This window comes from Cavia porcellus, unplaced genomic scaffold (assembly GCF_034190915.1).
Source record: "Cavia porcellus strain 051 isolate PalLab524CR breed Dunkin Hartley unplaced genomic scaffold, mCavPor4.1 scaffold_2, whole genome shotgun sequence".
NCBI classification, from domain to species: Eukaryota; Metazoa; Chordata; class Mammalia; order Rodentia; family Caviidae; genus Cavia; species Cavia porcellus.
Window position 1 is genome coordinate 146,459,418 of NW_026947485.1, and position 288,358 is coordinate 146,747,775.

A 288,358-nucleotide genomic window follows, 5' to 3' on the forward strand; every position below is an offset into this window, starting at 1 on the left:
TAAATTACATCACACAGTATGTGATTTTTGTGATTGACTTCTCTCATTGAGCAAACATTTACAAGGTTCATGAATGCCGAGTATTAGTATCATTCTTTATTGTTACAAAATAATACTGATATGTAGACTAATATATATATATATATGTATACAGACAAACATATATGTATGTCACATTTATCTGACATTTGATATACACATATATATGGATATATACATTCACAAACATGTTACTGTGAATACCCATGTAAAAGAGACTTTATGTTTGCATGTCTCATGTTTCAGGTCTCACACATAGGAATGAAGCTCCCAGATCATATGGTAATTCCATGGTTTAACATTGGGAGGGACTACAAGCTACTTTCCAAAGCAGCAGTTCTATTGTGTCTTCTCACCAGCAATGCATGAAAATTCAGGTTTGCCACATGCTCTTCAGAGTTCGTCACGGTCTGTCTTTTCTGTTATCACCATGAGGTAGGCAGGAAGAGGCATCTGCTGTTAGTACGGATGCCTCAAGAGCCCCCTGCGTTAACAGGCTTGTTCCGCTGCGTGGAACTATGAAGCCTAGGACTTAAGAGGTGGAGCTGAGTGGGAAGTCCTTAGGACGTAGAAGACTGTCCCTGTAGGGGACAAGAGGACAAGGCACCCCTGCCATGAATTCCTTTCCAGTACCTGGCCATAGGTGAGTAATTCTGCTCTGCTACCTAGCTCTGCAATGGCATGCTGTTCTGCTATAGGCCAAAAGTAACATGACCAGTTGATCATGGATCAAGACCTCCTAAATTATGAGCCACAACAAAACTTTTCTCTTGATAAGCCTGTTATCTCAAGTATTTTAGAATAACAGAAAGTTAGCATGGTAGCACATTGTGCTTTTGATTTATATGTTCCCTCATGTCTAGAGCATTTTTTTTTTCATATTCTTATTAGTGAACTATGTATATTCTTTGGAGAAATGTCTCCTTAGTTCCTTTGTTTATTTTTAAATTGGGTTGTTTGTCTTTTTATTGAATTGTTAGGTATTCTTTATATTTCTAGACAGTAATATTTGCAGTGCAACAGTTTGTCATAAAGGAGCTGAGAGTATTAAAGGAATTGAATGCATTGCTGTGGGGTTTAGTAACATTTTTATTTACCACTCAGAGATCTTTTCATTTCTGTGAATTCATACTACCATCAAGTATCCTGTCCTCACCTAGCACAATTTTGCTTCCATCTGCCTGCTTTCTGCTGTCACGCTCAAATATTTCAAATATCTATACGTTACAGATAAAACAGTATAACATACACACTGGGATTTTTGGGGGGAAGGATGGCAGGGATGTTAAAACTTTATTGAAAGTGGAATGAAACTTGTTAAAAGCTTCAAAGATAGCAGAAGCACAGCCAGCTCTCCTCAGGCACAGGGCTAGGCGCAGGGTGGACTCCTGAGTGTTGCAGTGGAACAGGGTGTGCCCAGCTTCCGGCTGCTTGCCTGCAAATATCAGCCTCTGCTGATGGAGGAAGCCTTTTTTTGTCTTCGGCCATGGCCTTGACATTCTCAGTGGTGTCACTGGGCTTCACGTAGAGGGTGATGGGCTTGCCACGCATGGGCTTCAGGAAGATCTGTGTTGTCAAGCAGCAAAGGCAGCTGAGCCCATGTGGAACTGTGATCTCAGTGAAACATACATACTTGCTTATAAAATTTTCTTAAACAAGTTAAGACAAAGGAGAAGAAATATAACTATAACTACACTTGTCTAATTACCTGTACAATTATCTTTAACAATTGTTCTGTTTGTTATTAGAATTACTCTCTGATGTGCTTTTCTATCAGCAAGATATTCCTTTTTTTTTGCAAGATTTTTATTCAGCAACAAATCATCTAAATATTTGTTTACCTGAGAATGTTTTTGTTTCTCCTTCATTTTAGAAAGATTGCTTGTTGCTGTTTTTTCTTTAACACTGAATATGTTACTCCTCAAATTTCTAGCTCCTGTATTTTGGATGAGAAATCAGCTATGTGTCTCATTGTTGTTCTTTTACATGTGGAACATTGAATTCTTACTGTCTTCACGGTTTTATGCTTCTATTTTGACATTTCCTGTGATGTGTCTGAGTATACATCTCTGTATATTTGTCTTTAGTTTATGGATGTGTGCATTAGTGTTTTGCACCAAACTTGAAGTTTTACATCCCTATATTTTAGAGACTTTTCTGCTTGTTCTTTTGTTCTCCTTCTGGGACTTCCATTTCATGTGTGTTGGTATATTTCCTGATGTAGTCTTCCTTGCTCATCTTCAGATTGTGTAACTTCTGCTGAAAGATCTTAGAGCTTGCTTATTTTTTTCTGCTAGCTCAGAGGATATTTTTTATTTCAGTTCTTCTACTTTCCAACACCAGTTTGTGTTGAGATTTTTATATTTTATAATATTTATTGAGATTTTCTACTTGATAGTATATGACCATCATATCTTCCTTTTAAAAATTTACTTTGCTGTTTTTATTATAATTATAATATAGTAACTGTGCAAATTAGTAACTTTCATAGTAATATTTTCATAAACACATATTTCATGCTTTAAGCAAGCCTGCCTGCACTATTCAGCACTCTCCTCTGTTATTCTTCCCTGATTCTTATTCTTCGCTTTTTTCTCTCCCTTCCCCATAGTTCTTCCACTTTAAGATCATCTCCTCACGCATATGAGGCGACCTTGTCCTTGTCCATGTCTGGATTATTTAGCTTCACCTGATGTTCACCAGTTGCATTCATTCCCCACCCCTAAAATATGTGCTTTCATTTTTCTTTATGGCCAAATGGAATTCTATGTGTGTATGTGTGTTATTTTATTTATAAATTCATCCATTAATGGGCACCCAGCCTGCTGATTAATGTCACAATAAATATGAGTGTGTAGCTGTCTCTTTTGTATGCTGAATGCATTTTCTTTGGATTTATACCAAGGAGTGGTATATCTGATCATACGTTAGGCCTATTTCTAGTTTTTCTGTGGAAACTGCACAGAGAATTTCCGTTTTCTATAGTGGTTGCACTAATTTATATTTTCACTAAAAGTGTATAAATACATCTCCACATTTTGACAGCATTTATATATTTTTTATTTTGTTCTGTTTGATGAAAGCCCTTCTGACTGAAGTGAAATGGAATCCCAATGTAATTTTGACTTGTTTTCTTTAGCCAAAAATATTGATAATTTTAATATATTTTGATATATTGATTAGTCATTTGAACATCTTTTGAGAAGTATCCATTCAGATAATTTTCCCAGGTTGGAGGAATCCCTTTTTTTTTTTTTTGTGCTGGTAATTGAGCTCATGGCCTCATGCTTGCCAGGTAGGCACTGCGCTACTGAGTTAAATCCCCAGTTCTGTTTGTTCTTTTGCTGTTGTGTTTTGAGTTTTTATTACTCTGAATATTACTCCTTTTTCCGATTACTAGCTGGTAAATATTTTTGTCCCCTTCTGTGGGATGCCCTTTTACTCTGTCCATTTTTCCTTTTGCTGAGCACATCCTTGATAAATATAAATGCAAAAGTACTTAATAAAATACTTGGAAGTTGAATTCAACAGCACATTAAAAAGACCATACACTATGGTTAAGTTGTTTCATTCCACAGATGAAAGGATTGTTCAACATATAAGATTTATTAAATGTAATTCAGCTCACAGTCAAGAATAAAAATCACATGGTAATCTCAGCAGAAGCAGCTGGGTGTGGTGGCTCACGCCTGTAATCCCAGCACTCGGGAGGCTGAGGCAGGAGGATCTTTGCGAGTTTGAGACCAGCCTGGGCTACAAAGTGAGCTCAAGGCCAGCCTGAACTGCATAGTGAGACCTTGTCTCAAAAGACAAAAAAAAAAAAAAAAATCTCAGCAGAAGCAAAAAGGGCTTTTGATAAAATTCAAGATGCCTTTAAGACAAAACCTCTGAATAAAGTAGGTATAAGAGTCATACTTAACTTAGCAAAGACTATCTAAATCAAGCTCATCACCAATACCGTGCTCCATGAGGAAAAATTACAAGTATTACCTTCAATTCAGGAACAAGAGAAGGCTGTTTATTCTCACGTGTTTATTCAATACAATATTTAAAATTTTAGCCAGAGCAGTTAGTCAAAGAAAGAAATAAAAGGATGTAAATAAAAAGTAGGAAATCAAAGTATCCCTGTTTACAAATGAAATGATTCTATATTTAGAAAAACCTAAAGAGTCTTCAAACTGATAAATTCAATAAACTAGTGGGGTATAAAATCAACATAAAAAATAAGTACCTTTCCTATAATCCACTAATGAATCACTGAGAAATAAATCAGGAAGCAATTGCGTTTATAATAGCCTTCCCTCCAAAAACGAAAACGCTTAAGAATAAATCTAATCAAGGAACTAAAAGACTTCAACAATTAAAATTATGGAACATTAAAGAGAGAAATAAAAGACACTAGGAGATGGAAAGATGAAACATTTTCGTAGTTGGCGATGTTAAAGTTTCGTAGTTGGCGATGTTGTTAAAGTTATTAAAGTTAAACACTACAGAAAGCAATCTACTGACGTACTTTATTTCCCAGCATTATCAATGACATTCTCCTCAGAATTAGAAAAAATAATCTTAAAATACATAATAAGCACAAACAACCAAATTAACCCTGACCAAAAAGAGCAATGCTAGACAAAAAAAAAAAAAAAAAGTAAAAGGGGGCTGGGGATTTAGCTCAGCAGCATAAGCGCCTGCCTTGCAAGCAGGCGGTCATGAGTTCGATCCCTGGTACCGGTAAAAAAGACAAAAAAAAAAAAAAAAAAAAAAAAAAAAAAAAAAAAAAAAGAGCAATGCTGGAGGCATCCCAAACCCTGATTTCAGCATACACTACAGAGCCATGGTAACAAAAACAGCCTGATATTGCCGTAGAAACAGACACGTAGACTAATAAATAGAAAATCTCCAAGTGAACCCACATAGCTACAACCACTGTAGGGGACACAGACTTCATTTCTGATTCTGGTGCCATAAGCATAAACTGGAGAAAAGACGGTCTGTTCAACAATGGGCTGGAAAAGCCGGGCACCTACATGTAGTAGGTTGAAACGAGACTCTTATCTCTCAGCTTGTACACAAGTTCACTTGAAGTAAAGATCTTAAGGTAAGACTTGAAATTTTGAAACTACTGGAAGAAAACAATTCAAGATAGTGGTGCAAAATGATTTCTTGTTATCAAAAAGCTCAGGAAACAAAAGTAAGTATTGACAAATTAGACTGCATGAAATTAAATAGTTTCTGAAAAGCACAGAGAATATCTTTCTTTAATTCTTTAAACATTATATATTTTAGTTCTTTGATTATATTAATAATAGATGCTATCTTAATTGGATTTAAGTCTACTAAGTCCAACTTTTGGGCTTAGTGGGAAAATTACTTTTCATCAAAAATAATTTATAATTTTTTTGTATATGTGTGTCTGGGTTACACATGTTATAATTATTTGGTTGAAAACTAGACATTTAGATAAAATATTGTTGCTATTCTGGATATTCATTCACGCTGTGACCAGGGCTTATTTGTGTTTCCTTTTCTCCTTGTTACTGTAGTGACATTATTGAGCTAGTCTTCAACTTTTACGGTCCTTATTTCTGAGAACATTAGAGGAATTGCTTTCTATGCTACATAACATGGACTGTTTTGTTTGGTTTTGTGATGGTTAACTTTGTCAATTTAGTTGGATTGAGAAACATCTAGCAAATGAGGAAAGCACACTTCTGAGTGTTTCTAGAAATAATTGGCCTGGGAGTCAGCAACCTGAAAAGGATGTCCCACTCAGAGTATGGGCAGCCCTCCTGGTGGGAGGAGGGCAAACTGGCTAGAAATGGGAGAAGGAGAAATCTTGCCAGTACATGTCTGCTCTCTGCTTCCTGGTGGCCACGAGATGAGCAGTTCTGGTCCACTACACCTTCCAGTCATGATGTTTCTTGATTACCAGACCGGTAGCAATGGAGCTGGCGGACCATGGACTGAATTCTCTGAACCTTTGAACCAAAATAAACTTTTCCTTTTCAAGTTATTCTCAGCCCACTGTATGAAAAGATGACTAAAACAATTCTCTAGTTGTTTTTTATTTGTTGGTAATTTTAATAAGATTAATTTTTAAAGGGCCAGGTTCTATATTTAATTCTTTATGGTGTACTACATATAGCACATAGTAGGCAATCAATGAAAGCTGTGTAGCTAATTGGTGTAGTCACTTTAATAAGAGACAGCTCAGTGTGGGTCCTGTAGCCAGGAATTAATTAAATTGAAGACAATATAGTGATAAGTCATCACTTGACTGCTATGATAGCTGCTGTGTTTTGAAAATGTTCCCCCTGAATTCAACACCCAAGCCTAGCACACTTTATTTTCAGTGTGCTATTAGTGACTTTGCTGGTGAAGAGGAAAGGATCCTTTCAGTAATGATGCAATACTTCAAATTTCAGTTATTTTCAAACACCTAAATGCTTGGCATATTGTAGCCATAACAAACAGATGACTAGTAGCATTTGTAATTATTCATCTTGAAAATAGTGTCGTTATTCACCAAAAAGACTATTTTTATGAGTACAACACACACACACACACACACACACACACACACACACACACACACACACACTTTATTTTACTAAGTTTCACCAGCAGATGTCAGCCATTCACTGCGCTGGTTATTTCTATCCTGAAGAACCCATGAAGAATCTCCAGTATGTATGTGGATACCTCTCTCTCCTTTCTCTTTTACTCGGTCCTATTATGACAGTCTGTTAATCAATCATTAATCATTAAACTATTTATTTTATAATCCATCAGATAGATCAAATCGATCTATCTGAAAATGAAAAGCATATACTAGGTTTCTGAAAGAAAATAATATGCTAGTGTTCAAATATTTATGCATACAAACATGAAATTGGGACTAAATTTTTTAATACTCTTTGGTGTGGAAATCAGGATCTTTTCTGCCCAGTAATTTTGGAACCTGCAACATTTTGCATGCTGTCTTTAAAAAAGACGCACCCAGAATGGTTTTTATTATTATTAGCTTGTCATTATTACTCTGAAATTGCATTCTTATTTGGAAGAGCATGGAATAACAAGAAGATAGTACACTATTTGACTTTTACATAAGCCCTTGAGTGATTTAAAATGTTAAATAAACAAAGGAGAGCTATATAGAGTACTTGCTATTATCAACAACTACTTATTACTTTGATTTTAACTTTTTTCTGTCTAATGCCTTCTTAACATTAACATGCCCTTCTAATATCCCTCACCCCAAATTTAATCAGGGTCCACTCTACTTCTACCACTGGACTTAGTGAATGAATCTATGATTACTCTCTCTTTTAGACAGTGAACTACTTGAGGTCAGAAAGGTAAGCAATTGTATATTAATTTCACCCAGCCTGTAGTAGAATTCTTGTTATCAATTCAGTAACCATTTTCTTTCTTTCAACCTAAATTTGCCGGTTTAGCACTTCTTTTGTGTAGCTGTGGACCTAAAAGGAAGCCGACCTTATCCAAACATCTCAGATGTGCCCAAGTTCTCTAAAAGTAATCTCGTTTGCTCTTTGCCATGGGAAAGCCCAGAAATGATTATGTGATACATAATAAAGTGAGGTTTCTTAGCAGCTTCAGGAAAAGCTTTCCTCATACCTAGCAGATTGAGCTACAAGCCTGGGGGGTAAACATTTTGCAAATCCATTGTCATTGTTGAACAATAAAACAAAATATTAATATTCTTGTGTTTCTGAGTCTTTTGTTGCAACAGGAGGTAAGGGGCTACAGATAACTACAGAGCAAAACAGTCCCTTTCTTTAAAATTTTCATAGAGACCTGCTAGAGACATCTTTCATATTACACAGCAAGGCCATTCTAGAGAATAAAGTCCACCTGGAGGAAACCAGAAAGTTGGGATAAAGACAGAGAGGAAACATAAAATGACAGAGTGGCAAAGGCGCACATGCAGATCCCTGATGCTATGCTGTCTCTAGAGTTTATTAATTTAGAAATTTTGGGGTGATGTGCTACTAAATTTCCCTCCTAAAATAGCTGAATTTTAACCCAGTAAGTTTTGATAAAAGTCTTTCCTTCTGGGAGCTGGGTGGCCAGTAAGTGGCTGGCCATTTGAGAACAAACTTGAACACAGTGTTGGCTTGGAGTCCGCAGGATGAGGGAGGAGGTTTGGGGAATGGCCATGTAAGTTGGGCTGGAGAGGTAAGCAGGCCTCTGGGAAGAAGAGTCTCACTGGTATTCTGCTCTTTTTTTTGGAATTGAAACAAAAAATTCAGAACACTAGTTACATTCTTAACCATTTCTATCAATGCTGTGACTGTTGAGAAATATATTAAACAGAACTTCACCAAAATTGAAAAATTCCCTTTGAAAGACATCACTAAGAGAAAGAAAAGATATCCTACAAACTGGGAGAAAATATTTATAAATAAAATATCTGATAGGTGGCTTTAATTCAATATTTATAAGAAGAACCAAACAACCTATTTTCAGGAATTTGGACTAACTTGAGCTTTTATCTTAAACATATTTATTTCTTTTGTTTGCCCTGCTTGATGAAGAAAGCAAAGCTTTTATCGTCACTTTTCATAGCAGACATCACAAGAACAAATTCCACCTGGTGGTCTTGCAATCTTTTGCGGCCCCAGGCTGTCGTTCCAGCCCGGTCAGCACTGCCCCCTGGTACTAACTGCAGCTCTCAGAACGTGCCCTTCTGCCAGCTCTTAGCAGGGCCTCTTCCTACACTTCCTTTGCTTTTCCTCAAGTACCACCATCTCTGTGAAGTCTTCCTGCTCTTCACTGACAAGTTGACAGTGTTTTGCATTTGCTCCTCTTACGTGTTTTTACTTTTTTTATTTGCACATATTGCAACTAATATCTGCTGAATAGATCATCTGCCTTTCCATGTATCTAATTGTTTGAGTTTGGTTACCTGCATACATATTTTATCCAGATGTGAGAGTTGTGGTTGTAGTTTTAACAAAGAACCACTTCATTTAGAAGGTAGAGCAAAGTCCTGGACATTTGACACGCCTAAAGATTTTTGTGAATTCTGTGCAGCAGGGTAAATAAACTCTAAATTTGAAAGTGCCAGAAATTAAATCAGCCAAAAGAGGCATCAGGGTGACTAGTTATACTGGTCAATTCCTTTCTTTGGGTCTCACTTTTTAAAATGTATTAATATATGCTGAGTAGGGTACTCAGTCAAGGGTTATATTTCCCTCTTTAATAAGGGGGAATAGGAGATAAAACGTAAATTCCAGCAGAACTATGATGTTGTTTTTCATCACCATGTTTCAGAGGTTAGAGGTTTTATTCTTTTGCTTTAGATATTTATTTTATTTTTGCTTTGTTTTTTGGTACCGGAGATCAAACCACAACCTTGCACTTACCCGGCAGGCACTTGTGCCTGCTGAGCTAAACCTCCATCACTTTGTTATTCAGAAATGCTTACTATACTGCAAGTATTAGAAATCACCTTTGGATCATAGAAGGAAGCATCTCTGGCAAGGTTGGATTGGGTACTTAAGATTCTCTAGGAGTCTCTCTTAGAAAAAATACACAGTACAAATAGACAGTCCTAGTCTCTGATTAAAAAACCAAGCATGTGTGCAGGTAGGGAGAGCTAACAGAACTCTGGATTTCAGAGTTTAAAAGAAAATCTCTAGACCTCTCAGGTGAACTATGAGGAGGGAATGGTCACTCTGTCCTTGTACAAAGTTATCAAAAACAGCCCTTACCCCGAACTTCTGGGCTTGAGTGTAAACTAGAGAAGCCTATCACTAAAATCCCTGGTCTGCAGAAGCCGTGGCCAGCAGTCGCGAGGGCAGCGGGGTGAAGTGCAGCCCGCGGGCACAGCGGCCTTTGTAGGACTCTGTAGAGAACAATTCCACAGCAACACCGTAAAACAGCAAACAGCACTGATGGCACGCGGTGGAATCACACTCAAATATGCTCCCTGCTGCATCTGGAAAGCTATTAATTCTGTGCTCAGTATTCTCCTTTCGGGACCTTCATTTTGCTTGCTTTACAATTCCAGAAGAGGGAAAGAAGGGAAGTCAATATTTCAAAGGCTGATAATTGACCTTTTCTTGCCAATAAGTACAAATGAGAGAAATTAAGCATGAAAATAAAAGATTTAACGATATTTGAACCATAATTTTGGAGAGCATGTCACACTGCTTATAAATAAAATGAAGGGATTGTTCTATGCTCCTAAACAGATGCTCCCAATTTCTGTTAGGTTGGGACAGTAAGATTCTCAGTCACTTGCAGAAGAATGTCGGCAAATAAATGAAGATGAAATGATAGAATACCATTACCTAGAAGCTGCCTTAAAATAATGGAGTCAAGACAGGTGTGGGGGCTCAGGCCGGCAGTCCCATTTACTCAGGAGGCTGAAGCAGGAGGAACATTTGAGCTTCATGATTTCAGGGCCAACTTAGGTGACTAGACACAGATTTGGCCTATTACTTACTGAAAATTAGAATCCTTCATAATGGGGCAAATTGACGTTATGTAACTCCTAATAGGAATCAGTTGAAAGCAGGCAACATAGTAATCATGAATCTAATCATAAGAGTAATCGACATTCTTCAAAAATACTTGTTTTTGGAAGCAAAAAAGTAGCAAAGGACTTTAGATTAAAAGAGACAAGGGAGACATGACAAATAAGTATACCGTGTGAATCTTAACAGAGCTTGGATCAAAAACCAAAAGCTCCTGAGAGTATTCTGGGGACATTGTGGATTTGGATATGGAGTATTTATTGAGTGGCAACAAAGAAACAGTGTTAAACATTTTAGGTGTGGTAACTGGTGTCTGATTATGTTGAAGAATGCCCTAGTTCTTTCGTGATATGTGTGGTGGGACTTGGATAATAGTTACCCTAAACAATTACAATGTTTTTAAGTGTCTGTTTTAATTCCTCCTGCCCTCTTAAGTTTTTCCTAACCTTGTTGAGGTATAATTTCACATAATCTTCAAATGATTCAGTAAAAGTAAATAGTGTAGTGCATGTGCATGGACCTGTGTATGAGAAAGAGATAATAAAAATATTGCAAAATACTAACTACTAAGACCACTTGAAGAGGATGTGGAGGTTCATTATAATAGTCTTCAATACTTCAGTAGCTTTGAAATTTTGACCAGTAAAGAGACAGTTGAACACAATTGGTTTGCATGTTTATTTCAGAATAAATGGATTGAGAACACTAAGATTTATCTTTTTACAACTAAGACAATTAGCTATTTTCTTGGCTGGAAGTTATTTGATTACATCAATTATAGGTGAATAGAAATCATGGTAGAAAATATTTTGGCTTCAAATCTCTGTTCCTGACTCTGTCTCTTTTTGTATTCAATATTATTTATGGGAATATATATTGTGTAGTTTAAAATGGGAGTGGAGACTTACACAATGTCACTTTTTAATGTAGTACCAAAAATTCAGCAAACCAGTTTACATGAGAAATAGCATGGTTACCTAGCTAGGGTTTTGATAAAGCAGTAGTATCAGTAGTATTGTGTTTCCCCGAAGCCCCTCCCCACCAATCTACTCTTATTCAACTAGTGACATTGTCACAAGCTTTTCTTTCTAAATTATCAGTATGGTCACCTCTGGGTCAGGACTCAGTCCCTGGCTCTACAGGAAGCCTGGCTAATCTAGCACCACGGTTTTGAGATCAGTACATGAATCCAGTCAGGCCAGGTGGCCAAGTACTGGGAATCCTTAGAAAGAAAAACTATCTCAAAGTCAACTCTGGTAGTATTGAAACAGGGCTCCTGGCTACTTCACTTTCATGGCCACACATGGGACAGCCCGCACAAGCAAATCCTAGAAAGGCTGATGGGAAGCAGAATCCTGTCTGTGTCACTGGAGTCTCTGGAACTAGCCATGCCTAGGCTCTTCAGTTATGTGAATCAATGAGTAATAATACTTTCCTCTGACAAATTATCAATTCCTTCTTACTATTTTCATCATTACTAGTTCTTATAACTAAGAATTGTTCTCAAATCTATGTGAATTCAGCTGTAATTTATCACTTAAAAAGGCTGAAAAGTACAATTACATATAACATTATAAAATCTAGAACTTTGGACTGCAGATCTTTCTAAGCCTAACCCAGTGTTCTTTCCAAACTCAGTATTACCTGAGACTGGGACACGCTATTGAACAGTATGGTCTCCTTATCTAAAAGTAGGAGCAAGTTGTAAGGGCCACTACATTTGTGTTTTTCTAGCCAAATACCACTTTACAATCTCTTCTGGTGATACGGAAAAAAGAATTGCCAACTAGAGAAAACAGAAACTCGTAAGTATAGTAAAGTTTTCGTCAGGAGGAAACTCGTAAACATCATTAGGCAGTGGAGGATGAGAGTGGACCCAGGATTAGAAAGGACTTAACTTACCTTCTTTTTGCCACACATATTTTTGAAGACCTTTTTTTACTGGGGATCTAACTCATGACCTCATGCTTGCCAGGCAGACACTTATGTCTCTGAGCTAAATTTCCAGCCACACAATATTTTCGAAAAGTATGGAAATTAAGCAGTGTAGTAGATAAAATAAACCACAGCATTCTCAAATGACCAATATATTCATTTTAAGAGCTTTCATATGGTAAAATGCATTTCACTGGGGAATGGGAAGTCACACAGTCGGGCTGGTTTTTACGAAACTCCTGTTTTGTTTTCATGAAACTCCTATTTTGTGTATCTCAACATGAGCACTGTATTTAATCAGGTATTCACTACCAAACACCTTCTCCATGATAGCACAGTGTTCTAACTTCTGAATCACAGAAATTCCATGTTCTTGTTTGTGTGCCTCTGCTTTGCATATATGATCGACTGGCATCTTTGTGCTTTGACACTTCAAAACTTTTAAGGCTTAAAACAGGAGTCACATTTATTATCACCAACATATATTCTAGGGTGAATATGTTCCCTTAATTAAATTGCAGTAGTTTCTACTACTGCATTTTCTAATGCACCAATTACATCCATTTTTGCTTTTAGGTATGATGCAAAAATTTTGAAAAGCAAATCTAGCATGGAATACTGCTGAAAAGTCACTTGGATTTGCCTTTAATATTTTTAAAGAGGATCTCAGGGGGCCCTTAGTGCCCTTCTGTGCACCCAAGTTATTTTCTCCAGTGGAATAATCAGTGTGGGAGGACCAAAGGCCGAAGTCCCTTAGTTCTGGCCGTATAGATAACGGACATCCAGTGGTTATTTTAAAACTTTTGCTTTTTGTGATCTAAGTCTTAGGAACTGAGATGATTTCTCAATCTATCACTCTACACAGACCACACATTTGAGAATATGGCTTTGTTTACCTAATACTGCTTGAAGGCTCAGCTATTCTCTGCAGGACTGTTTTGGGGAAACAAGACCATTTGAATCACCAGTGGTGCTTCTTTAAAAAATGCAGGTATTAGACCCTTTTCAGTATGGTCAATCAAAAACTCTGGGAATGGAACCCAGCTGCCTTTCTTAAAGAATTTACAATTGATTCTTAATGAAGTTTGAGAATTTTGCTATAGGGCATGTCAACTTTGACCTACATCAACTTTGAAGTATAATGGAGATAATTAAATATAAACTAATAATAAAGCCTATGACTTCATTGCTCTTGTCTTATGTAATTAATGTAACACTGGGTGAATGTTTAAAGCTGCACAGAAGTGTTGAAAAGGATACACTGATTTAATAAATTAAGAAAGAAAGTTTAGAACAAAAGATTTTATGCATATGATAATTCATCCAGTTCAGTGAATGATAGTTATTTTTTTTAAACTGCTTTAAAACAGCCTGGTGTGGTGGTGCACTCCTGTAATCCCAGCACTTGGAAGGCTGAGGCAGGAGGATTGTCACAAGTTCGAGACCAGCCTGGGCTACAAGGTGAGGTCAAGGCTAGCCTGAACTGCATAGTGAAACCCTGTTTGAAAAAGTCAAAATAAAAACAAAGCAAAACAAAACTTCTTCAAAGTATACTCTCTAGATAATTTAATATAAAACTGAATGTACAACTGAATGTTCTCCTTTGCTTTTTTAAAAGTGATGCATTTTAAAGTGATGCCCACTTTAAGTATCCAATTAACACAGAGAAATTAAAGCATTCACCTGTTAGTGCTAACAGTCATAACAAACACTTTAGGTCCCACCTCCCTTTCCCAGATACTTACAAACTGTATGTGAAAAACTAACTATGTACTTGTCACACGCTGTAGAGAAGAACAGTCATTCTCAGAGACAATGGTTTCTAACTCCAGCTGCACATTAGAACACCTGGAGAAACGGAAGGACCGGACATATACCTGTCTTATACTATCAATAATGTCAATCCAATTGCTTGTGAGAAAGTCTTACATATTTTTGTCTTAAATTCCCCCAAGTGATTCTACTATTGAGGCAGTGCTGAGATCCACTCCTCTAGACTTTTCCCCAGGATGTACAACTTCTAACTCAATAAATGACATTGAGCTAAGAACAATAATCAGTGGTTAAGACTGCCTGAAGTCAATTTAGGTCACTTATTTCTAGCCTACCAGCTTTAATTAAGACAGATTAGGTGAGAAAGGGTGATGCATTAGGCAGGACAGCAAGGGTCTTGCAGGCTTGCTTTTTCCAAGTCTCCCATCTTATAATGTCACGTGCTTACGTATGTTAAAAGACATGCAGGAACAGGCTTGTAAAATGCAGTTGTCTGCCCTCGGTCTATTGCTGAAGGCTTTAATTACACAACATGATGTTATCTTTTAGAAGACATTTGAGAGCTAATTCTTCTGACCTCAATATAATACTCAACGTTTAATGGACTCATGAATTTTTATAAAGAATCAAGTTTTACTTAATGAGCTACTGCAAAGTGTCAAGTCAAGCTTGTTCTTCAAGACCAGTGGCAACTGAAATTGTTTCAGCATAAAGTTTTTATATTTCTTTTCTCATTTTATTTCTTGCCTCTTGATAGCACTTTCATCTGTTTTTTCCCTCACCTATTAAAGTCACTATAAAACTGAAAAGGAACAAGATTAGGTGTACATACCATTAAAAAAGTGCAGTGGAGACAGAGATCAACACTGCACCACAAAACCTGACTTTGATGTGAGTCAGCTAATTTTCTCAGTGTAAGAAAACCTGAAAAGCACTGACGTTAAAGTACGAAACACACTGCATTGGACTAATTCTATTTAAATAAAAATGTGTAAGATAAAATGAACATGCAGCCATCCATCAAAACAGTGCTATTGTGAGTCTAAATTTATCACTGATTTGCTGAAAGGAGCATAAAGAAATGGTCAGAGGAAGGAAAAACTTTTTTGTTTTTAATCTGAGAAAGAACCAGGAATAAAACAGTGAAGCTTTTAGAATGATGCCTAAATTAAGCTTTAACAAGAGAGGGAGAAATGTGACAAAACTTTAGATTGTCTTTGGTAACAAGTATGAGGAAAACAGTGTCTATTAAATAAGATTTAAAAATAACATAGCTAGAAGATAGTCTAATGTAATTTTTCTATAAAGTACAATACACTGCTTTCATGATTAGCCAGTGAAATCTAATATTCCAACTACTTGTAGCTATCATGCAAATTGTTACTCTGAAGTTAAGATTCTACAGTCCAATAATTTTAAAATGGGAAACAATTAGGTTCTTATGAAATTGCACTGATGGATCATGAAAAATGTTCTAAAAGTAATCTGCAGTCAATGTTGGATATTGCTACTGTATTGTATAGATATATGGGAATTTGGGTGAAGTTATTCTTTAAATAGAAACTATTCATTGTAATTTACACTGATGGATTAATTTATAGATGTAATTTGACACACAGTTTTCCCTTAGCTATGATCGTATTTATTATTTATTCTCTGACTGAAACACTACAGGCAAAAACCCTGCATGAATCTTCAAAGAGAACCTGGCTTTGTCTATGTGTGAAAGCTCTTAGATTGGCTTTTAATTTATGTTGCCTACATCCATTTTCTTCTACATTTTATACAGTACGACATATTTCTTTTGGTTGAAGATATTGAACGAGTTTTACTATATCATGTAATTTTTACAAAAGTTGTATACAAACCCCTGAAAATATGCAGAAATTGCAAAATACACTCTGACAGCTAATGCTCTGAAAACACTTTATTACACAAATTACATTCAGATTCTGAAAATAGTGTTCTAACAGTGTAGCCATCTAAAAATAAGACATCCTGGAAACACAGTAACTGAAAAAGAAACTAAAAAAAAAAGAATTTAAATAGAGACTTTTTTCTTTCTCTCATTGCAATATAATGTTAGTGATTTTAAAAAAATAGAAGGAGATTTAGCAGCTTTGTCGTCGTGTAGCACAAAGTTTCTCTTTACTGCCACAGGCTTAGGACGCTGAACAGGAAAGGCACCAAAGAAAGACACTGGCAATGGGAGAGATACTGGGAAAATACTGTGTTCAAGCAGAGAACATGGGGTTATTTACATCCACAAAAAAGTCTCAAAAATGTAAAGGAGCAAACCTTCCATCGTTAGATTAGTACTAGGACGGAAGAAAAGCGTGGTCTCTCTACTCTATGTTTATGTAAGGACAATGGCACTGTTACGGACTTTTAGGAAATTCCCTAACTAGAAACAGAAGCCAACTTAACCAAAACAAAGTAAATAAAATATGTACTGTCCCACATAGACTAGTACAGTTTACAATTAAATGCACAAAACTTTAAACGTGCTGAAGGGAAAGTAATCTGGCATTCTTGAGAAATCTCACTCAAACTCAATCAAAGCCGGTTCTCAGGAGGCCGAAGGTGCCGGTGCGGGCACAGGTGCCGAGTACTCCTCTTCGGATTCACTGCCGTCGTCCTCATCCTTCTCCTGGTCACTGCCCTCGGTGCTAAGGCGATCAAATCCTTTTCGACTGTAGCCCTTACGGCTTGCAAAGAAATTGCCAAGGTTTAAACCTCCACTTCCCTTTCCTGAAGAAAGCAAATCATAAAAAAAAATGAAGTTTACACAAACGAGTCTCAGTTTCCTTGTAAATTCTTCAGTGGTCAACAAAGTCAGAAGTCAGAGTCGGAAGATAAAAGAAAGAGTGACAGGGACTTATTCTATAGAGGCTTCTGGGTATGACTCCCTAGATTCACGGGAAAAAAAGGACAAACACACCCTCCCTTTCCTCAAGATTATACCCCTCTCCCCCGTAGGACTTGTTATTTTATTGATGTATTTTTAGAATTTTCTGCAGTGCTGGGTTGGAACCCAGGGAGGGTTGTGTGCTTCTGCAGGAATGTTTCAAATTTACTTTTCACCTCCTGTTTGCCCTGGCGCAGTGAATTGGCATCCCTGGAGAAGCTCTTCATTTCAATAACTTATGAAAAGGCCATCTTCACTTTGACAAGCACTGACATGCCAACGGTACTGACAGAAAATTTACAGAAGACCAGCGAAAGCAGATAAAAGGCAGGAGAAGAGAACTGGATAGTACAGAATGGTAAGATGGAAAAAATAAAACCGGGAAGCAAAGGAAAAAGTGCAGAGCCACATATTTCGTTTAGTTTACGGTTTGCATTCTGCATTTACACTGGAGGATGCTGCGCTGCATCCCAGGCGTTTAATTTTCAGAGGCAAAATACAAAATATCTCCTTGTTCTTTAAAAGACATGCGCATGTTGACTTTGAACCAAATATGAAGAATTCTAAAGGTCATAGGCATACCTCTAAATCTTCCCAGTACTCGTCCTGAACTTGCCTCGAGTTTGTGTTCAGAATCTGCTAAAAATAAACAAATAAATAAAAGGCAGATTTGAAAATAAGTCCTAATCAGTCTTTTCAATCCACTGATTCAACTTTCAACATAAAACCAAGGAATCACAAATGACTAAGGAGGCCTGACTCTTTTCTACATGCAATTCTAAGGAAAAAAAGTCAATATACTGAAAGTATGCAGGGCCCGAGACACATACATACTGAGATGCATACAAGCATTCCACTTCTCCCTGTGTCTCTTGCTATGCAATCTTGATAAATTCTCTGAGTCTGTCTTATCTTCTCTGAGGAAAGGGATCAATGATGCTCTCTCTCTCTGCATAATGATGTGCTCAGGGCAGTGCCTGGTACATATATAGTAAATGCTTGATAAATTTTAGTTATTCGTGTTTGAATAGTATTAAGTTACTAACAGTGTGTAAAAAATTTGGAAACTGTGGTTACTACCGTTTAGCAATGTCTCTGTGGGGCTTTACTCTATTAAGGGCAGTATGCACCCTGCTTTAGAAAGCACTGGGTCCATGTACGTCATTCCCGTTCACAACATGGAGTCCGGTGAGTTTTCCAGCACACACGGTGACCTGGAAGCTCCCCGCGGGGCTCCCATCTTCATGAAGAATCAGCTCTCTGGGAGGTACAGCCCTGCTCCAGGACTCTCCTTTGCCCTGGCTGCATGCCCTGCACTTTTTCTTTTGCTTCCACCCCTCTCTCAAGGGCTGCATGAGGGCAGCCAGGCTCAGGGTGCTCCTGGTAAGTCTCTCACTGCAAGAGCAGGCAGCGTCCTGGAGAGAGTTACTAGGCAGGTAATGGGAGGACAGACAGGAGAGGAGACGTGGAGTGAATTAGGCAAGAAGGCAAGCAAGATCGGCGACTGCTAGAGAGCCAAAAGTCACAGTTCTGCTACAAAGCAGGCAACTCCTTGCTCGGCTATGCTCATCCCCTCGGTTTGGCTCAGGGTCTGGTACTGGATGGACATCAGTGGAAGACACATGAGGGTGTACTGAAACCATGAAGGTCCTTTCAAAGGATTTGTGAAAACCGATGCTGTTAAGACTTCTCGAGAACAAGTGCTGAACACAAGTGAGAGGCTGCTGATCTTTTAAATTTCAATGCATTAAACTGAACCATACTAAGTATCATTTTTCTAAATAAAACACGGTTTAAAATGGTGATTTCATGCAGTTTGATCTTCCCAACAGATTTCTGTGTGGTGAGCACTACCTAACATGTCACCCCCTCTTCCAGTTTGGGATGGGAACCGTGCTGGCCATCCGTCCCCAAGCCTAGAACACACCTCGTAGGCTGGGTATTTATTGACACTCTTACACTGTCCATTTTAGCTTTTATGTGCCATCTTTTATGTGTCTTCTATTCTGTAAACTTCATTTGTTTATCTGTTCATTCTTTCCGCAATTATTTATTGAATCCTTAGACTTGTATTTGTGCCAGGGACATAGCAGTAAACACGGCACACAGGATCCTTGCTATCTTGAAACTTGTAACTCCATGGACTCAATAACTATTTTTCTTTCTCTCTGTTTTTATGATCGTTCTGGATCCATACCAGTGGCTCACTGTAAGTCCTTTCTGGTAAGAGTTTGCTGTAGTTTTGCAAAAACGTGTGATTGCAGATGAACACAGCAAAAGAAAGTCCAAAGGAAAAATTCCCCTTCATAACTTATTAAATTGAGTTCTTTGTTTTGTTTTTGTGTATTTTTCTGTGTCAGGGTTTTACCATGGGCACTGAATCCCTGCCATGGCTGCCTTGGCCTGAAATAGGATCAGATGCTGTTTCCCGATCAAATGCTGTCTCGCACGCTGGTACTCAGATTCCTTCCTAGATGCAATTATAGACTCTTGCCTAAGGACCTGGGGACACAGCTGAGGCACTGCTACTGAGGGCTAATTGTTTTATTTATCTGGCTTGTATTGAAAGAAACTCATTGGGTCCTAAACTGTGATAAAAATATAAAATACTAACTCCAACACTGTACCATGCCTTGTTCAGTCATAAAAAGCTGGCAGCTGAAATTTCAGTTACTCAAAAACTACCAAGTGGTTTGTTAATAGGAAGAGGTGGTCTCTTGAGAAAAGCTGCAGTTTGAGACAAGCATGTCTTCTGATTCCATAACCAGTGATTACGTATCCGTCACTGCTGGTACTGAGTACTTACTAGGCGCTGGGTAATTTGGTAAATATTTTACGTACATTATTCCATTTAACATTTGTACAACTTTGTGAAGTATTTTATTTCCATTTTGTCCATGAGGAAACTGGTTTAGGGAAAGTAAGTAACTTGCCCAATGTCATGTAGCTAGGAACTACAGCCAATTTGATGGGGAAAAAAATATACCTCAACCTAATTGACCCAAGCACTCTGAGGACCAGGCCTATTGCTAACAGCAGGAATATGCTTCTTCTCCCTGGTCTATTCCTTAATTTATACTGATTCTATTATCTACAGTCTTATACGGAGGTATTAACTTATGCCAATTGTGCTTATGTCCATAGCTAACAGGTGATGTTAAAGTTGTATGATAATTTAACTATCTAAGGCTCAGAGGCTCCAGACATTTTTCCCATTGTGATATTAATTACAGACAATACGTGAAACATAGACAATAATGTCAAAAATGTAGGATCATTAAAAACATAAACGATAAAGACACAGAAAAAAAAATCACAACCAAACTCCTGAGGACAATCAGGCCAAACATTTTTCAAAGGCAGGTTCCAAGTTCAAGGGGCTCATTTTACTTGCCTCCAAAGGCCCTTGATTTTTTCCACCGAATAAATATGGCAATGGCCAGCAGGACAACCACCGGAATAACCAGAAGGGTTGTAATGAGAACAACGGGCACTCCCGAGCCCGGCTCTTTGATGAATTTTTGTTTCTCTTGCATCTTCTGCAATTCTGAGGAAGTGGGTTTGTTCTCCATTTTGGTTTCAACAATTGCCTCGGCTTCTTCAGGGAAAGAAGAGTTCAAAATATTCAACTGACTCAAAGATTCCAAAACCCTCTCACCCGCCCCTGCCCCGTCAAAAGCAATCCTTGTTCACGATGAACTTGCTGAGTCCAGTGGACGTGGGCTTGGCTTCAATGTCTGACTCTACCAAGCTGGCAGTAGACATGAGATCAGTTACTTCCCCTGAATGATCTTTTTACTTTCCAAATGGTTTTCATTGGCTCTACCATTAATTCTCTGTTTAATGATAACTCCACAAAATATACATCCTTTGTTCACACTTCTCCAAAGTTAAACTTACAGGCAGCAATGTGTAGGAGAAAGGACTGGTGTGCAAACCGGGATCAAACTTAAACTCCAAACCCATTTCTTCTGTATGCTAGCTGTATAACTTTGGGCAAGTTACTTACATTATCTGGGCCTTTGTAATCTCATTTATGAAACTCAGATAATAATATTTTCCCCATAAAAATCCTGTATGCAAACATCTGTCATAAAGACGAACATAACAAATGAGGTATTTGCTAGGTGTTTGTTGCCTTATATAATTTTTTCCTTGTAAATTTTGCTTATGAATGTTTGATGACTTTTCAATACTTTACGTGCATAATTGCACTAGAGAAAAGGAACCACGTCCAGTTCCTTTCACATGGCTTTCAGCAAAATGTAATTGCACAAAAACGCAGTGTATATCCACTTACTGGTGATAGAAATAACTCACAGAACTATTCTGCCCCATCAGCAGGTAGTGGGTGGGTAGTGAGCCTAAAGTACTATTTGAAAAGCTGATGTAATAAAAATATCCAAGCTACTTCAGGGATCTTAATAACTATTAATTTAAAAGTGAGACTGGGCTTTGAGACATTCTTGCCTCTGAGAAGTACAACTGTGCTTGTACAGAAACCACAGTGTGCAAAGGTTGATTAAAAAAATGTCTAGGCTAAAGGTTATAACCATGTTTGCCAAAAGGTTCACAAAGTTTCTGAAAGTTCAATTTCTTTGTGCATCCTTCTACTTTAAAATACAGAGTGCAAGATAAGGTCTTATGTCTTATATCTAGATGTCCCCTCAAAGCCTCATACATTCACATAGATGACAGGATCTAGGGTGTGATATTGTGAGTGTGGTATATTGTATTAAATTAGTCCACTAATGGGATTTAACATGGTTCTAGGAGTGGATAACAGAAGACCCACCCTGGGTGCTGGTGGCACCAATCAATAGGTTTATAGCCTGGATGGAATGTAAGGAGAGAGAGGAGGCAGGCTGGCTGCTGCTGCTTGCTGCCTCCTGCCTGCCCTGCCATGTCATGAACCATTTCTCCTCTATGATGCCTCTCTGCCATACTATCCAGCCTTAGAGAAAGTGGACTGTGGACTGAATCCTCTGCAGTCTGTGAGCTGAAATAAACCTTGCCTCCTTTACCCTTGGGTATCAGGTGATTTGTCTCAGCAACAAGAAAAGTAACTAAAATGAGTTGTGTGGAGATTCTGACAAAAGGGCAAGCATAGATGATATACGCTGGAAAATCTGTAGATAATGTTCAGTATATGTAGGTTTACTTTAATGGCTATATCCTCTTCAACAGAAATGATTCTCAAATTACTTAAGACACTGCAAATACAATTTCGTATACAAACAACTAGCATATAGAATATGTTGCTTCACTGCTTGAACCATCCTCCATCACAGTCTCGAATCATCTGTTGTGCATTAACACTGCCAGGCACTGTTCTCCTTTAATCTCCACACCAGACCTATGAGCAGGCACTACTATCATTACCATTTTGCACTTGGGCTCCTGATATCCTTCCCTGTACCATAAAAAAAGAGAAGACCATGCTGTTTTTCTTTAATTCACTCACATAGCCCTTTAAAAACCTGCTGGGCAGGAAGGAAAAGGACTGGTTGCAGACTTAAGATTGTTCAAATTTAACCTAATTTTCAATTTCTAAAAGAGTCTAAGTGTGAGTCTTAGTCTTTCTGATTGTTTATCTTTTTCTTTGTTACTGTAGAAAGAATAAACAAAATGCTCTATATCTTATTTTATGTTTAAGGAGACAAACAATAAAATGGATTATGGGGGCTGGGGATTTAGTTCAGCGGCATAAAGTGCCTGCCTTGCAAGCAGGCAGTAATGAGTTCGATCCCTGGTACCGATAAAAAAAAAAAAAAAGAAAGAAAGAAAGAAAGAAAAAAATAGATTATGCAATTCAAAAAACACAAACCAGAGATAATAGCTTGATATCCAGGAACCACAGCTTTTGGAAGAACTGTTTCTATTTAAAAGTAAATATTACTAAGCAATTACCTAGTATTTTTTACCTGCCATAGGTTAATTTGTACCTAATACAGGTTTGTGCCAGATCAGTACGATTCTTTGATAAGGCAGAGTCAGGACTGAACCCTCTTAAACAGAAAGAACTGTGGGTGCCATAGGTGACAGACTAAAAGAATCCGTTTAACACTTACAGAAAGAGTGATGAGGGAGGACAGTGAACTTGCTAAGATACACACCCCTGTTTTCCACACCATTTCTTGTACTTAGATGGCCATCTATCAAAACTATTTGAACATTCTAACTTCTGGAAGAAGCTGAAGTATGCTTCAGACTTAAAGGTGCTCTTTATTTCTTTAAAAGTAGGCTAAAACAGGATTTCTTAATCTTCAAAAATCAATATTGCTGCTCTTGCAGGGTCCTCTATAGATGGAATAAAAGCTTACAACACTAGTTATCATTTAAGAATCTAAGAATTCCACTCCACACATAAATGACCAAAAATGTGCCACTTTTAAGGTATTTTAAAAGTTTTTTTATTAAAAAAACTCATTAATGTAGACTATTCCTAATGAGTGAGAAGGGAAGGCATTTTACTGTCATTCAGAACGCGGGTTTCTGGGAGATAAAGGGTACTGAACATACTGCTTTGCTGTCATAGGAGATGAAAGATGAGTTTTTTTAGTATAAAAATCATATTATAATATACTGTACTTAAAGTATTATACTATTACAAACTTATAGAATCTCTACAGATATTTGGAAATAAACATGACCTTGACAAGCTAATGTATGAAAAAACTTTTTTATTTTTCCTTAAAGCAAAGCACTTAGAAAGGGGGGCTAGCTGCAGCCCTGTGTGACTGTACACATATGAGCATGTGCATATCTCTCTGAAGGAACTGGAATAACCGGGCTAGGAGAGGAGAGTCTTTCTTGCACACCGACACTGCAATTACTACCCACTTCATCACAGTGAAAACTGAGAACTGAGGCTTTCAGATGGTATGCTAGTGAGTAACAAGCTTGGAAGACATGAAAAATACATATAACAAAGAAGATTACTCTTCCTCTTTTGATGCAGTCTTCTTCACTTCATAAGCCTAAGAAGCTAATCATACCAAGGAGTTTTTCATTTTAACATTAGGGAGTTTTTTGTTTGAATTTTCTTGAAACTGATTCACCATACTAATTTTTTTTAATTGGGAAATGGGGAATATGGAAGCTATACTTTTGGTGGGACAGCTGCTTTATCTGTAGTAACTGTTTTTGAAAATGTAAATTCCTTTCCTAAGTTTATTTTTCATAATCTCACATTCTTTTATTCTCACAAATCCCTCAGGACATGGACTCCAAAATCCTGTTATTATTGAGCAGTGATGGGACCATTTGCAAGAGAAATAAGGGTCATCAAAGGCGGATTTTAAATAAATATGCTTCGTAGGGCTGTTATATCTGGTACGTGGTTCCTCCCTCTCTGTTATAACGGTTAGTTTAAGTTAAGCTTCATGATTTTGACAAAAGATAAGATCCAGAAATCCAGTGTGATTTAGCACATAATCTTACAAAAAAGATCTAATGAGCTGTATGGGCTCATAGAAAAATAGAGTAACTTCATTTGAGTTGAAGTATTTCTGCTAAAATTAGCCTGTCCTGGCAAGGTAACTCAATAAAAATTATTATTAGAACGACTGGGTTTGGCCACAAAAAAGGAAGGTTTTCTGCCCAAATGGACTCAGTGGTGTGCACTGAGGAAAGAAGAAATAGCTCTCAGGAGAGCATTATTCATCCTCCAGTAACCAAGCCAAGATGAGGTCAGTAGGGTTGGGTGTTTTCAGTAAAGAATTTTTTAGTGGGATTTACATAAGCAGAAATAATTTGAGATTATTTTGAGATCCTAAAGATCTCAGAGTAAAACACAACCATTCCCAACCTGTATTTCTTGGAAGAATTTACAGTGAATGAACTGGCGAAATCTATCTTTCCTCAGCAGAGCAATAGTAGTAGCTAAGAGTAGAGCATTCCACAGTAAACAAATTTAAAACCTGGCTCTAAGACGGGCATAATGGTTTAAATCCATAAGCCCAGTATTCTCGGAGACTGAGGCAGGAAGACAGCAAGTTCCACTTTGACCTACATAATCCAACAACTTGGCAAAATCCTGTCTCATAATTTTTTGGGGTTGGTGTAAAGATTAAATTTGAAAATTTTTGTATAGCCCGTTGTCTGAACTATGCTGGTGGCAAGCATTATAAACAATACCTTTTTCAATAGCCTTTTTTTTCAGGACAAACATAGCTTATCAATAATTCTATATATATAGCAATGATAGAATAGTATACGATCTGAAATTTTCTTTGGTATATAATGTGATATAAATGCTTCTTAGTAGTGTCGCCTATGGAGAATCTTAATAAATGTTGAACAATTGTATTTATTTCTGTTATATTATCTTATCTCTTTCAACCCTGAGCTAGCTACATTTTCTTATCTGCCTACATAAAATACCTAAACTCTTGCTTCTTTTCATCTCTTTTCACTCTTTCATGAGAAAGCAAAACAAGTAAGCTGAAGACTAAGTTTGAGTATGTGGATGACTCACTAATACAAAAACTAATAATGAAATTGCTTTGTTATTTAAGTAGTAGGACTGCTTAATGAGAAAGACAGTGAGTTCCTAAGTGTAAGTACCTTGTCAATACCCTGAAGATAGTAAAAAAATGTAGAAATATAAATTGATTCTAGGAAAGGGAGAAAATAATTTGACAGGGGTAGAAATGAACCCAGTGGTTGATTACGAGTAGCTAAGTCTCAGCTTCCCATTCTTGGCATTGCATCTCAATGATGTATTTATTTGCATATAGGCATATGTATGTGTGTATTATCTCTCTCATGCTTTATATTGGCTATAATGTCTTGAGGTTTGGGAGAGTTCCATTTCCCTTAGATCTATTATACTGCCTTGCTTATAGAAGTCCTCAATAAATCTTGAGAGATGAGTGGTATTAGAATAGGAGCTTAGGGAACAGCTAATTTTTTCTACATCCCAATAGCATTAACTCACCAAAGTTATTTTTCAATCTTTTACATTAAAGTCCATTAAGAAAAGGCCTTTCCCATTACACTGAACAGCATTTTCCTGCTTGCTTGAGGTTAAATACTTCTAAGAGTGCCTGGCTGACTTTTTTCCTCTCTAAATGGGTCTGGCTTACTAGCTATAGATTTCTTATATTCTCAATCACATTCCATCACTTGAAATTAGTGATTTGAGATCATTATGACTACTCCATTTATCAGAAAAAATGTGGCAGCATGCAGGTTTAAAGGCTCAGCACACAGAGAAGTCATGAATAATTTGCTAGATTGTATTTTTAGACTGGTAATTTTTCAGGTTGTAATAAAGAGCCATAAAATAATTCAACACAAATAGCCTTTGGTTTCACAGTTATAAGGAATCTGACCAACCTTTGATTTCCTGGACCTCAATGCCAGCTTTTTTAACTGATCGATGTTCCATTTCTGTAACAAAGTGCAGAAAGAAGAAAAATCAGAATCATCAAAAAGAACATTTGAGAATTTAACTTTGACATTAGCCTTCTTCACTAGCAAGGATTTCTAATTCATCAAATGTATCACTGTATTAAGACATAGTTCAACACAAACTGCTAATTAGGGATCAGGTGTATGAATCTTGGAGAAAGATGAAATATTTCTAAGAAGTTTATGAATGAACTTTTCCTTTTAGGATTTATTACACTGTTCTGGTTCTCAAATATCACATAGTGCTGTTTGCATGTGGCAGTATCTTAGACTACCAGTCTTGCCACAGTGAATCACCAGTGTTGTAGCTGACATGAGACTTAACTAAATACTAGAATGTGAATACACAAGACACTTGTTTCGTCTCCAGTGCCAGACTTACTGTGCCAGAGATACTATTTCCCAAATTCATTATACAGTAGATTATGCAGAGGGCTCTCTAATTTTGAAGTTGTATGCTACAATGCAGTGCTTTCAAAATTACTTGGGAAGACTTTCCAAAATACACACATTATCATTCCTCCTCTTTTTATAGGTCTCGAGAGGCCTGGCCGCATGTACTTTGACAATCCTCCCCAGTTATGACTGCTAATCCTGGTACGCCAGTTTGACTGGATTAAGGAACACCCAGGAGGTTAAACACACTTGTGGGCAGGCCTGAACGGCTCACGGAGGTACAGCCTTGTGCAGTGCGTACCCGGTACCTTGCCCCTTCCTCTCTGGTGCCGCTGCCCTACTCTGCTTCCTGGCCACATGAACCAAGCATCTCTGCCCTGCCATGCCCTTCTGCCATGACGTTTCTCCCTGAAGTCAGCCAACCATGGAATGAATCCCTTGAAATGTGAAAAGCCAAATTTCTATAAATTGTAGATATTGAGTGCTGTGATGCAGTGATATGAAAGTGATTAATGCACCAGGCGATTCAGATAGGCACCTTTATCGAGTATCACTCGCTGGAGTGGCAGAAATACCTTAGACTGAAATCTTGGTCAGTCTGAGAGCCACATTCTTATCTGAGAAAGGAAGTTATCTGCTGTATCACTGAAGTCTTTTCCATCTTTTAAAATCTTGTGTTTTTCTAAGTATCCTAGAGTTCCTCATGCAGTTGAGTTGGGGATTACTCACCTGTCTTTTTGGGGGGGTTAAGGAAGTGCTGCTCACACATTTAGGATTCTTTCTGAAGCCATGAATAGTGAAAGGAACATTTTCAGGGGGAATGAAAGGCTACTTCTCTGGCACAATAGTCCCTAGGTACCTATGTGCACTTTAGGGTAACTGGGTCCTTTTTACTAAATAGTGAAAGTTACTCAAAAGACAATTCTGACTTATAGAAGTTCCAATTTGTGCTCCTAAACCTAGCTTGTATCTTTATCTAATTAGAGATTTAAGACTTCTGATTTTACTTCTTGATATTTTACTTTCTTTTCTTATTATACGTTTCTGTTACAGTTAACATTGCTTTTCCACACACCCAGTTCTTTTCCTTACCCCTAGTTTCTCCTATTGTTTAGACCCAGCCACATTTAAAAAACTTCTCTGGATGTTTGTGGCCAAGTAATATTTAGTGCACTTCAATTTAAAAAATTTGTGGATTTTAGCCTGAAATCAAGGGCTAGATATTACACTTTTTACATATTAGATATTATATCCAAATTGCAATTAGAAAATTCCCAAACTAGACAGAGCAAATCTGTCCCCAGACAAAATTTTGAGTTACATGAAAATAAAGCAATTTGGTATTTGCGGAAAGCTAAAACCTACGTGGAAAGTGCTTCGTGTTTGGATTCATCCGTGTCCGACACAGATACTGGCATCCCTAGACGCTCAGCAGCTACTGAGAGCTAAAGAGCCATGCAGGGCACGATGCCTCACAGAAGCGAGTCTGCCCTCCGCCTTGCCAAAGCCCTCTCTTCCTTCTGGAACCAAGCTGAAACTAACATTGGTGGTTAATGTAACAGACATTACCTCAGGCATCAAGAATTTCCTGTGGAATATCTGTGGAAACAAGGGGAAAACTGCCAGAGGAAAGAAGTGTTTCCTGGGGGCTGGGGATTTAGCTCAGCGGCACAAGCGCCTGCCTTGCAAGCAGGCAGTCGTGAGTTTGATCCCTGGTACCGGTAAAAAGGAGAAGTGCTTCCTTCCACTTTTTTTTTTTGTTGTTTTGTTTTTCCATGTAGTATTGGGGATTTGAACCCATAGTTTTCATACTGAGTTAGATCTCCAGGCATTTTTACTTACTATTATTCTTTTTTTTTTTGAGACAAGGTCTAGCTAAATCACTAAGTTACCCAGGCTGAGTTCAACTTTGCAATCCTCCTGCCTCAGCCTCCTGAGTAGCTGTGATTATAGGCAATGTTACCACCGTACCCACCTCTCTCCGCTTTTTAAAAAGTATTTAATCCCTGAAGTAGAAGCCAAATAGATCTTTTAACTATTGCCTCAATCTTTATTTCTTACTTCCATCATTAAAATATGAGAAGGAAATGTAAATGTTTTAGTTTCACACATTTTCAAGTAATAAAAGAGGGGAAACGAGGGCAAACATACTGTAAAAAAACGTACTTTCAGTCAAGATAAACTTCCACACAGTGTTTGTGTGAGCATCTCCAATGTACACGGTTCCGTCTTCAGATGCCACGATATCATGAGGCATGTCAAAATGCTGCCAAAATGGGAAGGCACATGTTAGGATGGCAAGTCCTCACTGAATCTTTCATGCAAGGGCAGAAAAACAAACCAAGGCACACAGAAGGACAATAAGCATGAAACTCAAAGTAAAGCAAAAATTATTCCCATCAAAGCAACTCTAGGCTAAAAACCATTCATTCATTCATTCATTCACATTAACTGGGTCCTGACTCTGCCAGGTATAAATCTAAACATTGGAAAATGCTAATAGGCTTCACCAAAGCTTTTAATTCTTTTTTCAAAGCAAACATACACACACTAATTACTTAACTAACTGGGGTCTCACTGTATTGCTTAGGCTGGTTTCAAACGCATGGGCTCAAGTGACTGTCCGACCTCAGCCTCCCAAGTAACTGGAACTACGCTATTACCATCAGGACTGGATGCAAAAGTGAAGTTTGTAAGGAGATTATTTTTTACAGTTCTGCCTGCTCAATTTTTCACTTCCTGCTTATTTACATTCATTTTTACTTTCATGTTTCTTGGCTTTTAAACATTGCCAAATTCGCTTTGCTTAAAAATCAAAAGGACAAGGTATTAATTTTATTATTCTTAGCAAGCCATCATGGGCTACCTTAACAACTATTTGTACATTACTGATAAGGGAAGTTATTTCAAACACTCAGGGCATTTAGATGATTTCCCATATGTGTACTAGAAGACCTGCGGCCAGTGGGGTTTTTATTACTCTTGAAGTCCAGTTTTACAGAATTTTCAGTCAGCCACAGAAGCAAACTGAATGCTACCTCTAAGTACTTCCTGGGCTTTTGTACTTAATTCACTTACTCTGTTTAAATGCTTTGGTTCACTTCAAATCATCGTTCAGTCACAAGGACCCAGGAGACAGACAGCATCTGATGTGACTTTTGTAGGCTCATCGAGCTGGCTCTTGGAAGACCATTCTAGAAATGTGGTGCTGATATTTCCAAATGTCTCCTCAAGCCCCCCAAAATGCCCTAGGTCCATCGTCTGGCAGGATGTGCATGATTTCTTTCACCTCTTAGGCCAGCAGGCCTTCCTGAATATATAGTTTTCAAAAATATATCCAGTGAGTACAAATGGGAGCATTATCCAGACTGTGGGGTGATCAGCCAACAAATACCACCTTGGTACAGTGAACACAAGAAACACTAGTGAGGTGAACTACTGTTCTCAGCTCTCACTAGGAGTAGAGGAATCGAAGCTTTGGAGACAGTTAGAAATGGGCAACAGTGCGCCACACTGAAAAGAAAAATGAAATAGCTATGCCCAGGAGGCTCATTCCTTCATAAGGCTAAATGAGCTGGGACAAATGTGCAGTGGACAGAGCCAGGAATCAAAACGCTGCAATGCTGCAACTCACAAACCTGCTGTGAAAGGCTCTTTATATGGGTTTCAACTTATGGGGAGAAACGATGTATAAATTCAGACAGTTCTTATTCTAGACCACGCTGATTTGTAAACCTTACCTTTGTAAACATTTCATACCTTCTGACAGGGAAACTATGATAATGGTAAGGGTGTACAGATGGGGGTACATGAGCTATTCGCTGGCTAGAGACCTTGCTTTAAACAAATAACAGTATGTGACTGACTCAAAGCTGCAATAACCATAAACTCCCCTATTTAGCTTTCAAACTGGTCCATGGATCTAGTGTTCTGTTGATCAAGATACTTTGAAGCCACTGTAAGGACTCAGCAGGAGGCTTATTGGGTAGGACTTCAGGACCTCCATTCCTAGTGCATGCAACTGTAATCTTTCTGGGTGGTTTTTTTTTTTTTTTTTTTTTTTTTGGTACCAAGGATCAAACTCCCAACCTCACACTTGCCAGGCAGGTGCGGTGCCACTGTGCTTTATCTCCACTACAACTATAATCTTTCTATTGACCTATTTGAAGAGCTGGGTTTTTTGTCATTTGAAACAGGAAACGTTGCAAGCTTTACATATAAACTTCAGAACTTCAAAGCTGGACAGATGCAAAGACTGTCTAATCTAACCCTTGCAAGCATTTCTCTTGAAGTACCCTTGCAAAAATAAAGCTGACAACAGAAAAGAATGACTGGGTGTACCTTTTGGAGAGTCTAGGGATAAAGCCCAACAAAACCTGACCTCAAAATATTTTATTGTCACAAGAAATGTATGTTCTGCTCCATATTGAGACTATATTTGCTCTAGCATAATAATGTTTAAACGTACTTTCTATTAATAGAATAGTTTTTCTAAGAAGTTTCACCATGCTTATTTGTGATGTATTATAACCCATGGCATACCAATATATACCTCAGGGCATGCCAGTACATGTTTAGCATACCAATACATGCTTTCTTTTTAATAAAAAAGATATGGATTTGAGATCTGGGTGTGCTACTTTGTAGCTTTGAACAATTAATTCTGTGTGAACTTTTCAATTCCAATATTGCCAAATGTAATTCTGATCTCTACGGTGAAGGTCAGAGAGATAACATGAATCTGAGTTGAATGTTCCTTTAGATCTTTCTTTTTGGAAGGGATGGTTGGATGGTGGTTTTTATCTTTCTTTTTGGGATAAATGAGGTTCCTTTCTTTTACAAATGAGCTTGCTTGCAGAAAAAATACAAAAATTGTGTTCTGATTGGTGTATATGAAAGGAGAAGATGAAGTACTTATGTCATTCCTTTGATTATGATGGGGAAGAATTTGGAGGGTGATGGTGTGTACTTAGTCTCCACTGATTTAGGAAAGCATTTGGAAGTACTTCTATTTCCCTAGTTTCATTTTCCCTGCAAAAACATAAAGATGGAAATCACAAATTCAAATGTAAGCATTTCCAAAGAATGCAACCATAGACAAGGGAAGTACATGAAGAGGTAAGAGTGGGTATGTACAAACTGAGGCTCAGACACATTACATAACCTGTGATTTGAAAGGCAAATCTCCTCTTACACAGAAGTCAATATACCACACTGCTTCCCTCACCCAAGCTTAAGCTTTATGATGATAATGTAATTAAATGAAAATTCTGAAAGATTCAGAGACTGATTTTCAGTTTGCTGAGTCAATAGGATGTATTTCTACATTCTGGTGTAATGTCAAGTCCTGTTACTAAAGGGGAAAACAGACTTCATCTTGGCGTGAGACACTGTTCGAGTCCGCTGCCCTGACTCTCTCGTCACTGAACGGTGAATGCTGCTGCTTAGACACAGTCCCTTCTGAAACTGTAATTCAGGGCTACTCAGCTGCACCACAGAGTAAAACTCACTCACAAGCTGGCCTCTTTTTAGTACTTTGTTTTATGTGTGGCTTAATTAAAAGTTAATATTCTAGATGACACAGTATACTCTTGTGGGGAAAAAAAAAAGCAAGTCAAACACTCTATTAATACAAAGTGAAGGTCTGAAAGTTATGATTTTCTCTTTATCAACAGATGTCAGCAATTACCTATAAGACGAAAAGCTACAAAGATCAGAAAATCAATGAGGATCATCAACACTATGGACATTAGAATATATTATCTATTTATCAGTCTATCTATTTTCAATGTAATGAATTTTTTCTGATTGCTGCTATGAGTTGATGATTGATTGTTTATTGTTTTTCATATAAAACATCTCTGTGAAAAATCTTACTTGTAGAATAAAATTGACACCCTCAACAAAAAGAATTTGTGGGGAATCATTAGTCCAGATTCACTTCGAATTGATTCAGATGTTGTAACTTTTGCTAAAAGCTCCACGGAGAAAGAGGTGGTGACTTGTTATGTCTATCAGTACAGTACCAGCATGTTGCATGGTGTCTGATACACAGCAGATACTTAATTTGTATCTCTGCGGTGAATTTAATAAATTCCATCCCATCAGACATTGACAGACTTACTTCAAAACTACTGAAACATTTAAAAATTCTTTTTCAAAAATCTAGCAAATTCAACTTAATGAATAACAGTTATGAGTGTCAAGATATAGCTTGTCCATTGACTTATGATAGTAGCATTCTGAGGTAAGAAAAACTAATAAGTAATTATGTATTTTGAAAACTAACCTTTGAGCATTTTAGCAGCTGAACTTTCTAAAGCTGATATATCACAGCATACTCAGTGCATGAGTATTCGGATTATCTGGCAGTCACTGCAGACAAGGTATGAAGGGAAGAGCAAGAGAGGATGCAACACTGACCCACAGTCACCGCGTGTGGACAGCACAGTTAGAATCAACAGTGGCAAACCACTCGGGAAGCCAAAACTAGCCTGCAGTCTCTGGCCTCAACCAAATCTTTAGAACCAGAATAAATACCAGGAAGTGCTGTTTTAAGCTTTGTTGCTTAGTAAAGTAACAATAAAAAAACAAACGAGATTTCGGTTGGGCTACAACTTGACATGTGGTGTCTTCACTACTTGTCTGAAAGCAGGAATAGACTTATCTAAACTTGCAATCACACATCAAACTTAATGAGAAGCTTAACATTGCACACAGGGGTAATTTTCAACAGAAGAAGTTGATCTAGAGAGAAGCAAAAACTTTTATTCTAAGTAAAAGATAGTAAGATATTCCCATCATCCTAAGAAAGTTCCTATAACTCTATAAATAATCTTAAAAATTACCTATATATTGAATGCTAATTCCTATTTTAGTTTTATTCTCATGAAAACTGAAACTGGAAAATCATAGGAATACCTTGCGTATTGGTTTGAAGACATCTATAATTTCCCCATTGGAAAAATTCATCACAAATCCTTGTAAGGGTTCTTGGTCCCTAAAGTAAGGTTTCCCGTTCACTGCAAAGAGCAAACCTGTAAAAACATATCTAGTTAGCCTTTAAAACACGAATTAAGACTGACTTCAAATATGTGCATACATGTCATATGAACAAACAATACACTTAGGGTCAACCTAGCCCCTACAATTGGCAACAAAATTTGAAAATAAAATACTTAAAAAAATATTGTCTCCTGAGTGACAAAATCAGGAACAAATAGGTTAGATGACTAAACTCCTTGTAACAGGAAAATTAGGAACTGGAAACTCTGTTCCTCTTAGGAAGCCAGCAGAAATCACAGAGACACAATTACTGATATATACATAAAATGACATAAAGATACAGGTATCAAAGGCATCCTGAATAGGAACTGGGAAAAGTCTGGTTGTTTAGACCAATTCTTTTATCAGATCTTTTGAAAAATATTGGGGCTGGGGGTTTAGCTCAGCAGCATAAGCACCTGCCTTGCAAGCAGGTGGTTGTGAGTTCGATCCCCGGTACCGATAAAAATGAAAAAAGACCAAAAAAAAAAAAAAAAAAAAAAGAAAAAGAAAAATATGTAACACTTGTTATGGCTGTATGGCAGAAAGACAAATACAAAAAAAGTAAATGAAGTCATAGTATAAAATAGAAGGATAATCTGATTTTAAACAACTGTAGTTTGAAAATGTAGAATGAGTATTTCAAAGCATCAAAGATATTTTTCTCTAAATAAATTAGGCTATCTATGATTGTACCGTGTAGTAAAATATATCTCACACTATAGAAATAGTCACATTTTGTTTAAATAAATAATCCAGATGTTTGAACATTTCATTTTCAAAGAATTAAAACATCATAAACTACATGACATTAGGGCTCAGTCAGGATAGAGCATTTGTCTACCAGGCACAAGACACTTGGTTTGATCCCCAGCAATACATCTTCTATATCTGTATCTCTATCCATCTCAAATCACTGTTCGAGATGGATATATACATTCCTAAACCACTGTTGAAAATATTTTCACGTTTCTCTAAGGATTATGGACTTCCTAAAAGTAGATCACAATATTAAAAAATTAACATCACAAATACCAATTGCTGTTGTAGAATATTACGGAGAGCAGTGTGGGGTTCTTTTTTTCTTTTTCTTTTTGTCTTTTTCATTTTTATCGGTACCAGGGATCGAATTCACGATCGCCTGCTTGCAAGGCAGGCGCTTATGCCGCTGAGCTAAATCCCTAGCCCCAAGTCTTCACTATTTTTAATACAAGGAAGAGTGGTCCTTGAGTTGAAAATGATTTACAGTGCAATAACATTTTAAAGGTACTTTAAGATCTGATATATGGGACATTGTTAACCACTTAAGAAAAAGTATAAAATGTATATTAAGATAAGGCAAATGACAAAAATAGAGCCACAAAAAAGGAAATACCTGGTACATATGAAATTGCGAACACATTTCTTCCAAATGATGTGTGCTTAATCTCTCTCACAAATTCTTTGGTGTCAGTTTTAAAGCACTGGATCCGGCCATTTTCCCTGTCTGCCACACATAGTTGGCCCAAATGAGGCGCAAGGGCCAAACTGTGGGGGACCCTGAACTGGCCGGGTTTAGGACTGCTCCCAGAAGTCCCTACAGAACAAAGGAAAGTCTCAGACCACAGTTTACACAAGCATTCAAAGTCTGACTCTCTAGCTCTGCAATTTCTCAAGATCATGATAGAAACCATGACATATATATGGAACCAAGGGATAAATCAAGTAAAGTGGCTTCTAAATTTATTCCATAATATCTCTTACCAGCAAACACGTTACAGGTTTTCTATTTGGACACATTTTTTTTGGTGGAAGCATACTTTTTCTTTAATGAGGCCCGTGTGTGCACATGTGCCTGTGTACATCTGTGTGTACGTGCATGCATGTGTGGTATATGTGTGACTAAACCAACTGGATGTATATAGTAGTTCTATCTTTTTTGTCCCACCTCCTCCCCACTATAAAGGACGTTTGAATCCTAAAGAATCTGAAGAGTGGCCAATGTCCGGCTCCTGGTGACAGTGGCTAAGATTTGCAAGCAGTGGTTTAGAGTCTTCCGGTACCTTCTCCCCACTGTGTGACAAACTCTCCTCGTGGGGAGAACTGCACGATCCGGCTGTTGCAGTAACCATCAGACACATAGATGGCGCCAGTGCCTGGATCCACAGCCACATCAGTGGGCTGGCAGAAGTGATTTTGGTCACTCCCTGGTTGCATGCTCCTTCCCAGGATTAAGAGAGGTCCTTTACTGTTTGGATCCAGTTTGAATACCTTAAGGAAAAAAAAAAAAAAAAAAAGAAGCCTTACCACCTTTCCATAGTTATTATTACCCTATTCCCTTTGCACAAGCGACTAGAGTATCAGCTCCCAGATACTCAAACCAAGATAATTTTTAGAACTGAATGGGGCCTTAACAATCATCAAGTCTGAACCCTTCACTTAATAAATAAGCCTACAGAGATTAGGTGATTTGTTCCAGGTTATCTAGATAATCTGTAGTGAACAGAGATCAGAATATACATATTCTATTCCACCTACCTCCACACTTACTTTTTGTTTTTCCTTAGCTAACAGTAAAATGATCTCCAGACAAGACATGAGCAATGTTTACTGAGATGATGTATGAAGATTGCTGAAAGAACAATTTAACGGTTCATAACTAAGTCTTCTGAGTTCTAGTTTTTGTCTGAGTTCTTTTCCACCTATATTATACTTCACAAGCTTATCTTACATGGGGGAAAGCCCTGAAGATTTTTCTGTGACTGAAATATAGTATCTCTGAAAAAGGACGAAATGTTTGACTTTTGTACATATATATATTATGTATATATATTTTTAAACTAGGGATTATGGCCTAATTTGTGGAAGAGTAGGGCAGCTTAGGAAAGAAAGCATAAAATATAAGCAAAAAGTAGAAGCAAGACCCAGGAACAGAAGAAATAAAAGCAAATGTAGAAAACCTACACTTGACTTTAAGAAGGAGGTCAGGAGACCCCATGGAGATCCTCTAACAATGCTGCAAGTTTGGCCCTATGCCTGTTGCCAGCCCAAGAGAGAAGAATGACTTGAAATTAATATGTGATAAAATTCACATAATAACTATTTCTAGCACTGAGTTCTTTTTTATATATATTTTTTCTTTTTCTGTTTTTATTGGGACCGAGGATCGAACTCACAACTGCCTGCTTGCAAGGCAGGTGCTTATGCCACTGAGCTAAATCCCCAGCCCCTCTAGCACTGAGTTCTGAAAGACATGTTAAGTGTGCATTGATATGAACTGAGCGTCTGTGTCTTGCAAATTCGTTATGAAATCCTGACCTCCACTGTGATGGTATTAGGCAGTGGGGCTTCTAGGAGGTAAGGAGAACATAAGGGTAGAGCTCTCATGAACCAGATCAGTACTGTTGGAAGCAGAGAGGCAAGAATATACTTTCATTCTTTTTTTCCATCATGTGAGCATGCAGTGAAAACTGTGATTTGAAACCCTGAGAAAAGCCCTTGGCAGAGCCCAAGCATGCAGGTACCACCATCTCAGACTTCCAGACCCCAGAGCTGAGAGAAATAGCTTTCTGCTGTTTATAAGCCACTTTTGTTTACAAGAGGAAGTAAGACAGGGCTGTTCCATTTTTTGTTGTAAATTTACTGGGTCATGAGGAAGAGTCCAGCGTGTTTAAAGCATTTTGAAAACTTAACTCTATTATCTTCTGTTTGAACGCTGCCAGATGGGAAGATTACCTGATGGAGAGCCACGTCTGTAACCCAGTAATTTCCATCTTTATCTATACTCAAGCCATGTGGCAAGTAAAACCTGTAAAATAAAAATGATCGTCTCATTTTATATTTATTCCTCAAGCTTACAGAAGAGTAATTTCCTTGTAATTAACCCATAAAAGCAATATAACTTCATAAGATATTAAGTGTCTATTTGTAGTATTACAGAAAAAAAATAAATTGTTGAATGAAAATACCTGTTAGAACAGAGGCTTCCTTAGAAAAAGCATAATATTTAATCCTATGAAAATCTATAAATAACATTTACAAAAATTATAAATGTTTATTATAAGGTATGGTTATATATCACAAATGTTAACATTTTAGCAATGTGCATAAAACAGATTGTTTAGAGAAATAACAACGGGTTTCTATAGTATAAAGAATTAAAATATACTTGAAAGAAATTGTTTTAATATAAAATATTAAAAATATGACTGAGATGCTTCCAAGCGCCCACAAAGACAATAAATAGCAGGGCTGTGATCACCCTGGCAAAGTGAAGCAGAGGGCAGGCCAGTCATTAGGGCAAGGTGATCTGTGCAGAAAATCCCTCTGCGTGATCTGTGCAAGACAGTGAGGAACTAATGCAGATGGAACCACCGGTTTAAGGAATCTGGACAGAGTTAATCAACACAGAGGCAGTATGTTCAGGTGGTTCTGGGCAAATGACATCTGACAGTTCTAAAGCTTTATCAGCGTCTTGCCTTAATACGGATCTTCTTTTACAAGCCAAGGCTGTAACTATCTGATTTTGCCTAATTAAGAGAAGTATCCTGTGACTGAAAGTGAAGGTCATGATTTGCTTTCAACACAGGCACTCGCTCTGGTCAAGCTGACTTTGCAGTGGTTGTTTAAGCTTTCTCTCTGGATTCCTTTCTGGATGTGGATGCCTGTTTGGATCCAGCTACCAGTAGATAGGTTCAACACAGAGTGGTCAAGCTGTTATTAGAATCTGGCTTCTGATTCATCATCTGAGAATACTATTTTAAAATCTAAGCCTCATTTTGCCATCTCACAAGCAGCTGCTTCCTAAGCAATGGCTCCCTGCATTTCAAAGGAGATGGCCTTGCTGAGCCTAAGCAGATGGAGTGGGGTATAGTTCCTGGAGCTGCCAGGTCACAGAGGCTGAAGAGACCCTGTAACCAGGAGTCCCTTTCTTTCAAACACCATGAAAACCAGCCAACATTTTGTTTTGCTTGCCAAATGCCATCTAGGAAATAAGACCAGAGAGTGAGTGGCTTTTGAAGCCAAATTACACAAGCATGCTAAGCAGAGCTAAAAATGGTATGTGGTTAAGCCTTCATTTCAGATGGGGAGAAGCTCTTTTCCTTTTTGGTGATTACTTGATGAGTTCAGTCTGCAACTTTTCTGCTGAAGAATTTTTCTTTTAAATCATCAGATCTGATTAGCAGCTCAGATCACTGTGTGTATCAACGGCTCTTTCATGCTTGACTGCATATTAGAATAGCCATATTGGCTGCATCCCCAGATGAAATCAGAAACTATTATCTTAAGATCACAAATAATAAATATCATTATATATATCTACAGGATACAATATGATGCAATAATACATGCATACAATAGATAGTGATGAATTCAAGCTAATTATCGTATCTATAAGCTCAAATACTTTTTGTGATGAGAATGTTTGAAACATGCTCAATTTTGAAATAAGCAAGGTAACTGCATAGAAATTACTCAAAAAATGACACACAAATGGCTAATGGCTATCTGCCCATAATTTTTTAAGGTTCACAAATTATTCTAATATTTAATTATGACTTAGAAACACCTATCCAAAAAATGAAAGATGGAATAGCCAAATTAGTTTCTTACTCTCTTAAAAGAATAGTTGTATGATATACTTTTTCAAGACTCAGTGACAAAATTTATATTACCAATATACATAGCACAAGTCTAAGTGATTTAACTCACAGGTTTTTTCCACTGGATCGGAGTACTGCAGCATTATTTGGATCTATAACAAGAATGGTATCGTCTTCTATTGGCCCAAGTCCTCTTTGTTGGTAAACAAACTTGCTGTCAAAGGAACTAAATAAAATACATTACAATGGACAATCAGAAAATTCAGTAAACTTGAGAAATATAGTCTACTCACTTTTCCCAGTTTAGCCTCCCACCCAAAAAATAAAAATAAAAAACAGCCTGAGACATAGTTGACTTTCTATCAGTATATTGTGTAGATATTAGGGCTTTCCATGGAGCTTCCACACTGGCTTTTCTGGAAAATGCAATCTCATATCTAATAGCCTACAATCTTCATTTTCCAAAGATCCTCAACTAACTCATGTGCATGGTAGATTCTGAAAAACACTGATCCAGAGCCTCTAAAGTAGCTAGAAGTTTTGAAAATTCTTTGTCTTTTATAGTTCAATTGATATTTTCTTCCCAATTAAAAAAAGAAATCTCACTTATTTGATCTTCCCCATAAGGATAATGATATTGGGAAAATAAGGACCCAAGGCATGTGTCACTGTGTTTTCCATAGATGCAACATGTGAACACAGATCTAAGGAGAGACACAGAATGTTCAAAATAAACACAAAAACAGGAACTTACTCTTAAAACAAAAATATGTCGAGAAACTCCAAACTTTTTTGCATCATAGCTTTTCTCTAAGTACAAAATGGACAACAATTGAATATTAAGTTTAAAAATGAAAATGACTATGTCAATTTCTGCTTTTTAACTCAGTACATTTTAGATTATTGTAAATTTAAAATATATGTACTTAATATTGTATATTATTAACTCAATAAGTAAACATAGCAATATGTTTGTTCCTTAAATTGATAATTAAGAAATTTTGCTATTTCAATTCCTATTTGAGGATTACACAGTCCTTATGCTTGCAGCATACACCCCAAGACTTTAGAGGATGCCTACAACCACACAAAACACCAAACTTGTCTATATACTCTTCCCTTTTCCTAGACACACTACATTAGTCAGCTTTTTATTGCTGTGAACAATTACTTAGAAAAACCACTTAGAAGAGGAAATATTTATTCTGGCTCATGGTTTCAAAGGTTTCAGTCCACAGTCAAGCGATCCCAAGGCAGAATCATGCTGGGTGAAAGGCAGCATGGAGAGGACTGCTCAACTCATGGATCCAGGAAGAAGAGAGCAGGCAAAGATCCAAAGAAGAAGGGATAGGGATCAGAGAGAGTCACCAAGGTCATATCCCCGTGAGCCAACCAGACACACCCACAAGTACACTTTACTGATCTGCTAGACTTCTCTCAAGCAGATAAAAATGACAATGTAGATTACCTATGACCTACATCTATGATAACATTTCAGGCATCAGTTAGGCACAGTAAGAGATTAGCAACCTTACTTATAAAACAAAGCAAAACATTATTAACTCGAATGGCAGCATCCCTACTCTTGAGTTTTGGCAAAACGTCAGTAAAATAAGACTGAATACGAACACAGGCACTGTGAAACCTCAGGTCAGTCCAGAGATGCCTGCTGAGTGAATATTGGATGGGTAGTAGATGTTATGGGCAAAGGGGTGAATCACATGCCCGAAAGGTGGGAGGTATTTTATCATGCGCCACAAAACACCACACATCAAAATGTGTTAATTATTTATTTCTGGAATTTTTTATTTCATATTTTCACACTATGGTTGGTGTAGTAACCATGGAAAGTGAAATCACAAATAAGCGGGAATGACTGTATATGTTAATGAGACACATGGAGAAGATAAGCAACAAGTAACCAATTTATATTTTCAAAAACATGTATTAGATGGTCATACAGTTAAGTGTGAAAATTCATAGAATATAAATATGCATATTTTCCGGTGAGATATTTTAATGAATGATCAACAAAGACTTCTGTAAAATAGGATGTCCTCTACAACATTGAGAAGAGCTGTGAAAAATTGTTAATATTTTGTGGTTCCACTGTATGAACAAAGAAGAACCTGAATAACATTAAATATCTACTGAGATATATTTACAATTTGGGAAGGTGACAGGCTGCTCATATCTGAAACTCATCCAGTAGGAAAACACAAAAAAAGTATATTTTTTTCTCTTGCCAATAAAAGTATTCATCACACAATTATCTCAGTTTCTTAAATACTAGTCTTCAGGGTGTATTCTTCCTGAAAGACAACAGCAAGTCCCTGAAGGCGTTCTTATTAATGATGCATTCAGCTGAGCACAAAATATTGTTTCAGCTTTGTCAACCTAAAACTTAAGTAAAACTGTTTACCTAAGCTATTTCATGCAGTTAAAACCACATGGTGGTATCCAGAAAAATATATATAAATTTATGAAATGGAAGTAAATCTGATGAAATAGCTCTAAGACATTCGTAAGATATTCATGGAATCTTTGTTAAACTGAAATGTAAAATTTTGTTAGATAGAAAGCGATGTAAGGATACAGAAGGTATTAGGAAATCAGGAGAGACGGGTATGTACAGGGCAAATAGGCACTCAGTCACTGCTGCCACTGTGAACAGCAAGGAATTTTCCTGTACCTGAAATTATTATGATATGTTATTGAAGTATTTCTCTGTTAAACACAAGGTACTGGATTAACCATTTTTTAAACTTCATTATGACACTGAGTAACTAAAGTTTAGCACATCGAGAAAGCATGTTCTAAGTTTCACATTTATGCAGTACAGACTGACGACTTTTAATTCCCCTCTCCTCTACTGGGTATTAAACTTTGGGCCTTGGAAGCTTAGCAAGTCTCCTAGTACTACATGCCCAGCAATCTTTGAAAATTTTATTTTTATTTTGCCAAACTGCCTAGGTTGGGGTCAAATCTAAAATCTTCACGTCCTGAGTGGTTGGAATCACAGGCGTGAATCACCGTGCTGGTCAACAGCTTGTCTGAGGTTTACGGTTTCTATTTCTCATTATTCAGAAACATTTCAGTGCTCTGGAAAGGCATAATAGCTATCTAGATAATGTGAAAATTATGCTTCCCTTAATTACTAGGTATTATAATCTTTTTCCTTTGTTATTAAAAGGAAATTGTCATTGCAATAATTGTAGACTCCCATGTAGCTTTAAGAAACACCACACAGATCTTCTGTGTACACTTCACCCAGTTTCTCCGGGTGGTAGTCTTCTATAGAACTGTATACAGTAGCACAGCTAAGATACTGATAATGATAAAATCTACTGTTCATATTTATATTTCCCTTTCCTTTTATATCTTAAAAGTTTTCATTGATTCTTAGTTTGTGTGGTCATGGAATATACTTATGCATTACTTTCCTAGTTCACCCCGCCCTAAGATTTAGTAACATAGAAAATTAACAAATCCTCATAATACTTACTGAATGCCATCTCCTTTATATGCAAACAGGGTTTCCACTCATCAGTGACAGCTAACAATTGTGGCACCCCAGGGGGAGTGCTGCATATCCTCAAACCCAAGGCATACTAGACCTCTGCACACTTAATGCTCTGTTTTCTCTGAAGAACAATGAAATATATAGGAAGCCAGATATATTTACCTGTTTCTAGTTTCTCTACAAATTCTCTAAGGTAGCTGTGTCCTTCCTCTGTCTTGCTCTTTAGACACTTAAATATTCACCATTAATCCTAAGTATCTGGTCAAATTGTTTTAGGAAAAAAAAAAGAATCATTCCTACAAATTACAGAAAGGGGATCGCCAGTCTCCCCAGGAACATGCAATGAAATTGTATAATTTAAACCGTTTCTTAGAGCTCTGGTTTCTATGGACACTCACATATTTAAAAATATAAATATTACATATTGGCAACCACGTAAGATCAGAGTCACAGACCCAAGGGTCTCGGTTTGGCTTCCGAGAAAAACAAAAACAATGTAAAGGAAGGGATAAATTATCTGGGCCCCCAGTTCTGTGTCATTGAGGTCAAAGGAAAACATTGCGGTTGATGAACAGGAAAGTGAAGAGTACTCTTTACTAGTGCTATTGTTTTGTTTTGCTCATTAATGAATCAAGAAAAAACAATTTATCAAGTAATTAGCGTTCTGTGTTCACAGACAGTACGTATGTGGGCATCCACACCTATAGTCTAGAAATTTCAATTTTTTTCTAGTGGTAATAAATAACAAGATGAGCTAATTTGAAGCTTGTCAAATTTTATTTCATTATCTACTTTTTGGTTTTTTACTAGTGAATTATGAAATAATAAATGAAGAAACTGATAATAAAGTTAGGGAGTAAACATATTAGATCTTACAATCACAAACTTGATCCATAGGAAACATCAGATTTCTCAACTTACCAAGATACATATTTCCCAGTATGTTGTTATGATGTAAACAATTAAACAATTATATTTAGTTTGCTAGCCTAAATTACACTCATGTCATCTTTATATAAAAAAGGCATTTTATATATTGTATAAAACTAGCCACCATATCTTTATGATTATGCACATTACTATTATCAATCTTCCCCTGTGTCTTCTAGGGGTCTAGTGAGTAAGTTTGTACTGACTGGAATCTATTCATGTAGCTACACTCCCTTAAAACAAAGAAAAAATGACATAAAGGAAATAATATAACAAAACAAAAATTAGCGAGAAGACACTATTTATTTTTGTCTTTTTCATTTTTTTATCGGTACCAGGGATCAAACTCACAACCGTCTGCTTGCAAGGCAGGCACTTATGCCGCTGAGCTAAATCCCCAGCCCCAGAGAAGACACTATTAAAACCACTTAAATATATTAATTTACCTTAGCAACGTAAGTAACAGATAAGAAAACACAGAATTCTTAGGAAGAATATAAGTTTAAAGGAATTAACCACAACGCAACTGACATGATCCTGTCATTAAAATCTTTGTGATGCCCCTTAACAGATGCCTATATGTTAAAAGTGGCAGCATCAAGCGACATTCAGTCACTCAACTGATTTGATCATCTGGTCCTAATTCTTTCATTTGAGATGGCTGGTGTTTCTAGAACTAATGGATGGTCCCTGGTGCTACACAGGGCAAACAATGAAACATGTCGATTTTTTTTCTTAAATAAGAAAATCCACTCCCTCCACACACATGCACACATGCACCAAATCTGCCAAAAAAAGTAGCAAAAAGAAAGGTAACCCTTGAACAGTTCACAAATGGATGTCAGATTACAGAGCTGCATACACTGTTGCTATAGCAAACTGCTTATTTAGTGTTCTAAAGCAGCTACCCCACACTATAAACTATAGAGAGGTCTTTATTTCAACCACATTTAACTTTTTACAGGATATAATAATACCCTGCACGTTCACACAGTGCCTCGAGCGCTGATGATTTTTATTTGCTTCTCTGAAAAAGAAAGAGCCGGCTGAGGCCTATGGGCTGGAATTCATCTTTATTTTAGCAGTTTGAATTCCTCATTAATGATTTTGCACATTAGCAGCTAATCAAACAGTTTAAATAAGACTGAGAAGAAATGCTTTGCTATATTCACACGCACAAAAAGAGCTAGACTAAAGAGAAAATAAACTTTGGTGCCATCAATCAAAATTAAGGGAATGCAAAATAATAGCAACAGAAGAAAGAAATAAAATATAATGTTGTAATTATATAAATTAGGAAGCTAAAGAACAAGCCATAAGTTTCCATGTGTGAAAATAAAGTGTATCTTCAATGTTAGGAAAGCAAAAACATAAAGAATCCAGATACTTCAAGTGGGATATAGTTTAGTATTTTTTTAAAACACTTACTTCGGAGTACATATACATATTGCAAAACTAAAATCCCTGAGATGAGGAAACTAGAAAGACTGACCAAGTCAGTATGACTGTTTAGTGTCTGATGGGCCTCGCCTTACAGACACTCCAAATAGGATGGAGAGAACAGAGAACAAAATATAACACAGGCTCTGGGTTCCCTTCAATCACTAAGGCCACCAGGAACAAGTCTTAACTAAGTACATTTTGTTATTCAACAGTATGAGGGAATTATTAAAGGTTTCATTTAGACAAAGAAACAAAATCAGGCCATTCACAGCTCTTGATGCAAGTCTTAAAGCTAGGAAACTGAAAGCAAGATTCAACTCTAGGTCTCTTGTCTTTTAAATATGTGGTTTTCACTCACTAACATTCTCATTAGACTGGAGAAGCTCTCTAATTCAAATGCAATGCATTAAAGCAGAAGACAGGAACAGTAGTAAACTAAACAAGAGGGACTAAGGAAACTGCCATGAAAGGGGAGTAAATGGCTTAAACTAGGTATAAAAAAACAGTAAGAGAAAGGGTGCAGTCTATAATTTTTCTATTGTACTCAGTTTTCCTTGCGATATAGACAGTAGGTAATCCTTCGGTCACTTTGACTTCTGTGTTGCAGGCCAAATTAAATCTTAAGATATGAAAAATTGTATACGTGGAGACAGAATTCTTAACTGAGACTCCAGAAAACTGGTGAGCCAAACTTTGAACTCATTTTTTTTTTTAGGTTAAGAATAATATGACTTATAAAACAATAGATATAGGCAAAATTCTACAAAAGATTGATAAAAGGATGGTTTGTGAGTTATCTGAAAGAGTCCATCAAGAACACAAATTTCTCATGAACTATTCACATTTTATAAACAACATTGATAAAGACATGAAAGACATGCTTATCAAACAGACCTAATTCAAGGACAGGAAGGACAGCTCATTCTCTGTTAATTCAGATTAAAAATGACATCTGTAAATTGGAAAAATGTTAAATCAATAAAGTGAAACACAAAGTCTTAACTTCAATGTCTTAGAAACACTGCATGAATATAAATTTTTAGTAAAAACTTCCACATAATCTCATGGAATATATTTGAGTATTTTAATGTTATAAATTCAATATAAGGCAACACAGTGATACAACTGCTGAAAAATGAATACAGTTCTTTTATACTACTAGATATCAAGAGACTAATTACTTCATCAATGAGATATAGGATATGAGGTATTGTGGGTACTTATAAGCCAAACATAAGGAAATCCTGAGACCAAAGTGCCTTCAGACGAAAGTAATCGTGTCTGTATGAAGACTTGTTAAAGACATGAGAAATATTCAATCTATAGAAGTTTTTTTTAAAAAAATGAAAATATAATTGATATGGAAAAATAGGAGCAAATTCATTTGAATTATTGTTATGAGGGTGGACTCAGACTTGAGTTCAACACAATTAAGAACTTTATAACATCTAGACAGGACTTACAATCAGACAGCGCGTTCATATGTAGGGAACTGCTTGGTAATGAAAATGTTTAAGCACAGAATAAATATTCAAGATGCAGTAGAAAGATGCGCATGCTGGGCAAGAAGACTCTCTGGGGACATTTGCTGGGCAATGGGCATCATCATCCCATGTGTATGAGTGAGACCTCAGCGTCTCACTGGTGATCCCCTATTCTAAACCCCACTGTCAGCCATTTGCTCGCTATGAATTTAATCTCCTATTTCAGAGGTAGAACAAAAGACAGGCCAAGCCAAAGAGTGGATTTCATTCTTCTGTTCACAGTGATTGGCTCAAGCATAGAGAAGATAACTAAGAAGGAATGCCACGAAAACTCAACTTAAGAATTTTCTGTTGACACATCAGGGATTATAGACTGTATCTTCTGTGAAATTAGTGTGATAAGGTGACTCTCAACTTTGGAAGAACAGCTTATTTAAGGCTTGGAAACAGAGCAACCAGGAGAAAACGAATTGAAAAACTGATTTTGGGGATGGTGTTTGGGATACTGAATCTCTCAAAGTTTTCATTTATACAAAGTAATGAAATTTCTCTTTCTTTAGACTAGTTTGCATTGGGTTTTCCCTGCTACTGGTTAGAGAATGAGGATAACAACTCCCAAGGTCCCTTCCAACTCCAAGTGAAGAAATGACTAATGATGTGTGGTACTAACAATTAGGGGTGAGACTCAGAGTTTAATTAAGTGGGTATGTGATGGGAGTTCTGCTTGGTAAGTCCTAACCATAGCAGCGAGCCTTTGATGATGGTGGTGATTTTAAGACAGAGACCCAAGAACAGCTGTTACTGAGAGAAGAGCTACCCAGCTCCTGCTGGGAGGCATTTAAAGATTAAAGAGCTTTAGCTGCCATGCTGCCCTAACATCAGGGCAGACAAGAGGTTCTTTAAAGTTTCATTAATCCCTGCTGGCAATAGGCATTTCCTAAGTTCTGCTAGAAGAAAATTCTTACAGTAGTCATATTGAGGAAAGGGACACACAAAAGAAAAATGGAAATCAGATCGAGAAAGGAAGTGATCATTTTTCAGAGGTTCAGTGATTTATTATTATTATGATTAGTATTATATTAGTGACCACCGTCACGTAGTATGGTTAAGCAGAAAGTAAAAACTGATCTGTCTTTTCAGGTACAGCTAATAGTGAAGAGTAGCTGTACTTATAAAGACAGTTGATGCAATGATACCAATGGAGCTCTGGGTCGTGAATATTAACCAGGGATTATTATTAACCTCAAGTGCTGCTTTGTACACAAAAGAACTGACCATCTGAGAAGGATGTGATAGAGAGAGTTTAAGTGTGATTCACAGCAGGTCCCTGCCTAATGGAACTTAGAATTTTGTGAACTTGAGAACTAGAATGGGAACGAGTACCAGGAAAATTACCCTAGTATTTCCCTCTTCTATCCAGAGGGTAGCAATGTGGATGTGATTTCTACCTCGTCGTTAATTTCTATTGTCTCATCTGTACATCATAAATTATAGAGAAAGATATCTTTTTCTTTGCATAGTCCTTGGAATTTTTAATGGGGAGGAAAAACTATGTACTTTATTTAGTTTACATCATGTGGCCTGTAAGTGGTAACTTGGTTCATGAACACTTTCGTTTTTGAACAATTTGTTTTCTAAACAAAAGCACTTGGCAGAATTTTGTTTTTGTCTGCAAACTCCACATTGGCTGACAAACAGGACCACAGCCACCTTCCCTACTCAAACACAAACATGGCCATCTTTTCCAAAATGGTGAAGCCAACCAAATCCAGGAGGTGAGGCGCCACTCTATATGCAGGACGATTATGCAGGAGGATGATTCAAAGAACAGAGGCAAATGCAATCTTTTCTTTGAACAAATGTTTTCCTCTTTTTTTTAATGATCACAAAGTAATATACTGCTAATTCTCTTCAGAAATAATGAAGCAGAGAGTTGGAAACAGATCTGAAGTCTAGAAAAGACTTTTAAAACCTCTTGTAAAGGCAGCTGGAAGCCAACACCAGAAGAGGTGAGAGGAGGCACAGAAGGAACATTTACATGTAAGAGATAAAGATGAAGGAGAAAGAAGAAAGAGTCAATGAGCAAAATCGGCGGTTTTCTCTGAAGTCTTGCGCCTTCATCAGCAATGGGTGGTTGACGCAGGGAAACGTATCAGGGCTTTGGTAATAAAACCAGAATCTATGTCCACAAAGTACTGAAAGCTACATGCCAGGAAAAATGCGGCTGTGCAGGTAGGACTGCCATGCGGGCCACAGAAAATGTGCCTCTGTGGCTCCTGTTTCTTACTTCGGTGTCACCTCCTACCCCAAGCTAGAATTTACTGATCGCTTTTTTCTAGTGAACCATTTCAGCCTCCGCAGTTTAGCTAGAATAAGCACCACATTCAAACCGAAATTTGGACTTTGTCCAGTTTAGCTTTAACCAGCTGAAACACTATCAATGGGAGAAAATGATGCTGTAATTTTCTTTTCTGGTAAAATGTGGGCAGAAAATGTAGCAATATTATTAAAATGAAGAACAAGCTACAATGAATAGTAATAGTTTCCTTTTTAAAGCACTTGTTAAAATACCATTAGATGCTCAATAACAACTACAATGATGTAAAAGCGATGTATAAGTGGAATGCTGAGTTCGATTGTTTGCTTTGAACTCCAAAGTGATGTCTTTCTCAGATTCCACTTGCAAGTCTGGCACCTAGAAAGGACACTTAAAGCTGTAACAAAGCTACCAGTCTATTTTGAAACACTGATTGAATTCCATGTTCAGTTGCACAAAGAAAACTATATATATGTACATGTATGTAACAGTTAGCTTAATCAACATCTCTCAAAACAGAGGAAACACAACTGAACTATACATGTAGAGTCTCAAATTTCTGCATGAAGCCCTGTACTTGCATGAAAGAAGAGTCATTAGACTTAACAGTATTTTAAATTTTAACTTTACACGCAAACCTGTACGAAAAGAAATGAATAAATAGATATTCATTTCTCAGGAGAATTAAAATAAGCTGCTAAATTTTGGAGCAAATGAAAAATTCAATCACCTTAATGTGCTTACAATCCTCAAGGCAGTTAACTATGCCAACCGTGGAGTTATTTACAAAGGACCCGAAGCCTGGCTTTTCTACTTACTAATGGGATATTGGGCAAAATGATTTGTTTTTCATCTGTAAAATGTGACTGATGATGGTTACAAGACTGCCTGTGAGGTAATTTATATAAACATTTAGAACACTGGTAAACTCACAGTAAATACTCAATAAACTGTATGAAAATTCACTAAGAAGGTTGTGGAAGACAGAAGGAAAGATTATAAAGAGAAACCCAGAGGAAGAATGAGACTCTAGACATTCATCCTAATAGTGCTTTTAAGTCTTAAGAGCGCACAAGAAGGGCAAATTTGAGCAATCAAATTAATCTACATGAAAATGCGAAGGCCAAGGTACCATTTGTACACCAAACTGCTGCAACCAGAAGGCTGCTACCAATATCATGTAATGACCTGAGAGAAAGGAAGAGAGCAATGGCCTTAGACATTCTGCATCCAGAACAGGACGAGAGCAAAGGGCTTTACCATAGGTCCCCCAGTAACCTTTCTTAGTTGATTATTTATTATGGTCACTCTCTTTGAAGTCTTGAAATGTTTCAACAGGTACTGAATGGACTAGTTTTAACATTTTTCCTATTAAGAAGAGAAGGTAATTTCAAGCAAAAGAGAGCAAAATGGTAAGCAGGCAGAGTTGCAGATTGTCAGGGCTTTCTTGCAGTAGGTGAGAATACTTCATTTTAAAGCACATCATGTCTTCTTTTCTGTTCATCATCACATACACCAGCCATCACAAACTTTTTAGAGACTAAGTGCCTAATCATAACCCAAGACTTCCTTATTTATCTCAAAGGGCCAACATGGCAATTAAATCTGAAATACTGAGTTTAAAAAAACAGCTCTATATTAACTTCTTTAGAAAAATAACTCTATTTTAACGTCTTTTGTCTTAGAGAAAAGCACAATAATACATATCATAGGTTTGCCATCAACGACATACAGCTATTAAGAGAACAAGTGTTTTTCTCATAAAAACCACTTTTATGAGAGCTGGGTGTGGTGATGCACACCTGTAATCCCCACATTTGGGAGGCAGAGGCTGGAGGATCATTGCAAGTTTGAGACCAGCCTGAGTTACAAAGTGAGCCCAAGGCCAGCCTGAACTGCATGGTGAGACCTGGCCTCAAAAGGACAAAAAAGACAAAAAAGACAAAAAAAAAAAAAAAAAAAAAAAAAAAAAAAATCGGAAATATTCCAGGTGATGAGGAAATGTAAGACATACATGTAAAAATGATTCTTTGAGGACAGCACAGAGAAAGAGTGAAATAAATGATCAAAGATATCGTGGTGTAGATCTGAGATGTCTCCCAAAGATCCAGTGTTGGGACCTTAGTGGCCAGCTGAGAAGCTGTTGGGAAGCTGATCTGATCCTGGGGGCTCTAATTTCATCGGGGGAGTAATCCATTGCTGGGAGGTGGAGCCTACTTAGATGGAGGTCAGGAGGGAGGCACAGGTAAGGGTATATTTTGTCCCTGGCCCCTTCTTGGTGCCCTCTCTCTCTCCCTCTTCCCTCCCTGGCTGTCTCCCCTCCCTCTCTCTCCCTCCTGAATGCTTGGCTCACCACAGCCTCCCCACCAGGGTTCCTGCCTCTCTAAGGCTCAGAAACTTGGAGTCAAGTGACATGGGCTGAACTCTCTGAAGCCATGAGCAAAAATAAATTCTTTCTCTTTTAAGTTGTTTTCTCCAGGTAGCTTCTCATACAGCAGAAAAGTTAACACTGACATATTACTACAGAATTAGAGAATCATCACTGAGCATATTATTAATGGATAATCCTGGAAATAGTTATCAATGGCTATGACGTCACATAAAGAAAGTCACCACCAGTTTTTATATAGTGGCAAAATACAAAATCAAAAGCAAAGTAAAACAAAACAGTCACAAAAGCAACTTAATAGTTCTCTCACTAATATTATTAATTTAGTGAAAACTGATAGACAATTTTACCATTTTTATTTAGGATTTTAAAAAAGTTACTTACTCTCCATCCCAGACATGATCACCTCTGTGGAAAATCACCAGGTTGTTATTGGGGTCCAGAGCAACCCCAGAAACTTGACCTGGTAACAAGTATATACCAGGCCAGTCTAGTGCCTCTTCTACATGGAAATCTAAAAGAAAAATCCATACATTTAGTGTAAAAACAAAAGCTAAGGCAAACACATATTCACAGTGAATATAAGACACTCATGCAGTAAGTCATGGGATGCAAAGACATTTTTTTAAAAAAATCAAGCCGTGCTCTCCATAAAATATACAACATGCACATGCCAAGAAGCTTTTTAAAATATGGAGTGAGTTACTGTGAACTTGTCTTGAGACAATCTGCTCATTGATTGTTGATAAGATGCCTATAAAGCCAGCAATTACTTAAGTTATCAAAGAGCCAATATGAAACTGTCACCTTCTGGAGAAGATTTTTTTTTTCTTTTTCTTTTTTTTGAACTGGTCATCAAACTAAGGACCTTGCACTTGCAAGGCAGGGGCTGCTGAACTAAATCCTCAGCCCTTGAGAAAATTCTTACTTTCTTGTAACTTACTTATTTTCTTACTGCCATATAACTTAATTCTTATAAGTTTGGAAAATATAGCAACATAAGTGGCATCACTGGAATATAAACCAAATGCAATAAATAGCGAGAACGAACAAGCAGCCCATCTCTCCATGTGTCTCTCTCAACCATCCTTTATGCCTCCTGCTCTGTCTGTAGTAAATTCCCAGTGCTCTTCAACAGACAACAGTTCTCATGATGAACTATTTCCTGATTATCCCCTGTGCAGGGAACTATGCATGACACCAATTTCATTTCACCTAGCTCCAGGGTTTCTGCAAAAATCGATGCTTTCTTTCTTTGTCTATCCTTTGCTGTTTCCTAACATGTGAAAAAGAAAACTCGACAAAGGCCTTGATTGAGTAAGTTTCAAGTTATTCTAATTTCTGATCAGCATGTCTTTGTCCTCACAGCACATCTGAGTTCCTTTCTATTATTCACTTTGATAAACACGCTCACACATAAACAGGTGCAGTGTAAGGAATACCAATAGTGATTGAGGATATATAATTTCGAGGATAACTATGAAAGCTACCATAACAGCGTCAATATTTCTTTCCCTCTTAAATGCTTCAGTGGAAGTGCTGAGTATAAGGCAGCAACCCAAGCCTGTATTTTGTTCCACCCTTTGAAGGATGCAGCAACATGCAGTGAAATCCTCGCAGACAAGCATTAAAGACTGTGCCCCAGAGGGTAGCACAGGGCTTGTATGAGTTGTTCCTGGTAATTTAGGAGGACACCCATGCGGGAATAAGTACTTTAAAATAATTCTATCAGTTATACAGAAGGGGAAAGTACCTTTTTATTCCAAACATTTTTACTTATGTACATTTAATCTTTTTCTATAATATAAACCAGCAAAACAGCATAACCAATGGGAATCCTAGACTAGTTCTACCAACAACCTTTGCTGAAGCATCTTTCACAAATAAATTCCTTAGGTGTCTTTTCTATAATGCACTATACTAGAATTTGGGAAGATGTAGAAATAAAAAGTGGCTTTTGGCCTTGATGAATAAGAAGGTTGAATAGTATAATAGACATAATTAAAAAGGAATGGGAGCCGGGTGTGGTGGCCCATGCCTATAATCCCAGCACCCTAAGCGGCTGAGGCAAGAGGATTGCAAGTTTACAAGCCTGGCAACTTAGTGACTTAGCAAGATTTTGTTGCAATAAAAAATAAAAACAACAAGCGCTAGGGATGCAGCTCAGGGTGAAGGTTCTGGGTGTAGCTTTAGTACGAAAAAAGTAAGGATAGAATATAACAAGAAAAAAATCACAACTAAATATTTATGGCACAAAACACTGCAGACACGCAGAAAGGGCCCCATCATCCTTACCAAGGTTTTGAGTTGGGATAGTGTGGGGTGTTAGTTTGCTTAGGTCTCCAAGAAGAGCCAACAGATGTGCCTGTACTTAAAGGTAAAGAGAGGAGGGACCCACTAAGTGTAGAAATAAACAGAGAATCTTCTATTCAGAAAGAATAAAGAGAGGATGTTTGCACTGCAGAATGTGTGTCAAGATGTTTAGAAATTTAGAGAGGAATCCTGTATATGTATGTGTGTGTCAGGTGGCTGATGGGGGCGTGTCAGTGGAGAAGTCAACCCCAAGATCAGCTTTGAACTTGGACAAGAAAATATTTTGTATTGCATACCACACAAAAGAGTATGGACTAAAGAATAAAACGTAGTTTTTAGCTGTGGTGTTTGGACCTATACTCTGATTAGTTCTAAGGCATATTTTATGAGCAGCAGTAAAACAGAGTCAGGGAATAATTTACTTTGGAACTATATTGGGGCACATGGGGGTTTCATTTTCACTCCCGTGTTTTGTGAAATTCCTTCCTGAGTCAGAGCATGGAGGCTGAGTTACAGCTGGCATGCCTGAACTGGCAAATAACCCTGGGCAGAACCCTGGAATGTGAATGAAGCTTTCAGATGAGTAACATCTATCATCTACCATACTTGCTTGTCGAAAAAGGAAAAGAGGCTGCAGATTGCTCCTACACACAACCGAAAGCCACTGAAGGTTTCTAAGAGTGGGGTGACACTGATGGGGTGAAAGTTAGATCTACAGAAAGGGTGTAGGTCTTAGACTTACAGATGTCTAGATAGATCAACAGATGGTAATTTTCCAAAAAAAAGGTCTTAAGTAGTTTACAGTTGTTTGATTCTTAGGTTGTACTTCACCCATGCTAATCTTAGCTATAGCTTGTTTGTTTATTAATCATCTTTCCACACTCACCAACTCCTGAAACTCCTGGGTAGACTCCAGGTGAAACTCAAAGCTCATGACAAGATATATACTTAACTGCATTTTTAGCTTCTTAGAGGCCAGCACCACAATTACACAGAATTTCTAGAGGGCAGAGATCAAATCTTATTCACTATTTCCTTACCAAGTCACCCAGGGGCTGGCCAAGCTGCAAACTCCAGCCTCTACTGGTGTACAGTGTCAACTAGCATTTACACACCCTACAGACTCATAATTCACTTGCATTACTTTTCACCCCTAGCACAGTGCTGATGACACTGTGTGGATACTTAATAAAAATGCAAATTAGCTAATTACTCTCATTAAAAAAACAGACACCTGTCATGGCCCCTGGAACTTTTCTATTCACTGATTCAACAACAGGTCTTGGGAATTAAGTGCTGATGAAAGTGCAGAGATAATAATTCTGAAAGAAAGCATGCAATGTCTAAAAACTGTATTGCTCTGGGGTCAAATATGAATTTCATAAAATACTGGAAATATTGTATAAATAATTGTAATGTCTCTTTGAATGCTCTTGCTTATGATAAGCTTCATTAAGTACTTGAAAAGCTTACAAAGCACTGAAACTGATTTTTTTAAGCTTATTTTCACCAATTTTAAAAACAACTATTTGTCACGTGAGAATTTTATTGGTTAGAACTTTTGCAAGAAGGGAAAGCAGCGTGAATATTTAGAATACATTTATTGAAACACATACTTTTGGCAAATTTTCAATACAGTAAAGGTGATGTATAAAAATGTATTAAGTTGAACATAAAAAACCTGGATTTTGTGTACCAAGTTGGAAAATTGTTATTTTTAACTTTATTTAACAATCTCTTTATATTTATTAAGATTACTTTGTGAAGTCTTCAGAACTTTCAAGATCTGTTACTGGGGGCTGTTGAAGCTGGAAATTGAACACATGTGCAGGGCTGTGGCATGGCTGGGGCATGGCCCACCAGCGAACAAAGAGATGCCTCAAAGGACAAGATAAGGCCACAGATGAGAACACCCGGCTCCAACCTCAGTTAACTAAATAAAGACTGTAGCTGCAGGCATTTCACTACAGAAATGGAATGCTATCTGGAGACTTTCTCCTAAGGTACTTCTCCTAAATTAATATAAGGTAGTTCTCCTAAATTCACAATCTGTTCCTTGGAAAAATCCTTAAACCACTCCCAAGGTCCTGCTTAGTTTCCTGCGTTTTCCACTCTAAGGCCTTCCTTGTTTGAAAAACTAAATATGGGCTGCCCAGAGATATTCCTTGTCTTCGACCCCAGAGTCTTGAACTCTCCTAGAGGTTTTGACCCTCCTGGAACCCTAAAATCATACCACTTGTCTCATTTATTTCAGCCTTCACATTTGTTTGGGAGACTGGGGATCTTGGCCAGGTCCCCATACTCTGTCTTTGTTTTGACCAGAAATTCTAGAATAATAAAAGAAGACTGGACTCATATTTTCTCTTGTGAATCTTGGCTCAGATAACTGACGTTTTTGCTTCTTGTCTCCATCTTTTTCTACATTAGGTAGTTGAGTTACTCCTTTTAAGAATAAATCATCAGCAATGAAGATAGCCATTTAGGACAGTAGTGTATGGAGACGAAATTAATACTGAGTTTTCTTCCCATCTTTGCTTATTACTACACGAGAATCACAGAATACAGCGTTATACTGAAATCATCCCTTGTCATTGTCTCATTTGAAAGGAATGAAACATATCGAGTCAGTCTTCAGACTCCAATACCAAGGCATTTATTTTCTAATCCCCTATTAAGGAAAATTTCAAATCTTCACCAAAGAATTTGTATGATAATATATAACTGGGTTCTATATTTAACAACATTTTCAGTAGTGAAGAAGTTAAAATGTCTAGTTCAAATTCCTCTTAACCTTAAAGAAGTGATTCAAAATATGACTAGTTAATGTATATTTATACTTTTCGCCTGAAATTTAAATAAAAATTTTCACACTTGACCTTGGGCAGCCATCCTTGACTCTAAATTCAGACGGTGAATGAAAGGATCCTTTCAAGCTTGACTGTCTACTTTTAAAAATGAGAATTTGAGAACATACTCGAGGGAAAGATACTTGAAAAACATTTATATGCTATTTCTAATGTATATGTATATACATATCAACTGTTAAGCTATTGAATCTGGTAATTTTGATAACAATTCATTATTTCTGGAAGATCATAAAAATGTGGAAAAAGACCTCTTAAGATTTTTAAATAGTCTTTTTCTGAGTGACATTTAACACCTTTTATAACAAGTATTTTTTAATGTTATAAAGAACCCTTGAATTCTTTGTAAATAAAAATGAAGATGAAGATATTGCCTCATATTGCCATGTTTTGAAAAAAAGTACTACTGCTAGAAAAAAATCAAACACTACTAAGCTTACATCAATAAATCACTAAAAGAATTATATACCTTTCCAAGAAAGAGATTAATGTTAACATTAGTGATCAATGCAACTTCCACATGAAATTATTAATAAGCATTTAAAAGGGCATTCATTTATCTGTGTTACACATGGAGAAACAGAGCTGAGTAAAGTTGAAAAAATATAATTTCAAACTCAGAATTTTTACTTAATTTCACTGTAACAAGGATTTTCACATTTAATTTAATGCTCAGGAAAAAGAGCCATATAAAGTCACCAGAACATTTCAACACAAGCAAAACGTGATAGCTGCTGTTTTTACACTTGAAAAATTTCATTCCAGGGAAGAAAGATGCTTTATTTTGGTCAGAGAAATGTTACTTATCAGAGGTGCCAGCAATAACTATAATTAACTAAAACTACAAGAAAAATATTTATATCAAAGTCAGAAAGGAAATAAGAATCAATTATAAAGTTTCATTTAATGGAAAAGTGAGAAAGAGGTAAGATATAACTAGGGGCACAAAAGCATTAGCAAAATTAAAGTCTCTTTAATTGCAAATGGCAATTTCTTCCTTTTCTTTTACCTTTTTTCTCTCTCTCTCTCTCTCATCTGTTTGTTTTCTTTCTAGACAAGGTCTCTCTGTGTAGTTCAGGCTCGACTTGAACTCATGCAGATCCTCCTGCCTCAACCTCCCAAGGGCTGGGATCACTATACTCAGTTGAAATTTTTATATTGCTCAAGCTGGATATGCATTCTGAATGAACCACCAGAGGTGATCCACACATGTAGTTGTTACAGTTGTAGACAGAGATGCTTGGGAGACAGGAGAGATTAACCTTCCTCTCTAACTGACTAATTTATATTTTTGTGACATGCAGAACAACAAAGTGATTAAAAGTCAAGCTTTAGGAAGGAGCTTGGCTGGCTTTGAGTCTTGGTCCTTTAAGGTGTGGCACTTTGGGGGTGAGAGTTAACATGTCTCAATATCTCCTTCTCTAATATGGATTTATAAATAGGGGTGTTGTGAGAGTTAAATGAGTTAATGCATCTAAACATTTAGTTCAAAGTATGAGCCGTCTATCTGTTTATTATTATTATTCACTTCTTTGGAGATGAAAATTTAGCCTTGTGCTATTTGTTTTTTTCTTTTTATTATTCTCTTTGCCAGAGATGAAAACTCAGCCAATTATCTTTCTTTTGGAACTCTGTAAGATTTTGAGAGGTAAGCATATGCCTGAAATATGTCATATGAGGGAAATTAAGCAATAGTTGTTCTTAGGAATTAATGAAGAACTCAGTGTATCATAAGAATAATTAAAGACCTTATGAGTCCTCTTACCTAATCAGAAGTATCCCTCAAATGCAAATATATTTTATGAAATCCAGAGGTTAACAATCTATGCTGAATCAGCCTTCCATATGCTGGTACACAGTCATGCAATGACACCTGCCAGCTCGAATAGCTATCTGTAATTTTTTTATTGATTTTTCAATAAGTCTAGCTTCAAGGATGTATCTAGTAAAAGACAGCTTAGATTTTATTGCTATTTTATTAATGTTATCTCAGTATTGATACTAAATTACTAATAGTATCAAATACATTATGTTCAGTACAGAAAGGAGTACATTTACTTCCTTGTTTCTCAAGTGGAATATCTTCACTATGTATCACTATATATCATGTATCATTTGCCATGTAACAAGGTAAGTCAGTGATCGGAGATTCAAAGAGCTACAAATTCTCATCTGATAGAACACTGCCAAACACTTTTTCAACTCAGTAATATACTGCAAGAAAATTCTCTCATGAATGATGCTTAAGATAAAGTATTATATATTACAGATTGGCATTTAGTTTTTGAGAATCTCAATCCAACATGACATTAAGTAACAATAATAACTGTAATTACTGTTGGTGTTACACATTTATTAAATTCTTTCTATGTGCCAAACATCATTCAAAATAGTATTCAGGTGTAATTGCATTTAACTCTCCTTTAAACCCTACTGGACAGTTACAACCTTCAGTTAATAGCCTAAACATTTAAAGTGAAACTCAGAGAATAATAATACAAATGTGCCAAGCAACTATAGAGTAAATGGTACAGTTGAGATTCAAGGCCTGGCAGTTGGCACCAGAGCTTGGATGGAGTCTGTCTGTTATATTATACCCCTGAAGTGGTTCACAGATTTTTATTTTGGGAAAATGCAGAATCGCTTGGGGGATGCTACGCTGTGTGTGCAGATATTTGTACTCTTAGAAATGCAATGAAAACAAAAGACTTAACCATCTTGCTTTGAAGAATGTGAAGGACTTCCTCAGGTATGGAAGCTGGAAGACGTCATTCTATTGAGCTCTTTATGCTGCTTAATACCCACTGATACCCAGCATGTCGACTTCCGGGAGAACACCGGACAGATATCAGCAGCTACGGAGGCTCTCTGAAAAACTCGGCTCAGAATTCAGGAATGGTGCCTATTTTGAGGCTAAATCTGGATTCTCACTGCTAATGTAGTCTTTTTTTTTTTTTTTTTTCTTTTTGTCTTTTTCATTTTTATCGGTACCAGGGATCGAACTCACGACTGCCTGCTTGCAAGGCAGGCGCTTATGCCTCTGAGCTAAATCTCCAGCCCCCACATCCAGATTTTTGATCTGATCCATTAAACACCATTGAGCTCTCAAAATCCAAAGCCTGGTGCCTGACCGTCAGGCTCTGAATCCTAACTGTACCATTTACTCTGTAGTTGCTTGATACCTTTGTATCATTACTATTCTCTGAGTATTACTTTACATTCTTAGGCTGTGGAATGAGGATTGTAACTGACCAATGGATGGGATTCATCATATTATTACAGTTCCAACATACGGGCAGTTCAATGCAATTGAAAGTACTGTTGAGAGCATCCCTGTTTGAGGTTGTTCTTACGGATACAAAAGAACATGGTTCTGAGCGAAAGTCTCCAGCTCTTATCCTGTGAGGGTCCAGAACTATCTTTGAGGCGGGAGATCAAATCAATTTCTATTTGACTGAGCACAACTCTACTGAAATGCAAGGACCTGGAAGGTGCACATTTGAAGTCATAAAATTCAAGTTTTAAGTTTACACTCTATGACCTCATTTAAATAGGTTAACTTACTTTGGCTTCAGTTTCTTCTTTGGAAAATTGGAAGCATGTCTTGAAGATTTCTGATATGACTATGGCCTCTAATGTTAACACAAAAGCCTTACATTTTCATTTTAGTAAAAATCTCATATAAAAAATACTTTCTTCTTTGCAGCTAATAGAATGTTTTTGAGCAATTAGGCACTTAGAGAGACAATTAATTCCCCTAGACCATTAGGGCCCATTTTCAACTTTGCCTGGAGTAAAGAAAGGGCTTCAGAGAAACAGTGGAAGGTTATCCATCAAACCTACTCTCCTCGCTCATATCCTGAGGAATACACGTGAATTAGGCTAGGTAAGACATTTATGCAAGTAAGTTTCTGATTTTTTTTTTTTGAAAAATGAAAGCTGCCTAAGAATAAGGCTTCCTCTGGCTTACTCAAAGGAATAATTCAACATCAAATAAAGTAGAATATTGCATAGAACAGTGAAAGATAATTAGGAAAGAAATTTTGGGGACTAAAATTACCAATATGAAATTTTGTATTTTGCATTTAATTTTTTGAAAGTCTTGGGATTAGAATAGTGAAATAATGTTAAAATAAGACATTTCAGAAAGGAAATACATATACATTTCCTTTCTATAGTTAAAATTTGCCTTGTGTACAACTGATTGATTTATTAATGTCATCTGATCAAGTATAGAATATGACAGGAAATTCCCCAAACCACAATTTTCTCCTGAGCATGGCCATGTGACTATCTTGGAAGTTATGATATTTGGCAAAGTAAACGTATATTTCCTATAATTTAAGCATTTCTTTCTTAGGAAAATCAGGTAGGTTTCAGGAATATAATGCCTGAAGCCAAACTCTGATTTTTACACTGATTCTTATGATGTTTATTAATGACCATGACAGCATTCCAAATCCAAGAGTAACAAAGATAAGCCATGAAATAAAGCATGTAAAACTCCAGCATATCCTGCTTGAATGGAATTACATTCTCCCTAGAGAAGCTCTCTCGTCATTCAAGTTTTTATGTTGTTTGAGTTCTAATTCACTCTCCCTACCATAAAAGTTCAGAAAGGCACTGCAGATGTTTATGAAATAGACAGAACATGGTAAACTGTACATTTCTGGGAACCCTACACTGAGAACAAATTCAGTTGTATTTTGATAGATTCAAAAGTCTAAATTTTTCTCAAAGAATTTAGGTGGTTCTTAGGTAAAGGGTTCCAGGGTCCACACTTTGAGAAACACAGTTTTACTAGACAAATTTAGAATGGGTTAGAGCAGGAATGATTCCATTTAAATGTGAAGCAAAAGTCCAGGTTCAAGTTTACATGTCATAGGAACCATTAAGCCCGTTCCAGTGGATAATGCTTGAAACTTCTGTGTGATCAAAAGGTGCTGCATGCTAATTTATTTTTTAGTTATAAATAACCATCAGCTGGGTGTTGAATAATTTATGGTTTCCTGTAAAGCTGAATTTGAAAACATCAAGCTAGCAGCCTGTGTTGTTGCAATCCAAGCATGGACAGCTGCCATGCACGCAAATCTGTTACTTTTTTGGCGATTATCTCCACATGCTGTATTATCTAGCTTTCCACATAGCAAGTAACATGAAACACAATCAATATCACAGAGGCCACAACACAATTAAAGACAAAGAGGAGGCATCTATAGCTTGCTGGTACAGAAATCTGTAGGGAATAAAGTATTGTCCACTAATTAGGGAAGCCAAATCTGGTTAAAAACTGGAGATCCCTTCAAAATAAACAATTTCCAATCAAGATACCAACTGATAATGGAATTAAAGAACTCGCAGCCACAAAAATGATTACATTTCACAAGTTGGCTGGGCTAGAATGTTAAAGTATGACATTCCTTTGAGAGGAAGTTAATTGCCTTTCTAAAAAGGTAGCACATAAACGTGGAACACACAGGGATTTATATGTCAAGTTTTGAGTTTTCAATTACTTTCCACTGAGTAAAGTGGAAAATGTTCTTTCTTTCTCTGAACTTTATATACTACCTTTTCTCAAATCATTCAAGTATTTTTGGTCCTGGCAGTTCTGATTGATCTATTGAATAGACACTCAATTTATATATTTGCTTAAAACAGAAAGAGAAGAATTCTCCACCAAGTGTTGTCAACCCAAATCTGAGTAATGATTTCTCCAATGCTTTCACTGATGAGTTTTTTTCACCCATTAATTTTTATTCCCTTCAGATTTTTCTCATGAGGATTGCAGTGTTTCACATTTCATTCCTTTAAAAAACAAAAAACAAAAAAACCCTAAACGCACCTCCTGTGTGTTCGGGTTCCCAGGTGCCTGCACCGGGCAGGGGCTGCTTTAATACCACTTTGCTCTCTTCTGGCCTTAAAGTAGACTCTAGTCTGTGGAATTTGTGAATTCTGTCTCTGACAAGAATAGCATTGCCCCTCTCCTCATGTTCTGCACCCTCTCTGACATCAGAGTGACCAAGATCCTTTTTCTGGACTACGTTTGCAATCTCAGCTACCAGGTCTGACTCTGATTCTGCCTTTTCTGTAGGGTTATATTTGTGCACATGAACAACATCTTCCCTTTCTCCTAGCAGCTTGGAAAGTAGTGAATAGAAATCACCTGTAGAAAAAGAGAAGAGATAAAGAGATGGAGGGTTGATGAGATCACAAAATTTATAAAGTTTAGTGCCTCAAATATATCATTTTTGATTCTTCACAGTAAGTGAAAGACAGATGTTCAAGCACAGGAAAAAGAAAAGAAAAATTCCCAGAACAGTGTGAGAATAATATACTTGTTCTTTTCATTTTATATACCACAAATCTATTTGTATTATTTCATGAGTTCACATATTGACTATTTTAATGTTAGTAGAAATAAAATAGTTCATATGTGATAGCATGGAATATTTCAACAAATGGCTTTCACAATATGGAAATTGAGAGCTCCTAAAAATTTTAAAATAAAATATCAACAGCTACATTAGAGAAAAGCTATCTTCACAGGCAAACTCTTTGAAGTTGTTTTTTTAAAAACCTATTAAAGAGTATGAGTTTACATATTTATTTTAGGCCAATCCAATGAAAAATAATACATCTATCAGTGATATATCCTTTTGGTAACTGTAAAGCCAAAGCCTCATTATTATGTTAGTAATGCTATTATAAATAATTCTAGTTGTTGCTCTTAAAGAAATAAACAATTTCCAGAATAACTTTGTGAGCTAAGACTAATTTTAAATCAGTTCAAAACAAAGAAGATTTTAACAAACTCAGACCATTAGAATGATTCATTATGAAGTGAATTTTATGCTCTTGTGTATATTAAAGTGATAATAATCCAACTCTATGAAATTAAATTACTTATAAAACATGATCACAGACACAAAATACAACTACAGAAAATTCAGGAAACATATTAATCTTTACCACTTACATCTGTGGTTTAAATTCTTTCATATCAACTGTATGAATGGGAAACAATCACTCTAATAGAGACGCCTACTTCTTCTGTTTCTCACCCAATCTAACTGCCGCTAATGAAGAAAATACTCATGACTATGTACCCTGACTGTCCACATTTTAATTACATTTATGCAACCATCAGATAACATTTAAAGATCTTTATTCTTGGCTGTTAGGACGTGAAAATAAATGATAGTTAGTTTAAATATGATACATTCTACTGCAGAGAGATGGGTTAAGAGACTGTAGGGGGATAAGAAATTTTTCCAAAACGATGCTAAGTGATTCTGTCATGTTTACAAATTGTACAAAAGTAGATTTTCAATTTATCCCAGGTGAAATATTTAATTAAGACATAATTACCAGGTAATAAGACCAATCTCTGTACCAAGAACAAAGCAAATTAAAATTCAACCCTAACTGTCTAGGCCACAGTGGTACTGTGTTTCACAGAAGAAAAATTAATTCATTACCCCTACATTCTTCTGTTCCTTGCACTAAATACAAACAGTTTTATATATTCCTACCATGAGACATCTTACATGGAGAATAAGATACAAGATCATTTCAAGAATGAGACAAAAAAATACAATTTATATACTTGAATTGGTGCCATTAGGCTAATATTGCTGGAGGAATACAGGCTGAGAAGTTTACAGTCATTTAGCTTTTCAGTAAAAATCTAAAGCTGAGTTAAAATACCAAAGGTAGAGCACTCCAGTTCCTTTGAAATCATTATTTAAAATTATCATCAGATTAAAAAAGAAAAACATTGTTAAATAATGCAATTGGCCCGGCTGCACTGAGTTTGTGAGAACACAGACCCAAACACTTCATATGTGAGAGACAGAGACCACTAGATGGCCATCTGCCATTCATATGCACCAACTAGACAGGTAATTTTGATTTTTTTCTTCTTCTGCTGTACTGGATAGATGAAATCTTGAAACGCTAACTTTTTGCTTGAAATTGCTACATTGAGTGCTGTAGAATATAACTGAGGAAGTTGGTTACTGACCCTGGGCCACCTTTCAACATTCTGTCTTTTAATTTATCTCCAACCGTATTGGAATTCTACTTTCTTTAATGTCCACTCTGAGAAGATACTGTTTCCCTCACAGTGGGTATTTTCTTTTAAAATTCAGGGACTGAATTTACTCCTTTTAGGGCAAATTTCTGATTTGATCTGTCCACATGAAGACTGTAAACTAGTCAATATATATACATCACAACTGTTTCCATGAAACTGAGTTTAAAAATTACTGGTTGTGATTGATATGAAAAAGTAATTTTTGGTTGTCATCAATAGTTTTCACTTCTCACTTTCACAATACCTTCCCTGTTATGATCGAGTTCTATATAATGTTATAAAACAGTTTTTATACATTTAAATTATCCTTGAAGAGTCATAAATTGCAAGATATAAATGTGGTTTTATGTGAGAAAAATAAAAATCTCTCCTTCCTGTTCACCGTCATAGTCCCAGTAATCAGTACTGTTCCTATCATAGTGGATCTTCAATAAACAATTCGAGAAAGAAAAATAACTTGTTAAAATGTCAGTCTTTGCTTTTGTATCAGTAGCGATAAAATTTTTTGTTTGATGGTTTTATAGTACAGTAATCTGATTTAACCTCCTCTTTCCATGTCCTTATGAAACACAGAATGTGGCCTGTTATGTAATTTGACTGAAAGTTTAGTATTTGGAAAACACACATGTGTAGCACCTACTATGTTGAGAAAAGAATTGCAGCATAGTGCATGAAAAGGCAAACACTAGCAGCTAACTCTAAGATGTGTCTGTGTGTTTGCATTAACTGCTCTATGTCTCAGTGGGCATTTTCCTAGTTAACACATGGAACATTTGCTGTTGCTTGTTCCCGATATGGAAATTTCTTTTTACTTTCAGGATCATGATAAGAATAGACTAAAACAAATGGAAATATGCCATGAAAGGTATGCTGTGAGCTATTTTTCTTTAAATAAATATACTGTTTTAATGTCACTAAATGAAAAAAAAACAAGTGTCTAATTTTTGTGTCAGGCATTTTCCTTTTAAAAATAATCAGAGATGTCTTTGTAATTTTCCAGAATAAAATTTTTTCAATATCCACATAAACCACTAGTACTTTATTGCCCCAAATAAACAGCTTTTGTGATGCTTTGTGATTTCTAGGTACATAAGGAATAAGTAGGATGTGCAGCAGTCAAACCACTGACAAGATAAGTCAGCTAGCTAAGAAACCTAGCTAATGAGATTGGAACCTTGCAACACAACTGATGAATGATTAGGATGTGAAGAATGGAAAAATAAGAGCATCCCTTGTGATTTTAATATTGTATTTTATGACTTAGTCATAACTGACTTTCCCTTCTAATTAAAGATGATGCTTTACTGATTGTTTACTTATTACTAAGTCCTAGCAAGTACTCTATAGCCATAGAGAAAAACACACATCATGATGTTTCATTCAAGGATTACAAGTGAAATGAATTTTATAATTTTTTCCTCTTCTAGAACTCATCTGACTGCAAAATAACCAGAAGTGAACTTTTCTGTCTTCTGCAGAAAAGAAAAAACAATACTACTTCGAAGAAGACAGGAGATAACTTTTTCTACACCAGGATCTTTATCAGAAAGCTCAACTGTGTTGTCAAATGAGCATTCACGTCTGCCTGTTTCATTATTAGGAAATCAATTCAAAACACCTTTCCGTCAGCTTCCCAGAATCCTGGGGGTAGAACCATATCTGATAGACGAATTCAGTAAGTAAAGACTCATGAGTTGCTTATAAATCATAACAAACCGGGCTGGGGATTTAGCTCAGTGGCATAAGCACCTGCCTTGCAAGCAGGCGGTTGTGAGTTTGATCCCCAGTACCGATTAAAAAAAAAAAATCACAACAAACCAATACATTGTAGTGAATACATTTAAAACCAAGAATGGTATCTTTTTAAAAACTGTACCACAGCATCATTGGGAATGCTTAGAATTAGCTAAGCTAATATAAAAAACACTTGTACTATTTTTTAGCAGATTAAGGGTTTTATTCTGAACAAGGCAAGAAATACAAATTTTAACTACTAAGTTCTGTTTTTTTTTCTTTCTTCCCACAAATTCGTTACCAACTGTTATTTCAGAATGTTTTTATGGTATACTATTGTGTTTTTAACTTGCAACCTTGTTCTCTTGATTCTGCTTATGTGATAAAACATGCCAATGGTAATTCATTTTTGTTAGTATAAAAGCACTGTGAAATTATTCTGCTTCACAGAAGGTGTCTGAAGACCTTTAGCTATCTGGGGTCATGGAACGCTTTCCCTCTACAAATTGTATTTTTGTCATCTTCTCCCTGGCGTGGGAACATAGTAGCTCATGATGACCTTTGAGTAGAAAGATTGATTATGTGAGGGCACAAAGACTAAAAAGCGAAGGGTTTGGAGTAAACTGAATAAAATACATTAAAGGCTCTTTCTGTAGCGAAAGAAATGTTGTCAGAGCGTAATGCACAATAGCAAGGACATGCTAGTATTGTTAATTTTGAATTTGAATTCTGTCTTGGATTTTTACACACATTGGGTCTTCTCAATACAAAGGGCATAAATTGCAATGTGGTATCTCTACTTTGAGTATTAAACAACAGAAAAACTCCATTTCAGAGCTTCTAGATGGGATTGTGTACAATGTTGCTTGTAATTGGCAATATTTGTCTAAACAATGTTGATAGAAAGCGCAGATTCTACTTTTGATATAGTAAACCTATATTGCCTATGAAATAAGAACTTATAAAACATCACCTGTGAAGGATATCTGAGTGTGTGTATTGTGTGTGTGCGTGTTTCAGAAGAACTCAACACTACTGCTATATTCCATATATATTCCTAGATTCATTTCTTCACCCAGAATCATTGTCTAATGGAGTTTGCTATTTAACTTATTCTACTTATACCTATATAGATAATTCTTCACTCAAAATATTTTTAAAGGATGGGGGCATTTCTGTTATGAGTATCTTTCAGTGGTTTTCTGCATGGAGACAGACATAATCAACTACATATAGGTAAGTTTCACCTGTACACAAAAAAGCTATTACACTTTAGGAATATACATAAATTATGCAACCATTAAAAATAAGTTTTGCCAATAATTTTTACCAAGATATAGTAGTTTTAAAAGGAGAATGCAAAACCATACATGCATTATGATTCAAAAAACTGTTAAAATAATGTGCACATGTGTCTTATACATACACATAAATTTATGTACAATAGATACTTCACATAAGGATATACCTAAATACATACATTTCTGGAGACTAATGATCATTTTTATTTGTTTAGTCATTCTGTATAGTTACTTTTGATAAGTGAATGTTAATTTTTAAAAGTCAGTTAAAATAAACATCTAAAAAAATCTTTTTTAGACTTAAAGACTTACTAAAATGTTATCAACTGTAGAATAATCCAGGATGATCTGATGAATAAAATTGTCATATAATACCTCTTTGATATCTTCATAATTACATCTTTTGAGATGGAGCCTGAGATACAGGTCCCTAATACCAAACTTTGTTCTAAAGAGCTGAGATGTAGACAAAAGACACTACAAAAAGTGTGTTTGTGAATGAGCACTGGCTGGGGCAATGCTACAGAAATTCATATAGCTTTCAAATTACTAACAAATTTCTAATCAAGATTAATATCCTGGCAAGATTTTTCATAGCTACCAATTTTAGTGGTAAGAATTTCAAAGAAAAAATAAAACACTGATCTTTCTTCTACAGAAGCAAGAGAAGCAAAGACAGTAAGATACAACTGTGTTAAAATGATTATTGAGTTTCTTTGGATTATTGTTCTCTTTATTGGGGACACTATTTCCTCTCCATCTGTGCACAACTGCACTTCTTTATTTTAGTTTGTGGAATATGACCATCTTTCCCCAATCTCGTTTTTTTGCAATTTTAGTAAAGGTTATTCATTCTATTTATTACATATATTGATCTTTATCTTCCTACCAGTTTGCCAGTTTATTAAGGTAAAAGATCTTATACATGTATGCTATAATTATAAAAACATATTTATATATATTATAAAATAAAAACTATACCATTTGTAGAACACTCTGTATCCACTGCTGGGTACAGAGTTTGCCTTTGAGTACATGTTATCTGATGCTTTCTTCTTCTTGCCTTACACCTGTTCTGCTTTCTATCAGATTCTGACATCTTTGGTGGTATTAGTACAGATGGTCGTCTTCTAGTTTTTGGTTAGTATCACTGAAATAATTTGGGATTTTTATTTATTGGGTTACAATATTTTTAAAAAATTAATGTAATCTGGAGGTACAGTTGCCCACATGCTGTTTTGTCTAGAATACCAAAATAAGGTAATGGATTAAGTCTGAGGGCGTAGTTTAAAAATTAACATACGTCAGATAATGTATTTGAATAATTAGAGCCTGCTTGTTAGCTTCTTGGTTAATTTGACTTTCCAGAGAATGAATATAAATAGGCATTCTGTGCAAAGAAATGAGAGAAGAATGGAATATTCTTTCAGTAATGAGTAGATTCATCCCAGGTATTGTACGGAGATAGATTGATCTTATTAGTGTAGCAAATGAAGTATCTATACAACTGGCATTTGCTGTGTTTCTGCATTTTTCTTTAAAGTCTAGGCTGTTGGTCTCTAGGGACCAGCAGTTTAATACACAGACTAACCACTGAAATAGCTTTGGTGAGGTATTGTGAAACTTCTATTGATTAACAGCAGAAAAACTCTCTATGTGATCAGTAGATGTGTATTTGCAATCACATTAACCTCCTAATACTTACAAACAGATCAAACTTAGGCTAAAAATGACTTGATAGGATAATACACCCCTACACCTAACTCAGAGTCCTATCTTTCAAACAACTGGCAAGAAACCAAGATTTAGAAAACGAGCAGATCTTCAGCACATGCAGTATACACTATAAGTGCATCAAACATTTCCTGCTTAATAGAACAGAAGAGCAGTGACTCTGTCACTCAGTGGGCTACAATTTAACACAGAATTATGGCTGCATAGGACAGTGATCCCTCCTACCTTGCTGAAGGCGGAGGAGAGACAAGATGCAGGTTTAATTCTTAATTTCTTTTCTCTTGAGCCTCAAATACAGTTAAAAAAATCCACACAAAATACACAAGAATTTAAATACCAAAGGTTATTAGATTTCAAAAGCAGCTTTGATAGTTTTTCATGATTATATTTACACTTATCTATAGCATACATAAAAGTTACATTATTAAATGAACTAAATAAAGACAGAAAAACCTAATGGGACTAAATTATATTAACAAATTCTACTTTCAAAGCCAAGTGCAATAACTGACCATTTCTTCATGCATTATGCATTATATAAAAACAGCAATAATAGGGTGTGAGGCTCATACGATGAAATTTAAAATCTGTGCCATAACTTTACAATTTGGTTGCCTGCTCAGATAATGAATACTATTACAGGCCTAGTTGGAGAAATAATCATACTTACCCTGGTCTAACACTTCTTCTTCTTCTCTTTTTGGTTGTTGTGGTAAAGCTATCTTATCTTTGTTCTCAGTTTCTATAAGAGATCAAAGAAATTGCACATAAATTTGCAGTATGTATTATACACTTTAAGTAGTTTATTGGAGTTAAGCCATCGATATAAAAATATGAGTCAGGATCTTTTGTTTGTTATAATATTAACAATTTATATGGTAGAAATGCTGTTAACTCACTACTTTTACCCAATCCCAGCATGGCTATCAATGATTAGACTTGTAACATAATAAGTAGGTCCACCATATTTTAGGTAATATATAAATGCTATATAACTCTTAAATGTTCTAACAAAACCACGTTTGCTTTTCTATTGAATTTAGTAGCATTTTAATGATACTTTAAGAGCACTAGACAGTATATTCTATACATACATTAGCATCTTAATAAACTATGTGACTACTCTGCTATCGTCTTCCGTAAAATCTCCACTAGAAAGACATAAGAAGCTGCTCTGGTGTTTTAATATTAAATTTGCAAACTCAATAAAATCTTAGCATAGTTCACTCAAAAACAAACCAACCAACAAACAAAAAACAACAAAAGAACCCCAGGATGTGCGTCCTGTAATATTAAGGTAAAGAAATGACACTCAACACAAGCAATCTGCAAATGACCAATAAGTTAAAGAATAATTGTGAGAAAGAGACCAAAAGAAGGTAAAGTTAATAATGTCTGGAATTATTTTGTACTTGAAGAGACCCATTAAAGAGATAATTTAGGGTGTGGCTGGAGAGGATAACCATTTTCAGCACCAAATTGTAGCACTGTTAGAATATGGTACAATTTATAAATTTCTAAACTGTGTATATCATTACTAGATATGAGAGGAATAACATGAGGAAATCGGAAAACACAGATTAGGCCGGGCATGGTGGCACATGCCTGTAATCCCAGAATGTAGGAGGCTGAGGCAGGAGGACTGCTGCAAGTTTGAGGTCAGCCTGACCTGCATAGCCACCATGAAGATAAAAATGAAACAAAACAAACAATAATGGAAAACACAAATTAAACGAAGAAAGGATTTATAGGCCTGGTCTCCAAATCTGTTTCATCCTCAGTTGAGATGTACCTCTAGCTATTTTGATGGGGCTAATCAGGGAAAGGAGAAAGTACTTGAAAGAGAGAATGAGAGAATAACAGCAAGTGGGACACAAGAAAACACAAAATTACGCTATTTCCAGCAGGCACTGATCTCACCTTTGTGATGTCCGTGCATCATAACCATATCGGGCTTCACAGGGATTGGAATATTGGCCTCCGGTGGAATAGTTCTGAACACATCTGGGGCCACATTCTGTGTGCAAGTCATAAAGGAAACCGCATGCTTGGCTTCCATGTAATACATAATGTATAAGTTGCACATTTCATCACTAGACGTGCCACTGCAGGCAAAGAAAAAAATCAGACACAACAAATCAGCCGTTCACACTGAACACAGTCTTAATACAAGAAAAATGCGATCTGTAAATCTGCCAGCAACAGATTCGAAGGTGGAAACACTGTGCATCTATTTTACAGCTTTCATTAAAATGAATTGGTTTTCAACATCAAAAGCACACAGTCACAGGCATATTTCTACCCAACAAGGGAGTAGCAGTTTGAAGTTACTCCACAGATATCACCAAATACCACAAATGGAAATGGTGCTGAAGTCACTGAGATATATTTTGTTTCTTTTCTAAACTCTCCTGTCTTTTTTTAAAAAGGTCTTTCTGTATAATTCAGGGTGGCCTTGAACTCACTATGTAACCTAGAGTGGCCTCAAACTTGAGGCAATCCTCCTGCCTCAGCCTCCCAAGTATTGGAATTACCAGTATGCACTACTATGGCTAAACTCTTCTATTCTTTAGTTCTTTCATTTTGTAAAACTTGTAGAGTGGACAGTTTCTGGACAGTTACTCTCCTTTTCAATAATCTTAATTATTTACATAATGGTAATATTTGGAATGTATCTAAAGGGATATCATTTATTATGACAAGTCTTTAAAAAATGCATTTTCTACTTGACACAAAGAATCATGAGCCTTGTTTTTGGCTGATCTTGTTTAGACATCCTTCACAGTCACACAAATCAGGAATTAGGTGTCAAGGGAAGGCATCATAAGGGAACTGGTGTTGCAGTCAGGCTTTGATACCAGAGGGGAAAAAAAGAATGCTTCAGAAATGATCCAGACCCAAATCAGTACTGATCCCTTCTCAGGGCTCAGGTCTGACTGCGGAGTGCTGTATGGTGGAAAAACAAACTACTAAAAAATGTTGAAAATACATTTTACACTGGAACAGACTTTTCTAACAAAAATGTTCCAAGTAATAGGAATGCCTAACAGCTTACAAAGCACATTTTCTCCTGCCTCAGTTCACATGGGTCACTATGTACTTCAGGCTCTTTACTGTTATTAGAAGGATTTATGTACACCTTCAGAAGACGCAAATGATGAAGTTTTTCTGGCAAAGGAACATTTCCGCATTTGTTACAAGTTCTGACCATTTTTAGTAACCCTACATGATAAAAAACGAACGATGAGGTGAATTGTTTGCTCTCCAGAAATACGTCAGTGTGGACTTTTCCAGCAATGTTGAGCAGCACTCATTTCTTTTCCATAGCAACCGTAATGACATCAACGAGGAAAGGAAAAAACTGACAATCTTTCCATACAGAGATTTGATTTCTCTAAGCTTTGAAAATGTACAGCCCCTGAGAGACCTCGGGAATGAGCCTCTTCAGCAAAAAAGTCCTGCTTATTCCTCAGGAATCATTTGGCTTCTGACTCTCTAAATTTGATTTCTGCCACTGTAATTGCCTCCCCATGAAATATGTAAATATTGAGGTGCAAAGCAAAACAAACACATGCTCGCTACACATATCGTCATGATGTCAAAACACCATGCCAAGAATCACATGTCAGAGTTTGAGTTGATCAGACAGTACTTGCTATAAAGGGAATGGCTGGGGCCAAAATAATGGGCTAGCTCTTCCCACAGTATTATCCTCCTCTCCCCGCACAAAACGAGGAGCATGCGTAAACAGGACATCAGGGAGGGAAAAGGAATTTAATATATTTCTCTAGCTTAGCAAACATCTCATCACTTCATATACAGGGAAAGGTAAACAATACCTTAAGCATCTTCAGTTAGTTATAAAAAACACCATTGGCCATGCTCTTTCTGGGAGATATACCTACCACCCATCCATGATGTATATGTATATGTATATGTATATGTATATGTATATGTATATGTAGATATGTACAACCAGTATCCTTGACTTATTTAAAAAAAAAAAAAGAAAACTGAGTGAAAAAGAGTAACTCACTGCCAGTCCAAATGTTATTGATTTCCTGGTCAGCATGTCTTTTGATACATAAATAAAAATGATTTATTTTGTGAAATATTAGAGCATGTTGTTACCACATAAGTAGAATAGATTCTAATAATTTGGACAATTCTTCAACTTTTATCTAATTTTCTTTTGGAGTACTATTTCTTTTTTCTTTCTTTCTTTTTTTTTTTTTTTTTGTCTGTTTCTTTTTTATCGGTACCAGGGATCGAACTCATGACCACCTGCTTGCAAGGCAGGTGCTTATGCCGCTGAGCTAAATCCCCAGCCCCTGGAGTACTATTTCTAAAACTACTTAGAAATAAAGCCTTGGTCCTGGGAATGCTTCTATGTGAGTTGAGAGAAGGCTGTTCCAGATGGTTGTGAAATGATAGTATAAACAAGCTAAGCAAAATTCCGTAGGCTGCTGCCTGGAACACACAATGGGCTAATTACCTTGTACAAGGGAAGTGGTAGGTACAGTATGTACTCTGCAAAGTGAATATGATCCCGTTCCTTTCTGCTATTACATGTCCTAGGACATAATTTAAGAAAAGCTATGCTACCGTACTGAAAACAGACTCCTATATATGGAGGAACATGATTCTAGTACTGTTTATAGAAGACTATTTTAAAGAGTTTCTTAAGTAGCTTATAGACACATGTAGAAATTTATGATTTTTAGATAAATCACACACACAACAGAAGTGTGAGCATTTAGTATAGCTACACAGAACTACTTGAATATGTATATGTAGGTATGTACACAGATGTATATTTTAAAGACACATTATTTGTTTTACCTATGTATAGACACACCTAATATTTACTTATATCTTTTCTGTCCACCTGTCTGTTCACCTATCCAAATATATAGTTTAAATTTTTTAAAAAAATTTGAGCTTGAGAAGCAACTAAGATCAAAAAGTTTCAAAATAACTAACTAGAACATTTTACTATATATTCTCCTAAATACAATGTTGGTGCTTTTAAAATTTGTTATGTGTCTCTTTGGAAGACTTATTTTTATTATGTATTTGAAAAGAATATATACTAAAAGGAAAGGATCTACTTCAAACAAGTAAAAATAATAAATAAATAAATAAAGTCTGTGAAGTACTGAATGGGTAAAATGTGTGCTCAGAGTGATACAGTGTGTGCTCACTGTAATACAACGATTAGGAAAAGAATTTACTCTTCCTAAAAATATTCATCGTTAACATCACCAAATCTGTGAGAAGCAATTTTTAAAATAAACTGTAGGGAGTGATATTGGTATAGAATATAGAGTAAAGTAGTATAAATTTATAGTAAGCTTTACATTAATGTTGGAGACAAAGATAGAAATTACTATTTTAGAAATAGTGTATAACAAGGCAGAGGTTACAAGTCTGAAAATGCACACAGTGCATTTGTATAACTAAAGAAGTGCGTAACTGTTTAATACTTCTTTATAACTTATGAAGTCTGATAGACATCCTTAATGTTTAAATTTAAGGAATTTGTTTACACTGAATGAAATAGCCTTTTTTCCTCCTTATTTTGAACAATCTCATCTTTCTTGACACTTTTGGAAGCAGTTCTAGAGATCTTCTCTCATGAGTGCCTTTCCAAGGTATATTAAAAAATACAGCGAATGCTGCTGCCTGTGGCACACGACGGAAAGGGAGGCCTGGAAAAACCTCACGGCGCGTCCTCGCCGATCCCGGTCGGTGGATGTGGTACCCTGGGCCTTCCGGCTCTTCTCCAAAGCCAAATGATCACACCCGGTAAATACCTGAATTAATTCAGGATATACAGGCACCCACAAGAGCTCAATCAAAGACACAAAAGAAGATTTCTAGAACTGCTTCAGAAAGTGGCACGAATGATGAAGTAAGTGTGTTTCAAGTGTGAAAGATGTATCAGTGGGGATTCATAGCAATGTGCCATTTACAGTAATGGAATTTTTTTCTAAATTTAAATTACCCTATTTTTCGATCCTATTTTGTACAATATAAATGCATTTCAATTAGTGAATTTGAAAAAAGAAAATGTAAGCTAATGTTGCAAGTTACTTCTTCCAAAGAAATTCTATGATGCATTAGATTAGCTTTTGAGAAAAATTTTATATATGCAAAATTATTTGAGTATATATACATATATATATATACATATAATATGCACTCATTTTACAGAAACAAAAATGTGTTCATCTCTAAATGCATGTGATTTTTGTGAGACAACTTAGACAACTTTGTATGGGATATAAATCCTCTGACAAAACTGAGTTGACTAAATAATTTAAAAATCTTGGCCAGCACATGAAAAATTTCACTAAAGGAGTTGAGTAAAAAGAAAAAGTCTACTTCATTCTTTTCTATCTATAATTGGACTGTAGTCAAGGTTACTCTGAGCTCCTATCTGACAGAGGAATTATCTTATGCTAAAAATGTTAGGATTCAAATCATCCTTGGGATCGGCAACCGCTTGCCAATTTTATTCTACAGTCATTCATCTTTCTTTCACCCCCAAAATCACTTCTAACCAGACAAATTGCATTCTGTATCCCTAAGAGAAGATCTTTGACACACATACCCTTATTTTTCATAGAGATCAACATATGCAGTTCAATGTTGCTACCCTGAAAAAGTACCGAGACAGGTTGTGCTCACACGTCCGCTGTGGGGCCACCAGAGGCCCCTCACACAGTCCCCCGCCAGTGCAATCCTCTACTGTACTTCTTCCGTCCTTTTCCATAATTCAGTGCTTATATGATAACTTCTTCTGTTTACGTAGCTTTAAATCTCACATAGAGTGGGGAGACTGAAAATAATCAGACCTCAAGAACTATGTGAGTAATGAATAATCTTATTTAATGTCTACCATCTGTTACAATGTAACATGTTAGTCCTAATGTATCACGCTGATGTTGATCAGTTTTTCATACTTTCTGGGGCATTTCTGAGACATATTTATCTATTAACAGTTATATTTGCCCATCTATCCATCCATCATTTATTTAGGTTCAATGGGGGGTTTTGTAACAACATATTATTTTATATTAAAAAGATACATAGCAGAGATTTAAGGACATGCCATACATTAAAAAATGTAGCATATCAGAAACTCTAAATACTGTTGCACACCACAATTGGGTGGAAAACAATGATACCCTACTAGCATAATGATTCCCTTCCCTTCCCCCATGTCTCTTATGTTTAATAGATGCTGGGTTTGAAAACAATCAAAATGGATAATACTATTTTGCAAATATGAAAACTTTAATGAAGCTATTTTACAAAACTTTCATTTCTTAAGCGGTTCCATGGTGCTTTTAAACTTACAAATTAAGGGAGTTATTACTTATCATACAACTTTATCTTTGCATATAATGTGCTTTTAATTGCTAATTAAAGTGCTATGCTTAGTTATATATGCATATTACTTAGACAATGTCATATTCTCTTGAGTTCAAATGACTCCATTTCCAAATGAAATGTATGACTAACAACATTGGCCAAGTAAGTAAATAATCAACCTATGCACAGAGCTAATTGGAAATTTAGGCCTACAAACTTCTAAGCTGACTAGCTGATGCAATTAGCTTAATCGGCTGACTTAATTAAATTCTATTTTTTGTTTAAACTTCACTAAACATTTGAAATGAATTTAGAGGAATGTCATATTGAATGTAAAATATGCAATGCATCTAGACATGGATTACCACTTTACAGATTAATTAGTACTATCAGGATATTTACTTTGGTGCAATGTCTGTTTCTAATATATACTGTTCATATTTACAACCCTGAAAGAAATATATTTAGATAAAACATTGAATATATTTGTCAATATATTTTGAGTACATTTATTTTTAAAATATTTTTATCAAGTTTATCTTTGCTCAACAAATCATAATTATCTACATTTATAGGGCACAACACTATGGTTTGATGTATCTAAACAATGTACAACCATTAAATCAAGTTCATTTTATACTCCTGTAAATCCCTGTGGTAGGTATTTGAGATTCACTTTTTGTGTATTTTAACATATACAGTATTAGAGTCACCTAACTGTGAAACTGAAATCAAAATCTATTTTTCTTGTCAAAATGTTGGATCCCCTTTATCAACAGCTCCCATTTTCTCCCCCTCCCATCCATTCCTCCAGCCCCTGGGAAACCATCGTTTTCTTCCTATTTCAACATTTTAAGATTCCACATACTAGTGGGCTCATGTAAGATTCTGTCTTTCTGTGGTTGGCCCATTTTATTTACTATAATGTCTTTTAGCTTCATAAATTGTTTTGCAATTAAGAGGACTTTTTTCTTTCTTTTTAAAAGACCAAATAACGTTCCGTTGTGTATACATTTATTTTACCCTTTCATATCCCCAGGTGGACAATTAGGTTGTTAAATCCGCCTATGTAATGGTGGTATTTTTGAGATAAACCTGTCGTATGAGAACATCAATCCTCATTTTAAAAACATTTTTATTAGTGAATCATGAGGGTTTCACCAAAGCAAAGTTTTTTCTAGCCCTAACTTTTCCAGCTCAATATAGAGTTTAGCTTAATTTCAGAGAAGAATCACTCAGCTGAAAATCTTCCTAGTATACTACTGCCAAAATGGTTTTCCTATAAAAGTTAGTTTTCAGTGGACTGCAGAACAAAATGGTGCAAAACTCGGAAACACTATTTTTTCCGTAAATCAAGGAGCCAGCTACTGATGCCACATTACCTGACCTAAGTGTGATTTATAACTAAGTGCTGTTATAACCTAAGGCCCCCTAACTATTGTGCAGTAAGGTCTGTTCTGTATAAGCCCACCTGCTGCTTCCCCTCCCTTTCTTACTTCAAATCTAACTAGGTTAAGTTTTAACTTCCTAAAGGCCATAAAACAAAGGCCTGAGGTAATAGCTCCTGACAACCCGGGTCTGTGTTAATTGCATTAGATTGTATTAGATTGTACATTCTTCACAAAAATAGCTTCGTTTGTATCATAGTAATACCTGTAACTTGGCCTTACTGTAAATGTGTGTTTTCCTTTCCCTCTGGGCAAAGGATTGATATGTTAATCAATGATCTCCTCTGTAAAGAACTGTAAAATCTTGCCTAATTGATATGTTAACCATTGTTGCCCTCTACAAATAGAACAGTTGTGGTGCTAAAGTAAGGTAACTAAGGTTGTTAATTGCTGTTAGACTTTTCTATTCTTTGCTAAGAAAAACAAGATTTCTTCTTATCTAAACTTGCTAGTATGCAGGGAGACTTGGAATTGCCGTTTCTGCTTTGTAGTGCGTCACACCCCCATCCCCCTCCTTACATTGTGTGACCAGCAGCTGTTTGTGGATTTACAAGATAAAAAGTCCTGACTCTAGCTGTGAGGTGCACAGTCTCCAAATTGGCTTCCGGAGACTCTAGGCCTGGATTTTACCTAATTAAAGCCTTTGCTTCCCAAATTTTAATTTCTTAAAATTTATTTCTTAAAATTTAAATTTTAAATTTAAATCTTACATCTTAAAATTTATCTTAAAATTTAAATCTTAAAATAATCTTAAATCTTAAAATAATAAATCTTAAAATAATCTTAAAATTTAAATTTTAAGAAATAAATTAAGAAATTAAATTAAAATTTAATTTCTTAAAATTTATTAAGTAAAATCCAGGCCTGGATTTTACCTAATAAAGCCTTTGCTTCCCAAATTTTAATTTCTTGCTTCCTTGGATTTTATACCGGGGTCCGAGTTATCACAGTGCTTCTGGTTCTGTATTCAAATATGTGTCTAGTGGGACATCTGTGTACGCGTGCTGGGGATAGATGGGAAGAGAGAATAAAAAAGAGATATTTGCAGAGTATCATTTAATTTAATAGACAACACAAAACACTACTTTTCTACTGGTTACACTCTTAACTATGATATTGTACCACCCTATGAAAGTTGTACATATTATTTTACGAAACAACGATGCATTGCTGCTATTAGCTTTGTGAACTAAAAAGGCATATTAAGTCCTATAAGGAATATTCTGCATGGTTAAAACGACTTTTATTGATGTTTAAATTTATTCATGCTTGTCTTATTTTGTCATTCTGTTGCAAAAAAACCTGCTTTTGCAGTATGATTTAAACATTCTGAATATGTACTCAACCAATAACTTAATTTCCTACAATTCTTTTTGATTTCATTTATTTACAAAATGGTATTTCCTTTAGTCCATATGAGATTCACAAAAGGGTAGATTAGCATAGCTATTTGAGTGTATTATTTTAAAGCAAAATGCACATTTTAAAAAAAGACTGGAATTATGCTAGAGTCATGAAACTAAAAGAGGCCTCCGGAGATCACTTTGGCCTCCCATCCTGGTACTTGAGCAAGTCGTTAATTTCTGGGGCTGATATTATCTCCCAGAGCGAATTCAAAGGATGGAATATGGCCAAAATTACACACCCTCCAAAACTGGAAAGAGACTTCTGGGAAAAAGAGATTTTACTTTCTCCACACTTATACTTGTAAACCAACACATGTAATGTTTTGAAAGGAATTTTTTTCTTTTACTACTTTGGTTACTTATTTTAAAGGTTAATAAAATAACTTAGTGGCTACAAGCACACAATTCCTGTAGTTCCATTAAATGTAAATGAGAGAACAGCTGACCAGCACCCTTGAATCATTTAACCTCACGTATTTAAACACTACTAAGAATCAACTGTTAGACTCCTTTGTTTAAACCTTACTATGTTTCTGTTGACCCTTTTCTTAGCATCATTCCCAGTAACTCAATACTTTTCCTGTTTACCTCATCTCTTTCTCTAATTTATCCCAAAGCAAAGCTGCTGCAAAGCATTTTGTTATACATAAATAGAGATCTTTTTTTCTATTTTATCTTTAGCTATAGAAGTGTTACTGATTAACACAAAAACTCTTTCTTCTTTAGCAAAGGTCCTTTTTAAACCTTCATTAATGCTTTTCTCTTTCCCCTTAAAACCAGTAATTAAGTGTTGTTGTAAGAAGCCTTTCGAGGGGGCTGGGGATTTAGCTCAGTGGCATAAGCACCTGCCTTGCAAGCAGACGGTTGTGAGTTTGATCCCTGGTACCGATAAAAATGAAAAAGACAAAAAAAAAAAAAAAGAAGAAGCCTCTCGAGTGCATTGAGTGCATATTTTCAGATCCTTATTTTCTGCACCTTTTCTTTGATCAAGCGGTGAATGGTTTAAAACCTAGCTTTCAAGTAGCCTCAGCAAATAGCTTAAAGCCTAATTTAACATGGAAAGGTGGCTCCTTGATTCTTCTCTGGCAAAATCAATCAATCATTGATCATTCATTTTTAATCTTTTATCTATTTTGAAAGAGTTCATTGTGGTTTGAATTTATTTTTAATTTTTTGGGATACTGGGGTTTGAGCCGAGGCATTTTACCCTGAGTTATATCCCCAGTCCTATCACCAATTTGCCCAGGCTGGGTTCAAACTACGGTCATCTTACTTTAGCCTTCCAGAGTGCTAAGATTATAGGTGTGTGCCACCACACTTGTATGAAATTTTTACTTAGTGTTAAAAAATACACTTATTCAGGGATGCCCGGAATTTTGAAAAAATTTTAAAAGTTTTGACATCCCCTTTTACAAAATTACCCTCACTTAATAGAATCAGTAATAAAGACCTATTGAATGCACACAAGTTTATACATATAAATCATACACAAGTTTATACACATAAATCATATATAAATCATATACAATCCAAGTATATAATGAGGAATACCCAATGCAAATGTCTGTTTGACTACCTTTGAACATAGAGCAAAAAACTCTTGAAACAAATTTTCATAATCATGCTATTTTCTTTATTAAAATGAAACTGAAGAATATCTAATCCTGAAGAAGTAATATATAATCATATATTCACTGTAGTATGAGGGGATAGCTGAATAAATAGCACATATTCTGGCATTTACCCAAATTGATCAGCTAGGAAGGATGAAATGCTAGTTTGTTGTAAATGTCTACAACAGGTAAAAAAAAAAAAAGTATATAATTAATTCACAAAGATAGCTGTTACCTGTAATTTTTCTTTGATCTAATAAATTCTCTTTAAATAGGGGAACGTGCAAAATCTTACCCAATGTGTGTGGCTTCTGTCCTTCCTTCACCAGTGAATACACATCTTGCTGCCAGTATGTCACCAAAACTAACTTCCACCGGGTGTTCCACTGGGTAGAAAGCCTGGCAGTAAAACAAACATAATAATTCATTAAAATTGGCAGTAAAACCCAGAACCACGTGCTTGAAGAATGTGAGGTTTGGAGTAATATGGGAGGAGAGAATGAATACAGACAGAGACACAAGAGTCCACCTTTAATTAATTCAGTCCTACTTTATGACCCAAGTAACAAGACTGAAATAAACAAGATACTGTTTACAAATGCATCCCATAAAAAATGAGAATAAATATAACAGGAGGGAAGACTTCACCAGCACAACATGTCTAGATTACATTGAGAGATGTAACAGAATGCACCAAACTGGAAGTTACATTAGAGACAAATTTGGAGACTCTTAGGTTCTAGAAAGAAGAGTTACATGAAGATTTCTAAAAGTTACTTTTCCCCTCTCAGAATTAAATCAGATTCTACACACCTGTGGCAACTGGGGGCTCTGGCGTCCAATGAGTGTCCACTGTCCTTTTCTTACTCTGTATCCACTCACTACTTTACCTTAACAAGCACAAATTATACAACACGGTAAGGGATTAGGAAAAAGGCATTTTTTATTCCTCTTTTAATAAAATAAAATCAAAATATTTCCAGAACCCCAAATACTGAGTACCGAAAATTACTAAAAGTTATTATCACTGAAACAGACTTCAAATATAATTTATATTTTACACTCACAGCCCTAGTAAGCAAGATGATAAATGTTGATAATTTCTTAAATGTTGATACAATTTAAGATTCTTACCTAAATGGTGAGTGTGAACTCTATAGGCAAACACATGCATGGGATACATTTTATAATGGCACGAAATATCGGAATTCACCACTGTGGGAAAGGAAAACACAGAGAAAAGTAACTATTCAACAGGCAAATGGCATTCTCCTTGTCTGAAAGCACGGATAAGGCATTTGTAAGATCCCAGACACTGATGTTTTCTTATGGAAGAAATACACACACACACACTCAGCAGATACGCAGCTGGTATTACACACTCAGTGCTGAGCATCTCCATAAAATGAATTAAGACTCTCTTGCCTCACAGCTTTATTTTATTTATAAACAAAATCATTTGGGTTAAATCAAAATGTCCTTTCAGTGAAAGCACAGGCCTATTTTATTACCTTTATCTAAAAAATCATACACTTGGAAAAGTTTAATTTTTTTATTTTTGGAACAAAATAATTTTTGAAAAATTGAGTACAATCACTGAAAATCACAGTTTATGTTCAGAAGGGACCACTTCAGATACTTCTCTTTCTTTATGGTGTAACACATAGTAGTACTTGGGTAGATATTTCTTTTATAACTGATCAATGAAGAACAGCAAAGAGACCATACTGACTATTACCTTTAAAAGACCTCCAGTCAAGACAGATAATATTTAATGTAACACTTTCATTAGAGGATTTTACATATGCTGATAGTTACCATTACACATATTCCTGTATCTTTTCATCAGCTTAGCAGAGTCAGCTGTTTTTGATTCTGTTCTGCAAATAGGCAAATTAGCATATCTAATTCAAAGACTGAGTAGTGTTGGATTTACTAGCCTCTTGATTTTGAACCTTTCCACTTGGTAATTCATGCCACTTTAACATCATGCAATTTTTGCAATGAAAGAGTGGATGATTGATTTGTAAAATACTTTCACTTCTTACTTACTTTATCCAACCCACTATCTTCCTACTGGTCTTAACCTTAGCATCTCAGTAAACAAACATTGGAAAATTAATAAAACATTGGCTTAGAATAAAACCAAAATCTATTTTAAATTCATGGGCAATAAAAAATTGGTATATTTTTCAGGTACAAATACTGGTCATTTAAAAAGCTTGTGAAAAATATATCGGAAATCCATTGCTATCGATTAGTTGAGAAGAATGGCAAACAGGAAGAGATCATTACTCACCTTCCTCTCCTGGTGGTATAACAGTGTCCACAGACATCATAAGATACATGCCAGCAATTAAAGGCTGTCTGTGCAGAAAAGTAATGATTTTCTCAATTGTCTGACCAAACCAAAGCTATTGCTATGGAAAAATGGGTTAATAAAATGTGATTCTTTTGAAAATTAAAGTTAAACACTATAGACAGGGAAGTAAAATATATACACACATAAATGGGATATTTTTGTATGTATACATAGGTAAATGCAGCCTATAAATGGCTCCTGTAAACGGTTATTTTTACACAAGCACGGTTAGGCCATTGTCCTGGTTTTTGGCTCAAGCAATCAGTCTAGGTATTCCTGGATGTTTTTGTTTAAAATGTGACTAATATTTAAACCAGACTTTAAGTAAGGCAGATTATTTTCCATAAGGCAGATAAGTCTTATCTAATTAATTGAAGGGCTTCAGAAGAAACTAAGTTCTTCTGAGAAGGAAGAAATTCTGCCTAGAAACTGTCTTTGGACCCAAGAAAGCAACAATTACTCTTTGACTTTCCAATCAACTTACAGATTTTGGATTTGTCGGTCCCTCGAAAATCCCTTCTAATCAGTTTCTGTCTTTATCTGTCTGTCTTTCTCTCTCTCTCTCTCTCTCTCTCTCTCTCTCTCTCTCTCTCTCTATTTCTCTCTCTCTCTCTCCCTGTTTCTCCTCTATCCACCTCCGCTCTCTCTCCACCTCATTAATGTGGGTTTCTTTTGTGAACCCTGACTAATACAGCTGTCATGACTCCTGCATTCAGGTCCAACTTTCATTCCCTCTCCTTGAACATGGACAGAAATAAGCGCAATACATTATTTCTAACAAATAGAATATGGCAAAAGCGATGGTATGTCACTTCTAAGATTAGGTTTCAAGACTCTGGCTTTCGTTCTTCATACAAGCTCTCTTTAGCTCTTCTGTTTACTTTCTGTGGTGGAGACCAGTTGTCATATTGTGTGGAGTGCTAATATCCCATCTGAAGAAAGAGGGAGCGGGCAAAGGAGCAAGAGCCAAAGAGATGCTCAACCACCAGGCAGGGAAGAGGGATGAATCATGCAACCAATCTTGGAAGTAGCTTTTCCAGGGGGCAGGCACTACATGAGGTCCCAGCGAAACTGCAGCTTCTGAAATATGGGTCAGAAGGCTCAGATTTCTGGCCCACAAGACACTGAAGTAATAAATGATCACATTTCTAAGCACTGGGTTTGAGCTAATTTGTTTTCCACAGGGATAAGAAAAACAATGAGTTTCCCACTTTTAATTTCTCAAAGATCATAGGGTCGTTGCTCATCTGAGGAACGGGAGGTACTTACGGCACGCGGGTGAGGTGTAGGGTCACACCCGAACAGTCCTTGTGGTTGTCTGAAAACACACAAATGCAAATCTCAAATATGAAGATGCAAAAGGTAGTCTCACACTGTTACAGTTTAAATAACAGTTCTTAAAATGTTATTTCTGCTTTATAGTTCACAGACTATGACATTTTCATTAACTCCTTTAATCACCAATTTATCACAAAAAGTGGCCATTCCACGAAGCCGTGGTCAGTCCATCACCAAAATGAGCAATTACGGGCTTTTCTGCAGATCCACTAGTCAGTAGCATGAGCTCTCAGAAGAAAGTTTGCTATTTCCCCCGCATGATCTAAATTGCTGAAACACCCAGAGAAGTTGGTGAACAGAAGGAATGGTTAGTTTCCCAGGGCACCAAACAACTGACTTTTCCACTTCACAATATCTGAAGTAACCCATAATTTGGGCTTTGAAGGCAGTGTATTACCATTTTTAGAGTGCTTAATGTCTCTGATTTATGTATAGGAGCCACCTTCTCTGTGTGCTAAAGCCATGCTTATTCCTAACTTTCAACAAACCCACACTTGATGCTCTGTATCCTAACATCAGATGAAAGCCTCTCTTGTCAACACTGCAAAGACCACTTACAAATTTTCCTCCATTCTTTGTTTTCCCCAAATGAAAATAAGATACACATTCAAAATGCCATACAAATTCTGTTTCCACTGAGCTTCCTGACCTTCTATCCCAGATACCATGAATAGCAACTCATAATTACTCCTTTCTTGCATTCCTGTGTAGGTTAAATTCTATTTCATATTTCATTCAAAGTAACTAAAATCTTTAAAATTAAGTTTATTGGTACATTTTAGACATGCATAATGATCATGCTCATCATAAGGAATTTGTACCTGTACATGATATATTTTGATTCCTTTTTTTCCCGATCCCCTAAGCAAAATTTTTGTCTCATTTCTGAGTTTACTTTATATACTTATTGTGTGCATGTATGTATACAAGATTCATATAATTATACTGGAAACTAAGAAGTAAAATGCAGTGATCAACAGAAGCAGAAGATACGGTATTTTAACAAGCTTTCTTTTCATTCAGCTGTCATTTTCATGAGAAAAACAGGGGTAGCTTCTACAGAAGCATACAAGAAAAGGTAACTAACAAGATATGCATGGACTTGACTTATATAATGCTCAGTACAACAAATCATATTTAATACTTTGACAGTAAAATGGAAAGGAAACTTCTCTGGGTAATAAGTTTGGTCTTAAAATGGTACACAAAAGAAATTAAAAGACAAACATTTTATACTTAATCTTTTTTCCTTTTAGTTGTACAAAAAGATCTCTATCAAATCTCATAAATTAAGCTTAGGGAGGCGGTATTTTCATAATAGTTTTAAGAAATTTTTTTTCATATTTTGAAGTGACGTTAAGAGAAAGTAAGTACCAAAGGCTTATTTTAACCTTTGCCTATGTTTTTAAATATAGAAATAATAACTGATTATAATTCCATAGTTTATTATATAAAAACACTTACTTTTAACAACAGCCCTCCTTAAATGTCCTACATGTGATCTAATAAATATGTCAAGTTTGTACTGCTTGTGAAACGACCTTACTGAGAGTCATGTTTATATCTCCACTGATCCGAACAGAACAGTAAAAAGTATACAATCCAGTCATATCAGATGAACTCCAAACTCCAGAGACTCCCTGAGACAGCTTAGTTGACTGCAGGAAACATTTTCCATGTGAAAAAAAATCATATTTATCCAACAAGCTTATTTTGAGAAAGGAGAATCATCCACCCATCCACTGCTTATTAAGTAGGCAGTTTCATGCAGGCACTGGACCACAGTGGGAAAAACACATGTATATATATTCTCAGGTGCTTAGGATTTCTAAAGGGAGGGATGGGGCAAGGGGAGACAGGGAAAAACAGAAAAGCAGATATGTAAATGGTGTACTCAGTAAGACCTGGTGTGGTGGGCAGCTAGCTGACTTGCTCCTGTGGCCAGAGGAGGACACATCTGAGCGGAGACCTGAAGGAAATGGGGTTCCACTGGATGGCAGAAGGCCATTCTGGGAGAAGGAAGAGTAACAGCCTCCAAAGCACTGTGAGGCCTGCAGGACAGGAGGGCAGGTGAGCAAGGACTCAGTGAATAAGGGAAGTGCGGAGGCAGACAAGCTGGAAGCAGGAGTCAGGCTGCCCAGAGCAGGTCTGGAGTCTGGGTTTTATTCTATGTGTAAAGTGCCCATGAAGCACGTAACCTCTGTACCTACGTGTTCTTACTAATCAGTGAATGTCAGGGTTTTTGTTTTTGTAAGTGTTTAAAAAATTTTAATTACAAAGACCAGGGGAAGGCTGGGCCAAGTGGTGCCTGCCTTTAAACCCAGCTCTCAGGAGGCTGAGGCAGGAGGAACGCAGTGAGTTGAAGGCCAGTGTAGACTATATAGTGAGTTCAGTGCCAGTCTGCAATATATAGGGAGACAGTGTCTCAAATACCCACGTCTACCACCATCACCACACAACACAACTATCAGGGGAAAGTTTTCCTCCCATACAATGTACATCTAAGCAAAAGGCCTGGTGAATACTGAAAATTATCTTTTCAGTTTTCAGTATTACATCTTTGCATTGAAAGAAGGAAGTAAACATTATTTTGATCTTTTCATATAAATGGGCTGATTAGTCATCATGATTTCAAAAATAAACAGGATAAATTAATAAATAATATGTTTAAAAATTATCAAAGAAATTTATCATTCAGCTTTTTTTTTTTTTTTTTTTTTGGTACCGAGGATTGAACTCATGACTGCGTGCTTGCAAGGCAGGTGCTTATGCCACTGAGCTAAAGCCCCAGCCCAGAAATTTATCATTCAATCAAAAGTGTGTAGCAGCAATGTTACAGCATCAGGCCTGCTATAATAAAGTAAAGTATTTTTCTGTTTGATAATGTCTTTTATCAGATCTAAACTGAGCAGTTTTTTCTCCAGGAAAAACACAAAAATTAGGCATAAACAAATTTTAACATAAAGATACTTATAATCCTCTTATCAGAGTTTCCTTTGAATGAAGTCAGCCATTTCTGTATAATTGCTGTCTACTTATTTTCCTCTAAGAAGGCTTCCAAGATGAGTTTCCGCTTCTCCATTCATGAAACTGTGAGGACATAGCACTGTGTTTTTCCCTTTTAATACTATGTATTTAATCAACTAAGTGCCATATCAAGTAAAAAGTCAAAGACATCCAACCACAATAACAAAACAGCAAAAACTCGAATACACAATGATATACAAAGTGTGAATTGTACTTAGGAGCCATAATGACTTGCAGGCAAAACCCAATTGTAGTGACTCTAAATTGTGTTTATAAAGTATAAACCATATATGGGAGTATGTTGGGGGATGTATATAGATCCAAAGTAGAAACCTGTCTGTTTCACAAAACATTCCAAGAATCAAAATAGAAGGAAAATTGGCAGAAACTTACTCTTACAAAACATACTAGACAGCTTTTGAATGATGGGCAAAAGAATCTGTTTCCATCAACTGCATCTGGTCAATTTTATTTACTAACCAAAAGCAATTTTAAATACTGTGTGTGTGTGTGTGTGTGTGTGTGTGTATAGATATTATGTTTCAAATGGATAATGCTTTAGCTTATCCATCATTATTTAATTCTGGAGTGGCAGAATTACAATTCCATTATTTTAAAAAATTGTTTTATGTTCAGTTTAACAGTTGAACACAATTCTACAAGCTTTCTCAAAGTAAGTATTTATGAAGCTTACTTACATATGTTTTAGGCATTATTGCATTTTATATAGTCACTATTTCAAAATCGAAGTTTATAACCATGAATGACTGGCACCTCTTCTAGTGCATCTTCCTACAGTGTAACCTGACACCCAAATTCCAGCAAACAAGGTGGTCTAGGGTTCTGGGGCGCTCTTAGGCCTACAGCTGCCCAGATAGCAGGTGGCAGCTTTGGGAGAGGCAGGTTTTAACCTCGGTGTTTGGCATGAAGATCAACGACCTTTCAACTTCAATGTGAGCCTTGCCACAATGATATAGTATTATTTTCATAACCTCTGCACCCATCTTAATTCTGGTGAACTCAGAAACTTCAGCTGGTTTTGCACATTTCCTGGATGATTTACAGTGTGTTCTGACTTTGCCCTTCTGTTGCAACACAGTGCCTGGACCACAAGATATGAAACCTCATAAAAACTAATCCATTTCAGTTTGCTAGCTGCATATGAAATCTGTCTCTCCATGCACCATAACTGAAATGGATGGTACATAAGACATTTACCACCAAGAAATACACTGATATCTCTCCTGGTATTTTGCCACATAAATAAAATAATGAAATCAGAATTGAGATAGTTAAGACATGTATAGAAAATGGACTCAAAATAACAAACTCATATACTGGCTCAACAAGCAGGCTGGAAAGACTTATTCTGAGACTGGGAAGAAAGAAGGAATAAACGAAAAGGAGAGCTAGGGCAGAAGACCAGAAAAACTGCATTTCATTGCTTAGTAAAGATGTGAACAGTATAGAGCCAACGAACTAAGATGGATGGAAATTATGGGATGACTTTTATTCAAAAGGCAAAAATGGAAGAAAACTATTCCTGTGTTGTGTAAGTCAATAAAAATATTGTGCCCTCCTACACATCAAATTTCTTGAGTACAAAGTGTAGCATTATTTTAAACATACACAATTATCTGACCACAATATAGTGCCTTATAAATTGATAATTAAGTTTTCATTTAGGAGGTCACTGAGCTCTTTCGTCTAAGACAAATGGGATCTAGCAAGTTATTTAATACTAATAGTTTAGTACTAGTAATCAGTGTATATAATAGTAAGAAACTGTAGTCTGCAAATGAGAATGTAAGTAAAGGACAACACTGGATGAGAAACACTTGACAAAATTATTATCATTCTTTCAATTGGCATATTCCAACAATATTAGAATTTGGACGATTTACTTTTTAAGAAATATATGTTCCTTGTTATAGATCTGGGATTTGTTTAATGGCAGAAACTGAAGCACACCAAAGTTCTCCGACTCATAACGCAAGAATGGAAGGCACGAAAAGGAACAGGGAATTCATCATAAGGTTTAAAGGAGTTTAAAAATGGAATTGCAATTTAAATGTATAATTTAGACATTTCACAAAATGGCTTTTCAGAGGATAGAAACTAGGTAGATACAGAACAGAGTCACCAGCTGAAATCAGTAAATTTGAGTAAGGTAAATGCCATATTCTGACTGAAGTTAACTTCTTGAATTAAGAGGCAACAGGGCTGGAAGAGCTGACAGAGTATCACTTGCAGTTCTAACTTGCTAGTGCCAGGAACAACCTGGTCTTTGTTGGTTTTGGATCAGAAGTAAACAGTTCAAAGGATCCAACATTTGCAGAAAATGAAGGAAAAGCATTTTTTTTTTCCTGACTTTGAAACTATTGTTTCAACCTATACTCATTCTGTAAATGTGTTATCACACAAACGTCTTGACAGCTCTTCTTTTAAAGTAGCTCAATATATTCTTAATTCAGTCCCCTTATTCCAAAGTAAATGATTATGTTTACTGGATTAGGCTCAAGGTGCACTGCTTAGTACCTGATCTTAGCCAAAAATGTTCGGTACTTGTATTTATAGAGAATTGAATTTAAGACATACTTCTCCATCATGATTGTTTTTCTAGTATAGTAAGATAAAAATTTCAGCCTAGTGGATTTCAAGATAGGGAGATAAAGCTCCATTCATTAGACAAGCATCAGATGGTATTATGAGGGTGCTGAGGCTTGTGTCTAGATGTCCCACGAAGTTTCAGGCAGTCAAGGGTGGGGCTTTTCAGAGGTGGCTGCATCTAGAGTGTGTGATGCTGGGATTAAGCGTGTGTGGTTATGAAATAGTTTACTGGCTGGTTCGGCATAGCTCTGGATGTGAATAATGGGTCTGAGTGCTCCCTGCCATAAGAACAAGTAGCCTGGGTAGATATAAGGACCAGAAGGGGCGGCTGCTGTGGCTTTCTGCTTGCTGCTTTCTGACCGTCATGGACTGCTTCTCTTCTGCGATGCCCCTCTGCTGCCTCACTCTGCCTTGAAGCCAGCTAATTATGAGCTGAAACCTTTACAAATTGTGATTCAAAATAAACCTTCCCTCCTTTAACTTTAGGTGTTGGGTATTTTGCTTCAGAACAAGAAAAGTAACTAAGAGTGATATTTTTGTTATGTCATTATATTCCATTATGATGTTATATATATGCACTAAAAGCACTGGTTATGGTGAATACAGTGGAAAAGCTAAAAGAATAACTTTTAAAGAGAAGTATAAAATAACATGTATAATAACGTTTTAGAAGTGTATCACAGCACAGGACAGAACTGCGGTAATGATGGCTGAGTAGCAAGACTTCTCAAAAGCAGCCTTCGAATGAAAGAATTGAGTATTTCCAGACACTGGGTGAGATTTGAAAATAGCATTCTATCAGAATCCAATCTTCAGCAAGATAAAAACTGGATGAACACTTCATAAGGGTCTTGCATTTTTTGAGAAATTGCTCTCCTCTGCTTAGAGAGAGATGTATAACTACAGCAAGGTATTTTATCAAATATATGGTGTCATAGAATTCAGAATTGGAAAGGACTCCAGAGATAATGGAGCTCAACTCTCCTAAACTTTATAGAAATGGACAAAAAAATTTCAGAGATTAACAGTCTTGACCAAAGTGATTCAGGCTCCTGACAACATGCGCAGGTATCAAATCTAACCCACTAGTGATAATGCTTAATAAACATATTTATAAAAACAGAGACTTTTATTTCTTATGGGCTCCCAAAGCATTTTATCTTAAGGTGAGACAGAAGAATTAAGCAAGGATAAATAAGTAAGCAGTGGTACTTAAAAGACATTCACTTAAGCAGGAAGCTCAGTTCTCTTAATGGGAAGTAAATGCATGGGATATGAGGTTATCCATCCCAAACTATTTAGCTTGCTTTTCTAATAATAGCTTGTAATTCCTGCTTGGATTCATAGCTAAGTAATATAGTAAGTATGTAGAATGATGCATGATAATAACCTATTACATCTTAGATCCTAAGAAGTCTGTTGGTCTCTCTTAGATTTTCCCTCTGGAGAAAGCCCTCTACTCTTCACAAGCTCATCTTGTCCTGGCGGTTTCCTGCTTCAATAAATGAATGGGTCATCCATTGATCCTGAGGGCACAGATGTGTTGCTATAAACTATACCCTGCTAATTGGAAAAGTCCTTCAGAACGACGGTCATAGAGTAGATTTCAATTCACTACCTCATCTTACATGGCAAAGGCAAGGAAGAAAGCATACCTACTTTCCACTCTCCCAAATCATGCTTCAGGTAATTTCCTTATGGATTATTTGGACATGCTTTTGAAAAATATGCCCGGAACCACTGACAGGTCTAAGAGAAGCAAAGAAGTAGCTTCATTCATAATAAAAACTTATTTTAGAAAACTTGGAAGCAAATCTATGCTGTCTCATATCCTCTTTTACAGAGTTCAAATGTAAAGGATCCCCTGTCTGCTTTATCCTTTGAACACAGAGGCAAACGTGAATGAAAAAATCAGAGTAATTTTGCAGTAATATATGTACACAATTATTCTAATAACTATTTGGCTATTAAGCTGTCTTGATCCTTACCTAATAGTACTTGGTTCCTAAATTAGCAACAATACATTAACGGGATAGACAATGTTTTGCTAAGACAAAATCATGGCTCCCATGATATTCAAGAGTAGGAGATTACTGGGAAAATGTTCTATAATTAAAATTACCTTAAGAATCCCATCAAAGAATGAAGACTATGGTTTCTTAACAGATTTGACACAGCCATTTACCTCGATATGGGAACCAACTGCTGAGAGTTGGCACATGTTTTGGTTTGTCTTTTTAAAAAAAATATTTCTATATTGGTAAGAAATATTGTTGTGTTACAAGGGTCACTTCCACGCAATTAAAACTCAGCTCCAGAGACAGACACAAGGGCAAAGAGGAAATAAACCAACCGAGGAAACAGCAGATCTGTCCTGCCTAGTGTTCACTAGGGGCAGAGGCCTGCTGAATGGAACCCTAGTTTTAAGCGAAGCAAAGATTTTCCTTTATTGGCTTTTTGGAACTGTCTGGATTATACATGCATGTCTAAGTTGCTTCATACTTAGAGAAAAAGTGGGTCATTACAATTAACCCAAAATGGATATATTAACATTTTTAAGGTTTTATTAAGCATTTCTTCAGTACATAATCAGAGTCAACAAATTTTTCCTGGAGAATATCTAGGTTCTTGAAAGCATATTCTCAAAGTATTAGGACTCTCCAGTCACAGAAACATCAAGATAAAATAATCCCCATTCATAAAGCAACAGCACCTAAAGCTCTCACACAGCACATGTGTGTCTGCTTAAGCAAAATGTAACCGAAATGGGTACTGATAACATGCTCCAAACTACACAGAGGGTTTCCTGGAGGCTGCTGAGGGCTGGCTTAGCAGAGAAGCTTCAGTGCTAAATAAACCAGAGCTATGAAAAAAAGAATCTTCAAAAAAGAATTCCTTTTGAAGCTGGCACTGCAGCGAGTTAGCTTCTTTTGATTTTGTATTCATTGCTACAGGACTAGAAATTACTAGTTCCCATTTGCCTCATGGCAAGGAAGAGAAAATGCACTTATCCATTCTGCAAGAAGATGACTTTCACAAGTGATGGCTTGTGCTGTTCCCAAAAGAGATCAAATGGGAGCTAGGCAGGATCACTACACTGCTTTCATAATCACTCTGAGAGGAGGATGTTAAGGCATGACTGAAGTCAGAGCACTTCCAGCCGTTTCCATCTTTCATGAATGCAAATAACAACAAAAAGAATCTACAGCAAAGCTTATGACTTACACTATTTATTTTCAGAATTAAGAAACTGCTCCAAAATTATCCGAGGAAGTATAATTAAAAGACAAAACCCATTAAAGCTAGGTAAATGCTACATCAAAATACAGTGTTTGAAAATTCTTGGTCTTTGGACTGTATATCTACGTACAGAAAGGCAGACAGATCAGAAGGCCCAGCTACCGGAAGTATTAAACAAGCTAACACAGTAATGTAACCAGAACCCAAACTAAGAAAAAAGCGCTCTGCTTTTCCCACTTCTGGAGCTATGAAGTTTTATGTATTTATATTTGTATATATGCCATATTTAAACACTTACTTGTCTTCAAAATGTTCTCTTTTTGACAAAAACTAGACATATGTAACTAGCTTGTCCATTAGCTTCCTAGGTTTGGTTGGATAGATTTAAGTATTATATACTACTAATAAGAAGTCTGTATTAACTTCTCATTACTCCAAGTCAGAAGCTCTATTAATCATTTTTGCTTTTAAAAAATACATATGTTAAAAATATATATATTTGTTTTTTAAATGGGGATCTGAATTTCTCTTGGATTTTCACAGCTAGTAACTGTTCTTCTCCTGAGGTCAGAATATCTGCAAGTGTAGGAACCAGTAATAACATACCACGTAAAATAAATCATGAATCAAAAAGGGACATTAAGAGTTTGAATCAAAGAAATCCTTTTAAATACAATTTTTAAATATAAATAGAAAGCTAAATACATTTCTTACATAAAATGCTCTATTTAAAATATTTGAATAGTCTAGGTTATTTTTAAGTAATTTTTGTTTAATTTAGGTTTCTAAATTCTTATGAATGATAAACAAGGAAAGGGTAATAGTAAAATCATGGCATTTTGTTTAGAAAATAGCAAGTTTATATTTTGCAAAAGCTGTAATTTAATTGAAATTGTATTTTAAAGCTCAAACTAAAACTTGGAAAATTTTAAACTCAATTATCTTCATTAATGTAAAATAATATTCTGTATTGTTTTGGTCCTTTGGTTAAAAAATTAATCCCAAACTTTTAATTTACGCAGTCACATAGTCCTTGATATTAACTAGAGAATACACTTTGAACATTATAGCTCATATATTAATTTAGTATCAACTTGCAGTCATTCAGTATGCTTACATTGCAACGTGCCATGCGGATTAACAAAGCAGCATGAAACATTTCTGGATTAAAGATTGTATATGGTCTCATTACCACATTAGTGAAAACATAGTGAATCTCTCATGATCCCAAATTACTTCAAAGTTTCTTTGTACATTAAGCAACTCCTTATACTGTAAAACAAAGCACCAACATAGAAAGCTCTGTGGTCACTAAACAGATTTGGCTCTCTACCTTTGGTTACTAATTAAGGGTACAGCACCTCTAATTTGCAAAACAAGGGTAAAAAAATACCCTGCAACACAGCAAGGCTAGAACAGTATAAAGAAGCAGAAGTAGCCCTGCAGGAAGAAAGACTCTTGAAAGTTTTCAAAGATGGAGCAAAGAGGAATTAATGTGCAAGGGGGAAAAATAGATGGCAAGTGAAAGGTTTTCAAATTGAGAAAGAAGACAGCGATGTTCTTGTAGGGAGAAACAGGATGGTTATGGGTGTTACTCTCACTTGCCCATTTCTTGCTTGGGTCTTTTCTTTTAAGTAGTTCATTTTTTAAAATTCCTTGTGTATTCTAAATAATAATCCTCTGCTGAGGAATGACTAGCAAAAACGTTTTATTCTCCTGTAATCATCTCCTTAATAACTGATTTCTTTGCTGTGCAGTAGATTTTCAATTTGATGTAATCCTATTTGTTGCTTCTCACTGTTATTTCTAGTGCAAATTGGGTTATGTTTAAAATTCATTTCCTATATCTACGAATTGAAGCATTTACTTATTTTGTCTTCCAATACATCTGTTACTTCTGTTTTAATGTTTAGATCTTTGATCCAGTTTGATTTTAGTTTAGTACATGGTGAGAGATGTGATTCAAGCTTCAATCTTCTGAAAACACTCATTTTTCCCAGATCCGTGGTTGAATAGGCTATCTTTCCTCCAACATTTGTTTTTGGGTCCTTTGTCAAAGATCAAATAGCTGAACATTTGGGACTATTTTTGTAGCCTGTATTCTGTTCCACTGATCTACATATCTGTTTTTGTGCCCATACCATAAACGTTTTATCATGGAAGCTTTTTAGTATAGTTTGAAGTTTCCTATCTTATAGAAAGAATGTCAGTCTCCAAGAAATCAACCAATAACAAATGCTGGCATGGCTGTGATGAAAAAGGAACATTTTCCCTACACTATTTGTGGGAATGTAAACTATTACAACCATAATGTCTATGGAGATTTCTCAAAGAAGTAAAATTAGGAATTCCATATGATCCAGTAACTCCTCTTCTGTGTGTTTTCACCAAAGAGCTAAAGACCATACTTCAGCAAAGCATGTGCGCCAAGGTATATGGCATGACAATTCATAATAGCTAAGCACTGGAAACAGCCAGTATACCATTCCCTGGTATACAAAGAGATACAGAAATAAAGACAATGTCTATGTATAGGTAAGGAGATATTACTCGGCTATATAGAGGGATAAATTAGAAACATTTTTAGGAAAATACATACACCTGGAAAATAGAATGTTGAATGAAATACATTAGACATGCACCCTTAGGTAAAGTACAAACAAAGAGAAAAAATAAGGAAAGATAGAAGAAACAAGGTGCTATATCTCCTACAAACGAGAGACAGTTCAGGAGACCAAGGGCGAGAGGAAAAGGAGAGGAGAAGGGGAAGTAACAGAATTAAGACATGCCATGTACAGAAACCTAATAACCTCAACAAATGCAAACATTATATGTCTAAATGAGAGAATAATAATAACAAGAATGAAAGTGAGGAAAGAGGATTTAGAGGCAAAGGGAAGGAGTTAGGCGGGAAAGGAAAGTGAATTAATTTAAAAAGAGATAAGCTGTGTTATGTGCATGTATGCACTCCCCAAGATAAATGTAAAATTCATGCACTGCAAACACTTATTAATAAAAAATAAAATAGCACAATACTAAAAAATACTAAAGAGTTAATCAGAAAAAAGTAACATAAAAGGAATTAGTATTAAAGAGGAAATAGAATGTGCAAACCCTAGCAACTCTCTGTGATTTCCTTCTTTTCTGGAACTTGTAGAATGTAATCAAGGACAGGCGAGAACCATGAGGGAGACAGTGAGGATAGTGGGTGACCTGGAAACCCAAGGGGCCCTCAGTGAACAAAACACTGTGGGGAGCATTTCCAGAACCCTCAACCGGATTTCTCAGAGGCTGAACTTTACCCTCTAAGCTTTGTGAGTTGGCTGACAAGTAACTTATTGCTCCTCTTAATTTCCTTTGGTTAAAAATGAAGTGCTATTGGAAACTAATTATTTGGTGAACACTGTCTTCGAGCTTTGACCAGTTCTAAAGAATAATTACAAGCGATCTTTAAAAATAAAGATGACATACAATGAAATAAATGAAGGTAAAGCATAAAGCTTTCTTAAAATACAAACACAAAAATATGAAATCTGATAAACTAAATTGCACATGGGAAAGTCTTCCCTCCAAAAAGAAGACATACTTAGCTAAGTACTCTATTGTTCCATGCTGAACTGCTGTTTTTTTAATTCCACTTGTCAAAGGTTAAAGAATATTCTGAATATATTTTTTAAAAGTGAATCACACTGCAGTCCTTTTCATATCATCTCATAACTAAATGAATGAAACATTATTTCTAGTAGTTAATGGCCATATTTAGATGGTAAAACAGACAATGTCCAATGGGATGAATGAGATGAATAAAGATCATTTAGTCTTCCACAGCAAAAATGATTAACAAAGTTGAGACGCAGGAAGCTAGAGAATCAGGAGCTCACATTTATATACTGAGATTGGCAAGAGCAAATATTACTGGACCATTTAAGAGGTAACGAATAGTCCTAATTCATTCACATGACTCACATCCAGCAGCTTGTGTACAATGAAACTTAGAAAAAAACATGAGAAACATCCGATTATAATTCTTATGAAATCAGTGGGATTATTAAGCCACCTGCTTTAGAAATATCCTCTATGATAAAGGAAATAGATTACTTCATACAACAGAATGAAAAAGCAGAAAGGAGAGGAGGAAAACCAATCTGATCTTTATTCATATTCAATTTATTGTACAAGAGTTCATTCTTCTCGGTAATTATGGCTCAAAAGACTTTAAATATATTGACATGATTATGTGCTTGTTTATAGAGTAAGGCATGCACTTTGGTGCATATACAAACTAGAAATTCAGCGCTAATTAAATCCTTTTAGTGCTAATAGCACCGGACTTGTCGCTGTAGTGCCTTAGGCAAGTCAGGTATTCTTTCTAAAGGCTGATTTTCTGTAAAATGGAGGGACTGGGTTTCACATTCTCTTCTAGTTGTTTTTCTCATTCTATGAAATGAAAATCTCTGTTCTCAGACTCTGCTTTTAAAAACAAATTAGCGCACACCACATTACATCCACTAGTCTGGCTCCTTTCCGATGTCCCACTTTGCACTTTGACAATGCTTCCTTCTCAGCCACATTTCAACCTCTCCCCTGACCTGAAAAGGATGAAAAGGATGTGGAGCTTTGGGAAGGTAGAATGTTACCTCCTACTCAATCATTTCTTTCTCAGAGCTGGTTTCATGGCCTTTCTTTTCTCTCTCTGTGCCCAGTTTCCGTCACTACATGTATTTCCCTTAAAAATTAAAAAGTGGAGCTGGGGATATAGCTCAGTGGCACAGTGCCTGTCTGGCAAGCACAGATCCTGAGTTTAGTTCCTGGTGCAAAAACAAAACAAAACAAAAAACAAAAAGTGAAGTGAAATAACATGTTTTGACTTATCATTCAAAAAGGCTTAAATATTAAGAATGAACATTTGTGTACCTGTATGTAGAGAGAGGGATCTCTAAGAAAGTCATAAGTGCACTGTAAGTGGCTTTTATTATTGAATTTTAAAATTCAAAGACCAAATTTTGTGTATGAACTAAAAACAAAACTAAGCTTTCCTTCAAATTTCTAAGTCAAACAAAGTAACAGAATAACCAGACAGTGATCAAATTCATTTTCTTCTTTCAAAAGTTCCCTTTTTCTCAAGAAAACTGAGATTTTATTAAACTTATTTTGGTAAATGAAATTTATTCTACTCATGTCATAAACCCCCAAAGATTGCCCTGACAGACTTGTAATACAAGGGAAAAAATGTTGCAATGAGTTGAGTCTTTAATGAGAATATTTTAGCACCAACTGTCAAATTTCATTTTGCACAATAATCAACTGAAGAGCTTGTTAACATTTCAGAGTACTGGTACAGTACTGTGATGGTAACATATTATCTCTCTGAAAATGATATGCACATGTGCATATATATTATAGTTTTATTAAAGTTTTGGCTAATAAATATGCAGCAATTTATTTTAAAAGTGATAAAATCCAAAATGCTCTATATTATGAAATCTATACTAGCAATTGTGCTGCATAGAATCATTTCCTTGGGTTTTGTTGAAATTTTCCCTACTCTTACTTATTGTTGGAAATGGCTAGTTTGTTTGTTCAGGCTAAAACATTTGTTGGCATTTTTGTTTCCTGAAGTAACAGAGGTATATGTTAGAACTGTACTTGCTCGTTATTGATGTCAGTATGATCTTTCCTGCTTTGGATAAGGGAATACTGAAAGAATATTTCCTCAATTTTTTGGGTCATCCAATCTTCACGGTGCACAAACACGTTAATGTGAATCATGGAATAATTTTACGACTAGTAAGTGCTTCTTAAAGGATCCAAAGGAAACCTATTATCATTTACTTCAATCTGGACACAAAACAAGATCTCAGTCTGACTTACAGAACTTGTCAATTTCCACTGGTATAAAGTTTCATAACATGGCCAATTTCAGGGCACCCACATGATGTCATTTAACACTGTGTTATGAAGAAACAAGCAGTCACACAACATTTTGTAGTATTTCTACAAAGACGTAAATCGTCCGAAGGGCATGGATAACAGTAAAACGTAAAACAGGATCATTGTTTTAGTGTTTATTGCCTTTTAAAAATGATGACTATATATAACAGTTAATTCACAAAAATACCTGAAGCTTACCCATTGGGTTTTGTAATCTCCATGAGCCAGCTCTAGCCTCTACTGCCTGTACCCTACCTTCGGTGCACCTGATATAGCAGTTCTAGTTTAAAACAGAGATTTTCATTTGCAGCAAGGGAAAATCTGGTATAATTCACACTCAGATTAGACTGTCAGAAATCTTGATCTAAACTGCATACTTCTGACATGATTCTGTTAAGATCTATCAATTTATTTTAAGCCCTTTATTGAAACAATAGCAGTTCCTTTGTGTTTAAATTAAAAATTGCAAAAATCTATCTAGTGCAGATAAAGATATGATGTTTGCTCATTCGCAATGAACTGCAAAGTTAAACAAATGTTTTGTCGGATGATTTGGTGGAATCAGTTAAGGATTGAATACTCTATAACCCCAAAATTCTACTTCTAAATATCTACCCTGCAGTAGCTACACATGGTTACCTAAAACATTTCTTCTTAATGTTAAAGTTTACTGTAGCATTGCTTAGAAGAGCAAAAAAACTCAGAATTTAAAACAACTTTAGTAGAGAGCAGTGTCCATTAAATTATAGCATATCCACATGAGTGAATACTAGGCAACCATTATAAGCAAGTGAAAAGTTTTACATTATTCTCAGAAATGTGTACAAGGCACATTGTTTAGTGGAAAATGGGTTGAGATCACAGTGACTGTGTTCTGATCAAAGTAGGAGAAAAACCCACAAATGATATATATGTCTGTGATTTCCACACATACAGAAATACTAAGATAAGCAGTTGGCAGACTCAAACAGTACAGACTTCAGGGTTGGGGTGCAGAGGTGTTAGGGGAGAAAGGACGGGATTGAAGAGGGGTTTACAGATCTGTTTCCTCAACAGTAGAAGTATTCTGAGTTTTTACTGTTTATCTGTACTTCCCAAAAGATCCAAAAACAAAGTTCCAGAGAGAAGACTCTTTTCATGGGGAAATGTGCAGATATGTTCAGATGCCTCCAATGTTTGTTAATCTTTTAACTAATAACTATTACTAAGTAAGTTTACTTGTCCTAATACTGGAAATGTTCATTTCTGAAATCTGCAATGCTCTGCAGGCCTTCCGTTTATTTTTTTTTTTTTATTAAGTTTGGCAGCAAAATCTACCCTAAACAGATGTGACACAATTTATATGGTTTCAAAATCCTTTTATTACCAATATTTGAACATTTTTTATAGCCATATTAGTGCATTCAATTAAGGATGGTGCCTGGATGCCTGAAGATGAATACATAATGTGTGCACTTACAGCACTGTCATAAGTTCTTAATTCCAAACCACATACAGCCCAAAATGTTTGGATAAAGGTTTGTGGTCCTCTATCCAAGGAACGCTAGAAAAAATCAGAGGTGGTATTTACAAGCGAAGAAAGGAGACTGGGCGGGTAGCATGAGAAATACCATCTTGGGAAAGAAGAGGGAAACTAAAGAAAGTGCTCCCATCCCGCGCTGGGCGTGAGGCTTGTGTTAGCAGGGTTACTGTCCCCAGAATGGAGAACCTGGAAACACTACACATCCTGCATGGTGTGCACTGCCTCCTATGTGGCAAAACAGCCAGTGTGAGACTAAGTGCCGTTTCTGGTTCCCTTTCAGGGTAAACCTTCAATAGCTTTCAGACATCCTAGCTCAGGATGAGGAAGAATTAATAACGACCCTTCTCTAACATTTACAATTTCAAGGGAGATTCTTAAATGTGGAGCATAATGCCAGATACCACTCTAGTCCACAGTTGTGTTCTGTAGAGGAGGGAGTAATGGTGCTGCCCGTTGGAAACCATGCAAGAGGAATCTGCTTGTGCAGACTTCGGGAAGAACGCAGAGGCAGCAGTGGGGAGTGATGCTCGACTCAGATTTCCACTAGCTTTGCAGTCAGGTTTGAAGGAATCAAGAGCACTCAAATGCTTCCACTGAAGTCAGGAGAGTCTGCTTCACACTGGAAGGCAAAAATTTTAAGTGCAGTTGCCCTGCCACTGATCTCTGCTCTGTCTTGTTCAAAACTGCATTAGTAAGGGATTTTTCCTGGACTCACAATTTCAAAGCTTTTTCCAATAGCTTTTTCCTGGCAGTAGTCTTGTAAGAGACAGAAATGTAGCTGGAATCTCAATGGAATTAGAATTCCTCTGAAGTCCTCTCTTTCCTTCCCGGGGTCACTATGTTATCACGCCTGTCTGCTTGCTTTACTACTTCAGTTGTGGCAAGATAGAAAACCTCTTGTGTGTGTAGGCAGGAATATGCCTGCACAGATATATACCCTATGTCCAGGAGCACCAATGTTTCTGGAACTAAACTATACAAAAAGCACACCTACTGGGATCAGAGCCAGGATGATCAAGCAGGAAATCAATTCTGAAGATCACCAAGTCCAGGCGTCAGTGTTCCTATGATTTTGTGCAAAAAGTTTCCCATTAGGGTTCCAAGCACCACACACACACACACACACACACCCCAAATGAAAATTAGCTATTTAGAGTCCTAGTTCAAAATATCATTATAGAACATGGAAAGAGGGTGCCTCTATAAAAAATCAATCTGGTAACCTAAAATATACTCTAAACTAGGTATGATCTTGCCTGATTTTCAGGGCTCTCACTATATTCACCTCATCCTGGTTCACACTATTAGAGTCAGTAATTATTTGTATTTATTCCCATTGAATAGGGAACTTCAGAAAGGTAGACTTTTATTCTTACTATTCAATACTTCATATAGTGCCTTGATTGAACAAAAGTGATTGAATTGCTACAGAAAATACAGAAAAGTTGGTAGAACAAGGCAGTAAGCCTAGGAAAATGTAGAAACCCTGTGTATTCTTAAAAGTTTTAAAGAAATCATATAGAATAAGAGTTAATATTCAGTGTGATATCCCAGAATAAAGAAGGAAAGGGGACAAGAGGAAGGAAGATTTTGAGCTAATATTTATATAAGTCATTGTTCTGCGTTAGGCTCAGTTTAAATGATCTGACACATATATCCAATTCAATTTCACAGGGCACAAAATATATTCTAGGAAAGGCTTCCATCTAAAATGTTTTAAACACATAATACATCAAGTACTAAAACATTAGTTTTCTGGAAAATATACTTATTGAAAATGATCATTCCCTAAAGGTCCTAACTAAAATATTATGACCTGATTTTACTAATATAACCCTAGAAATGTGGAAACTAAAATCCTTAGAGTTCATATCAACGAGAGCTGAAACTAATACTTCCAGGTTTGATTCATCTAATTTAGAATATAAATATTAAGCACCTACTCTGAGGGAAGTGACTATTTTGGCTACATTCCCAGGAACACGCAAAAATGTAGAAACTGCAGGTGCACCATGAGAGTGGTGACCAAAGTGTGGAAGCAAGGAATGTGTGTGCGTGTGCCCACCACCGGGTGTGAAGTGCTAATAATGTGTGCCAGTCTTCCTATATGCACAAGAGCTAAATATCAGTAACTGAATGATCCTGGAAATTCTGCCAACAGTAAAAGTACTGACTTTTACTGGGGATCTTGACCTCCATTTCGAAGACTATCCAATCCAGTTTCAGTTGGTGAATGCATGGAGTTTCTAATTTGAGAAATGAGTTACTGTTGGAGACTAGTAAGCCAAAGCCAGAAAGCAGAAATAAGAAGGCAGTGTTTTTTAAAATCCCCTGGGCCAAAACACGCAGAAAAATATTTAGCAACATTCTGTAAAATCCCAGGAGAATTTTGTCTTCAGACTAAGACTGCTGAAAAAAAATCTGTCTGAAAGAAACTATGTGGGAAGAGAACCAGGTGAAATTCTCAGTTCTCACTGTTCTAAATTCCTTAGGGTAGGGACTTGGTCTTTGCCCTTTACTAGGAATAGTAAAAACTACTGAGTAGAACAGGAAACATCACATAACTAGGAAACTTTACAGGCAATGTATCAGTCATGAACACAGTTCTTTGTCTAAACACAACAAGAAAGTACAGCATCCTTGAAAAGTAACTAATATTCTCTTTATAACACAGGCCACTATAAAAAAGGTACAGGGGAATTTAATCTGCTTACAGGAGCTATAATGACAACAGACAACACTTACTGATATTTACTAAATATCTTTAAATGAACCATGATTCCCCTACACACACACACACACACACACACACACACACACACACACACCCTTTTTAAAAATAGATTAGGAAGACAGAGAGAGGCTTAGAAACTGGATGACGGTAATTATAAAGAATTTCTGTTTCCAGTTTGCATGAAGTTTAGCAGTAGAAAATTGAAAGGTTCACCTTTAAGAAAATCATTCTAGTTTTCTCCAGCCCTCATCTCAGCTCCCTCAAACTACCTCCAGCTCCAACTACAAAGCTCAGAAAAGGATTGAAAGTCATTATAAAATGAAAACACAATGAGAACACTTGCTGGAGGAAGAACATTCTGAGAGCTTCCAGAATCAAGCCCTGTCAGGGGTCTGTGTGGCCCAGTTCCTTCTTTTCTTCCTGTGACTCTTCCCTCTGCATCTCCTACTCCAGTAAGGCTAATAACCACATTCTTTGCCTACAGCAGGCTGTTTCCCTCTCAGTTGAATGCACAAACTCTTTACCGTTGTCTGGAATTTGACTTCCCTCTGGTGCCTGCCTATCTGGGAGCTGATCATCTAAGGAAACTTGGCTCTGGTTTCATTCTTTAAGAACCTGTTCCCAGATCACATGCTTCTCCTTCTAGGTAGACCTGAGAACATCCACCTCACCTTGGCTGCTGCCTGGATATCTGGTATGCACACCTATTACTGGCTGTAAACACTGTGTTTGTGCTTATCACTCCTGTTACAATACAGCAAACTCTGGCAGGCAAAGAGATGTGTACACCCAGCACCAGAACAGACTCAGTGCTGAGTGTCATGGCATTGAGTAAAGCCAACTGTTTTCAACGATGTTTTTACAGCTCCACATTCTGTGCAAAAACAAACACAACAGAACAAACAGTCCCTGCAGCTCCACAGAACTCACAGTCAAGCTTTTCCTGCTGATAGAGAGCACAGTCTAAGGCAGACCCCACTGGCTGAAGGTTATACTCTGTCTGGTGCTCAGTCACACTGCACAAGTTTACGAGGGTTGCTGCATTATTCAAGGAAATCCCAACTTTCTCAATTCCCTAAAACCTTCCTGAGTGGAAAGACGTTTATTCCCTTAAGACAAACATTTCCCTACTTTTCTGTAGAACACAGTTATTTTCTTTCAGTGTTACTTGCTTCTGACTTACAATACATAGGCATAAAAATAACATCAGCAGCTCTTAAATTTTCAAGTTCAAATCTTCACTGACACTAGTACCAAAACCAGTGATATAAGTACGTGTGTGTGCTTGTGTGTGTAAATACACGTAAATTCTACATATATATGGCATGTGTATATTTAACCCATTCTTAATAATCAGAAGATATGATGTTATGTCTCACTTCCAGGTGTATCTGGAGATAAATACAAAATTACCAAGTGAAACCTGTTTAAAGTATAAGTTTCAGACTTCCATTAATTTTTTTATTGCCATGACAGTGTGAATGGAAATGATGTAAACTAACCGGCAGACATTAAAGGAGTTAACAAGGTGATTATATTTGTGGAATTTAAAAATGTAATACAAAGACAATGTTACAACATTTGCAAAGAAAAACATCATACAGTCCTGACTTTCTTGCTCAATAGCTGGTTCCATATTTTCCTTGTTTCTTATAATCTTAGAAAGTATTCAAGCATATATATATTTGGTATATATTTTATATAGAGGAAATATATATACAAGCATATATATGGTTCAATTGCTCATTATTTTGCAATTTGCATATTTAAACTATATTCTGTTAAAGGACATTTGTTAACCCTCCAGCTTTTTGTAAGTGTTAACAGTGCATAAACAACTGTGAGTAGGCAGCTTATTTTTAGGAAAAAACTCTTTATCATTGAGCCAGATATCAATATGTTAATGTGTAGGAAATGGTCACATACTGTCCAAAATATCAGAGTAATTTATAAATCTCCAAGCTACCAGATTCACCTAAATTCTTACAGTGCTGGGTCTTATGCAATATCCACCCACTCCCAATTTAATAAATGTAAAATTCTATTTCACTGTTTTAACGAAATGTGATTACTTTTTTATGTGCTTACTTATTATTCCAGGTCATGTACAGCTTAAGAGAAAAGATAGTACTTAATGATACAGAATGAATTACATGGGTCAAACTGTTTTCTTTATATTTTACCCATATTATATATAGTAAGGTCTATGGATTTTAATACTAGTAAACTTTCTACTTTATATATTATTTCTTTTAGGAAAACTGTTCTCAAAAAAGAGACAATGGAAAGTTACTAAATAAAATTTTGCATTTTTTGTAATAAAAACAACCATGTTTATATATTAAAATATCTGTACTTTACTGCTCTGAAACACAAATTACAAAAAAAAATTAGTTCATCAATCAGAAATCAAATTGCCTCAGCAATGTATTTTCTAAAATACTAGTATATAGCATCTATTTTCTCCAAGGTGTCAATACAACATCTACTAAGAATTTTACAAATCTACAAAAAATTAGGTTAAAAAGTGAAGCTCAGGGTTTTATACAGGGATGGTCTCTTGTCATTTTGAAAATATATTATAACTCGGTCACTACTTTGGAGCTCATCAGTCTTAGAATCTTACTGTTGCACTGATACCAATATTTGAGTTTTCAGAGCAGGTAATTTCTGTATGGTTCCTCAAATATAAATGTTAAGTTATTCCTTTGTTTTCCACAAAACCCTGTCTTAGCATTGCAGAGAGTTAGTGACTTAAGACAGGTTTCATTCCAAAAATGGAAACTTATTTGGGTATAAATCAAAATATACTTTTAATATGAAAATTTAGTTAGAAGTTAGGTTCTTAAGTTGGTCCATAAGAACGTGGTTAGCGGGTGATGTATCTGACCACAGCATTGGCTACAATTTATCAATCACATAGATTTATTGTTTTTAACAGTTGTCCACTGGAAGACTGCATTCATTGTCCTAGTGCAGAGGTTCCCTGGACCCTCCCAAGACCTGAGTTCTCTCGGGCAGGAACCCAAGGGGATTTTCAGAGGCACACACGACATCTCCTGGTCGACTTCCTCGACAGATGGAAACGCAATGTGTTTGGAGAAGGAATAGTAAAAGGTTTGCCAGCAGAAATATAATGCTAAATTAGAGAATTTGGGAGAGATTATGTAAGTCAGCAAGACACAGTAAAAAAGCCAACAAGCCATGGAGGAATCTGCCTCATATTTATTCATGAACAAATGAGTGTGGGTCCCAAATGTAGTTAGAATTTGGCTAAATGCAGTGAAGGAACAGCAAGCCCACTCTCAGCTGCCTTGGGAACAGTGCCCATTCTTGTTAAGAACGAGAAAGGGCATTTAAATGAAGTGAAAATCACAGGACTAGCGACAGTCTAGGAGGACTTAGCAGTGTGTGCTGGTAGGCAGGGTCTGGCGGCAGCAGGGACTTTGGGTGGGTTCCGACCTGGCAGGAGTGGCTCACACATGAGAGCCCCAGTGTCTGAGAACCTCCCTAGCACCGCAGCACCTGTGGACCCCGACGACTTGCTCCTAGTCACATAAATAGCTGTCATTCTCTTTCTGCGCTTTCCAGACCTGGTGCCTGGAATGCAAGGCCCTTCTGATAAGAGCAATCACAGGCAGATAAGACAACACAATGCAAAATAGAGAAGGTACAGTTGGACATGCTTGCCTGTGAGAAGGAACTTTTGAAATAAAAGTCATTCCTTCAATAGTTTCAACTTAAAGCAAACATCTGAGTGGGCAGAGGAAATGGGGAATTCTTCATTTTATTATGTGAGTAAGTGTACACTTATTTTATCTGGGGGAAGGGAGTTGCATGAGAGGAAAATTTTTCAGGTCATTTTTTTATTAGTAAATGTTTGCAGGCCATACTATTTCCATTCTTTGTGTGGAGTTGGTACGTGTGCATTACACATCTTAATTCTTTTTTCACCCCCGTACTTTCCTTTCCTTCTCCCTCCCTCATCTCTTGATCCTCTTTCCCTCTAAGAAAGATCTATCTTCCCTATTTCCTATTACATATCTTTTATTTAGCTCTTAAATTAATTATACTTTGGGTTTCTCATATAAGAAAAGAAAGCTTGTGTGTCTGATTTATTTCACTTAACATTATGGTCTCAAGATGCATCCATTTTTAAACAACACAGCAGTGAAAGTTATGCTCCAAACCAACATTTCCTGACTTACCTCTAAAAGCACTAATATCGCCATAATGCACCTGCAAAACAAAATATTTACTTCCAGTCTGTCCTCCAACTCTGAATCCGACACCTAAAAATTTACCAAAAAATATAAATTAATAACATAATACTATGTGTTACAGAAACAGAAACAAAGTATGTATTGAGCAAAATTTCTACTACCATCTGTCATTTCTCCTTAAAGCTCTATGGAACTCCACTTATAGATCCTTTTCGAAACCAGAGTAGCCACTTACTGATACTTTTAACAGGACAATTCATTCATTTTGAAATAATTGGAACAAAACAGAAGATAATTCTGTCTTTGTTGATCATTTAACAGACTACATAAGCCATTTTTTCATTTTGTTTTACATATGCTCATTCATTTTTATTTTCAGCCTGAACAGAGGAAATGGACCTCCTAGGAACATCGCAGGGGAATTATGTTTCTTCTTATGTGAAAACAGCTATGTACAAAAATGTCATCAAAGATACTCAGCTACCAACTAAATTCCTAAATTCAGCATGCCCATGAATGTTTGGAATCCAAAAGGTTTGTAATACATAATGAGTTTGCTAATGGGCTTTAAAAATATCTACAGAGAAAACACAGGCAGAGAAAAGTTTTATTCTACCTGCTCCAAAAATGTCAACTAATCCTTCACAGCCCTCCTGATTATACACTTGTTAGTAGTGGCTGCATAGCACACTAAGGAGAATCTGAAACTCATTTGGAGCAAGGCAAAATGGCTAGTGATCCTGGCATGAATCAGAGAGGCAAGAGATTGCAAGCCCATCCCCAAAGCAGGCAGACTCATTTTGCAAAAGAAGAACAGATTCCCTTTCGTATTATGAAACATGCAGGTAATAATGCAGAGTCTGGTAATTCACTCTCTTGCTGGAAACTATCAGCAGTTTAGACATGAAGTCAGCAGCCAGTTGAGGTTTGGCATCACATTAAATACCTAGGTTCCAGGACTATTAGCAAAAACAAAATCTCTGTTTGCTGAAACAGCAATTTATTTAATTCCTAGCTCTCTTGGCTCATGAAATGCTGCTGCTGTCAAGAGCCAGTGAGCCGTAGGCCAAAGGTGGCTGGAGGTATACTTGGTTATTTTGTAATTCAATCTATAAACTGTTAGGAGGGCAAACTACTTACCGAAGACAGACAGAGAAAATGTACCTCAATGAAACGTTTCAACACAAGTAGGCAATGCAAGTACTTTTGGCGTGCAACTGCACTACAAAACAGCCAACAACTGCTGGAAAGTACATTTTAAAAAGTACTTTGGAGAGATGCAGATTAACATCAGAATATCAAGAGACTCTGATGTACCTTTGGGGAGTCTGGTGGGGGGAGCGTTTCTGGCCCAGGCATACAGAATATTGGCTTTATCCTTACAGGTTCCTTCATCACAAAACCTGAAGGAAAAAGAAAAAGTCATCGCAATGAATATTTGAGTAGGGATATGCACCAATCGTTCTAAATTAGGGGAGGCACTTAAAATCAAAGTGCATTTATATATCATTATTTATTAGGAGCAGCCTAAAATCCCAATGAAATAATTTTTACATGAAAAAAGCACCTATAAAAGAAGAGGAGTTATTTTCAGTTTATTTGACCACTGCCTTGCTTGAAACAGTCCTGTGTGTTAGATGTATAATTTATCCTTTGCTATGTTCAGGTGTGGAATGTTGTCTATGCAGTCGGGTAGAAAAGAGACTACTGCAGTGGGAACCAGAACCAAATTAAAAGAAAACTCACGCATATTTCCCACCCTGGGATCAGTGTTGTTATCAAAAACATTTTTTTGTTCACAGAAACAAATAATACCTTCAGCAGGACAAGTGATACAAGCACACCCCACTTAAAGGACTCCTGATTTTGCATATATGTCTACAGATGTATGAACACATACTGTTTCATTTGTAAGTTGTTTCATTTTGTGCAAGTCACATAATCTTACTGAGCCTTAGTTTTCTCTTGTGTAAAGCACAGATAATTACACCTACTTCATAAATTATTCTGTAATTCAAATAAGATGTGAGTGAAAGCCACTTTATAGGGGCTGGGGATTTAGCTCAGCGGCATAAGCACCTGCCTTGCAAGCAGGCAGTCGTGAGTTCAATCCCCGGTACTGGTAAAAATGAAAAAGATAAAAAAAAAAAAAAAAAAAAAAAACCGAAAGCCACTTTATAAAACTCAAAACACTACACCAGAGTACAACATTATATAGTAACATATTCATGTTATCCAAAGATTCACTACTGAGGACAGTTGTATGGTGGTAAGAACATGTAGGCATCTGGAGGTCCATTCCTGTGATTTTTTAGTGCGTTTGGAAGCCCTTGAAGGGTTGATGTCTGTGGGAACACTTCTCTGAGAGTTATGGTGATGACATGTGGTGATGCATGTAAAGAATGCAGGATGGTCATTAGGACGTCTGGTAGATCAAATTTGATAAATGGTAAGTTATCTGACTCCAAATCACATGTGTTTTTGTAGTGCACTGTAGCTCTTAATTTTGTTCTGCTATAGAGTTGAATTTTCTTTGAACACTGTTAGAGTATATTTTCATGTCGCTTTTATATTGTTTATGTTTGAGAAAATTGGGATTAAATAAGGTTAGAGGCAGGAAACTAGGCAGATATGAAATGTTTGAAGATTATGCAGGATAAGGATAAATATCGCTACCTGGGCAGAAGCTGGTCCCTAAAAGAAAAAAAGTTCATTGCCCTTGACCTGGAAAAGTGAAGTAGAATGTTGTGGCTTCATAAATAGGTTTGAAACCAAGGCGGGAAATCTGAGAAACACTGAGGATGCAGATGTGAAGACCACTAGTAAGTTCCTTTATACTCATAGGCAGGGACTCCTGCCATGTGTCCTCCTTACAGACAGAAGAGGGCTAGTGAGACCTGTATTACCTGTCTGAATTAAGAGGTGAGGGACCTGGAACTGTGACGCATATCCCAATCAGGTTGGACTTAAATGTTTTCTCCTCCTATAAATCAGACTGTAAAAAGAGACTGTACAATGTGTAATGTAAAACACATCAACTAGTGGTTTCTTAGTGTTCACTGTCAAGTACAATATACTTATGATGAAGGATTATTACCATGTGGGAACTGTGCTTTGGAATGAGTGTCTGTGACATCTTCATGCCAAGTGTATTAAAAGGCTTACTGTGTTGGACAGTGTCCAAAAGCAAAGTTTTTTTTTTTTTTTTTTCCCTGAGCCTTATGCTATAATCATTCAAGAAATGAGATTGTCAGATGGGATGAACTTTGTATCTCACTGCTGTGAGCTACTAAAATTTAAAGATCTGGGTGGCAATTTTCATAGCTTTCAACCATGTTCATAAATACACAAATGCCTAACATCAATGTGATGACAGTCTTAGGTTAAACAAGATAACTGTTTCCTCTGATGTATAAGCTGATTTGCAGTGTATGACTAGAAGGAACCAGATTGAAAAATAACATAGAAAACTAGTAAATGTTTCTGAGTTATACACTTGATTATGTCATTTGATTGCTTGAAATTTTTCAAATGCTTCCCAAAATAACATTAAAATAAAATCCAAATATTATAATACAGAAGGCTTTTTATGAGCTGGGACTTCATTATTTCTCCAGACAAAGCTTTTCCCTTTGCCTAGAATGCCCCCAGTCTAGCTCTCTGCCTGAAAAAAATTGATTAAATTTCTCCAAGATTCAGTTCCAGTTTTTCTCCTCAAGGAAATGTTCTCTGGTCGTCCCATTCCAGCCAACCTCAGTCTTTCTAGTTGTAGTACTTGTCCTAAGTATCAGCTTAGCTATCTGTGTCTCCAGCCAGTCTGTGAGTAGCCTGAGATTTGGATCAGGCCTTCCATCCTGTATTACTGGCACCTGCAGCCTTGCCTAGCATGCATTAAACATTCAGTAAATATGTGGGGATGTTCGCTTCTGTGTCAGTAAATATGTGGGGATGTTCGCTTCTGTGTCAGTTTTACACTTTCCATATACAGCTTCTTAATGGAATTAACTGAAATTGTACTTTACTGACATGCATAAAGAAAGAATTTTTTTAAAAAATTCAGATTAACGGCTTTGAAGCATAACTGTAAGTATATTTGAGTTAATATTTGCCTGGTATTTTATACAAACCAGATTATATTTATCCTCATCAAAACACTGCAAAAGAATTATACTTGAAACCTCAATAAGGTCACAGAATTTAAGTAAATTTACAAGTCACAAAGCCAAATTGCAATACATAGCTCTGGTTATCACAATCTCTTCTATCTCAACACGTTATTGATTTATGGGCAGAAAATATTACATGAAGATACTTTTTGGTTGGTAACATTTCTGAACTAAATTTCAATTTGTGCATACAGTTCTAAAATCAAATTTTGGATGTGATAAAATGTTCTGATGTATTTACAGAGACAATGATTTTTATCCTTTTATTCATTCCGATAAAACAAGAGCTTCAAAACCAAACTTTGTCTTTATTTTAAAAACTGTTACATGGTTTTTGAGGAAAATATCAAACTCCCAATGGAGTTAATAATGACTCAGCAGAGGATACGGAGATATTGAAAACAATTCTAAAACGTAATGGGTGGCAGAATAAGTGAAAAGGGGAAACCCAAGGCTAACAGAAATCGATTCCTTAACAGATAACACAACTTAGATAAAACTCCGCGCCACTTTGTCTTTTCATTTCCATTTTACATTTTAAATGAAAATGGCACCACATTGTCCCACCAAAAAATGAAAAGCAGGAGAAAGACAGTATTGCGTATTTTGGCACTCCAGAGAGGGTTCTACGGAAACAGAGGCGTACTGTTCTCGTTAGGAAGAAGTCTCAAGGCCTTGATCAATGCTTGTTGTAATTTCAGGCCTCACCAATCAGGTTTCTTATTCTTACCATTCTATCAGTTTTTGCTAAAGTTTCTCCTGAGTAAGCTAATTAAATTGTGAAAAGATTCACATAACTTCCTTGGAATTTCTCAGTATTCACAGTAAGCATGACAAGAATCAATATTCACAAATAAGACAATTCTAGATTCTTGGATCTTTCCTACAGAAGCCTTTTCACATCTAATCCACAGGGAAACCATATGGATGGCATAAATACTTTCTGACTGTGCCAAGCACTGAAAAGTGCTAGCCTGTCATCTTAAATTATCCAAATAAACCATGACTGACTGTTAAAGTACTCTGCTTGTATCTGTTAAAAGCTATTTAAAACCCAAGGTTATTCAGGGAGGATCAGAACTGGTAACTCAGTGGTTCTGTTGCTTAAATAGACAACTAAAATTGTTGGGCCCTTTCGCAGGTGGAGTGGACAAAATTGCACTCGGTATGAGTCAGGGATTTGAATACCATTATAGGCTCTATAAAGCTGTAGAATGCTTTTCCAAATTCAGATAACCCCACATCAATGAAATGAACAACACTGAACATCAGCGCAATGGGTATGGATTAACATAGCAATTAGAGGGATAGTTAATTAGAAATCTAAATGAGGATGGTGATTAAGAAGTACCAGCCTGATAAACAGCACCACAGGAACTACTCCCTGAACTTCTTCACCCCAGAAAAGCAACAAAATCCCTAAGAGCAGAGAGTGTAAAGTACAAATCCTCAGTGCTTGGCACATAATGGATGGCTAATACTTTATTTATAATTGAGTAAGGATAATAGTTACCACTTTTATGTGCTGGGCACAACACCAAACATTGTATCACCTTGCTTACTTTGCATCATGGCCCATTAAGACAAGATTAGTAGCCCAATTTTATAGGTGCCCAATTTTATAGGTGAGGAAATAGTCCAATTTAGGTTAAGTCATTCAACTGCAACTACCAAAAGTAAAGCTGAGATTTGAACCCAACATGCTCTGGTTTCCATGTTTTAGTTTTATGCTAAATACAACACTACTGGAGTACTGCTATTTTGCCTAACACAAGTGATGGACCTGTGAAGAAATTTAATAATATCCAAAATTAGGTAGCGTTTGATTCTCCTGAAACTGTCAAAACAATTACAACCATAACATCTTACTTTATTAAAGTTGACACTTTAATACTGAAACTTGGAAAGCTGCTAAGGAGCTCCTCTCAAAACCTCTAATCCAAACACGGAAGAATTATTAGCTAAGAAATATAATCATTGGCGACTAGAAGTTAGAATCAGATATCAACTGTATTTTAATGACTTGATCCATTATGCTATCCCAATATGATATATAATACAGTTCTGCTACAATTTACAGGCAAAACAGCAAATGAATATGACTAAGTTTTACCTAGCAGAAATTTATGTCTAAACTTCACTACTGTACTTAAAGATGTATTCTATAATGCTTAAAACAAAGGACAGTGTAGATTTTTAAAAGTGCATCCTGAGGAGATGCGGTATGTGTCTAACTTGAAATTTCCTATGGCAGAAGAAACAAAAGAGAAGAGTGCAGAAGACATTCTGTGATTCTTGCTATCGTGTACAGATGACAGATAACTGGATATGGAAAAAGCACATATGCAAATACCAACCTCAACCAGAGAAACATTATCATCAGGAGAGAGATAACAATGCTACAGCCTTATCTGGAACATATCATTAAAAAAGGTCTCTTAAATGCGTAACCATGCAGGGTGTCTCACATACAGGCCTCTCAATATATAGTTACATGCTTTAGCTACTTTCCTCCTTCCCTTCATCAGCATCTGTAACCCTGTGGAGATAGTGGCATTTAAAAAGACACAGCAGGTGGCTAATAAATAGAAGCAGTTGAAAGGGATTCAAGCTAAAGCTTCCTAGATGGCAAAGCACTGCTGCTTTAGCCTGAGACCCATTCCAAGTTAGAACAGCTGGAAATAGCCTCATTTAACCAGCTGGGACTCTGCTTTTCAGAAAACATCAAACAACCTGTAGAGGCCATCTCTGATTTATAAAGATTAGTTGGTTACAAGTCTCATCAGAAATAGGTTTAAAATCAAATATTAATTACAAGACTAAAAATAATTTTAGATGTATTTTAGATGCATAGAAAAACCACATCAAAGTAAAGGCTGGACACATAAAATGTCCAGCCACTTTAATTATACATTGTATGTGTGTGTGTTTTTTAAGTTTACCTCACTGACTTTTTGTCTTCATAATGTTCATTCTTTTATTTTAACTGATACCACAAAAAAAGAATATTAATGGGTACCACGTAATGTTCAATCCATAATATATTGCACAATGTTTAAATTGGGTTATACATACCTATGTCCTTGATCATTTATTATTTGTTTGTGGTGAAAGTATTCAAAACTCCTTGCTTTTGGGAACACACAGTACTGTACAAATTGTTATCTATGGATACCCACCTTATACCCCAAATCACACTTTATTTTGGACAAAAAATTCGGCAATTTGCCACCATACTTTGCTTTAATCCCTATACTTTGAGCTCAGCAGAAAAAAATATGCAGAAGATAACACACATTTAAAAAAAGAAAGCACCTGAAAACTACCCTAAATGTCCAAGCCAATTTATAGAAACAAAAACCATAATTTTCAAAGATCAAAACTCTCAATAGCTAACCACTTATCACTTAAAAAATGTTAGAGTAAAGATAAAATATTCATAGAATAGACAGATACGGTATCTGAAAAAAATTCCAAGATCTCCAAAAAATTCACTACTTTTTAGTGGAGATTCTTCAATATAAGTTACCTAGTTTTCAGTACCCTCATATCCTTACCTTCCCTAAAAAGCCCCAAAGAAAGTTCAGGCATGATACAGCATAGAACACTTGTTGGACTTGATCTTCAGGCCACCAAAAAAAAAAAAAAATCATCTACTCACTTAGGATTCATATTTAGCCAACAAATGTGAAGGACTCAAATTTTCTATGCTTTGCATTGTCTGCAAGCACAAATAAAGTCCAACAAATCATGTTGTTGCTATACTTGCTCTAATCTTGGTGCTATTACTCTCTGTTGGTCCCTAGATGTGGTTAATTGTTTTCTTAAAATGCTTGAGAAGGAAGTTACTAGGGTTACATGTGACGGGTACCATTGCCTTCTTTACATGGGTCAGCAGAGCCGCTGCTTTTCCATCACATGGTTCTTACTTGCATCCTCCAGAGGTACATTAATTTGCAATTGAGCATCAGCCCCACGCTAACTATAAAGGGACCACCCTACAGTATATTAAAAGTTTCACATCAATGTATGCAATTTACATGCACATGCATATAATTAACTAGACACATTACCAGTGTGAGCTGCTAATTTGGAAAGAGACACAAAAGACTGGAATGTGTATTGAGAAAAAAAAAAACCCTGTAAAATTAAAATGACTGCATAATGAAAACTGCTTCATGCTGTGTCTACTATTTTCACGTAAACTTAATATAACTGTAAATATATTTTAATGAACAGTAGAAAGAGGCAATTACAAAGAGCACCAGAGGGCAGCCCAACAGTGAAACATCATCAGTATAGCTCTTTGCCTTCATATTAAAAGTGCTGCCTGAAGACAGAGGATGAATTATAATTTCATAATTTCAGGGGAAAAATGTTTTCTAAATTAAAGACACATACCTACTTGCCAACCTGCTGGCAATGAAAATAGAACACTCAAATGAAATAGGGGAAATCCGAACTAACACAGAAAAGATAGAAAATTCCAGCTTGACATTTTGGTGTTAAAATATCTTACTAGCTTTTTCTTCATTTGTTAAAACAGCCTGGCACTCCTTCAAGATTTCCCCAGAGTGTAAATGAGTTCTATTCTTAAGCATCAAAAAGCATTCTACATATCTTGTTCCAAAACATATGTGAAAATTCGAGTCTTCATTCAAATGCACTCTGTATCTTGGGTCAAGTGAAGAACAGATTTGCAACTATAAAATGAATGTGACAAATTCTATGACCCAAAAATTTCAGAAAAAGAGTGCAAGACTTTTGACCCTGATGCATTTTTGTTATTAGTGCCATAATTCATGTGGGAGGAAGGAAGCTAAACTGTTGGAAAGCATCTCCTGAGTGTCTCGAGGGTTGAACCTGTGAGTCACTGAGGGCAGAGGGTCAAGGATGTTTTGTGAAGCAATCTGGAAGTTCAGCCCATAAAATACTCTGTGAGCTTTAATTCTTCAAGAGAGGCATGGATTTTGCACAGCACTGGAGGATAAATACTCTACAGCATCAGAGGATCTTTAAATGGAGTAGGGCTAGATTGTAAAGCCATGGTTGCCACTACAGTTTACCTAACGCATGTGTCCTAGTTTGCATATTGAATGATCCTACACCTACTTTTGGAAGTTCAGTGAAGTTGTCAGTTAAGAAGATGAATAACAACATCAATTACTGTCCTTGCTTTATGGTTTTAAGGTTAGTTATTACAAATTTATAAATTAAATAGGAATATGGGTCACCAGGTAGGTATGTTAAATTCCATTTAAAATGGGTGTAAAGTAACTAAGAATTCTAATTACTCAATGATGCAACTAACTGGCAAAACCCAGATTATCACTCCTTTGGGATATGTAAACTACTATACACATCTTTAAGTACTAGATACAATACCTATCAAACTGACTCAGCATTCGTATGCGTTATATATTCACAACATTATGGAATTTTCAAGCAGAGAGAGATTTTGCAAATGACCAAGTATAAATAATTCATTAAAAGGTAAAAACTAACTCCAGTCCATCTGAGGTAACGATCTATCCAAGGAATAGATCCAGTTAGATCACTGTGTTTTCATCCTTCTATGTTGCCTTTCACATAATAATTTTAGAAAAAATAATATTTATGTTAGTAATTGCTTCATCATTTCTGTTTTCATTTACATATTCATTTTCTTTGATCTTGTTTTTCCCCAACTCAGGAGTACTTTGGTCAACATATTTTATAGATGTAATTTTAAAATAGTACACTTAAGAATACTAATAAATTTTTTTTTTTTTAACTTTTTATCGGTACCCGGGATTGAACTCACAACCGCCTGCTTGCAAGGCAGGTGCTTATGCCGCTGAGCTAAATCCCCAGCCTGAGAATACTAATAAATATTTTTAAAGGGCCAAAGTGAGTGATATGTTTGCTTGGGCATTTTGAGACCATGAGAACAGTGAACTAGGTGTCAATCATTTTATATAATTTCTCTTAGCAATTAGATCTGTAATAGCATTTAAGTGCTACTATATTTTCTCACTCATTGCCTGCAACTGAAGTGAAGCTAAAGCAGATAAAAAGCTTCCATCTCTTTTATTTCTGACACATCTAATCCAAAAGTAAATATTGTTAATTTTAAAAGAAATATTTTTAAAGCATAAAAACCAAAGAATGAGATTTTCTGAATGAGATTCACAAAAGCCTGCTACAGAATAATCTTTTAATCCTACAATTCTATTTATGAAAATTTACCAAAGAGGAAAAACTGGAATGTTGATACCCCAGGGTATTAACTGTAATTCTGCTGACTCTATTTTTGTATAAACCTAGTCATGTGAGTTTGGTTCCTATATGATATGCCCTATTCATCAAATAACTTAAGCCTATTAACAAATGCTTTGATGGTACTTGGTCCATGGAGAGTTCCATTAATTGCGCTGTGCTTTTAACAGTTCCAACTACACAGTACAATTGTTTATTATAAAAATGGCTAGAAAGCAAATGGTGCTGCTTGCCTCCCATCAGACTAATGAATATTAGGATGCACAGAGAAAGGTCTATCAGTCTATATGATTATGTAGAGACAGCGCATCAAAACAGGTCCCTTCTCAGAGCAAAGAAAAGCACTCCAGTCATCCTAGACTGTAAAATATGTAACAGTGATTCTTAGTATCAACAAAAAATAAAGTTCAAAATGCATAGCTATTTTCAGAGTCCACTGATTTTCAAGAATCCCAAAAGACAAAATGAAAAGGAAGATTTCAAGCTACAATTATGGTGTAAACTTCTACAGGTAAAAACCACACTTATTCAAGAACCTCTCATAGCATCTACTACCCTTCTGGCCTGCAAGGCACTTCATAGAGGTCTACTGACTGTTCATGATATGATATTAATAATGCTCACCGGGACTACGAGAAAAGAAAGGGATTAGAGAGAGAAGAGAGGAGGGGGAAGGGGGACACGGGTATGAAAATGAGCAGAGTATGTTACATGTATGATGAATATACTCATACAAAGCCCACTATTCTATATAATGAGATGCACAGAAAGAAGAGACTAATCGTTAATAGTTACTTGAATGAATGAGAGGAGATATGGTAAAAAGTGGAAATAATTCTGCATTTGAAATTGGACATTTGGGTTTAATTCTGCTCTGCATCAACCAGTTGTGTTACTTTGAGCAAGTTACTAAGCCTCTCCGAGGTTCAGACTTCTTGTCTGTTTTAGCAGGGATGGTAACATCTGCTTTGAAGAGGCAGAGGCATAAGGATAGAATGAAATGGTTTATCGAGATCATCTAGGCCAGTGTCGGAGTCAGAAGTGTGCTCACACTGTTCTCCTTGCACACAATCACGAACCTTAAAAATATCAAGCCAGAGTATCAATAGTCTAACTTCCTAGCTTTCACTGCATGTCTGCATCTGGTCACACTATGCACAACAAAGACATATTCATTAAGTCAGTGATCAAGACTGAAATATATGTTCCACAGCAGACTAACTGTCATAAACAACGATGACGCAGGCTGCCAATGGACAATGACAATGCCTTTTGGGGAAGAAAAACATACCATTTACTAATTAATTTAAAATTGTAAAATACTTGGCACTATTAAACACCACACATTTTCAGCACCTTTGTGTACTATGATTCCATCATGCTTACCAGTCATTTCCAGTGGATGAAGGCATATTGCATCCAAACAGTAACATATGATGGACAGTATCCATGCTGGCACGAGGTTTGAAGTCAACTGTTATGAGAAAATGATACATGAAAGTGAATACAAGTTACACATTTGTGCATAAATGTCACAACAGACTGTATGTTTGAACACTGTGAATTCTTGTATAACAAGCAGGTATTTCCCTTTCAAGTGGATATTCAGGTCCAAGTGTGTTTCAGTATTCTAATGATAGAATGCTCTCAATGTATAAATTATCTTATTCCTTAAGATGAACATGACTCAGTAATTTGATTTAGTAGGGTAGTAAACTATTATATAGTAAAAGAGAAAATAATTAACAAGCTGCATGTCACACACATGTGCTCACACACATACCTATATACACATTTTTAAAGTGGTGAGAGGACTTTGTGTGTATAAGATGAATTCACAATTTGTTTCATTCCAGATTTCAGAGGAGGGCTGAGTACCATAAGGCACTGCAGAACAGTATAGCCAAACAGAAGTCACCACGAGTAGTCAAAACATAAGCAAAAGGATTCATACAAATTTATGACCTTAAAACAACAACAGTAGTTACTGAGAGACACATGGAAGTGGCTTGCCAACAAAAACATAAATAGAAAATGTATCTTCACTAGAATCCCGAAGATACGTTAGTATGTCACAGAAGAGCTTACTACATGTCTTCCAGGGTACTGAAAGCTATGTGTGGTGTTTCTCTTTCCCCCCAATGACAGTGATTGGAAGACACTAAACTAAGCAAAAACCCTAGAAATAAAACACATAAAACAGTTTATAAAAGTTATAGAGTATTATCTGAGGGCAGTATTGAAACTGCACTCCGTTTCCTGGTAAGGCTTTAAGCTCACTCACTTTTCTTCTCATTCAGAACGCTCCCCAGTATGTGGTACAAGTTTCTGGGGCACCTTTACATATAAAAATGCTAAACACCCTAAAATAAGATTTCTTAACCTGCATGTTGTATGCAAAATTGAATCTCTTAGTTCTTTTGGTCTGCCTCCTTGACAAAATTAATAAAGCATCATTTGTTCCTGATATGGTATGGGACATGAGTATTCACTAGTGAAAATACTTCTACATCAAACCACAGCACCATGACTTGCAAAGCCTGGTGGAAGGAAGGGACCTTGCTATGTGCCACCCTGACTGGCAACTTTCACAGAAAATGAAAGTCTTTTCAGGAGGTCCCCTGAAAAATAAGAACTTAATGTCTAAAACCCAAGTCTGAAGGTTTTCATATCATCACTTAAAAAACAAAAAGAGAAGAGAGCTGCAAAATGGTCTTAATATAATCTGAGACTCTGTGTGTGTGCTTGCATGCGTGTGTGTGTGTGTGTGTATGTGTGTGTGTGTTATCACCAAAAAATAGTAATAGAAAGTAGAAGACCAAAGATGCATTGAAAGTAAAAAATCAATTGGAAGCTGCAAGAGTTCACAGTTCCTGGGAAGTCAGAGTGCTACGAGGTCTAAATATGTTGGCAAGAGAGAGGAGAGAAGAGCACCCACCCCACAGAACTCTCCTGACTGCTCAGGACTTCCTCCTCCTTACAGAATCCTCCAGGAACCCTTTCTGGCAGAAAGATGATAAAAAGGTCCTAAGATACAAATACATGATACTTATCTGTCTTTTTGTAGCTTATGCTTATTTTGATACGAGATGTAACTGGTAATCTTATACTCCTTTTTATCAAATTGCTTGTTTTCACCTTATGGATATCTATAAATTTTTTGGTTGACTCTATCCTCTTCTCATTCTTTCTCTTTTTAAAAACATTTCTCTGTGGCTCCATGGGGACAATGGAGTCAAACAAGAGACTGACTTCTCTGCTTTTTCATTACCTGTGTCGATGACTACTGGATTTACAGATTTCCTACTATTGAATGCTTCTCGGAATTTTGGAAAGAAACAAACATGGCCAATTGAAGTTTCAAGCATCGGCTAAAAACTCAGGTAGAAATATCCTGTTGGTTATTACTTGGTTATTGTTCAAAAAGAGGTCAGAGAATTATCTATTTGGGAATCACTCAAAGATTAAACACAAAAGCTGTGAGGAGGGACAAAGGCAAAGGAGATGAAAGTGGGAACCACAGGGAAAGCTCAGGGCAGAACAACAGGAAGGCTCGGAGCTCTCAGGATCTGTCCAGGAAATACCAGAAGTGTCTTTATATGAATGCTGTGTGTGTGTGTGTTTTATCACCAAAGAATAGTTGGTGATTTTTGTGTGTGTACACTGTTGTAAAGCAAAGCAAAAACTTTTTTGAAAAGAGTGAGCCATGAGTAATTTTATAAAATGAAATGTTCATCAGCAGAAGATCCAGATAAGTGCTTAACTTCCATTTCTAAAATGAAAAGTGGTTGTAAAAGAAAATTTGTAAAAAGAAAATTCTTTGTTCTCACCGATTCATACATCCCTTCAAAAACTGAAGGTTCAATTTAAATGCAAAGTGATTAGCACAAAGTGAAAACCAACTAACTACCTTTTACACACCCTGAAGAAAAAGCACAATATCTGAGTATTTATATAATTATAGCTCAAAGTACAATTCATTACAAGATGGAAAGAAAACTACTTTCGGCAAAAAAAAAGTCATAGAAAAATTTAAATCTGAAACAAAGAGTAGATGCCTTAAAATAATGCACTGTTTGAATGATTTTTATCAAAGAGCCCAGTGCCAGGGCAGGAAGGGGTCAAAGTGGGAGATGATTCGTCTGACGGGTTCATGTTGTAGATTTGCTCCATTCCTACTTAATATAGGAAAAATATTAAAACCCACTCCTTGTAAGAATAAGGTTCACTGGCCACAAGGTACACACAGGACTTCCTGGGAGGTTCTAACAAAAGACAAAACACAAAATGAAATTGCATCTTAAAATAAATTCCTCCTTCTCTCTCCCATCAGACACCACAGAAATAATGGGTCCAAGGGGAAGAGATCTAGAGGATAATAATGAAAACTACTTTATTTAAGTGTGCAATTCTGACAGGTAGAATAAACAAAGGAGCCTTGGGACAGTGACAAATAGCTCAAAGCGCAGGCTTGTGAGAATGCAAGGAAATACTACATCTGATAAGACTGAGAGTGCCACCAACGCTTCCAAGTCAGTACGAAGATGAGGAATGCTTAATGCTACTCCAGTCTCAGTGGCTATCAATCGATCAGATCACCTGTTGTAAAAGACTGGGGGAAATTTCATAGGTACATCCTGGGAACTAAATACAGTACCTTTGTGGGACTAAAATTCTACAAAGAGCAAGACTCACTAATTCAAGACAGTATGGTGACACTGAAAGTGCACAGGATGGAGAATTTCTCAAAGGACAACACCACTGGAAATGAAAAATTTCAAAGTATGTGCATGAGCAATATACTGAGCAGAGAGATAAGTGCATCTGTTTTCTGGAGTTCTAAGCAGAATTTTCTCAAATGATGATGTTGGTTGGGATTTATGGCTTCTTGTGGGTAACATCACACTATAATCAAGGCCATAAAAGTCTCTAACAAGGTGACCTAGGTAAGAATTTCATTTAGCACTTGGATTTCTTTCCATTTTTCCTTTCCAAGTGGATACCCAGGTTAAATTTCCATATATCTGCCAAACTGAGGTCACAGAAAGATTGTGAATATGCACATAACCAAGGAGATGAGCCAGTGATTTTGCAGCTATCTATCAGTATGTACTTATAGCCACTCCCAAATTACCACTGGAATGGCTGGAACACAGTTAGCTAACAATATGTATTAGAGGAATATTACTGTAGACCATAGACAATAAACCTGTTGAGTACAAAAGAACTGACTCAAAAATGCAAGTTTGACTGTCCACAAAATTCTCATTCTAGAAATGTGTGTGTGTGTGTGTATGTGTATGAATGATATCTTGTGGGTAATATCACACTGTAAGCATTTATATAAATAAATATATATATGATAATCATAATTTTCCCTCCAATGGAATCATACGGTATAGAATAAATGACTTATTTTGTATAATGTGAGTATTTTTGCACACTGTTAAACAGGTATTTTTTCCACAATACTTTTCACCTTGGGCTAGTCATTAGGATTTACTACGGAATTTGTTAAAAACAATGTACTCAGGGTCAATCCTAGATCAAGCCTCATCCTCTGTGAGATGCTAAATCAGCACCTCAATTAAATCTTCAGTGATCATTGAAAGGTAAGTAAATCTCTTAAACATGTCACATGTTAATCACAGGTGATAACAGTAAACAGTTTTAGTCAATGAGTGCATCCCATTGTGGATACACTAGGTTAACTAATCTTAGTTAAAATGGGATTGCATTTTTCTTTTCTTGGATTTTTTCCTTTCTTCCTTCCTTTTTCTTTCTTTTTTTGTAATAGGAATTAAAATCATGACCTTGCACTGGCCAGGCAGCCACTGTGCTGCTGAGCTATTTCATGGGCCCTGTATTTCTCCTTTAAAAGTCGTGGACAAACAACAACAAAAAAAGTTTCTTTGCATACATACTTATAAAGAGTTTCTGGAAATAAAATTAGGTGGTATTTTGGAATTACTGAATGGAACTGCTGGGACTCCGCATTACATCATGTAACTTTAGTTGTGTGACCTAAAATCCATTAGGGGCTAAAGTCTGAAGCAGTTCTACAAATGGACATTTTAGTCAGAAGGGGGCCTATGGTGAGAAATGGGCCCGATGTTGGTAAGAAAGAGTCAGTATCCTAATACTCCAGTGCTTCTAAAGCACATTTGATAGAATTGGAGAGATGAAAGGTTTAAGGAACAATAATATAAAATGGATATCATGATTTTTTTAAAGTTACAGGACCCAAACCCTTAATACTGCTCCCTTAAACATTTCTGTATTTCTAAAATAAAGATTATGCTTCAAAAACTGAATTGGAAAAGAGGCACTGACGATAGCAATGTTCTAAACTGTAATTTAAGTGTAAGATTTGATCAACTGTAATGCTGGGAATCACGCAGTGAGGCCAAAAGGGTGCAGTTAAGTGTACACTTCATAGTGTTAGAATCCATGTGCCAGCATGTTGAGAACCAGCAGCAACAGTCTTCTGCAAGCTTCCCCCACGGTATGAAGGAATTTGACAGTGCAAGGAAGACCTTTTCACTAAACATTTTCAGTCAGCACGCTCACTAGAGAAACTGTCATTAACTCTTGGTAGCATGGACAATGATATACAATTCATGAAGAACTTTTAACATCGTTTATGAGGACTTTCTGCTGCTGCTGCCAAATAAGCCAAGAAATCAGACACCTTAGTAGCCTATATATTGACTGTAAATTTAGATGAAGTGATCCTTGTGTCTGAGTAAAGGAATTTCAATACAAAGAACTAAATTTCTACATGATAGGCTGTTTAAAACTGAACTTTATGGTATGTTCCAGAACTGACTAAAGAATCAATAAATAGACATTACTAGTCAAGCTATGCAAGATAAAATAACATAAGCATCATTAAGCTCCGTTTTTGTAATGTCAGTCCTGTAACAGTGTCCTATTAATTTCCTGTAGGATCAGATCTATATCCTCCTGCTGGGGTTTTAAAGGTATATATAACATTGTACCAGTTTCCCAGCTCAACACTCTTCCGATGTGGCAATCCCTTATTCCCATCTTTCACTCTCATTAGGCAGCCCTTCTATTATCCACCTGCTAACACTGACTAGGCACTCATTTACTGAGTCTGACCCCTTTCGTCTCACTCAGATGAGCTTTGAGCAGAGAAAGCTGTAGTAATCGTCCCTGGTTGTGAACTAGAAAGTGGTGAGGCTGGTATTTGAGTGCATAATAGTCTGGATCAGAGTTAGCTCTAGCATGACAAGATGTTGTCACTCACACACATACCCAGTGCGTTCCTTTATGTGCTCATACTGTTGACCCCTAGAATATTCTCTGCCATCTCTATGTCCAAACAGGCTGTATTCCTAGGTTCTGATCAAATATTGCCTATCTCCCTCACAAAATTTTCCCAGGTAACAAGGACATCTTTCATCTTTCACAGTTGATCCCTACTGTAAGTAACTTACTAAACTAGCTCAAATGGTTACTGCAGAATGAAAGTTACAAGCTCATGAAAGCTCCATCCGTAAAGGGTAACTACACTACAAACTAATTCAGATCTGGGATTTCTGAATTGGTCATTTTACGAGGAGGAAGCACTTTTTATATTACTGCATAAAACAGTTATATCAATAAGTCTTTGGTAATTACTAGTTCTATGTAACTGAAATCATTTCTACTCTTAGCTTTATAAACCATAATAAAATAGTTCTTCCTGTTTTTCCACCATTTTTGTTAACTGAGAAAAATCTGCAAGTGGATAAGGGTTGCTGTATTGGAAACATGGATATGTGAGTGACCAAAGGATTGAGGACATTCAAGAAATCCTCAGAGACTGTGACAAGATAGATAGCAATAACTTCTGCTTAATGATTATAACCAAGGAAATCAGATTTTATCCACTTGTCAAAGGCCTTGGGTACAGAGCATCTTATTTGTGCTATCAGTAGTAACTCTTTCCAAGTACTTTTTAATTAAAAAACATATGAGCTTCCTTTGTGGGTGCTGAAATATTCTCAATGGTCTCCTAGAGATAGAAACTGTATACTCATGTTGGAGAAAATTCTAGCAAAGGCCAGGGAAAGGACATTCAATCAACTCTTTGGAAGCAGAAAAGTGACAGCGTGATTACATGGGGATGAGGACTTGCACACACGTGCATACATATATCCTTTTATTTACTGTTGTCAAAGCCATAAAATGTGGATAAAAGCGATGTACCTTGCCAGACCTTGGTCTTTATGGTCACGCTACCTGGTGATCCACAGCATGAACAAAATTAGATTGTTCCTGCAATTTTCAAAGTATCCCTCCATCACCTGAACATATACTTTAAGAAAGGGCATGTTTAGAAATATTCAAATATGACTATGCAATTCTGTAATAGAAATTGTTCTACATTCAAAAAAGAAAGCCAAGACAATGAAGAGCAATGAATCATTAGAATAATTTCATCTCTTTCTAAATTCAGTGGCTTCTATCTCATTTCTGCATTGCAATTTGACAGACAAGGACTTGCCATCATTCACTAAGGAAAAGAAACATTTATTTACTGGTCATCCATGTGAGGGAAAGCAAGTGGATGAAGATGACAGTCAAATTTTTTGGCTGAGTGGGCGGCTGTCAGAGCCAATTCCTCTGAGTGTCTGTAAAACACCTTTTAGACAGCACCACACTTCGGTGGTCAAATGCAGATTTTCTCGTTTTTTCAGCCTTTCCAATTCTGTGATTCTTATTAAAACACTAAACAAAAGTGATGCTCTGGAAAAAGTTATGATTTTGTTCAAAACAGCCTAAAAGTATAAGAGCCTGGCCTAAGAAAATGAAGAAACGGTTAGCATGCTGGTTCTAATGCTGTTCTTAAACAAAATAATAGTAATCATAATGCTGTTCTTTATGTGCTGTGAACATTTTGCTTACTGAACACCATAAATACACTTGTACTTTTAGACTTTAAGTTACATGAGAGTAAAAACTTTTATGTTAGGGAGCAGCAACACATTGCAGGATAAATATTCCTAGTCCTCAGAACTCTAGCTCTAAAATCATACACTGTCACCATCCCCCAAATGCAAGCCAGTAACTGTAAACGGAGACCTGCAATATGCTATGACACAGGACCACCATATTTACACAGTGTGCACCGCGCCTTTCTTTTCAAAACAGTAAAAATGGTAGGAATTAAGACATACTTTGAAAAAAGAAGTATGTTAGTAAAGGAAAAACAATCATATAATCCTTTCATGAGTAAATATTATTTTCTCCTCCAATGCCAAATATGTGCATATGAAACTTTAAAAACCTGCTGTTAACATTGTAATCGTGAATTTATATTCTAAATGATACTTGGGTTTCTCAAAGAAATACAATAAGGATTTAAATTCTATTTCTGTCTTTAATATTATTTAATTGAGGACCTGGGGGAGGGGTGCTGTCTTTCCTAATTTTTTTCTTGCCAATTTCCAAATGCTATCCAAAACAAGCAGGCAAAATTCAACTTCTCATGGGGTGATTTTTGTTCTTAGGGATTGACTATTGAGACAGTTCTGTTTAGAGAGCACTGTAATAAACCGATTGTTTGTTGTGATTGCCACCAGTTTGTGGGGGAGGGGAATAGATGCACAATGTTTTGGCTTTGATGGTTGATAATGTGCACTCCTGTGGGGAATGCCTCATGAAAATTCATCCTCAGATTGCCCCTGGGCTATCTGTGGTACACATTCTACAATTCACATAATAGTCATTTCAGACAGCCTACTTGAAGATTAGTTTCAAGGGACCAAAGTACAACTCTCATTACCATTGCTTTCCAAAATCAACATTTTAAACCAGAAAAGTGAAGCAGGAAAATAAAAACCCACATGAATGATTTGCCAATCACATTTCTTCCCTAGACAGTTAAAAAAGTCTGTTACAAAGGATGTTTAAATTAAAACAACCTAGATGCAAGCAGATGGTGCTGTGTTACTTTTCCTCTTATGGAGGTTCCTCCTTTTTCTCCTATTTTCCTTTTCTTCCCTCTTTTTTCCTTCTCTCTGCCCTTTCCTTTCCTCCTTATCCATCTACCTGTTTGACACGTAAGATCTCACATTACCCAATGTTGATTCTAAATGCAGCTGATTTACAGTATGAACCAGAAGGTAAATAAACAGTCTGTTGAGTGGAGCGGAATTAAGTGTTCAGCCCCGGACAGGAAGCCAATATCATACAAATGGGAACACACTGACATACGCATGCAACTCCGGAACCTACTATTACTCATCAACCCCTCCAGACACAGAATGTAACCTTGTCTCTCAGTGGCTGCTTCTAGTTTGTTTCCGCATTAGGCATGATAAATGCATTTTGGAACCTGACACTAAAAGATTAATACACTCATAACCATCAAAGCGAACCTTTTATGGATTTCAAACAGCTGCCACTCCCTCCCACACTCACCACCCAATTAATACTTACTCACGAAGGCTTCCTCATCCACTGGCAAACGCATTGACATGCAGAAGTAAGTATCAGACTGTTAAGGAACAAAAGGTAAAAAAACATCTGGTTAAATTACTGCTAATGAGAATGAATAACAATTAATGCATGGCTTCCATGACTGAAAAAGAAGTATTGGGCCAGTAAAGTGAGGTTGCCTACGGAGATGAGGGGCTGCTTAGAAAGAACATAAGTACCCTAAGTTTTCCTAAGACTCTTCCTTAAACAACATTCAACCCTACCTCTTGAACCAATTTTCATAAAAGACATTTCCAGTACTATCACAGTAAGGGAAAAATTTTGGGTGCTTATATTAAAAATTGTGGAAACACTTAATGCTATGCATTTGATTTGAAAATAGTGAGAGCCAATTTGACCAACTTTACTACTGGTACAGTTAAGTACTTTCCTGAATTACTATATGAGTGTCCCAACTATTAAAGAAATACAGTGAATTAAAGTTGGTCTTAAGTGTAATACAGCATTCTGGCTTACTTTAAAATGTTAATGTAGTACATGAAAAAAATCAGTATTAACTAAAACTATTTTCTTTTCCAGTTATTAGTCCTTTATCCAAGTCATCATTTTTCCACCACCAAATGTAGTAACACCAAGACTTTTTGGTAAGCCAGGCTCAGTGGTGCATGACTGTGGTCTCAGCTATTCGGAAGGCTAAGCCAAGAGAATTACTTGAACCAATGGTTCAAGATTGGCCTCAGTAATATAGCAAGACCCTAGCTCTAAACAAGAATAACAAAAAAGCAAAAGGAAAAATATAAAAAAGAAAAAGAATTCTGAGTGCCCAAAAATTTCAATTTGAGGAAAGTATGCTCTGAGAACTGGTTCTTTAATAGAAACCCACATTCCACAAAGCATGTTCCATGGTTGATAATACGCCCAACATACAGATGAGCTGCATTCACTTAGAAATAAGTGCTTCATAGATTATTACTGCACAGTGCTGGAATTAATAGACTCCTCCAATATAGATAGTCTTCTAATTTCTCTAAATCTACTATTAGCAACTAAAAATTGTTAATATAGCCTAAGTGTTTACTTCTTTGGGAAAAAGGAAGCTTGCATATATAGATGATATAGAATCTTAAAGTTGAAAAATACAAAAATATAACTACATAAATTACTAATTTTGTAGATATTTTTCTCAGTTGTGCAAATTGTTTCATTTCTTAAATGTCTTTATAATTATTTAGATTAAAACATTCTGCCAATAAAGAAACACGCAGAGATATATTGAAGCTTGCACAATTAGGTTAAATCACAGAGAGCCCAAAAGAAATGAATTGTGTATTAAAATCCAAGAAATATACAGGCAAAATAGTACTTAAGAACTTTACAATCATGAATAATACTGCTCGTATTTTTCCAATCTCTAAATTACCAATGTTATAAAACAAACCTAGTTCATTATAAAGTAAAAAATAATGAGCTCAAGATTTTTCTTCTATTTGATCATCCTGAGATACAAGTAATTTAGGACTAACAAATATTTTGTGGCTTCTATAGTTATTGCTGCTACTCTTTTTATTTTTAGCCAATATACTCTAGTATGTGCCAGACATAATTTTCAATGTTATATTTCTATTACGCCATTTAATAACCAAAATAACCATGTATACTAGACAAACATTATTACCTCATTTTAAAGATGATAATATTTATCGGGAACTTATTATGTGCCAACACTTTTCATTTATTCCTCAAAACACCTTCCCATGATTTGGTTCTGTTGGTTTTCACATTTTACAAACTAGGAAAGTGAAGCAAACCAAGACTAAGTAGCTTTGGAAAGGTGTGCTAGCAAATGACCCACTAACTATGCTTCTTTGAGCCATCTTCTCAGCTAGACATCAATATTACCTATAAAACCTTCAAATGATCACTTTAAATTATTTGTGTTCTGTTCCCTCATATGCATACATGTTAAAAGACTTGAGCAAACACTAGCATAGTTTGTAACAGCTCGAGGCTGTGTTCCTCTTGATTCATCATTCCTTAAGGATCCTTCCTATCTGGGACAGTTCAATGCTGCCAGGAAAATTTCTTATCTTCAAACCGAACTCTTAGACACAGGTATAGGCCCCTGAACGCCTGATTTAAGAAGTTAGCTTAGAAAACATAAGCAATCGTTTCTCTGCCCCTTTGAGTTGTAAACTGTCTGCTACGCAAGCTGCCTTCTTGCATTCCCTGTGCTGTACTCTAAACATACTACTGGCCCTTGTCATGAAGACACCGACATTTCTTTCTCCTCTCAACAAATGTGATTAACAAACTCAGATGGTTCAGTTACCTGAGCCAAGCCCTATTCACACTCCTCAGTGGATTTCTCTCAGCACACTCCAGCCTTTAAAATGTCTCCTTTCTTTTGTTTTGGGAAAGTTCAGGGAGGTTCACACAGTGTATGCCTCCCTATTGCAATAGTCACTACTGAATTCAGTCTGTCTTTACCACCCTAACTAACAAGTCAGGCTTGTTTATCTTTGACACGAACAAGTACAGCACCTGGGATGAGAACACAGGCCATGTGACTACTGCACGACAGATCATTCAAAGCAAAGGGACCAAAACGAAAAAAAAAAAAAAATTATCTAAAAGCAAGTTTCAAAACAAAACTTGATGATAAAAATGATAAAAACATGATGAAATGCAAATGAAACCAAAGTTCATTTCAACCTAATCTAACAGTTCTTAGGTTTATTCTATGTTTCACTTTTCTTGTAGAAGTCGGCTTAAGTTGTTTTTGTAATAGGCAAGTTACAGGCCCAAAGAGACATATCAAATATGGCATGCTGGTTCGCCTGATAAAGCAAAACAAACAACTAAGCACAGCTATGATTTTGAATAAAATACAGAATCAAAGAAACTGCTATTGATACTCAGCAATGATCAACACAAAATAATAGAATAACTTAGGACCATCTTTATTTTATTGGTTTACATTCTCAGCTACTAACGCTCCTAAGGGAGGACGCATTTAGTTCATTTTCAGATCTGATAAAGCCAATTGTGGGGGGGGGGTGGTAGGGTAGAGGAGATGAAGACAGGAAGATGAGGAGAAGTTATTGGAAGAAGCTCTGTGAAGAATACCAGAATTCTGTATAATTATTTTGTGACCAAAAGTCTGTATTAGACATCATATCAATGTTGTACCATGCACCTTCATGCTCTGATTTCAGATTATATTTATGCCCCTCCATGTTTTTCCAAGATAACTCAATTCTGTTGGAAGGAAAGAAGGTAAAACTCTTTTTTGTAAAAATGAGCTCATTTAAAAATACACTAGATATCATATCAGTAATTCACCTTTAGTCAAAAGCTCTAAAGACCAAAGTTCAATAGAATAGACATTAGTAAAAGGTAACTTATTCTTTCTGCAACTATGAAGGACACTGGTGATTTTATTCTGGAATATTTTTCTACCATAAGTTGATTTCTAGAATTAAGGTTCAAGCTCAAGATCTACATAAAGAAGATAAGCATGAGTCCTTTGCATGGTTCATCTGCAGAAGCCCAGTCTTAAAGGTACTCAGGGACATGTTCTTTCCACCCCAGGCTGGCTGAATTTGAGGAAGTACTTTTTCGGGGAGCTGCATATAAATGAGCACATTTTAAAAAAACCGTCACTTCATTGTATCCTCATTAAGTACCCTTTGAGTCGACCTAATAGGCACTGCATCTTTTTTTTCTTTTCCAGAAATACAAATTCACAGAAAGATAACTCCACTGATCCATGTAAGGCCACCCAGGTAGTTAGTGTCCTAGTCACTTCAAGTCTATGCTTTCAAGACCATCAGAGATAATGAGCTCGTTCTCTTCTTTTTTCTGAAAAGCACGTTTTAATCTAGTTAAATTGTGATTCTGGCTCATCCTTTAAAATCTTCATGTCTCTGTTCTAAGAGATTAAAGTCTATATTTAAGTAAAATTAAATTTCTTTGTAAGTGTTCGCTTTTTAAAAGAAGATATAATTTGTTGGAAAATAGGTTGGACAATGGCCTTTGACAGACTCTAGTGGTCTGGTTATAGCAGAGGAAAGACAGATTATTTTGGTGACTACAAAATATTATTTCATCAATAAAGGTTAATTTTTATGGGAAGGCAAAAATAAGTGGCTACTTTAAACAGAAATTTTGTGCTACAAAAAGAGATTTTGCTACTCATGATAATCTGTTACTATGACAAACTTCAATCAATGAATCTTTCCTTGAAAGTACAGCCCCCAAAGGCAAAAATGTCAAGAAAAGTTGAAATATATATATATATATATATATATATATATATATATATATATGTTTTGTTTGTTTATTTTGTACTTGGGATTGAACTCAAGATCTTGCACTTGCCAGGAAGGTGCTTACACTGCTGAGCTAAATCCCTGACCCTGAACAATATATTTCTTGAGTAATAAAATCATTTCATCACTAATATGAACATAAACCAGTTTTTTTTCTTTTTTGCACAATGAACACTAAGAAATTTATTTAACAATTCCCTGACTCTTTATTCTTTACCGATCAACAGTATTTTTTAAAAAGCTAAAATGATTTCAGTATATTATCAGAATTTAGTACATGATAACTTGTAAAAGAGAGAACATTTATACAGCTGCTAAGATTCCATCTTAGTTATTTCCCAGGACAATGCTGTCATGCAGGTTATTGCTTAATATTTACAGTTTTAACAAAGCAAAGCTGAAGCTAGAGAACATAAGTAACTTGTTTGCAGTCAAATAAATAAGCTAGAAATTGATGAAATGGAATTTGTGTCCAGTTCTCTAAAGTACTTCACTTTTCCCAAAGAAAAAGTAATTAAGATGTTATTTTTCAAGTTTCTCTAATATTTGAAAAGAAAGTGTTGCAAGTTCTTAGAAATAATTTTAGCTGTTCTTGATAAATGGAATAATGGAACCAAAGATATATGAAATTTTTCAGAAGTGTTAGTCCACAGCCTCTAAATTTTCAGTAGTACCTGAGAATATGTTTTGTGAAACCTATTTGACAAGCTGAAGCGAATTTGACTAGACTCATAGCTATTTAATTTTGTCACTATTTCATTTCTGCAGTTATTTGAACACACACATATATATATACCTCGTCAATGTTTTACCTTAACAGTTTCTGAAGACACAAAAATAGCACTTTTCTGCCTATTATAATAGTCTTTTTCATTTGAACATACTGTCCTAGGCAGGATGTTTCTAGAATTCAATCCAAACCACCCATACAAACTCTCACAATTTTCCATACATCATCATCATGAATCCTCTTTCTCTCTCTCTGTGGGAAGAACACTGTGTCTGAGCTTGTGCCCGGGGACTGTCTGTGAAATACTGCAGATCCTAACTGCTAACATAAGGCTCAGATGTACAAAAAGGGAGACATTCCACGAATCTACCTAGCCATGTCTCCTAATGCTGTCTGCTTTGTCACATCAGCCAAATCTGAATCAAGAGGGAAATGATATTGCTGACGCTTCTTCACTGCTGCTGTTGGGAGCTATCCAAGAAAAGCACATTTATTTTCTGACAAAAAAAGATAGTTTGCGAGAAATGGGGAAAAAAGAAACTAAACAGCTTCTATGATACTCTTTTATTCCCCATTTTAAACCAAGACCTCACATAAAGCCAAGGTGTTCTGTGACACTCTGTTTAAATTATCTGTATTTTAGAAAAAAAGCATTCTTTATTTTGATTTAGTTATTTATGAGACAAAGATGCAGTGGTTTCTATGGAAAAGAAAGGTAATAAAAATCAACTGCTTATTTAAATTAATATGGGACAAGCAAAACCATCTGTATACTATTATACATGAAAACCATTCACATAAAACCAGTAATCTTTGTTTTGGGAAACCAAAAGTGCCATTCAGGTTTTAGTATTGAGTGCTATGGTTTGATCTTCATTGGATAACATTGTTTTATTGTGCAGGCTTAAAGAATCCTTCCAGGTTCCCTTTCTTGAAGAGTGTGCTCAGTGTGGTAATCAAAACTATAAGTACAGATACACAATATGGTTTAGCTTTACCCAAATGTTAACCTACCGCTTTTTAAAAAAATTATTTTTACTAGTAAACATTTGTAGTACATAATGATTACATTCATTATGGGTGAGGTGGTACTTGCACATTACACATCTTCATTCTGTTTATGCACCCTCCCTCCCTTTATCTCTTGGTACCCTTTGCACCAGAAAAAGATTTTTTTCTCCATTTCCTAGGTTTATAGTTGCGGCTATGTGCAAATTCACTGTTCTCCATATAAGGCTACTTTGACATGATTTGGTCTCTGATAAGCTGTTAGTCATCCCTTGTGAAATAACCAGAAATATAAAAGAAAAATTATTGTGGAAGATAATTGAAAGATTGATTTGCTTAATTATGCAATAATTTTACCATATGCACATACCAAAACAACATGTCATCGATCACACACAAACACCCTCTTAAATATATTTAAAAACAGTATGTAAACATCTTCTGGAGGCACAAATGTGATTTTGTGCCTCCGAGTGTGGATAGCATCCTCTGCCCCAGATCACACACTTGTAAAATCCAATTCAGATAAATTGTTAGGGTTCCACGAAGCCTCACATTTTCAAGTGCTCATTCTGGGTTTGCCTATTCTGAGTCCTACAAGAAGTTACACAAAGTCTTAAACTGTGGATAATTCTGTCAGCCTAATACAGGAAGAGCACAGAAAGAGATCTGGCTTCTCTGACAAATGTTCTGATTATGAGAAGAAAAAGGTACTTGGAAAATTATTTTTCAAAGTTTTCTTTTAACAGATCTGAAATGATTAAGTTTAGACTTAATTGAATATGGAATACAGAATGGTAATAACACACTGTTCTGTCTGAGGGTGTCTCCAGAGGAGCTCTGTCTAACAAGTCTGAGTGAACTAGTTGAAGTTATTACCTCAATGTGGGCTTGTACCTAAGAAAAGGCAAATTTACCTGACCCTCCCAGCTGGGTACTGCCTTCTTCTGCTCCTGGACAACGTACCTGATTCTCTGGACTCTGGACTCTAAGGTTTACACCAGTCACTTCTGGATTCTGAGGTCTTTGCAGTCTGAGTCTCTGTACTCACATTCCAGTGCCTCCAACTGGTACTTACTTGTAAATGGCCAGTTAGGAGACTTCTCAGTCTTCATATTTACTTAGGCCATTTCCCTACTAAATCTCCCCTCATAAATCTATATCTGCTTTTTGTTCTCTTTCTCTAAAGAACTCTGATAAATATTAATACATATAAGTTAAGTACATTCCAGAAATAAGTTATTCTTCTGTGATATATGAATAAACACATATATGTATACATATAAATAATATATATGCTTAAAAATTTTTTTCTAGGTGATGCTGGGGACTGAACCCAGGGCCTCATGTATCTTAGGCAAACACTGCCTAGAACTACAGCCCCAGGCCTTTTTATTTTTATTTTATTTTGAGACAAAGTGTCACTAAGCTGCCCAGGGTGGTCCTGCTTTAGCCTCCTGAGTAGCTAGAATTACAGGTGTGTCTCACTATGCCAAGCCATATTTAGGTTATATTAACTCAGTTGTATATGTATGCTTCACTTAATCCGACTATACAAGGAAACAAGAACAAAGAAATATTCAAAAGCACAAAAGATTTTTCTGGAGCATAAAATTCAGGTTTAAAAAATCTCCCTCTCTGAGACCAGAATTCGTTACAGATAAACTTCCTTAAACTGTCACTTTTGTATGTAGTCTATTTTAATTTTCTTTCCCTGTTGTCTTTTGTTTACTATAAAATTGCATGCACACAGAATCTATAAGAACTGGTCATAGTGGAGACTTTATGTTAAAATGTCCTGAACAATTCTTCACTCTTGTCCTTAACACTAAGCTAAGTTCCATTTTCACCAATTTTGAAGACAGTTATTCCAACACAGAACATACTCTTCTTGTAACAGTGTCTGTCAAACATCCTCTGCATTTCGAATAATGTCTGGCACCTACTGGAACCTCTATAAATATTTGTTGAATTTTTCAGGTATCTACTTCCTTTGGTAGCAACAAATTCTCTGCTTAAGAAAAGCTGAACTGAAACCTGCCTAATTAGGGTTTTATACAGCATCACTTTTTCAGATGAATTTTATCCTTCAGTTGATTCATCCCAGAATCTCATTTGCATTTTTAAACTATAATCACACTGTGGCTGATGATGACAAGCTTCTCAATGCCAAGAAGCTCAAATGGAAGCAACTTTCCTGGCAAGGGCCCTTCTCTGGGAATCACAAATCTGAATGAGCAAATGATGAAGGAAAAAAAAATATTTTGGTGAGAGAACAGCTGTCTTAGAGCTTTTGCACACTTTTTCTTATGAGGAAACAAAAAGGAACCTACCAATAAAAGCATGTAATTAGCTGCCTGTGAGACACCTCCATGGTGATACCGTTAGAATCCCCTATGGCTGCCTGATTACAGGGTGGGTGGAGGTGGGGGTGGTGGAGCACAATTATGCAAAGGGAACTGTACTTCTAAACAAGGATTGCCGATGACCTACAGCATTCGCCTTCACCATCTTTGCATTAGTGGTCAGTGCTTTTCATCAAGGTTCCCTGAATAAAGAAGCAGTGAATTTTCTGAATATTGTGCTACCCCTGACCATTCACACCCACGTCTCTCTCCTCTAGCACACATGAACTGTGCTTATCAAACCTGCAGGGGAAGGCTCCAACCTGGGAATCCAGTTTCCACACTAAATGATGGAACAGCACAGCATCATAGAAAAGACCTTTCTGCTGGGAAGGCTTTATAAGTGACTTCATTACTTAAGTAATAAAATGGATTACCGCAAAATGAAGTGACCATCTCAATTTCTGCTTCTTTGAGGCTGGTGTTAATACTTCATCTTACTGTTGTCTTCTCCTTAACACTTGCCTATCTTTAAATTCTTTTAAGTATATGTGTAGAAAAGCCTTCTCCCACCCATGTATTCATTCAGCTAGCAAACATAAACACTAAGAAGCTCCAAGAAGCCAGAAAATGTGTGAATTCATAAAACTTTGATCAAAAATGCATCTACAGTGGTGGCTCAGTTCACAATTCCTTTCTCTCCACAATTCTGATTGTAAACCGAAGTGGACAAGAACTGGGATCAAAGTCTCCTTAGGGTCAATATTAAGCCTAACCTTAAATTGAATTTGTAGTCTTTGCCCTCAAAAAACTTACAATTGACTAGTTTAGAAGAGAAATAGTTATAGTCACACAAATAAATGTCAAAACTTTACTGTTTTAAATGTTACTTGAGAAAGGTACAGGTTGTTATAAAAACTAAAAATAGATGGAAAATTATCCAGAGGAAGAATTGGCAATATTTTAACATAAGAAATACTATTTTCACATGCTCAGTAATTGGAAAAACTTGATGTGATTAAGAATTGTACATATAGGCAAAATAAAAACATGTTTTAAACTGGACTGGAAAAGTACACATGGTACATAATGTTCTTAATAACCCGTATTAAAGACTTTGCTGTATTTTTTTTTATGTTTTGCTTGACAGCAACACAAAACCACTAAAACTTTTTTTGTAGGGAACTGGTATCATAAGCAGAATTCTATGCTAAGGTTAAGAAAGGGGCCATGATTACTGCGTGCTCGGAAAGGTAATGACAGCAGCTTGACAACAAGTGATGAGGGTATGGAAAAAAAGAAGACAGTCTTGATACTTCTAAAAAATCAAAACAGGCATGAATGGATGTCAATGGGAGTTAGGGAGACAGAGACCAGGATGATTTCCTAGGGTTTGGGTTGCATAACTTAATGCTCCTGTGGTATTATTGATATCACTCATTCAGAAGTAAAACAAAACAAGACCATCTTGAAGAAGATAATGAATGTGGCTTTAGCCTTGCTGAATTTGAAGAGCTTCTGGAAAAGTGAACATGTAAATGAATGATTGTCTTGAAATCAGAAGAGAAGTTTGGCTTGTAAATTGAGATAATATGAAAGTTGGACAGCAATTGGGCAGTGGGTATAGAGGGGCTGCTTAGTGAGAAGAGAGCAAAGAAAAAAACACCTTGGACTTGGAGAGAAAAACAAGATGTCTCACATCAATGAAAGCCAATGTATGAGAACATTTTAAGGAGGCAGTAAGTGACAATGTCAGTAAGTTAAGAGTGTCCTCATGGGCCCAGCTACAAAGTAATATTAATGTTTGGGCATCTACTTTTAACTAATATCCCTAACTTATTTTAAAGAACACAGTTCTCTCTTCTGGATTCTCCTCTAAGGACTGCAGCTGTGGGCACCCTCTTCACAAGAGTCAGAATCTTCTCAGGGACCCGAAACACTCCAGCTACGTTCACTGTCCCTACCCTTTTTTTTTTTTTTTTCACTGTCGCCAGCCTCTCTGGCAATGTCACCTACACTGCTGCCATGACAAAAATGCCTATAGCAATAATATATAGCAGTTATCACAAAGTTTCCCATCATCTCTTTCAGTGATGGCCACAGGGCTAGAGGTGATTTGGGAAACAGCAAAGAAAGAACATCAAAGAGAAGAGGACAGGAGAAGAGAGGAGGGGAGGGTAGAGGAGGGGACATAATGACAGCAAGAAAAATCAAATACAATTTTAGAAGCCTGAAGATGGAAAGGTCAATATGGTAATTAAAAACTTCCAAATAGTCAAAATAAAATGATGTATGGAAAGTTGAACAAATAATAGTGTTATGTAAGCTTTCACAGAGTATATTGCCATAAATCAGTGACTCTCAATGGATATTTGTTGATTTTCAACTCAGGAAACTATTTCTGTTCCACAGATAATGGTGTCAACACAAATTCAGAAACTTGAACACCTGCTTTACCCTCAACGTGTGCTAACTTTTTATAATGCATTAAAAATCAATGAAGCAACACACTACAAAAGCAAATACTTCAAATAGAAGAGCAAGCAAATAGTAAATATCACAAGATTAAAATAAGCATCCTGAAGTAACAATCCAATGTATTTTAGTGTATTTGTATAAGTGTTACAGCTGTGGGCAATGCTTTGGGTCTTTGCACAATACATATTTGTAAGGAGACTAATACTGTTGTTCTCACATTCGACAGGCACTTCCAATAGTCACTGCTACATTTCCAAGGAAGGGGGCAAGGAACAAAGATGACATAGAGGAAGATCTTTCCAGAGAGAAGAGGAAAGCAACAAACAAGATGTTAATTCTACAATCACATTTGTTAGAGCTGATGCCAAATAAGGGAACAGAGCCCAGGACATCCATTCACTTGATATTACTTCTCTGGTCTAAGGCTGTTTATATAAGGCCATGCAAAAACATACCCAGATACTATATTGACAATAAAAAAGGAAGAAAAAAAATAGTTTAATAAGAGTTAAGCTGACTGCCAACCACAAGTGAGTGGACTTTCATTAACTGATAAACAATCTTTATTAGTCTTCTTCCCTTGATATCCACGGGTCAGAGCTTAAGATTCTAAATCGATTAGTTTTAGAAGTAAACTAGTAATTTTCTTTGCATATTTGAAGGATAGTGTGTAAGTTCTAAATCTGCTACATATATGTGAAGAAAAGTTGCAAATGAATACTGGGTATGTGGTTTGCAATTTTACTTGTTAGGCACAGACAGCTGATATCAGCATAATATACCATTGCCTGATAGATTTCCTATGGAGACAAATACATAAAATATGCAAACAATGTGTTAAAGCTCAAATAAACGTGCACCATGGCAAATCTTAGTAGAATCTTCAACTGGAAGGATGATTTTATGCAATCTCTCACATAAAATTGACACGATCATTTCAAAAGAAACAAAAATGGCACTGCCCTGTGAGGGCTATGAAAATGTTTATCAAAAATGGTTCTTTTGTCCTTAGATTATATGAGTATACAACCATCACAAAGAGCAGACTAAGTAAAATACTGTATCCCAATTGATACGTAAGTCCAAGAAAATGTCTCATCATCAGAATGCATATAGCTACACAACGCAGAAGACCAACTCAAAATTTTCTTAAAATAACAAGTGATATGGTCACTCCCAGCAGAAATCCAGACATAAGACAGCGACAGGAATGATTAACGCATTCAGAAACCATCAGTGTCAGCAAGTAATCAGGTCCTTTCCTTCTTTCAGCTTGGTCATATTCAACCCACTGCCTTGATTGCTAGGATTTGATCCTCATGATAACATGGTGGTTGCAGTATTTCCACATAGCACCACCACGCAGTGGTATTTCCACATGCAAGCAAAAGGAGAGTCTCTTTCTTAAGGACCTTTTCATATAAAGACAGTTACCCAGAAGTACTTCAGCCCCAGGAGACTCCCACATATTTAAATGAGCAGAATTTTATTATGTGCCCATCTCTAACCCAGTCATTAGCAAAGCAAAAGGAATGGCCCTGCTTTACCTTGTCTAACCAAGATTAAGTTTCTGGGCTAAGAAACAAAAGTAGAGCAAAATTGAGCCAGAAAAAAGACGTCTGTACATCAGGCAACAACTAGGGCCTGACGGGACATTTGTGAAACTAGAGCCATAATCATCGTAATTCTAGTTTAGCCGTATAATCATTGGGTAACTGAGCCCATTTCATCATCTTCACCTGGAATATTTAGGATTTTGAAACCCTTGGTTTCTTATCTAGTAAAATAAGAGTTAATTAGCTATATTCATTTAACCTCTTTTGCTGCATCTCAATCAGTGGACAAAATATACTATACTATGCTATGCTATGCTATGCTATGCTATGCTTTACTAAACTGAGCTAAACTAAACTAAACTAAACTGGGAAAAGAAAAGATAAAATGCTATCACAGTTCAGTAAGCCTGATGATCCAAAGAGGGATAAAAGACGGAAACAAAACTCACCCCTAAGTTAATATAAAGCGATTGTGTCTCCTGAAAAATATTTCTTTCCTTCTGAACAAGTGGTGCAACACTCATGCAGTACTTGTGTTTAATTATATATTTAACTGCATATGATGGAGGGTGTAGTCATCCTGTCTCTTCCCACGTCCCTCCTAGTGACTCTGTAACTTACTTATTTTGCTTACACTTCTGCCTCATAAAGGAAACATTTCAACAGATTTGTGTATCTTGCCTTCAACTTTTAAGAAAAACTACAAAATCAAATATAAAAATATTCTTTGGAATGTTTCTGAGTTTTTTTTTTTTTTTTGCACATAATAAACATCTCTATTTTAGTATTACGCAGTACAAAAAAAAGCTTCTTTTTTTGCTGGTCTGTCTCTTGCTACTGGACTGTATTTTAAGGGTTCAAGTCTTAATTTATGCTTCTTTGTGTTTACAAAGACTACCTGGCAAAGAAACTGGATACAAAGTGAATGTTGGTTGAATTTGCTGAATTTCGTTATATACATGACTAATAACCTTTCATAATGGGCCTGTTCCTGCAAAAGTAGTTCCCAGGGTTGAGTCATGTTTTCCTTTATGCATATTATTTATGCTTTTCTTTTTAAGTAAAAGGCTACAAAACCAAATTTATCTCATTGTAATTTTCCAACTTCTATTCAAATATAATGTTAAAAATACAAGACAAGGAAATGCTTTAGATTGTCTTCTAAACTCCCAAGGGTGGATATTTGTCATACAGCGAATGGAATTATTATTATAATGAACCAAATATCTATAGAAACTGTTAATGCTCAGTTGCCAGATATATTTTTAATTGTCATTGGCTCATTTTATTATTATAAACATAAATACTGAATTTTAGTACAAACCACCTTGGAAAATTCCTAATATTAGAACAAAGAAAGTAAATTCAATGCATACTATTTGAGTATAATTTTTTATGTTTTCTCAAGCTTACACACATAAGCATAAACCTAAAGCACAAATAAAATAAAAATAAATGATCCTAAGTTGTCATCATGATTATCAGTGGCTCTTAGCAGGTGTTATAAGAAAATTTGCAGCCTTGCAGGATGGTCCAAGCTATAATTTCAGCTTCTTGGGTGCCTGAAGTGGGAGGAAAGTTTGATTCCAGAGTTGCAGACCACCCTGGGCGACAAAAAAAGATCCCCTGTCTCAAACAACAACAACAACAACACCCACAACAAGCAAACCAAATAAAAAGCAATGAACAAAAGTTCCAGTGACAACAACAAAAAGAAAACGTGACCTCTTGCACTGAGTTGTTATACAATGTAAGTTGTAAAAATAATATAAACTGTACTTACGAGGCAATTGACAGTTACGAAATGTTAAGGATTATTAAGCAACGCTAACATCAGAAAAGACACATAATAGTTTATGAAGGAAAGTTTCTCTGTATAAAACTACTTCCACTGACAAATTCAGGAAGAATGATGAAACTGTAAGAGTCACCATGCACAACTTCTAATGAACTTTGGCACTAAATAATCATCTATGGCTGTTAACCAATAATTAAACACTGACAGGAAACATCACACATAATAGACTAATCAACTCCAAATTAAAAACAAATCAAAGAGTAAAATAAAAGACAATAAGATTTGGGATGATATCTCTTTGAGGATATAAAAAGAATTGAGATGCGTCACGTACATGTACCAACCACCCACAATGAACTTACACACTGTGTAATGCAAATGTACAGAAGAAAAATTTAATGAGCAATGTTAACATCACAAAAGATACATAAGCAGATCTGGTGTACCTCCTGTTGATAGTATGCATTACCACCTATAAAATATTCTCATAAACAACTCTGTTTTATTGTGACTCTGGATGTGGCAGAGGGATATGCTGGATGACATGATGCTGGTGCAATCAGCCAAACCTTCAATGCAGAACACGCTCTCAGACAAATATGCTACTTTCTTTCCAAGCATAGTACAAGAAAAAAGAAAAGCGAGAGCTCCTTAAAATTATCCAGAGAAATTCAAAAAGATTTTCCATGTAGACGACACTTAGATCCTGCTGAAAACTAACATTTAAAAAAACAAAAGTTGTCCAGAAGGCTGGGTGGTCTAAGGTACCAGATTAAGGGTGTACACCTTGCCAAGGGCATCCTGGTCTCTGCAAGGAGGAGTGGGTTCAAATCCTACTTTTGAAACAGTCGTGGACTGCCATGGTATCACAAGTCTATAATCCCAGCACTCAGGAGGCTGAGGCAAGGATGATTGCCATGAGTTTTATTCCAGCCTGAGTTACACAATGAGTTCAAGGCTGGCCTGAGCTACACAGTGAAACTTTGTCTCAAAAACAAACAAACAAAAATAGAAAAATCTGACACTGACTATATATTTGATGGTATTATGGTAATAAAGTGACTGGTGGATATATTTTAAAGCAAGGCATATGTCTTTCAAAAAAATATACTAAAGTATTATGAAGAGACCTGCATCTCAAAAAATAAAAAAATAAAAAACACAGCTAATTTATAGCAGATGCCTCAAAATAATTCAGTATATTGCGGGATAAAATAGAGGAACATAGATGATAAAATAAAATTGACCATGAGTTGACAGTCATTGTTGGTGTGTGTGGGTTCACTCTAAAAGCCTCCCAATTCTATATATATTAGAGGTTTTCCACTAAAAATGTAAAATATAAAAATAAAGAGCTTGTCTCTAAGAATCTCAGCTACCAACCAATCAATCCAACTAACAACGAACTCAGTAATAAAGTGATATGAGCTGAGAACACAGAAAGCGGACTTGGTCTCAAACAGAACATGCTCAGGGTGAGGTAAGAGGGCCATTTGATTATGCAGAAAGTGAGAGACACAAGACAGGTGAAGAAGAGGATGACATTCATTTTACAGCTTGTATATACATCAGTTAATACACTTCACAAATCCTACTGTCATTATATTGTGAATCGCACTACATATTACATAGCACCATTTCTATAACAAATTATTAACTTGCTTTTCTTAATATTTAAACAATTCAATCAAACTTCATTTAGAAAACATGAGGCTCACTGTGGACAAAGGAATTCAGGACATCGATTGGGCTAGGTTAAATGTACCTGTGAGCTGTTAAAATGTCCCAAGGATTTATGCAGCAGTGTGCTCTTGCTATGCAAAGACCTGGAAACAAGCAGCAGAATGTGCACAAACCTGACACTGTACAGCCGTAGAAGACAGTGAGAATTGCAGCAAGGGAGAGAAACCTGTCAACATGCTGCCCAACCGGAAAGGAGCCAAGAAAACACAGAGTCTGACCTTCGTCTCCTCCTGCTCCCCAGTGTCCTGCCAAGGTCTCAGACAAAGCCAGCTGGAGCCAGAGAGCAGGACAGCACACTGAGGTGCCCATCAAGGTCAGCCTCCTGAAGCGCAGAATAAGCCAGAGAAGAAGCCAATGGACAGAATAGTGGGGAATACTCAGCATATAAACGACATCCCTTCTTTTGTATTTCTGCTCTGATGCTTTTTTGTTTCTCTCTCTCTCTCTCTCTCTCTCTCTGTCTGTCTCTCTGTCTCTCTCTCTCTCTGTCTCTCTCTCTCTCTCTGTCTCTCTCTCTCTCTTGCTCTCTCTCTCTCTCTCTCCCTCTCTCTCTTTTTGGTACTTGGGATTGAATTCAAGACCTCGCACTTGCCCAGCAGGTGCCTGCACTGCTAAGCTAAATCCCCGGCCCCTGATGCTTCTTAATATTTAAAAATTATAAAATGGAAGCCTCAAAACCAAAAGGAAGTGACCAGGATTTCTCTCAGGTTCTAAGGAACTCTCAGTAAAGGAGCAAGGTTTCTGTACAGGAAGGAATATATTTAAATAAACAGGGTAAAAAGAAAAACACTCTGACTTGAAAAATTAGTGTAAAGAAAAGCCTGGGTTAAAAATTTGGTGGCGGGAGATACAGCATGGTAAGTGGATTAATGTAGCCATAGATATTACTTTAGAAAGTTCTGATGGAAGTTGGATAGACTGAAAAAAAAAACAGATATCGAAGGTCTTGGAGTTGGAGGAAATTTACATTTGAATTGGGAATGGTTGTTAATCAGATAAGAAAATTTTAAACCAGGTTTGGTGATCCCAGCACTTGGAGTTTGAGGGAGGAGGATTACTATGAGTTCAAGGCCAGTTTGGGCTACATAGTGAGTTTAAGGTCAGCCTCCACTACATAATGAGACCCTGTCTAAAACAAACAAAACAAAACACAGATAAGAGATTTTTGATTTGATTCAAATTAGAAGTTAGCTCTGTTTATATGTGATGGCAATCCATGATGAGTGACCACGGTCTTGGGGATGAAACCACACATGCATTCTGTTAGGAAAACAACCTTGGTAAGGGAAGAGCAATGAAAATTGCTCCTGAGAACAGACTAGGAGGTATTAGCTGTTTAAGTCAGATTTCTGTCAGTGTAACGTAATTGTTATGCTCTATGCTTATTGCCCTAGTAACCATGTACCTGGAGTGCCAACCATATTATTATAAATTTGTTATAAATTAACTGACCGCGGCATCATGCTGTTCTGTAATGCGTCGTCCCCTGCCACGCCCCCCCCACCTTAGTAACCTGTGTGCTATGTCAACCTTTGTTCCCCCTTGTAAGAGACAAATGATGTTGTGTCAACCATTGTTCCCTTTATGAGAGACAAATGTTCCTGGAATTGACAGACCAAGGGCTACGAATTGGCTAACCACCCATTGTGAAATGCCTCTTACCTCAAAAAGGGGAACAAAGGCCCACCTTGTTTCTGTTTCTCATTACTATGTACTTAATGATCAATGAGCTAATCGTAAATGAACTATAAAAATCAGTCAAAATTCTAACTCAGTTGCACAGCTTTGCAAATTCCATCTGCACTGTGTCACTGGGCCAGCTAAAATAAAAGCGTTTCCTCCTAAAAACGACGTCGTTCTGCCCCATCTTTTCCATCTCAGGGGTATTGCCCCATTTTTCGTCTCAGGGGCCTTTTTGGGGAAGTACAACAATAATACCTGAGATAATCAATTTATAAAGAGAAACGGTTTATTTTAGTTTATGGTTACAGAAGTTTCAGTCTATGGCTGCCAAGTTACATTAGTTTGGGCCTATGGCAGCACAGTACATCATGGCAGGAGCACATGGCAATGGAGAATGTTCTGTTCATGGTACAAGGAAGCAAAAAAATATAAGAGGATGAGGTACCAAAGTCCACTTCAAGAGCATGCTCCAGTGACATAAGTCCCTTCTACTAGGTACTTCCCATATCCCACTACTTCCCCAAAATATCATCATCAGAGGACTAAACCTTCAACATTCAAGATCTAAACTGCAATACTACCAATCTGGGTTAAGTCTTTTACAGGCTAAAAGCAATGGAAACTTGCCTCTTCATCCAGCCGTATGTCTGTCTATCCCAGATATGTAGACTGAGTCTACTATTACCTCATACAATGTATGAGTGAAACCAAAAGTGTTTCCTATCCTCATAGACTGTAGTCTGCTGAGGAAATAGGAGCATGAGATAGTTAATAAATGTAAAATGCAACAAGGAAGTGATCCCCACCTGGAAACCATAACATTTGCATTGTTTTGCTGGGTTGGGTTTTATTCTCTTTTGTTTTGTTTGATTATGTTAAATGTGATCACATGAGCAGCTATTTAAAAGACATATTATGATAGCCATTTTGGATTTACTATTAGCTTATTTTGAAGTCCTTTACTGCATTCAATGTTTTGTTTTTATTTTTTCTACTGTGTTCTGCTCTGTTTAATTTTTCTATGTCCAAAGGTATTTGCAGCTATTTTGAAGACAACAAAAGGCATTATGGTAACTCTTGCTGATTTTGTAAGGTTTTGAAGTCCTGTATCACTTATACTAGTTTATTTTGCTTGGCTTTATTCTGTTTTATTTTCCCTTGGTTTTATTCTGCTTAAAATAAAATTCAAAAAATGTAAAATTCAGCTAAGAAAGTTGCTCTTAAAAAGAGATACCATGTGCTATGACAACAGAGAGCCCTCAGAGGAGGAAACGGAAGAGGCAGAGGGAACAGGAGGTGGTTAGGCAAAGCTCCTCTTAGCGACTAAGGCCAAGATCTCAAACATTAGACGATTAGAAAGGTAAACAGGATGGCTTCGGACCTAGTATTTGAGAGACTGAGGGGATTGTGTAAACCAAGGGCTTTGTGACCATCCTAGCTAACAGCATGGCCCTCTCTCAAAATAAAACAAACAAAACAGAAAGCAGGGAGAGAAGACCAATTACAGCAGAACAGAGCATGAACCAAGACTGTTGAGAGATAATACACGGGACTGAAAGAAATTAATGCAGCTGAAAGAGAGGAAAAGGGACCAATTTTATGACATTTCAAAAATGACATAAAAAAAATTCCAGATACCTAAAATTCAAACCATTAAGAATATAAAGTCTAATATGGCTCCAACATTTTAACCAAGGAAATGAGGTATTTACTAAATTATAAATTTGTTGAAGTCTAACCCCTTAATCTGTTTTGCTAATAGGCTCTGGGTCATGACCAAAGAACACAACTAATAAATAACCATTTTTAACAAATTATCTGGCAATGTCTCCTAAGCATCAAGAACTTTGTAAATGACTGGAATAAAGTCCTAATCAGACAGATAATGTTTACTGCACTTAACCATAGATCATCAGCCTGTTTGCTTTCTTTTGTATGTACCAAAGAGTTAAGTAAACATCTATAGGTCCTAGGAAGATCTACTAATCAACAAATATTCACTAAGTATCTTCCTTGTGTAAGATACAATATGAAATAATTTACATTCAATATGTTTTCTGAGGGCAGATGGCTTTTTAAAATGCAGTTTGTTCAGTATGAACCCACACTGACAAAATATACATAGAGATGAATAAGATGCATCCACTGGGTTCACAGGCTATCAGTGAGTGACAATATAATAATCTATTAGAGTGGTACAAATTACGTTGGCACTTATGTGGGTCTGAAGGAGTTAGGTGGGTTAGAGGAAAAACACATATTCAATAACAATAAATAGGGAATGATTTCAACAGGTGATGCTACAGGGCAGAAAGATAAACAAGCAGAAAAAAATCACAAGTTTCAAACACATCTACTTTCAGAAATAATAAATAGGCTGAGTATTGTAGGAAATGAGGAATTTAGGAAAGAACAAGCAGGGAATTTTGAAAAGTAGCATAGATGGAGGCTATATGGAAGGTAAATTGAATGCAGATTATAGAACAGGGATATATTTGGAAAGAATGAGGGGTCACTGAACATTTCTGAGTAGGAGACTAATATTATTTGGGCCGACTAAGAAAATTACCATTGATTGAAAAACATACTAATTTAATGATTAAAAGCAGAGATTCTGGAGTTAGAATGCCTTAGTTAGAATCCAGACTCCTCCACAAGAGCTACTTGACATAAAAAGGAAAAAACTAAGTCCAATGTCACAGATGAATCACAAAAGTATTATATACAGCTGTCATTACATGTGCACATAATGTAAATCCAGCCAAACTACAGGGACAGAAGGATTAGCAAGGAGACAAGGGTTACAGAGGAGAGGTGAGAATGAGGGCAGAGCACCAGGGAAGCTGGGGTGATGGAAACGTCCCCTGTTATGCCACGGTGGTCATGACCAACTGTAAAAATTTGTTCAGCCTGTATGCTTAAGATTTATGAGTTTTATTTTGAAGTAATTCTACCTCAATATGCTGATAAACATGAAGGAAAAGATCATTCAAAAGTACAGCAGTAAGAAGCAGTTGAAATAAAATACGTTAGGAGCATGGCTTTGGAGACTCGGCTTACAATTTAGGGTTCATAGAGAGACACTAGTTATATTGTGGGGTGGAGGAGATATTCTCAGTATGAAGAGAATTCCTTTTCATTTAAAAATACATTCAACTAATCCCTATTGAGCACTAAGCATATTTTTAATATCCAGAGATATAACAGTTAACACAATAGACAAGATTTCCTCTAAAGAAACTTAAAATCATTTAAATTGGCAAATAAAATTGTACACATTTATCATCGACAACATGTTGTTTTGAAATATGTCTATGTTCTGGAATAATTAAATATAACTAATTAACAAGTGCATTACCTTAGTTATTACTTTTACGATGAGAATATGCGTAGAAAACATATTCTTTCTTTTAATTGGGGATGGGGACCTCACTATGCACTCCAAGCTGTTCTCAAACTCATAAGCCAGATTAGCCTTCAATTTAGGATCCTCCTGCCTCAGCCTCTTGGGTTCTGGGATTACAGGTGTGTACCACCACATCCGGATATAAAAAACATGTTCTTAACAGTGTATTTAACAATGTATCTCAAGAAAAATAGAAATACAAACATTTTAATGGAGATGTGTATCTGGCTTGATGAATACTCCTCAAACAGTCTTCAGACTGCTCTCCTTTTCCCCAACAGAATTGCTTTAAAATGACCAGTTAGCACGGTCATTGTATTCATGGCAGAATCAGTGACTGACATTTAAATATTTAAAATGGGAATAATGACAGGACAATATTATTTGATAAAAACTTGTGGAGGGAATGAGAAATAGTCTGGCAGGCTGATACCCAAAAAAAGTGTGAAAATCATTTGAGTCTTACATTTCAACCGTTCAGCAAAATTCTTTTAAAACTTATTGGGACTAGGGGTTGTAGCTCATTGGTGAAGTGCTTGTCTACCGTGTATGATGCCCTGGGTTTGCCATGTACACACATACACATTGTCACATATTCCTGAATTAATTTTATTAACATAGATAGATACATAAACACACACATATATACATATATATGTATACCATTGTGTATATATATGACTATATGTGTAGTTGCTAACAAAATATAATATATATATTATCAGGATGAAGAGAAAAAGTAATTTTTAATTTAATTAATACTGTCCTTTATAAGGACTTATGCAGGATAGTGAGTCACAAGTTTGCAAGTATCCATTCTCTATAAAATTTTCAACTACAATAAATATGCTCTGGAAAGCTTATTTTAAAAATGCAAGGAAAGTATATTGCATTCATACATTTGTAAGCCTTTTTTTGACTCCTGACATGTTGGATCCTGGAGAACACATGCTGAGGAAGAGAAACATGAGGAAATAAGTAAAACACAATCTCCCAATAAACTTGGTGTCTACAGACAGTAACAGTCTTGACAGAATTAAAACACTGCTAGATTTGGCTTTTATTTGCTTGAGTGGTGCTTCAAATCTCATTGGCTACTGTGGAAGTTTCTCCAGGTCATCACAGACCAAAGCAAAAAGGGAATACTGTGGCCGGCAATTTATGAAATAGCTTATTTGTGTCCACTGACTCCTGCCATAATTGACTGAAGGACTTGAAGTCCCCTTACATCCACAGCCGTAGGCTCTCTGTACTGATTAAATAAATGATAAGTAGAAGATAAAACAGTATTTACCTCTGGCAGAGTCAAAGAATTCAAGTTGAGTCAGATAAATTTTTTGCTTTCAACCCTAAGCTATTTAGGGCAGGAACTTAATTATCTCAGCCCTGAGCACAATGTTCTCCATCTTGTATTATGGACTGAATAGGACGGCAGAGAGAACAATACAGGTACTATCCCTTAACTCTTCAACTTGTCTAAAGCCATGGCAGTCACCTCTAACACCTGCATTTACTCAGGCTGCCAATTTGTCTTCTTTTATCTCTCTACTGTGTCTACCTTCATAGTCTGAGCAACATCGATGATACTGTACCAGTAAAATATCTGTAAATACTGTTACAGTTTACGAAAAATACATTAAGATAAAATTAATATTTTAAGATGTCCAAAGTGGAGACGCTAAATATTATAACTGGTATCATCAGCTGTAGAACAGTAAGGTAAACAGAAAATGTCTTTTCACAGAGAAATGATCATTGAGCTGGAAGTAAATGATTTCAACATTATTCAGTACAATTTACTACATGGAATAATTTGTATTTCCGTAAAGTCTTGTAATAAAGGTTGAAATAGTTCACTGGAATTTTTTTGCTTGTATTGAATTTTATAACAATTTTTGTTAAGAATTCGTTGAGGTTTTTTGATATCTCCAAATTACATTTAATTGTAATCAAATTACACATAAAATCATTAAATGAGGTTGTTAAAGTGTTAACTTGTATGTGTCTGAGATCTATAAAAGGAAATACTCCAATCTCTGAGAAACATCCTTTGCCCTTTGTAAATCAATGTTGCCATGGCAAATTTTTTTCAATTAATACTGGATTAGTGGAGGGTGGGAGTGTGACACATGGTACAACAGAAATGTACTCGCTATTTTTATATACCTTCTTCTTTAAAAATGCTCTGAGGTTTGTTGGGTGGGATGACTTTTGAATGTGAAGACAGAGCTTTTCCTCTAATGTGTACATCAGATTTGTCCCTTTATCCATGATTAAGTACAATGCATTATCTGTGAAAGGCAATCAGTGCCTTGAAAGAGTGTGTTCTGCACTTTTGCTTAAAGAATGCAACATTCATGTGGAATGGTTCCAAGTGCTTTTCTTGAATAGGGTTATTGAAATATTAATTCAGACTACATAAATCTGAAAATAAGTGAAACAAAGAGGATTTTTTCTGGTGGCTAATAAGTGCAAAGAGAATCACTTTTCTTGCTAATGTGGAAAGATATGCATGGTTGCCTTCCACAAATATCTTTAGATGGACCATAATAGAAGAATGACCTCCTACAAATTTGGGTCTATTTATTTCTAACTGTGTACAACGTTTCCTAAATTCTTTAATTAATCAAGCTCTCTTAATAGCACCACTGCAAAGCAGAGAAATAGGAATTAAAAATTTATCAATTAGAGGCACTGTATGGAAAATCCCTCTAGAGATTTCTAAAACATTAAGATTGTATATCAGAAGCATACAAAATCTAGCTATATTCGTTTTGTTGATGGCATCATTTCATCATTAATATTTTACAGTTAAAAATGATTTTAGTGATAAAACAACTTACATAAATCCAAAAAAAATTTACTGTCATCTTTTCCCACTGCCACCTCTCTAAGGGAACCAGGATTTATAGTCTGGAGGTGGCTGTTACTAATTTCCTCAATGCCTGCATAAAAACACCTAGGCAAATAAACACACATGCACCAGAATTTTGTAATTTTTATTAAGATAGGACCACACATCACAAATATCACTCTGAAGTTTGCTTCTCTCACTATGTAATGAGAATTCTAGGGCAAAAGATGTGAACTTAGCTCAGCTTTGACTGACTGCATCATATTCTGCAGAATGATTTCCAGCAACTTTAAGATCAAGTATTTTTATTTTAAAAGATAATTCTGGACAACATTACTAAACATCTGCTCTTAACAATATAAATGTTACGTCCATCATAGCTCTTGAGAATTTTTGTTCAGTTAAATAGACAAAAAAGATAACGTTTTCCCTCAATTTTAATGCCTAATTATTGAGGGTTAAATTTTGTCATTCTGTTCATTTAACATTAATGCTGTCCATTTTATATCCTTTGGGGTTGCTTATCTGTTTAACATTGTATTTTGTAGGAGCTCTTTCTATATGGGTACATTTACCCTTTTTCTTTCATATGTGTTTTCAGTCATTTTTAGCCTGTTTGTTAAATAGCTTTCATTTGTAAAAGTTTAATATAGTCTCTTCTTTAGTTAGTGGTCTTCTTCAGTGTTTTTGTAAAGTATCTTTTTAGATCAAGGTAGATATTAAAAATTTTCTAGGAACTCATTCCTTTCCTCAAGATAATAAAATTTAATGACATAGAATTGCATATAATAGTGTCTTTTTATATTATAATTTTTAATAATGTATATTTTATGTTACATTAGACATATAATAGTGTCTAATTTTTTATATTATAATTTTTAATAATGCATATTTTTGAGTATTTTTTTTACCTCTTAGGCTTGCCATGAGTTTTCCATTTTAAAGACTGTTTTCAAAGACATGACTTCTTGTTTAATCTATTTCTTTTTTACAGCCTTTTCTTTACTAATTCTTTTTCATTGATTTATTGGCATTTCCTAATTTTTTAAGTTGAGTATTATATAATTATAATTTTCATTATATAAAAATGCAAGTTATCAATTATCTCAGGGTATTGCAATAGCTAGAACTTGTGGGTTTTATTGGCAAGTATTTTCCTTATCAGGATTCTTCAAAGTTATCTACAACTTCATTGTTTTTGATTTCCTCTTTGAGTCAGAGACTCCTTGGAAGAGCGGTCTTTGATTTCTCAGTACGAAGGTTTTCCATAACATCTTTTTATGGTCTATGTCCAGTTTTATTCAATTATTATTGGAAGACAAGGATATAAAAACTCTTAAGTAGTGTAGTCAGCCAAAGTTTCTTAAGGTTCAGCTATGTGATTTTTAAATTAAATGTTTCACAAATATGAAGAATGCATACTGTCTTCTTAAAATATAAATTTTGTCAACACCTAGACATATTAAATCACAGTTACTATATAATCATAAAGTTATTTTGATGATTGAAATAGTCAAATACTATAAAACCACTTTTTGGGACCTATTTGATATGCCAAATGTCCTTTCAGAATTGTATTTTACCCAACTTCAATCTGAATTTTTATTTCACATGTTTGACAATGCTGACTTTTGGTGCCTAAAGCATATAACTGTTCTCTTATTAAGTTGTATGTGAAATAACTACTGGTATCTAAACAAAAATTACAGTTTTCTTAAATCTGTACCAAGACTGAACCCAAGGGCTCCACACTGAACTAAATCCCCAGACCCTACCCCCTCTAAAAATTATTTTTTTTTTTTTGAGACAAAGTTTTGATGAGTCACTAAACTGCCCAGTTTAGGAGTCCCACGTGGTAATCTTCCTGCCTCAGCCTTCCAGAGTACTGAGATTACAGATATTGCCACCACAAAGGCATTTTGTTTGATCAAACTAGCCAGGTTCCTCGGCCTTCTCCTCTACTACAGACTTCAATAGGTACGCTGTCTGACAGCTGAATGCCACCCCTAAAGTGACCCTGTCCTCCTTAAAATACTTGCCTGAGAAAAATCAGGACTGCTAAACAAATCTGCAGTTTGTTCAAGGCAACATCTGAAAAGCTACGGCTTCTGCTTCTAAGGGTAGAACAGATCAGAACTTTGATAACTGTCGACTAGCACACATAACTCTTCTTTTGTAATTTTTATTTCCCTTACTCTAGTCATTCCCCATTTGCCTCCATTTCCTCCATTTCCTAATTCTCCTTTCAAAGGCCCAGTGACTTCTGTACTAATTAAAGCTGAGTTCAATGCGTGCTGCATCCTTTTCCCTATGGTAACAGCTATTACTGATTAAAATGAGTCCTTACCACTTTATTAGTATGGGCGCTGTTTATCTTTAACTTGACTTAGACTCAATAGCTAAGAGACAAGAGTGAGGAAAGACTGCAGGAAAAATGAAAGGCTTTCGAAGTCATTACATAAGTCCTTGGCTTTAAATGGCAGTGGGGCAGGAAACTCTAGCACGGTTTTAGCTGAAGAGTGATGTGATCTGACTTCGGTTTCATGAGGATCCCCGTGACTGGAGCACACTTTAGGGATGCACACATACAAGTCCTTTAGGAAGACTACAGTAATAATTCAGGAAGGAGCACAGTGCACGGGTCACAGTGCAAAAGATGACTGTGGGGGAAAAAGGCTTGATTACAGACATAATTAGAAGGTAAACAGGTGGATTTACTGGCATGGTTTTTTTTTATGGTCGGTTGGGGGAGAGTTAAGGTTGAAAAAAGAGGGAGAGGGAGAAGGACAGGCAGAGAGGAAGACAGAAAGGGAGAGGAAGAGGGAAGAGGGAGAGAGAGAGGGAGAGAGAATATTTACTATTTACTAAGACAGAGAAGTTTAAAATACAATATCCCAAATTAGAGAACTCAGGCTATGATCATTTACTCACGAAAACTGAACAGTTAACTAAGGAACAAAGATTAAAGTGCTGTTAACCTTGCATTGATATTTTTATTCTTTATGTTCTGTAGGTCGGGAAACGTGTTCATAAAATGCCAAGAGGTTAAATCCATTTACGAGCCTAAATGACATGTGCAATTGTTTCGATCATGGATCAAGAAACTATAGCCCACGAGCTGCTGCCCGTTTTAGTACACAGAATTTTTATTGTCATACAGCCAAGCTATTCATTTTTATACACCTATAGCTGCTTCTTAACTAAAACAGCTGAAAGAGAGATTATATGGCTCACAAACTGAAAATGACACATTAGGAAATAATTTGCTAATCTGGTTTAGATTTAGACAGGAATAATGAGAAAATTGTGTGAAAATAAGCTAAACTAGGCTGCCCGTAAGGTGTTCCTTTTTCAACAGTCAAATGATCAGGAATATCTTAGCAGAATTCAGATTAGTAGCATTTGTTTCTGCAAGGGTATGAAAAGATATAACAAAAGGTTATGTTATTTAAAGTTGTAGAATGGAACATGTAATCTGCATTTTCTTTAACAAAAGATAGCCATATATACTTGTATACTACAAATGTAACTAAATAATTTATAAGTACGTATAAAACATAGATGGTAATACTCTTTGATAGTCTATGCCATTTCTATTGTATGTTTAACAGAAACAGGTGATTTTGATGCTTTTAGTTTTTGGTATTCTACCTTTTAGTAAATGGTACCATTAATAATTACACGTGTCCATACAAGGGCCATCAGCAGATTGGCAGTACAGAATTATGAAATGAGCATGAGTCAAAGATCCAAGTAAGTCTGTTTTAAATCCTTGTTTTTCTAGTTACTGGCTGTATTTTAATTCTTTGTTTTTCCAATTTCTGGCTATTTGACTATGGACAAGTTATGTAATCTCTGGTTTCAATTTCCTATGTGAAAAATGGAGATAACAGGACCTTGAAGACAGTTTATATGAGAATGAAAGAGACAGTGTAAAGTGTCCCATACAACTGTGCAACACATGAGCACTCAAAAATGTTTTCTCCATTAAGAAATTTACAACAAACAAAAGAACCATACATCTTACTGAGAAAACAGGTGATCACAACAGAGCCTCCTATACCATAGTTAATTTTTGAATAGTCTCTTAAACATGTTAATTCAAAATACTAACATTAATTAAAACTGAAGTCTGTCTTGTTTCTCATTTTTAATGAAAAATGGTCAATGCATATTCATATGTGCAGTTTTGAACCACAGATGTGGTATATTGTTTATTTTCAATCCTGTTTTCTCAAAGTAGACATTAAATAGGTTTCAATGAAAGAAAAAAAGAAGCATCATAAAAATTATGATCGTTAAAATTAACTAATTAGCCAAAAATGACATGCTATTTTAATTTATAGTTTACAACAGCCATTTAACATTTTTGTATTTTCTTTAATTCATATAGTTAAGTCTTGCTGATGAAGGGATGAATATGTAAAAATGTATAATCTGACATATAGCAACTCAAATCCCCCAAAATACTGAGTTTTCAAAATAAAAAACTCAATGTGAGACTGCTAAGGAACCAAAACAAGAACTTGGTGACTGCTCTTTCTAATACTCACTGAATCTTCTTCAGTATTATTTTTGCCAAGGGTGACTTGTTGATAATACTCCGTCCTCAGTTTGGGAGAAGGGAGGAGATAAAGCTTTATAACATCTTTTGTTACCTTTTTTTTTTTTTTTGCAAATTTTAAATTTAATACATAGTGCCTAAGCTTTTCCAAATAATGAGTCCAGAATTACGATATTAAGGATATTTGTCCTTTTTCCTTCTTCAACAGCAAATTAGTCTCTTCCTTTTTTTTCTAAAGTGGAAGAAATAAGAATGGAGGGGAGGAAAGCTAAAAGCTATGACTCATGTTCATGTTAACACAATGGCTTGATGTAATCGATCCTCACCCACTGTCTGTCTTTCTTTCTGACAATACACATGCACTTGCACAGGAAGGGCAGAGAGCAGCCTGTGAAGCCAACACTTCTGCCTTCCACTCGCAGGGCAATGTCACCCACGCATCAGTGCACACTGCCCCACTCAGCCCAGATGTGTCTCACAATTCTTCATATCACTTTCCAAGCAGCTCCTCCCCATCAAGTGGACTTGGATCAAAAACAACTTTCGTTTGCTGCACCTTTGTTAGTGAACAGATTCAACTAGAAGAGTGTGAGATGGACAGGTCAGAGGACTCTGAAAAGCAAGATGGAACATGGCTTCTGACCGCAAGAGAAGGTCAGGAGATCCACAGGGCTCCTGCGATAGCTTGGGAATCTTCCTTAGATGTTTCCCAGCAACCACACAGCAGCATCAGAAGGAGCCTTGGTGCCTTCCCCTCAAGCAAGCTACCATACGGTGCTCAAAAGGTTGCTGGTGTCCACAGATTACTGCCTCAAGGCTTAAATTAAAAGTCAAGTTACCCTGTTGGGAATCTGAGAAAACCAGACTTCATGATGTCTCCCTTCTTTTATTCTCATACCCAAAAGACCACTTGAATTTTAATTTCAAAAACCATAACAACGAGAGAGGAGGAGATAAGGAAATCATAAACCACAAAAAACTAAAAATTGTTCCACAAAAGCTTCATTTCTTTTTTTTTTTTTTTTTTTGTCTTTTTCCTTTTTATCAGTACTGGGGATCGAACTCACAACCGCCTGCTTGCAAGGTAGGTGCTTATGCCACTGAGCTAAATCCCCAGCCCCAAAAGCTTCATTTCTTACGTGATCCCTGCTATCTTGCCCTGAGTTTTAAACACTGGATAGAGATATGTATATCTGTTTTCCATAATGATTAATTTTTTAAAACATAAATAAAACATGCTATAATGTGTCAAAACTAGACAACTGCCACACTCTGTATAACTGTGTCTTCAAATGAAAAAGACTAATCAGCTTTCTAAATTAGGATAAACAGGTCTGCATTTGACTTACGTATTGCCTCAGACAGAACAGTGTTTTGAGCGACTGGTGGTTACAAGTAGTGTAATGATTACATCTTGATATTCTAAAGTTGAACCCTTAAAGGGCAAAAGGGCACAGAAAGAAAAACCAATGAAGGTTGGGATGTCATTACATGATTCTCTGCGCACAGCAGAGGCAAGAAATGAGTAATACTAGTCAACATTTTAAGTAATTGTTCATTTGAGGAAAAAATAAAGAGAAACAGCTGAAAAATTTTGAGAAAATATCACAGGAGTATTTTTATTATTGTTGCTGTTATTTTGTTTTTCATTCTTTTATCAGTATTTTTAAAAATTAATTCTAATTTCAGGTTTTTTTCAGTTGTTCAGTATCTGATGTGCTCGTTAAATTCTGAATTGTTCTGTCTCCTCGAGACAGAAATTGGTGTTCAGAAACTCAAAGGAAGGATGCTTTGTTCATTTCAAAGCCAAGACCTATGTATGGTTCTTTAGAAAACAAATACTGAACAAGATAATACTTTGTAAGAGGCTCAGGAAAGGAAAGGTGTAACACTCTGTAATTCTCAAACCATTCCCAATGTAAGAGAAGAAATGACTATAACAGCTTAATACATCTTAATTGAAAGAAATTTAACTACTGCATATTTTTCAGATATTAGTCTTCAAGGTAACATTTAATTTTATAAAATAATGTTTTACAAATTAATTTGCACTTGTAAGTCATTAAGCCAAGGATGCAGAAGACCTAAGTGGCCAGCACATAAATATAAAATGCTGTATCAACCTAGGACTTCAAAGAACTTACATTGGAAAACTGATTTTCAAAATAAGGTAATATGTAAAGTCCTCAGGAGAGCAGGCATGGAAGAAATAACGGGCTGATTTAAATCACTGTATGCATAGAAAAAGTCAGTCTCATTGAATTTTGCCAGCTTTTTTGACAACTTCTTTTCAAAGTAAAATAAAAAATGCATGAACACTTTCTGAAAAAGAATCTATCTTTAGCATCCAGTAACTCTTATGGTAGGGTCATTTTCAATGGAAATACCTATTAAGAATAGACATACTGAAAGAATTACTTTTTCATTCACTTCACCCAGGTTTCGCCTGTCTAGGCTCGTACTATTTTTCTTATGTCTTCCTTCTCCGTGAAGTCATGGCTGAAACACACAGGTTTGCAGTTTCATTTTAAGGCTGAATCACTCTCCTCTCAACACATGTAACGATCACAGCCACACCCGGGCTCACTTTTTGAGAGCCAGCCTTATGTAGGGCAACTGAACTGAATGCGGCACTGTAATCGCCTCGCTCAGTCCTCAGAATACCCTGGCTAGGTACACTCTTAGCCTATTTACAGGAAAAGGAGCAGGACTAGCTGGTAAGACACACACCTAAGTGGACGCTGCAACAGTGGGACAAGAACGCTGTCTTCCTGGCCCCAAAGTCAATGTCCTAACCCTTGGCTTCAACTCAGACTTAGACAGGGAGCTTTATGTAAAATCACTATGAATATGCCTTCACTTACTTTATTTTAAAATCAATTATCATATAGATAAGTCACCAGATGGATGGTAGGACTTTACCATAACTGTGAATGAAATGGCACTGCATCAAGTTGTCTTGCTGACATGAGAATTGGGGATGGCAAGAGTCCACTGGGTCCCAGGTGAGTGAGGGAATCAAATATGAAATGGAAGTGCCCAAAGGGTTGCCTCAGACAATACCACTTTCGGCTCTGCTGCATTTAAAGCCAGTGGCCCTGGACACCAGGTCCTGACTTTACTCCATGTCAGAATATTTAAAAAATCACCTATTGTTCCTTCTGAACTTCCCAAATCCTGCAAAAATACTGGTGCCGGAAACTTATAAAAGAGGATGAAAATTTATTGTTAAATATTCAAGACAAAAGAAATTGAACTTAATTGGATTATAAAATTGATGCTATAGGTCTTTATACTGTTATTCTCATGAAGAAACAAAGATGACATGCTATATAAACTTTTATACAGCAAAGTTTGTTTTTAATACCACAGAGTTTATATCATATGCATTCGTATTCCTAATATTCACAGTGATGTGTGTAGAGACCTTCAGGCCTTCAGAATTTGAGTCCTTGACCTTGCACATGAAAGAATTATATAGGCAGTAGTTGTGACTCTGCTAGCCCTTACTTTCTGACTTTCAAGTTGTTTCAAAAAATATCTCTGTTAAACTTATTTTTTATTCATTTGACAGTCTTCTTTGTAGTACGTGGTTAATATACTGCGGGTTCCAGAAGATCTTTGCTGAAAAGTCCTTTCCTCTATTGTTTGCTTTTTATCAGCAATATATTGTATCATATCATATCATATCATACTGTATCCTATCATATTGTGTTTGCAGTGCTGAGGATTGAACCCAGAACCTTGCAAATGCTAAGTACACGCTCTTTCTAAGAAACATCCTCTTTGTTGGTATCTAATGTTGAGTATGTGAAGAACACTCAAGTCTTAAAACATCTAAATGTTTTTGATATTGTAGTAGACAATAGGCTATTTCCCTACAGCCTACTGGATTCAGCTTACTAGGAACAATATTTTATTGCCCCACTCTTAAATCCTGTGACATGGCAGAACGGAGTATGATTCTGCAGCCTAACATGACTGTTATCCTTTCATGAGACCCTATCTAAGCATGCCTTCCATATGGGAACTTAGCTATGGCACCAATGCTACGTCTAGGATTCTCAGCCCTTGTGTTCTCTATCTCCTTGTTTTCCTGTTCAGGCTTACTACCTAATAATCTTGTCTCTCAAGGAAAGATTTACACCAGATTTAATGGCATGAATTTCATTATCATCAAAAGAAGTACTTTATAAAGAAAATATGTTGAGTAGATATTTTCTTTAAACAAATTAGTAAGCCTCAACTACCAACTTTCACTCATTTTTTCTTTAAAATCTGTTGCTCTTATTGAGCCTCCACTATTAAAAGAAAAACAAACATCTCAATGTCTTTTGTACTTTCTGCTTTCTTTCTTTCCCTTTTTTTCTTACATGATTTTTAAAAAATATTCCCTTCTATTTCAGTTATTCCTGGATTTTTTTCCATTTTGTTTTTTGATCATATTATCTTTTTGCATATTGTTGTTATTTTAGTCAACTTTTCTCACTTCCCTTTCATTGTTTATTTCTTTCCTCTTACTAAGGTCTTTTTCTTTCTTTTCTTTTTTGCCTGCCGTTTTATCGTCTTTCCTCTCAAAAGATCTCTGCTAAACCTGTATTTTTAAGAAAAGAACACCTTTTGCACCAAAAATACAGAGTCATAACTCTGTGTCTGCCTCACCGGAGAGCACCAAGTTTCAGAAGAAGGCTTTCTGAGAACAGTGTGTGTCCATATTCAACAGGGTGTTCGTCATTTGTCATGAAAACTTACAAGACATGATCTGTGCAGCAGTCAGATCAAATCAGTTACTCACTGTACGTGCTCAATAATCAAGTGCATTGAGGAAACAGAAGACGTATTTCACAACCAGTTCTAAACTCAATAGGCAGAGCAACTAAATCGTTTACCCAGTGAGACAGTATTAGCTGAAGCAAGGCAAAACGTAACTCAACAAAGAAAGACTAACATAGCTAAAAACTCCATGTATAGTGATACCACCAAGAATTTATGTTCTTATTCTCATCATATTACTATACATGATACTAGCTTTATTCTAAGCAAGGCTCTGTCATGAACTTGGCAGACCCTAGATGGGTGATGGTGAACCTTTCAGAGACCAAATGCCCAAGCTCCAACCAAAACTCAGTGATTTGTCACAAAGTGCCAACACTGCAGTTAAACCCGAATACCAAGGTTTTAATCAAAAGGCAAAAAAAAAAAAAAAAAAAAAAAACCAAACCCAAAACACTTCATACATTGGCTTACATGCCAGCAGAGGGCTCTGTGTGCCCGCTGCAGCATGGGTGCCACAGGTTTGCCACCACTGCCCTACATTGCCCACACATGGCTTACATACAACATAAAATTCCCAGCAAAAGTCCTAAGATTTGATTGAATTTGTCCGGGTCACACACTTCCTATAAACCAACCACTGTGGAAGGGAGGTGAGTTGCAGGACTTGGTTAATCTAAGTTTGTTTTCTCATGTCTGTAGCCTGTGTAGACAGCTCCTGGGAATCATACGGTCTCAGAGAAGGAGTAGGGAGGAAACTAGCTCCATGTGGGGAAGGCAAGCAGCACATCACCACTGCCTAACGGGAAGCTGAATACGGGCAGTACAGAATAAAAGTGGCCACTTAAATACTTTGTGTTCTTTTCACATAGAGTTATTTTGATTATTATAGGATTGAAAAATGAATAAACATTTTGTTTTATGAAATGAGTCTTTCCTGTGTTTTAATAAGACGTTCTTCTGGTAATTCTAAAATTCACTGACGTAACCATTGGTTATTATTGCTGTTAAATAATTTAAATATTATCTCTTAAATAATAATAAGTAGATTAAGAACAAATAATGATAATGACTGTTTGATTAAAACAATGATATTCTTATTGAAAATGAGTACTTAAAGATCAACTAGTGAATATTTAAAAAGAAATAAAGTAAAATTAAACTAAACAAAAATAGGAGAAAGATCACTTTTAAAAGTGAGGAGACATAGAGAGGCCCACAGTAGTAGGGGGACTACTGTTCATCTCCCCTCATTTTAATCTCATCAGACTCCTTTTTGGACTAAATACTAAGCAAGGGGCTTATGAAATTACAGGCCAGGACTAGAACGACAGAATGCACATAAAAGTCATCTGCATGGCCTTTTGGGGATGCAGAGAGGCTGAGGGTCGCCTTCACAGCAGTAAAGTAGTTCCTTACAAATAGAACATGTCCAGGTCTTCGAGTAAATGAATGTCAACTCTTACTCCCAGAAAAAAAAGGCCCAGGTATATTCACTACAGTTTCTGGATGTCAGTTTCAAAAGGATTTTTCCCTCATAAGTAAAATACTGTTATTTTTCTAGTACTAAAAGCGGAAAATAGAATGTTATCTGCAACAATGAGTCATCAGCCACTGCAGCTCTACAACATCTAGGTGTCTCCCGTCTCTGCAGCCCTTCAAAAGGAGAGGACTATCTTTTAATGACACACACAAAAATCCCTGCACTGCATGGCTGCAAAACATAATTAATTCTGGCCTTTTTATTCTTAATGAAACACCTTGCCCACATGACCTCAGTGATTTGAGCTTCTTATATGTATCTAAAATAGGGAAAGCCCTAGTAACAGCCCAGTTCTATCCCAAATGTTCCATAAGACACTTTCGTATGAGCTGTGTATCATTTCTTCAAATGATATCTCTTGTAATAGGCAAAGCAGGCTAAAGAAAACAACCAGCCACCTGTATGAATAGTTCTCCTAACTTCAAGGAGTGTGAAATATTTTTCATTTCAAATTCTTGGTGGTGAGCACGTTTTTAGTTCTTGTGGCTAACTTGTGGCTGCTATGGAAGAGCACACAACAAAGTTATCTCTTAGGTGCAGCTGTTCAATATCATTTCCTTTTATTAGAATAACATTTCATATTCTAGTGCATACTTACAGGCTGCATTACGGAGGGCATTATTCTTTGGAGAATCCAAACAGGTAAATGTTCAAGGTTCCATTTCAAACCACGGGTGACAACAGGAGTAAATAACTTTAAAAACAACACTCAACTGAAAGATTTACTTTGAAGGATTTTCTCTACTTTATAATATTCAACTATTCTAGCTCTATGTGAGGTGTCTTGAGGCAAATGCCCTATTTTTAAACAAGTGTCACCCCACCTATAAATGTAGTTTCCATGCTTTAATTATAGACGGCACACAGATAAGTGAATAGTGAAACACAGAATTCCTCTCACCTCTTTAGGTGTAACCCCAGGCATGCGAATATCCAGGGCAAAATCTGATGAATCAATGGGAATTACTGGTCTGGTGGTACCAAGACATTCATTGGAAAACGGTCTAGTAGTTTCTTTAAGCCTTAAAAGAGAGGAAAAGTCAACATTCGTAAATAAAATGTGAAAGAGAACAAATAAAAATTCTATGACCTTACGATTAAAGATTATTGATACAGACCCAAATGAAAATTCTAAAGATGTTATGCTAATCTTCGACATAACTCAGAATTGTATTTTATAGTCCATGATCAATATTACCCATGTTGTAAACAAAAAACAGCCAAAGTAATTGGGCAGTCTATTTTTAAACTTTAATTTAATAAAAACTTGTCAAAATACACATTTGTTTCTAGTTAATAAAGGTACACTATTAATATATTAGACATTAACATCTTTATCCACATACCAATTTTCTAATGAGAGAAATCTTAATCATAACTCAGTACGATTTTTGTTAGCTATTTGATAAGTGTCCAATGTTACTGCCTGGAAACAAAAACTAAGCACAATCTTGCTGGGAGGCAGAGTTATATGAGGAGAAAATAAAAGACTGCGTTGTGAATTACAAATGTACAAGTGCATAAATATTTAATATGGTAATTATGAAGCGTGTGTGTGTACAGCTCAATGTTTCCTGGTGAGCTATTACAGCCCATGATGCGCTTCTCCACTGCCGTTCTATCTTGCTATTTTATTCTTCAAGCTTTTTATAAACAGTAAGACGCCCAAGTCTAAAAGACTATACTGCACTTTCTGAAAAATGTCCCCGAGAGAGAGCAGTAAAAGTATTGGAAATCACAACTTGTAACTGGAGTTTGGTAAGCCAAAGCCTGTACAGCAAGCTGGGTTACAAGACACGGAGGGGTTTTTATTTTCTTCCTTTTTCTACTTCTTGTTTTTATTTTTTTCCCAAAAGAGACTTTACAAAAAGTTACCGTGCTGGAAATCCCCAGTCGATTCCATTAAAGAGATATATATATATATATATATATATATATATATATATATATATATATCTATCCCCTTGCGGGCTCCCGCCAGCACTCCGGGCTCCCCGAAGGAAGTGCCTGCATCCCCAGCAGCAGCCTGCAAGCCCCGCACCACCTCGGCGTCCTACAGGCATAGGGTGCACCCACCTCTTGAAGACCGACAGCGGGCTCCGGAGAGCCGCGCCGCCCTGCAGGGCGAGCAGCAGCAGCAGGACGAGCAGGCTGCGCGCGCGGCGGGCCATCTCGGCGGCGGCTACTGCATCCCCGGCCGGCCCGCGGCGTGGGTCCCGGCGCGGCGGCAGCCCGTGCGCGGCGGCCGGAGCTCTCTGCCTCCAGCCGGCCGGCCGCTGGCGCTAGACGCGCGGGCTCCCGGGCGCTCCGCAGCGACGGGGACTGCGAGGGCCACCGCGCGGACCCGCGTCCGTCATCATTCAGAAGAACCTGCAAAAATAGAAGCAGATAATGGATGACTAACACATTACAGCATGTGTCCTCGGCAAATCCCAGCCGAGGTTCTGTGATACACTAGGAGTTTCAGAGCTTGCGCCCGAGCCTGGGGAAAATGCTGGTCTGCTGATCTCCACCCCTGCACCCCCCGGAGCCCCAGCCCCCCTGAGCCCCAGACCTCCGTCCTCTTCAGCCCCAGGCCGGCTCTGCCTCCCTCACACCCGTCCCGTTCTCCCCTACCCGCCCTGCATCCACCTCACTCGGATTTCTTCCTTCTTCCTTCCTCTGCCGCTCCCTTCTCTTCCCCCAAAATGCACTTAATCCGCTGATGAATGTAAACAAAGTTATTCACACGACTGACTGACTGGAGCACAATGGGGAAAAAAACGGAGTGGAGCAAAGACAAAGCCCTTGGACACAGCAATAACCAGGCAGAAAAAGACTTTGGGAACAAAGGCACGTTGGTATACACAAGCCACAGAGCTAGACACCGCCGCAAGGACTCCAAGGATCCCACACAAGGAACGGTCCGAGGTCTCAGAATTATTTTAAAACGATACTCTGCAGCTAACATGCTATATGAAATGTGAATTCCCATTTAGGAACCCAGCATCGACTACACAAAGTAATATTCTCTTACTTACAGGGCATCCCTCCCAGATATACACTGTCCTACATAAAGTTTGGAGATTCGCAACGCAATTACAAAGATTAAGGAAAAACTCAGCCAGCGCCAAACGAATTTTATCTAGGATGTGATCCAGATCTTCCTGTCACTATAAATGAAGGGTATCAGGGCGGAGAAGCCCCCAAAATATGCTCTAAATAAAATTAAAGGGCCTTAAAGTCTCAAGATCAAGGTCCCTGTAACCTTTCTAGCTCCTCCCCCGCAAGAGCCTGGAGAGCATCTCTCTCTCTCTCTGGAATTCCCTCATTCTCCTTAAGACCAGACTGCAAAAGGGAACACAACCACTTGCTTTCTGGCCTCATCCTTCTCCCCACTATCTCAGCATAGAAAACTGAGGAATGTGACCCCACTGGTGGACACAGATCCTTGGATTCAGAGGCATTCCCAAGAGGTTCTCTGGGCCCATTCATTCCTCTAACAGTCACTTGCAAGTCCTCAGAATTGTCTAAGTTCCCATGCTGCCTTTCCTCTGCAGGAAGGGGGAGATACATTTTTATGAATAGTTTTGGACTAGCTTGCTTGTCCTATGCTTGTCCCCTGCACTGTGACTTTCTTTCCCCTTTCACAAGTTAATAAATTTGTATGCCTTTCTCCTTCTGTTTAATCCTTGTCAGTTTCTTCTAGGGAGCCTTTGGGGGCTTAGGGAAAATTTCCTTTTGCTCCTATCAAGGCCACACAGAACTAGACTACATCTTAGAATTTCATTCAACTGGGCTAGATTTTTAAATATTCATGTTTTTCACTTCACTGTTGTTCTCGATTTATTTCAGATTATGTACCAAGCCTGCTCATTATAGTTCTAAGGCATTAACTTAAAATGTATCACTCAAAATGTAAAAAAAAATTCCAAAGATAAAGAATTATTAATATTTTATTTTAATCACAATTACAACCCTGGTTCAGAGAATGTCAAATCAGTTGGCCAGATGAGTAACAGTAAAAATCAAAACTCAGGAGACAGAGATAAAGTATATCTCAGTGGTAGAGGACAGTGGGAAGCATGCACAAGGCCCTGGGTTCAACCTATGCCTTATGCACACACGCACATATGCATGCACACACGCACACACACAAACACACACACACAAACACATGTCAGCAAAGTCATATACAAGTGCTCCATAGTAATACATTAGCCTCTATGTTATCCTCTGGAAATCACAGGTAATGAAACTAAACCAAACCAATAGAAAAACAGTGAGCCAAGAACCAAAGCAAACAAACAGGTATGGTATTCTTTACGGTCAGTACTTGCTAAAGACAAGAATCACACCATATCACAGAAATGAACAAAATGTAACTGCATATTAACAAATCCAAGGATGCCTGAGGCTCACCAGTACCCAAGTACCTCAGTACATTTACATAAGCAGTGGCATTTTCAAAGGACTGATAGTATTTGTTGGAACTTTCTCTTTGGCTTGCAGTTTGAGCTTTCAACAACTATAACCTTCCTCTTTGTCCCCATCCTCTGGGTAAAGGAAAGAATTCTTTATGGAGGAAGACAAAGGGCCAAAGGCCATGCTACAGCCTTCATGCCAAACAAAGCATCCTCCCAACAAATGACAATACTTACTATTCCCTGAAGGTCTCTTTTTAAAAAATACATGCAGGGAAAGGATTATATTTTGCTATTTTGTTCAGAACAGGATTCCAGGACAGTACTCCTCCAATAGTTATAAATATAACCTGTTAGATGTCAAATTTGTGGTTGCCACAACATCGAGGAATGAAGATACAAACCAAAGGAAAAAGTTGGAAGAGGTTTATCAGAGATAAGAGAGGAGAGTAGCTTGCTGACAGGAGGTCCCAAGTGGGTAACCATAAGGCCCTTTGTTGGAGGCAATTTTTACAGCGAAATTGCAATGTGGGTCTAATCACACTCAACCCATAGGAATACAAGCACGAATTGTGTGGCAGGGGCACATGGGAAGGACAAAGGCATTTAGGACAGCACTGAGTCCAGATGCTCTGGTCACCCAGCTGGGCACGGATGCTTGTCTGGACTCACTTGACCAGTGGTGCTAATTTCAGTCTAATTTCAAGTTGCTGTTTATGCCTGAGGAGGTGACCATCTCTTCACCTTGAGGCCTGGCCTTCTCCAGATGGGACTCCAGCCACGACTCTGATGTCTGCATTTTCTGTACTGACTTCCTTGAGGGTCCAGGTCATCTCTGACTGTATATTAATTTCTACATAAGTTAGCTGCCTACGATACTTCTTCAGGTTGGCAAGGAGATTTAGTATCACACAAACACTTGAAAACAAATTCATTATCAAAATTCTCAAACAGGAACACACCTTTAAGCACTAGCCCTTAGGGGGGAAAATCCTACTTATTTCTTTTTTTTTGGTCTTTTTTGTTTTTATTGGTACTGAGGATTGAACTCACGACCACACACTTGCAAGGCAGGCGCTTATGCCGCTGAGCTAAATCCCCAGCCCCCACTTATTTCTTTGATTGATTTTTATTATCTTTTATGTCCCCACACCACTCACGTAAAGAAAAGGGAACTGAAGTTGGGGGTTGAAGCAAGGTCGATATTTGCAGCTATGAGCAGAATATCTTTTGTTACAGAAATGAAAGCAATTATGATTTTTGTTTCTTGATACCTTGCAAATCATATGAAGAAAATCATGTCTATTTTATTGACTATAATTTTTTTTTTTTGTCTTTTTGAGACAGAGTCTCGTTATGCAGTTCAGGCTGGCTTTGGGCTCACTTTGTAGCCCAGGCTAGTCTCAAACTTGTAAACAATTTTTCTGTCTCAGCCTCACAAATGCCGGGATTATAGGAGTGTACCACCAAGCCTAGCTTTCATTGGTTGTAATTTTAAATAATATGGAATATATACTATTTAAATTTCAATTTCTCCTAAGATTTTTTAAAGCGCTTCAAGCTCGGTACAAAATACTGTAGTAAATATGGGGATTTTATAAAACACATGAAACTAAAGAGAAGATAGCCTATTAAAGAAGAGGAACAATTAACCTAACATAGGTTTAAAAAGTACTCTTCCTAGAAGGAAGTGTATTACAAATGGGACTCGGTGTTTTGAGGAAGGCAAGAACATTCAAGAGGAAGAAAAGAAAAAGAGAAAAGGATGAAAGTCTTCCACAGCAGCAGCTGGCACTGATCAGTGCTTTGCAGGAGGGTTACAGTTTCTTCTCCAGCAGGTGCATGATGAACATGGATGGTATAGGAAACCCCAGGGGCAAAGGAGCCCAGGCAGGAAGCTGAGTACGAAAAACAAGTGATAGAAAAGTTCTACCTCCTAGGTTGAAGCGGTGAGCCCAGATTTAGCATTTCACTGGTAATGCAAAGCAAATATCTTGTTTACATCACCATAAATTCTTCAGGTGAGAATGATTTATAGTTTAGATCTATGTGAGTATTAATTATAGGAGCAGCATTATTAGGTAGTAAGTAGAGGCGAGTTCAGAGGACCATAAAACCAATTTGGTTCTCACAAAATGGGCAGTGAATTCCGTCCAATATTCATATAAAAAAAGAAAAAGCGAAAAATTAGCTGAAATTTGCAGCTGGTGCAACACTCAAATAAATGCATTGGCCATTCATGCATGGATTACTATATGTGCCAAGGGAGACCCTGTATTGCATGGTAGCTACTCACAAACTAAAGGAAAACTGCCTGATTCTTGGCCCTATCACTTAGAAGTTGCATGGATTTGTACCTTAATTTCTTCATCTACAAATAGAAATAATCATCCTACCTACGTCATAAGAGCTGTTGCCAGGAATAACTGTATTAATATCCTCAGGACAGTGCCAGGCACATAATAAATGTTTGCTATTACAGCCATTGGAACAACCACATATTGAGCGCCTGAATGCTGGGGATGGTGATAATCAAGACAGATAAAGTTCCTACTCTTATATGAGTTCATTTCCAGTGGAGAAAACAAATAAAAATAACTACCAAATTATAAATTGCATTTTCTCCTAAGGAGATTATAGGCAGTCTGTAGAATGAATTACCACTTAACTGATTAAAGGGATGCACATTCATTCACATAGCCATTTATTCTTGGGCAAAAACTAAGCAAGGACACAAATATGTTCATGAGACTATGGAGGAGCATTGTTCAAAATAACAAAGAACCAGATCTTTATAATACCAAAGAACTAGAACTGGAGTTTAAATGCCCATCTATATGAGACTGGTAACAAAAACATACCTTTTAAAAAAATCACAAAACCCAGGATACTGTGGATTTATGTAATAAAAAAAAAAGACAATACAGGCCTATTTTAAAGCCAAAAGCATTATCTATGACATGTGTTTCTTTTATATAATTAAAAAAGTTTTACACCATCTCAAACTTATAAAAATACTGAAAGGCCAGGGCAAATAACCTCTTCTTTTCTTCTGTAAGAGGAAGTTACTGATCTGATTCTTCAACGCCTCTGAGTATTTTAGTGTATTTCCTGAAATCAACTACCTCCTCTTACTGTACTTAAATACAGCCACTGAAATAAAAATCTTCTCATAGATATACTATCATCTAATCCATGGCTGAGAAACAGTAATATCCTTCATGAGTAAAACAATCAAATTCAGAACCAGGACTGAATGGAAAGTTGTCATGTTTCTAGTCTCAGGACAGTTTTCTCAGTGTGTCTTTAACTTTTAGAACCTTCATTTTGAAGATTACAGGCTAATTATTTTGCAAAATGTCTCTCAATTTTTGCTTGTTTTATGTTTCATCGGGACCAGATTCATATTATACATGTATCTCTGGCTGGAATACAGAGGCAATGCTATATTCCACTACCTGCACCTGTATCAGTTGCCCATGGTTACATGTAAACTCATTCCAAAACTTAGTTGCTGAAAACAATAAACATCAATTTGCACAGATTCTGCTCATCAAGAAAAGCTTGGCTGGTTCTCTCATCAAGCTGCAGTCAAGACGTTGGTCAGAAGTATGGTCAGTAAACACATGACTGGAGCTCAATCACTTGCTTGCAAGGTTGCTGGCTCATGTGACTGCCAATTAGAGCTGGGTGTTGGCAGGAACATATCCTCACTATGTCAGGGCTGTTTGGGTGTCCTTACAACATGGCACTGGATTTCCCTGTGTAGGCAGTGTCTCTTATTATTGCAGCATCAGAAAGCACATAACCATCATTATTGTCACATCCTATCAGCTATGCAGGTCAGCTCCAATCAGTGTCGGAGAAGACTATCCATAAATACTGTACAAGATGAGGATCACGTTCCAGGAATCTGGGTACCACAATATTTTATTAAGTAGCAAACATAATACTACTACTTGGCTCTTACAAAATGGTTAGTGTACTACTGATGATGTACTGATGATGTTAACTTTCACTTTATTCCAGTGTTTCCTACTAGGATTTTCCAATACGAAGTTACTATTTTTCCCTTTGTATTTAGTATTTTTTGGAGAGATTATTTTTAACTTGAAAATATTCCATTTCTCATCAAATTTCAATTTATTGATTATATCATAATGGTTATTTGCTTTTTGTTCAGTGGATTTTAATTTGTTTATGTCACTTTTTTAGATGCTCAAATTATCTTGGTTATGGACCCTCCCTCAGTATTAGGGTCCCTTCGACATAGACCTGCCATTCCTGGAGTACTTCTTTTCTTCCCAGTGTCCCATCTGAGCTCAAAACCTGCAGCAAACTTTAGTCTTTGTGTTCTTCATTGCCTTAGCCTTTGTAGACATCCAATACTGCGATGCTCACATGTGGATGCCTGCGTAGACTAATAACTGGTAGTCAACTTGTAACACCAACTGAACTGATCAGTGTGGTGCTGAGTGTGGACGGCCCACGTAATGATTGTTGTCACATAGAAAAGAGAACTGAAGTGGAAGAGTTAATGTTGTTGGTTCTCCACAGTGTTGTTGCTTTTCTTGTTATCTTTAGTTCTCCTGGAGAAGACTGTCAAACATCTTTCCTAATATGAACTTGGATTTTCTCATTGTCAGAGTTAGTTCAGGACCCTGTTGTCGCTGAGAATGGCTGTGGTCCAGTTTGGGGGAGCTCTGATCTTTACCATTTCCTGGCTCTAGAGGGAAAGATGGTGCATGTTCAGTCTCCAGGAGAAGCTTATCTTGCTGGCTGTTCCCATCGTCTAAGGAGCTCAGGACTTCAGTGCTGTTAAGGATGGCTGTGGTTCTTTTTGAGGGAGCCCTGGTCTTTATTTTGAGCATCACTTCTTGGTTCCAGTGCATAACCTTCATCCTGCTGGAACAGACTTTCTAGCTTCCACTGCTGACCTTTGAGCCTTGCCAGTGTAGATCCATGAAAAGACTTGCATAAGATACTGTCATGGGCTTCAGGTTGCCAGCTGGACTCATGCAGGACATTGCCACGGGATCCAGGCCCTCAATTGGATTCTTTGGGTCACTGTGTGGATAGATTTCCTGTACTCTTTCTTTTCTATTTGACTCTTTGGGTGACCATTATAAAATACTATAACTATGTCTCCTGTGTGTAACTGTTTTCCTTGCAATCTCTGACTATAACCATGTCCTTTTCACCCTGTCTGGTCTCTAACCATCCAGACCAAAGAGTACAAATTGAATCTGGAATATACTCCCAGGGCCTATGTGCTAAAGAGTTAGTCCAAGTTTGATGCTATTGGGAGGTGGTGGAAACTCTAAGAAGCAATGGTCCTTGGGAAGTCTTAGGGGTGTATCTTAGAACCGAAAAGTAGGACCATGGGCGTATTCTCTTTCTAGTTCATTCTTGGCCATAAGGAAAATGGTTTTGCCATGTGCTCCCCACCATAATAAGCTGTCTTACCACAGGCTCAAAAACAATTCAGCCAACTGTGGACATAAACTTCCAAAACTATGTGTCAAAATAATAATCCTTCTAAGTTAATTACTTCAAGTATTTGCTATAAGAACAGAAAGATAATTTACCAGATCACCAATCCCCTAAATTCATGCCTCTTTATTTCCTTGAGTTCTACTACTTGATGCCTTATTCTCGTTGAATGCCCACTTTGCTCTGTCCCACATAGTGGTTTTAGCACTAATATTCGCATAATATTAAGCACTAAAGAAAAGAGGGATATTTACAAAAGCAGAATCTACACATATATTTTAAAACAAAAGTACTATGACTCAAGTTGTTTCATATCATTTTATATGGGTAAAGAGGGACTTTTCATATAATTTTATTGTCTTTAATTTTTAGCGGCTTAGTTTTTTCTGTTCTATGGATTTTAAATGATTTTATTGAGTACAGTTCTATAGATTTCAACTTACATGTTAACTTCTATTTTAGAGTTAAATAACGTTTTGAAAAAATGAAAAAAGTTGCCTTCCTTTACTTATCTAGAACATTTCACGCTAAGCATGATGGTGGTTAATGCCTGTAGTGCAAAGGTTTTCAAGTTCAGCACTCAATAATTTGGGCTGGACAAATTTGGGGGGTGGGTGAGGGCTGCCCTATATATTACAAGATGTTTAGCAACACTCTTGATCTCCATCCACTAGATGCCAGTAGTACGCTTCTCAGTTATAACAGCCAAAACCCATCACCATACATTGCCAAATGTCTTTTAAAGAATAAAATCACCTAGTTAAAAACCATTATAGTAATGTGGCTCAGTCAGATGAAACTTAATTTGTAAATCAAATGCAATATCATTTCTTTTCAAACACTATAGAACCTAAATGTCAAAAAATGGGTTTGTAGATATGAGACCTTGAAAGAATGGAAAAATAATCACAATAGTAAGTAACAATTCTTGAGTAATATGCCAAGTAATGACTATGTATGTTACCTCACTGAATTCTTAGGGCTTTAAGGTACGGGTTATGATTTTTCTTTTATAGATGAAGGTTCTAAGGTTTAGAAAAATTAACTTATTTGTCTTGGTTACACAGTGGTAGAGCAAGGACTAAAACCTTCTCTTGCCTTCAGAATCAGTGCTTCTAACTGGTACCTTTTAGTGCAAAACATTCACTCCATATTTGCCAGCGCCACACTGAATGATGTTATCTGCACATGGATTTATTTGGGACTTGTCTCTTCTAATATGTAACATGTTTGAATTTTTTAAGGTACAATAAGTAAGCAAATTCTCTAAATGCTATTTTATTATAAAATAATAATAACAGTGTTTATTAAGGAATCAATGTCCAGGCCTTGTGCTTAACACTGTGAATCTCACAGTGGTGTGAAGTTTATACTAACATGCCTACTTTACTAAAATGGGAAGAGGATACAGACAGAATTTGCAGTCTTAGAATTCAAATATAGATCGTGGCAAACGATTCTCTTCACTAGCAAGAGGCATACTGAATGGTGTTTTTCCATGTGGATTTATTTGACACTCATCTGCTCTAACACTGAGCCAACTTGAAGTATTTCAAGCTTTAGTTAAGTATTCAACTACACAGTGCAGCTTGGTCTTTTAATCCATTAGCATACTAAGTAAGCAGCTTTAACATTTCCTCTACAATCTCACAGCTAGGTAACGCCAAAGGAACCAAAACAAAGGCATGTAATTTCACTTCGAATGTGATCCAGAAGTAGGGCTTGTTTGATGCGAACAGGTTATGTTATGCCTTCTCCCTCAAACGTGAATTCTCACAAGAGTTCAAGACAAAACAGTTCACATAAAACTCAGATTTCCTTTTGAGCATGTTTTTTCCTTTTCATTTTCACAATATGTATTATACATTTTGGATCTTATGAGTCTTTCAGGTTTTTTTTAATACTGGGGAGACAATGGAATATTTACATATGTGAGTTTGATTTATTTCACTTTGAGTATGGTCTCAAGTTGAATTCATTTACCTACAAAAAGCCTCAAGTTTATCCTTCTTTAAAGCTAAGTACTATCCATTGCATAAAAATACCACATCTTCTTTATCCATTCCATAGCTGATAGACAGTTGAGTTGTTTCCAAGATTTAGCTATTGCAAATTATGTTGCTACAAACATGGGTGTGCATATATGATGGCATGATGTTTTCAATTCTTCTGGGAAAATACTCAGAAGGGGAATAGCTGGACAACTACTTATAACAATATACAATATATTAACTAGTATTAATTTCCAACTATTTTTTTGAAATTCTGTATCACTTCTATCTTTTGTTTAAAAAAAAAAAAAAAGGAAGACACACGCACAAAAAAACTTAGATTTCCAGGGTCTCTCAAAGATATAGGATATCTGGCATCATTGGGCTCATGTTTCCAGGCAGCAATAATCAGCAATACCCAGCAGGGTGTCTCTTTTAGCTGTGGCCGGAACCTGCAGACGGCCACAGTGCACTGTTCCCTGCCTACTCTCAGACCTCATGGAGAAGAGCAGTTGTCTCGGCTACCGCTCAGCACCTAATCAGCACCTGTTCACTTAGTCACAGGTGCGGCTGTGTGTTCATCTGGTCTCTTTCCTTTTTTTAATACCTGGTCCACTCTTTAAATTAATATTACTAGCCAGTACCTTAAAACTGCATGTCCTAAGATCTCCGAAGGGCAGCACCCTAGCTTTACTGAGGAAGGTAAACTTCAGACCACGCTTAAGATACACTAAATGGCCTCTCTCTCTCTGTCCCTCTCCCTCTCCAAGGTTCCCTTCATTAGCAAGAGGGCATGCTGAATGGCGTTTCTCCCATGTGGATTTATTTGATAATCATCTGTTCTACCATGTAGCCAGCTTGAAGTATCATTCCCTTGCAAGTCAAAATTGGCTGAGTATCCATGAGGGTGTATGGGTACTAAAAAAAATCTCGGGGGTTCCATTCAGCATATGATACCACGGCACCAAGAACTTGCCAACTGCAACAAATTTTACTTTATTTTATTTTTGGTTTTCACGATCACTACCAGATGCCCTTTAAATATGTCCATTAGTCATCAAATCAGTAGGTCCTGTAAATACTTCCATGGGGAAAATAACAAGAGACACAATTCTTAATTAAATTTCTCAGCTTTGACTAATACAAATGTTACTTCCTAACACATGTATCTAAATTCGGTGCTAGCATATTTTACTGAATAATGAAACAGATCCCTGTATTCCAAACAGCACACGTCTTTTAACTCAAAGGACTGTGCTGGCACGGTCTCAAGAGACTGCTGAACTGCACAGAAAAACATTAGCAGTTTCTGATGATGTCACAGGGTTAGAATGGCTCCTTTGCATGCTGTTCATCTGCCCACCTGGCACTTTATTTATTTATAAGCTCAGATGGTTACACAGAATTTAGTTTCAGAAGAAGAGGATGGATGCCTCTGTAGCTAGCACCTTGTTTCTCCTTTAAACTTTTTTGACCAAGCTTTATCTTGCAGTGCCCTTTAGTGCGGTGGGAGCTCTCAATCACTTTGCACCTAACTCACAGAGTAAGACAGCAATGAGAACCTATTCACTGAGTCTAGGTCCGTAAGATGTCACTTTAGAAATGAATAAACGTGCTTCTTCTGCAGGGACATTTTTGAGGAAGTAGTTTGAAACTTAATACCAAAGACTTGACTGCCTTTCAAAGTCAGACCTGGCTTTTTCAAGAAAAGGCCATAGAGTGACTCACTGACCTGGGTACTGAGACTAAAATCTTTTGCATTAGTATATTACAGTCTTTCCCTATGGGTTCTGTGGCAGCATGTTCTTTTATTTTTTTAATAGGAAGTTAGTGCAGGATACAGACAGAGAAAGAACCAAATTTAAGAGCCTATACTTAGGGCCTTGGACTATCACTGACTTGATCTAAAAGTGGGATTTGCCTTTCCTTCTGGGCTGTCACTGTTGCTATCAATCAATCCGTACATTATGTGAGATGTTTTGGACTTTTCCTGTACCGTTAGGGGTAATTATTCCTGAAGCGTTTCCATCTATATTTTGTTAAATGCTTTCCAGTGGCTTCAGAAGCAGTAGCTATGAAAACTCACTCAAAGCTAGAAATTACATCTACAAAATAATTATTGTCTTTTCTCCAAACCAATTAGGAAATGTCCAGACTTTCATTATAAGTTATATTTTTTAATCTCTTACCTCTTTATGCTACTCTCAGAGAATCATTTTCTTCTAGAGCACTATTTTCAAATGATTTTTATGTTTTCAATTTCAAATGTTCAAATCCTTAGAATAAAATGCCCATAAAAACACCCTTCTTATAATAAAAAGTTTGCTATTTCTTCAAACCTCTCAGCTGTATAATTACAGTGCTGAAAGTGAAATCAGTAATTATATAATACTATTGTGTAATTGAAAAAATTAGGGGAATTTTTCTTAAAGATCATGAAAGAATGTCAAAACAGTATCTCACTTACATAATTCTGCTCAATTGGTTTTATATAATTTAGAGAGATTCTACAAAACACACACCACACACTGCCTCCTCAATCCATTTCAACTGCATAATTTGAAAATTGTTAACACAAAAGAATACAGTTTTTAAAGACATTTTCATGTCCTTTATTTTAAGGTGAAGAAGCATGAATACGAGTTAGCTTAATTGTAAGATGACTATTTGAATCTTAATGTGCAATTCACCACTGAAAGTACAATACACTGAAGTAGCTTGTATGTGGGTATTTTAATTTCCAGTCTATGGTAATAATAGTTTTCTTTGATCGGTGTCCCCAAACTCCCCATGAACTATCAGTGAAGAGCCTCATAATTTTCTTCTGGCTGGAAATGATCAAAGCGTTCTTGTTTGTTAGAACTCTTTGATGCGGCTGCACAAACAGGTGGTGAGTTTATTTTGTTGCTATTAAACAGTTTCTTGCTTCCCTGAGCTTAGGAAGAAGTGGTTTATTTTCACAAAGTACTTATAGAGCAGCTTGCTCCTTCTCAATTGTTAATACTCTAGACAAGGTTTCCCATGGAGACTTCCAGTACACCCTGGAACGTAAATGAGAGCAGAATTAAAGATGAAGCCCATAATCCTCCAGACCTGAAAGACACACTGGGTGCAGTCTCCACGGTACTTTCTAGAACAGCCAGGCCTGAGCACTCCCAGCTCATCTTTTTGCTTTCTCTCTTCATTACTGAAGTCGCATGCCTTGATCTTGAGTTATAACCCAACTAGAGGCTGAGATTTAAGTCACAGAAAAATGTGAACTATCTCAGTTGCATTCACCAGTAACCAAAATAAAGCCATCCAAAGGCAAGATGGAGTGGCTCCTGGTCTTATAGCTTTAAAGTAGGAAAATCCCTCTTTAAAATAAGGACATTTCCCAAACATACATTTTATAGTAACAACACCATTAGCAATTAAAATAACATTAAACAGATGTTGAATATTTGCCATATTCCAGCCAGGGCTGCAAGTACTTTTCATGTATTATGTCATTTAATTCTCACAACAGTCTAGATAACACTTTCTAGCAGTGTCTCCATCTTACAGATGAGGAAATAGACCCCGGGAAAGGCCGGAGCACTCCCTGAGGGTCTGTGAGAGGTGGAGGAAGAGGACTGGCTCACAGGTCTGGCTGACACAGACGCAGGTGCTGTTAACCACAGAGGCTGAGCTTGGCAGGGGCTGTCCTTCTGGTGCTTATTAAGAAAACACATAAAGCAGTGCTTTTAAATGAGTTATACCACACATAATTTGAATCAACCGTACTCATGAAAGTGAGCTGCGCTATTTGCTTCCTGCCAGGCATTTTGGCTCCATTCTCCACCTCAAGTCTTTCCTCTCCAAGGCACACTGAAACAACCCTTGGAATGAAATGGAGTGCTCAGACTTTACTGAAATTGTGGTCCCAAGCATTATTTTTTAAGATTCATTTCACACTCCTAACCTTTAATTTCCACATTTAGGTAGCGGACATGGATAAGGAGCAACCAATGAATTATGACAAGAAACAAGAAAAATCTCAGAAAATTCTGAAGAGTGAAGCTCCAGAGCAAACATCTTAAGTCGTTATCAGTGTTTCAGGTTCAGCTTTATTAATAGATAATAAGTGAAATCATTCTTTCATCTTTCTAATTTCGCACTATTCATTCTGAACCTATTTATAGCTGATCTTCAAATAACAGGTCAGAGTACTAGAATTACACCTTCAGGTAGCAGACACTACAATTATCATTGAAAAGTCAACAGCAGGGCTAGCAGGCCCCAATTCAAACTCTCCCCAACACTGAAAATGACAGCAAAGACAGCAACTGCATCTGCAAAAATATAACTAAAATCTCAGTCTGAATCATTTGAAGTATGTCCCACTGAGATACAATTTAAATTCCAAGGGAATGTTGTGTCAAAATTACCAAGACACATTTATCAGGGGCCCACACTGACAGGTACTGTATGTCTTGTCCACAAGCTTGCATTGCATCATTAAGGAAATCGCTTACAGACGGACTCCCAGAACCACCTGCTCAGAGAAATCTCAGTGAAGGTGAAAAACATGCATTTATATTCAAATCCAGTTAAATATTTCTGAAAAAATGTATGAAATAGTAGCATGAACTAGGTCCTTCAGATTTAAATGAGACAAAGAAATTCTTGTTACTAGTAGTTGGATATCTTCTTATAGACACTCCTTGTGTTACACTCCTTGTTGAGAAAGCACTTTAAAAGATAAAATGTAGAATCTGAACTACTAAAATCTACAGAGTACCAAATGCTACTTGAGTAATTGAGTTTATAATTATTTACTTCATCCTACTGCATTAATAGAGGAATTAAGAATTACTTTGCTTTAGTGAAAAGAAAACCCACAAACTGGGAAAAGATCTTAGTGAACTCCCCCTTAGACAAGGGACTTTTGTCTAAAACATATAAAGAATTAAAAAAACTCAGACCCCCAAAATTCAAAGACCCAATCCAAAAACGGGCAGCTGAGATGAATACACACTTCTCAGATGAAGAAATAAAAATGGCAAATAAATACATGAAAAAATATTTGTCATCATTGGTTATTAGGGAAATGCAAATTAAAACCATGCTGAGATTCCATCTCACTCCTGAAAGAATGGCCAGGATCAAGAAAACCAACAACAACAAGTGCTGGAGAGGCTGTGGGGAAAAAGGAACTCTCCTACACTGTTTTTGGGAGTGTAGACTGGTACAGCCTTTGTGGAGGTCAGTCTGAAGATTTCTCAAAACTGGGATTGGAAGTCCCATTTGTTCCAGCTATTCCACTTCTAGGCATATTTCCAGAAGAACTGAAAGCATCATACCACAGTGATATATGTGCACCTATGTTTATAGCAGCACAATTTGTAATCACCAGATCTTGGAAACAACCCAATGTCCATCAACTGAGGAATGGATAAAAAAGTTATGGTATTTCTATACAATGGAGTACTACTCAGCTATAAAGAAGGATCACATTGAGATATTTATCAATAAATGGGCACAGCTTGAAATCATACTCATAAGTGAAATAAATAAAACTTGCATCTGTGAACACCGAATAGTTTCTCTAGTGTAGGAAGTGATTCAAATATATAAAAGTATGTGGTAACCATGATTCCCCATTATGTGGCCTTGAAGCCTTATAAAGTTTTCACTCATTAATTGGAATGGCTTTATTCTGGGCTTTTTGATATTATGGCCTGTGATGCAATGAACAGCTATTCTGTCTTTTTCATTTTTATTGGTACCGAGGATCGAACTCATGACCGCCTGCTTGCAAGGCAGGTACTTATGCCGCTGAGCTAAATCCCTAGCCCCCTGAACAGCTATTTTGAAGAAAACAAGACATCATAATAGCTAGTGCTGATTTAATACCATCTTGTTTTAAAGCCCCACCAAACTATGGCTCTTCTGTCTCCATTGGTTTTATCATGTTGTATCTTGCTGGATTTTATCATATGTAGTAGTATAAACAAAAATTGTTATAGGCAAAGAGACAATATAGAAACCATTGTTCATTTTTCTGTTAACTGGTTCTAAATACTCTACAATGCTGTCATCCACGTGAATGGTGTTACACTGTCTTGATATGTTTGATGATATAGCATATGAAGTTATATTCAAATATTTCAAGGAAAAAGACACTATGGTAACTATTATTAAGTCCGGTTATTGGGTGGTGAAGCACTAGGTTGCTGAAACTGTCATGGTTTAACCTGTATTGTTATGTTGTTATGTCCTCTTTTATCTCAACCTCTCCCTTATTCATTTAAAAATTATTTAATTTTTTAATTTCTTTTTTAAAGTAAGGGGAAAAAATAAAAAAAAAACTAGCAGGATATATTATAGTAACTTTTTTGATTTCCTATTAACTTGATTTGAAGTCCTGTAATACTCCCACTATCTTGTTTTGACTGATTATTCTGTCCCACTCTATATGATAGTATCAAGTATCAGAGTATAGGCAACTACTCTGAAGGCAATAAGATTCACTATGATGCCCATTCTGGTTTGACTATTATCCTGTTTTGAAGTTCTGTAAGGTTTACAATGTTTAGGTTTTATTGGTCTTGTTCTCTACTGTTTTGTTCAGCTTTATAATACCTAATGAGATAGACAATTCTTCTTAAGGAAGCAAGAGGCATTATGGTAACCATTGTTGATAACTTTGTACTCTGTTTTTACATTATGTACTATGTCTATCCTTGATTTTGACTGACAGCTTTGTTTTATCATGTTTGATTTTATTCTCTTACAAAAAAAAGGTAATAAGATCTATGGGAGCAATAAAACCCAAAATGTGTAAATTTTGTTGTAATAAAGAGAGGGGGAAAAAAGTGCCCTAAAGGATACAACAGCAAGTGTGTTTAGGGGTGTTAAATAGATGACCATATTAATATTTTTGATTGGATCGTTGAACACAACTATTTGCAGTCTCATTGTTTGAATGTTCACTTTGCATGCTCTGATCCTGTGACCTGAACCACCGTTTCTAAGATGATAGTGTGTAATCTATTAATGGTGATATCTTACTTTTTTTTTTGTAGTTCTATATTACTTGTACCCTTACACTGTTTTGTTTTATTCTGTTTTTTTTTTCTCTTTTTCCTTTTAAATAAAAAAAAAAAGAATTACTTTGCTGGAAGATGGTTCTTTTGAAATAGAATTTAAAAGTCAGTACGAATGCATAACTTTCATTTTTAAAACTCACTTTCCATTGTAATTTACATGAGTTTCTAAGGTTGTATCTTTGTAAGTGATAAAATCATGCAATAAAGACTTCTTCAATCATAGAACAACCAACTCATAACAATAGGTTAAGTCTCCTGATAAATCAAACAATGTGCTTCTAATAATCCTACCGAAAGACTATTGGCTCTTTTAAAATGGCATATTTTTAATGATTTGGTAAAAACAGAATCAAAAATGTAGGACTGTCTGCCTTTAAATATACCATTCATAGAGGTATAAAATTTATAGATTTAATTGAGCTTATACGTAGTTACTTAAAAATATTCAGGTCAGTGTAGTACTGATCGCACCTTCAGAGACAGAAGCTGGAAAATCACAAGTTCAAGCCTGACCTAGACAACTTCGTAGCTTAATGAGAGACACTGTCTCAAAATTTTAAAAAGGACTGGGGATGTAGTTCATTGTGAAGGCCGTGGGTTCAATCTCCAGTATCACCAAAACCAACCAACCAAGCAAACAAAAATCAAGGTCATTGTCAACACTTTTAAAATTCCATTGAAAAAAATAAAGCTATAGAATAAACAGTCATGATGAAGCCAGATCAGAAGGTATTTTTAAAAAGCTATGTTATCTTTCAATATAGAGAGTATATCACACACACGGGACCAAAGTCAAAAGCCACATGATCACATCAATAGATGCAGAAAAGGACTTCAACAAAATCCAAAACCTTTTCAAGTAAAAACCCTGATGAAGACAGATAGAGAAGGATCATACCTGAATATGATAAAGGGTGTTCATGACAAACCAATATCCAGCATTGTAGTAAATGAGGAAAAATTAAAAGCATTCCCCTAAAATCAGAAACAAGACATGCATGTCTACTATCACCTCTGCTGTTCAACATAGAACTTGAAACATTAGCCAGAGCAATTAGGCAAAAGAAAGAAATAAAAAGATTACATAGGAAAGAAAGAAAGCAAACTTCCGTCATTTGTAGGTGATACGACACTCTACATTGGAGACCCAAAAACTCCACCAAAAAACTTAAAATTAATAACCAACTTTGGCAAAGTAGCAGGATACAAGATAAACACAAAAATTATTAGCATTTGTACTCATCAAAAGTAAATGGGATGAGAGAGAAATTATGAAAACATACCATTCACAGTAGCTTCCAAATAACAAAATTATCTAGGATTTAACCTAACCAAAGAAGTGAAAGACCTCTACAAAGAAAACTATAGTACTCTGAAGAAGGAGATTGAAGAGGACATCAGAAAATGCAGATATCCTTTGCTCCTATAAAAACAGAAACAATATTGCCAAAGTGGCCATATTTCCAAAACTGTTGTACAGATTCAATGAAGTCTTAATCAAAATACTAACAGCATGTTTCACAAATCTAGAGAAAATGGTCCTTAAATTCATATCGAGATGTAAGAGACCCAGAATAGCAAAAGTAATTTGGGACAGCAAGAGTAAAGCAGGCAGAGTAGTAACACCTGACTTTAACTATACTACAAAGCAACAGTGATCAAATGACATGGTCCAGGAACAAAAAAACAGATACATGAATCAATGGAACAGAACCGAGGACACAGAAACCTCCTCAGGCATATTCAACTATTTGATCTCTGACAAAGGGTCCAAAAGCATATACTGGAGGAAAGATAGCCTTTCCAACAAGTGGTACTGGGAAAACTGATTATCTATTTTCCTGTTTTTACTTGGTCCAAACTCACTCTTTGGAGACTGTTTCTTTTCCTACCATTAATAAACGTAAAGTTTTGCTACTGTTTGTACTTGTCTTGACAAATTCTTTGTTTATGACAGAAAAAAACCTAAAAGCCACCTCCAAATGAGACTCTAGCACTCCCAAACCCAGTGACATAGGGATAGACACCAGTGGGAAAGACAGCCTCTAGACTGGTTATTTTGGGTGTCCATCCAGAAAAATACGAATGTGCTGATTACTGCACTTTTGGCATAGTGCAATTTGTATTTTATTTTGTGGTGCCTGAATTTGTGATATTTGTAATTAAATAGAAAACATAAGTTGAATGACAGAGATAAAAGAATTATATTATTATATAAGTAGAGTTCATTCAAATATCCTAGGAAAATATAATTAAAAATTTTCAATTAAATTAATGTTAAGTAAAAAGGGAAAAATTTCCTCCATGAATAACAATATAACACTAAAATGTGTGGCATTTTTCTTGAACTCAAGGCCACAGAGTTGTTTCAATATATTACAATACTGGTGTTTCATTCTGAATTAGCCTAATCAGTATTTTAAAATGGTCTGGTTTATTTTTATTTATAAAATTTTGTAATTGTTTCCTTACCTTTTCACAAAACATTGAAAATCTGTTTGATATCAAAGTGGTCAACACCTTTTATTAATAAATTTTATATTAATTCAACACTAATTTTAAAATCAGGAAACTGAATGAACTCAGCAAAATTAATTATTAGCCTAAAAGACAATACAAATTCCAATACATTTTCTTTTTCATTTTGAAATTTAAATCACTGTTGATATTCCACTGTCATGAGATAAAGGTTCATTAAGGCTGTCTTTGTTATGTAAAAACAAAACATAGTAGAGGGGAAATTCTTAATTGAGTTACAATTACCCTCCTCCAAGGACACTGCAAATGAGAGACCCTTAAAATATTTAAGTTTAATTATACAACATATTCTAATATATTATCAAAGTACAGATGCACACAACCTAAGCATTTTACTCATATTCTTGAATCTTTTGTATTTGGATTTTACTCTTAAGAAGAAAATCAGCACAAACAACATTAGAAATTCTAAAGGGGAGCAATCATATTATAATGCACATAAAATGTTATATTCGAAACTAACTGGAGAGTACACCTGATTAATGAGCAGAGTGCCGCCTTAAGGTCAGTTTGGGGTCCTCCTGATCCTATGTCCCTACTGCTCCAGGAGATCAAATCAATTTATCATTCTGTTTTTCCTTTTTCCAAATGAAATCAGCTAATTTAAGTTTTCTATCCCCCAAAATTTTCCCCACAAATTAATCTAAAGATTAATGTAGCCTGAGACTTAATGTAGCCACTGCTGCTCTTCCTTCTACATTATTTTTTCTATTCTTCACACCAAAATTTCCCAGACATTTGATTTTTTGTAGAGTTTTGAAGATGTCCAGAGGCTGTCTGCTCAAAGCATGACATTTTTATATTCTGGCAGTATTTTAATTTAAAGGCACATGGAGAACAGCAAATGCCTAAGGAAGCTGTCCTCTGGGATCTGCTTGTCTGCTTTAAATCTAGAATAGCTGGATATTCACCACCATTTTCCCCAACAGACTGCAATTCTGTTACCAGTTACCAGTTCTTATGTAATGACTTATTTTGAGAAGTGAGAGCTTTAAGACTCTTGTATGCTACTTTTACCTCTCACAAGCTTATCAACATACACAGTGTTTGGTCTAATAAATATTTAAGTTGTTAAAACCATACCATAAAAAAACAAAGAAAAGCATAGAAGTATTGCTCCACACTGAGACAAATAATGCCTTTTGATATCTTTGTCATTCACCATTTTCTTTTTACCCTTGAGGCACGTATTGGATATCATTACTCTCAATTAATCTGTGTTATGATTTGGATCTAGAATGCCCCTCCAAAGTCCAGCATGTTCAGGGTGAGGCTTCTGGAGTTCCTAGCTCAATGTGCTGTGAAGATGTGAGGCCTAAGTTGAAGAGATGGGTCACTGGGGACATCCTTTGGAGAGTATCTCCCTTCTGGAATCCCTTCTCTCTTGACTTCCTGTTTGCCACTAGGTAAGCAGCCTTCCGCTGCCATGCACTTCTGCCATGTGCTTCTGCTGTGGAGCTTACTAACATGGACTAAGTCCTCTAAAAACTAGGAGCCAAAATAAACCTCTCCTGTTTTAAACTGCAGATGTCAAGTATTCTGTCATAGCAACAAGAGTGTGACTAATTCACCAACTGCATTCATATAATTGTGTTTGGCTAAAAAGAAAGTTATGACAATCATTTTCTCTAAGGGTTTTAGTAATACTTCATTTTTTCTTACTTTATAATCATATTGTGAAAAACTCACATGCTATTCTGATTTCCCATAATTTATCTGTAATATCTTTCTTTAATCTATTCTCTGGAAGCTTTTAAAATATTCTCTCACTCTGAATGAGAATTTATTGATGTTCTCCAATATGGGTTGTTATCTGTTGTCCTAGACATTACCCATGCATCTTGCTAGGACATTTCAATTTGCAAACTGTTAATGATGACAAACACTCTTATATGTTCCTTGGTAAGTTCTCGTCATTTATTTCTGTTATCCTCCTTATAACTCCTGTAGTTGGGGGTTGGTGCTGCTTGAATTGCCCACAAATTTTCCTCCTATTTTCTACTTTCTCTGCTTTGTTTTGTCCCATTTACTTGGATTTTCTAAACTTTCCTTGTCACCTATTTTCAGTTTTTAGTTTTACCTCTTTCTAATTTCTAAACCACCTTACATTGTCCCACCTGAGACAGCCCCTACTGCTCGCTGTCTCCCTGAAAAGTCAGACAGTCTTGGTTGTGCATTTACATTTAAATCTGAGACATGATAAACTTGTCTGTTGCTGTAAAGGGAGATGACCGAGCTTCAAGTTGGTCTTTTCTTTGTGGAACCCCTATGAGCTAGTTTAGGAAGACCTCTCTTGAGTTCTGGGGTTATCTGATTCTTTAAGAGGAAGGAGCCCAGAAGAATTAAATATGCTACCAGCGTTCTGGAGCAGGCAAGAGGGTAGAGCCTGGAATAAACAATCATATGAATCCCTGGTTCTGCCTGTTTAACACTTCTACTATTAGACAAGCAAGAGTCATTCAGCTTGAGGCTGTCTCCATATTTTGAGGTCCTACATAACCAGCCACAAACTAAGAGCATAAAAACAAACTGAAACATAATTGAGAAGTATAACAAACATCCAATCAGAAGCAACTCGGTTTCAGCCAGTCATAGGCAGCCAACTCATCAAACTCAAATGAGTTTGATGCAGCTGCCTAGCTGTAGACTATCAGGTGATTTCTCTATTTTGGTTCTCTGTTTGGCCTATAATAGCTCACATTGTGTGCTCTGAGCCTCTTCTGAAAGATTCTAAATGTTGCCTGAATTATGAATCATTCTTTGCTCAAATAAACTCTGCTAAATTTAACTTGTCTGTATTCTTTTAATACCACTCTCCATGGTACTGGCATGGCCAAGGCTTGAGCCTTTGGTATAGCGATTGGGCAGATCAGCTTGCTTCTTGTCGTCCTTGCCTGATGGTGGGCAATTATGGCTGATGAAACAGCTCTTCTAAAACTGAGTTTTCAGCCCTCTTTTCACTTTCAAATACATATTATTCTTTTACTTGTTAGAGAACAACTACTATGCTGTCTTGGTAGGTTTATAATTTAAACTTCTTTCATCATCCGTTGTAAAAGGAATTGGAGAGGTGGGAAAGATAAAAATCATGTACTCAATCTGTTACATTGAACCTGAGTCTTAGGGGTACAATTTCAAAGTAGATTACCTGGAGATTACCTAGTTCAATTCCTTCATTTAATAACCAAGGTGAAAAATCCAAGTTAAGTGCTGTGCTCAAAGTTGCTTCTCCAAGTTCAGAACTAGGAGTCAAATGCTACCTATCTTGTTAGTCCAGGGTTTCTTTGACACCCAATCTTATTCCAGGAAAAGCATTTTACTGGTCTTCAGTTGTGAGAAAAGAAATGTACCACTGATTCATTTAGTAATTATGTAATAAAATTTAAAATAACAACTCAGGGGAGCATATGCTGAATGCTGTATGTCAAAAATAATAAGCACCAGGCATTGGAAGAAGGGCAGATGCCTTAGGCCTGGGATAATTTTACAAGATGCTGTGAGGAAGCAGAGGCTTCCATTAATCTTGCAGCAGGCATCCAGGGAAACGGTGGTGGATGTGCTGGTTGGGGGCCTCTAGGAAGTGCAGGGAAGCCTCACTTCACAAATTTTCCCCAGGACATCTTCTGTGAAAAGCAGAAATGTAGAAACGGCTCCTGCCACATGATCCTTGCTTTCTCGGTATTCCCATGAGTTATCAGGCCGCACGCACTGCAGAATCTCCTCCTGCTTTTTTTGTGCTCTCATCCAAATGAGCTCAGTAGATGCTGTTGACTTAGTTTCTGTAGTTATTTTTATGGAACATATCAGAGCTTTTTGTTTTCTTTATATTTACATTATATAATAGCCATTTTCAAATTACATGCTCAAGTATGTATCTATGGCACCAGCTTCAATATTTCTAGGCAGGCCACTCACTCCAAAATATTAATCATAGGGCAAAAAATATGACTAGATGCAGAATTTTAGAAATTCAACTGAATGGGCATTGAAAGCATTCAACATTTTGGCACTTTTCTTTATGTCACATATCAAAAGATACAAGAAAGGTTAAGGAAACACCTCAACAATCAACAAAAGCATTAAATAATGTATTCTTTCTAAGGAAATGTTCACTATAAATACTAAAACATGAGTACAACACAGCAGTTATTCTTGTTCGTATTTCAAAGGAGCTTTAGAATTAAAAGCTGCATGACCTTGGCCTGTGCAGTTTTTTTCAAAAGGAAAAGACTAGTTTCTATTTAATTTTATCAATTTAAGTATAAAGGTATTATTGGATGTTTGAAGGTAAATGCTAGCCAGGTGTGGTAGCACACGCCTGTAACCCTAACACTTGGGAGGCTGAGGCATGAGGATTGCCATGAATTTAAAGGCAGCCTGGACTACAGTGAGTTCAAGACTAGCTTGAGCTGCCTAGCAAGACCTTGCTGCAAAATATTAAAAATAATTCATTTAGCTTAATATAAACAGATAAAAGCATTGAAACTGTGGCTAAAATGGTGCCATATAAGTCTTACTACTTTTATTTATTTAACTATGTTAAAATTGTAGAAGTTTAGCATTTTAAAATAAGTGGATGTACTGCAAACATACAGTGGGTTTTTTTTTTTTTTAAAGAAAATGTGTGTTTTAATTATTTATTTGGGGCTGTTGTGGGAGTTCTTGATATGTACCGCACAATTAAACTATTTTATGAAAATATAACTTAATTGAGGGCAGGTAAAAAAAACCCTGAATTATTTAGATTCAGTAACAGAAATAGAACCAAGTACAGTATTGTATAAATGCAGGGAGGAACAATCTGAATTTCATCATTGGTGGTCAAGAAAAAGTACTGTTTGCTCTTGAAACAAGTTAATTCCTGTATGTGCACCATGTCCTAGCTCTGACATTGAACTTTTCAGCACTTATTTTATACAAGTATCTAATGGAGAACATCAAAACCTAGTCTTACATTCTTTACCTCACACGGACTCTGACAAGACAAAGGAAGGTAAAAATTGTGAAAGTGCTCTGCACATTTTACTTCTAAAAATTTCCCCCATGATGAAAGAGAGCAAGAGAGAATATACTCTCAGAAATTCCATGTATTAATTTTGCAGTGTCAAAATCTGGACAGTGTCTCCTCGCCGATCATCCAAAGTATTTCTGAAAGGTCAAAAAGCAAACTGAGAACATGGGAGTATCTTGGAGTCCACTTCTGACGCTTAAAGACTACTTAAGGATAATCATGAATTTACTTGGCTCAAGAATCCTCTGATTGCAAGATCTGTAATGCTTAAAAAATATATCAATACTCTTTAGCCAGGCATGGTGCCCTCGTCTGTTATCCCAGCACTTGGGAGGCCGTAGCACAAGGATGGCAGCTTCAAGTCCAGCCTGTGTAATGTGCAGTAGAAAAGACTGCTAGGAAAGTGGCCAGCTAGTGGAGTACCCCAAGTTCAACTCCCATTACCAAGAAAGGAAGGACAAACCATCTAAACTTCAGATCTACTCTCTCAGTCAGAATCTCTGGAAGAGGGATAAGGCACGTGTAATTTTTAAAAAATTTCTCCACTCGGGTCAATGCTGTTTTCAGAAATAACTCCCAGTTCAGGTATAGACGGTCTAAGCACAGGCAGAACCAGGAAGCTATTCCTGGCAGAAAATCTGAGATTCAGGTCAACTTTGAATCTTCATAAATCTGAGTTTGGTATCTGCAACCATACAACATAGTGTTGTTTCAATTTTAACATTATCCAGAGAACTTAAATGGAGATTATAGGGTCACATTTTTTTATTTAAATTTAGTGGCTTCAAGGCCCTGAAATAAGCATTTTCAGATGTAAATGGGGGCAGGGATCAGTTTTGAAAACCATGGCCTCATAGTTTTAATTAACCTACAACTGTCAAGCATTCAAGAGCTTGCGACCAACCTATCATCTTGAATTTGACTCATAATAATATGTCCCACAAGTAGAAGACCCAATTCAAACAAGATCTCTTCAGAGATCACTTGTGATCAAAGTGTGACAATATAGTCCCAAGATTTTTTCCCTGCCTGATGCTCCTGATTTAACCATGTCTACAATAGAGGCATGACTGAGAGACCATCCTACTTGCACTAAGCCAGGGTACAGTGTCTTATTTCTAAATGTGTTTTCAGGGTAAGAATATAAAGCTCAGAGCTCAGCATGAAGGTGTAAGGAGCTGTTTTGACATATGAGAGGGACCAAGTACAGCTGCAGAGTTTCCTAGTCTCTTTCTCTTCTTCAGTCCCTACCCCAGGCAGGAAGGCTACACTGAAATTCTGCAGTCCTACGGAACACTGAAATGGAGCAAGATGACAAGAGATCTCCTGAGCTCACACAGACGCAGTCCAGTTCCTCTGGCTCCTATTTAGTCCAGAGCACAGTAAATCAAAGGTGAGGAAAGCCTTTATCTCCATCCCTCAGCCCTCTTCAAGAGCAAAGCCTACAAATGGGCCGCAATGAACAAAAGTGCCAGAAAGCACATCACGTTTCAGGATTACAGAAAAGTTACCATTTGTTTTGTGCAACTTTATTTATTTCCCATACAATATATTCATTGCCAGAAAGTAGAAAACTATTCCAATAACAACAAAAAGGCAAATTTGGTTAATTGTCTAATCATTTAAAATATTATACACAAATCAAACTACAGTCTATGATAACTGATAAAAACAAAAGATACAATCAACAAAATCATTTGTTAATTAGAAGCTAACCTACATATGTGTGATATACAGGGATTATTTTGTTGTATGGAAAATATTAATGGCATTTAGCTCATGAGTGTTCAAATTTCCATCTACTACTTGAACTATTTTAAGGTAAAGCAAATTGCTTCTGAATCAAGTCACTAAGAATAGAACTACTAACGGAGTTCGCACCGAGAAGTGCTAAATGTCTTTAGCAAAGCATCTACACTATCGATGAACTGCATAAATAGCAGTAATTTTCACAAAAGCTTTCAGTGCTGATTCTGAACTTTGGGGATGTATGAAAGCAACACATATTTGTGTTCAAGAATACTGCCTCTAAAATGCAAAATTAATGTCCCTCTTTCTACAATCTTAATGTTCCTGCTGCTACATATCTATTACTAAACTCAGCTTTCTTTACTATTTCAGTAATCAGGAATTCCTGCTTCAATCAGGAATAGCTGAGTCTTTTTTACATTCTTTGCCCAAATCCTTACAACATAGTTCCCATGCATTATCAATGCCATATATATGAAGAGTATCAGAAAAATAATGGACAAGAACAAAATGATTAATACAGTAATCTACTAATACATTAATGTCTATATTAATGGGCAGGTTATTGGCTTACTGTGGTTGGAAATCCAATTATGTTTCTGATGACAATGAAGTTAAAGGTACACAGTCTTACACTTGCCCTTTCCCTTTGACTTTCCTTGCTAGTTTCCTGTCTTCAAAACATGTACATTATGTGATCCTATTAAGAGCTTCAAAAGAGCTAACCTATCAAGAGCTTTAAAACATGAGCCTGGCGGTAAGAAGGATTAATAAAAGCATGCACTGGATCAGACACTGCTCAATCAAATATCATGTCAAGAAAAATCAACTGTACCTTATGCTCAGTCACTTCATCAAATCTCCCAACTCTGCATAAAATAGGCAAATATTAAAAACTTTCCACAGGAATCCTGAAATTCCCTTCCAGGAAAGCACTATCATCTTGATTTTATGGTTCCAGCCAATTAGTTGAAGCTCTGGTAACTTATATATCTCTGTCAAGATAGTGACATGCAACAGGGCTGAAAGAATTTTATTCCTCCAAAATAAGGGCTCATTTTTTTTTAAGTCTTTTTCCTTTTTATCGGTACCGGGAATCGAACTCACGACTGCCTGCTTGCAAGGCAGGTGCTTATGCCGCTGAGCTAAATCCCCAGCCCCTAGGGCTCATTTCTTGAGCACTGACTTTGTGATGGGGTTCTGTAGTTTTGTTTGCCACTAAAGCTCACATCCAGAATAGTGCCTGACACAATGAATGAATAAGTAGATGAATGAACACTTTCCTTCTTCACAACAGTCTTATTACTCTCTCTATTGAATAAATGGTAAACTTGATACACGTGAGGTTGTGACATATTCAGTGTCATTCAGCTATTCAACGGAAAGTCAGGACTGGAAACACAAGTTCTTTAAGATGTCACATCCTGCCCACTAGAACCACTATCTATGTTGCTTCTCCTAATTACAAGCAGTACAAAGAACCCTTTTGTTTCCCAAGCAGATGTACACCCTACATCTATCCACCTGCTCTGAATTGCTGGTACACTTAAATTTGTACTTCCTTTAGACTCTCATTGAGAGGAAGAGCAATCATTCACACAGCACCCACCATGTTTCAAGTACCATGTACATACTTTCAGGAATGTTATCTTATTCATAGTTTGTTCGGGTTTTTTTAGCCCACATTTGGCCTTCATTTCATGAATGAAGAAAATTAGAATGAAATCTTTCATTTTCCTTCACCAAACTTGTCCAAAGATAAATATAATTGGAGGGGCTGGTTAAAATAGTACTAGGCCCTATTCCAAATCTTTTGACTCAGAATGTTCAGGCAGGGAGCCCAGATTTGCTACTTCCAAGCTTAATGTTAAAACTTTTAGATACAGGCCACATCTGAGTCATCCGTGTTCCCTGTGCTTCAGTACTGGGCTAAAACAGTGCCCCATATTTCCAGGTTTTAATGTCCATTTGTAAAATTCTCAACAATATTCATAAGGAGAAAACAGAACAGGTAAAAACAGTCTCCTTTGTAGATACCAAAAGTGCAATCAAGTTTTGTGATTTCTAGTAAAAAGAACAGAAAAAAGGTAGTGAGGAAAGAAAATATAGTTGGCAGCTTCTTCTTTAGGTATGCTATAAAAACATCTATTAAAATCCCAGCATGAGGCAAGAGGTGCATCAAGAGAATCATTCAGGCTACTTGGAAGAGGCCCCTCAAAACCATCAGTCTTCAATGGCAATAATCAGTAAAATTTGTATTATGTTTTTCTTCCACACATTATATACAACTTGTATTTTATAAGATAAATTCTCAAAACCGGGCATGATGAAGAAATATGTAAAACGTACTATGTATTTAAATGGAAAATGTCATATATTCTTTGACAATTTTAGTTTCAGTTGTGTTTTTTTTTTTTTTTAGGCTATTTCTGCCTAAATCAGATTTCCTAGAAAAACTTTCCCCTTATCATCTAAAGCACTCTCACCGGAATAGTCTTGGGAAGTAGTTTAGAGAACTGAATGGTATCAACCTAAATATAATTTTTCTAGCTTTAGCTCACTCAAGTAGATAAATCACACAGCACAAGAGATAAAATACATCTAGTTTTAAAACAATTTATTACAATTTTTCTTCCCCAGGTAAACAAAGAGTTGAATTCACTGTGCCAATCAAAAATTTTATAATGATTCTGGTGAGATTCTGTACCTTTAAAAACTTAAAGATGTTGCTTGGCAGAGAAATCATAAGAAAAAAATAAACTTAGAACTTAAAGGTCAATTTCATAATATGAAGAAAGATACTATACCTTAAATCCTACCACCTTAGACCCTTTGAGTAAAGAGTACATACACATGTATGTTTAACCATTCAATAAACCAAGACTTCGGAGGAAGAGAAAAAAAGTTCATTTTTGAGTGGTAGAGCCAATCAAATAGTCTTAGTCTTGAGAAGTGTGACCCATATAATACATGACCCCATTTTCCAGCTCCAGCTAACTGGCCACTTGAGTCAACTAGGCACCATCCACATATTTCTCCCTGAGAATTTAAACTGGAGAAATGGATGTTAGGGAAGTAAAAAATTCACATAAAATCATGGTCAAATTGACAAGGGTGTGTATGCCAGAACAACACCATAAATGCTCTAAGTCACAGAAGATCAGAGAAGCCAGAATGTAATTTTGGAAACGAAATGAGACAGACAGAGCAGATACAGGGAGAAAGAACTAGTTACCAGGAAATACCAGGAGAGAGGATGTGAGCAACTTGGATTCTTGAATATCTTCTTGCATTTTCAGAGCCATACCTTTATTTCCTGTCTTCTACTGGGCAAAGTGGCCTCCTCTTTCATTTATACAAATAGTTTTATCTTCAAGGCTATTACGTTCCAAGGGGTTGAAGCCCCTTGGAACGTAATAGCCTTCACTCCAGTAACTTCAAGGAGGAAGTGATACCTGAGCTAAGATATTTTGGAAGTAGTGGAGAAAAGCATCCCGAATAAATCGAGGATATGCCTCATAGGCTGTGCCTGCGGCAGCACGAGAACAAGCCAAACTCTACAAGTTAAACCCAGCCAGTGCTTAGGAAACACTAGAAGAAGGGAGGAGAGTGAAATCAGACCCGAGAGTGGTCAATACAGTCAATGCACAGAGGGTTTCTGACTCATGATCAGGAAGTCCTTATCCTGCAGGTGATGCAATCATCCAGATGTGTGTTTACTAGACCATTCTGGCCATGGACAGAGGCTAAAGTGGCAGCTGGGGGCAAGACAGGAATATCAGACCAGTTATAAAGTGAGCTTCTCAAGGGTAGTTGTGTTATGTCAATTTAATTCCCACCACTATGGACTATGGATTTTAAGGGGAGAGTGAAAGGGACAGAGCATCAGATTGGTCCTAAGAAGAAAGGTCAGCACAACACCAAATGAGAATCTAGTCTTGCAGCTTGATCAGTAGCATAGTTAGACTACGTGCTACACTTCGGGTCTGCTACATTTTAAAAAAGAAAACAACTACAGCCTCAGCGCTTGCTGACCCATGACCAAGTACACCACCAAATGGGAGCCAGTACATGATACAATATAGATCACAGAGAGAGCTCACACTTTGAAATACCACGTAATTTCACACTTCATTTCCCTAGTTCCCATCCTCATTTATTAATTTCTCATCATAACATAAAAGCGTGTCAAGTTTTAGTTACTTCAGGAAACATGGCACCTTTCACAAAGCCTGATAAAACCATTAATAATTAAAGAATGACTTTGAAAGTAGGGCATCTCAAACTCTTTGGCACAATGTTTTTATACTATTCAGTGGCACAAAAGAAAGCCATGCATAGCCTTGAATAAATAGAAAGAATGGATGTTCTGATCTTAATTAGTTTGATAACAGGACAAATCAAGTCCTCTAATACTTAAATGGATGGAAATGAAGCAGTAAGATTTAACAATAGTCTGGGTTTCAGACACAATAAACTTTTTACGTTACCAATAATTTCCCATACACGTAAATCTAGAAAGTGAATATTACGTTTATAACAAGCAGCTGTTAATTTTATAACTGACCTCACAGAATCACTTCAACAATATGCTTTTGTTTTTTGAGTTTTTCTCTTCTAAACACTCAAAAGTCCGGTCCATTTGCTTCATTTTATTAGTTTATGTGCACAGAAATAAAGTACATCCTCTTTTCCTTGTAGATAAATCCCGTACTTAAATTATACCCTAATAATGGTTTTCACCTCTCATTCATGTATCATTAAGTGTAGCATCTTGACACATCTGATGCAGTCCCCTTAGTCACAAACAGTTGTGTAATATGGGGCACAAAAACTACAGCTCTAATGTCATCTGGGAACACACCAGAAATACAGAGTCACAGGCTCCACTCAAGACTGACTGGATGAAGATCAGCGTTTTATCAGGACTCTCAGGTGGTATTTAATGTTTAAAAAACATTTTGAGTAATAAAGTTGGGAACAGTCTGACTACAATCAAGATCTGACCTCAGTATTCCTTTTTATTCTGGAAAGACATCTTATGGGTCCTGCATGAAAAACCATTACCATGTACCTCAACAGCGGTACATGGGTACACTGCCTTTGGGAAAGTGGCACATGCTGTGGTAAACAGACAAATTGTACATCTTAAAATTCAAGCTCTGAAACCCTGGGATGTATACTTAACTACACTGCTGATTTTCATCCCCCCTTTTAATTTAGGGGGCAATTTATTTTCGTTTTGGTTTAGGTTAGACCTGTCCAACCCATAGCTGATGGACCATAGTTAGCTAGCCCGGGGTCAGCCAGTGTGATGGCCCCACAAGATCACAAACTTTTAATACCATTTATGAGTTCTAGCAGTATCTCTCATGGCTTCACTGTGTGATGCTCACGTATGAACTGCATAGGTGTTAACTTTACAGCCCATGTCTGTCATACATAATCAACCGAAAGCCACGTGTATCAGACATCACACACACTTATGCAACCTGGGCAAGTAAAATGCAGCAATTACTAACCATGCTATTGCACCCTACCGACATAAGCATGTACTTATGAAGATGGCAGTTTCTGCTATTAAGAAGACCCTTAACTTTTCTTATTACACTTGGGCAATGAGAAAATAATTCACCAAGTCAAGCTAGCTTTTAGCAGCCGTATACAGAATGCATAAAAGAAGTATCTAGTAATTTTTTTACTCATGATATTGTTATAATTACAGCAGCATGAATACTAGAAAAATTAATGGCTGCTTACTTATTAATCTTTGGTATATATAGAGTTGCAACCAGATATTCAACTCAAAGAAAAAGAAAAATTTGACCATGGATCATGTTTCTTTACCAGACTTTCATAAGACCTAACTCCCCAGACAAAAATATCCCTTGCTTCATAATCACACCTTAGTTATACCACTACTGTCTGGTTGAATGAACATTTGTAAAGAATTATTAAGGATAGAAAAAACACAGAATAAAATTAAACCACAAATTTCTGATGAGCACCTTGAGAACTCACTAAGAATTACGATCACTTCCCAGGAACCAGACATGGATGCATTAGTTTCACCAAACCAAAGCCAAAATTCCCAGCAGTGTTTTGTTTATGTTGCCCTCTTTTTAAAAAAATGTTATAATGAAAATATTTTTTTCAAAAGAAAATTTTGTTACCTATATATGTATAATCAAATTACATTTTCTATATAGCCCAAGATTACTCCTCTTGCGTGGTCACTCAGTGCAGATCAAGCAAGTCAAAAGACTGAACATCTGTGTTTTACATCACCACAGACTCATGCGTAATTGGAAGAAATAATACAGAGAAAATCTATAGGTCTTTCACCCAGTTTCGTTCAATCTTTCATGACTAGAGAACAACAGCACAAAATAGAATTCTCTGCTCCATCTCTGCAAGTTTGTCATTTTAAGAATGTGATTCAACAAAATCACAAAACAGGTGATCTGTAGTTGGCTTTTTTTTACCAGTACAGTTCCTTAAGATCTATCCACGTTGCTGCATATAGTAACCGCACATTCCTTTTTGCTGAGCCTTATTTCATGGTATAGATACAGTACTATTTAGTTAAGTATTTATTTTCTTCTCAATTTTTGGTCCTGGCGAATTGAACCCAGGGTTCTGGCATACACTGTATATCCCTGAGCTATACCAGCTCTCTTTCTTTGATGGTTTGCCAATATTTCCACATGGTCTGTAGCTTGTTTTTCCATCCTTTTCATAGCATCTTTCAGAAGCAAAAGCTTTCAGTTTTGATGAGGTTCAAGTTATTACTTTTTCCTTTTATAGATAATGCTCTTTGTGACAAGTCCAGAAACTTTCATTCTAGCCATAGGTCCTGCAGATCATTTCTTATATGCTTATATCCTGGAAGTTTTATAGTTTTATATTCAAAACTGTAGTCGATTGTGACTTGTTATAAACGTTGTGAGGTTAAAGTCCATTTCTTTTCCTTTTTTGTTCTATGTTTTTGAATCGTCAGTTATACTGACCTCTCTAATCATCACGTATCACTGCTAACTTAAAACAGAGCGCATGAGTTTTAAGATGCACCTCAATTTAATAGTAACTCTGGCAGGGAGAAAAAAACGGGGAGTGCCTTAGTCACTTTCCTGTGGCTGAGACACAATACCCAACACCTATAACTTAAAGAGGAGAGGTTTATTTTGGCTCATGGCTTTTAAAAGATTCAGCCCATAGTTGGCTGCCTCTAAGGCTGAAAGGGCCTGAAGGAAAGGCCTGGAAGAGGACAATTATTCATCCCATAGCAGCTGGGAAGCAGAGAGAGTATGGAGTAGAAGAGAGATACACCCATCCAGGCCGTGTCCCTAATGACCCACTTTCAACCAAGCTTCTCTCCTAATAGCCATGAACATAGCATAAGACTAATCCCCTATGGAATATTACGCCCCCATGATCCAATCACCTTCCAAAAGCCCACTTCTGAACATGAAGCTTTGAGGAAACATTCTTCCCATAACAAACAGGCATCAGAGTAAATATGCACACCAAATTTAAGAAGGCACAGTTCCAGAAACTTAAAGATGTTTTATCTGTACTAGGTCACATTGAGAGTACATTTGCTTATGGGTCAACAAGCCCTTCAGCTAGTGGTTTCTTTAAATGTAAGGCCTGAGCTAAAAATGCATTCAACAACGCTGTTGACGAAGGTGGACATGAGTTTTGCTTCCCAAATGACAACATGCTGATTTCTTTCCTAAAATGATGCCAATATATTTTTCCATTTTCTTCTTCCCTCAGAAGAGTCCTTGATGGCAAAGTAATAATGTTTCTAAATTCTAATTAACTGCCCAAATACTAAATCACTGCGTGTCAAATGGAGAAGTTGTCTCAGTATGAATCATAAAGGTCATTCCATACAGCTCTGCATTGTTTGCTCTTCCTAAATTTTATTATTCAATAAACAATACATCAGTTCATTACATGGTTGTTTAAGACCTAAAGTGACACAGCAGTGCTGTCAAAGACTGACTCACACAAGATCCATGCCAATCACATTTTCTTAAATGAGTAACTTCTCAACAACTTTGTATTGACTTTGTTGTATCTTTTCTACATAGTTATATCCAGTGAATATACATATATAAACTTAAGTTGTATTTTCGTGAAATTAAAGTACAAATATTTGTGGTTTTGTGGTTTTCTCCTATGGTTAAGATTCTACCCAGAGGCCGGGGATTTAGCGTAGCGGCACAAGCACCTGCCTGGCAAGTGCAAGGTTGAAAGTTCAATCCTTGATACCAAAAAAAAAAAAAAAAAAAAAAAAAAAAAACCAACAACAACAAAAAACTTCCTTGGTACCAAGAAAACTCAAAACTCAAATTAGTTAAGTCATGATTTTGATTCAATTTTGTCAGTAACATTCGGACTCATCAGAAATATATTCCCATGCATGACATGTAAAAGAAATCATCCTTGTTTTTTTCTGTCATCCAGTTTGTGAGTGACCACGTTAAGTCCTGTCTAGATCACCATGACACCTATAATTGAGCATATTTTCCAGATATCTATTCAGTTTCATTGGTCTAACTATTCATTTTGTTGTCAAGTTTAACTTTATAATATGTTCTTTCTAACATCTAACAATTCAAACTCCCCTTGTTTGTCAATACTATGTGGGTTACAATTACTTCCAGCTTATTTTTCAAAACACATTATTAAATATATATTTTCAAGTTGAAAAAGTACTAGTGAGACTTTATGACACATATCTAACATTGCTAAATACTTTTAGGGGTAAATACTATACATTTTTCCAATCTTCATTTGTGTTTCAAACGCAAGCTGGGATAAACAGGTGAGGTGCTCCCTAGGCTGTACTTGCATGGAACACTATAAATTACACCTCCTTTTTTCAGCTTATAAATATCTTCAAACCTTTATGTACACACAACAAAAGTACCAAGACTTTTAAAGGGCAGAAAAACCATTGGTTGTGCATGTTCTTTAACTATGTAGCTTGGCTTGTTTTTGCAAATAATGAGGAAATAATGATCCTTATACTAGAAACTGAAGAAACAATGGTGTGTTTGTGTGTGTGTGTGGTGTGTGCGCACACTAATAGGCATTTGAGAATAAGCAGGTGGATTAGAAAAAGTAAGGCTTTATTTCTTTATTTGGGTCCTAAAATATATAGGTAAGAGGCTTCTACTACTCAAAGTATATTTACTTTGAAAAGAAAGAATTAACTCAACAATGACGTTAGTACAATTTGTTACAATGAATTACTTAAAAGAATTAGGCAACTTCGTTCTAAATAACTGGATTTTAATGAAGCTTATTTTATGTGTTCTTATTTCGATCCTAATTTGTTTACTGTTTGTTTATAATAACAAAATTATCTTTCTGAGAACCCAGCTCAACAACACACTATCCCTATAACTGAATGAAACAAAGAAAATTAAGCAAACAGCATGTTTCTTCTAACCTTTCACAAATTTAATCAGCTTATTAAATGAAAATATCTACCTATAATGGAAAAGCTAGCCTTAAAAAACCCTGTTCCTCCTCTACTCCAATCACAGGAATCCCGGTTTTCAGTTTTTCACATTACTGCTCAGTTATAAACATGGTACGTCGCTGCCTCAACTCCAGACAGGTAAAGCTGGGTGGCAGCATTTGGACTGTGTGTCCTTTTGTCCTTCTCCTGTCTTGCTGGCTACAGGAGGAAAATGATGACCGGAAGTTGGACTACCGGTCAAGGTTATATTGCAAAGCTGAAGGAGTAATCAGCCGGAGCAAAGAGGAGTTTCCAAAGAACGTAAAAAAAAAAAAAAAAAAGCCATGCTAGTTTATCTTTAAATTCTTCAATTTGTGATAAATACCTTTTCTTTAATTTTTTAATTAGTGTATATTTGTAGCACAGAGTAGTGGTGTATGTTTTGGGCAGTGACACACCTTGATTATTGTACCTGCTTTCTCTCCTTTAGCTCCTCTTCTCCCTCACCTTTCTTGATCTCTAAAAGTCTACTCTCTTGTTTCCTACCCTCTTTCTTTTCTTTTTATGCATTTTATTTATACTTTAGGCTTCTCACTAAGAAAAACCATGCAATATTTAATTTTCTGTGTGTACTTTATTTCACTTGGCATTATGGTCTCAAATTCCATGTTCCTGGAAATGACATGATTTCATTCTTCTTTATGGGTGAATAGTATTCCATGTGTACATATACCACACTTACTTTATCAATCTGTCTGTTAATGGATATCTAGCCTGGTTCCAGAGTTCGACCACTGTGAATTGTGTTGCTACAAACATATTTTTATTTAATTTGTTCTATGCATACTACTTCTACTATTATACTCTTATATACAATAAAAAAGTGTGTGGAATTCAATGCATGATAACAAATTGGTACTAGATTCCTCTTTACATTATCATTGCTGTAAAAATAAATGTCTAAATAAATACAACTTAATTGGAGAACTTTTATGTCAAAAGGTCCCAGTATGGCTGTGGCATAACCCAGAATTAAAGCGCATGCTTAGCATGAATCAAAATAAACAAACAAAACTTCTCAAGCCAAAATAAGCAATCATCATTTCCTCCGAACTTCATTTTGCCCTTTCTTTATTTTCTCAATACTTTTGAAAGGAAACATAATATTTATAAAATCATAAGTAACAAATAATAATGTAATTTTTTTCCTTTTCAGCATAACTAATGAGAAAGTCTGGATGAGTGTTTCAAAAATATATTATATTAAATTTGATATTAACTCCATACAAATTATATAAAATGATTTTAAATTTAGATATATAAATTATATGAAATTTATTTCTCTTATTTTATGCTCTGGCCAGAATCTGTAGTTCCCTGGATAACAAAAAAGGTAGGAGTAGACAGACACATCTCATTTCTGATCATAAATGAAATATACCTAATATTTCAATCTCAAGTATGATGCCTGCGGTGGATCTTGGTAGATAATCTCTATCTGGTTTAGATAGTCTTTTCTATTCCAAAAAGCTTATTATGACAGGCTACTGAGTTTCATCATATGATTTTTATGAAACTATTAAGAAAATAAATTTTTTTCTCCTTTACTATCCTAAAGTTAAAATTATCTCAATATATTTTCTAGTGTTAAGCCACTCTAACTTACAGGCCAAAGTTGTCTTTGTTCACAATGCATATTCTAAATGTATGGATGGAGGTAATTTTACTTTATTTAGGATTTTTCAACTAATTTTGCAAGTCAGATTGGCCCTTCCTTGTCCCTTTGCATGCTCCATTCTCTGATCATGCACACTTGATAAAATGAGATGTGAAGCAAGTATTTTTCTAGTCTACACATCAGTAGACGTAAGACAGCAATTGTTTTTATTGTGAATGTTTTAGAATTTTCCTGTAAAAATATTTAGATGATCATTGGTCAGTTTTAACACTGTTTAAATGTCTATAATCATTATAGTCTATTTTGATTTTTTTCTTAATCCTGCTGAAATATTTTCCTAAAACTGTTAGTCTTGAATTTTATTAATTTCTATACAATCAAAAGAGCAGAAAATTAATCTAATTATGTATTCTTTTTAGTGTGGTGCTGGGGATTGAACCTAGGATATCACATGTGCTAACCAAGTACCCTGCTTCCCAAATCCTCAGAGCTAATTTAAAAGGAATTGCTAAACTCCCAGTGTCACCATGTACCAGATACTGTATTCCAGACAAGTCACCCTGGATCTGCTTCCCAATTTGAACTGGACATTTATCTAGCTTAAGGAGTTCCTAGGGTGATATCTACATGTTTAACAGTACATTGAAAGCACTAGAGATTGTATGGCATTATACTTTAATGTACTGCTAATACAAATAAATAATAAAATAATTATGATAGTCCTGCCATCTGACTTAGTGTATTGACTTCAGGGGACGGAGTTATAACTGAATGGTAAGCTCTCAAGGAAAAAGAGCAAAAGTTTTCAGAATTCGTCCTCCATTTGCAGAAGTCACCATTTCAAGAGACAGCCCTCTCTGTCTCCAGACAGCAGAACTAGTTAAAATCTATTTATGTTGAGCCATTAAATACTATTAACTGTCCTCATTAATCAGGCCTAGCTTTTATTTGGTTTCTGTTTCTTGGATAAAATTAAATTTTACCCTTCTTTGATGTGACAACTTTATTATTTTGAACTATAAAAGTCCTCCCTAAATCTCAAAGATAATAAGTAAGAGTAGGAGCTTGGAATCAAGACTGCTAAGTTTGAACAGTAATTTTGCTGTGACAGCTGTGTGACTCTAAAGACGTTAACTACCATGATCACACTTTAACTGAAAAATACCAAATATAGTACAGTACTAAATATAGCTGAGATATTAATCAGCTTTCAGAGTTGCACAGATTAGTTGAGATACAATGTGCATTAAGTGCAGTGCTTTCCAAAAGTGTGTTCCTCTTTCTTTCTTTTTTTTTTTTTTTTTTTTGTCTTTTTCCTTTTTATCGGTACCGGGGATCGAACTCATGACTGCCTGCTTGCAAGGCAGGCGCTTATGCCGCTGAGCTAAATCCCCAACCCCATGTGTTCCTCTTTCTTTATTTCCTATCCTAAACAACACACCTGGGAAGAGTTTCCATTTATCCAGTATTTCTTAAATTGTGGCTCTTGGGGGAAAAAATTCTATAAAGGATCAGTATACACTGAGTGTCACAAAAATAATTCACATTCACATCAATCTTTTTTCTGGTGGCCATTAGAATTCTAATAATGCTTCTAAATAATACAGCTTTACTGTCCTTTAATTATATAGTGGTTTGGGGGGGATTTAATATAGGCTTCTATGCCATACATTAAATTTTATTCATTTTCCTTTGACCTATCACAAATATTTGACACCCTGATTTCATAATACACTGCATTCAGTGAGCCTTCCTGCTTTTTAGTATGTAGAACTATGATTAGTCTGATGATAAAACTAGAGTCTTATCTTCATTATTGAGCAATTTTTAGTAAAGTTACACACACAGTCCTGGCACCCGATTCAAACTTCCACTACAGTCTGTGCTGATCTATACTTTATTAATGTACATTTGGTCTTCACCTTTTCATTCACAATTCTCATTTTCAAAAGTTATTATGCAAGATCACTTATATCTTCTAATATATTGACTTAAAATTATAACATTTTTGTCATAAAACCAATTTTTATTTGATGGTTATTATCTGATGCTAAATTTAATCCTGAAAGCTGTTCTTTTATTTTATTTTATTTGTAAATCTAGGAAGAGAGGATTTTCTGATGTACCACCATCCTGTGTTTATTCTGACATTTTCATACATACATCTATAAATTAGCAAAGAACTGCATGAGAGTTACACATAAATCAAGGAAAGCAGTAATCTAGATCGGAAATGTCTCGTCTCTGTTGGTTTAGCTGCTCCTTTTTGGAATCAAAGGAGATTGATAAAGATTTATGAATGTGTTTGACAGAGACAGAAATAAGGATGTTATGATCACTTAAAATAATTAAAGATATCTGTATTTTTCAGTTTCCTTTTTAACCTCTAGTTTTAGTACCACACTTATTTTAGAATGTATACTTAAGAGAGCTGGGTCTACCCCTGGGTCTGTTTGTCTAGCTACAGATAACCACAGCTAGAAGACTCTAGAAGACAGAAATAGCAGGAAGTAAAAGTGATGCACTATCATTTATTTTATGAATGACCACTTACTTCAATAAATAGTTATAAGATGCTTAATATATCACTGAACAAAATAAAGACATCAAGCGTATTGGGTCTTTATTTCAGCAAAATGGGCAACAAACACATTCACAAACAAATTAGTATTTTAGTAATAATTATTATTTTTAAAAAGTAAAGCAGGATAATGAAGGATAGGACTGCTGGGATGATGTGATGGTTAAACTGAAGGACTTTGTGGGTGACTATGTCACCCTCAAGACTCACAGGCAGTCAGGGAATGGGCATAGTGAATGTCTACAGGTGTCTCTGGGCAGATGAAAGAGCCGGGATGAGAGAAGGAGCCAGAAGGACGAGAACCAAGGTGAGGAGAGCAGTCAGGCAGGTGATGGAAAAATCTCCTAGAAAGCTAGTTCATTGCAAGGACTATGCATGGGATGTGGAAGACCTTAACTAGAAAAGATCTCAGCCCAGAAAGATTGAAGAAAAATCAGAAACAATCAGATGTAGGTTATAAGATACTTAGATAGAGATCTAAAGTAAAACATTATTTTTATTCTTTACTCTAGCTAGGAACAATTAAACACATGACACTGTTATGGTTTATATCTGGATATCCTCCCAAAGTCTCATGTGCTCATAGAAGGGGCATCTGAAGGGTGACTGAATCATGAGCACGCTATTGCTAAAGGAGACATAAAGGGGTGGGAAATGTCTTCCTTGTTTTAGCTATGCTTTTTTAGACTCAAAAAGAGAATGATAAAGATCAAAAGCTCAGATCCCTGAGGATGTTTACCTGGTAGGATGTGGATCCCTGGGGATGTTATCCTGGTAGGGTACATCTCTCTCCCAAGCTCCTGATTCTTCCTCTCTGCCCTCTGATCCCTTTGATGTGTGCAGCTTTTCTCCACGTTAGCCCTTCTATGTCACCAACTATGCGAAGACTGAAGCTTCTAAAGTGTAAGCCCCCAAAACCTCTTCTCTTTTAATTTGTTGGAGTTGCATATTGAGTTCCAGTGACAAGAAAGGGACTAAGACACACTTGAACTTGCTAAAAAATACATTCTAACAAGAAATTCAAGACTTCATTCAGATATGCCTCTGAAGTCAGGCAAGTTGTTTCAAAATTAATGTGCAGTGAACAGAATTCCCTTGATTTTCTAGTGAAGCAGAGAAGGCAATTTTTATAATAGTAAAATACAGGGCGAAATTTGGATATCAATGTCATCTAAAACTACAAGATCCTCTGTGTAATGATATTCTTTACACTAATGTTTGATAGGCCAAAATAAAGAAAACCTGTCTTAATTTTAGAAAAAAATGTATCACATGGCTAATTCGTTTTGTTTTCTTCACATGCCCCATATACACATCCTTTTTTTCCCATTAATGAGTAATCTGATCACAGAATACTAACAGCTCTCCCAACAGGATTTTTTTAACTGCAGAAACTAGCATCCACATACCTCTTCATCACAGCACCACTTTAATGATGCTTATAATTCCTTTTTATGGTACTGAAGCATTTTCTCAGTGATTAATAATTCAAAATACAATAAAACAAAACCAAACAAACGATCCCAGTGTAAGGAAACAGCAACAGAAGTAAGTCTGAACATAATTCAGTGTTTGCCTAAATGAAGAAAAAAAAAGTAACGTACATTTTATAGCCAAAGCACTGGGGTATATATTTAAAACCTACTGCCTAGAACGGAATTTTTTTCTGAAAAATCAAATTATATTGCTATTAAATCATCTGTCTAATGTCTTATTGAAAACTGTTTTGTAGTAGCCACTTCTACCCTGCTATTTCAACAAGTGATTACAGGTCTACTATACTGTTGTATCACCATGGAAGGTGAATCTACCCAAAACCTCCATAACTTTTCGAGTGAAGTATCTGCAATTTAAAAACAGGAAAAATTTCCCCATACTTTATTGCCCAAACTTCCCCATATCTTCATCACAAAATGCAACTAGCACAATTAACAAAATGAGAAACTTTTACATTCAGCCACTACAAATGCATTTGCAAAGTGCCAGGAAAATACTGTTAGCTAGGCTGGTTTCTATACAGCTTTACTCTGCTCCGGAAGGAATTCCTCATTTGTAAAGAAGAAACAACAATCCCACATAGCATCCTTGAATATAAAATTTGAAAACAAGAGAAACTTGTTGGTAGATAAAAAAATGAAATTTCAGATGGAGAGGGCTCTGGAATAACAACAGTACTCTATTTCTCCACAGCAGTTCATAGCTATCCTAAGCTTTTCTAAGCTCTAAATACGCACCTGAATGTATGATACACCTTACAATTAAAAAGTAATTAATTAATTAATGATATTTTCTAAGATTTTTAGAAAATTATAGTGCTTGGGTTTACTTTTTCCAAGAGTCAAAGAATTGGTCATCATTCAAGGACTGTTTCTAGCTCTCTGGTTTAGTAGTTATTGCGTACTGGTTAATTCATCATTGTCAATTCTCCATATTGAAGAATATTTAAAGGTGAAAGACCATTTTTGTCAAGATTTTTAATCAAGAATTAAGGAGATCCATGATGTGTGTTATTAATTGATTAGAATAGGAAGCAGAAGCTGCAAGCCTTCCCTTTCCTGTTTCCTTATTTTTATGTACTAATCATGGCCAGAAACTGATTATAAAACAACTAGTTCCTTGAACTCAAAGCAAATTAAAAAATAAACTAAAAAGGCTTGTACTTTGACAGTACAATGCTTATTTCATCTATCATTCAACTAAAATCTTAGTTTAACGTTTCTCTCACATATGAAAAAAACAGAAATTCAAAACTTATTAAATAATCCCATGTCATTTCTTTCTTTCTTTCCATTATATTCAACTGAATTTATCTTTTTCTCTTTAGTATTTGATGTTTTAGAAGAAATAATATGAAAATGGTCTTTAAATATGGCTATTTTTACTAAAAAGAGTGTGTAAGTATTGTAACGCTCACATTCTTTCCTTTTTGGGGGAATAACCTATATCCAAAGAGCACACATAACAATCGTTCTTTAAGACTAGATTATTAAAAATAATGAAATCATACACCGACTTTACAAGATTTTGCAGAAACAGTGGGAAAATGCCCATGATGGTTGAGGTATGACTGGAAATGTATGTCACTGGTTTACATATAAAAATTAACAAATTAAATCTTATAATTAAGCCTTAAATCTTACAATTAAGCTGAGGAATGTATTGTAGTAGTGGAGGCCTTACCTAGCCTGCTTGAAGCCCTCAGTTCAGCCCCTAGCATCATACAATAAAAACAGTCAAAAATATAAGACTGAACTCACTGTTATCAGTTCTGTTCGATGTGTACCTTAAATATAAAAAATGTAGTTTTCTATTAAGTATTCTTTTTAATGACATGTAAGTTTTTCTGCAAACAATTATAAACACGTGCAATGGTTTTGGTAAATTTTGTAGTGCCATCATGCCATCATTTACTTGAGATATTTTTAAGGTCACAAAGGGCAGTAACATTTTTTCAGTGTTACATTGCAATTTAAGATAGACCATATGATTGTTTGCATTATAATGAACCATACAGATTTTAAAATGAGTCTCCTAATTTTACTTTACAGTCTAAAAGTGCATATATAATTATGTTGTTTTTCTACATGTCTCTAATGTTTCTTCTGATTAATTCTAAGTGGTTTAGCAACCTGCTCTCTTGGGTTGAGAAAAAGATAAATAGTAAATACTGGAAAGCTAGTTATTAATGTACCTATCACACTTCATTTCGTTGGTAGCAACACATTGCTACTCACATTAACACTGTATATTAATTTTGTATTTTTATTTAATCATTCAGATCTCAGAAAAGAAAAAGCCTTATTTATTTGTGGGTTAAAGTTATCATGAGAGTCATCAGCATGAGATTAATTTGCTTTAAAAGTACAGCACCACTGTAGAAACTAATTGGCTTCTGACACTGTGTTGTGCTCGGGAAAAATGAAAGAATAGATAGCATATTTACCTGACATTTATTGTGGCCAGTACGGCAGTGCATTTTGGGAAAGGATGGAAAGAACACTGAGGGACAGAGAAGATGTACTATATGCCACTGCCTTGAACTCTGGGAAGATGGACTGCTCCGAGTACAGCCAGGCTACTAGAACTTTGGGGACTAAAGTGAAAGAAATAAAGGCAAGTGAATGAAAGAACAATCTGTCTTTTTCTTACAAATTATATTTTTTGTTTCTTAGAACGTAATCATCCTCCTGTCACCTTCTTAAAATACATAGCATTGCACTGGATGCTCATAGGATTCTTGATGTGTGTGTATGAATATTTTCATTTGTTTGAACTGGGTAATGCCCACTTTCCTCCCAGGGTGGTAATTTTTAAGAGAGTGAGGAGTTAAATATCTAGTCCCTCAACAGTGATGGCGAACTTTTTGGAGCTTTCAGTGATATAAACAGACTCCTGTGGCATGCATGAGATAGGTTCACCATGGTTCCCCAAGAAAATACCTGGCACAGAGTAGCTGCCTAATAATAGTGTTCAATGAATTAATTAAGTCAAGATAAGAGGAAAAAAGTAGAGATGAATAAGGAGGATGTAAAGAATATTCAATATTTTAAAAGGAAAGGAACAGAGGACAACTATTCACTGTCTCAGATGTTATCCAATACACCAGGCTATCCCAGTCTCCTAGGATCATTCCCAATCAAAAAGGAACATTTCAGAAAAACTGTGCCTATCGTGAAGTCTACATATCATCAACACTTGTCACATTCATAGCCAGAAATCAATTCCATTTTACCCAAATTTCTCTTTCAATTGAGAAGTGGGGGAAAAAATAATAAACATTAACAAGGTGTATTACACTTGAGACCTATGTGAGGAAATTATCCAATATAAAATATTAACCTTTTTAATAATCATACTTGTGAGAAAGAAATGGATTACTATTAGCGAGTAACAAGTTCAAATTTCGATCTTGAGTTCTTTAATTTTTTCACAAATATCATTATATTAATCTGACTTTTCATTTCACTATTATGTTCAAAAATTCAATATCCTAGAAAAATGGCAATCCAAGAGCACAATTCAAGTGATATATTATTCCTCTTGACTAGAAAGGTACATTTGCCCATTCGGTTTTTATTATTTAAATTTTGCAACAGCTGTTATATGATATACTTCTGAATACAAAATACCCTGCTTTCTCAATTGCAGTAGCATACAGCAATTTCTAAATGTTTTATCCTTTCTCAGAAACACTCAAAGTTCAATTTAAATTTAAATTAAATCATGAAGAATGGTTATTTATACTATTTTCTTTGACATTATTTGAATATGTTAATTATACTAAATGTATTTTTAGGTTGAATATATTATGTCATGAACTTCATTATTTAAATTTCATATGCAGAGTCATTATTTGCCTGAAATATATTGACATGCACAAGGCAACACTGCACCTGGTTTTATTGCTCAGAAAAAATTAATATCTCTTGGTATTATAAACTCTCCAGATTTGGAGGTAGGGAACTGCCCCTAGTTTTAGTACACTGAATCCTACAAAAACACAAGTCAAGCCGAGGCTATAGCTCAACAGCACAAGTGCCTGCCTGGCAAGCGCAAGGTCCTGAGTTTGAGTCCCAGTACGAAACAGGTGAACTTGAAAAGAGAAAATTACAAATGCTCCCATTTATAAAGAATCTCCTCTGAAGGGTTGGGGATTTAGCTCAGCTGCAAGCAGGCAATTCGTGAGTTTGATCCCTGGTACCGATTTAAAAAAAAAAAAAAAAAAAAAAAAGAATCTCCTCTGAACAATTTACACAAACTCAATTCTGATAACAATTTTTTTTATCAGCTTGACAATCAGCTATCACCAATGACATACACACTCTCTAATGAGTCAGCAGTTAAGTAAACTACTTTAAGTGTATCAGAATTTCATCTCCCACAGGTAGGGGTTATTGGTTCTTGCTTGGTTTGTACATATTCACTGAGGCCATTCTACACAATCCTAAAAAGCAATCAGCTACAGGCATACATATGTCTTATAAATCTCAAAACTATCATCCACCCAGTGTAGGTTACTGTGAGGAAACTATATATATATATATATATATATATATATATATATATGCAAAATTTACATAAGTAGTGTTACTACTGGTAATGTTAAGCGTGTAACTGACTTTTCTCTTTTCTTTCCACGTAAGACTAGAACCACAGAAGGAAAAATTCAGAGGGTGAAAATTAAATAGAAACGGCCGCTTTCGCATTTGCCCTCCACGGGCACTACGTGCAGCATTAAGTGTGCAGTGAGAACACAGATACCACCTTTGCGTGCCCAGGTTGCTGTAATTGCCTGGTAACTCATCTCTTGCTTTTTGCCCTTGCCACCTGATATTCTGTTCTTAACATACAGCAAGCATAGTAAGCCTCTGAAATGGTAAGACAGTTCATTTCATTCCCCTGCTTACCGCTCCTCGGTGGCTTCTCCTCTCCTGTAGACTGACGATCCATGGCCTTCATCTGACTTGCAATGGGCACTGCACAGCTACCTCAGTCATCTGTCCTCAGTCCTTTCCCCTCACTCATGGTCCTCCAGGCCGTGACTTTCTTCCTGGTTTTTCTGTATGCAGCCAGCATCCATTTCAGGGACTACTGCATGTACTACTTTGTTTAACTTCTGATTGTAAATTCTATGAAAGCAGAAATGCTTTTTGTTTCTTGAATACTTGATCCCCTTTATCTTGCACAGATCTCGCACACTGGATGGTATCAATAAGTAGTTGTTAAACTGATAAGACATCTTTGACATCACTCACATGTGGGAGCTACCTATGAACTACAATATTCTAATGGATTTTACTGAGTCCAGTACTCCAGTTCAATTTTTCAAAAAGAAAGGGGAAACATAGAAACAATGAGGGGGAAAAATGGGTTTTTTTTTTTTTAAAGATTGTCTTAAAAAAATAAACTAAATCATGCCCAATATATCAGTAAGTTGGCATGAAATTCAGGAAAGTTCCAACATATTCCTAAAATTTTGTATTTGTTCAAATATCAATTCAGCATTAAAGAAAACATTGAAAATCTACCTTGGGTTAACTTTCGTAAGCCAAAAAATTAATTATGCATCTTTGCTTCTCTATTTGAAACGAAGATCATTAAAACAATTAAAGAGAATCCAATGTGTCTGTATTTTGCTCCCTTAAATACATAAAAATAAACTGTTTTGTCTGGGCTCTTGCACTGTAATGAATAGCTCAATGGCTGTTCACAGAGTATTTGAGCTCCCGAGGACACAGAACTCAGCATCCTTCATTTTGTTACTTTTAGGATCCTCTCACTAGGATACAACAAAACCAAGTTTCTACTTGTCTTTGTTTTTATGTTTCTCAGTTGTTTTTCAAGCATTTGCACCACTGCACCAAATACTTTTAAGAAATTTTATCTGTTTCCAGGATATCAAAAGCTTGCAAATGAGATCTCCCAAAATTACAAATGCTTTTAGCAGCTGTTGAAGGGAGACAGTTCTTGTCCCTGTGTTAAATGTAACATTTATGCCGTTTTATCTCAATGGCCACAGTGGAATGGAAAGGCGGAATTGTCATTCATAAAGAATTTGATTCCCAAAATGTAATCCTTCGTTTCCAGAGTACTCTGTGGCTAATGACCTTCACATAACAGTCATGTTGTAACTATCTCATATACACCCATATTGCTTCTACAAGAGCTGCTTGAGCATAGAAATCTTTGAGCAAACACTCAACTTAATGAGGCTGAATCTCTGTTTACAGTATCATCAAAAAACAAAAATACATGTAAGAATGTAAAGTAGAGCTTCAGGCAGTGAGATGATGCTGTCAACCACAGCTTCTTCATTTCCCTAAACCAGAAAAGGCTCTTGATACAAAGATATATACAAAATATGCCCTTAAAATACAATAAAACATGTGCCCCTAGACTCCTCGGCTTCTTATTTAACCACTTCTCCTTCCTTTTCAGTTGCTCAGGGCACTGCTACTATTGTTATAATGATAAACATCTTCAGGCACTGAGTAAATGTCAAAACACATTGATCAATTTTTAATAGTATTATTTTCTTGCAGTATTTCCAATAATACAGTAGAAACATTACTATTTCCATCTTACAGGTAAAGAAATACTGGTCTAGGAGTGCACTTAGATAATCCAAACTTTCTTGAAGTGACAGAACGTCTCACAGGAAAGATTTAAAACAAGGACTGCTTGACTCAAGGGCTGCTCTCTTGGTGGCTTAGCTGTCTGCCCCCCATTTTGCCTGGTGTTGGTTATGGACGCAAGTTGTAGGGTTTATACCACTTTCATATGAACGTGCTTCCTGCAACTATTCCTCCAACCAGTTCTTTTAGAGAAGATGTATATGCACTTGCAGACGAAAGGACAGTGTAGAAGAATCAAAGAAAACAGAGCCATAACATGTGAGGAAGGAGAAACACAAGCCTCCTGAAGCTACACTGGACGAGCCTGACCTGTCCAAAACATGGGTATGAGCAATGCTGGGTCAGACATCAGAGTCTAATAGCTCCAACAGCATTCCGTGTTCTTGTTAAAACCAAACTTACTGCATATTCTCAAATAATCAACACAATGGGACTCAAATATCATGATGCTTTAAAAAGTTTGGAAAGTTGTAATCATGGTTAAATTTGGACATTTCTAATTTTACAGATTACAAGGACTGCTAGAGAGTAGAAGCAAAGTGAATGGTCCCGAATCACCCTTAAAATATGGTTTTCAGGGGGCTGGGGATTCAGCTTGGTGGCATAAGCGCCTGCTTTGCAAGCGCGCAGTTGTGAGTTCAATCTCCAGTACCAATAAAAACAAAACAAAAGAAATATGGTTTTCAATGGAAGGTAGAACTCAGATATCAGCTGTTACTAAGGAAGGAGGGTAAAAGTAGCGTAGCATCAGAAAGAAGACTGAGCAGTGCAGTCTGTATGAGAATAATGGGGGAGGGAGATGCGATGAGCGCCTATGAAAAACTGTAAATCCTGTAACAGAATGCCATGAAATTCACTAGTATATTAGCATATTTTAAGAATTCTACCACATTAGCATAGTAGTAAATTTTTTTCTAGTCAAAGTGAATACTGTATAAGGAAAGAGTTATGTCATCATTGTTAAGGTATTTACTGTGTGCCAGCATTAGCCAGGAAAATACACACTCTATATGCACTGGGCTTAGGAACTGTGAGAAATATAGTTATACTACTTCTAACGCCACAATATAAGCAAATAGATTCTAGACACTGATAAACATCGATAGATGCATGTTTTGACAATTGACTATACGTAATTCAAAATAGTTACCCAAAGATAATAACAACTTTGAAACATATCCTTTAAAAAGCTAGTGATTTGCTTTGTAAAAAACAAACAAAAAAACAGAGCTCAATAGTGAAGGGTCACAGTTTAAAAAAATGCATATGAAGAAGATCCATTTCTCTTTCACAAATCTTTTCTGTGTTTTCAGCATTAAATAATAAGCATGACAACAAATTATTTTGACTTTCTTTACATATGATAAAAATGTCAAAGTCTGAGTTTTTTCACGCCTACATAATAGATTATAGGGTTATCAAAATGCATTCAATGGGAAAGTTTCCGTGAGAATTGTAATAAACTAAGAGAAATACAAAATCAGGTTAAAATGTGGTAAGTCCTAGTCGCTAGTTCAGAATTTGCCAAAAATTAGTCACATGACCTTACTGTCACTGAAGAATGTCAAATTTATGCCCCTCAAATTGTCAAGTTCCCTACTGATAAAGATGATATGGAAGTTGAGAATTATAATCCATCCCTGTATAAATAAGTACTATGAACATCATATTCTGAACCTTCGTTTGACACAGCTGGATTGAGAGTTAACTAGAACTTTGAAGCTTTCAGATAACCAAAAGAACTAAAGGAACAACAACGAGAGTCAGATTCCTATAACATGATAAATGTATTGTCCCTGTAACTATAGTGGCAAACCCATGGTGAGCATGCTACAGCAGCAGTTCGTATCACTGAAAGCTCTGAAAGGTTCCGTCACTGCCCTGCAACATTTGTGACTCCATTAGGCCTTTCCTTTTTTTTGAGGCAAAAATACTCAATTTGCCTTTACAGCTACTAAACTGATGGAAAATAAGCACTGTTCAGGTAACATATGAAGGTTAAGCAAGGAATGATGAAGGTACTCAGCAGCACAGGTTAGTGGTGAGGTGTCCACCCTCTGTAAAGTACTAAGGTTTAGTACAGAGACAAAATAACTGCAACACAGAAGACTGCTAGAAGCCACTGATAGAATTCATCCTGTTCTCATGATTTCAAGTTTCCTGAAGTGCAAGGCAAAGATAAGAAACATAAAGTTGTAATTGCAAAAGAAAACAAAGATGCAGATACAAATAGTTCTATGCACTATTCAAAATATGTAACTACATTGGATCTGACCAATCAGAATGACTATAATCAAGAAAACCTTACAATCATACCAGTGTGTGATGACTGGATTGCAGTTAGAAATATTTAACTAGAATAGGTAGACAGAAATGAATCTATAGACGATGCTAGATCAACAAAATATTAATTCATTTACTTGGTATGCTATGAAAGCCTAGAAAGATGGACCAATATTCTTTCTAGAGTCTGAAGCTTCTAAAGATAATATACACAATTGATATGATTTTGATAACAGTTACAACTCAAGAATTATTTCTCACAAGTCCAATTTTCTAAAAACATAAAGCTCCAATTTGATCATATTAGGCTCTTTTATTTAAACACTATGTGTATTAGTCAGCTTTCCCATTGCTGGACCACAACATCTGACACAATTTGAAGGTGGAGAGGTTTTAGGGAATTCAGGCTCTGATGTAGAAATACCATGACAGAATGGCATGGCAGAGAAAGCTGTTTAGTTTTTGGCTGCTGAATTGAGAAACACAGCAAGGCAACAATGCCAGAGAGGAAGCAGTGAGGGACCAGGTAAGAATACAAGGTTACACGTCCATGACCCACAGCGACACACCCAGGTGTGTGCTCTGCCAACCCCCTAGTGAGTCCAAAGCCAACTGAGCTGCCAAAATGAAGCTTAACCATCACAGTGTGAAAGTGCCAAAGTGGCTGTCATTTACACGAATATATATTGAAAATTTAGCAATTTTAATTGTTAATTACACACACTTAAAATTGGAATACCCAGAAAGTGTCTGTAAATATGACTTGCAGCCCAACCTCTACCACAATAGTTGGATTTTTATACAATGTTAGAAATTAATAATTCTGCTAAGTGGTTAACATGTGATAATCTGAATTGTTATATATCTTTGAGCCTTTAAAGTGACTCTACAAGGTAGGCACTTCTTATCTGCAAAGGCAATTGATAAAGTGGTCACATATTTTCAGCTTGTTCTGTACACACTATCATGTACTACCTTACAGATTACATAACAATTCTTTTAAAATAAAAAAATAAGATTTCTCTTATAAGAGAAACTTAAAAAAATACATCCATCCGTTAATAAAGAATTAATATAAAGGAAGGAAACCAAGAGGCAGACATCTGGGAATGGAAAAGGGGGCATGCAGGAATGGGAAGAAAGAAAAAGGTAGGTAATGGGATTGAACCTGATCAAGGTATGTTAAATGCATGTCCCAACTTGCAAAAGTAAGCCCTATCATCAAGCAATATTAACACGCACTAATAAAAACTTTTAAAAAGTAAACAAGCAAACAGTCAAGTATTATCATTGCCACAGCAACAATCCACATGTATTCAGTGCTATACCAAACCTCCGACGAGGTACAGTTGAAAAATACAGTGTTTAAATATTATTACAATACATTGCAATTCATCCCCCTCACTTTGATCATACTTCTGCCTCTTTCAAAAATGTCTTCAGTTGTGCTGTCATGGTTGCCCTGATAAACAGAATAAATTCAAAACATTTACCTTTTGTGATTATTTTGATTAGGGGGAAGGGCCAGAAACTGCCCAGTGCCAGAGGCAGTACTAAGATTGACGGCGGTATGCTGTAATGCTGCTCTAAGCTTGTCTTTCTGTTGGACGGCACTCAGGAGCAGCATTCATTAAATATTTTATCACACCTCCTAAACGTACTCATTTGCGTTTCCCTTTCCATCAACTATGAGTTAAGATACTAAATTTTATTGAGTGCCTTCCATAAAGTGGAACTGCTGGGTATAAGAAGGCCTCACTCATTCCTCTCTACTGCACCACATGTGTATCGCTAATTCTATTTTACAAATGAGAAAACTGAAAGAAGCTAAGTCTTTTTAGAGTAGCAGTCTATCAGAGTACCAGATAGGGACTCTGACCCTGAACTACCATTCCCTAGAATGTATGTTGTGGTCACGAAAGCCTAGACACAAACAATCTTCATAATTACAACACAAGCCACCAACATGAGACAACAGCACAGTTAGTATAGTCAAGTAGAAGAGGAAATGAATAGTTTAGTGAAAATTAAGAATGGCTTTGAAAAAAATTTAAATATCAGATAAAGTTTTACACAATAATATTTGTTTTTAATCTAAATTACTCAGTATAGTCTAAAAGTAGTTTTGTATACTATAGTCATAATCATCTTCAAAAGATATTGAAATTTTAACTTTATATTTGTTTGAGTCCTAAGTATAAAAGTATTTGAACATGGACTCGAGATTTTTTAAATGTATAGACATTTTCTTAAAATAATAATATTCACAATGTTTAGTAATTGATGGCACGAGTATATAATTTAAAATAAAGGAATATTATAATCAAGAACATATGACCAAGCAAGTTTACTAACTATACACATTGTAAAATAAAAATCTGTGTGTAGAGTCACTCAGTAGTGGTCCATTTTCTGTTGCTATAACAAAGTATCTACAGCTGGTACTTGTAATGAACAGAGAAGAGTTTATGTGTTTTAACTAACGGTTCTGGGGGCTGGAAATCTAAGATCAAGTCACCCACTGATTCTGTTTTAGAATCTTTTGGCTACAGCACAACATGATAAGATATCTGGTGGTAATACTGCAAAAGAGACAGAAGCCATGCTGCCTGCTCTGGAGGAAGCTAACTGCAGAGATTCCTTCAATAAGGGCTCCTGCAATGACTTACCCATCTTCCATTAGGCTCCCCTTCCAAGATCCCACCCCCCCAATACAGTTGAGCTGGGGACCAAACTTCTAGCACATGAGCCTTTGGAGGACATATAACGTCCAGACCACAGCAGAGTCTTCTAGAAAATTTAATATCTCAATTTTATAAAAGATGATAAAGGAACTCATGAATTTTTAAGTGATTTATGTCTGCTCCCACAATGTTAACTATGAAACACTATTACCTGTTTCCTTCTTATTGGAAGAGAAAAGGTTATTTAGCATATGTTAAACAGGAAACATAAAAACTTCCACAAATAAAGTGGTTACAGCAGAACAGAAATTTGAATAAGGAGAGCAGTAGCCAGATGCCAGCTATCACAATTACACACAACTCTAATTAATTATACTCAACTTTTTAATCACTATCAGATATATTGCAAGTGTTGGGAAAATATTTAAAGACAAAAAATTGGCAATTCTATACTTAGTATGTGAAAGTTTAAGTACGAAAGACTATTTATTCCAGTGACTATTACAAACAAAATCTTCCATTTGTTCAGAGAATGACTAAGATAAAACACTATATCTGTAAATTTTTGGCCAGATTCATTATGAAATTCTTTTCTCTGTGAGCCCATTAAAATATGTGAATAAATACTGCAGATTTAGAAAAGATTGCAAAATTCCTCTCCCCATGAAACATATATTTGGTTTCACAAACTATGCTCATGAACACTTCTCTTACTTTCTAAAATATTTATGAATAACGTAGTCTTTAACTCAACAGCATTTTTCTTGGCAGCTCCTCTTCCAGATGTAGCATCAAGTACGGTCTTGAATTAAGACCAAGTAACATCTTTCATGCTGTATCTCTAAGCCATCTGCTGGTTTTGTAGGTTTTTAATAAACCAAATGTCATCATAAATCCTTTTATTTCTAATGCTCCAAGCCCAATAAAATAAAAAAATGTTAAATTAATGTTTAATTAATTTAACTAGAAACATAAAGAAATGTAAAATTAGAAAATCAAAATTTAAGTATTTTTCTCCTTGAATGGAAAATGGGTCCAAACCAATTAGGGTTTATTTGGGACCAGTTAGTTCCTTTTCTATGACGGTTAGTTCCCTCTATTACAAGTTTGAACTCTGCTCTATAATGTATACCTGAGAGCTCTATTAAAAGTTAACCTAAAGGGATTGGGAATCTAGCCCGGTGCTAATGTTTGTGTTTACCATGCACAAAACCCTGGATTCAATTCCAGTGTTGCACACACGTGTGCACACACATACACACACGTCAACATGTCAAGATGGGTTCTAAGACATTATATTAAACTTTAATTCAGGACCACCAGAGATTAGAGCTTGACTGTGGGCCATATTTCAGTTGCTTTCTTCATGCCCATTCCTAGAAAAAAACACCCATGGTGGGGAGGGGGAGCCATAACTCTGATTCCTGTTAAGTATGCTGTAAGATTAGTTGTTTTAATTGCTCATTCTGATGGCAGTTTGACATCTGCTCCAGTGTTCCTCCCAGGAACCAAGTCACAGATGCAGGAAAGCTGCATTCATCCAGATTTTCAATCATTCACATTTAATTATTCCCCACATCCAAGTTCTATGTGATGCTCATATACTTAAAAGGTAATATTATAAGAAAAATAATTCTAAGTTTTGATTTTCTAAAAAGTCATGGTATTATAATACATCATTAATTTATAACGTTTTAAAATTATTTTTAATTCTGTAATTCTCTTGCTTAAAGACTTTTAAAGCACCTTCTGATTCTATTTCAATTCAGTGTTGCTAAACAAATGTTTCAGTGTATTCAGTAATTTCTGTTAATCTTTTTCTTTTAACGGTAGCAAAGCTTTATTAAAGGTAGAAAAAGAGGCTCTGCAGAGTGAGTTTGAGCCAAGTAAAAGTTGAAAACGTGGTGCACTTTACAGCATGAGGGCAGGTCCTGATAATCCAAGACTGCTTTGGTGACAACCTAGAGAACTATTTCTTCAGGAGCCAGAGCATCTTCCTTATATTCTTGTCCATCTTTCCCTTGGAATCTATATTCTTCAACTACCCATCTTTTTCCTCATCGAAACTCTTTTTTAAAGAAGAGACAAACTTTGAAAATATCTTTTCTGTGTGATTTGAAGTTCTGTATCAATATTTCTATAACAGTCATTTAGAAAAGTTTTTTAATACATCCAATTCAGAATCTAGAAGGTTGGCAGTGAGAACTGGGAGATTTGGCTAGTTGAAGGACCTTCCATTTGGGTTCTAATACTACCCTCACATTACATTACACATCCATTGTATTTGGTGAATAACTTAAAAGGGGTTTAGCAAATCAAATGACAACATTACAATATGCTGCAGTGTTTGTAACCTCATTGTAGCATTATTTGTTAATAAACCAGAGCCTAGAAAAACTGAAGTGGCATTGGGTTTCTTTGAACTTGAAAGAGACCTTAGTGTTAATACCTGCTAAAGCATTCATTTGGGATTAATTAATTTTGGGGCTTAGATTGTAACCTGATCTCCTGTTAACAATACCATAAAGAATCAAAAATTTGAAATCAGTAAAAAGTTACCTTTGGAACATGTTCATTTTCTTCATAAAGTTTCTTAATCCCATCTATTTTAATACCTCTGGCTTTAGACATTGCACTGCCTATAGTTTATTCTTGTTTTATCAAAACTCGTAGATAGAATCCTATTAAATACTGAAACCTGGACAAAGTAAGCATCTTGGGCACTTTGGAATAGAACATCTGCCCAGAAGTCCAGGCTATGAACATGTAGCATACTGTTCCAGTCCTGCCCCCTTTCTTTAGTGCCAGAGCCTGGCTGCCGACAACCTTCGCCTGCTGGGGAAAGACAGCAGTGGCAGGTTTCCTGGACCAGCCTGTGTGACACATGCTCTGGACTGTCTGCTGTGCTCCTCAGCTTGGTCTGACACATCCTAATTACTGTATCTATGCCATCATTCTACTTTCATTCCTACGCTCACTTTCTAGCGCCAGTTTTGCTTTTTAGAGTTTGAGATCAAATAACTGAATACAGACTTTAAGATCTCAGGGGTCAGGCACTGAGGACGTTCTCAGTGTATGGTGCTTGCCTAGCATGTGTGAGGCCATAGATTCAATCTCCACAACACATACTCCCCCAAGACACATACTGCAGACTGTACAGGGCCCATGTAGGATGGAGACAAAAAAACCCAACAGTGCATCAGGGTGGCCCAGGCACACTGGCAAAAAGTCACAATAAGCTAATTTTGTGATGGCATTGGGATGGTATAAAATGCAAGAAATGTAAGAGCAGGCCAGATACTACTGTTCTCTCTTACGCTTCCTCCTTCACCCAAAAGTTCATCTTTACCTTGAGTTATTCCAACGTCTTTCATCAACTGTCTTTCTTCCAAGTCTTTGTCTCGCTGAATGCAAGAAATTTTAAATATAGTGCATTGTTTTCACTATATTATCTTCTCAGGCTCCCGGCATCTAACATTGTAGATGACCTGTTGCCAAACTCTTTCTTTCTTTTACATTGGACACGAGACCTTATTTCAACCAATGTTTCTCTTCACATGCTATTTGCACAAGTTATAACTAGCAGAGTCAAAGCGGGCACTGAAGTAACAGTTTAAGGTTCTAAGTTCCTTTTCAAAAAGAAAAGGAAGATAAGGGAAAATTTTAAAGAAGTCCACTAACCCATCATCCCTCTATGAAAACAGTAAAAGAGGAGGCGAATGTTATATTGGCTGAACAACAACAACAACAAAAATGTAGGATGCTGAAGTACAAGCAGAGATATAAACTCAAAAGTGTTGTGTAACTAATACTTATCGAATGAGAGTTATAGGCCAGGAACCATCTAGATCAGTAACCCTCACACAGTAACTGCCAGATTAAGAAAGAAAGAGAGAGAGAGAGAGAGAGAGAGAGAGAGAGAAGAGGAGAAGGAGCAGGAGGAGGAGGAGAGGGAAGGAGGGAGGAAGGAACTAAGCAGAGTTATGGGAAAAACCAGCAACTGCAAAGTTTGAAAATGATTTAAAAAAAAAAAACGTGAAACACCATAAAAGAAACAAGTAATCACAAATATTTGAAGAAACATATATAGTTAAGGGAATGTAATTCATAGTTTACCATATACAAGAAAGCAATATCTGATAGTAAGTACTGAGTTATCTTAGACCTACTTGCATCCTTATCCTCTCTCTTCATTTTGAGACCCTTTAATACTTAGGTTCCAGTCATTTGGAACTTCAAGACTGACTTGAGAGATATTTTTCAAAAGTACCATCAGGTTAATTTTTTTTCTGTGTTGTATGCTTTACTGAGATGAAATGCTCATGGAATGAAATGTGCAACCTCAGTGTACACTTCTTATTTTAACAAATTACACACCTATATAACCACGGCAGCAGTAGATAGCTACCTCCCCCCTCACTCCCACCCCCTATGGACAGGCTCTTTCTAATTTTTTCAGCACGTATAAGTTTTCCCTTATTTAACACTTCTCATGACTGATGCTAGGCTAAAAAGCTCTTTCCTCCAAAGTATGTTTTTACGGATCTGATGGGGACGCTAGAACATTTTTCTTATTATTCACAAGAAGACAAAAACACAGAGAAAGTTAGAGGAAAGGCTGAGGTAAACCATGTAACTCAGGTTCCCCTGTGGTTCTTTACTTTCTGCTATTGTGAGTAAATATGAGATTCATTCACTGTTTCTTATCTCATTCAAGCCTAGCTATTCAAAAATCTCTTACAAGCGGAAAAAGTAACACAAAATCATGAAACGAAGCCTCATTTCACCTGAGGAGCACCTTCCTCACTGTCTCCTGTCTCCACGTGAGTCCACCGGACAGCACATGGGCAGTGGTTATAGCCTGGGCGAGCCAGAGGGGTCCAGAGAGAAAGGAAGCAGAGTTGGTTAAGCAAAGGCCATAGTGCTGGAGGGAGTGACATACTTTGCTTCTTCACCCAGTCTCTCTTGACAGTGATCTCCCTTCTCCTCTCTTCTTCCCTCTTCTAGGTTTAATTTCTCATCGTCAGGGTATCATCCCAGTCTCCTCTGTCACCCTGTCCTTGGGATGGGACTGGGCACAGGATTACTGGGTCTCATTAGAGTTTTCTCATTTATAGAATAAGGGTTTGATAACAGCACTGTCCTCCCAAGATCTGTGTGATGCTAAAATGAGAAAGTACTTAGAAAAGCATCTGGCACACACTAAGTACACAGTAAATGTTGGCTCTTACCAACCAAATGACAGCTAGTGAAAGTCTCTACACACCCCGTGTCATGGACACATTCAAAATAAAATCAGTATCTGTAAATATAATTTATAAAGTAAACGTTGACACAAAATAAAACTGGCTCAGAAAAAGAGAAAACAGGTTGGGAAAGCAGACAGCCCCAGTTAGAGAGAAAGAGTTGAAGCGAATGGACCAGATGCCCAAGCGTTTCAGACGCCTCTTAATTTGAAAAATTTCTCATCCTCTGACTTTCAACCTTGTTCATAATACCCCAGTCTATTATATCAAAATCAATCACATTTCCTCTTTCGACAATGTTGGTTTTGCATAATAAACATCTGCTATATTAAGTAAATGGGTGTGTGTTTTTTTTAAGAAAACAGTTAAAGTTCTTTCTCCTTTCCACCTCCAAGCCTTACCTTGAAAAATTCCAGTCCTGAATAGAAGTGATCATGTATTAAAACAGAGTGCGCTGTTAATTCAAAGTTTATCTTTAAAGGATTCTGGTACTAGAAGATGATATATTTCTATGTATTCATAATCATGTCTCTTTTTCTCCGTCGTTTCATCTCCAAAGATCATTTTTCACTCCAACTTTGAATGGATTACCAAATAACCTTTCTGTACTAAGAGAGAGTGTCCCCAGGAACCCCAGCAATGCGTGTGCCCCACAGTTCTTCAGAATGTTTGGAAATCTCATTCCTGAGTTCTTTGTTCTAATATTCTCAGGACAACAGCTCAATTTATTCACTTTTCCCCATAAGTACTACAAAGTACTTTTTCCTCGTCAATCATAATTATTTACCCATTCAGATAGAGAAGGGGGAACTCAAGCTAGTTTTTCCTTGTTTAATTATGTATAGAATTTACTTTACTATGTAAAATGCAAAAGCATTCCTCACAAATCAAGATTCTGATTGCCAAGGTATTATACACTGTAAAACATGATTCCAAGAAAATAAACTTTCTTCTCTTCTTAAAAAACCATTTTTTCTCTGATTCCAATGTCTTAACTTTATCTACTTCTACAAAATAAACCTACGTTCACTTATTTACAACCAAATCGTCTGAATGCAAATTTCTACCCATTTATTATCCTGCAACTCATATAAAGAAGTACTATTCATCATAATCTATTTATAACAGTTATAAAAATTTCAAATTAACATATTCTTTACAATTTTTAATGTTTATATCTAAGAAAGTGCATGCCAAAACACTATCACAACTAGTGCTCACAATGATGGATCACAGGACCCTGATTTGAAATAGTCTTTAACAATCACACTAAAACAAAGTATTCCACCAGCTCAATTTACTTAGAAACTTCAACTTTCCAGAATGTAGAAACATTATATTATGCTCTAAATATTTTAATCGGACAGAGGAAGTGATGAGTTTTTAAAAATCTTAATGAGTATTTCATTAATGTGCAAGTCCGGTGTCATGAAAGCTTTATACGTTGTCAGTAATGTTTCTTAAATCATCTGACGGCTTAAACAAGAGAATTATACTCAGCTGAAACTGGTTCAAGTGAGGCTGAGGAAATCCCACCGCTCCCGCCCCTGCACGCTGACTGAAGGCAGATGGTGCTGATGTGCTCGGCAGAGAGGAGCCTGATCACCCAGAGTCTGCCAATCAAACACTTGGGAAAGAAACGAGCTCCATCTGTGTTTTAATTACAAGAGCAAACCCATCCAGTGTAACTGCCAGAGCTGCACATTTCCATAAAGTACAAGAGACATGACACGCATTTTCTGTCATAAAAGCAAGGAGAAATTCTCATGGATAGCTACCGGACAAACCCAGAAAGAACCAACACTCTTTATTAAGGACAAAATCAGTAACGGTATGAATGCCCTTTTAGAAATATTTCTCTTTTACTTCAGTGCTATGTGTCATATTGATTCTCTAAGACGATTCTAATGTATGTAAAAGAAGTATATAGATAAAAGTGACACGGCGATCAATGAATGAAATATCGTTCAAATATTTTATCTACCTGAGACCTATTTTACTAAAATCCAGTAAGATGAGAAATGTATAGATCTACAAATATATTTCTGTATTTTATAATTATATATACTTCATTTATCCATACAGTATCATATTTATATTACCTTTAAAATTTTATTAAAAAAATAATGGTACATACAAATTTTCTAGCAAATGACACAGTCAATTTTCTCCAAAATTCTGTGTTTCTCTCTTGTTGTATTCTCTGCGTGTTTGCTGTTATTCTCACTAATTAATTTATTCTGGGATTCACTTTATTTTTTGGAGTATAGATATCACTTATGGGTCACACTTTCACTCCACAGGGTTTCAGCATGCGATCATGCTCTGAGTGCAAGCAAGCAACCAGGAATAGGATGGGATTAGGGAGAAACAGTGCTCCCTTTCTTTTTTCCATTATGTGTTCTCCCAACTCAGTGGTTTTCTTCCTCCTTCTCATTAGTATCACGTTTAGCATCAAGACTTAGAAGGTAGGTTCAGAAATTCATACTACAACTCAAAAGACTCACATTTTAAAATTTGAGTAGAGGTATGGGTGTGCACACATGTTAATGATGGAAAGATTTTTAAACTAAACTGTGTAAGGATAAGAGGACTAGTTTATCCAACAAGTACTTATATGCTTAGATTTGGAGCACAAAGGTAAATAAAGACAATCCTTGCACTACAGGATTTCAGAGTCTAGTAAAGTCACCAACTCCATAAGCAGCTATATGTAGAGAAAGGGCCCTCCATGTGATAGCACCTCCAATAGCCAATGCGTGATGGCGCAGAAAAAAGGCAGAATTAATATGACTGGGATTTGCAAAGACTATGCAAGTAGGTCTTCTCTGGGACAAACAAGGCAGAAAGGTCACAGCAGGACAGAGAGTCTTGAGCACACCTGAGAGATTGTGCTTCATGCCTACTTATTTCTTGGGAATGATGCTCTACAAAGTCAAATGCTTCCAAAGGTTTCTGGGATACCTTTTGAAAAGAACACATTAATGTAGCCATTGGATAGTTAAAAGTGACTTTTTACTGAACAGTTTTAAGTATAAAGCAAGCTTCAACAGGAATGCAAGTTAAAGAAATCGATAACATTTGAACAGTGAGAGAACAAAAAAGAGAGATGGAGAGACAGAGAAAAGGAGATGGGTATGTCAGGGAGAACACAAGGTGAAAAGGGTTAAGATCTGAGCTTGTTAAAGTGTGACACAAAAAGCTAATTTAGAGACACTATGTAGAAATTTGTTTTTAAAAAAATTATAAAATTTTCTTTATAACTATTCACCACATTGTTTTTAATTGGTTACTTTTAATGAATTGAATTAATTTCTCTTTATAGTGAATAACCAGAAAAATTTATGTAATCCTGTAGAAAATTAGTTGAGATGGCTTGTGTTTAGCTGCTCCCTAAAGCTTCACGTGCTCATAGGCAGGGCTTTTTTCAGTGGTGGCTGGATCTAGAGTGTATGATACTAGGACTGATTCAGGGTGCAATGCTAGCATGAAAGGCACTAGAATTAAAGGCGAGTGCCACCTGCCCAGGTGGCCTGGATAAGGTATAAGGGATAGCTGTGGTCATCCTTTGCTACTTTGCTACCTTCTGCCTGCCATGGACAGTTTCTCCTCTGCAGTGCCTATCAGCCATGCCACCCTGCCTTGGAGTCAGCTGGTTATTGACTGAAACTCTAGAGAATGTGAGCCAAACCTGATCTTCTTTAACTTGTGGTGTCAGGTATTTTGTCTTAGCAACAAGAAAAGTTACTGACAATGTTTGCTAAATCATCCATTTTATTTTTTTGTATCCAAATTATCTTGTCATAATTTCATTTCTCACTTTTATCTCCAGAATAATGACAATGCAGATGTTGAATGCTACCTTTTCATAGCATGGGTCAAAGACCTGATCTTCTTGTAAGCCACTTTTTAGATTTGCCAAGGAACTCAGATAGCAATTTATTATCAGACTCCTACAATCCTGGATAACTCAGAATTGAACGCTTAAGTGAAACACGTTCAGTATAACATGTAAACACATGCCAGAGATCACCATTAGAACCCTAAAATTACCACTATTTTGTATCTATCAGAGGGTTGACTCAAAATGTAATGTTATCTCATCTGCTAAGTGTGACTAGGTCACTAATTTACTACTATTAGTGAGTCTTGCTGGAGACTGCTACGTTTCCTTTACCTTTTTTTCCTGACATTTTAACAGCTATATCACTTCACTCAATGTCTTTTACCTACTCAAAAAAGTCATGATTATTTTTAAAGAAAATGTGTTTTCTGTGTTAACTTGTCATTTATTAGAGTAAATTACTCAATTTGGAGTAGAACATAATCTATTATAGTCTTTCTTATACTGCTACGTTAAAGAAACTTTTCCTCTACAAGGCTAAATAGGTTTACAACCGCAACCAGTTAAATAACCTGACAAGAAGGCAGCCATAGGCACTCTACAAATGGATAAATACTTTTTATTCTGGAAGAAGAAAAGTTTCAAATTTCTTAGAATAAAAAAATTCTGAGAGTAACAGGTAAGCACAAGTATATTCTTTGGCATTCATAACCTTTCAAAACTAAAAACAGGACTCACTCCTACCAAAACCCAACAATAGTGAACTATATTTCACCAAATATAATCACGAACTATTATGGGAAACACCAAGATTTATAATGTACTTATACACTACCCTGCCAGTTGTTAAAGCCAAAAACTTTCCATCACCTCTTGTCCCCTCTTATCTGTATACTTACATCCAACCCTTTAGCAAATCCTTCCCACTCTTACATCAAAATACATTCTGAATTTGTTCACTTTTTTCCACTGTTCCTGGGCCCCTACCACAGTCTCTCCCACTTCCATTCTTTGCCCCAGATTCCTGTCTCGAAGAAGCTGCCAGCGTGCGCCTCACTCTTCTCTGTGGCTAATTACTCTTCCTGTGGCTATCTGCATGTCTGTCCCTTCATCTGTCACTTCCCTGGTTCTTTGTCCAATTATAACCCTTTCAGAGAGCTGTTTTCTGACCCAAATTAAAACTGCAGGCCTAACCACGAACACTCTATCACTCCTACCACCAGTTTCTACTTGGTGCTAACCATTCGCTAACTGGAATATATTTCTATTACCTGTTTATGGTCAGATTTGTCCTTTGCCACTACAATAGAGGCAGGAATTTGAGGGTTTAGAATAATAGCAACTGACATGGTAAACTGAACAATGCCAAATATACAAAGCACTTTTATCTAAAAGCTCCTTGATGTCAGAACAGAAAATTTTGGAATGGGCAAGGATGACAGACTTCAGGTTTTCAATGTTATATAAAGTCAAAGAATATAAATGCATACCAAAAGTAATTTACATGCACTCACTCTTTCTTTGTAAATACAATTAAACTATTTCCTGTTGGTCTCATTGACTGTTCCACACAGTGGACATAAACCCCAATGTTTCTAGTCAGCAAAAGAATACACTAGAAATTCTCTTTTATTAATATCCTCGAATCCAGGGTCTAGATTAGGTCTGAATTCAGGGCTAGTTTAAAGTTTCTGCAGCAAGCAAAATTTGAGCATTTAGAAAAACGGCAACCTGACATAAGAAACTTATAATAAATATTTGTTGAAAACAAATCAGTCAATTCAGGAATCAGAGAGTTGGCAGCAATACAGTATTTCCTGAACTGTAATTAAAAGTTTAACCTGGCATAATTTTTAAGTTGTTTTCTTTGTAACTTCTGTTTTAGATGAAAAGAATTCCAGAACAAGCTCCCTCTAAGTCCATTAGGTATCTACTGGTAAATTCTAGTAACTCTCATCTCTCTGTCCCAGCATCTTCATAGCATGAATTCACAGATGGCAAGTCCAAAAGTTTGGCAAAATATCCACTTTTATTATTGAAGCAACTTGATAGATACAGGAAAACATTTCTTTCAAACTAAGATTTCTCAGGATTAGCGGGCATGATGGTGCGTGCCTGTAATCCCAGCCCTCTAGGAGGCTGAGGCAATAAAGCCCTCTGGGTTTGCCTGAAAAAATAATAATTTTGGAGGGCACACAGGAAGGCAATACATCATCAATTTTTCATCAGTTTTGCTCCATATAATCCCTCCACAATGTGACTTACGATGACAACATTTGCCTAAGGTTACTTTTCAGAGACTTGAAGGCTGCTTGTGCTGAGAACACTGTTTCTTCATTTGAACCCGAAAGTGCTTGAGGTATAACCAGGATAAGGTGAAAGATCTGGCATCTCTGCCTTTAAACTGTGTCTGCCTCTTTTGTCGCCTTAAACTCTGGGTCAGACTCCATTAAGGTTTACACATAGACCTGCTGATCATTTAAGACATTTCCTGTCCAAAAGTATAATCTAGGATTCACTTGACTCAGAGCTGCTTAGCTACCTCCTCCTCCTATGAGGCTAAAGATAACTGCTTACCAGCTTCCGTGACCAGAAACACCAGACTATGAAGGGGTGAATTAAGTTGTGGTACCTGAGTTCCTGGAAGGTGGCCACTGATTTCAAGTCTTTCCATTATTAGCTGGCTTAGTCAGACTTTTGTCACCGTGAGAAAATACCCAAGAATAATGACCTAAAGAAAAAAGGTTTTTTGGGGGTCATGGTTTCAGAAGTTTCAGTCTGTGACTATCTGGTGTCATTTTTATGGGACTTGGAGGCAGAACGTCATGGTTGAAGGATGCAGGAGAACAGAACTGCTTTCTTCATAGCAGCCAGAAAAATGAGAACTGCAGAGCAATGGACAGGACATATTGCCCAAGTTCACCCCAGCATGACTCAGTGTCTTCAGTTTCCCAAGTTTCCATTACTCCCAATAATACCATCAAGTTGTGAATCCGTCAGAGTATCATAGATCCAGTGATGAGGCTGAAGCCCCTGTGTCACAATCATCTTTCAAAAGTCCCTTTTTTAAGCTCACAAAATTTCTGAGGGACATTTTAGATCAAAATTACATTAGTCTTTTCTACCCTTCATCATACCTACCTTATATCCACAAACCCTGGATTTGAGAATCTAACTTATGTGAAAAGTTCCCTCTTTTTTATTATTTGAACACCACAAAAGGCTTTTTTTCTTCCCCAAAGTGTACTCTTATACATTGTTTTTCCACGAGATGAGCTTCTGGACCTGAGTTTGGTAACAGAATCTAAAAATGGTGATATCACACAGGTTTAGAGCACATGGTGGGTAACAGGGCTGGAGGAGAATGAGGAGGAAGGGGAGATGGGGATCAGCTGATCAATGGGAAGAAGGGTACAGTTAGATAGCAGCAAGAGGTTCCGGTGTTCTACTGCACAGAGAGGTAACTACAGACAGAATGATGCCCTGTACACTTCAAAAGGCTAGAAGAACAGATTTAGAAAGTTCTCACCTTAAAGTAATGATAAATATTTGAGGAACTAGGCATCGTTTTCCTGATTTAAACATTATACAGTGCACACACCTATCAAAATATCATGTTGCCTATTTAAAAGGTCCAGTTTTTATGTACCTATGTGTTACTTTAAAAATAAGTGTAGTGTTTTTTAAAAATTAGGTATTTAAATGCTTTCCTCTAAATTATAGATTACTCAGCCTAGTATGTAAGATCTTCTCTAGTAATGCCCGAGCTTGACCATTTAGTCCTGTCTCATTCTAATTAATTTCAGTATAGGAAAAAATAATCATCTTTCCCCCCAAACAACCGTAGCCCTTTTCTTAATTCCCTAGAGCACTCACGATGCTAATTCATCTGATCGCTCTTCAAACACATAGGCACCTGTCACTGAACATACACTAAGCTGTGTTCTCAGAGTCTGAGGCAGGGCAGTGAATAAAACAAGGCACTTGTCTTCATGGAACTTGTGTTCTGGTAGGGGAAAGACAGAAAATAAATTCAGTTAATAAATAATTTAAAATTAAAAACAAAAGACAGAGAGTGAAGGACTGTTAGGGAGGGGGTTAACTCATAGTTTCACAAGGGAAGATCTGAGGGAGGCAGAGGCTCAGGTGTCTGCAGCACCTAGAGGAAGAGCGCTCCAGGCCATGCACACCAAATGCAAAGGCTCCTAGTGGAGCGGAGAAGAAAGGCAAAGGGGTAAGCAGAGCCTGCATGTTCAGATCTGGCTTTTGAATACTTGGTTTACTAAGAACAAGATAAAGAACTCAGTGGATTGCTTTGAGGAAAGGAAAGACAGATGCGGACATGGTTTGAAAGAACCACTGGGACTCTATATTGAGATCACACTGTGGAACTTGAGAGAAAAGTTACAGGATTGTTGCAAAAATCTAAGTGAGTGCTAATGACAGCTTGGACTTGAGTGGTCGCAGAGGAAGTGGTGAGAAGTAGTCAGGTTCTGACTGCACTTTGAAGGTACAACTAACAGCATCGAGTATGAAGAGAAGAAATGACTCCAAGGTTATCATTCACCTAAGCAACTAAAACTACTCTGTGTAATAAAAATAGAACGTGAGCCACATACACATAATTTTTAATTTTCTGATAGTCACATTTTAAAAAGCAAACCAAGATGAATCAATTTTAACTGTATCTTATTTAACTCAGTATAATCAAAGTATTATTTCAAACAATACTATAAATTATTAGAATACCTTCTTTCCCTGAAATAAGTCTTTGAAATCCTGTGTAAATTTGGCATTTGAGTACATCTTCATTTGTATTACCTTCATTTCAGCCCTTATATATGCCTAGTCACTATCATATCAAAATAATGAAAACTAAAATGATGAAGCATTTGGAGGTTTTGTTTTAATTATATACTTAATCAGTGTTCAATAAACTGAAGCACAACCAAGTAGCTACCAAAAGTTTGGTTTCTAAAAAGAAAGATGATTTAAGGATACACAAAACATGCTCAAAGTAAATGGGGCTGGTGGGAGGAGAGAAAGAAGACAGTATATACAATATGCATATACAATATACATATCTTATGGGCAGGAGTCAGTATACCCACAAGAGCCTGGAGAGGTATACACCAAATTTTAACATTAACATTTTCCTGAATAACTGAGACTGCAGATTTACCACAAGTGGATGACCAGGAGTACTAGACAGAGTAGGTTCAGGATGCTTATTAGAGGGCCCAAGCCCACCCTCTCAAACAGGTTGTTTATAGAGTTTATGAGAGGTTCAGATGAATATACAAATCTGGAAACTATAGGTATACAGAGGATTTAATAGCCTTAAAACTAAATGAAATAGTGAAGTGAGTGATTTTTTTAATGAAGAAGTAGGACACCCCAACTTTTAGCACTAGGAAGATAATGAAGAACCAGCCAAAGAGACTGAAAGGCACAGCAAGTTGGGCTGGAGGAATGTCAGAAGACTGAGGTGCTTGGAAGAGTCGACAGAGTGATTCTTTGTTTTAAATATTACAGAAAATCAAGTCAGAAAGTGACATTTTAGCCTGAAGTCACTTGTGGCCCTTACTTGAACAGTTTTGAAGAGTTGGGCTCCCATAGGTAAGTGAGCTCAAGACAGACCAGGGGAAAGACCAGATGGAGACAGTACGAAGCAACATCCATGGTCTATACTTCAACAGTTTTGCTAGAAAGGGGAGCAAAGAAGAAGAGATGTCTGAATCAGTCTTGCATCACATTTCTCATAGTTTCAAATTATCTCAGGATAATTCTAAATTCTTTGAAGCAAGAAATATCATAATTCAATGAGGCTAATACTCATTTTGTGGTAAGAAAATAAAAATGAGAGTCTTGCAATAATATAATAGTTTCACATAGTCTATCAGGCTATTTAGTAAAACTATTAAATTAACATGCTATGATTCACATTAAGACTGTCACCCAACAGCCCGTCATGTTCACAGATGGGAAGTTTGGAAGGCAACTAATTATGAGGTCAATGTAGCTGGCCTGCTATTACAAGGTGCAGATTTGCCGGAAGTCAGTCACTGGGGGTAGCCTGGAAGGGTGGGTCTCCTTTCCCACCTCCCCCCTTCTCCCTACTTCCTGGTCACTGTGGTGTGAGCAGGTTTCCTGTGCAGAGATCCTTCTGCCATGGATGTTCCTCCTAGGACTTGGTCTGCCATGGTCAGAAACTGTGAGCCAAAAAAATCTCTGCTTTAAGATGTGGGTGTCAGGTATTTTGTCCCAGGAACAAGACATAAATAAGACAACATGAGAATTAAACCATCCATAGGATAAAACTGCAACTCCATACAAACACCTCTGAAAAATAACTAACCTGTTAGTTACTAGGAATTCATAAGGAATGATCTTTATTTCTTTTTTCCAAACATCAAATTTAAAATCCACTAAAAATAACTTTCTTTAACATTACTGAAAGGATGAAAGAAAACCAAATTTTGAAATATTGAAGTACATAACTAGTGAGATATCTGCCATGACACAAAAGATATAGATAGTAACCAAAGTCATTAAAGGAGATCGTTACAGTAAAACATTAACCAACCAGAAAAAGAATTATTTTTCCAACTTTAAATAACTATCAATTTTGCTGTATGTTGATTCTTGATGTTAGAATGCCTTTCTCTGGAATTTCATTCAAAAAACACAAGTTCTTACTAAATAGAATGAATGGAAAGACTTCCCTTTTAAATTTTAGCATCCAACATTGAGAAATGATGACCACAGGATGGGCAGGATCCTGGAATTGCTGCAGTGATATCATAAAATTTAAAGTTTTGAGGTTTTTTGATTTGACTTTTAGCTAACTGAAAAGGTAAATTGCTAACCAGTACAAAATGTTCTCCCTTTAACCACAATAACTTTATAAAGTGCCTACCTAAGACAACTTAAAACATCGCATGGGTACTGCCTCTTCCCCTCCTTGTATTCCTTTAAAAACTCCAATATCCTGGAATAATCTCAGTGCTATGTTTGATACCTTCACCCTGGTTTACAAATTCTGTAAATTCTTAGCCTTGTAGCAACCGATGTCCTGTCTTCTTCCCCACTCTGTCTCCTTCTCCCACCAGAAGAAAATACTGATAACTGTAAGAACAGGGACATGCAGTGCAGAAAATGCAGAGCAACGATGCCACTATGTAGAACAATGCTGTACAATACGTAGGTGTTCAACACACAGGATCGATTGCTTTAAATAAAATTTAAAGGGATTTATAAAGGAAAACAGACGAAAGGAAAAACTAGAATTAGAATAACTCACTGTGAAATAACTATGTATGCAGTCAGGCACCCATGCTGAGCATAGTGTCTAAGATAAAGAGAAAAGCATTCTAGGATCAAAAGAATATAAAAGAAATATACATGACTTTTAGAGACAAGTATACGGGACTGAGAGAGGAAGGGGGAAAATGGTTAGCAGGATACCAACACTTCTGCCATCAAGTAAATACATAAATTCATTCAGAATTTTAAGAAAATTACACTCTCTGGTAGAATGCAAATAAAATGAACTTCTTTCACCCCAACTCGAACTTGCCACTTGGCAAAAACTGACGTGAAAATACGAGAATAACAGTAAGTGATAAGTTATTCTCCACATAGAGTCACGCTCTCTGCTAAAACTCCTTCGAACCTGAGGTCACACTGTCCTCTGATTAATTCTGCATTGTGCTTAGTGCACCATCAGGCATGCGAGGGCATTCAATAGCAATTACCGAGATTGCATTGTGATTGAAGAGGACAGAACTGACCTTTTTCAATAAGGAAAATAATGTCACCTGACGCTTGTTGTACTGTAATATTACAATTGATAAATCCTATTCTGCTGTCACTTTCTTTACCGAGAGACCCTTCAGAAATTTCTGAACTTAAGTTGTGGTACAAATTCATCATAAGAAGGTTTATAATTGTGAAACTTTTTCAGTCAGTGAACTCAGTCCTTGTGAACACTGAAGGCAGTCTGTAGTTGCCTCCACTTCCTCAGACCTTTCAACACAGAGAAAGAGCACTATGATCGGCTCTCTTTTCTAGCGTGGCTATGGCTTTACCCAGGATACAACTTCCCATACCTATCACAGACTCATTACATTATGTGGATCATCTAGGACACACAAGGAAGCAGGCACAAGGCACAGTTCTCTCCATGCTTCCCCACCTGGGCATCCCCAGTGCGCACACCAAAGCCATCTCCCCACAGAGGATGGCAAATGTTTGCTCCGGAGCCTTTGCGTTCTTCAGGTACTGTTGCTCAAACTTTCTCCTCCCTTATGTTCCAGGCTACAAGATTTTGTTTGCAGAGAGAGTATCCTTTATTTCCATGAATCCTTATTCCATAAAAGTATCTTAGAGGAGCTAATATACAACATTGTTCTAGTTAAGAAGTCGCATTTCTGCACCATAAATTGACAGAAATACAAACATCACACAACCTTTAGAAAAAGAACCTTCTAGATCAATAACTGCAATGGCTTTTTTTTTTTTTCTGTTTCTTTTAAAGATGGAAGTGAAACTGGATCAACCAGAAGTCAAGGGAAACAACTGAATGCAGAAGTTAAGACCTAGGATGACTTCCTAGTCCCATTCCTCCCCTGCTGCTTGACTTCATTCCCATTACTGGGGAAAATTCCTCCTAGAAATAAAACTTTAAATTAGTTTTAAAATAGTGGTGGTAAACCATAACAATCTTTGAAGTTTTTGATTTTGAAGTCTCCTTCTATCTTATCTACCACCCACTGACTAAATAAGATTCAAAAACCTCCAAACTCTCATTTCCATTAGTTCCTTTATCTCTGATTTCTCTCAAAGATAAACTTTTAAGATAATTTTTAACAAAGTAAAAAAAAAAAAAAAACATTAGTGAAGCAACTGAGCCAGTTCAAAATGATTTAAAGATTAAACAGACTCTTCTATCACAGAGAAGGCAGCTGCTCAGGTAAGGTGTTTTTTTAAGTAAAAGAGATTTAATCTCCACTTAATCTAATTTAATGGAACTGGAGAAAATAAGTATAAAATTGAACAGTCTGTATTTATTTAAAAGTGATTGCACATTGAAAGGTGTTTGGGTTTTTTAAAATTAATTTTAGCACTTTAAATGGTATAAACTATTGATAAAACAAACGACGTGGATCTGAACTTGACATGTTCATAAATGAAGAAACTCAACTAAACATATACTTCTACTTACAGAAATATTTTATAAGTGATAACTGTTTTGCTTTTTTAAACTGTGTAACTTGCTAATCTTCTTTTCTGACTTCATTTTCATATAACAGCTCTCCTTTAATGATATTTTGATTGATAAATAAAATCTATAGTGGCATAAAATCAGACTTAATAAATTTATAGTGGCATAAAATCAGACAGTTTTTACATGAAATTCTAATGTGGTTGTACTACCATAGTGCCAAAAAGATTCAGTGCTCAAAATAACTATTTCATGTAAAGTAAATCATTTCTACCAGCATGTGTCCTCTAAACAAAAGTCCTAAAATACTACTTAGCCTTTCTCTAGAAATTGATTCAAAACATAAAAAAGAATACAACAGGAAGAGTTTCTTTCCATATCCTTTTCTTCAGAGAACACAAGAAAATGCAAAGTTAGGTTTTCTCTCTGAAACTAACACGCTACCATGCTTCTACATCTTATACAACTAGCGTGTAGCAAATGTTAAAAAAAAAAAAAGAAAGGGACTATTAGATACAAATTATGCTTAGTATGAACAGATCCATGCATCAGGAATCAGCTCAAGTTTGTAAGAAACACAGAACGTGAACAATAAAAGAAACTATTTTTGGCCTCAAGTCCAGGTTATTGATTATGATAATATATCATGCCTTTCCCAGGCAACCATGTAGGGCACACCTGCCAGATTTATCTGCTGGGTCTTGTGACTCAAGACTTTACGCCAGATCCACCAAACAACAGTGATATTCAAAACTCAAGTTCCCTAGTTCTCCAGTGGCCCAATCAGTACCCTTCAGTTTCTAAAGAAATCCTGGCTTATTCACATAGGAGTTAACTAATAGAATTTTTGTAGTCTCAAATCAGTTTGCTTTAATTAACTTCACTTCATCTGAGCCTCTCAATAGAAATACTCAACTGAGAATAGTGTCATTTTACGAGCCTCACCTCTGCACCGTGGAGTTTTGAACATCTGAGTTGTTGAAACATTTCTTTCTAATCTAATTTTCCCTTTTTACTATCTTGAGTCATTTTAATATCCTTAGGGATGACTACATCCACTAAATTAGGTCAAAAATTCACATCTCCTGTTGGCAATCATTGGACTAATTTACGACTTTTAGTAGAAATATCAGGTTTGTGACTTTAATGCTGATACAATTGGCTAAACATTTTGTAATCCTTCAGTAGTAGGCAGAATAATGGCCCCAAAGATATCTGTGTCCATCTCCCCAGAACCTTTGAATATGCTTCGTCAGATGGAAGAAAGGACTGTATGTCAGTAATTAAGGTTAAAGACTTTAAAGAGGGAGTTTATAGTGGATTATAGAGGCCCAAACGAATGAAGTTAGTCTTTCAAAGTGGAGAGCTTTCTCTGGCTGCAGAGGGCCAGAAAGACAGCAGCATGAAGATGTGGCTTCCACTTGCTAACTGTAGAAATGGAAGAAGGGCGTCATGAGCCAAGGAAGGTGGTCCCTAGCAGTGGAAAGGACAAGGAAACAGATTCTCTCCCAGAGCCGCCTGGGGGAAATGCAGACCTGGTAACTCCATGATGCTTGAGACTACTGAAATGTGTCAATCGTATAAACAACAGACATATGCCATAATTAATTTACATTCTTTAAGCCACAACGTTTATGATAATTTCTCCCAGATAACAACAGCCCAGTTATTAAACTATATTAATCAGCCTAGTTATTACACTACATGAGGTATAATCAAAATCTATAGTGAACGTTTAAAGTTTTAAAAATATATTACAACAAAAGCCATTAATTCCTCAAAATACTCTCCTTCACTTCAAACACACTTACATTACCATTCTTCTCACTTCTGGTAGCAGTTCCGGAAGTCCCTGGGGTAGAGTGTCTTTAGTTTGCTCCCAAGGCTGCCACGGTGTCTGGAATTCATTCAAACCATTTATCTTTAATGGTTTTTTGGACTTTGGGAAGAGCCAAAAGTCGCAGTGCCAGATCCGATGAATAGGTGGACAAGAACCCCACATAAAGTTCCTACCAGTCTGGCTAGGGTTGGATGGCACTCAGCAGCACAAGCAAGTATTTCTGATCACACCTTGTCAAGACACTCATGAAAGAGGACTTCCAGAACTACTTCAGAAAGTGGCAAATATATAATGGGATACATGTATTTGAAGTGCGGTGAATTATTTTGAGAGGAATTATTGATAATGTGTCCTTCACTGTAATATTTCTAAATTTAAGCATTGCACTCTCTATTTTGATCATACCAAAATTAATCACTCCTTCTATGGGAAAAATAAACTTAAAACTTGACCGTAAAAAGCACCCAACTTCAACTAGGAAGCTTGGTGCCATGAAAACAGAAAACTGCGTTCTATAGGTTCTAGAAACTATACATAGAAAATAGGATTTTAGGGCTGGAGATGTAGCTCAGTGGCATAAGCACCTGACTTGCAAGCAGGCAGCCATGAGTTCAATCCCTGGTACCGATTAAAAAAAAAAGAAAAGAAAAGAAAATAGGGTTTTGCACTTAACTCTCATACCATGAGCTGCTCACCGATCACAAAATGTTTTTTTCATGTCTCTGTTCCCCAGATTCTTCTGGCTCCTGTCTCCATTTAACTTGCTGTCCCTCTAGTAAAACCCAAGGTAATCCTTTTTTTTTTGCTATCTTTCATTAGTCTCATGCTGGTGAAGACTACAGACATGTCATTTTCATAACTCAACAAGAACAATTTTAAGTATGAAAGCTTTAGACATTCTTACTTAAGGCATAAAAATAAAATGAAAACTTCCTTAAATCACTTTTTAGGATCAATCTGCCTAAACTGACTCAAGAATGAAGGAAACTAATCTTTAAAACACATTCTAGGGGCTGGGGATTTGTGAGTTCGATCCCCGGTACCGATCAAAATAAAAAATTAAAAAAAAAAAAACACACATTCTACATAAAGCACTACTTATATTGGTCCAGGAAGCAGAAGGATACTCTCATGGATATTTTACGGATCTAAAATTAAAGAAATATTTTAATTATAAATAGATTTAATCAACAGATAAAATTATATCACCAAAGATAATAATCCAATCAAGAATAAAAACCTAATACAATCTAACCTATAACATTGTAATTCTCATACATGGATAATACAGTTTGAGAGTATTTTTAAAAGTATGGTAACAATTTAAGCTGATTCAATCTCTTTAATATTTAACCCAATATTTAATACAGTCTAAATTAGTCAGTATAATTCTTTCTAATTTCTAGGAACTTTTTCTGATAGCAATTAAGTAACACACTTTCAAACACAAATAGGATTATCAAAATAGTGAAGAAATTAAGTCAAATCATTTTAGCATAGTTTCAGGACAAGAAGAAATTCAAGCATTTATGCTATTTAAGATAAAACACATCCTTTCCTTTACCAGCTAATAGTTAAAATCTAAATTTTTACCATCATTTACCTCTCACAACTAGGTAATTAATAATAGTATCAGTTCACTAATATAATTGTATGCAGAAACAAAGCAATGTTGGACAGCAGGGTGTATTCCAGAAAACCCCCAAAATACAAAATTATAGAAACGGACAATATAACTCATTTATCTACCTCTCAACAAAGTGTCTGTTTACCTTTCACACAGAATAAAGGTTCATCTGCCTAACGAGCTGAGAATATTCACCATCCTATCCAATCTATTCTCATTCTTTTTTCTCTTGCAAACCTAACAATTAACTAGAAACTGCCTTTACGTACTACCTCTATTTAAACTCAGTATCACATTGTTCACAGAATATTCTGAAACAGAATTTTCTGAAATATGGGCGGAACTCTCAGGATGGAGGTTGGGGAGTAGGTTGATACAGAGAAACTGGTTTTATTTGCCCCATCCTTTACTGTTTATTAATAAGGCATATTGTAGGAGAAAAGCTGAGAACAGAAAACGAACTTCCTGAGGGAAATATTCACTCATGGTTCTTCTGTCTTTATTCTGAAATGCTACAGTGCTCTTTTCATAAACTTAAGCACAACTGGCTTATCCTAAAGGATGGGTCCCTGTATATAAGGAAAAGTTTCAGAGCATTAACCTCATTCAGCACAAAAATAGAAGTAGCATTTTAAAAATCAAGCTGTGAGACACTAAGCACAACCAAAACATGACATGAGTATGAAATGAAGGCTACCAATACAATTTGAACTCTGCAACACCTTTCCAAAACTAAATCTTGTTCCTGCATTGTAAGTTTTCATATCCATGATATGCTGGTATTTCTGGTAATATCCTCCCATAGTAGGTTATTGTTCAAACTGGATAAAGCATAAAATATCAAGAAAAATAGGTAACTCAATGCACTTTAAATATAGCCTTTGTTGCTTTGATATTTGCCAAGATATTTTAAGGTATTTATTTATTTCAAATAGTTTGAAATAAAATGCTGTACTCTGTGTGCTGCTGCTTCTTGCCAGGGAGAGTAGCAGGCAGTATACTGCGTATTCATAGTTATTTTTACAAGCCTATCCCACGTGTGCATGCATATATGCACGCACACAGAGATAAAGTAAAAACTGTAAATCTGATCTTAGGTAACTGGCTGAAATTCTCCTATCTACTAGATTTCAGTTAGTAGTGTATCTTAGCAAGCAAGAAACCTGAAACTGCAGAATAAACATATTTTAGTAATTCTTACAATTCTATGCAAAACAAGGCACTTACCTTCCATTACTAGGGACATCTGAAATCACAGTGAAAAAGCAAGCAATGGGAAAGGGGCTTTATTGCAGCGTGAATCATCCCCACGTAGATGCTCTGAGCAACCCCTGTATGCATACTGACATCATCAGGCAAGACTCAGAGGCAGAGGATACTATGGTAACGGAGCAATATGCTGGGAGACAGAAGCCTTTAATTGCTTTAACAACTTCCTGGGGCTCAAGCTACCGGGCTTGGATTTTCTAAGTAGGAAATAAAGGTTGTCACAGAGGCAGCAAGTGCGACACAGAGCAAGAGGACTCAATGAATTCTGAAATGATTAATTTCAACATGTGATTTCTAATGGCAAATGACATTACACAATCCCATTAGCAACATTCCTGGCACAGGTCAATAAATAATATTTCTAGGTAGCAATAGTCTAAGTATTTATATATGCTTCTCTTTCCTTAACAAGCATTGCCATTATAGCATTATGGATAGCCTTTTCCTTGAAAAGGAATACTTGATTTGTTTTGGAAAGAAAGCCCACATCTGTGCCTTCTGAAGTCAGTGTACTACTAACAATGAAAACTGATTCTCTCTGTTTACTTCTCCAGGAGGCGGCAGCTGCCCATTCCATTTATCTCTGAGCTCCAGGAAATGCTTGCCAATACATCACTTACCCAGAAACCACCTCCAGAGAAATGCCTAATTATGACACCCAGACACAATCAGAAGAAATCAACCAACTTGCTATCACAGGTCTCTTGGTGAAGTGTCTTCGATCACAGGCAAATTACTTCTACTTCTAATGACTCTCAAAACTACATATAATTTAAATCTTCCCTTAGAATGTTTTGTCCTTCTCTGCAGCTGTCATCCAGGTTGAGAGGAACACAACCTTCCTTAAAAATACCAGGTTTAGAGCAATTGCTTAAAATAACACTGTTTCAACTTCAAACTGAGTCTATAATGACATACCATGCCTATGTGATCAGAAGCAACACTTTAATCAGTATGTAATTTATCATCTGTGCTATGAAAACTATTGTTTTCTTCTCCATGAATATTGGATTGACATGTTTTTAAACAATATCGTGATCTAATTTTTTATTGCAAATACTGTAATTGTACAGATAAGCAAATAACTTGGCAGATCTTCTTTAAGATATTCATAACAATAAAAAATGAAGGTTGTCATTCTGTACTGTATACTTAGATCTCAGCTATTCCAAAGAAACTATTATTATCTCTATTTCAATTTAGATGAAGCTAAGCCTGCCTTTTAATGTTTCCCTTGTGAGTAAATAGTGTGCAAATGCCTCACAGTAATACTTCTCAGAATATAATAAAACGGAATACAATAGCACCAGTTTATAACCTAGGAAAATGTAGAGAATTATAGTGTAACTTACAAGTTGGACTTTTCATTTTTGTAGACTTTAGGGAGAACTTTTAAAGTAGATTTAGTAAAACTGGACTATTAAAAAAAAAAAACAATGTTTCGGTTTTCCTAAACTTAGACAAAAATTAAAACTTTCCAACAAATTAAAATTCTTATTTTTAGAACTGTGGGAGTAATAAAAACCCAAAATGTGTAATTGTCATTGTACAAAAGAAAAGAAAAGAAAGTGTTCTAAAGGTTATAACTGTATGTATGTTTAAGTGTATAAGATAGATAATCATATTACTGAGTTTTGTTGGATCATTAAACAAAACTGTTTGCAGTCTCACTGTTTGAAAGTCCACTTTATATGCTTTAATTTTGTAACTTGAACAACTATTTCTAAGATGACAATATGTAATCTATTAACTAGTGATGTCTTACTGTTTATTTTTTAAATTTTGTATTACTTGTACCCTTTTTCTGTTTTTTCTCTTTTTCTCCTTAAATAAAATTTTTTTTAAAAATTCTTTTTTTGTTGTTGTTGTTTTTTTCTTCCTATGATCTTTGGTTTGAGAAGAAAAATATACCATGTTTACCATATTTAAATAAATAAAATAATGTTATATCTACATATATGTTTGTTTTAAAATAAACACATGTGTTTATTTGAATATGCACTGAAAATTAACTAGAAGGCATACCAAGATGTGGGAACTTCTGCAATTTCCAGTGCAGACTGATTTAGGGGCAAGCTCAACTTTTATACAATATGCTTTTATGCATATTTAAAAGTTTGTAAACTAAGAATGTAAATGACTATTATAATTAGACAAGTAGAAATATAACTACATTGGTCTGAATTTGTAATACTGGTTTATCTGCACTCAGAGAGGCCTAAAGACAGATTTGGCTGATTTCTCCTTAGAAGGACAGAACCCAACTGTCTAAACAGAGTTAAAATGGAAAAGTTAAATAAAGGTTATCAAGGCAATACAAACACAAAAGGGAATGGGTGGGTTGATTTTCTACAGAGATGTGACAGTCAAGAAGGAACTGCACAACAAGAAAGCTAGTCTGTAGGGTTTTTTCTTGTTATTTTGAGAGGGCTACTGTTTTAAAAAGAGTATATCCAAAAAGAAGACCAAAACAAAGAAACAGAAATCACATGTCAGTGGCCCCAGATTATGCAGCTAAAGAAGTATCTGTAGAGAAAACAGGCCCCGTTTCCCCAATCTCCATTCCTTAACTCCAGGCCTCAGTTTTGGTTCCCCTCTCATTTGACAAAAGCATCTTGGAAAAACATGTTCTACATGTTCTACAATGTGTTCTACATCCTCTTGATATTCCACTAAAATGTTTTTGATCAGTGCAATTTCACGGCCTTCTTGAGACGATAACTTTGTAAAAGATTACTACCTCTTTCCTGTTGGTTTTCAAGGACAGTCACAGAGAGTCCCTGAGAAGAGTACACCCACACGAGGCCTCCCCAGAACACAGGGTACAGAGGTGGGAAACACAGAGCTGGGAGCAGGAACAAAATCTTCCCTAGTGAGAGAAATGGCCCCCTGGGTTTTGCCATGTTCTCACTGGATGACGCTATACAATTTTTCTGTCCTAAATTTCAGAAAATCCAAGTTTTATTATCAGAGGATCTTCAGGCTTCCAAACATATTTTAATATCTCTAACTGAAAGAAAAAACTATAAAGTAATTATACAGTTTCAGAGAGAGAGAGAGAGAGAGAGAGAGAGAGAGAAGAAGAAGAAGAAGAAGAAGAAGAAGAAGAAGAAGGAAGAAGAAGAAGACGACAAAGAAGAAGGAGGAGAAGGACAAGGAGGAGAAATAAAAATGTATATTTCCCAAAGAAATCATCCTATGGACTATCAAAGCATGATAAATTACATCTAACTCCCAGGCAACCAATCTTTCAATTAAAGTTTGAGAATCAAAAAGACCATGAGTGTATACTTGTTTCTTAAACTGAAGTGAATTCATATTGGCAAGGGGAAATTCAAAAATAAATAGGGGTTAAAGTCTCACTCATTAAGGGATATTTAGCTGTGATTTCTAAAGCTCTGAGTAGTGAGCACAATGGCCTGGTTGCTCTCTCCCACAAATTGCGTTTCTAACCATAAGGCTAAACCTCCTGTTACACATCTTCCCAGCACAAAGAAACATTCTTAGCTCCTCTGCTCTTTGGAGACGTTTTCCTAATTCCAGGAAAGATATTACAAGTACTATAAATGGCAGTGGGATATGGGACTTTATTTTTAGCATTTGGAATCACATTTTTAATTAAAACAAATTCATACTGATTTAATGAAAAAATAGGAAATTCCAATGGCAAAGGATTGTAACGCCCTGTCATCTTTAAATCCAGCCATAAGGATGTATATCTTCTGTGTTTTACTCCCACAGTTTTCTCTCTATCTTAGGTCTTCCCTACCAAGCATCCTGTAACCTTCTAGTCTTTTAACTGGTCTTCTTGTCTTCAAGATTTCACCCTTTTAGTCATTCTGTGTATCACTTTCTGTCTGATGAGTCTTCATAAAGCACTGCCTTGACCAGTTTCCCACTACATTCTAAATTCCTAAAACAATCCCACTGTGGGCCACTGGATCGACTGCAATCTGACTTTCATCCTTTTCGGACTTAACCTTCCAGCACCTTGAACTAAAGCCATTAGATAACCTGACCCACTAACGTGTTCTTATACTTTTCTTCCTCTAGGACTTTAATGTTTGGTGGTCCTGGAATTCAACATCAACCTCCTCATCTCTCCACTTAACCCCCACATTTCTGTCTCTCTACCCTACCAAACCAACCCTGTCTGTCCTTCAACACCGGTCTCACCCATCAGGAATCAGTTCCTCCCAACTCTCAGCACTCTGGACTTTACTAAATGCATGCCGACATTCTACTGTGGGTCTGGGCATACAGCTCACTGATAGAGGATGGACTCGGCATGGGCAAGGACTTGGGTTCGGGCCCTAGCAGGCAGGCAGGCAGGAAGGAAGGAAAGAAAAAAGGAAGGAGGCAAGAGAGAGGAGGAAAATAGAGAATCTATGGCAAGGTTATTATCATTAACATGATTTCCTCACTTCCTTTAATCTGCTGCAAGCTGCTGACAAAGTCTGTATTCCTTTTCTTTTCTATATACAGCACCACGCCTTGCATTTGGCATTTGTTCGAAAATAAATATCCAATAAATGAAGGCAAAATTTATTAAACCCTAATTTTTTTCATTTTCCAAAGTACTTAAGATTAAATTACTTGACTTAACCTTTTAAGCAATACAGTATAGAAATCAGAATTTCACTTTCAGAAATGAAATAAAAACACAGACACAAAATGCTACCATGATTTTTCCTGTGTCATATAACTTCTAGGTCTCCTGATTCCCCAATGTTTCTCACCTGCACATCTGCTTCTTCTAATAAATATCTCCCCTATCCTGTAACCAAACCCAACAGAGTATTAATGTACAGTTACTTTTCTCAGTATGTGTGATAGAAGCTACTCAAGTTTTTATCCTAACAGAATTTAAATTTTGCTTTCAATTAAGCTACTAGAACTACTTTTTAAAAATACTATCTTTGAACTCACTAAGAGGCAATTAACTTTTATATTTTCCCAAAACTAAACATGGATTATAAAGCCTTCTATGTCTTGAATCTAAAAGGCAAAGAAATTATGGATGATGGCTTAGTTTAATACAAAAAACTTAATTCAACATTTTATGATTCTCATTTTGATTATAATTCCCAGAAGAAATACTGGATTAAACTCTAATATACTTTTTCTAAAGAAGCTATTTTAAGATAAGTTCCCATTTTAGTCTCTCAATTAGTGGAATTTAAAATACCTTTTCTGTACGATACAAATAAAGGACTTGGAGGGAAATGTAGAGCATTTGGGTGAATAGGAGCAGAGATGCTGTTTTTTGTGAAATAAAAGGAAAGTATAAGAGGGGTTAAAGATGATGCCCGCAGTCTCAGACAACCCACAGAGCTGAAAGGGTCTGACAGCAGGATGTGGGCTATAATGCTTCTGAATGAAACCCTTTTGTGCCAGGGTCTTTCAAAGGGCGTTCAGGCACGACTGTGTACGCTGGGATTTAAATTAATCAACCAGTCAGTTTCACAATGCTAAGATTCCTCCTGTTTTGCCCTTTAATGCAGGATTACTGGCAGTTCCCAAATGAAGTCCATAGCTTCTAAAATGTTAAATGCACAACATACACCAAATGTCCCTTCTGGAGTAGAAAATGCTGCTAACTACACCCTCTATAATCTGCTGAGTATGATTCATCGTGCAGTAGATTATCCCATTTTAATCAGCTACCCCCATTTCCTTTCCCTCTTTTCTCAAAAAAAGCTGAAGCATGATTTATAAATAGTAATAATATAAATTACGAGGAAGCCTATTTTATCCTATCTCTGCTTTAAATACTATAAATAGCCAGCTGGAGGGGGGAGTACAGGGGTGGAACTTTCCAGTCAACAGCGGCCAAGTACAAAACAAGAAGTTAAACCCAAAGCAATATCCGTGTTATTAGCACAAACTCACCAAAGGAAAGCTGTAACTACAGCCACATAAGCAATGCACAGAAAACAAAGTGTATAAAAATGACAAACCTAAGCCAGGTGGAAAATTTCATCGGAGTTCAAAACCATGAATTCTAGCCCTTTGGGAGAATCTCTAAAATCAGGTGTTTCTTTGTTTTTCTTGAGCAGTAAGGGAATGAAAGCATTCCTGTAAAATATTAATCATGCGTGTCTTGTACACTGTCTAAAAGGAAAGGGGAAGAGAAGATAAGCTAAGGGTACTGGAGTATAAAGAGATGGGGACCAACTCCTGTCTGAAAATGCTGTAGAAACAAGAACTCCAAACCCAGGACTAAAGGAAGTTCCAAGAATTCAACACAACCCCCTTCTTCCCATTAACACTGCTGACCTTCAACTGTGAAAAAGAAGGTACTTGCATAGCTTTTTATAGCACAGCATTGAGTCTAAATCCCTGCTCTAGCACTTCCAATTTCTGGAACTGTGAACAAGCTACTCACCCTCCTTGAGCCTCACTGTTGTCATCTCAGAACTAAGGAATGGACAATCAGGATGCCCAACACTGCGGAGGGGGTGCCTACCACCCAGGTGCTGTTTCAGGTACGGGAAACACAGCACTGAACAAGCTACCCAAGACTACTGCTCTCAGTGCAGGAACTAAACAAAGAACAAATGAAGACATAATTTTATACATGTAGAAAAAGGCTCAGAGCACTATATCAGGATGACAAGGTAAGGGCTGACAGGATGGGGTTATGATGATTTACGTACAGTTATCAAAGTGTATGACTTCTGAAGGCATGCTTTCAGAAGAAACATCATTTGAGTAAAAAGGAACGGGAAGCAAAAAATAAGAAACTTCTGGGTGTAGAAATTATCAAAAATAACTATTCCAAGGCACAAATAAGCTTAAAACATTCAAGGAACACGACAAAGCCCAACAGAGTTACAGTTCAGTGAGTGGTAAACACAGCTAAGTACAGATACATTTAGATAATTAAGAAAGAAATCAAGGAAAAAAAATGAATGCGCGCCTGGAGCTTCAGGCAGAGGGTGATGCTGGATAACCAATCTCTCCATTCCCACCTTTTCAACTAACTGAATTAACATTTGCACTAGGGAGGTTGTTGGCAAAATGGAAAGAAAAGAGATGTGAGGTAGGACTGGATTAGCTCAGGGATCGCAAATAAAGTTTCATATTTAGTCTCAACAGCTATGAAATACCAGAGATATCTGGATTCCATGTTTTGAGAAGGATTCTAGGCCAAAGATAAGTCTGTGTAACCATGGGTTCCACTATATACAAAATACATAAATGATAAGGCTTTCCAAGCGTTTGGAAATTATAAATTCTGTTTGCTATCATTTTCATTTTGATACTTATTTCTCATAATAATAGTATAAAATAGATATTATTACTATCTGGATTTTACAGTTAAGAAGAATCTATTCACTCAAAGTGATTAGTCTTAGAAATCTGGGTATATTTAGAGACCATGTTCCCACTCACTGATGTAAGCATGGAAATTTGCAAAAATAAGTTCCTTCTTTGTATTCTACTAAACACATTTTAAGGATTCTTTCAGTTAAGTCTACTACTTCTAGGTAGAGGATGAAATGTCTTGGACACTCAACATTTTAGTTCTGGTAGATTCTCTCGTTTCTAAATTCACAGGTTGCATTCTAAGGCATGCATGAAGACAAGTTTTCTGTTTTTGATGTTAATAGAAAACAACCTATTGTTAAAATGCCAAATATTATTTGATAGCAATTAAGTTGACTTAATTTTAGCAGCTGTCATAATTCCAAATAATTTCAGCAACCACTGCCTCACCTATTTGGTTGATAGCTTCTCATTTAGTTGCTTTTAAACACACGCATGCACACAGAATACCTACATGGCACACATAACACATTCTCAACTTAAGTTATTGCAATTGTTAAGTCTGGAAGAATAGGAATGTTAAATTTCAATTAAAACTAGGGCATTGAAAAGTAAAATTCTTATATAGGTTACAGACCAAACACAATTTAAGGCAGAAATGCTAAAATAGAATTGATCCTAAATTATCTTCTTCCCCACCCCACCACTTTCCCCTTCCTCCTCATTTTCTGTGAGAGGGATTCTTAACACAAAAAATAAGTATATCTTTTTTAATACTACCTTGCCTTGCATTACCCTCATTTGATTACAGAAAACTAATCATAAATGAAATTTTTATTACAAGAACCATAGGCAGGAGCAATCATATACTATACCTATCAGAGTACTTAGTTTTATTCATGAACTCATGCTGAGTTAAGAAGAAGAAAGCTAACTTCAAAGCATTATTGAACGATGATTAAGACTCTAGTCACAAATGAGAATCACAAGCTACTTTGATGTGGGAGAACTTCTCCTGCCTAAATTTAAAGAAAGGATAGTTACTGTACAAGTTTAACCGTTAAAAATCCAATGATAAAATTCCTTTGCATGCTAAAATCCAGTAATTACCGAAGGGAATAAACAAAATTAGAACTCAGTCTCAAAAATTATGCCTGAAATGCAAACAATATCCCTCCCTTGTCATACAGCTAAGTGGCAAAATGCCAGCTGTAATATGTGAGTACACATTCATGTTGTCTGTCATCCCCTTCCCCCACACACAGCAAGTTTCTATGGGCATTAATCAAGCTCCACACACAACTACATCTCAAAATTCGCTGGCTTTAAATCCAAATGATATTATTTAATTCAGTACATGGTTGCCAACCCACCACCCACCATATAAAAAGTCATCTAATACTTAATCTGAAATTCAAATTGGTATTGCCCTGAAATTACTGATCTTAGGAAGCTGAGCAATCACTGTTTATGATACAGTATACATAATTATCTATTTTCACCAAAAACTGAAGTTTATTCTTTATACTTATAGTTCATAAAGTTGACATGAAAATAGGCAACTGAATATACCATATAAATTTCAACAAATGTGGACATCACTGAGGAGAAAATTGGTTGGTTTGAAATGTATGCATTTTGGTAACAACAGTCAAACGATATGAAGATAGGAGGCTAACAACATCTTTAAATAGTTTTAAGATATAAATGCATTAGATTTGATGTTACTAAGATATTTATATTTATCAAATTGAACATGTTTCAATATTCTTAGAACCTAGCTGCTATAAAATTGTGGACTTTTTCTTCTGTCCTACCAAACTGACAAATCTTTATCAATAACTACTTGAAAAACTATGTATGGATACATATTTTTAAAATGACTGTATTTCATTATGCAAGATGAAAATATGGCTTTTAAAGAACCTGAGTCTGACATTCAGTTCTGTAGGCTGCCAGAGCAGGTCAAAAGCCATTAGCCACCTGCTGAAACTACATACTAGAAAATGAAATGTCCTCAAAATTATTTTGCATATAGTAGTCTCAAAGTAAAATGGGTGCGGTTATATTCTAAATGCATTAAAATGCGATGCCTCAAAAAGAAATATTTCACAATGCCAGAAATTGGTTTTAAGATAACATTTAATAGATCATATTACAGAACATTCAAATTTTAAAAATTTAAAAGATTTTTAAAATACCATGCACAGGTATTTTTGCCAGGCACACGCCTGTAATACCAGCACTTGGGAAGCTGAGACAGGAGGATTGCCGTGAGTTTGAGGCCAGCCTGAGCTACATAGTGAGTCCCAGGCCAACCTGCACTACAAAGTGAGACCCTGTCTTAAAAAAAGTACCATATCTACTATGAAAGAAAGGAAGTTACAGAAGATATAAGATAATTAATGAGCTCGACTATAGCCATTGCTTTCTCTTTTTTCCAGCATAAGTAAAAGTTGATAGGAAGATCACATGCTAAAGCCCAACCTGGGCAACTTGGTGACTCAGCAAGACCTTGTCTCAAAACAAAAGACAAACATGATTAGGCATGTTACTCAACACAAAAGCCCTGGTTAAATCCACAGTATGGCAAAAGAGAGAGACAGAGAAAGAGAAAGAGAGAGAGAGAGAGAGAGAGAGAGAGAGACTCATTATGATTGTTGGGATACTTAGGATATCTTATATATGCCTTCTTCTATATGCAGTCTTCTGATGACCAATCCAACCATCCTTTTGCATGCTTACAATTTTTCACAAACTTATTTGCACAGAAGACAAAAACACCAGCCCTTGTGCTGTGGAACATTCAAAACTCTGACTTTTAACACCATGAAATTTGCCAAGGAAGAGTATGACTATCATTATTTATTAATAAATTCCATGAGTGACTAGGTAACTAAACACTCAACATTTTGTACAACGGGACCAAGCTCTGTGATACACATTAAAGCACTTAATCCTTATAATGTTCTGGCTCACGTAATTTTACAAATGAGAAAAGTGAGGCACCAAACAGTGATTAAATTTCAAGTTTACAGATTCCCTCCTGGAAAACATGGGGCTGGGAAGCCCTGAATGTGATGGACATACTCCAGAAAGAAAAATGCAGGAGGTACAAACGGAAGGAGCGCCTAATGAAAGGATGGGATAGAGACAAATGGTTCCTTTCACAATTTCCCCTTATCTTATTTGGCTCTCTGTGGTGCTTGATAAACAAAAATAAAGTGCTAACAGAGTTTTCAAAAGCAAAGGTCACTCCTACAAAACTTTAAACATTAGGAGGCTCAATTTCTCTCACCTTACTTAAAAGATAGATTTCTCTTGTATGGAACTGCAAATATCTAGTATCACTGGCCAAGCTCTGGTGGACACCTGGTGGATAAATAAATGTTTTGGAACCATGTTAGATTCACTGTCTGCAGAGGCACAGAGAAATGTGTAAAAATCCTAGGTTCACCTGTGAACCACAGCGACTTGTGGAGACTGACTTCCAGGATGGTCAGTGGGATTCACAGACTGTCCGGCAGCTCTGCAGTTGTCCTCATTGAATTCTATCAATCTAAACAGGTTTATAAGAAAACTGAAGCTTGCTGCTGTTAAAAAATCTTAGAATCTCTTCCACAGACCCTAACTCAAAATCTACCATCACTGCATGGGAATTTTTACTGATATCTTTGGATAGATTTGCTTGATTATTTAATAACGGACATATTTTCCTTTAAATGTAATACTATAGACCTCTAAATCTTCAAGTATAAATTCAACTAAGTAATTCATGATTAATAAACTGTGCGCTCAAAATTTTTCAAATTGGAGAAACTAAAATATTTCAAGGAAAACATATCACTAATCTCTGATGATAAGGTTGGAAAAGTTCCCCCTTTCCACACCCAAAGCAAAGGAAATTGAATTCCCTACTTTCTCTGGAGACAGTTGCTATTTGCTTTATGGATAAATTATACATATTTTTGTAACATTCGGTCAAGAATCAAGGTCAATCAGCAGGTTTTCTTTCACACCAAAACCAGGCAGCAGCATGAATACAGATGTTCCTCATCTCTTTCATTGTGGTTTTAACTTTAGTTTTTCCTCTCAGAGCAGCTAAGATTTCTTCATTTGTCAAGGGAGTAGCCATTAAGAAAATCATTTGGCTAATAAACAAGGAAATTAGCTAGGAAGCCTGATACAAAACAGATAGTAACAGAACTAACAGCAATCTGTACACACAAATTAACACAGTAAGAGTTGCTCTGATAAGCACTTATAAACTGTTAGTGGTATTCAAGAAACAACATCACCAGAATAGGGGTTAGACAGCAGATTAAAACTTTCTTCTTGCCATGCTTGGCTGCCACAAAAACCTCAATAACGGTTTTCTAGTTTCATCAAAGGAAATGCAGAGAAGGACGGCATCAGAAAGAAGAATCTCAGCAGTGTTAGTGGGACATCCTACCTGCCCTCCCAGTCACGTTCATCGCTGGAGCAGCCTGCTTAACATGTGTTTAATTTTAAGAAAAGCTGCATAACTTACACAAGCAAGACAATGGGAACTAGACTTGTGTTTGTGAAAGATGTTGCCTGATTTGGAAGTATATAGCTAGCAAATGAAAAAAAAAAAAAAAAAAAGTAACAGGCTTTTCATAGAAACAGTTTACCTCTTCAACACAAATAATTTTGTTGAGCTGATAATATTTACTACATACAGCAAATTTTTAGTGGGGAATCAGCATACCTGTACATATCACTACATTACCTATTTAATCAAAATATCTTCCATTTTTTACAAATGTTAAAATTTTTCTTAAAAGTCTTGGAAAAACGTATAGGTTTGAACCTAATGCACTAACACTAGTATCTCATTTTTTCTGATGTTAAAATAGAAAAAAGAAAAAGTTCTTCCAGGGCCATCACACCTTATAAAAAGCCATGAACGCACTGGCACTGGGTTGAGTTCTGCCTTCATTGGCCAAAAATGCTTCTAATCAGCAATAATGCGTAAGAACCTACTTCTGTCCACTCATCCCAGACAAAGAGCTTCCAGTCGGCCCAAATCACACCTCTATACCAAACTGTGGGGTCCTGCTTTAAACCTCCCTCACCTCCATAAGACCCAGTTATCCTTCTCAGCCTTACCTTGAGATGACCTCCAAAGTAAGGAAAGAGAAAATAACTTATGCTGGTAACTGGTGTTTAAACAATCACTTAAATTAACTGTCAAAAAAAAAGTTAAAGTCCGAAAGGGTGACTGGCCAGAGATGGATAAAGCATTTCAAATACACTGTAAATTCAAATATATTAAATAAGTGATGAATTGTATCTAAAATTTCCCAAAGAAAAAATCATCAGTCATATAAATGTTAGTGAACTTTAATCAAAAAAAGCAAATTTTATTTATTAAACCAGAAATTCTCAACATGTGAAACATTCCATATAACACAATATATTCAATGTTTCACATATAGCTAAATTTAAATTTTAATTCTAAATGTAAAAATAATGTACTTAACTCTAAATACCTTACAAAAAAATCTTTAGGCTTTTTTTTTTTAAATCCATCTTATAGATAAAAAGAAAGAAAAAAGAGAAGAAAAAGCTACAACAAAAATTTAAAGTATGTCAATCAGGGGGTAACAATGGTACATATATTGTGCATTGTCATCTCCAAATCATTCACCCAGAGCACCTTACAAAACTGATAAACTGATTCTGCTTATAAATTTATAGCAATAAAAGTATTACTATAATTATATACAATTTCATAGATACCTTAAAAATCTTTTACTAGTTTGTTTTTATAAAATGAGAAGGATATTTTTATATCTCTACTGTCTGAATTCTAAAATACAACTAGTATTTACTGCACACCACACACAAAGCATTGTACTTAACCAACAAAGATTTTAGCTAAATATTTTACAATAGTTTCAAGTTATAAAAATGTTTACTTACAAATGGTTTTTAAGTTAAATATCAGAAATGGGCTGGACACATTGGAATTAATTTTTATGAATACACAAATATGTTGCTATATATTTCTTCCATGAATTTTAAATGCAAAGACCCTTAAGTATTTCACCCAAAAACATTTAAATATTGAGATGGTACATAATGTGTTTTTTAAATTCATTTTTAATTGACAAATAACTGTATACATATTGGGTATAAATCAAGGCTTTAATCTGTTGAATCGTTGATTCAATCTAGCTAATTAACATATCCATATCTTCACCAACTTATCGTTTGCATGTATAATAGTGAGAACATTAAAACTCTTTAAACAAAAAAGAAAAAGTAGGATCGAGACATTATTCTAGTATAGAATGTGTTCTGTTCCCGTGACAACCAAGATTCCTAACCAACCATGATGCCAAAGGGCAGAATTTTTAGAAAATTAAAAATATTACTCCAACATTACTTGATTAACAATATCACATGGTAGCACACAATTTATTGCTGGTCCATATCTGATGTCATAATATTGTGGGTTTTTTTTAAAGATGCTACAAGAAGAAGTACATTTCCTTTACACAAACAAACCATCCACTGAAGTGAGACGACCATGAGTGCCAAAAGCTGTGAAGCTGTATTCTGACTAAAGAAGAACAAACCAATGTAGTATCATACATTTTTTTCTTCACTTGAGAAAAGTATAGTTTGTGGGGGTCCATGAATGAACATCTCTACTGTCTTGAGAACAGATCTGAAATTAGGAATTTTCCCTCAGCCTTCCGTGAGTTTCCTGTTTCTATTCTAGCTCTTCCCAATGCCAGTCACTGGCAAATAGCTTGACAGGTACGCTGTGGTTTCCAAAGTTAAGAGGCTACACACCAACCAACTACTCTAAACCAGAGACATGAACCGTGAACTGCTTGCTAAATAGATAAAGAAGGAAAAGGCTTGTGTAACTGCTAATTGCTTTTTATACAAATACATTCATTTCCTGGAACTTGGTAAATATTTGTTTTAAAAGTAATCTCCTGTCTTTTCACATGCCTTTTATCACGACTGCATTGGAAAACAATTTGTAACAATAAAGATTTCATTTATCTTTAATATTTTTCTCAACATTATGATTTTGGCACTGTCTTTGTTTCTCTCTGGCCCCTCCAACATACACACAAACCCACAGATATACAATGTTAAGTGAAATAAATCAGATATGCAAGCTTAAACATTGCCTGGTTTCTGTTTCATGGGAAACCCAAAGTATAGATGAGGCATTAAAAATGAAAGTTAGATAATAGGAAACAAGGAGACAGAACTTTTATGAAAGGGACAGGGAACAAGAGATGGAGGGAGGAAGGAGACGAAGGAAACAAGGGCTAAAAAATAGAATGAAGATGTGTGATGTACATGCGTAATTCCCCACAGTAAATGTAGTCATTAGATACTGCAAACATGTCTGAAGTAAACTTTCTAAATTCAATACATAATGCTTAAGAACACATTACAACTCCAAAATGACAAATGGCTGTAATACCCATTCATGGGGGGATCAAGATTTGATTAAACATTTTGCTGTAGAAAATGCAATTCTATTGAGTAGTCCATTTTTTGTGGCCCTTATTAGTGTGGGCAGAACCTCTCTCTACATAATGCCCAGTAAAAGTGGTAACTGGTCTTGTGTTTCAGCGATCTTTGGAGTAATGAAGCAGGACCAAATTAAAATATTCCTTCAAGAAACTCCCAAGATGTCCTAAATAAAACTCTGGAAGCAAATTATCTGAAGTTCCCTGATCATCTACCATCACACTGTATGCTTTATAACTAACTTCTTTTTTTTTTTGTCTTTTTTGTTTTTATCGGTACCAGGGATCGAACTCACAACTGCCTGCTTACAAGGCAGGCGCTTGTGCCGCTGAGCTAAATCCCCAAGCCCTATACTTAACTTCTTGACAAGGTAAGTTTTCTTCACCAGAAGTTAAAAAAAGGGAATTTCTATACCTGTCTCACATTCAGGGAAAAAAACCAAATAAAGTTATTATCTAAAACTATTTTTATTTATTTTTAGAATTTATTTCACTTTCTTCTCGGTAACACTGGGGAAAATGTTGAAAAGAGAAAAATGCACTGGAGAAAACAAACTTGTAAAAGAAACAACATGTAACTAAGTCAATACCTTTAAACACACAAATCTTACAAAAAGAAATAAGTCAGTGAATTAACCACAACATGTAAAATATAGATGCTCAACAATTACATAAGAAATGCTCAAGTCACTACTGCAAACTGAAATTAATGATTCCTATTTTTCACTGCTCAAAATGGTATTAAAAAATCTCACTTGGGGGTGGCAAATAGTTACTTTCAGGTAAAGCATTATAAATGTCTAAACTCAGATGGCTTTTCTGAGGGACAAGGCATATGTGTATACACTGTTAAAACACTCATGAACTCATGTCCTTTGATTTAATTTTCCTGCCAGGAATTATTTTAAGAAAACAGAGAAAAGTAAAAGATTATCTAAAGCCATTTTCATCACAGTGTCATTCACAATAGCAAAAAATTCTAAACTCCAAATAACAGAGAACCTGTACAGAGACAAATAAAATGCAACAGTTAGTTAGAAAGCACTTAAAAGAATATTTCATGATATGACCCTGCACTACAAAGCGAGATCTTGTCTCCAAATTAAAAAAAAAAAAGATATGAGAAAATGGTCACTAATACTCATTGGAAAAAATGCAGTCATAAGATAGAGCAAACATTAGGATCTTAATTTTATCTTCCTAGTTTTGTCTGTTTGTGTGTATACACAGATGCATGGTAAGATAACGTTTAAATAACAATTTTAAAAGTAGTATTTCTTTGCCCTCTTTTGTTACTTTCAGCCGTACTGGAGATTGAACACAGGGCTCTTGTGCTAATTACATCCTCCACTCTCTTATTTTCCCATTTTCTATTTTGAGACAGAGTCTCACTAAGACATTAAATTACCCAGACTAGGCAACTGGGATTATAGGCACGAACCACCACACCTGTCCCTGTGCTTTTGAATTTACTGGTTTTCCACAATGAAAATATATACCTGTCTGCAATGAAAATGTACAAGTCAAAAAAAAATGGAAGAAATATAATTAATTGCTCAGGAAAATAAAACTAGGTAGCTTACTTGGGTTCTATGCAGTTTCCCATAACCAGAATGATACTGCTAGAATAATGAAACCTGTGCTCCTGTATGAGTCTAAAAAGGATGCTACACCTAGAGAAATATAGGAAATGGCATCATTTCTGCATCTCACAAAAAGAAGCATAGAGGGGAGTCTATCTAACCTAAAACTACAGTATGAAGACCCCACCACTCAGTTCTATTACCAAGGTAACATAACTGTCAAATCACCCACATAAGAACTAGAAGCATAAAGAAACCTACTGTTACAATAAAATAAGTACCAACATGGCTAAGGGTCCCACTATGAGCTCTCTCAATTCTTTGTGCTTCTATAAAATGGGGTTAACAATACTGATCCTCAATACAATGTTTCAACTAAAAGAATTGTTCATTTTTCAGGTATTATTGTTCTTATGTCACCAACAAAACTCATGATGCATTTTATAACAGCTAAGAAACATTATTAGTTCCCATAATCTAGTGTACTGCATGCTAAATTTTTGGGTTGTCTGCATTTCAAAGACTATGTTTTCTAACACTGACAGAACATGTAAATACACTTGAAGATGTACAGTTAGTTAAACTGATTGCTATGCATATGAAGATATGACTATAATTTGTGAATAAATATCAATCAACTAATACGTATTGAGTATTTTCCATGTTCAAGAATTATGTCAAGTACTGAAAGAAAAGTATGAGCAAATCATCCCCCAGATCATACACAAGATAAGGAAATTGTATTTTCCACGAATTTATTCTAGTGATAACTACTGAATATTTATGAATATCAATAATTAGGTAATGTTTATATTTGTCTTGTTAGTCTCTTTTCTAAATCATGAAAGCATTTTATTACAGTATAATAATATTATTAGGAATTTTGCTGTTTTTTGTGGTAAAGTATATGTAATATAAAATTTACCATTTTAGCCATTTTTAGGTATGTACTCAGAGCCATTAACTACTGTCCATTCACTGCTGTACCACTATTACCAGTTTCCACCTCTAGAACATTTTCATCTTCCCAAACAACTGTACCTATTAAACAATAATTCCTTACTCTCCACTTCCTCCAGCCCTCACCCACCAGCGCAGTATTTCGTGTCTATGAATCTGAGTGCTCCAGGTATGTCATGTAAGTGAAATAATACCATATTTTTGTGTGTCTTGCTTATTTCACTTAGCATAATATCTTCAAGGTGCACTCATGTTGCAACAGCTGTCACCAATTTGTTCTTTTTTAATGGTAAATACCATTACCTCCTATGCATATGTCACATTTTTTTATTCATTCTTCTGTTAATGGACACCTGGATTTTCTCACCTTTTAACTGCCATGCACACTCTTGCAATAAACAGTGGGCAAATACATGTTAAGCTCCTGCTCTCATGTGTTGGTGGTATACATGCAGATATCCAATTGCTGGATGATTTTGATTTTAAAACTCCAAATGTCAAAAAATATGTCTTTTGATTAAAAATAGTCATCATCATCAAATTCACTCCCCGCAGTAAATTTTTAATGACAAAAGTATTTTGTCTTTTTCATTTATGTTTTAAAAATCTGTTGAAAATGAAAGTACCATTTATCCCTGTGACGCAAAATATAAATCTCTCAACTATGCCAATGTTACCTAACTTCCCCTCACAAAGACAACCATGCTTTGGTGATATCATCTATAAATACTCGTCCTGGGTCCCCATGCTTTCTACCTTCTGCCCTGGAGTGTCATCAGTCACAGCACTTGATCACCAAACCTTTGACCTCTTAGCCTACTATGTTCCTCTCAAACTATGAACACGTTCTTACCTCTCACTTCCAGATAATGCACATATCGTTTAATAATGTCACTGCAACATTCACAATTTTGCTGGCAAAAGAATAGTTACTTAACTGGAAGGTTTCCAGCCAAATGGAATGAACAACAAAACAGTATGTTTCAGATAAAATTCCTATCCTCTCCCAAAACAGTATTTGATTCCTTATCACCTTAAAAACCACATGGAACACCACTGACCCATAATGCAGATGCTATACTCTTGTTACTCTGTGGTGTCAACAAAATGATTGCATGTTATACTTTATAACAATGAAAGTTCTTTGTTCTTTTTAAAAGCATGTAAATGTAAGTCATGAATTCCATCTATATTGTGAATAAAAATGTAATCTAGAGTACTAAGCAAAAGTCTTGAAATTCTAAACCATGAATTACTGACAACTTGAAGCGAGAATGGTAGTTTCTAGTGAAGAGTGTTAGCGTGCCTTGAGCATGATCCATAACTTAAAGACACAGTGGCGTTATGAAGTTATTATAGTCTTCCTGACAAAGTGAAGACCACAATAACTCACTGTCACTTTTATCAAAGCTGGTGAGTTAGTGACTGTGAAAAGTGATTATCCTTCAAAAAAAAAAGAGGTGGGCAATTTATTGCTATAAATTTTATTTTTAATTCATAAACTGTCACACCCTATTAACAACTATCTAAAGCAAGCTGAATTATGTGATTAAACTATAAAAGAAAATTGCCTCCTGTCTGTTCACTTCTCACAACACATGAAACACACTTTCTGTTACTGGCATTCAGTGAGCAGTACTGAGGTCAGGTGGATTTGTGAAAGTGTGAATTAACTGAAATGAAATTTTCCTTAGATATTTTTACAGTGAGGAAGGGCAAAAGATTTTTCACAGATATGACACAACGAAATTGTTCAATCAAAAGCAAACAAATCTATTTTGCCAAGCTGCCAACAATGATACCAGCCATCTGGATATATCTATCATTCATGTATAATTTGATAAATGCCAACACATATGTTCACTACATAAGTCAAAGCATTAGGTAAAGAATTCTAATTCCTTTAGGTGACAGGCTATTGATAAATACTGGAACTACCCAATATTTCCTGAAAAAAGCCAGTGTTAGTTTTTTAGAGCTTCACAAAGCTCTAAAAATAGTTGACTTTTCCACTCATTCACCAACACTTCCATTCCTCTGAAGCTACAAAAGCCCCTAAAAGTATGATGAAATGTGGATGTTTTGTTTTGTTTTGTTTGTTTTTTGCCAGGAGTTGCACAACACTTTCATCCCAGAAGTAAAGTTGATTGGGGTCTTGGCCATGCTTACTGTAAGCACTAGAATGATGCCTTTTCCAATTCCTTTCACCACCCCACCCATCATGGGTGGGTCCCAGGATTTGGGAAGCCAAGTAGTGCAGGACAGTGGTAGCTATATTTAGACATAACAGAAACAGGCCCAAGTAAGAAGAGCCATGTGGGTCTGGCAGGAGTTAGAAGAACAAATCCGAAGAGCTGCATCTACTCTTCTGCCAGCTCCGCATCCAATTAAAAAAGGTGGAAAAACTGTGGATCGTGGAAGTGCTTTGAGGAGGTGGAATAAATGTTAAAGATGAAGCATTTCTCTCTGATCTGTCCACCAGCATAATGATTTCTAGAATAAGGTGAGATCTTAAGTGAAATTGAGATCACTGTAATTCAAAATCAGTGATGAACAGCCTTAATGCAAAAATCTCAGGTGGAAAAGTACCATCCCTTCTTGTTTCCAGAAGTGTTGCTTCTTATTGTACTACAGGGCCAACTGTATCTGTTGAGATTTGTCACTATTATCACTATTATTACCATTAATAATCATTTTGCTTGGTAATTTTCTTCATAATTTTAATGTAGAATGTTTGTAATATACTCTTGACCTTTATACAATCATCCAAAAGTAAATTATTTGTTTCTGCTCAAATCACTATCAACTGTGCTTACAACAAATATTTAAAGTTGTGGAGACTGAATCTTTGTAGCTTCCTGAACCCCAATTTTGTTTTTTTTCTGAACCCCAACCTTGAGCTATAAAAAAAGCAGCTAAACTGAAAGGTAAATTTTAACTTCTACGTATTTAGAAACTGTACATTTTTGGTACATGTCTACATTTTTCCATGAATGGTTCAGAATTAATTCCTAGAAATCTAATGATTTACAGTCATTTCTTTTCACATTCAGAAGTTCATAATTTTGTGATATTAATGATATAATTAGAATTGTAAAACTAGCAAGAGATTGCATTTAATTACTGCTAAATGCCAACCATTATTCAAAGTACTTTTATGGATATTAACTTACCACGCTTTTTTAAAAACCTATGAGATGCATCTGCCTGGCAAGCCCAAGGTCCTGTGTTCGATTCTTGATATAAATAAATAAATAAATAAAAATTTATGAGATACTAATACTAAGTAGTGCATTTGGCACAGATCAAAATTTAAGCATAGTTACTTAAGTAACTTGCATCCAGAGTCATGCCTTTTGTACATGAGGGAAATTCACTACAGCTCCACAGCCTATGAGCTTAATCTTGATATGATACAAAACATACTAAAAACTAATAAAAATTATTTGGGAGGGCCACCAGGGATCAAACTCATGACACTGCACTGGCCAAGCAGCTAAATCCCTGGCCTGTTTTTTCTTCTTTTTTCTAATTTTTAATAATACCACTAAAAACTACTAACAAAAATTAAATTAAAATGTAAAAAATACTAATAGAAAATGTGAAAAATTAAATTTAAAGTTTTTAAATATTAAAATAAAAAATAAAAGAAATTCAAGAGACCCTTTAAGAGCTGCATTGCAAAATTTACACTTGTGTTCCCTTTTATTCTTTTTCTGAAAATCAATGTTTTCAGGATAAGCTTGACTCAATAATAGAACATTAGAGTTACCCAAAGTAACTTTTGTTTTACCGTAATTCTGCTAACATATTCTATAAGTTCTACTAATAACTAAATATAATTTCATGTAAATGGTCCAAGTGTAAGTGATGACAGACTTGTATGAAGTTCAACATCTTTGGCTCAATTTGAAATTAGCAGATGGTTAAAAGTTACTTAGTATGTATACTGTGTAACTGTTTGCATGAATAATTTTTAAACATGAGGTGAGAACTCCCATGACATACCACAATCTCCATTTGTTTCCAAAAATCCAACAACCAATTTCCAAAACAGCACATCTACAATGCTCAAAGACACCTCCTGGTCAATACTCTTCTAATCTCCCTAGACACTTGCAAAAGGTACTTCTACCTTGTTTAATAGTACCACTTACGTCAGAAAGAAATTTCATATTTTTTTTACCTCACTCTCACCTCAGCCTGCTCAAGCCAAGATCAGTCACCGAATTCCATCAATTCTGTCTCAGACACATGTCCTATCACCTCTCTTCATTGCCCAGGACACTGTCCCAGTTTTTGTCCTATCATCGCACCCCACTATGGAAGGTAACAGCTCCTAACAGGTTGCTTCATCCTGCGGTTTGCCCCTTATTTAATCAGTCTTCAATTCCATATCGGTATTAATGCTGCTAGGCTAGAGAATACACTTCCACTTCTCAACTAGCGCTGTGCATTAAAGCTACTTAAGGAAGTTTTATAAAATGTCCTGTATAACCCTAAACCAATCACACATAGGCCATAATTATTCCCCCTCCCTCCTCCTCATCTGCTTCTTCTTTAAATCTTCCATGTGATTGTAATTTCTATAAATTCTGAAAATTAGTGCTGTTTAACAGAAATTCCAAATCCTCAGCACAACATACAAGACTCCTTACCTCTGCTCAAACACCTGATCTGCTTAAAGGAATCTATTAATCGACAAATATTAATAATGGTGTGCTCATCTCTGAATGAGATACACATATCCTTGAGTGATTCTGTGAGCGAAATGAGATAATTTGCGGTAAAATGCTAACTCTGTGAGTGAGGCAAAGCTATGTTTTAAGAGCAGTTGGCTTACCTTCCTTTATAATTCATTCAGCAAAATATAAGAAGCTCCCTGTATGTGGAAGCGGTTATGTTCTGTGCTGGGACTGCATGGTAAATGAAAACATGCATGACACCTGCCCTATCACTCATTGAGCTAATGAGTACTAAGAGTTAATTAATTACTTTTGTGGTAAGTACTGTCCAAGGGGAGGGGAAAGGTGCTACGAGAGCTTGTAACAGTGCTACATGAATTTGTTTGGTGTGTAGGTGCCAAGAAAACCTGTGACATGAGGTCTCTAGGTGGGGGAAGGGAAATATGAACCCAGGCCAGTCCACCAAAGAGCTGGTCTGATACCCCTTAGGCAGAAGCAGTCTAGGGGTCACCAGGAGAGAAAAAGAAGGGTAACAGGTAAGGGTGGAGAGAAGGTGGGGTAAATCATGAAGAATTTTGAAACTGATGCAATATCTAAGGTGAGCCATGCAGGACAATCAGGTCTGGAGGAGCCTTCCCCCTGCAGCAGGTTCACCCCTCAGAGGCAGACACGGGCATCTCTTCATCTTCTCCTCTGTGTCCTAGCCCAGCAGGCTTCAAACTGCTGAGTGCAAATCCCAAAAGAGATCTAAAGACTCCGAAAGGCACAGAGGTGATTTCAAGAGAATTAGAGTCTAGGTGCTTGATCTTCATTTATATTCTTTGCTGAAGTTCAACGGCTTGAGACAAGTCTAGAATCTACAAATTTTCTTTTCCTATCCTGGTTTCCAGGTTTAAGTTTTATTATGGATTTTGTCTCATGGTGGACAAAACATCAGAGGGTCCAAATAAAGGGACAATTCTTAGCATCAGTACTACATTGAAAAATCAAAAAATGAATGACTCTGGCATAGGAAACATATTTTGCAACTCAGATGAGTTTTAATGTTTTCTTTTACTGAAAGTAAAGGTGGGACTACGCGTCACTTAAAACAATTTTTGATGAGAGAATATCAGATGATACGCATCCTATGATATTCAGAACATAACTGTACTAAATTATTTATCAATTTTAACTAAGCATCCTCTATTTTTATTTGTTAAATCTGGCAACCTTACCCAAATTTTCAATCTGAATGAAACTCTGCAGATTATAAAGCTGATTCTGATCATGAAACCAAACTTAAAACATGCATTTCAGAAGGCAAATGAATGAACTTAGAGCTATGAATGCACCAGCTGAGATCACACTAAATGGAAACTTTTTTATTTTTATTGGAGCTTTTTCTCTCCTGCTGTCGAATGTCCCACATAGAAAGATACCTCAGCGTACAACTTTCCCGGTAAGCTTCCCTCTTTGTGACACTGTAAAAGTCGCACTGCCAACTAGAAAATAAAAACTTGGAATGAGGCCCATTAGTATCTCAGAAACAATCAACAAAACAGAGATTACAGTAGAAAAAGAAGCACTTCAAAAAGTAAGATTTTTCACAGATACACAATTTCTATAAACTAAACAATTTTTTAAAAACTAAAGAAAAGAAGCCAACATAATACCTTGACCAATATCACCACCAATAAATAAATGTTGAGACAGGGGAGGAAAACACGTACTCTGGGAAAACAAAAGATAATTGATTCTGGCCTTTCCACCACCTGCAACTTAAGAACCTAATATTGACTTTGGAAATATTTCTAAACCTCTCATGACAATTTTTAAAAATATTATTGCTGAAAGGTTTTCATCGACATCTTGTTTCTCAACAAATATAAATGTATTTTTTCCTTCAAGTGTCGTTCTGAACTAAGGGTTTGATTTTGTTCTTTGTTTTCTATAGCTGTCAATCATATATATTATTTGTGTCTACTTCAAACTCATTTTGCAATAAAAGATTTCCAAATCCTCTCTCCTTCCTCCAGGGGAAAAACAAAGGGTGAAGCAAACAAGGAAAATGACTTTATATAATCCTTTCATTTGAGGTCTTGATTCCTTCCTGCTATGAACTTCATACCACAGCTTTGCTTTACTGTGCTTTAGAGATGAAAGAAGCTCTTATATCCTATAAAAAGTAAGTTCATCTTTGGTGTAAATGTTGGAGAAGTCTGAAGAACTATTTAATCTTTGAAGAGAATATAAGGTGTTCTGTAAGAGCTCAGGTTTGAAGTTCTCCAAGTATTAAGCTTTTGAGAATGTCAATTTCACCAATAGGATGTAACGTCAATCTATTCTTACTCAGTTCAATACTGAGTAAGGAAACAGGATTGAAGCACGAATACTTCAGGAGGTCATCAGCAAGAGCACAGTACCCCATTCCAGGTCCCAGTTCAGTGCCACTTATCTTTGTGACCTTGACAAGTTCATTCTTCTCTCGTTTCTCTCTTTCTTTCTGCCTGAGGAGCTGAAGTTTCTTAAGATCTGGTTATCTCATCTACATGAGGAGGAGGGCAATGACAGTATTTATTTCATAGGAAGCTGTTAGCATTAAAAAGGTCTAGTTTTTAAAGCAATGCCTAGGCCAACAGAAGCACTATCTATATAAGTGTTGTTGTACCCTAATATTAAAAAGATCTCCATGCTAAATCTATGAATGCAAATTCCACAGTAGTGGACCTTCTCCCTTACTTTTATTGGTATATATAATAAAGATCAAGATTTAGGAGAAAATATTATTTTGTCATTTATTTCCTATTAAGGCTTTGGATTAGCAGAACTCTAAAAATATTTTACAAAGCTATTCTGTGAAAAGCCACTGTAGTGTGGTACAAAGAACAGCCCAGAGGATCCCTAAGACATGAATTAAATCTTGGTTCACAGCCACACCGTGGCTGCACTTTAACATTTAAGGTTTTTTTCTCATCTGTAGAATAAGAAGGTATCCACTGAATTTCCAGTATTTCTGCTAGAACAAAAATTCCGATTTTGTAACTTTTAACATTAATGTCAAGCTTGTCAGAGAGGAATTCAATGAACTCTTACTTACCAAAGGACCTTTTTGAGGCAGTCTTTCTTGAAATTCTACTTCTCTGTGTTCTTATTCTATGAAATTTATCATCCTATCCTGTACATGGTTCACACCTCTTTGAAATCAGGCAATATAGATAATTCAGTATTAAATGATTATAAAAATAACGATGAGAAATTATTGCAAGCTTTCATTACAAGGTGAGCCTGGCTGAAAAACTAATGTCTTTTACTATGGTATACAATATTTTATCTATATTAACAAACACAGTATCATTCTAATGATAGATTTGGGGAGGTGATCGAGCTCTCGGAGTAGAGCTTCTCAACTCTGCCTTCCAGCAGACATCCAGCAATATCGGAAGTCTGTTTTGTTTTTACAATTTAGGGACTATGAAGGCATCTAGTAGCCACAAGCCAGACACTTACAAACATCTTCCAACACATGGCACAGCGCCAATGGCAAAGAAGCACCTGGCCCAAAATGTTAAAAGTTGCTAACCTTGAGAAATGGCCTTCCAGCAATGTGTCTTCTCGGGGAAGAGTACTACTTTCTAGCAGGTAACTGATAAAGTTGTGGGGAGAGGGCTGCTGGCCAGAGTAAACAGAGGTCCACTCCAAAGATACGTCATGCCACGATGCTTCTAAGTGAAGCACTGCACCCAACACTTCCCAACTTTGAAACGTTCCAGGAATCACATACATAACAAACTTTTTATAATTACCTGAACCTAGACCCAAATTCCATCTTACGTACAAAGAATTTTTTGCGTGATTTAAAATTCCTTATGTTTAAAAATGAAAATACTAAATGCATCAAAAGATGGTATTTTGTTATATTTGGAATTTTGCCACAAATTGCTCAACATTTTGTAAAAAATACACCACACACACACATCACACACACACACACACACACACACACACACTACCAACAAGAACAACACTATTGTGATATTTGAATGGTCAATAAAACAAAGCTGTATTGGGCACAGTGTCACATGCCTGAATTGCCAGCTACACAGTTGGCCGAGGCAGGAAGATCCAAGTTTGAGGTGAGCCTGAGCTACTTGACAAGGCTGTGTCTCAAAATAAAAAATAATTTCAAAGTGATGGGAGAAGCAATGTAACTCACTGGTAAAATACCCTCAGTTTGATTCTTAATCAAAACTAAGCATTTATATATTGAAATATGTATTATACATTACATATACTATACTTTTATATTACAAACAGGGTATATATTTTAATTATGCATGCAGATAGTTAACATTATTCTAGATTCCACTTAGTGGTGGTAAAGAGGGTACTCCAAAGCATATGTCACCAAAAAAGGAGGCGCTAATTAAATCCAGTAAGGCTGCTTTCTCCATCACATTGCTCAATTATTTTGCTTTAAGGAAGTCAAATTGGAAGCCCAGAGAAGAGTCCTTTCCTGATGGCAAGTGTGGGGCATTTTTCACCATAAGTCATTATCTTTTGTTCTGATCTCATATCCATGCTAGCACAAGAGCTTTGCATCCTAGGGACCGCCTGATTCAAATTCAAAGTGTTCTGTCCAAACAGTCAAGATAAACCTGCCCTGTTTAGCACTACAGGTAAAATATTACCATGGGAACCATGGGAAGGGCAAACTGTGAAAAATGTCATCACCAAACAGTCAAAAACCTAGCCTTCAGTCATTTGGTTGCCTATGCAATCCTCTTGCATGTAAAAACAAACTAAATGAGAATGACTCACTTCAGAGGTTTCTAATTTGGCAAGATGAAATCACCACAAGTCTAAAATTTCCTTTGGAACAAAATGCCACAGGCCAGGCTTGGGAAGGAAAACAATAATAATCATCTACTTGAGCAGTCCCACGACTCATTTTATCCATTCATGTGGGGTCCAGTGTTGATTTCACTCTAAATGCCAGGGAGACCAAATGCCAGTTTTGATTACTCTGACTCCTTAATATGATTTTTGGTAATATCACAATTTCCTTCCTGAAACCTTAATTTTCTCTCTTGTTTACTTGTTAAGCAAACATTAATTGAGTGCTTCTAGTCTGAAATACTGTACAGAATGCTCTGGAGAATTATAAAGTAGAAGACAATCTGTCTGCCTTTGACAACGTTACCACCTAAGGAGGAGACAAAGCAAATATAAACACATAAACACAATACAGGGCAAAACCAAGGAGACTGCAGAAAAGCAATGTGTAAATACTAAAGGAGAACACAAATCAAATCTTAGAAAAAATACATGTGGGGAGGCGAGAGCTGCTAGGCAATTCTCCAAAGTCTCCTTTATAGTTTTCTGCGATGCAGGCTTTCTCCATTAAACTTTTTATGCTCAGTGGAGTCCAAGAGGTGCTTACTTGATTTCCAGCCTGCTTACCCCAAGATGGCACAATGCCATTCAAGTGTGAAGTCACAAGTAACACAGCTCTGCCCGCAGGAAAAAAATCGATTGCAGGTCTGCTTAGGGCAGACAGAAATCTGGCACATAACCTTTCATTTATAGCACCACAGAAGAAAAATAAACAGAACCATCCAATATTAATCTGTAATCTAGAAAAACAACTTTTCGTCTTTTATGCCCCATCTATAAAAATAGGGAACAGTAACTTCAATTACCTGTACTTTGCAGGAAAAATGAAAAAGGGCAGAAGCCAGTATATTCCCTCTTTCCAGGAAGTGAAATGGGCGTGAGGGACCTTCAAGTAGGCCCTGGGGATACACGGCGGTGCTCCTGCCTCCTATATCCAAGTATAAACCTCTTAGCTGAAGGGCTATTTCCTTAATGTATATTTTACCCATAGATTCCTTCTGGGACAAAAGGCCTCATTTGGACTAATTTTAAAATATTCTGGTAGAATCACTTTCTTAAACAGTGAGGTCAATGCTTTTTTTTTTTTTTTCAGAATTCCTCATTTAATAATGACTTGTGTCTATCTAAAGTTATATTCATTCAAATATTTACAGCCACTTGTTATGTAGGAAACTCTTACAGAAATCTCAGCCCAGTGAAGCTTCTTTCCTAGAGTATAAGGGAGCGGGGTGGGTAAATGATATGTTTGATAATACGGAAAGAAGCTAGCAATGCAAAGGGATCACAAATTAGAGGTGAAAGTTTTCAGTATTAAATAGAGTCGTCAAAGCTGGTCTCAGTGAGAAAGTGGCATACGTGATATTCAATTCATAGAAAGCTCTAGATTGTAAGTCAATCCATGTTACTTCACTGATATAAAAATGGCAAGTCATTTTTATATTAGTATTTTTATGGATACATGCTGATGCTGAAAAAGATAAATTTCAAGTTAAAATGAGGTTCCACATACAAAAAAGTGTCCTAAAACAATATCTATTCCATCAAAAAAGCTATTGTTCATAGCTGAAAAGACAAATTAGGAAAATACAAGGGAACAAGGTAGAAAAAGTGACCGTTCACAAAAATTAAAGACAAACAAACAATAAACAAAAAACTTAAAAGATGAAGGGGAAAAACTAATAAAAATGTGTAAGACACAGAAAAAGAACAAGAAATTTGCTGAGACTAATAAATGTATGTGTACAACAATGCAAAATGGTTTCCCATAAGACAATACTACTAGAATGTTCCGGAAATGATCATGCTGATGTGAAAGTAATTAACAATGTGACTGCACACTTTAAATGCTTACGAAGTTTAGCTGTGTCAGGTGTTTCTCATAACATCCAAAGATATACAAAAATTAAGGATTTCTAAAGGTATAAAGAATTCCTAAGGCCAAAACTCTCCAGATTACATCAAATTAGAATACTATAGGCCAGAGAATATTGTCATATCAACAATTCTGTTTCAAGGAATGGTTCAGGCCATATCCCATTCAATCAAATTATCTAGAATTCAATAAACATAAAATCAGTAAGGGGGAAATGAGTATTCAATCAATAATGAATGAATCTGCAAAATCTGTGGAAACCATATATGTAATTAGGTACTTGTATCATCATGTGCACATTCCAAAATTAAATGGCTGAAAAAATTAAAAGAATATACTGTGACACCTGAAAAATATAAAGCTGACATTTCAATGTCTGTTAGTACATTATTCCCAATGTACTGCCAGAGAGCTGAATAGCTGCAGCATGGATGTGGCCTGCAAAGTCTCATATATTTACCATCCGATCCCTTACAGAAAGTTTGCTGACTCTTGTCTGGGATATGATAAACTGGGTTCTCTTCTTCATTGTCACTGTAAATGGCAATCACATACAACACCAAAATATGTATTACGATAAGTGTACTTGATACCAATAAATTTAGTGTAATTATAAAATTCATCAAATTTTTTATGTAAAAAAATCCTCTAGCAGGGCTGGAGATACAGTTCAGTGGTAGAGCATTTGCCTAGCATGCATAAGCCCTGGGAAATTGTTCCAACATGGCAAAAAAAATCAATAAATAAACACTTTGTAGCAGTGAATTCAGGAATTCATACTCTCCCTAAATTCGGACCAAGACTAGCAAGCAAGAGGGCTACATAGGAATACTGAATCAATGTGTCAATTTCACCTAGAAGTAAGTTTTCAGGTTTATCAAGTAATTTTCATGAATTCGGGTATTCCTGAAGTCCTGTTACTTTGAGCTCATCATGTTTCGAAATGACTACTCCAAGTTACATAACACACTTATTTAAAAAGAAATTTTCAGGTTGACTTGACACTGGAGATATTCAAAGGTCTGTAATACATTCATCTCATGAAATCAAAAGGCAGATGCAGATTGAACAGTTACTGCCAAGTATGAATGAGGTCAAAGAACCCCAAATTGACAAATCACTTTCACCAAAATCACAACATCCATCACATCAATTAATATAATTACTCATTTTGTTTATTTGATGGTTCCTTGACATGCTACTTGCAAACTTGCTTTATCTTGTAATTCTGCAGGTGCTAAAAACTAAGACATTTATTCCATGTTTAATATACTAAGTAACACTTTGACAAACATAAACAAAACAAGAAGTAAAGAAATTTACCCCTGAAAAGGGACTGTGCATTTCACAAGTTTGAGAACCATGTGTGTATCTCTTGAGCATCTAAGCATTCTAGCACATACTTTTGAGACAAAACCAACCACAATTCTCTCCTGGTCTATCTCACGAGAAAGCAATTAACCTTTATGAGCTTCAATTTTCCCTTCCATAAGATAGGAATAATGGTTTACACTGCAGGGCCATACAGCATTAGTGGTGCTCTAGGTAATATGTAGTATTATCTAACATTTTCAAAGCAATTAACCATGCACCAGAAAGATTCTGCACATAAACATATGCATCACCTTTGAGAATGATTACAACTACCACACTTGAGTGAAGCGGGTACCAATGCAGTCTTGTTTTAGACACAAGGGTTGCGACCCTTGGCTTTCAGTAATGTGCCTAAAGTCATGTAGCTGAACAGACTTGGCCCAATCATGTAAGGCCAGAAGCAAGCTGGCTTCCTTTTCCACAAAACTCCCTCAATAAATGAGAGCAGTTATGGTGATATTGATGTCCACAGTTTACCAGGATGGGAACATGAAAACATTTCAATTAGACTTGACCACAACCTTCTAAAATGCCACAGTACCTGAAGGGTTCTCCAAGCCACTGGGATAAGACTGTTTCCAGAACCCTTCTTTTCAACTGACATTAAGATTCTCTCACTAAAATTTGGGACATAGAAATTCTATTTCAGAAAGACTTTCAAAATTCCAGCTGACAGCAGTGTATGTATTGATTTCCTCCTCTTCTTGGGATTCTGAAGATCCTTCTCACAGTCTTTCCTCCCTTTTGTGCTCCTGGCCTTGAAAAAGCTGGACCAAGCCACTAGGCATGCAAAGTACTTAGGGGAAGGAGCCACAAACATCAGCCTAACGCTTACTGTAGAGATGAAAACCCATTTGGTGAACACTAAGAAGCTGGTGAATTTAAAGTGCAACACAGCTATGTTTTACAAAATAAGACTACTTTCTTCCCATCTTCTAAGCTTCCCTCCTTGGAATAAAGCATAAAGGACAAGGAACTTCAATTTCAGTGTCATCAGTCAGTCAGGTTTTCACTTTTAAAAGGCAACAAATTGATTAATACAATTAGAATTTTATAAATAGGAAAAAATGTTACTGGGCAGTACAGTTACCAATCACCCCCAAACTCCATCCCCTGAAGTGGATACACTGTACTGAAAGTATGTTTTGAAATTGTTGCAGGGCAGCTTTGTTGGAGAGAACATACATGGGCCAGTAGGACTTTATAATTCCCCAAAACACTTAACCAAGATTCTGTTGCATTTTCTCCTGCACTGTTGAAACCTTCAAATCAGGCCCCTGAACCAAAATATTATGTGAATATGCTAAAGTAGCAGACTTAAAAGCAAACACAAACTCCTCTGAGAACTAACACAAGAATTATTTCCTTGAAACAAGCAAAACACCTACAGAGACACTATCAAAGTCATTTTTCACAGATTTTATAAAGAATGTTTTGCTGGATAGTATCAGGTTCGAAAGTTTAGGCATCAGCTGTGAAGATAATGAGATTCATTATGACGCCCATTCTTGTTGACTTTTAGCTACTTTTGAAGACCTACAATGTCTCCAATGTTTTGGTTTTGTCGGTTTTATTCTTTACTGTTTTGTTCAATTGTATTATAACTAATGATATAGGCAATTCTATTAGAGATAGCGGGAGACATTATGGTAACCATTGTTGATCACCTGTATTATGTTTTTACATTATCTATTATGTCCACCCTTTTGACTTGACCGATTCTGTTCTGTTATGTCACATTTGGTTTTACTCTCTTCCAAAAAAGTAATAAGAACCGTGGGAGCAATGAAACCCAAAATGTGTAATAGTCATGGTACAAAAGAGAGGAAAAGAAAGTACTCTAAACTATATAACTGCATGTATATTTAAGTGTATAAGATAGAAAATGATATCACAGAGTTTTATTGGATCAATGAACAGAACTGTTTGCAGTATCATTGATGGAATGTCCACTTTACAAGCTTTAATTTTGTGACTTGAACAATTATTTCTAAGATGACAATATGTAATCCATTAACTAGTGATTTCCTACTGTTCATTTTTTTCTGTAAATCTGTATAACTTGTACCCTTTCCCTGCTTTTTTTTTCTTTTCTCCTTAAATAAAATTAAAAAAAAAAAAAGAATGTTTGTGAAAATTATTAGCTTTTATTAAAACACAGGTATGAATCAGAGCAGATAATATTAATAGTAGTAACAGTAGTCACAGCTTTTACAGTAATCGTAGCAGACCAGGTCACCATCACAGCAGTATCTTCCTCATCCTTGTCACGGTAGCACGGTTTTGTATGCGCCAGACTCCACTCTCTTAGCACGAGTCGTCTCACTTACTTCTTCTAACAAGCCTGCCAGAGTGACCCAGTGCCCCCTCCAAGCCTCTGTGATCTGATCTTGGGCAAATTACTTTCACTTCTCTATTCTTCAAAATCCTTAATTGTGAATGAAGATAATATTATCCATCTCACCAGGTGGCTATGAGACTTCAACGTGTTAAAAATATGTGGTGTCTAGCAGATAACTGCCCAGTAACATTTTTTCCTATTTATAAAATTCTAATTGTATTAATCAATTTGGTTGCCTTTTAAAAGTTTGTTATCTGCTAGACACCACATATTTAAAACAGTGTCTAGCAGATAACAAACACCATAAAGGCTAGGTGTCACTAGTTACTCAGACAGTATTATTCAATCTCAGTCAAGAGGAAACTGAGGCACAGGGAAGCCATGTCTGAGGTCACACAGCAGGTTAAATGTTGGAGCTGTGGTTTGAACCCAGGCACTCTGGCTCAGGAGTCTACACCTTTAACTACCTCACAAAGCCCCTGGAGTTTTCAAACATACAAATCTTCACATTTATACGTCACAGGGAATAGAGGGAATTTTTAAGTAACACGGTGAGTAGCAACCAAAGCTGTGACTGTCCTGGAATCTGACTACACACGCACAAGGTCAAAAACCTCTACTGGGTGCTGAGATTACACTAAATACCAGATGGTCCCAGGTGCATCCTGAAACTTGGTTCCAGGGTCAAAGGAAGTCTATACAAATAACTTAATTCAGAATAACTTTGGACAACTGCAAAAACAAAAACAGCAGAAAGAACCTCTTAAAATGGTCCTTTCCTGGCTCCAGGAGACAATAAACTGCATTAAAATGTCCTGCCCACTCCCTGCCCACCTCCTGGCTTTTAGGTCCACCCATCCAACTTTGGGTCTCTGTCCAACTTCACCTCCTCTGCATTCTATGGTTGACTTTATCACTATTTTAGATACTGTTCTGATCTTTTGATATTTATGGTTAGAGGGTGAAATATTTAAGCCAAAAACTTAAGAACAAGGAAGAATGATAAACGTTAAAGTAGCGAAAATGTAATCTCTTGATCATGGTATTATTCCTTTCACAGAACTCATTTCTTTATCATTCCCATAAGAAACTGTTCTGTTAGTTTTAAAAGACTGAGATCAAAATGATTATTCCTCAGGTAGCAGCTACTTATATGATACCAAGGGATTTATTTCTACAGCAGGAGCATAATCTAAAATTCATCATTTGCTTCTTTTTTTTTAACAAAATAGAAACAATAAACAGGCATAAGGTCTATGACTATTTTTCCTTTAGTAAAATAGTGCAGTAATTAAAAAGCTTCTTCAAGACATAACTATTTGGAATATTGGAGCTGTGCTAAGAAAAACTTCTGGTTCACAACAAAAGAGCCACTGTTCCGGGTAAAAGTCAAGTATTCAATTTCTATTCACTAAAGCTGAAGACTTTTACAATAGACTTATCAGATGTGATCTTCCTACTAGTCTTAAGAATTAAGAAAAAAGTTAAAATGTTTATATTGGTCAGCCAAGTACAAAGAACCAGCACACCAGATTCTGGCACCTTTCTGAATGCCAAGCAAAGGCTGTCCTAGAGCCAGAATAGGAGGCCATGTGAAGATTAATGCACGTGGCTAGGTAAAATGAGGAAGCCAAATCTGGATAAACTCCACAAAAGAAGCACTTATACGGTCTCCAATGTCAACAGATCAAAATGTATCAACCTCTTCCTATAGTATCATAAAAATGACAAAAAATAAAGAAGAAACCAATAAAAAATGCATGTATGTATGTATACAATATTAATGAAATTTTTCAAAGAGATGAATGAGGTTTTAGAATAATAATGGACTCTGTATAATAACAATGTACTATTAAAATTTGGAAGAAAAATTAGTGAGGCATTTTGCTCTTCTTCCTGGTAAGATCTCTCTAATTCATACTGATTCAAAATTAACAGGATTTGTAGGACTGTAAATAAATATCAGGACTCAGAATTTCATATGAAATTCATATAAATAGTTTACCTTGCCCTATATCATGTGTATTATATATTTTATAAGCTTTCTGTACCTAATTATAGAATCTACAAATTAGTAGATTTGTGGATTACATAATCTACAAATCACAGCACTAATTTACCACATTTTCAGTTTTCTTTTCTTACGTATCTACTGCATCGTGCTGATATGATCTAAATTATACTCCATAAATGGGTGTTCAAGGCTTTGATAGCTTCCTGTATCAGCAAATGTAATTTCTTTTTTGGAAATAGGATTTTTTCAGAACTGAGCAAGTTAAGGAGAGGCCATTAGAGTGGGCCATAATCCAATATGACTATGTCCTTTTTAGGAAAAGAAAAACCTGAACAAAGAAACAGCCATGCACAGAAGAAAGACACTGGAAGGGCACAGAGAGAACGCCATCTACCAGCCAAAGACCACCAGAAGGCTGGAGGGGGGACAGAACAGCTGCTTCCTGCTCAACCCAGAAGAACCAACCCAGCCAACACACGAGTCTCCGACTTTGTCTTTGTTTTGTGTTGCAATAACAGAATACCACAGACTGGGAAACTTGGAAAAAAATTTATTTTTCACAGTTCTGGAGACTGGAAAGTCCAACACTGAAGTACCTTCCAATATCCAGTATGTTGCTTCATCAACCTACAGTGGAAAGTGAGAGAAGGCAAGAGAAAACAAGAGACTGAATGCAAAGCCTTGAGCCTTCCATAACTGAGATGCTGAGGGCTTCACCTTTATGAATTAAGGACCTCTCATCAGGCCCCACCTCCCAAGACTGCTGCATTGGAGAATAACTCCAAGATACGCTTCGTGGAGGACACTTTCCAACTGCAGCAGACTTCCAGCCTCCAGAACTATGAGAGTACATTACAGGTGTTGAAGCCACTCTGTTTACAGTACGCTATTCCAACAGCCCCAGGAAACTCATATACATTCTGCAGTGGAGTTGACCAAGGCTGCAGGCTCATGACTGAGCACACATCTGACTCCACACTGTGGGAAATGGAGCCGAAAACATGCAATTCAGGTGCCAATAGGAAATGCTCACTCACCTAAAATACTAAAAGTAGTTTCTCCCATTTGTCTATTCCTCACAACTACACTGTAAATGAAATAAGGGAAAATTATCATTTTATTGACAAGAAATCTTAACCTTCTTAGGAAGTTGAGTATTTTGGCCTCTGTGTGTGTGTGTGCATGCGTGCGTGTGTGTATGTGTGTGCGTGCGTGTGCACATGCATATGTGGGCATTATATATGAATATGCACATATAATACATGTATATATGAGCTAAGAGAAACACACCCCAAATATGGCATTTACTGGCTGTTACACATTTGACCTAAAGCAAAAGCTCACATTGCTTCTGTCCACTTGCGTAAGAGCCTCACTGGAATGCCCTAATCTCAATAAAAACTGCAGGCACCTGAAACTCCACTGTCTATCTCAGAAAAGATTAAAAAACCCAGGCTAGGACAAGCTTTCTTTACAAAATCATGTCTGTCCTTTGGTTTCATTCCAATTCCAGACAGATACAACCTTTATTTGTCTCCCCAGTGATCATTTAGAGCTTTCAAAATTGGCTCTATGTTCCTATTATATCTCTTATAAAAACTGAGTATATAAACTTCTGAATAATTTTGAAGTAATCACAGTTATATGATTATCATCCATGTTGTGATTTTCTCCTTTTGTATGTTAATAAATTTGTATGTCTCGTCTCTTATTTAATCTTAGGTTATTCCAGCAATAACGTAATAACCATCAATCAGATGGTTCCAAGGCAGGGCTGCATGCTAGAGGATCATGGCAGAGGAGGCTTGCTCATATAATGGCAGGCAGGAAAGTAGAGAGTGACCAAGGAAGAAATATATACACTCTTTGGAGGATAGAGGAGAATTTTCCCTTTACCCTGTATATACACAGCACAAGTATCAATGCCAAATCATTTTTAGGAAAAGAGAATACACTCATAAATATTATTATTTGGAACAATGGCAGCACTTTAAAAGTAATTTCTCTTCAAGTGACCTGTCCCAGTCACTTACTGCTAGAACATACTATCTGGCACCCACAATTTAAAGGAGGAAAGTTTATTTTGGCTTACAGTAAAGGTTTCCGTCCACAATCAGATGGTTCCAAGGCAGGGCTGCATGCTAGAGGATCATGGCAGAGGAGGCTTGCTCATACAGTGGCAGGCAGGAAAGTAGAGAGTGATCAAGGAAGAAATGTATATTCTTCCAGGCCACGCCTACCATGACCTAGCTCTTCCCACTAAGCTTTCCCTCCCAGCAAGAATGCAGCTATAAACCCATCAGTGGTGCGTATAATACCCATGATTCAGTCTTCTCCCCAAAGCCCCACCCATAAATTTATGAGATCTGCAATGGGCATCTGCTTTTAAACCATAATATTTGGCCATGGCCCCCAAAAGACTCATGCACACTTCTTTATGTAAAAGGCATTTAGCTACTGCCCTAACAGTTTCAGCATGGCTGAAAAATCCAAATCTAAAGTCTTCTCTGAGATGAAAGGCAAACTCTAAGATTCAGACCCCTAAAAAAAATGAAAAGAACATTCAGCATTTCAAAAGTACAATAGCGTGAGATAAACATTCCCATGCCAAAAGGTAAAAATAGAGAAACAGAAAAAAAATACAAGCAGAACAAGACTGAAATGAGCAGGACAAACATTAAATCCTGTAGTTCCATGTCCAGCACCTGGGGCAATTTGTAGCGAGATGTGAATTCCAAATGATCTCAGTGGCCCTGCCTCACATCACAGTGGGTAGCTGTAGCCCTCATGGTTGTGGCCTTATGGCCTCTCTTCTGGGTGAAATTTGCTTACTCCTTGAGCCTTTCCTCAAGGAGCCTTTCCTACCTTTTCCAGCATCCTGAGATCTCCATTAAACCAGATTCACCTTTACAGCATCATGACCAGCCCTACCAGAGACACACTGCCTGTTCTCTCAAGCCTTGTTCTGAAATTGGAGTGGAAGCCTTCTCATCCTGTAACTCTCGCATTCTGCATGTACCTAAAACAAAAATATCATCACACTCTCATCAGCAACTGGAATGTGAAGAAGAACAGCATTCTGGTCTTCTGACCTCCGATGAGGATCTACCATCAAGTTCAGCTCATATTAGTCTACTACTGCTTCTCTAGCCAACACCTCCAAACCTTTCCAGACACCTCCTGAAAGCAAATTCCAAAGTTTCTGAACCATGTGGTCAACTATAGCCACAGCAATGACTCCTCTTCTGGTACCAAAATCTGTCTTACTTTCTTGTTGCTGGAATACAATGCCCAATACACAAAAATTAAAGAAAGAAAGGTTTATTTTTGGCTTACACTTTGTGGAGGTTTTTGTCCACAAGGCAGGGCTGCATGGCAGAGGGGCATAGCAGATGGCTTGCTCATGATATGAAAGGTAGGAAGCAAAGAGTAATCAAGGGAGAAAAAGGGATGTATATCATTTAAGGCCCTGCCCAAGTGATCCATCTTTTCCTATCAGGCTATACTTCCCAACATCTTCCTCAGCTATAAATGCATCAGTGGATTAATCCAATGATGAGTATCATACCCATGATTCAGTCACCTCCCATAAGTATACCGGGTTTTGAGGGAATGTCAAGATGTTATAGTTTTATAACATGACCCAAGGAAGAAGGACAAAACTAGTCTTACACAAACTGAGTAGGCTCATGGATCCAGGTAAGATGAAGTAACTGCTATCAGAAGAAACTGGTAGAGACAGTATCCCATAAATTGTGAACCAGACCTTGTTAAGAGAAGGAAAAGGACTGATAGAAGAGTTAGCATGATAAATAAATTGTGTGATGAAGAAAAATGATAAATTATACAAAAGCCCAAAACATTGGGGGAAGATTTGCATTTAATTTGGAAGAGTCTAAAAAGATTGTAATGGGAAAACAGACTGTAATGAGTTCAGTTGCACTGGGAAACAAGGAGTCACTGACACGTACTGTGTTCTCCCCATCAGACCTTGAGCAAGATGTGACGTGACGAAGAACAGCCTTCTGGCAGCCTGTTAAAGACATTTCAGCAGTGGAGCAACAGGAGGTTGGGGCTGTTGCAGTATGTGATGTGAAGAATTTCTCAGGACAGAAGAGAGGATGACTTAATATGCTTTGTGTTAGCTACTGGCAAGACACACAAATCATTTTTCTTTATAAGACTTATTATTACCCAAAATGAATGATTATCTGTCACTCTTCTTATGAGAATGTAAACTAAGTATAGAGTATAGAGAGCTTGTATGTTTTCAGAATTTTATTCCCAGGGCCTGGCACAAAGCTTTGCATAAAAGCAGGACTCACTAACAGTCTGTTGAATGAATAAAAGAAGAAATTCTACCGCATTTCCACGTTCAATCAATGGTATCTCTGAGGTCACTTTCTATTCATCTTCACTAACCATGTTTCCGGTCCGTGCCATCTTAATGCAGCAGTCACCTAACTTATGACACTCAAGCACTCTCCCAATTCATTGCCTCATAGATAATCCTATCAAATACAAATCACATGAAGGACCAGCTCCTACTTAAAACATTTTCCACTGTTCTTGGGACAATTACTAAACTAACAACTTGGACAGCAAGATCTGCAAGGAGTACTTTCAGCCTAGGTGTCCATCCTCAAAGAAAGTTCTGCTTCCCTTGATTCAGCTCAGTTACTGGATTTCACCCTGTCCCTTTCTTCAATAGGTCCTCTGCGGCTGCTCCACATACTTTGTGTAAGTGTCCTCTTCTCAGCCTCCTGTTATGCTTCCAGTGTCTCTTAGATTGTTACTTCCTCCAGCTCCTGTTACTCAAGCTCACAAATGGTGTTGCTCTACTCAAGAGTATTTACCATGTTGTAATTATATAATTACTAGTTGTTGGGTTGTATGTGGAATTAATGAATATCTTCCTGCAGGGTCTGGCTTACTGTTACATTTCTAGAGTCAAGAATAGTGGTTTAGGCTGAGCATATAGTTCAGCAGTCAGTGCCTAATTTGCATGTCCCAGGCCTTGAATTGATCCTTAGCACAGAAAAAAAAAAATTGTTCATTCGTAGTTGGCACCAAATATTTATTGACTAAGCAGTAAGCATTCTACTGGCAACTAAAAAACTAAAAGCCAATGTCAGACACAGAGATATAAAACATTTCTGCTAAAATGAAGCTGAAGGCAGAGGTATGAGTAACACTGCATATATGAGGAGGAGGAGAGAAGGGAAAATCCAGGCCAATGCAAGCTTTGCAAAAACCCTGACTATTGACGGGAAAATAATGAGACCAATAGAATCTGTTTCACAAGATACTAGACAGGAACCAGTTCAAACAATTAACAGCAACCACATAGTTATGACTTAGGTAGTGACAGTAACTAGGTGAGAGGTTGCATTTACATATCTTATTAACAGCTCCTTGACTCATCATCATTCTACTGGAAATATCTATGTGAAGAAACCAAACTTTCCTCTCCTTGGCATTTTCCCTTATTTAAAAAAAAAAAAAAAGTCTTCAAAAAAAAAAAATAGTCCTTAGTACCCTGGAAAATGTTTTAAAGACATTTCACTGAGGTCGATTAGGCATACAGTAATAGCTAAGTGAGGCAAGGGCCATGGAGAAAATGGCAGATAATAAAAAGAACCCACTTTGCTCCTGATTAAAGTTACTCATGTGCAGCCTGGAAAAATCTACACACTAAAGAGTCCTGAGCACTGCAGCACATCAGGGGTTAAAGGACAAGGCTTAAAGTTTTAACCCCCATTGTCCATATCGTTCTAAATCCTCTGAGGGGAAAGAAAGAGCTTATTACTTTTTATGTCCTTATTTTGAGCTTTTTTGAACATAAGACAGAACACTGATGAGCATAAAAAAAAAAAAAAAAAACAAAAACAAAAACCAGTAACACTGCTTTTCTTTTGAGTCCATCAGTGACTCATGCAACAAACTGCAAGCCTCCTGATTCTGTTTCTGAGAAGGGCACGCTGACAGTTTCTGCAACATACTCCAGTCGTACTGGAGTCTATTTTCCAAAGAAATTATTTACCACGCCCTAGCAGGGAAAGGACAGCACGAAACCGGTGAAGAACTCTGATCTTCAGAAATACAACAGACAGTGATGATTTTCAATTTCATGCTGTTTATATGAAGAGAATGGAGGCACAAGGAATACAAGCTGAAGCTCTGGGAAGAGCTGTGGCAAATAAAACAGAAAGGAAAAATGAAAGTACACTGAACAGCTGACAGTAACACATCTGGGGGCGGAGGCAAAGGAAGGGGTTTACCGGAAAAACAAACAGCCTTTTGCACCCCTATAGAAATATGAGTTTAAAGCTCAGAGTTCACATAAAACAGACATGTAATAAAGCAGCATTTTATAACTAAAGTGAAGTGATATTTCACTAGTTAACAAATAAATGCCTGCTTTACATAAAAGACTCTACATTGGTATAAATCCTAACAGCATATGCCTCTTCCCAAATTCCTGAAATCTGGGGATTATCTACAGAGATAAGTATTTTCAATGCAATACTAATGTAAACAAGAACCACACATATAACCCACCCAAAAGTTTTCTTTAAAAACTACAAAAAGATCCCGTCCTATGAAAAGTTACCAAGCTACTTTAAAATTAATTTATCTCTGAATTAAACTTCTCTCAAGAGTTTTTAAAAGATGACAGCCTTAGTGGATCACATATGTAAATGCTGTAAAAACTCAAGTTTTTAAAATATTCTAAAACTCAGATTTTTTTGGAAGTTTCAATGGGTCTCCATACCAGCAAAATTCTACTGCATGACAAGTACTATTTTAAAGCAAACTGCTTTTGGCATAAATAAATGAAAATCTCATTATCTGAAATTTATGATAGGGTATTTTTAGCCACGGAAATAGCTGCTGGTTGTCTGATTCCTGTTTATTTCCTTCCGCCACTGTCTTCTGTTGTGGTGCATTAGTTTATGAATGATCGCTGCCCAGGGCCAGCAGTGCAGGCACACTCAGGGCAGGTGAGGCTGTCTTTAGTGACTGCAGCAGCTGCTGGGCCCACTGCTTCCCGTGCTTTTCCTCCGGACGGACGGGTGGTCCTGCCTCTGCACAGCGAGCCTTCCTAGAATCAAGGCAAGGGGTGGGTTGCTTTCACTGGTCTGGGAATTCTCCAACTCCACTGACATTTAAAGTTGGTGTTTTACAGTGTCACAGGTTTGTTTCTGTCCAGTTCCTTCTTTTCTTGCCACTTTTTTTTTTAAATGAAGGCAACAGGTAACATATTTTTCAAAGAGTGTTTCTTAAAAAACATACAGAAAGACATAGTTCACTGAAATGAGAGATGAAAGAAGAAACTATGGAAAAGAAAAGGGTGTGGCCATTTAACTGTAAAATAATTTAACTATTGCCCGAACACTGAAATAAGTCAGATTATACACTGAAATGTCTGAGAAGCCTAAAGATGAAGAAATACAAAGAAAAATATTTGTTACGAGGATACTGAGAAAAGATGAAATATGTAAATTATGGATTTTTCATCTTTGATATATAAGGGTCATAAGAGAAATAGGAAAGATAAGTTAAGGGTAATATAAGCGTATTTTAAAATAAAGATAATTGTTAAAAAACTAACAGCAACTAAAGATCAGTAACACAGAGGAAGAAAAAGACTAACTAGTTCCTAAACACATTTTAGTATAAATGACAAAGTCAGGGCCGGGGGTTTACTCAGCAGCGTAAGTGCCTGCTTGGCAAACAGGAGGTTGTGAGTTTGATCCCCAGTACCAAAAATAAATAAATAAATGGCAAAACCATACATGTCTTGAATTCATAGTGATCCTCCTGCCTCAGCCTCCAAAGTGCTGGGATTACAGGCTTCTGCCATCACTTCTGGTTTAGAAGCATTTCACTTTTTTAATAGCACATGTTTGTAGTACACAATGAATACATTCCATTTAGGGAACTGGTACATGAACATAACACAGTTTAATTCTTTTTTCATCCCCTTCCTCTTCTCTTGCTTTCTCCTCCCTCCATCTCTTGATTCCCTTTTATGCTGCACAAGTTAAAAAAATACTCTTAAACAAAAAGAAAAACATGTTCAGTACCTCTCCTACAGACAAATTAAAATGGCTCAGTGCAGTTCCCTCTTTACTTGAGTCTGTCCTCTTACAATCCACGAACAAAACTATTTGGAAACTGTTCCTTTTCACCCTCTTCAGGTGCATCCCAGCCAGCAAGGCCCACGGCAGCTGGAGACACCACACCGCTTGTGAACCACCCGACTGGCTCCGATCTGGAGTTGGGCAGCAAGCATATGGCTCTTGCTCTTGCATTAGGTAGCTAGCTAGGTGCAGTTCCAGCTATTGTTCAGAAGTTCAAACTCCACTGAGCATACATCCTAACCTTCTAGTTACAAGTGATTTTGAGAAATGCCATACATACGTTGAATTTTTGTTGTCACATGGCCCCAAGTTGACACTGCAGATAGTTTTGTACTTTATTTTTCCCAATGGGCTTCATGCATTATCCAAATCAAAGTATTTCCCATGTGTGAAGGGATGCGTAGGGATCCAACGTAAAAAATGATAAAAATCGTTTTTATATTGTCAAAATCAACAGCTCCTACAGCCTTTACTCACCCATCAACATAAAGTCAAAGCTTTAAACCAGCTATGTCCAAAGAAACTTTTAGCAATGGCAGAAATATTTTGTATCTGTTCTGCCCAATAGAGTAGCCACTAATCATAGGTACCGACTAAACTTTGGAAATGTGGCCAATGTGACTGAGGAACTGACATTTTTAATTTTTCCATTTTAATTCACTGCAATATAAAGTCAAACAATGTGGCTAGTGGATGTCAAGAATTTTAAAGGGTCTGTGATTTTTATTCTGCTTACAAGCTGGAAAATTAGCACGTTTCTTGGATATGAGAAGTCACAAGATTTTGGAGTAAGACACATAGCGGTGCCTGTTCCCTGAATCCGTTCCCACGGTATGATGTGAAAAGAAAAGGGACTCCTGTGTGCTCGATGATTTGTACTACAGGAAGGGAATCAGGTGCCTAATTAGGTACCGGAAGCTACTATGCTCCACAGAAAGCCTAATGGCCCTTTGTCCCAAAGGGAAGGAAAAGCCAGCTCTGTCTTCCCAGGCCATCTCCTATAAACGTAGCCTTGAGAAAACAATCTTCAAAGGAAACAATGAGCTTCTTTGTTTAAGGGCATGCAGAAATCTGAGTGACAGATGGAGAACTGTCTCCCAGCCACGTTAGCATCATTTTTATTTCTGACCTGTGCCCGTCTCTCTCCATCTTGCTTGAATATCCTGCTTTTATCCACTGTTAATTCTTGCTCCTTCTCTAACTTCTCAAGGGGTTACCACGATTGCACTAAAGCCTGCTTTTAGGCAATCTCCACACAGAACCCAGACTGATTCTGTAACACAGTCTAACCATGTCACTGTCATTTCCATCTTCAGTGTCATCCAGCAACCTTCTGATGTCACCCAACGCCTTCCTTTGCACGTTCCACATGGCCCTTGCCTCTAGCTATGAACTCCTCCCTCTCTGGTCCTTCAGCCATATAAACCTTCTTTCACCTCCTGAAATGCAGAGGTCACAAAAGCAGTGGCCCTGGGCTGAATCCCCAAAACAGATTTGTCTGGTTTGGTCAACATAATAGTTTTAAAAGCACCTGGGCCACTTCACGTTTTAGGAGATCTCATAATTATAAAATATGGACATTAAGATCCTCTTTAAAACTCCTTGCATCCAATAACACCTGCATCCAAACCTAACAACAGTTGGTGGTGCTGAGCAACTATGCTAGCATTTGCGTTAGACAGAGCCTGGATCCTCCAGGTTACCATATCTCCCCCTCCTGCTCTCATCTTACTGTTTCCCATTATCAACCTAACTTCCTCTCTAATGTTCTTTTTGATCTGAATCATTCTTTCAGCCCTCCAAATTGTTAACCTACTCCTACTTCAGGTCTTAGTGTAGGATTTGTGTCCTCTGGAAGATTCTCCCAACCACCAACCATCACCAACCCAACTAGACAAGAGATGAGTCCACTGAGATACTCTCACATACTCAAATGCCTAACGCAAGTCCACCATCGCTTCTGGGATTCCGTAATAACCCAACAATGGCACAACCCACGTGGTATTATGCATTTGTTTGCAGATTGGCATCCATAAATATTTAGGTCATAAGAGAGCAACTATGGGGGGTGAGGATTTAGGTCAGCGGTATAAGCGCCTGCCTGGCAAGCACAAGGTCATGAATACGATCCCCAGTATCAAAAAAAAAAAAAAAAAAAAAAGAAAAGAAAAAGAGAGCAACTATGTCTGTCTTAGATATAGATATAGATATAGATATAGATATAGATATAGATATAGATATAGATACAGATATATACCACTGTATATCTGCCTAGGAAAAAACTAAGTTCACAGCAGAAACTCAATAAACACTTGTCGAATAAATAACACAAGTTAACTGAAGAATTTCTGCTTCAAAATATGTGTGATGCAGACATATTTATTTTATATATTTACTCATTTTTAAAATATAGGCTTCTGAAATTCTTGCTTCCCTCTATTCCCCTAATTAACAACAATGTGCCACATGCTTCTTATGGGTCACCCCATTTAACCCTTTCAGCAGCTCTTTGAGATAAATGCTTCCATTATTCTCATTCTGGAAATGAGAAAATTGAGGATTTAAAAAGTAAAATATCATAAGATAGGTAAATGTCCAGGGAGACTCAAAGCTAGCCCATGAGAACTCAAAGCAAGATTTTTTAACCATATACAATTTTTAATGTATCTTGGATGGTACAAGGCCATACAAGACAAGCATATGCCACAGAAATATTTATCAGCCAGTTGAAATGGCAGCTCTTAGTCTGCTACCAACTGTTTAACCCTGAATAAGCTGACTGTCTCACTCTCCACAACAGTGCAGTAACTCGTAGGATGCACTAGATGATGGGAAGTTTTCTCAGGACAGCAGATAGCACCTGACACCAACAACTTCATACAGCTGTCTTTTAAGCCGTTTATGTAGTTCCAGGATTAGTTCTTCCAACTACAGGGTTGAAAAGGTAAAGAAAGTTCTTATACACACAGGGAAGTCTCTGGCGCGATATTTATGACCATTACACCAGATCACGGTTTCCAGGGCAGCGATACAAATCTCTAATCTCTAATAGCAAATAGCAAAACAGAGGAACTGAGCAAGCAGGCCAAATGTAAAGCCAACAGGAGGTCCTCCGGCTGCATCTCAGCCTGCCACGCCTCAGTGTGTGAGGTGAATCAAAGCTCCCAAGGCCCATTTTAGAATGCAATCCTCAATAAATTCAACCGAGCCAGCGGGTTCTTCCTGGGAGCAGAAAAAGAATCAGAGACATCATGGAGTCACATGAAATAAAACCAGGAAAAAACCCTCCTCAGTCTTCCCCAGGTGGAATT

General features: G+C 36.4%; 1 protein-coding gene across 17 annotated transcripts; it reads right to left on the reverse strand.

The window, feature by feature from the left end:
• Positions 1-16,161: 16,161 nt before the first annotated feature.
• Positions 16,162-242,494, reverse strand: Pam (peptidylglycine alpha-amidating monooxygenase). 17 transcript variants are annotated; one of them, XM_023562264.2, is made up of 26 exons: positions 242,353-242,494; positions 166,322-166,615; positions 165,147-165,267; positions 129,434-129,491; positions 120,368-120,455; positions 109,875-109,960; positions 108,543-108,626; positions 85,202-85,250; positions 83,870-83,937; positions 82,705-82,785; positions 82,384-82,460; positions 81,866-81,969; positions 71,644-71,828; positions 70,394-70,465; positions 62,702-63,022; positions 52,067-52,196; positions 39,706-39,822; positions 37,729-37,801; positions 36,057-36,264; positions 35,390-35,590; positions 33,892-34,007; positions 29,137-29,236; positions 26,500-26,553; positions 20,552-20,755; positions 17,740-17,796; positions 16,162-17,000 (listed from the first exon to the last, which is right to left on the reverse strand). In XM_023562264.2, the coding sequence occupies exons 2-26, from the start codon at positions 166,414-166,416 to the stop codon at positions 16,819-16,821; spliced, it is 2,931 nt and encodes a 976-aa protein (XP_023418032.2). In that variant the 5' UTR covers positions 166,417-166,615; positions 242,353-242,494; the 3' UTR covers positions 16,162-16,818. The 17 variants fall into 17 exon arrangements, with proteins under 17 accessions (XP_023418032.2, XP_013000988.2, XP_013000989.2 ...); XM_013145534.3 differs by lacking the exon at positions 242,353-242,494 and adding an exon at positions 166,877-167,030 and having other exon boundaries at positions 20,552-20,752; XM_013145535.3 differs by lacking the exon at positions 242,353-242,494 and adding an exon at positions 166,877-167,029 and having other exon boundaries at positions 17,740-17,793; positions 20,552-20,752.
• Between the last annotated feature and the right edge of the window lie 45,864 nt (positions 242,495-288,358).

Bases quoted from the DNA above. Each gene is read 5' to 3' on its own strand.
- Pam (XM_023562264.2), bottom strand. From the start codon at position 166,416: ATGGCCCGCCGCGCGCGCAGCCTGCTCGTCCTGCTGCTGCTGCTCGCC. The intron at 109,961-120,367 runs GTAAGCATGATG...TTTTTCCTTCAG, and splicing joins TCATCCACTGGAAATGACTG to GTTTTGTGATGAAGGAACCT. The intron at 70,466-71,643 runs GTGAGATCAGTG...GATCTCTTATAG, and splicing joins GATGCACGGACATCACAAAG to AAACTGAGAACAAAGATAAG.